The sequence below is a fragment of the Neoarius graeffei genome, chromosome 8, assembly GCF_027579695.1.
Source record: "Neoarius graeffei isolate fNeoGra1 chromosome 8, fNeoGra1.pri, whole genome shotgun sequence".
NCBI lineage: Eukaryota > Metazoa > Chordata > Actinopteri > Siluriformes > Ariidae > Neoarius > Neoarius graeffei.
In genome coordinates, this window is record NC_083576.1 from 4,983,666 (window position 1) to 5,272,023 (window position 288,358).

Here is a 288,358-nt window from a genome sequence, read left to right on the forward strand (position 1 = left end):
TGAGAGTTAAAATCAACCACAAAGTTGTGATTGGAGCTGCCCCGCTGAGCCAGCCAGCCCTGAGTGCGTGACATCACTGCGGTAACCGGTTTTAAGGCCGAGGCCTTTTACAACTATAGACCAAAGTCATATAAATAAAAATGTTGGTGAAAGTAAGAGATCCCGTTACCGACTTGCTCAACTAAAGGCGTGTTCACACGGCACATATTTGCATCGATGCTGCACTGATGTATTTTGTTGCGATATATCTTACACCGGTGTAAATTTTGTGGCGCGTTCACACGTCACAAACCTGCTTACTAGAGAGAAGCATGTTAGCACCGGTGCAGCCCCACTTGCATTCACACGGCAGTTTTTGCGACCGTGCTATACGATAGTAATAATGCGGAAACGAAATATGCGCATGCGTGAAAATGTACTTCCTTTTCCCGGTTGTCATGGCATCACCAAGCGCCGGGAAAACAACATGGATGAAGACACCAGTGTTGCCAGATACTGCTGACGTTTTCCAGCCCAAAATATGTTCAAATCCGCCAAAATGCACTTAAAACCGCCCAATCTGGCAGCACTGGAAGACACGCAGTTCTGTTCTTGTTGATATTCGCCATTTTGGAAGCGCAAAATACCAGGATGCAAATTATGCAATGCCCGTATGTAATCAACTCTCCTCACGCGTAGCGAGTCTACCCCTGTAGCGTTCAGACGGCCCATTTTATATCGGTGCTGCCCCGCAAACTAGCATTTACTCCGGAGTAAATTTCTTAAACCACCTCCTGATCAGGGTTAGATTTGCACCGGTTTAAGCAGCTTTCAGGGGCTACACCGGTATAACTTTGTACCATATGAACGCTCTACTGGGGCAGCCCCGGTGCTACACCGGAGTAAAAGTTGCCGTGTGAACACCCCTTAAGACTGATTTGACTTCATTGATTGTGGGTTGACTCTCATTAAAACAGGATGGGTGTTATAACTTATGCAACATACATGTACGTGCATGCATTTTCACTGATAAAACGTAAAAGGCTCATTAAATAATCAGATGAACTGAAACGATCACATTCTGAAGCAAATTAAATAATCTTATACTGCTAACTTAAACACACAATACAAATTACATGTATTAATCTAAATGCAGGTAAACAGCATGTTTTTTTATCCAAATGAGAGTCGGAGCTTACCCGTCTGCGTTCTCACTTCTTGAAGGCCGATTGTTTTTGAAACAATCTGACGTTCAGTTCTTCGTTCATTCACTTCTTCCACGTAAGGGCGAGATGGCAGCAATATCCAGTTTAGAAATCAGACGGCTGCTCCACTCATTCACTTTTCTTCATCCCGTGTGTTCCGCCATTACTGCCGGGCTCAGGCAGTTACTAAAACCCAGGACGGAACGGGACATCACGGGTTTTAGCAACAGCTGCGGGGAGGTCACTGCCCGAGCGATATGTCCCAGGTTTTACCAACAATCCTCGGCTCACTCCGGGAGAACTGGTGCAACTGAACTCACTTTCCTTTTAAAAGGATAAATAAATAAAATAAATATTTTCCTTTTCTTGTAGTTTTCTTTTTCTTTAATTGCTGATACTGCACCCTCTTTCAATATGGCCTTATAGCCAACGCTTCTCTACAGATCAGAGGTCTCATACGAGTCTTCAGTAAAATGTGCAGAGCAGAGGAGAGACCACTTCATAGGCGCCCAGTGTGCCCGTGAACTTCTTGCAAAACGCGTCCAAATCTTTGCAGTTTGAACATTCTTGGGCCATGAATGCAACGTAAATCCACCTTCTGTTGTGTTGCTGCACCATCCAAAAACACATCTATGTGGCATGGCGATAAATTAGCTCAAAATGGAGGATCAGAGTTGCAGTCCGCTCTGTGTTTTAGTATAGCGGAAATGGCGATGAGACCGATCGACTTCCTGCTGTGACGTTATGGACGTCAAGGTCATTCACTTAAACTGCTACCTACTGGTATATAAATCACTTTAATCATAAAAATTACTATATTAGATTTATTGTTAACGCTTAAAACTATTCCTGTGCCATTCTTGAGGTCTCAAGGCATTTATAAACGAAAGTGAGGCCATGGCTCTGCGTATATGCTTTAAGTAAAGTTAAAATATACGGTATTTCCTTAAGTATACTTTTGTGTACCAGGTATACTGATATCAATTTACTTACAGTATACTTGTAAGTAAACTAATCTAATTCTTCTTGGGAATAAATTGGCCCACTTTTAGTTTACAAAAAGTATACTTTAAATCTAAGAGAAGGAAACTTTGAGTATACAACTTGTATTTTTTATTTTGTACTGCAGGTAGACTACAAGTAAACTTATATACTAATAGTTTGCTAGTTCTATACTTGTAGTCCACTCTTTAGTTTACAAAAGCATACTTCATAGTATACTGGAAATATACTATTGATTTACTCGTTACACACTTCTAGTCCACTTTTTAGTTTATAAAAGTATACTTTATAGCTTATTGGAAATATACTATTAGTTACTGGTTATATACATCTAGTCCACTTTATTTTTAGTTTTGAAGTATACTGTTAGTTTTCTAGCCCGAACCCTTACCTCATGCACACTACCAGTAGACAACTTAAGTGTTTTGTACCTGAAGTTCTAAAGGTAAGAATTCACAAAATAACCACAGATACTCAGGATTAAGAGCATATTCATTTTCTTTAAAAATCAAAATTTAAAGCAACATTGTATTAAATGCCAAAGTATAAAAACATGGCAATGACGACTGAAACTGACATCCAAGCTCTAAAGAAAAATAAATAAATAAATAAATAAATAAATAAATGTAATTATCCCACTCAGGAGGGAAGAAAAAAAAAAACTTATATGGAAGCGCAGAGATACCTAAGAGTCAACAAGGCTGAAGCACAACTCCAGGGCAAGTCCACTTAAACATAAGGCACAAATATTTTAATACTTTATTACCCTTTTGTTAAGTATATCTTGATCAAAAGTTTAAGTATAAGCTTAATATACTTAGACTTTTCGATATACTTTTCAGTATAAGCCAAGTACACTTCTGTATAACTTTATTAAGTGTATCTCTGATAAGTAAATAAAAAATAAACTGAAAGCACACGCTCTTATTTTTAGTTTAAAAGAAGTATACTAGAAGCACACTTGAATAAACTTCTTTTTTGTGAGGGTAGCGTTATATTTTGAATGTTACAGATGTAGAGGATATTACACAGCTGTGTGAAGATATAAAGTTTATCTTTGAGTGGTGAATATTTTCAACACAAGAAGATAAACTTCATATCTTTGTGACACTGTGTAATGTTATTTATATTATATAGACACATTAATCTCATCTCATCTCATTATCTCTAGCCGCTTTATCCTTCTACAGGGTCGCAGGCAAGCTGGAGCCTATCCCAGCTGACTACGGGCGAAAGGCGGGGTACACCCTGGACAAGTCGCCAGGTCATCACAGGGCTGACACATAGACACAGACAACCATTCACACTCACATTCACACCTACGGTCAATTTAGAGTCACCAGTTAACCTAACCTGCATGTCTTTGGACTGTGGGGGAAACCGGAGCACCCGGAGGAAACCCACACGGACACGGGGAGAACATGCAAACTCCACACAGAAAGGCCCTCGCCGGCCCTGGGGCTCGAACCCAGGACCTTCTTGCTGTGAGGCGACAGCGCTAACCACTACACCACCGTGCCGCCCACTGGACACATTCAGAAAAGAAAAAAAACGCAAGTGAATCAAAAGAATTTTAATTTTGAACCAGTTTGACATTTTGACAACAGTCAGTGGGAAAACACTGGGAGTGACATCATCAGAGTGAAATATCAGGAATTATTAACCATCCAGGACGCTTTTTCAATGGAATAAAAACGTGTTCTATTCCCTTCCAGCAGGTTTCATTTATTTGGTTTTATAGCATGCAATATTGTTAGCATATCGCTTATCCTACGTGTATTACGTCACTCTACCCAATGGAGAATGAGCGTCGAATATGGGTTACGATATTGCATGGTTGTCAAGACAACATGACGTCACACGTCAGAGACATATAGTAAAACTTCCGCACTAGCGAGCGACTGGGACTCATCTCATCTCATTATCTCTAGCCGCTTTATCCTTCTACAGGGTCGCAGGCAAGCTGGAGCCTATCCCAGCTGACTACGGGCGAAAGGCGGGGTACACCCTGGACAAGTCACCAGGTCATCACAGGGCTGACACATAGACACAGACAACCATTCACACTCACATTCACACCTACGGTCAATTTAGAGTCACCAGTTAACCTAACCTGCATGTCTTTGGACTGTGGGGAAAACCGGAGCACCCGGAGGAAACCCACGCAGACACGGGGAGAACATGCAAACTCCGCACAGAAAGGCCCTCGCCGGCCCCGGGGCTCAAACCCAGGACCTTCTTGCTGTGAGGTGACAGCGCTAACCACTACACCACCGTGCCGCCCGCGACTGGGACTATTTGTAAAAAACAAACAAACATGGCTGCCAGGTTTGCTTTGTTAAATATGGAAGATTTTGAAAGAGAAAGGCGTGTTGAACACCCGAAAGGAATGTGTATGTATTATAATAATAATAATAATAATAATATTGGATGGATTTTTTTGTGGTCTATCAGATATATTCCATTTAGCTACTCATTTTCAATTTGTTCAGTATCATGCTAGCTGGATGGAATATATCTGATCGACGACGAACAAAAGCCAGCCAATATTATTGAAATATGTCACTCAGATCCGTGATGTATTTCATATGAAAAATAGGAGAAAATAAACGTCATATCTTCAAGCCAACATGTGATTTTCTTTTTATTATATCGACACGTTCACAAACAAAAAGTCCCCAAATTTATCAAAACAATTCATTGATTTCCTCACAACTGACCGATAGAGATTTATGTCATGGTTTTGGTTCTCCATGTCCCAGATGGAGCTCGGATGAAAAATGAGTGGTGTATTTCCCAGTAAAACACTCATGTCTCTATAATCTAACATTATATAACGCGACAAATGAATGTTAGAGAAATATTACAGATACTTTGCAGGTCTTACAGGACCTCTATTAGCTCATGCTCCCACATGTGGCTCCTAATGGAAACCTCTACATTAGTCATAATAGCACTAAAACAACACTAATTTCCATTGGGGGATTTGAAATGTTACATTAGTGCTGAACGAATGGTTCCCATATGAGCTGACAAACCCTCTGTACCTGCTGGAGGACCCGGGTTACCATAAAACCCCTAAAATCCCAATTACACTAATGTGACAGTCTTGGGGGAATAAAATGAATGTAATATACGAAAAAGTATGAACGTGGAGTGAGTCATGCTCAGCACGCTGTCACTCCGTAAACAGAAACTTCATCCTCACTGAAGAAACAGCCAATTATTCTTTCTACAGACAGGTCAGGAGCAGAAAGAGCAGAGATGGGACACACAGGACATACAAAATCACCCTGTGTGTGTGTGTGTGTGTACTTCCTGCTTAAGTGGCACTCTTTGTGCAACGTTGTGCGTTATGAATAAAAGATAAATGATAATAAGCGTAGAAACGTCGTCACTCAGTTGACCCTCGTCTCCGTTAATTTCTCCTCAATCGCTTCCTCTCGGGAAGACGCTGTGTTTGGGGTGTGACGGGATCACTGGCACGATTTTTCACACTCGTAGAGAAGTCATGATTAATGAGATTCTTTTAGCTTTAGCGTTTATGGGGATAGTTTATATTAAAGGTGGGTGTTTTGGGGTAATGGCTCAATTATTATTATTATTATTATTTCTTAAAAGCACAAACGATCTGCCTCAGAGATTACATGAGTGAAAACGACAAGTAGATGCTTGTCAAATTAAAACTTATTTTGGGAGAAAGTAACTTTTAAAGTAAGTGTGTGTGAATCATCTCATTATCATTATCTCTAGCCGCTTTATCCTTCTACAGGGTCGCAGGCAAGCTGGAGCCTATCCCAGCTGACTACGGGCGAAAGGCGGGGTACACCCTGGACAAGTCGCCAGGTCATCACAGGGCTGACACATAGACACAGACAACCATTCACACTCACATTCACACCTACGCTCAATTTAGAGTCACCAGTTAACCTAACCTGCATGTCTTTGGACTGTGGGGGAAACCGGAGCACCCGGAGGAAACCCACGCAGACACGGGGAGAACATGCAAACTCCGCACAGAAAGGCCCTCACCGGCCACGGGGTTCGAACCCGGACCTTCTTGCTGTGAGGCGACAGCGCTAACCACTACACCACCACAAAAAACATTTAAAGAAAAAATAAAGATTGTCATCCTTATAATTGCAGTTGCTCTGTGTGTGTGTGTGTGCACGCGCACACTCATTACAGCCATTATAATGAGCAATTAAACCTGGCCTAAATAGCAGCTTAGGTCACAGATCAAGCCTCTGATGCTTTCACAGGCATCAGCATTAACTTTGCAATTTAACCACCTTCGTCATCATCATCATCATCATCTTTATAATGAGCACCTAGCTTTAGTCTGTGAACATGGTGATGTATGATAAATATAGTCTCAGAAAAGGTTTCTTAGTTTTGGGTTCAACAAAGAGGAAAACTACATAGAACGTTTAAGGGTTCCACTAGAAGGCCAATTGAAGGTTGACGTTAATCTTTAGAATTCACACTTTATCTTCATCAGCATCCAGTTTTGAGTTGACATTTTCATAGAAGAGCTTTCTACCTAAAGAGAGCAATGCAGCGGCGCTGAAGCGCTTTAATCTCTCCAGCTCTCTCACCTCCTAATCTGTACACTCTACAGCTTCAGCTCTCACACTAATACCACATATCCAATATCCAAGGTCCTAGAAAAGGCTGTAGCACAGCAGTTATGTTCATGTCAACATTGGAATAACATTCATGAAATCTACCAGTCAGGATTTAGACATCATCGTAGCACAGAGACAACACTGGTTAAAGTAGTAAATTACCGATTATTAGCCTCTGATCAGGGCTGTCTCCTTGCTTATGTTGCTTGACCTTAATGCAGATTTTGACACCACTGATCAAACCATCCTCCTTGAAAATGTCAGCGGAGTTTAGAGAACATCTCTCTCCTGACTCAGGTCTTATTTAACTGATTGTTATGAGTTTGCTGATCTACATGGTGACTTCTCTATGCATGCGAAGGTAAAGTTTGGTGTTCTGCAAAGTTTTGTTTTAGGCTACCTCTGGGTAAAAGTATTCATCAGCATGGTATTAGCTTCCACTGTTATGCTGATGACACCAGTGGCGGCTGGTAGTCTTTCAAACAGGGGAGGCTGGTCGGTTACGATATTTCCAGATTTTAAAAGAAAAATGAAAAAACACATCAATTTTGCCCATACTCTTGCCTCTGATCTGGCTGATTGTTGGCAGGGTCACAAACTGTGAAATAACAGGTTCTTTTGGCCCATTAGCCTACTGTCCAATATACATGATGGTGGTGTTGGGGGGGTATATTTTAACATTTTATATTTTAAAATTGTGGCATGTTGTTTAAAAATTGATCATTATTGAAAGCAGCTCTTTGTCAGGAACCTCAGCAGTAACAGCAGAGTGTTCTGGAATAGGTACAAGCACTGACCTTGGGGAGCCAAACATAGAGCTGGGTGCCACACATTTCATTCAATGACACTTTCCCTATATTTTACTTATTTTGACTGAGAAATGTTTTATTGACAATTTTGATAACCCTTCACTTTTAATCCAGGTCTGTAGTGTGAAATGTTCTCGGCTGTGTTTTTGTTTAAAAATGTTTTCCAAATTGTAGCTGTGTTTAATTAATATCCAGAAAAAATATATATTCCAATATAATATACTCAGCATAAATATTTTAAATAGATTCTATATTTTTGGTCCATCCATGACATATTACTAAAGTAGCCTATTTACTGTTGTTGATGTGGGTCACTTGCTGTTAGCCAATTCACTTTCTCGTACCAGGAGAGCTGAAAGGAACGAGTATTATTCCCTACCTTTTTCACCAAGTCAATTTGAGGCGTTGGTCTACCCTGCTCTTTAATTTTAATTTTTTCCTCGAAAGGAAGACTGGCAAATGGCTTCACCAAAATTAAATCAGCAATGCTTGGCATCCGTGCGCAGCTTTCTTGCTAGCTGACTAGCCCCCTCAAGTTCAAGTTCAGTCACTCAAATAAACGAAATTTCTGGAACTAAGATAGCAAACTTGACAACACTATATTTACACTTTATTTACAATGAAAATATATACAAACTAAAAAAGCTGGTAGAAACCGTATGTAATGAATGAAATCGAAATGTAAGCTGATCTCTTACAATACACCACAGCACTTGCAAGTCCGCATGGGACTGAACTGAAATTCACCGCTGCCTGTCTATAGTTGAAACGAGCTGTCAATCAAAGAAAATATCCGGCTGCTTTCACCAATCACCAGTCTCCTCGCGGAAACTGCCATGATCCCTCCCACTGTGAGGCTAGGAGTCCGTAGGCGGGCGTTTTCGCAGTATTTGTCCAATAACCGTCTTGCATTTTGATATTGAAAAGCGCATAGCTCCCAAATGCCATTGAAGTCCACTGAGGCTGGGAGTCCGTGGGACTCCGTGGGGCGGGCGTTTTCGCAGTATTTGTCCAATAATCGTCTTGCATTTTGATATTGAAAAGCTCATAGCTCCCAAATGCTATTGAAGTCCACTGAGGCTGGGCTGCATTGCGCTGTCACGAGGGGGAAAAACTCGCGCACACATTAGGCGAACTGGGGAAAGTTATAACGGAATGATTTCACACTGTAGTTGGGTTGAGCACATATATTTCTATGATTCTGGATCTGAAATAGCAATGCTATAAGGTCGGCTATAACATAAGCCTAGCGCAATTCATCCTACATGATGTTCGTCATTTTTAGAGGAGGCTGAGCCTCCCTCGTTGTCTTAGAGCAATCGCCCGTGGATGACACACAGTTGTATGTTTCAGCAAAGCCAGATGAAAGACACCAGCTTAATAAAATTGAGGAATAAGTAAATGAAATTAGGCACTGGATGCTTATTAACTTTCCTTGACTTAATTCTGACAAGACAGAACTACTTGTACTAGGACCACATGCAGCAAGAAGTGAGTTTTCTGATTACATAACTCTGGAGGGGAGCTTTTTCTATTTCATTTTGTGCATCAGTAAAAGCCCTTGGTGTGATTATTGACTCCAAGCTTTCATTTGAAGCTCATGTGGATAATAGTATGAGGATAGCCTTCTTTCATCTAGAAATATTGTGAAGATAAGAAATATCATGTCACTACATGATGCAGAAAAAAAAAATAATTCATGCATTTGTTACTTGTAGGTTGGCTTATTGTAATGCCTTACTATCTGGATGTTCCAATAAGCACATAAACAAGCTCCACTTAGTTTAGAATGCAGCAACAAGATTCCTCTTAGTTTTTTTTTTTTTCTTTTTTATCAGACATCTAATTTTTGGGTTTGTTTACCTGACATGTTTCGACGTACAACTTCCGTCTTCCTCAGAGTGTCACCGGATGTTATTGGTGACGCATCTTTTATCAGCTGCTGTTTCTGAAGGCGTGGCCTTCCTGTCTGGTTTGACAGGTCGGTTACGCCTTATACTGTCTGTTCGTCCCCTGCAAGATGTCACTCCAGGTATGGGAGAGCATGTATGCTCCCTCATCCCGGTTGATGGTCCTCGGGCTTCACTTACGGATCTCCATGGCCTCCCTGATCCAGTGCTGATGTTTGTTATCTTCTGTGCGGATGACTCTGGCATTCCCCCAGTCCATAATGTGATTTTCCCTTTTGCAATGATCTGTTATGGCTGACTTATAATTTTCCTGTTGTGCCTTTTCTTTTATTGTTCGGGTTTGTCTTGTAGCTGTCTCCTTTTCGCACTCTTTCTTATGTTCATTTTTTCTTGTGTTGAAACTCCTTCCTGTCTCCCCAATGTAAGTTTTATTGCATAATTGACATGGAATCTCATACAGTATATGGTGTTGCATCTGTTGTCCGATGTATTCTGTCTTTGGGATGAACCAGGATCTGACGGAGTGTTGTGTGTGGTTTGACAGGTGTGTTAATGTTGTGTTTCCTCATTACTCTTTGAATGCGTTCAGTTATTCCCCTGATGTATGGTAATGTAACTACTCCCCTGTGTTCTTGTTTGTTAGTTTGTTTTTTCTCTTTCTTCTGTGTTTTGTTGTTCTTAACCTGTTCCGCCCCTTTGGATATTGCCCATTGTGGATATTGACATGCCTTCAGTGCGTGTTGTATATGTTGTTCCTCCTGTTCTTTGTCCTGTGGATCTGTAATTATTGCTGTGCGTTCATGTACTGTTCTAACACACCTGTCAAACCACACACAACACTCCGTCAGATCCTGGTTCATCCCAAAGACAGAATACATCCGGACAACAGATGCAACACCATATATGAGATTCCATGTCAATTATGCAATAAAACTTATATTGGGGAGACAGGAAGGAGTTTCAACACAAGAAAAAATGAACATAAGAAAGAGTGCGAAAAGGAGACAGCTACAAGACAAACCCGAACAATAAAAGAAAAGGCACAACAGGAAAATTATAAGTCAGCCATAACAGATCATTGCAAAAGGGAAAATCACATTATGGACTGGGGGAATGCCAGAGTCATCCGCACAGAAGATAACAAACATCAGCGCTGGATCAGGGAGGCCATGGAGATCCGTAAGCGAAGCCCGAGGACCATCAACCGGGATGAGGGAGCATACATGCTCTCCCATACCTGGAGTGACATCTTGCAGGGGACGAACAGACAGTATAAGGCGTGACCGACCTGTCAAACCAGACAGGAAGGCCACGCCTTCAGAAACAGCAGCTGATAAAAGATGCGTCACCAATAACATCCGGTGACACTCTGAGGAAGACGGAAGTTGTACGTCGAAACATGTCAGGTAAACAAACCCAAAAATTAGATGTCTGATAAAAAAGAAAAAAACAAAAACTAACTATATTTAATATAAGACATAATGAACGTAATCGAAAGATTAAGATTCCTCTTATAAGAACCAGAAGATATCACCTCTATAATATCCACATTGCACTGGCTCCCAATCAAATGTTGGACTGATTATTAAATACAGTTTTTCTACGATTGACCTGTAAATGGTTTTGCACCATAGTAACTGAGCAAACTTCTGGTCTTTTATGACCTTCCATACCTACTTAGATCAAAAGGTGTAGGATATTTGTTGGTACCTCAAATAGTGAAGACTACATCAGGGGGCAGAGCCTTTTCTTACAAAGCTCCACAGTTATGGAACAGCCTTCCAAGTAGTGTTCAGGATTCAGACACCGTGTCAGTGTTTAAGTCAAGGCTGAAAACATATATTTGTTTTGTCAAACCTTTTGTTGATAGCATTTTATAAGGTAAAGGAGTAGATCTGGGCGGCATGGTGGTGTAGTGGTTAGCACTGTCGCCTCACAGCAAGAAGGTCTGGGTTCAAGCCCCGTGGCCGACGAGGGCCTTTCTGTGTGGAGTTTGCATGTTCTCCCCGTGTCTACGTGGGTTTCCTCCGGGTGCTCCGGTTTCCCCCACAGTCCAAAGACATGCAGGTTAGGTTAACTGGTGACTCTAAATTGACCGTAGGTGTGAGTGTGAATGGTTGTCTATGTATCAGCCCTGTGATGACCTGGCGACTTGTCCAGGGTGTACCCCGCCTTTCGCCCGTAGTCAGCTGGGATAGGCTCCAGCTTGCCTGCGACCCTGTAGAACAGGATAAAGCGGCTACAGATAATGAGAGATGAGATGAGGAGTAGATCTGGTGGGTCTTCAGGCATAGAGTGTTTTGGTAAACTGGGATGTATGGATGCCACCCCCCCCAATACTCTCACATGTTCACTCGGGTTTGTTGTCAGTGGAGTGGCTGTTCCTTTACATCCCAGGGCTCCTTTATGTCTGTATATTTAGTTATGCTGTCATAGTTACAGAATGTACACTGTTCTTAACTATTACGTGACAATGGGCATATCTAAAGAATCCTCTCTCTCTTTCTCTCTCTCTTGCCAGGGTTAGGGGTTCGGCTACACGTGCCCCTCCTGAGATACCAGTGACACTGACGTCTCCTGCTCTCCAGAATCTGCCTGATCCATCCTGATGCCCTACTTCTGGCTGGAGTTCTCATCACTTTTTTTCCCACACAGTTGATAACTTTAGGACTGCAGTTGTCACAAACAGTTTTGCACTCAAGTCTCCATCAGTAATCAGTTCATAACATAAAAAAAAAATACTTCACGTTAAAACTATAATGGATTTCCTGGTTGCACAGTTGCATTTTTTACCATAAAGGACACAGTTATAGTAGCAAGTTATTTATAATCATGCTGTCTGTTATCACCCAAATGATAACTTTTGAATCTGGCTCCTCTCGAGGTTTCTTCCTTGTGTCGTCTCAGGGAGTTTTTCCTTGCCACTGTCGCCTCAGGCTTGCTCAATAGGGATAAATTTGTTTAAAGTTTATATCTGGAATTTATATATTCCTGTAAAGCTGTAGTAGCTGAGCCAAGTCTCTGTATTGTGTGTATTGCATTCTGGGACTCTGGTGTATGTATACCGGTACGCTCAGAAATAAGGGGTACAGTTGGAGTCCAGTTCTGTCCCACAAGGTACAGTCTACACTAATGTAGACATTTAAAATTATGTTAAAAGACATTTAAAGACATTTCTTTTTAATAAAACTTTTAGTCCCACTTTTTAGTAGCTTCTCTTTTTAGTAGTTTCTCTGTTTAGTAGTTTCTCTTTTTAGACTCTAATTTCTCTTTTTAACCTGTAGCCCTTTGAGATCTTTGGATGTAAAGGGCAATATAAATAAAATGTATTATTATTATTATTATGTACCCCCTAGGACTCATTATTGGACCTCAAAGTAAATATGTGTACCTTTTTACGGTCAAAAAGGTACATATATGTTCACAAGAAGCATGTAAAGGGTACAAATATGTGCTTTAGTGGGTACTGCACCATTCGTAAACCATTGTACCCCAAAAGAGACAATAAAGTACTTTATTTTCTGAGAGAGTATGTACCACAATCTCCCTACGACTTCTATTCTGGTTTTTACATTAATATGACCTTGAAGATTGCTGGAAAAAGGTAGCTCGCAGTAACAATGTGTCATAATTGCAAAAAACACAGCTGCTAACTTCACTCTGGTGTAACACAGGAGCATGTACGGTAGCACCAAGGAACAAATCAGCACCAGAATTGCTAAAGACAACACAACTAGTTGAATATTTTAGAGTGTATGGTTCCTTGAGAGGCAGCATGGTGGTGTAGTGGTTAGCACTGTCACCTCACAGCAAGGAGGTTCTGGGTTCGAGCCCAGTGGCTGATGGGGGCCTTTCTGTGCAGAGTTTGCATGTTGTCAGCATGGGTTTCCTCCGGGTGCTCCGGTTTCCCCCACAGTCCAAAGACATGCAGGTTAGGTTAACTGGTGACTCTAAATTGACCGTAGGTGTGAATGTGAGTGAGAATGGTTGTTTGTCTCTGTGTGTCAGCCCTGTGATGACCTGGTGTACCAGGTCCATGGTCCAGGGTGTACCCCGCCTCTCGCCCATAGCCAGATGGGATAGGCTCCAGCTTGCCAGTGACCTTGTACAGGATAAGCGGCTACAGATAATGGATGGATGGATGGTTCCTTGAGAATGTTTTAAACTCACCCAACAGAAATTTGGTGTGATATTAAAGAAAGAGTGAGAATGAATGATTTTATATTTACAGTTATTTTTGCATTCACACTCATGCAGCAAACCGGTGAGCTTTGACCTTGGGTTACTGGCACTGACAATTACACACTTGCGCACACACACACATCCTGTCACTCCTGCCATGTATGTTCTGAAAGATGTGTGAAAGCCAGGCATGTGCTGTTGTTAAATCTGGACCAGATTTGCTTACACTGCTGTTTTTACAGCTCATATCCCACAGCTGACATTGCAGGTATCCCTTTGAACTTTGTGTGTGTGTGTGTGTGTGTGTGTGTGTGTGTGTGTGTGTGTGTGTGTGTGTGTGTGTGTGCATGCAAGTGGTCCGACTGCTCCCCTTTAATAACAGACGGTTATAATTTAAGACGCATCGGTGGAGAACACAGCGCAAATCAAGGAGCTGACAGCTCTTTGGAGTTGGGGGTGAAGGGAAGGGCGAAAAATCATGACAGGAGGGATGAAAAGAAGGAGGAGGAAAAGATGAAGAGGATGGAGGGAACTAGAGGGAGGAGAACAAGGCCTCCTCACTGTGTGGGAGTGTATTAGGAACAGGACCGGTGTGTCTCGGCTGTGATGTGAAGGACTTCCTGCACTTAAAGCTGCCATGTTGGATTAAATAACAGCTCAGTGGCAGCCATTTTGCTGCACTGGTTTCTGTTTAAAACTGAATGTGATGACGATGATGATGATGACGACGATGATGGTGATGAGCCCCTGGCTTTTTCTTTGTTTTTTAACATCAGTGATAAACTGTTTAGCCCAATCAGCTAACTGAGGCTACATCCACACGACAACGGCAACGAGATGTTATTTAAAAAAATATCGCGTCCACATGGGCAACGATCAGTAAGATATCAGGTCCATATGGCAACGCAACGCTTGCTGAAAACAATGCAATACACATACCACACCTCTAGGGGAGCTGTAAGACGGTCCCTTCGGAGACACCAGAACAATAGAAGAAGTAAGGATGCATGCGCATAAACTATTATGCGCGAGACTTCATATTAGCCACAAAGTCAGAAAAATCTGTTCGTAAAATTACGTTATAATGACCAAATACAATGAAAAGTATTTTTCCAGTCTCACCTGTGAAAGGTAATCCCATGTGATCTCGTTTGGATGGTAAACCTGTTGGTACAGTTAAACGCAGCACATGAATGAGGCATCTTTATTCTCCGCTTTGACCCATCCAATATGGCGGCGAGGATGACGTATGATTCTACGCGGAAGGCGGCGTCTTTAATGGTCCGGAATAAATTGAATGCTTCACGCTGATGGATTAATTTGTTCTTCTACGCCCTTTTTGAGGAATGTATTGTAGGACTTAAACCAACATCTGAAGAGGTGAGATCGCTCCTTTTTTTCCCTATTTTTGCTGGCAGGATTGACTCTGCCCTAAGGGCTATTCTCTCTCTCTCTCTCTCTCTCTCTCTCTCTCTCTCTCACTTTGCACCATTACACAATAAATATTCACAGTGAAAATATTTTGTAAGCGCGTTTCATGAACCAAGTTATCGGATTTGTTGACAACTCGCATCGAGTTCGTTACACGTCTACCCGGCGTGAAGCACTGACAGTCATGTGGTTGTGACGTCATCGTAAACAAATCCGTTCTACTCATCCAGACGACTTCGCAACGGCAACATTGCCAGATCTTTCCACTCTGGAACCCGTTCTCAAAAGATTGCGTTTTGGGGCACCCAAAAAGCCGGTGCCGTGTGGACGCCAGGCCGAAACGATAAACAATTGTATCGGAGTCACCTGAATCCGTTGCCGTGTGGACAGGGCCTGAAACAAACACACTGTCACTCACTACTGTGTGCTAACATTAGCATATGAAAAAACAACACAAACCAAAACAACACACACACACACACACACACACTGATGTATAGCATATTATACCAAGTTTGACCATATTCACTCACTAACAAAACTCACTTGACCTGAAGTTGAAACCTGATTGGTCAGGAGTTTAAAAATCACTTGCGGTCACGCGATGCTTTACTGAAAACATTGTTCATGTTGGAAAATCTGCTGTAATCAAAAAAAGGGAAAAACAAACAAACAAACAAAAACAAAACCTAGCTGTATTCAGTATTGTTAAAGTTTTTGGAAGATTCACAATCCTAGTTTACTAATATACAAAACTTTCTTTGTTAAGTTTGTTTGAAATGAAGCCACATCCTACCCTCTTTTTATAATTTACTTTAAACTCCTCCCTGTTTTTACACCTACTCCCTGGTTTTCCACATTCTTTAGACTCCACCCTGTTTTTTTACACTTACTTTAGACTCCGCCCCATGTTTTGTACTTACTTTAGACTTTGCCCTGTATTTTGCATGTTAAGTTGAGACTCCGGGCGGCACGGTGGTGTAGTGGTTAGCGCTGTCGCCTCACAGCAAGAAGGTCCAGGTTCGAGCCCCGGGGCCGGCGAGGGCCTTTCTGTGTGGAGTTTGCATGTTCTCCCCGTGTCCGCGTGGGTTTCCTCCGGGTGCTCCGGTTTCCCCCAAAGACATGCAGGTTAGGTTAACTGGTGACTCTAAATTGAGCGTAGGTGTGAATGTGAGTGTGAATGGTTGTCTGTGTCTATGTGTCAGCCCTGTGATGACCTGGCGACTTGTCCAGGGTGTACCCCGCCTTTCGCCCGTAGTCAGCTGGGATAGGCTCCAGCTCGCCTGCGACCCTGTAGGACAGGATAAAGCGGCTACAGATAATGAGATGAGATGAGAAGTTGAGACTCCACCCTGTATTTTTGCTCTTAACTTAGAGTCTGTCCTGTGTTATTTATTTTAAGTTGAGACTCCACCCCATGTTTTGCATTTACTTTTGACTCCATGCTGTATTGTACCAGTACATTTTATGATTAGACTCCGCTCTGTTTTTTGCACTTACTTTAGATTATACCTTGTATTGTGCAATTTTGTTCACACTCCGCCCTTTCAAAAGAACACAACTTGCAGATTTCTTCTTTTGAAAGACACAGTCCTTGTTTTTTGCTGGGTGTCATTAAACTTGATCACACACACACACATATATAAATCTTTTATAATTCAAGGAGTGTGTGTGTGTGTGTGTGTGTGTGTATACTTGTACTTGTTACATCTTTGGAAGATGCATTTTATCAACAGAGTGAGGACATTTTGGCTGCCCCTTACTTCTTCAAAGGGCTGTTTGAGGGTTAAGACTTTAGTTTTAGGGTAGACGTTCGAATGAGGTTGAGGTGAGGGTTATGGTAAGGGGTTAGGGAATGTATTATGTTAATGAGTCCTCTCAAAGATAGAAGTACAAGAGCGTGTGTGTGTGTGTGTGTGTGTAGGAGAGAGAGATGATTCCCACAATTATGTACAAAAACATCCGTCTGTCAAACAGACACCTTCCGGTTTCATCTTCAGTGATTCGTCCAGGTTTCTGTCTGGAAACCCAAACTGTAAATGGTTTTGTGAAATAAAAATCCCATGGTGCACCGCAGGAGGCCTGCAGACTCTCCTCTCCATCAATCTGCTTCCCTGCATGACGGCTTCACAATGTCGCAAACCGCAAACATGCTTCTTGCAGCTCGGTGGTGGAGATTTCAGTTTATCACCAGTGTGTGAATGCGGTGGTGGAATGAGAGGAAGACGTGAGTGTGTGAGTGTGTGTGTTTAGTTTCCACTGGTGTTTGTCATGGTAGGGTGTATCAGTGTGGTGCTGTTTGATCAGATGTCACTGGGGTAAATAACCGCCATTTGTTTGGCCGACGTTATCTTATTTACAGGAGTCCGCAGGGAGAAAAGCGATAAGGCCGCTTTAACGTTCATTAGCATTCATCCCATTCTCGCTCACTGCTTTTTTCTTTCTTTTCACTCACAAGCCTTTGAGAAGTCAGTTTAATTAAAATAGCAAACAATGATGCAACATTAAAAGAGCAAAGGTCCAGACAAAGAAGGTGAAGAAGGTGATTTGGTGCAAAGTAAATGTTATTTTAATGAAAATAGCCGTGAAGCCAGCTGCTCGATTCATGCAGGCGAAAAAACTTGGGGAAGAAGAAAAACGAACAGAAGGTAAGGAGGAATTTATGCAGATTGGTATAACAGAGAAAGCACAATTTAATGCGAGGTGATTCTATTCCTCTGTCATTCAGGTAGTTCCGAATTGCTCCATTGCTCATAAATCAGGCTGACCCTCTCCTCTGCTCTCCCTCCATCGCACCAGCCCTCCGGAATTTACGGCCCTGCGCTCAAAAAAATGGGTTTCAATTTACAGTCTTACCCTCTGGTTGGAAAGAAAAGGAAGCAGCAGCAAGGCAATTAATGTGTAAGGTTTTTTTTTTTAAATTTTTCTTTTTTATTTCAAACACACACACATACACACATTGTTGGGTGACTCTCATTAGCCTAAAGCTGAGCCGAGTGTATTGTGCAAATTTACTACGTTGCTAATTTTCCTGTAAATCCCACGCTGCTCCACACACCATGAAAGGAACAGTTCCAGACACTGAAGCTACAAGTCGACCATTTTCAATTAAATGTTTTAAATGCTTTCGTGGGCAAAATGAACTACAAATTCACACCAGATTTAGAAAAGTTTCTCAAATTCTTCATACTCGTGTGTGCATGGTTCATAGCACACTTACGTTTAGCCCCGCCCACAAAACTACATAAAAGGTTACAAGAGCTGAAAAAAAAAAATGGTGACTGAACAATCTCCTCATACACCTCATACATTTTCCAGTAACGCAGCTCAGCCACTGCAGCATGTCTGCTAGCATAGACACACACGTGAACGTTTCCTCCTTTTAAAGGGTGCCATTACTTTTGTCCGCATTGGTCAGACAGTCTTATTTGTTTAATGGAATTGTTGTGGATTGCTTTCTTTGAAATCGTTAATTCAATATGAGTTTCAGTGTGAGAAACATTCGTTAAATTGGCATGCAATTCAAATGAATACTTAAAAAAAATGAAAAGTGATTACGTAGAAAATAAAATCGCAGAAAAAAATCGCCGACAGCTGTAAGATTTAAAGACTATCATGCGAGGTTCACTTATACCGTATGTACATTTACACAAGTTAGTTTTGCAAACTAACTAGATTTGCACAAGACACATTTCTTGTGTAAACATTCAAGTAAAACAGATTTACGAATAAATTTACGTATAAATTTTTTTCGTATCCATAAATGAGGCCTGGTGTTCTACAGAATAGCAGACTTAGTTTATATTTTAAACATACAACAAATACACACACAAAAAAATGATCATTTGAGTGAGTTGTAACAGGTTTAATTTTTAGGCCACACCCCTTAATTGATTGATGCTTAACACTGTGCTGAAGAAAAGCATTTGATGAGGTCAGTTTTCATTGATAATGACAACAATAACAACAAGATAATGTCTGTTTGCTAAGCGTAGTCTGTGAACATCTGCTAGCTGTTAGCGACATTAGCATTGTAGCTTCATGTTGATTGATTCATCTCTTCCATATGAGGTAATGAAGGAACACTGTGGAAATGAGATTTTTCTCCGAACTCTTAGATTAAAACCCGCCACCAAACACAAACACCTATCAAGAGAACGAGCGTAAGATAGAAAGAAAGACTTGAGCAGGGAAAGGTAGGAAAGAAGAGATTAGTTGGCTTTGCCAAGCTCGCACTCTGCTTCCTGCCCTGTCCAGATCCTCGCTGTGATGTTGGACGGTGGCCATGTTGCTGACTGAGAGATGCTAGCAGCTCCCGCTAGGTCTGAGAGGAGTTACAGAAAGAACACAGCAGGTGCGCTAATTAACTCCAATCCGGAGCATGAGATCATACTGACAGATTCTCTCTTCATCTGTTTCAATCTCAATCACTTTTTCTTTTCTGTAAAGCTACCGGTATGCACTAGCATCTCGCTGTTTCCTTCACGGAGCTGGAGCAAAGATCAAGCGATTGTTCGCATCCCTGAAGAGACGGAGAAGCCGAGTTAGTGTTGGTTAGCTACTATCGATTAGCTAGCTTGTTTATCAGGAACAACAACATAAGACATGCTTCATTTTTGCAAGAACAGAGCTTCAGTCCTTATAGATAAACAGAATAACATGCCAAGAATAACATTTTCACGTTTTCATATCCTTTTCTTTGGAAATACATGGACATTTTTTTTTCGCACGATGAATTTTATTCCCGTTCACATTCTCTCTGACGATCTTTGAAGTTTTTCAGTTCAGCTCAAACATGCATAAGAACTTATTTATTCGTAAGGAGCCCTGACGCAAGATATGCGGTGCTCCCGAAAATCTAGTTCGTAAAAATGTTCGTATCCAACATTTTGTGCTTGAGTTTGTGTAAATTTACATACAAGTTGACTCACTAACGTGACCCTCGATTGATCAGCTTCGAATTGTATAATGGGCGATGATTTACTAAGAGTTTAATTCACAACAAATCCATAAATTAAGACAAACAATATTAGCTGATCAATTATTACAAAAGTAATGGCGCCCTACAAAAGGAGACGTGTCTATGGTAGCTGTTGTGCTGCGATGGCTGAGCTTCATGCGTCACATGTAGGAGGCGCTATTTCACTGTTTAGATGCCATTTTCAGCTCTCTTGGCCTTTTATGGAGTTTTCTAAATCTAAGTCTGTTGTGAATCTCATAGAAATGGAATGCTTACTTAAGTTTTACACACAACTTTATGAAAATCTTGCAAAATTGCTACAACAGTCCAATTATCTGAGATTTTATGGACTTCAGAGTCCTCACATCGTCAGCATCATGTTCTTTCTGTCCCTCCAAACACACATTTTCTCTTTCTTTTTCTCCCAATAATCCGGATTTTCCCTAAGTACACACTTGATGGTTAGCGCTGTCGCCTCACAGTAAGAAGGTTCTGGGTTCAAGTCCAGTGGCCGACAGGGACCTTTCTGTGTGGGGTTTGCATGTTCTCTCCATGTCTGCATGGGTTTCCTCTGGGTGCTCTGGTTTCCTCCCAAAGACATGTAGATTAGGTCGATTGGCTACTCGAAATTGCCCATACCGGTAGGTGTGTATGTGTACCTGCCACCAGATGAGAGTTTGGACCCCTCTGGTGTGCTCTAATCACCCAAGAGAGTTCAGGGAAGCTAGCTGATAGCTTCCTGGATTGTTGGCCCTCAACTGTGATCATCAGTTGTGTTGCGTCAAGGTAGTGTTGGGATACAGCCCTATTCCACAACTTTAGTAATCCATATTATATCAGGAACTGTTCAACTAAGTAAAGAGAAACGGCATCCATCATTAATATCGCAATCAAAATTGCAAGAACTTTGAATGTATCTTCAAGTGCACTTGCAAAAAACCATCAAATGCTCTGCCGAAACTGGCTCTCATGAGGACCATCCCAGGAAAGGAAGATCAAAACTTGCCTCTGCTGCAGAGGATAACTGTATTCAAGTTAGCAGTCTCAGAACTCACCAAATAACATTACCTCAGATTAGAGCCCTCATGAATACTTCACAGAGATCAAGTAATAGACACATCTCAACATCGATTGTTTAAGGGAGACGGCATGAATCAGGGCTTCATGGTGGAATTGCTTTAAAGAAGAAACCACTACTGAAGGAGGCCAAGAAGAAGAAGAGGAAGAAGAAGGGGAAGAAGAGGAAGAAGAAAATTCCTTGGGCCAAGAAGCACAAGGAATGGAGTAGAAATCTGTACTTAAGTCTGATGAGACTCCACAATCACCCGAACTAAACCCTGCTGAGATGGTTTGGGATGAGTAAAAAAAAAAAGTAGCCAACAAGTGTGATACACATATGGGAGCTCCTTCAAGACTGCTGGAAAAGCAAAAGGTGATGAGCTCCTGAAGCTGGTCAAGAGAATTCCAAAAGAGTGGAAAGCTGTCATCAAAGTAAAACATGGCCACTTTGGAGAATCTAAAATAGAAAGCATTTTTCTTTGTTGACACATTTTTTATTTACTTTACTCCAGAATTCATAATTCCATGTGTGTTATTTCATAGCTTCGATTCCTTCAGTATCATTCAACAAAGAAAAAATAAAGAAACAAAAAAATACTGAATTTGAAGGTGTGTCCAAACTTTTGACTGGGACTGTACATACTGTACCGTACATACATAATTTACCTTGTTTTTTCCTTCAGAAAGGCCAAGCCTTAAACAAACAAACAAACAAACAAACAAAAAACCTGTCAGATTGTAAGGAATATGCTGAGACTAGAAACTCATCTCATCTCATTATCTGTAGCCGCTTTATCCTGTTCTACAGGGTCGCAGGCAAGCTGGAGCCTATCCCAGCTGACTACGGGCGAAAGGCGGGGTTCACCCTGGACAAGTCGCCAGGTCATCACAGGGCTGACACATAGACACAGACAACCATTCACACTCACACCTACGCTCAATTTAGAGTCACCAGTTAACCTAACCTGCATGTCTTTGGACTGTGGGGGAAACCGGAGCACCCGGAGGAAACCCACGCGGACACGGGGAGAACATGCAAACTCCACACAGAAAGGCCCTCGCCGGCCCCGGGGCTCGAACCCGGACCTTCTTGCTGTGAGGCGACAGCACTAACCACTACACCACCGTGCCGCCGACTAGAAACTCAAAATACAAATTTCCAGAGAGATTTAATAAGAATGAATATCAAAGAAAGAATATCAAAGAAATAAAGGAAGGAAGAAAGAATTACAATCATATTCATGAGGCCACCAAAATAACTTGCAAAGAAACCTTAATAAATCTGAGAAAATAATTTAAACACACACATGAAGAGAAACAAAAATGATAAATTATAAAATGCAAAAATTTTGAGTAAATTTGAGATTTTTTTTTTAGTAGCACAAACAAGCACAAAAAAATCCTTTCATTTAAAACTAAACCATTAAAAAAAGAAAGAAAAAACCCTCAAGTTGTTTTTGATGAAGGCTGGTCATCACTGTTGCCTCGCAGCAAGAAGGTTCTGGGTTTGAACCTCGTGGCTGACTGGGGCCTTTCTCTGAGGAGTTTGCATGTTCTCCTCATGCCTGTGTGGGTTTCCTCCCGGTTCTCCGGTTTCCTCCAAGAGTCCAAAGACATGTGGATCAGTTAACTGGCTCCTCTAAATCCCCCAGAGGTGTGAATGTGAGTCTGATGGTTGTGTGGCCCTGTGACAGACTGGTGACCTGCCCAGGGTGAACCCCACCTCTCACCTGAAGTCAGCTGGGATTGGCTCCAGGTTTGACCTGCAGTAGATAATGGATGAATGGATGGATGATGGAGACTCACAGCCTTGAGCTGGATGAAGCTAGATTGCTTAAAGAAGCACACATTGATATTCAGGTCAGAAATAATACACTGCTTAAAAAAAAAAAGAACTAAAATAAAGAATTAGCAAAGATGGCATGCCCTGTAAAATAATCAAAGTCAAATTATAAATAAAGTTAAACATTAAATAAATAAAAAAACAATTCTAAAATGCGAGAATTTCTTAAGAAAAACTTTCTTTTTTTAAACCATAAAAATATGCAAAAATAATCACAAGCAAAGAACTACAGCAAATAAGTCCGTTTTATTCATGACAGCTCACAAAACCGAACAGGAAGTAAGTTCCGCATGTGAGGAATCAGGAAAAAGTAAAAGTAAACTTCAGACTTCGACATTCATGAATATTTAATTATGTAAATATGGTGTAGTTTTAAGTTGGAAATACAAATTAAAACAGCAACAACAACAAAAACAGGAGTTATATGAGTGCTGTAGCAGAACCCGAGCAGAACCCACACCAGGTTCAGGATGTAGTCCCGGCATACAGCGTGACTCGAACATGCAGCCGATCATTAATGTTGGAGCGCGAACAAAATCGGACATATGGTGTATATGATAATCATAGTGCAAGCTGAGACTCCGGCATGCCTCGCTATAAACGGGAGAGCCAGACGGTAACGCAGGCATGAGGGCACCCTGAGACTCCAACATCTCTCCGATCCACCATCAACAAACCCGACTGAGCGAATAACACGACCGTAAAGCATCCTCCGTTACTTCTGTAGTCGCCTATAAACATCTCAGATCTGCATCTTTATCGAATCAGAGAGTCTGATTCCCTGGCTAAACGAGTTCTACTAATCAAAATAAACCTCTTTAGTGTTTGTTAATGGAAAGAGATGCGAGAAGAGACAAACTTGAGTAGCCTAGCAACCTGACACAACTTGGTTATAATCTGAGTAAAGAATTTATCCAGACTTTTTATTTTGGAAATTAATTGACATTAGCGAACATGTTATCTCTGAAAAGACAGCAAGTGCTAACTCAGCTCCGAATGACTTGGCATCCTGTCAGTGGCTAAACGATGCTAAGCTATATATACACACTACCGTTCAAAAGTTTGGGGTCACCCAGACAATTTTGTGTTTTCCATGAAAAGTCACACTTTTATTTCCCACCATAAGTTGTAAAATGAATAGAAAATATAGTCGAGACATTTTTCTGGCCATTTTGAGCATTTAATCGACCCCACAAATGTGATGCTCCAGAAACTCAATCTGCTCAAAGGAAGGTCAGTTTTATAGCTTCTCTAAAGAGCTCAACTGTTTTCAGCTGTGCTAACATGATTGTACAAGGGTTTTCTAATCATCCATTAGCCTAGATGTGTCACGTTCATTATGTCTTCTTATTAAATCAAATCATTAATTTTCTTTTGTTACAGACATGTAAAAGTTTTTTCCTTTACCTGACATGTTTCAACGGTGTAACTTCCGTCTTCATCAGAGGGTCACCCGGATGTTGGTGTGTGACGTGCTTTTGTAATGGATGATATCGTCATGCCACTGAAGGCCGAGGTGCTGCTCAAACACATGCCATTAGCTTAATAAACTTAGCTAGCTTAGCATTTCCATTACAGACACCTCGTCAGTAAGAACATGACCTTGTTTTCTAGGGTTAATTAGCTCACTTTTTGATATACAGTAGACTTAAGGCGAGCGATATAAATACAGTAAAATCCTGCTATAACGAACTCCTTGGGGGACGTCCAAATAGTTTGTTATACCGAAAAGTTCGTAAAAGTGAAATGGAGCCACTTGTCACACCAAACACTCACTCTTACATAAAATAAGATCAACTGTGTTAAATTTATATTTACAGATAATTCACGTATATATCAACAAAGTAAAGGAAATAAGACACTCGCCGTCGTTTGCTTTCCGCATCTTCTTTCTTTTCAGCCGTCATGTTGATCGCAGTTATGGACAAAGTCTCAGAGCTCTTTTTCTTTTGTTTTAAAAGTTGAAATTTAATTTTTCAGGATACCATATTCTTTTGACAAATTCATTGCTTTCTCACCACACTTTAGACGCTCCAGGATATGAAGTTTGTCTTTGATGGAGAGTATCTTCCATTTATGAGTGAAATGTAATGGAGGGGATGATGGATGCAACTGCAGGAAGAGTGTTTATTTAACAACAGGCAGGCAAACAGTTCAGAAACATAAAACAAAAGCAGGGCCGTGGAACGGGCAATGATTGAGCGAGGCACAAAATAAATAATGGTAAAAAGATGATTGTCTTTGTGTTCACTGTTTATATCGTTACCTCCATCAACTTATTGGAGGAGGTTATGTCTTCACCTTTGTATGTTTGTTTTTTCTCAATGTAACTCAAAAAGTCATGAATGAATTTGGATGAAATTTGGTGGAAAGCTTTAGCATTATCCTCGGTTTGAGTGATTTGATTTTGATGTTGATAACATGTGGCTTGGTGGAGATATGCTCTCTACTGAGTGGCCTTCTACTTTAGAAATGTGATATACGCTATACCTGAATAAAAAGCTGAAAATATGTTAAAAAGTTAGATTAGAAGTATTTAAAATGACTTGTCTAATGCTTTTTTTTTTTAAAAGCTAGACTGCCTTTCAGATTTTTCAAGTGTAGGCCATAAAAAAGAATTTTCCCCGACACCCAATTATTTTTATTTAGTGGACCGAAAGATACTGAATTTGAATCACAGACTTCCAATTTTATTAGTTTTTTTTTAGAAATAGAACAATTAATAAATTTCAAGCCACATGGCCCTAAATTCTCTGCTATGCTTCACCATGACCCAATACAAGATACTACGTCATGCATCACGTGGTGTGCTTTCCCTGTTCACGCAAGGCATTGTGGGATACAAATTTGAAACAGGAGAGAAAAATGGAGGACGTGAGTGTGCGAATGAAACGTGAAAGAGCGACTACAGTAACGGAAAGAAAGCAAGAAGAAAAGACGTTATGTTATATACGAAGGAAAGGAAACGCAGGACCAAACTAATAAATATCGGTGCTCAGCGAGCACCTCGGTGTGATCAGCTGTTCGTTTAGCGACAGAATGATGGAACTGTCAGTGCACGCTCAAAGGGAAACCTGTAGATGGCAGTAATGCAACACTGTGGATGCCAGCTGCCGTAAAACCCAAAAGAAGAAGAAGAAGGCGCACACGGACTTCCTCTGTCTGCTTGACTGCGCCAAGCGAGCGATTTCATGCACATTATTTGCTTTAATCCCCTCAAATTAAATAACTTCCCAGCCACAGAATGGCCTGATATTTTGTGAGATATAACAGAAATAAACAGATATCACAATCACCACATTTCAGACGGAACTAAATTTCACCGATTTTATGAAATCGAAAGGCCGTCTAGCTTTAATCTTGTTTGGGTGTGAAGTACGCTGATGTTCGTGTAACTAAAAAAATAATTAAAGCAAAACCATGTTAGTGTTTTTATTAACATGTTAGTCATTTTCATATTGTTCCATGGTTATAGTTGATATGACCAATTAAAACTGCTCAGTTAAAACTGAATTTGTGACTCGGACCAGACCAGCTTTTCCATTTTGATTCATTTCTTCATAAAGGAAAAGAACAGGCAATATATATATATATTTTTTCAAAAACCATGTGTCACTAGAACGAAAATGGCTTCGTGTAAACATGTGAATACACACTGAGTATTCACTGAGAGAGTATTAGTCAGTAGATCTGAATACCTTTCATATCACTTATAATCAAATTTTATTTTTTTTATTTCATTTTCATTCCCTTGTGTCTTTTTTTAAATTTTTATTTCACTCTTGTCTCTCGAGCAGCTGCTTCAGACTGCAAACATTGGAAGCATTTCATTTTAATGAAAGCATTAAAATGAAAGAAGGTTTTAAATTTCATCTGGCCTTCTCCATCTTTGTGCACTTCAAACCCAAGAAACTGAAAGATCACCAATCAAACAGCGCGGCCTGGACCAGCTTTCACACAGAATAGCCAACGTGGCCTACTTTCCCCCAATTCACTCACTTTTAAGGCGAAGAGATTTTCTCGAGCAGTCAGATTTCTTTGTGATGCAACAAACGAGGCAAAGAAATCTCCACAAAACAGACATGTTTGAGATTATAATGTGCCAAAAAATCATATTGTCTCAGAGTTCAGATGGTAAAAGCACCAGTCTGGTCTTGGCACAGAGAACGAGAGCAGCTCGTGAACTCGCAAACTGCACTTTGCCATAATTGCGTTTCGCATAATTTATCACACACGCACTGTGCCAAAAGGTCTATCTGGTTGTTTCCAGCACAGAGTTTGCTCTTGACGAGTATGGATGCCGTACATCGTGTCACCGGCTCTAATGAGAACATGTGGGACTGTGTGTGAAAGAGCGCGCTCCAAAAGTAGGAATGATTTGAGTTTGTGGAAGGTCACATTGCAGTGCTGTCCCACTTTACTGACACAATTAAATATTGTTAGGATGGCTGATCTAAAAAAACGTACCCCCCTCACACACACACACACACACCACTGCCATCTCAATAGCTTTTTTTTTTCTCCCTCCTCTCAAATTGGATGAAATGCATTACAAAGTCATTAGGAAGGAAATGGTGCTGAATGCCTCGATAGCATCTCTCTCTCTCTCTCCTTTGCAAGACAGAGAGAAAAGAAGAACTGATTATTGGCTTTTAATAAGAATTTATGGGAGGAAAAAAAAAACTTCCCATCTCTGCGAAAGTAGAAAGAGAAAGAGAGAGAGTTCAATTTGGAAATAATAATGTGATAAGCGGGGAAAGACTTGGCTGTGCCGAGTGTTTTGAAAGTCAGAGTAAAGTGACACGGCATGTCCTCTGACTTATTTCATACCGTTCCACATTTCACTGCTTTACGACTGTCACAAATAAACACACTGTATACTCCAACCCCAAGTCAGAAAAATTCAGGACGGTATGTTGAAATTAAAATTAAAACCGAAAACAATGATTTATAAATTATATTTGACCTGTCCTGCCCTCAAAACAATACAATAGCACATTATTTGATATTTTACATCATGGATTTGATTGTTTTTTTGTAAAATACACACATTTCAATTCTGATTCTTGGAACACATTCAAAAAAAAAGTTGGAACAGTAAAATATTTATGACTTTATAATGTCTCCGTTCCTTCTCACGACACTTAAGATGTTTATGGACTGAAGACACCAAGTGATGAAATGTCTCAGGTGTTTTTTTTTTTTGTCCCATTCTTCCTGTAAACAGGTCTTAAGGTGTGTAATTGTACGGCGTCGTCACTGTTTCATTTCTAAATTCTCCACACATTCTCTATTGGGCGGCACGGTGGTGTAATGGTTAGCGCTGTCGCCTCACAGCAAGAAGGTCCGGGTTCGAGCCCCGTGGCCGGCGAGGGCCTTTCTGTGTGGAGTTTGCATGTTCTCCCCGTGTCCGCGTGGGTTTCCTCCGGGTGCTCCGGTTTCCCCCACAGTCCAAAGACATGCAGGTTAGGTTAACTGGTGACTCTAAATTGAGCGTAGGTGTGAATGTGAGTGTGAATGGTTGTCTGTGTCTATGTGTCAGCCCTGTGATGACCTGGCGACTTGTCCAGGGTGTACCCCGCCTTTCGCCCGTAGTCAGCTGGGATAGGCTCCAGCTTGCCTGCGACCCTGTAGAACAGGATAAAGCGGCTAGAGATAATGAGATGAGATGAGATTCTCTACTGGGGACAGAGGGGACACGCCCTCTTCTTCCACAGCCACGCCTTTGTAATGTGAGCAGAATGTGGTTTTGTGTTGTCTTGTTGAAATCTCCCTGGAAAACATGTCGTCTTGAAGGCAGCAGATGTCGTTCCAAAACCTCAGTGTACTTTTCTGCATTAATGCTTCATCACAGAAGTGTAAGTTACCTTTGTCAAGGGCACTGACCCAACCCCGTACCATAATACACCTTGGCTTTTGGACTTGTTCCTGGTAACAGTCTGGATGGTCCTTTTTTTCTTCAGAGCACACGGTGTCCATTTCTTCCAAAAAAGACCTGGAATACTGATTGATCTGACCACAATACATATTCCCACTGTGTGATGGTCCATCCCAGATTCCTCCGAGCCCAGAGAAGCAACGGTGCTTCTGGACGCAGTGAACATAAGGCTTCCTGTTTGCACAGTAAAGTTTTAACTGGTGTTTGTGGATGTAACTCCGTATTGTAACTTGATAAAGGTTTGCCAAAGTAATCCCCAGCCCATGAGGTTCTATTAGCTGTAGATGAATGATGGTTCTTGATGCAGTGAGGGATCAGACATCACGGGGGTTCAGATTAGGCTTGAGCCCTTTGCCCTTTACACACTGAAATTCCTCCAGATCCCTTGAATCATTTAATGATATTATGCGTCACAGAGGGTGAAATATCCAAATCCCTTCCTATCTTTCTTTGAGGAACATTGTTTTATAACATTTCAATAATTTTCTCAAGCATTTATTGACACACTGGAGATCTTCAGCCCATCTTTGCTCCTCAAAGAATCAGCCTTTCCTGGAAACTGATTTTGTACAAATCATGATTACAATCACCTGTTGACATCACATCATTATTTAATTCTTTTACCTCATTATTAGCCCTAAATTTCTCCAGTCCCAACTTCTTTTGGAATGTGTTGGAGAACTGAAACAGAGGAATGGATGCATTTTAACAAGTGAAATGAAGTTGACCAACAAAACATGAAAGATTTTGGGTTCATTCTGTCTGCAATGAAGTACAAGTCAAAGTACATTTAGAAATCACTGCTTTCTTTTTTATAATTTGCATTTTGCAAACCATCCCAACTTTTCCTAATTTTCAATAGTGATTGGTCAGAAGGTCTGTTTCTAGAGGAACAGTTCAGACACTCCACTAACAATAAACTGATTGAAGAAACACATGCAATTGTTGATATGTTTTTTGAAGCTGTAGCTTTTTTAAGATCTTTAGGACTGTGGAGTTTATGCTCCGGAAAAGAAAAAAAATAAATAAATAAATTGATCAACGGAAAAATGTCTGATGTGATGTTATTGTTTAAATAATAATGAAAATCTTTCCTTAAAGCTAGACGGCCTTTTGATTTCATAAAATCGGTGAAATTTAGTTCCGTCTGAAATGTGGTGATTGTGATATATGTTTATTTCTGTAATATCTCACAAAATATCAGGCCATTCTGTGGCTGGGAAGTTATTTAATTTGAGGGGATTAAAGCAAATAATGTGCATGAAATCGCTCGCTTGGCGCAGTCAAGCAGACAGAGGAAGTCCGTGTGCGCATGCGCAGGTTTACCTTCTTCTTCTTCTTTTGGGTTTTACAGCAGCTGGCATCCACAGTGTTGCATTACTGCCATCTACAGGTTTACCTTTGAGCGTGCACTGACAGTTCCATCATTCTGTCGCTAAACGAACAGCTGATCACACCGAGGTGCTCGCTGACCGCCGATATTTATTAGTTTGGTCCTGCGTTTCCTTTCCTTCGTGTAGAACATAACGTCTTTTCTTCTCGCTTTCTTTCCGTTACTGTAGTCGGTCTTTCACGTTTCATTCACACACTCGCGTCCTCCATTTTTCTCTCCTGTTTCAAATTTGTATCCCACAATGCCTTGCGTGAATGGGGAAAGCCCATCACGTGATGTGATGCATGACGTCTCATCTCATCTCATTATCTCTAGCCGCTTTATCCTTCTACAGGGTCGCAGGCAAGCTGGAGCCTATCCCAGCTGACTACGGGCGAAAGGCGGGGTACACCCTGGACAAGTCGCCAGGTCATCACAGGGCTGACACATAGACACAGACAACCATTCACACTCACATTCACACCTACGGTCAATTTAGAGTCACCAGTTAACCTAACCTGCATGTCTTTGGACTGTGGGGGAAACCGGAGCACCCGGAGGAAACCCACGCGGACACGGGGAGAACATGCAAACTCCACACAGAAAGGCCCTCGCTGGCCCCGGGGCTCGAACCCAGGACCTTCTTAGTATCTTGAATTGGGTCATGGTGAAGCAGGAAAAAATAGCAGAGAATTTAGGGTCATGTGGAAATAAATTCATTAATCTAGCATCGCTGGTGACACCTCCCACCCTTCACACTCACTCTTCAGCCTCCTGCCCTCAGGAAAAAGGTACCGGAGACTCCGGGCCCGCTCCACAAGGCTGCTGAACAGCTTCATCCACCAGGCTGTCAGGATTCTGAACTCTGCCCACTACCTACCCCCTACCCCTGGTCTGTAACACATTCATTCACACAAGAAACTCTCTCTCTCATCCGTTTGCACATCACAATACAATCATTTGCATGACTGCTGTATCTGCTGCTATTGCTCATTTGCACTACTGTTCACATGCGTACACCTAATAAGCTGCTCTTCTAGCACCTTCTCCATTACAGATATTGTACTGTATTTGCACTACTGCTATTTTGTACATTGTTTGATTTTAGAGTGTAGTTTTTATCAATATTATCTATATTTATAAATATATATATATTTTTTTTCGTGGTCCAAATCCTGCGCTCTGATTGGCTTGAGAGCGGGTCCATATCCTACGGTACAGACCCCAGTTACGGACCCCGGTTACGGACCTCTGGCGACTCGCTCGTTCACAACAACAACAACAACCATAGTAGAATTTTTTGTAAACATTTATCTTTTTTTAATCAGATTTATTTATAAGATTATCAAAAATCTTATACATTTTTGCCAGCATTTCTCAGGACAACAGCATTAATTTTACAGCATGGATAGCGATAACGACAGTGTTCACAGCGAAAGCGAGTTTTACTACCCTGAGGAAGAAGAAATAAAAGAAAACATTTCAGGAGAAAGATAAAAACCTCTAACTTACTAATGCTGAGCAAAAACATGGCTGAATCCTGAATGACTCAATTGTGTATAAATAGGGGACTACATAGGCAGCAAAATGTAGTTTTTTTCCTGCCATGGAAGTGCACTTGTATACCGAGGAGGAAGCAATTTGCATTACAGCCGTGAATGAGGATTCAAAATGGCGGCTCGGCTCGGTTTTCCCTTTCGGGCGCTCTCGTTTTCTGTTAGAATTTGGTAAAGAAAAAAATAAATATATTATTTACCAGCTTAAGGTCGGTCCATATCGTGAAATACCGTGACCTCGGCCTTGAATACTGACCTCAGCCCAGAGGGCCTCGCTCAGTACTTTCAAAACCTCGGTCACGGTATTTCACCATACGGACCTCCCAGCTGGTAAATAACATATATTTATTGTTTGTTCTTAATATAATTTTTTTGTAATCTTTATCTGTTTTTTACAAATAAGGTGAGAGAGAAACGGCATTTCGATTCTACTAGTGCATCTCAAAAAAATAGAATACCATGAAAAAGTTCCTTTTTTTCATAATTTAATTCAAAGAGGTAAACGTTCATATATTCTATATTCATTACATGTAAAGTGAAATATTTAAAGCCTTTTTTGTTTTAATTTTGATGATTATGGCTTATAGCTCATGAAAATCAGAAATCCAGTATCTCAAATTATTAGAATATTCCCTAAGATCAATCAAAAAAAGGATTTACAATACAGAAATGTCCAGCTTCTGAAAAGTATATTCGTTTATACACTCAATACTTGGTTGGGGCTCCTTTACCATGAATTACTGTATCAATGCGGTGTGGCATGGAGGTGATCAGTCTGTGGCACTGCTGAAGTGTTATTGAAGCCCAGGATGCTTTGATAGTGGCCTTCAGCGTATCTGTATTTTTGGGTTCGGTGTTTCTCATCTTCCTCTTGACAATACCCCATAGATTCTCTATGGGGTTCAGGTCAGGCAAGTTGGCTGGCCAATCAAACACAGTAATATCATGGTCAGCAAATCATTTGGTAGTAGTTTTGGCACTGTGGGTAGGTGCTAAGTCCTGCTGGAAAAGGAAATCAGCATCTCCAAAAAGCTCATCAGCAGATGGAAGTATGAAGTGCTCTAAAATCTCCTGGTAGATGGCTGTGTTGACTTTGGACTTGATAATATACAGTGGACCAACACCAGCAGATGACATGGCACCCCAAATCATCACAGACTGTGGAAACTTCACACTGGGCTTCAAACACCTTGGATTCTGTGCCTCTCCACGCTTCCTCCAGACTCTAGAACCGTGATTTCCAAATCAAATGCAAAATGTACTTTCATCTGAAAAGAGGACTTTGGACCACTGAGCAACAGTCCATTTCTTTCTCTCCTTAGCCCAGACAAGACACTTCTGACATTGTCTCTGGCTCAGGAGTAGCTTGATATTAGGAATGCGAAAGTTGTATCCCCTTTCTTGAAGATGTCTGTTCGTGATGGGTCTTGATACACTGACACCAGCCTCAGTCCACTCCTTGTGAAGCTCTCCCAAGTTCTTGAATCAACTTTTCTTGACAATCCTCTCAAGACTGCGGCCATCCCTGTTGCTTGTGCACCTTTTCCAGCCACCCTTTTCAGCAATGACCTTTTGTGGCTTACCCTCCTTGTGGAGGGCATCAGTGATCATCTTCTGGACAACAGTCAAGTCAGCAGTCTTCCCCATGATCATGGTTGTGTGTACTGAACTAGACCGAGAGATACACTGTGTTCATACTGTTTTACTCAAACTCGAAATGAAATATTCTAATATTTTGAGATGTTTTTTTTTATGTTTTTGTACTGTATGCCATACTGATTAAAATTAAAATAGAAAAATGCTTGAAACATTTTAGTTTATGTGTAATGAGTCTATAATATATAACATTTTCACTTTCTTAAATAACTGATGGAAAATATTGAACTTTTTCACAATATTCAATTTTTTTGAGATGCACTAGCATATCCTATATGTCCTGGATATATAGTGAATTGACAATAAAAAAAATCTTTGAATCTTGAATTAATTGCTCTTTTTTTTTTTTTTTAAATTGGAAGTCTGTGATTCGAATGCAGTCGCTTTCGGTCACTAAACAAAAACAACTGGGTGTCTGGAAAATTCTTTTTATGACCTACACTTGAAAAATCTGAGAGGCAGTACAGCTTTACTAAATTCCTGTTGTGTCGGTGGAATAAAACACTCTGTGATGTGGTTTTATAGGAAAATAACTCACTTCAGCGAGGAAACCGTAGCACTACTCCATCACACCATGCCATTGCTGATTATTTTCCTGTAACAGCACGACATGGAGCGTTTTAATCTTTATCTCAGTCGTTAAATGTAAACTCCAACATCATCACTTGGATTTTGATGTGCGGTTTGGCACAGTGCTAAAGTAAAGAGTCCACACTAAACACATCGCGGCTAATCGAGTCTGCTTGTCGTAAAGGTTAACGTTGGTCATTTTTTATCCAGTAATTAGTTAATCAGCATTTTATTACTGAATAAAAGTGAAAGGTGTGAGATGTATAGTATTGAAACGAAGAAAAAAAAAAGGTTGCAAGTGCGAGAGATCTTTGTCCTCTATTCATGTGTAATTAATGTCTTCACTTTGTCTGGCTAATTCTTTCCCAGCTATCTCCTGAGTGAGCTGACGCTGTGCTGAAGAAGGATGCGTCACTCTGATAAGAGCTCGGCTGAATTATCTCTCAATGAGATTAGCATGGCGAGCCGCAGAGTTAATCAGCACATCGATTCAGGGGGCGTTCAGCAGGCGACCCACAACACTCCGAGGCTTGCTGTGCTCTTTTTCCTCTCTTAATGTGTACACACACACACACACACACACACACACACACACACACACACACACACACATATTAAAGTGAACAAAATATACTAAGTCGAGTTAGAATCGTTTGGTGTCTGTGTGACCTTTAGGACGTTGCTCTTAACTGATATAGATGTGTTCATGAAGTGGCCTAAATGGAAAACACACTAAGCTTAATGTGCTGCTGTTTGTCACGGAGATTTTGCTATTAGAGGCTGGACTTAAACACACACACACACACACACACACACACACACACACACACACCATCCTACTGCTGCACTTGAGGCAACCAAATGTTCTCATAAACGCAATTAAGTGATAAAATGACTTTTGTGATATCTTCTTGCTTGTCAGTGTACATGCATTTACCTTATTTACGAGTGAGAAAACCACACACACACACACACACACACACACACACACACACACACACACACAGAATTATCCCCTATAAATACCAGGCCTGTATGACCAACAAAATGACGCAAGCTGTGATTAAAATGAATGTCTTTTTTTCTTTTTTCTTTTCTTTTTAACTTGAGAGAGAGAGAGAGAGAGAGAGAGAGGGAGTACTGTGTCCTGCTCGCACGCCCATTTCACTCCATTTCACTGAAGTCAAGATCAGAATCAGAATGAGGTGATTTGATGCTTCAACATGATCCAATCAGAACTTGGGAAAACCAGACTTCCGACATGGAACAGTGTGAAGAACAGTCGGAATTCCAAGTCAATACAACACAATATAACGTTAAGTCGATACGATATGACAGCTCACGATTTTCTCCTTAAACGACCTTGATATGACTCTGCTCTGATAGTCCTCGTCCGAGTTTTTCCGAATTGAAGCAATGGAACATGTTTAGTTTGGAACTTGAGAACACAGACTTCCGAGAACAACAGATTGCAGCCAAATTCCATACGCCGATCCTGCTGAGTCCTGCTGTTATTTTTATTTTTTTCTCACGCCTGATATTTTCTACTTTAACTCAAACTCTCAAGGACATTTTCAGGGTAATTTCGTCCCTTTACTTTTAAACTCTTACCTTGGTTATTATAAGCATCCGATACACTCGAGCTTGTTTTGTTCTTTCTTTATTAAAGCTAGACGGCCTTTCGATTTCATAAAATCGGTGAAATTTAGTTCCGTCTGAAATGTGGTGATTGTGATATCTGTTTATTTCTGTAATATCTCACAAAATATCAGGCCATTCTGTGGCTGGGAAGTTATTTAATTTGAGGGGATTAAAGCAAATAATGTGCATGAAATCGCTTGGCGCAGTCAAGCAGACAGAGGAAGTCCGTGTGCGCATGCGTAGGTTTACCTTCTTCTTCTTCTTTTGGGTTTTACAGCAGCTGGCATCCACAGTGTTGCATTACTGCCATCTACAGGTTTCCCTTTGAGCGTGCACTGACAGTTCCATCATTCTGTCGCTAAATGAACAGCTGATCACACCGAGGTGCTCGCTGAGCGCCAATATTTATTAGTTTGGTCCTGCGTTTCCTTTCCTTCATATGTAACATAACATCTTTTTTTCTCGCTTTCTTTCCGTTACTGTAGTCGATCTTTCACGTTTCATTCGCACACTCACGTCCTCCATTTTTCTCTCCTGTTTCAAATTTGTATCCCACCACATGATGGATGACATAGTATCTTGCAGGGGCAATTTCTCAGAGACAACAAGGGAAGCCGAGCTTCCCCTAAAATTCTCTCCCCAAACTGCGGCATCTATGACGTTGAATTCTCATTAAAACAATAACTTGCATAACATAATATATGCCCAAGATTGTATTTACGTTCATAACTATCCTGTAACTTATTTGAGTGATGTCTGACGAACTTGCAGTTCGCTATGAGAATCACCTTTGCTGCCAGGCTGTAACCAGCGTTGCCAGATACTGCTGACATTTTCCAGCCAAAATATGTTCAAAACCCGCCAAAATGCACTTAAAGCAGCCCAATCTGGCAACACTGGCTGTAACCTTTCTTATTTCAATGGGCTCTATGGCTGGCAGCCGGATATCCGTTGCAGTCTATGAGACGGCTCTGAACAGCCAATTTCGGCTAGTTGTTATTGGTTAAAATCGACAAAATCGTCACTTCCAGGGAAGCCGGGCTTCTCTGGGACTAAACGAGACAGTGGGAGGGACAAGAAGCCGGGCTGATGAAGGATTATTGGAGGTAGTAAGGAGGGCAGGCTCTGTACTTCGGCGTCGGCGAGGAACACGGAAGTATGATCAGTCAGTCCCTAGCGGATGTTGAGAAAGTGTAGTCGTGTGCCGAAGTGCTGTTCGAATTTCTTTTCATATAAACGGTTCTTCTCATTGATGTCTCTGTACATTACTCTGTAAATAAATGTAAATATTACTCGTTGTGCTCCGTTAACTTTCATCCATTCTATCAGTTTGATCATTCGTGAATTCACTTGTTTATTTCATTTGTAGTTCAATCTGGTTGTAGGCTAGCTTGAGCCTTATTGGGATCTGCAGTGCTAGCTGCTAACAGAAATTGGTGAAGTCTCTGGAAAGCACAACCAGCTGGTATGACAGGGTCACAGACCATTTTCTGGAAAAGGAGCGGAGGGCAGAATTTGTGTATAAATAGTGTTCATGTTCATGAATCTGAAGTGTGTATATTGTTCAGTAATGTTAAGAGAATGGTGGGCTCTGTGTTATAGGGTATACCTGGGTATAATATTCAAGGTTCTGTGTGTTGCATAGCCTACCTGGTTATGAATTTCCAGACTGTGTTGCAGAAGATGTTCAAGGATGTGTTGCACAGCTGGGTGTTGTGTTAAAGACTCTGTGTTGCATATCAGGGTATGATGTTCAAGGCTCTTCGTTGAATAGCCAGTGATTTTTGGATGTTTGATATTTTTGATTAAGGATATGAGGCACTAGCCTGGCAAGCCAGACTATAACATGAAATGTACAAGCAAAAATACTTTCTGCCACTAGGTGGAGTTGTCTAGTTCACTATGCTAATGGGGCACACCTTTCTATGCTTTGATATCCGGCCTACAGATTTTACGATGAATACGTAAAATGGGCTTCCCCTGTTTTAAAAACCAGCAGCCGCCACTGGTATCTTGTATTGGATCATGGTGAAGCAGGAAAAAATAGCAGAGAATTTAGGGAAATGTGGAGATAAATTCATTAATTGGCCTATTAAAAATAATAATAATAAATAAAAATAAAATTGGAAGTCCATGATTCAAATTCAGTTGCTTTTGGTCACTAAACAAAAATAATTGGGTGTCGGGAATTTTTTTTTTTTATGACCTACACTTGAAAAATCTGAAAGGCAGTCTACCTTTAATTTATTTATTTTTCACAGTCTCGGCTGTCCAGAACTTCCATCATTTGATATGATAATACTTAGGAAAAAAAATGTTAGCGTCTTATGAAATTGTTCTGTTTTTACATGGACAGTATCTCATAATAAAATGCTGGCAGTAGAGAAATATTTTCATAAATCAGTTCCAAATGGAAATAAATGACACTTTATCACCCAGAGAAACCCTGAAGATCATCAGAAAGGCTAAGTTCTGCTGTTTATTTCGACATGTGGGACGTTGTGAAGCGATACAGACTTCCTTCGTGATTTATTCAGCCGCGAAGCAGGAGTGTAAAAACAGGTGAAGATTTTACTTTCCAAAAGTTCAATATGTTTTGATGGCGTGATGACTTCAGGATGTACAAATATGACTCACATCGTTACAAAGCTCCGGTTCTGATCTTTCTCCTGATCTGTGATCGATGTCCACACGGTGACGAGAGGAATGGGTGTGGGGATGGACACCAAGCCGGATACAGATCGAAACTCAGATTAAATTTGATGTAAAATTTGAAATTATTTTCTCACCAACGCTTCATCACATAGAAAAGACTCCAGCATCATTGGAAAGCTCAAGTCGTGCTGTTTCATGTCATATGTGACTGACTTTCCTATCATGAAAACTTTGTGAGTAATTTAACCGAGAATGTGCGTTAGTCAGGTTCTAAGGGTTAAACTGTTTTAACAACAAAACCACAGCGACCCACAAAACCCTCCGCCGTGAAACACGTTAAATATCTTTAGATTGAAGGATCCGTGACGTGTTTAGTGATGCTGGTGCAAATTTGTTGGTTGGTGATGTATTTTGTGTCACACTGTTATGTTCTTGCTTGTGTAGATACAATGCCATTTAATTGCTGGGTTTCACGTGATGTCACATCTGCCTCATTAGTTATTCAGAACTTCAGCTGGTGGTCTACCAAAGCTCAGCTGGCAAAGTGTTTGTACGGAGAAGGTGCATTGCTCGCATGAAAAATGCCTTACGCTTGCAGCATTGTTTGAATCAATCAAACCGTGAAACTGATAAAAGTTTCTTCAGGGTTCCCCGTGAACTCATAAAAAAGGGTGAACGAACACAGGATTTCACAAAAAGACGTGGAGAAACATGGCTTTTGAACCTCTCAGTGAAATCAAAGGGAGCCGAGTCGAAGCCTGCTGGAGTTTGCAGTGATCACTTGGTGAAAGGTTTGTATTTCCCTCTCAGCTCTGTCCTTAGTGTTTTCCAAGTCTTGCTATCTGTCGTTATTTTACGGTACTTTTTTTGGTCCCAAAGTGCTAAAGTCCCCAGCAGTCCTCACAAAGTCCATATGCATGAAGGTCGCAACAAAATTCTTCCCCAGCCGTACAGTTACAATGCGCCGTGATCACTTCTCCGTCTTGTTTAACTAAGCTCCAGGTCTTTAAAGGGGTTTCTGATGATCTTTGTGAATGATTTAGCTGAGAGATAAGAGCCAAGACAAGTGAGAATCAAGCAAACCGTTGCTTGTTTACACTTCAACTTGCAGCGCTTCGTTGTAAAGACACGAACAAAAAGCTTCAAAACCACACTTACACGGGCAAAAACAATCCAGGATTCATTCGGCAGTGACTTGATAGCGAGGTCTTTTACCCAGCCACATACAAAACACTTGTAAGCCTCCGTACTGTTCCACGCTTTCATCTGTTTTGCGGTGTAGAAGGACGTCTACAACACCAGATAGTTCGAGATGTCGGGGAACTCGACTGAAGGGTCGTTTTCGAGATCGTATGACAAATCCTTCTTTCCCAGACTGTGGGGTCGATTCCATTGCACATAGCAATCTTCTGAAGGTATCTAAAGCCAGCAGTGGCTTCTAGATTACAAGCGTACTCTGATAAGTTATCGCTAGTTGTTTGCACTACGGCAGCCGTTTAGACCACCAGCTATTTCACTTCCGGTAAAACCGCAAAGAAAAGTCACGTGACTGAAACCCAGCTATTGCTAGCTCCTAAAACACACACACTTTCTTTGTCAGTCACGTTTCAGATTCACGTCATACTGTTTTAATGAGGACTCTGGTTTCAAAGCAGCAAAGCTGTAGATGTAAAAACTGGACAGTGGAAATTCCCAGAATGCACTGCAGCTGCTGTATATGATGCAGAGAATCGGCTCGGCTAGTTAGCGATCTATGAGGTGATGATCTACAAGTGATGGTCTTGATGTCGGTTTTAGTATGAACGCTGACTTGATGCTTTGGAAGCTGATCTGTTGTATGATGAAATGAGAGCGCTGGACAGACTAAAAGACTAAAGCGCTGCTGCATCGCTCTTGCTGAATGCTGTAAGATGCGGTCCTACGGTACATCCTGTCAATCTTACATTGAGGGGTTTTTTTTTGCAGCAGGACTGCTTGTGTCTCTGAATGTAAATCTACAGAGAAGAAAGAAGGGACTCTCGAGTGTACACACACACACACACACGGATCAAAGCACATGTGAGGAGCCCTTGGGAAACCCTGAGCATTAATAAAGGGATGAAAAAGAAGCTCAAGCTGTAAGTCACATTTTCTTTCATTTTCTTAACATCATCTGGAGGAAGAGAAGAAAAACTGACATGGAATTTCTACTGAAGCTTTATTATTTTGTTACTTAAATCTATTTTCTTGTTGTTGTTGTTGTATATTGTCAGTGGAATCTGTGTTTCGTGATTCCTCATTAGACGTGCTGTTTCTTGCTATGAATAATTCTATGGAATTTATTACATTTATTTTTCAGCTCCAATTCTGTAATAGATCATGGACTTCTAAGTATTTATAAAAAGAGAGAGGGAAAAAAAACATTTGGCCTTTTCACGCTGAGCCGATGATTAAAACTCGAGATGTTTTCAGAGAAGAGAGAGAAAAGTTTTGCTTTGACATCAGACCCTAATTAAATGCTTGAGATTTTTTTTAAGAGGAAAATAAATCCTCTTTTTTCTTTCTTAACTTTGTGTTGCTCCGTCTTCACTCTTTACACCTCGGATTAATGTGTTCATCGGAAAGCTGATAGTCCATCACACGCCTGCACGACTCCGGTCATGTGATACGGTACAGCAGGTCAAGTTGAAGTTCGGATGAACGTCTCGTGATATCAGGACGAGCCGCATGACTGGAACTGGGATGCGATATCGAGGATTGTGTTCACATTGAGATGGTTTTGCGTAGAAAGTTCTGCACGAACTGATTAGCCACATGCTAATTGTATACGGGTGCTCACAGTTTAGGATTAAATCTAACTCTGTAAATCAGCTGCACTGGTCTTTCTTGTTCTCTCTGAGGTGCATGAGTGCACCGTTGTTGTTGCTCTTCTGATGATGCTTCCATGCAGAAAAGAAATCTAATCAGTGAAGGACAAAGAAACAAAAATGTGCACAATATGTTTGAGTACGTTTCGAACCAGCCACTTGACTTTCAGAACATCATTGTGTTTTTCTTGGGTTGTTTTTTTAAAGCCCAGGCACTCGCTGTGATCTCAGGCTATGCTAACACTACAACTCGTGATGAGTTTGCGGATGCTTGGCGATGAAACATTGGTTGCATCACCACCAATCGTGCAATGCACGGCAAATGTTTTCTGAGCTTCACGAGTTGTTTTTTGTGTGTCTCTACCTCGTGAGTGGCCAAAAACATCGGGAAAAAATTTCAATGCATGCCTTGCCTCGGTAAACTAAGCGGCAAATCTTCGCAGATGGATTTGGGAATACGTCCTGAAGCTCGTACATCGCCACCAAATGCCTCATGTCCATCGATAATCCATCGTGATGTAGCTGTAATGTGACTGAAGCCTTAGCATGGCTTGGAAATTGTTCAACAATTTCTCACTGGACACTTAAAGTTTCTACGTCCAGCCCTGACAAAAATGTCGCAAAATGTTTATTTAAAGAGCACTAATGGTGCGTCAAACGCCCTGTTGTGTTATGTAAGTGTTACAACTCAGGTTTGGTGTTCTTTTTGAAGAATTTTCCAAGCCTGTATCTTATTCTATTAAAAAAAAACACACACACACACACACTGTATAATAATTACAACAAACGTTGTGTAATGTTTTCAGTTGTTGTACAGAACAAGCTGCAGTGGACACATTTGGAGAGGAAGTTAGTCGGATCCATCAACTGTTTACGCCACCTTTTTAATATGGCAAGGTTTACTTATACATCACTGCTGATTGGATAACATCTCGGACACGCCCACCAAACAGTAGAAAACATACCTCAAAGCTTGTTTCAGACCGTTACGAGGAAACATATCGTTCAAGCTGGAAAACAGAGCAAGACAGTACACATGAGGTGGAGCTGTGACTATGGAGAGCCAAATGGGTCAGGTTATTTTAAATGCATGTAACTATTATATATGCATTTCCAAATTGTATACTTCACTTTAATAGACTAGGATGATGAAGTCCACTTCCTTCCAGTGGACTGTTACTGTAGCAGATTATCGCTTGGTGCTTTATTGATTAAAACTCTGAGCATGTTTTCTTTTGAGGAGATTGATGACAGGAGGAAAAGAATTGACAACATCGTCGTAGAAAAACATTCCGAAGTAAGAAAAGAAAAGGTACAAATCACGTCGGTCTTCTAATATCAGTTCTCGACAGTGGACTCGTGCTGTTTAACCTGATTTTACGGCTTCAGTAAATATGTTCATAGTCTTTTCTTTCTCGTGATGAATCTGGTTTGTATTGCACACACTTGCAGAAGAATGAGTGGGTGTGAAAGAAGGAAAGAAAGAAGGAAGGAAAGTGCGCTTTGAGTTCTGGATTCTTTCATGTTTATTTCTAATAAGATAAAGGCTTTGGAGCAGCACTAGTGAGATGATTTATTTTGGCGTAACATCAGGTAACAGACTGCACTGATTGATGGGACGTAGATTTGGAAATGAGTCGACGAGGCTGAGCTGAGAGTCAAATCAGTCGCGCCATCGCTGTCTTTATTCAAACTAATCACATCTGCTGCTTATGTGTTTTGGGGTGAAATTCTGAGTCTCATGAAGGAAATGCCTGGGAATGTACAGAAAGCTGTAACGAGGTGATGTATACGAGGATCTGATCTGAAATCAGACGAGGTCCACTCTCATTCAATGTCTATTACAGTAAAAGTCTTGAGGTGAAAATGGATGCGGTGCGTTTTTTGAAGGAGTTCTTACACAAATCAGTGGTCTGACGTAAAAACAGGAGTGAATACACACTATATGGAGTGTTACCGTAACCACCAGAAGTGAAGATGTGGATGTTTAGGCGACATGTACGCAGAGGTGGACAAAGTACCCAACGTCATTACTTAAGTCAAAGTACAGATCCCACTGGTCAGGTTTTACTTCGATACAAGTGAAAGTTGTCCAGTCAAATTTTTACTTAAGTCAAAGTACTGAAGTATGAGCTTTTAAAAACACTTAAGTATTAAAAGTACATTTTCTGCCAACGTTTACAATTCCTAACTGCCTCTGAAGCAACCTACTGGGTTTACTGACTAGCTTGTAGAACCTGTAGAGCTGAAGCGCCACCTGACATGCTCGCAAACACTTTTCAAACTCGAAATCATATTGGGTAGCTAATGTTACTAGAAAAGAAAGATTTCTACATTCTGTTTATTTGACAAGATTATGCTAAAACATATTTTTGAAAGGACTTCAGAAAAGTTAACATTATTCATGTTAGTGTGTAAAAATGGAGTTATGCTAACAGTGTCGAAGTTAGCTAGCTATGTGTTAACGTTAGCCATGGACAAGGCGATGGCAACCTGGTGGGCAAATCCACAGGAAGTCATTTGACGGACCAGACTGCATTGCTATTGCAACGTTATCGCTACCTCTAAAGCACAGACAATTTCATTGCAAGCTTTCTCTTGGAATAAAACCTTTAAACACCTCAATATGCTCCAGCAGGTTGGATGGCGAGTTTTTCATAGGCCGTGATGTGGTTCGTTTTCGGCAAACATTTAAAATGAAACTAATCTTTATTCCTTTCAGAAAACTGAAACATGGGTTCTCGGTATTGCCATGGATGCATGCATCCTCCAGAAGAACCACCTCCTTCCATCAACTGATCATGTTCAAATAAAGTTGCTGAGAAATCACTGAACTTGATTTTATCCAGTCTATGGACGTGACGTGACCCTAGTGATTACTGATCGGCTGTCTCAGTGTCACCTGTAAAAAAAAAAAAAAAATCATGTTTTAGAAAAGAAAAGAAAAAAAATCCACTTTCAAAGCTGCTTCATTGTAATAAGGACCTTGACAGAAATGTAGTGGAGTGAAAAGTACAATATTTGTCTTTCAAATGTAGTGAAGTTAAAGTCAAGCGTTTCCAACAAAAATAATACTCAAGTAAAGTACAGATACTCAAAATGTGTACTCTTCAGTACAGTACTCAAGTAAATGTACTTCATTACTGTCCACCTCTGCATGTACTCTTTCTTCCTGATGATTTGAGGTGAAACCAAACTCTTCAGTGAAAGAATTTGAATCCAAATTCATTGCTACAAGGCACTCCACAGAGTGGGCGGGGCTTTATGGAAGAGTGACCAGAAAAAAGCCATTGCTTAAAGAAAACATGTTTGGAGTTTGCCCAACAGCATGTGGCAGACTCCCCAAAGACATGGAAGAAGATCCTCTGGTCAAATGAGACTAAAATTGATCTCTTTGACCATCATGGGAAATGCCATGTGTGGTGCAAACCCAACGCCCTGAGAACACCATTCCTACAGTGAAGCATGGTGGTGGCAGCATCATGCTGTGGGGATATTTTTAATCTGCAGGGACAGGAAAGCTGGTCAGGACTAAAGGAAAGATGGATGACACTAAATACAGGGCAATTCTGGAGGAAAACCTGTTTGAGTCAGCCAGAGGTTTGAGACTGGGATGAAGGTTCATGGTCTAGCAGGACAATGACCCTAAACACACTGCTAAAGCTACACTGGAGTGGTTTAAATGGAAACATTTAAATGTCTTGGAATGGCCTAATCAAAGCCCAGACTTCAAACCAATTGAGAATCTGTGGCATAACTTGAAGATCGCTGTACACCAACGCAACCCATCTAAATTAAAGGAGTTGGAGCAGTTTTGCCTTGAGGAATGAGCAACAATCTCAGTGGCTAGATGTGCTAAGCTAATAGAGACACACCCCTAGAGACTTGCAGCTGGAATTGCAGCAAATGTGGTTCTACAAAGTATTGACTTGGGGGGGGGGGGGGATACCTATGAACACTCCAGATTTCTGTTTTTTTTTCATCTAAATTATCGTTTGTGTCAAAATAAAACATTTTGCCCCTTTAAAGTGGTCGGCATGTTGTGTAAATCAAATGGTTCTAACCCTCCAAAAATCAGTTTTAATTTCAGCTTGTAATGCGATAGAACAGGACAAACACCAAGGGGGATGAATACTTTTGCAAGACACTGTACAACTGTGGAACTCTATCTCCTGAGACATACAGAACTCGGACTTTTAATAATTTTATGTTTTATTTTCTATTAGGGCCCCTGGGAGAACAGCTATGCTGAAGTGTATCCCCTGGATAAATAAAGCTTATTATTATTATTAGTTGAAGTAGAAAATATCACGCGTGAGAAAGAAAACAAAAATAACAGCAGGACTCCGCAGGATCGGTGTATGGAATTTGGCTGCAATCCGTTGTTCTCGGAAGTCTGTGTTCTCAAGTTCCAAATTAAACATGTCCAGTGCTTCGATTCGGAAAAACTGGACGAGGACCATCAGAGCAGAGTCATATCAAGATTGTTTAAGGAGAAAATCATGAGCTCTGCCGTATCGTATCGACTTGACGTTATATTGCGTTGGAATTCTGACTGTTTCTCTGCACTTTTCCATGTTGGAAGTCTGGTTTTCCCAAGTTCTGATTGGATCATCTTGAAGCTTTAATTAAAACACCTCTAAAATGTAAATGTTGGCGTTTAGGTGTGTGTGTGTGTGTGTGTGTGTGTGTGTGTGTGTGTGTGTGTGTGTGTGTGTGTGTGTGTGCGCATACCCATTTTCAGATTCTGACCTCTTTAGTCTGTTAGACTTTCTGATTTTCCTCTCAGGACAAAAGGTCAGTCGGCCGTGTTTCATTATGCAACTGGGTGAAATACCTTTGTCTAGTGGCACACTTCCAAGCCGTGTGTGTGTGTGTGTGTGTGTGAGAGAGAGGAAGCACCTCTTGCATGAAAGAACAATATTAAGATTGATCTTTTTTCCCCTCCCACAGGGACCAATCAGCAGTGTAGCGTTTTACATGCAGAAATATTTAAATTGTCCGATTCACGCAAGCGAGCCTTTTGTTTTTAGCCGAGAGTTTAAATATATTCACATTAGTACATTCTCTACAAATAAAAGTGCATGATGAGTGTTCTGTAGCCTCAAGGGTACATCATTTGGACTTCAAGCTATCGCAGTGCATTGTGGGATACGCCACAGTGGTGCAAAGAGAGCAAGTTCCACTTCACGGTTCTCCAACTGATTATTTATACTCCCAGTAAGATTGATACCCAACAAGATGTAACCTAAAAGTAATGAGCCGACTAGCTACCTTGCTAACGAGCGAAGCTTTCTGGGTCGTGTTCTTGCTAATTTAAAACCTGCTTCATGCATTAAAGAAAATATTTTACAAACACACACAATTTGTGCTGAAAGTCGGTCTTTATGTCTGTCCTTTATTTAAAAAAAAAAGCTGCATGTTGAATTTGTTCTTAACGATGTAACCACGGAAGTGAGGAAAATAGACGGGAGTATTTTTTGTCAGGGAGGCCGCCATAACTCCATCGTGCGTGATGTCATTTCCCGGACGCATACAGTACAAGTGCATGCTGTCCTAGACTATAGTATAATATAATGGCCTCGTGTACGTATTGTGGTCTCGGTCAATTTGTTTGCATTTCTCAACAAAAATTATGGCAATGCAGGATTAGAAAAGGAATCAAAATAGTAGTGATGAGTTTATTGCCTGTTTATTTAAAAGATACATACATACATACATATATATGTGTTACTGACCAGCTGGGAGGTCCGTATGGTGAAATACCGTGACCGAGGTCTTGAAAGTACTGAGCGAGGCCCTCTGAGCTGAGGTCAGTATTCAAGGCCGAGGTCACGGTATTTCACCATACGGACTGACCTTGAGCTGGTAAATAATATATTTATTTTTTTCTTTACCAAATTCTAACAGAAAGCGAGAGCGCCCGAAAGGGAAAACCGAGCCGAGCCGCCATTTTGAATCCTCATTCACGGCTGTAATGCAAATGGCTTCCTCCTCGGTATACAAGTGCACTTCCATGGCAGGAAAAAAACTACATTTTGCTGCCTATGTAGTCCCCGATTTATACAAAATTGAGTCATTCAGGATTCAGCCATGTTTTTGCTCGGCTTTAGCAAGTTAGAGGTTTTTAGCTTTCTCCTGAAATGTTTTCTTTTATTTCTTCTTCCTCAGGGTAGTAAAACTCGCTTTCGCTGTGAACACTGTCATTATCGCTATCCATGCTGTAAAATTAATGCTATTCTCCTGAGAAATGCGAAAATAAATGTTGACAAAAAATTGCTACTATGTTTGTTATTGTTGTGAACGAGCGAGTTGCCAGAGGTCCGTAACTGGGGTCCGTAACTGGGGTCCGTACGGTAGGATACGGACCTGCTCGCCAGCCAATCAGAGCGCAGGATTTGATGGAAACTGGACCGCGAAAAAAAAATATATATATATATATATATATTTACCTGCTTATCTTCCATCTGTTTGATGCGTGACACAGTGTGCTGTCATGCTGTCAGTGTTTTGTGGTGAAACAAAGTCAGGATCGCATCTGGCTTCAGTTGTCGTTTCTGCTTCGTGTCTCGCGTCTTCCCAGTGATTTTTTTTCATCCAAGTCCTCCACAAATCCACAATCTCTTGTAAAATGCTCACTGCACAATTTGCTGCTTTTTCCAGGAGTAAAGTTTTCTCACTTTACTTGATGAAGCCACTCGGACAAACATCTCGGATCCAGGATGGAATGAAGAAGACGTACGGAATCGTACATCATGCAGTGCCACCCTCGTTTTCGTTTCCTAAAACATCATCCATGTATCTGGCTAATCCAGTACGTCCAGAACCGGGGAAATGGCCCAAAGGATTGATGTTACAACTTTAACACGTTTTTTAAGCTAAAGTTCGCTTAACCTTTTTTTTTTTTTTGTCTAGAACATCTTGTATGAATGTATAATAATGACATTTCATAACCCCATAATTTCAAAATTTCCTGGTGAATTGCTTTAAAATGAGACGCTGGCGTTATTTCTTCAAAAGAGAGGAAGCTGGTGAAAGAACTACTGTTTATCGCTGCTATAACGTACGCAAGTCCTACCGTACAACGTTAAATTGAACTATAAAAGGATAAAATGTGTGACATAGGATTCCAAAGTCAATTTATACACACACACCCTCCACCACACACACACACACACACACACACACACACACTGTGTACACTCACCTGTGTTTACTTGAGTAATTAATCTGATATTTGCTTGTTATTATGAATGTGGCTTTAGCTGGGCAATGAAAGGTCGGATCAACACGCAAGATGAGATATCAGTCCTCCGAGGCTGTATTCACTCTCTCTCTCTCTCTCTCTCTCACACACACACACATTATATACACACGTATGCATACATGTTTCCTTCATGTACCATTATACAATGTGAAATGATCTCATTCACTGCAAATGTTTAAGATATGAATTGTGTGTGTGTGTGTGTGTGTGTGTGTGTGTGTGTGTGTGTGTGTGTGTATTTATCTTACCCCCTGCCAAGAGTCTGCCTGCGGATGTTCTGTTCCTGTCACTCGTTCACACCTGGTGTTGTCGGCACAGATGTGTGTGTGTGTGTGTGTGTGTGTGTGTGTGTGTGTGTGTGTGTGTGTGTGTGTGTGTGTGTGAAAGAGAGATTGCTCTCCTAAACAGTGTTTATTCACAAAATGGAAACACTTGCATAAAACATGAATGTTTTTTTTTTTGCATCAATTTTGTAAGTCAAAATGAACAGCTATGAGGAACCATGATTAAATTAATACTTGTGTTTGCTTGAAAAGAGAGAGAGAGAGAGAGAGAGAGAGAGAGAGAGAGAGAGAGAGAGTCTCACAGCGGATCTCTAAATCCTTTAATCGATGGAGCTATGTTCTGGAGTGTGTAGTGACAGTTACTGGGGTATTCCGGCTCTGATGGCGTATACCCGTAGACACAACAACGATTTGGACAACCATCAGTGACTGGAACTACTTTTGTCTGTATTGCCTCGGTGTTGGAATGTTGGATAAAAGTCCATAATCTTTGGTAAGACATTTAACAGTTATTCCACTCAATCGAGTCGTACATGAGCTGATAGCTGATGAGGCGCACAGCACCGAGTTGTCTATAATCCTTGTACGATGAGTTTGAGTGGAATAACTGTTTTATTCTATGCACATTCACTGGATTTTGAGAAACAGAGCATTTTTATTTTTATTTTTTGCAAATTCAATAAATAAAAGCTTTATACAAAACGTCCGACAAAATAATTTCTGCTTAGAATGTAAACAAACCCATGAAATGACAGGAGCAATTGGTGAAAAATGTGATAATAATAATAATTCTTGAAAAAATCAAATCAATCAATCATTGCATTTCCTAGCATACTCTGCTATGCAGCTTCCTGTTGGAAGCCATGGCCTCATGGTTAGAGAAGCAGCTTTAGGGCCAGAAGGTCACAGGACACTGAAGTGGCCTTGAGCAAAACACCTAACCTCCAGGCTGCTCTGCATATGTTTTACATCAGTCTGGATAAGCGCAACGTTCCACTCAAAACTGGTGAAAACATGGGCCGGTTCATTAGCTGGCACCAAGGTTCAAAGAATCCTGAAGAGAGCGGGTTCAAGAACACGTTGGTTGAAAGAGAGGAGATCCTGCAGCTGAAGAAAGAAATTGAGAAACACCGTAGTTATTCTGTTGACCCCATCCATCCGACTCAGAATGCAGAAGAGTGTGTGCAGAGAGCGAATTGTGTTTCATAGCATACTTCGCTATGCAGCTACACAATGGAAGCCATGGCCTAAGGGTTAGAGAAGCAGCTTTGGGATCAAAACATCACCGGTTTGATTCCCTGGACCAGCAGGAATGGCTGACGTGACCTTGAGCAAGGCACCTAACCCCCAACTGCTCCCCAGGCTGCTCTGGATAAGAGCGACGTTCCACTCAACACTGGTGAAAAATGGGCTGGTCCATTAGCTGGCACCAAGGTTCAAATACCTAAACCAAGGACCAGCTGCAGGATCTCCTCCCGTTCAACCAACGTGTTCTTTGAACCTTGGTGCCAGCTAATGGACCAGCCCATTTTTCACCAGTGTTGAGTGGAACGTCACTCTTATCCAGAGCAGCCTGGGGAGCAGTTGGACCTTGGTGCCAGGAACCAAGGATAAGGTTCAAATGCCTAAATGCCTGTAATGTAATGTTGAAGTTAGCATGCGGCATTACAGAGAACAGAAACACATTTGATTGATGTTTCTTCTAATACACGGCTCACAGCCAAGAAACATCTGAGTCCACACTTTAGTTTTGGCCACACTTGCATTTTCATTTGCAAATTCACTTCCTTCAAATGTTTTCTGTCGACCATTAAATGCAAAAGCAGCAGAAAGCATGATGGTAAGTGTCTGACTTATGACCTTTGCGTCATTTCAGCCATTTTTTGGTGCTTTTTTTTTTTAAACTACAGGGTGTTTCAAAAAATTGTATATTATTTGAGATATAAATATCCCAGAATAACATAAAACTTTTTGAAACACTCTGTATGATCAAACATGACTATCGCTAAATAAATCGATAATAACGAAAAACAGCATTACAATATGTTCTGCCATTTTGGAACTGTGGAGATCACATGACCATCATCAAGACGTACGGGTTTGCTCTGATCCACTCGAAAACATCGAAATGGCAGGTTGAGATTTTTATCCACTTTGCAGAACAGATTCTTATTTCAAATACAGAGAACATTCTATCTATCTATCTGTCTATCTGGCATCTCACTGCAGTAACGTGGTTTGAGAGAGGTTTTCTCCTCTCAACCATTCACATTCACACCTACGGTCAATTTAGAGTCACCAGTTAACTTAACCTGCATGTCTTTGGACTGTGGGGGAAACCGGAGCACCCGGAGGAAACCCACGCGGACACGGGGAGAACATGCAAACTCCGCACAGAAAGGCCCTCGCCGGCCACGGGGCTCGAACCCGGACCTTCTTGCTGTGAGGCGACAGCGCTAACCACTACACCACCGTGCCGCCCTCACAGAACATTACAGGAGACCAAATGCCTAGAGCTGCAATGATTCCTTATAAATTCACTGAAACGATCGAACTCCAGCCTCACGTCTCTTCTCATGACTCAGTTTGGATGAAAAGGTGTGAAAGTTAAGCTTAAGACTGGAGTGAGAGTTAGAGTTCCAACAACATTTTAAATAAAATAAAACTGGACCTGAATAGCATCTATAAAGAAGAAAATTACTTCACACTGCTTCACCTATAAATATTAAACGCTGAATAAAGCTCTCTCTCTCTCTCTCTGTTTCTCTAGCTCTCTGTCTGTCTCTCTCTCACACACACTGTCTCTCTCTCTGTTTCTCTCTCTCTCAATCTGTCTGTCTCTCTCTCTCAATCTGTCTGTCTGTCTGTCTCTTTCTCTCAAAGAAGAAAAGGAAAACGGACAGCAAGCAGTGATGTGGAGAGCGCAGGAAAGGAGAAGAGGATTTTATGTCACTCTTGCGGTTCCTCCCTGGGAGAACCTCTGACCTCAATCTGTCTGTCTCTTTTCTTGTCTTTTTTCCAAGCGTACACACACACACACACACACACACACACACACACACACACACACACACAGTCTCTTTAGTCTGTCCATGACGGAAATCTGAATACGGGACAATACATCTAACCTAACACACACGCACACACACACACACTTGTACAATACAAGGCACAGAAAACCCCCAAGATGTATAAGATAGAGAAAGAGCCGGAAATGAAAAAGCAAATCCAAGCCTTTAAATTTTATTCAGATTCTGGAATTTTCCTTCTGATTACTCTGATATGAAATTTCTTATTGTCAGTCTCTCTCTCTCTCTCTCACACACACACACACACACACACACACACACACACACACCTGAATATAGAGAGACGCAGCAATGAAGCTGAGATTTGATGATTCTTGCCATGGAGGCCTCGTGTTGCCTGAGTGATGGAGAAGGAGAAAAAAAAAGAGTCAAAACAGACTATTCATATTTATTTATTGAGAGAGTGTGTGAATGAGTTTGATTAAAATCATTAAAGCATGGCACCCTGGTCGTGCTGGAAATGAAACTGTGATTACCTTCGCCATGCGTGGCTGCCTGCCAGTGTCAGCAGCCCCCCCCATCTCTCGTTATTTACTAACAGATAATGACGAGACGTTAGACTGATTTCAGACTGTCAGTTTGCTGTCTCATCAGCAGCTCAGACAAACGCACGCCTGATAAAGAGCTCTCGAACACGCCCCTGAGGATACAGCCGCAAAAGTTTTCTGTTTGCATACAGCTGGATCACTGATCATGACTCCTGATTGGTTTGGAATGTTCATTTTTAGAGTAGCGGAAACTCAGAGGCTTGGATGGTCTGCATTTCTGACCCAGAAGGTCATGAGTTTAAATCCCACGACCACCAGATAGTCACTGACACAGTCCACTGAAGCAGGATTAAAATTTATCAGGTGAAAAGCTGCTTTGGGTTAAGTGTGTTTGTTTGTTTGTTTGTTTGTTTGTTTGTTTGTTTGTTTGTTTGTTTGTTTGTGTGTTTGTTTGTTCATTTATGAACAAACCAATCAGCTGATTCTCTTCCATCAACATCATAAACAGTGTAAGAAATAAAACAAAACTGTTATCGCAGAATCAATAAAGGATGGTGTAAAATTATTTATTAAGGACAACACATTGTACTTTGTTTTTAATTTGTTTAGAATTACATTTAAAGTGTAACCCCACCCCCAGTGCTAAAAAGTGGGCAGGGGGCTGAGAGTGGAGGGGAGGGGAAAGGGAAGGAGCTTGGAGAGGACGGGGTGTGGATGTGTGAGGCGGGAGTTGAGAGATGAGTCCTGATTAGCATAATATATACTTACTGACTGAGTGGGAGGGTCAGACAGGAAAATATTTGGCTCGAGGTCATACCATACGGACCGAGCGTGCTGGGAAAAAACCCGAACACCTGGAGGAACCTGGAGAACCTTCTGCAAACTCCACTCAGAAAGGCCAAAGTTGGCCACACCTTCTTGCAGAAAGGTGACTGTTGACCACTGCACCACCGTATCACCAATCAAAATGACTCACCCAATGAAAATAATAATAACAAGTGTTTCCAGGCAAAACAAACATTGCCTGTCAGCACTTATGTTATACCTATATGTTGATAATGGTCATATTTCTGAATCATCAGCTGTCAGGTTATAGTCCTATGAAAATCCGTGAACTTGAATTTAATGTTTCAAAGTCATTCAAGGTATGGTGGTGACTGAAAGCCCATATGGGACTTCTTATATGTTGATAATGGTAAACATCTGGCTATCATAAACCATTTTAAAGTTATAGTCCAATGAAAATCCATGAGCTTGAGTTTGACCCTTCAAGGTCACTCAAGGTCAAAGATCATGGTGCCAAATGAAAGCCCATATGGGAGTTCCTACAAGTTGATATGGGTCTACCATCAACTGTTTTCAAGTTACAGCCCTCTGAAAATCCGTGACCTTGAGTTTGACCTTTCAAGGTCACTCAAGGCCAAAGCTCATGGTGCCAAATGAAAAGCCTTATGGGAGTTCCTATATGCTTGAAACAGTAAACATCTGTCTATTTGCAACCGTTTTTGAGTTATAATGGAAAATATGTTATTTTGACCGAAAGGTTGACCTTTCCGATGACCTTGACTTTCACCTTGACCAGATTACGTCCAAAATTTAATCAAGTAATCTACAGATCATTGCTCACCTACCCTGAAAATTTGAAGTCAATTAGTGCAACCGTCTAGATGCTAGATTGTTAACAAGTAGACAAACAAACAAACAAACCACACTGATTACAATACGTCGCCCCACCCACTCTGTCATGGGTGAGGTAATAATAATAATAATAATAATAATAATAGGGTGGCACGGTGGTGTAGTGGTTAGCGCTGTCGTCTCACAGCAAGAAGGTCCAGGTTCGAGCCCCGTGGCCGGCGAGGGCCTTTCTGTGTGGAGTTTGCATGTTCTCCCCGTGTCCACGTGGGTTTCCTCCGGGTGCTCCGGTTTCCCCCACAGTCCAAAGACATGCAGGTTAGGTTAACTGGTGACTCTAAATTGACCGTAGATGTGAATGTGAGTGTGAATGGTTGTCTGTGTCTATGTGTCAGCCCTGTGATGACCTGGCGACTTGTCCAGGGTGAACCCCGCCTTTCGCCCGTAGTCAGCTGGGATAGGCTCCAGCTTGCCTGCGACCCTGTAGAACAGGATAAAGCGGCTAGAGATAATGAGATGAGATGAGATAATAATAATAAACACATTATCCTAGCCAGCACATACACGTTGATCACTTAGCAATTGCTAAACTCCTAAGTGCCTTGCTCCAGGATGCTCCATAAATAAGGCAAGTTTATTTATATCGCGCATTTCATACACAGTGGCAGTTCAATGTGCTTTACAGAGGTAAAGGCAAAACAGTAAACAATAGAAAATAAAATTACATAAAATAAATGGGGAAGAAGAGAGAAAAATAAAACAACCCCGATTCCAAAAAAGTTGGGACAAAGTACAAATTGTAAATAAAAATGGAAAGCAATAATTTACAGATCTCAAAAACTGATATTGTATTCACAATAGAACATAGACAACATATCAAATGTCAAAAGTGAGACATTTTGAAATTTCATGCCAAATATTGGCTCATTTGAAATTTCATGACAGCAACACATCTCAAAAAAGTTGGGACAGGGGCAATAAGAGGCTGGAAAAGTTAAAGGTACAAAAAAGGAACAGCTGGAGGACCAAATTGCAACTCATTAGGTCAATTGGCAATAGGTCATTAACATGACTGGGTATAAAAAGAGCATCTTGGGGTGGCAGCGGCTCTCAGAAGTAAAGATGGGAAGAGGATCACCAATCCCCCTAATTCTGCGCCGACAAATAGTGGAGCAATATCAGAAAGGAGTTCGACAGTGTAAAATTGCAAAGAGTTTGAACATATCATCATCTACAGTGCATAATATCATCAAAAGATTCAGAGAATCTGGAAGAATCTCTGTGCGTAAGGGTCAAGGCTGGAAAACCATACTGGGTGCCCGTGATCTTCGGGCCCTTAGACGGCACTGCATCACATACAGGCATGCTTCTGTATTGAAAATCACAAAATGGGCTCAGGAATATTTCCAGAGAACATTATCTGTGAACACAATTCACCGTGCCATCCGCCGTTGCCAGCTAAAACTCTATAGTTCAAAGAAGAAGCCTTATCTAAACATGATCCAGAAGCGCAGACGTCTTCTCTGGGCCAAGGCTCATTTAAAATGGACTGTGGCAAAGTGGAAAACTGTTCTGTGGTCAGACGAATCAAAATTTGAAGTTCTTTATGGAAATCAGGGACGCCGTGTCATTCAGACTAAAGAGGAGAAGGACGACCCAAGTTGTTATCGGCGCTCAGTTCAGAAGCCTGCATCTCTGATGGTATGGGGTTGCATTAGTGCGTGTGGCATGGGCAGCTTACACATCTGGAAAGACACCATCAATGCTGAAAGGTACATCCAGGTTCTAGAGCAACATATGCTCCCATCCAGACGACTTCTCTTTCAGGGAAGACCTTGCATTTTCCAACATGACAATGCCAAACCACATACTGCATCAATTACAGCATCATGGCTGCGTAGAAGAAGGGTCCGGGTACTGAACTGGCCAGCCTGCAGTCCAGATCTTTCACCCATAGAAAACATTTGGCGCATCATAAAACGGAAGATACGACAAAAAAGACCTAAGACAGTTGAGCAACTCGAATCCTACATTAGACAAGAATGGGTTAACATTCCTATCCCTAAACTTGAGCAACTTGTCTCCTCAGTCCCCAGACGTTTACAGACTGTTGTAAAGAGAAAAGGGGATGTCTCACAGTGGGAAACATGGCCTTGTCCCAAGTTTTTTGAGATGTGTTGTTGTCATGAAATTTAAAATCACCTAATTTTTCTCTTTAAATGATACATTTTCTCAGTTTAAACATTTGATATGTCATCTATGTTCTATTCTGAATAAAATATGGAATTTTGAAACTTCCACATCATTGCATTCCGTTTTTATTTACAATTTGTACTTTGTCCCAACTTTTTTGGAATCGGGGTTGTAATAAGAATTAAACAATAGTAGAAATACAATAATAAAATGAAGTAAAAGTTCAGTAAAAAACAGCAGAATAAAATAGAATAAAAGTTAAGTAAAGTTTAAAACATGTAAAGATGATGATATTTATCAGTTAGCAGAAAGCATCTGAGAACAGCTTGGTCTTTAGTCTAGATTTGAAGCTGCCAACAGCAGGAGCATTTTTAATGTCCTCTGGCAGTTGGTTCCATAGCTGTACTGCATAGTAGCTAAAAGCTGCTTCACCACACTTTGTTTTAACAACAGGTTTTACCAGTAAATTTTTCTGCTGCGATCTGGTAGATCTGATTGGGTTAGGCCGCTGCAACATATCAGAGAGGTAATTGGGCCCTGTACCATTTAGAGATTTGTACACCAGCAGCAATGCTTTAAAGTCAATTCTGTAGCTTACTGGAAGCCAGTGAAGGGACCTTAGAATTGGAGTAATGTGCTCTGTTCTTTTTGTTCGTGTGAGAACCCTCGCCGCTGCATTTTGAACCAGCTGAAGTCGTTTGATGGTCTTTTTTGGCAGGCCTGTGAAAAGGACATTGCAGTAATCAACCCTACCAGAGATGAAGGCATGAATAAGTTTTTCCAGATCATTTTTTGACATAAGTCCTCTTAGTTTGGAAATGTTTTTTAGGTGATAAAATGCCGATTTAGTGATTGCTTTCATGTGACTGTCAAAGTTTAGCTCACTGTCAATGAAAACACCAAGATTTTTATCCATATCTTTTGTTTTAATCCCCTTTGTGTCAAGAATAGTGGTAATCCTGAGTCTTTCATCTTTTTTTCCAAATAGAATTATTTCTGTTTTGTCTGTGTTCAGCTGAAGAAAATTTTGTGACATCCAGTTGTTGATTTGGTCGATACACTGGTAGAGACATTCAAGGGGGGCATAATCATTAGGTGATAGAGCAAAATAAATTTGGGTGTCGTCTGCATAGCAGTGATACAAAATTGAGTTGTTCTTGATAATTTGTCCAAGTGGGAGCATATAAAGGTTGAATAGTCATGGTCCAAGACTCGACCCCTGGGGGATACCACAGGTCAAGGACATTGATGTTGAGGTACAATTTCCCATGGTAACAAAGAAGCTTCTATCTTTTAAGTATGATTTTAAACAATTGATAACTTTACCAGTCAACCCAACCCAGTGTTCAAGTCGATATAGCAGTATGTTGTGATCAACAGTATCAAAAGCTGCACTGAGGTCCAGTGACACCAGGACCGATGTTTTGCCTGCATCGGTATTAAGACGTATGTCATTTATAACTTTAATCAGCGCTGTTTCAGTGCTATAATTGGCACGAAATCCTGACTGAAAGTTATCAAAACAGCTGTTTGATATCAAGAAGGCAGTTAATTGATTGAAGACAATTTTTTCAAGGATTTTCCCAATGAATGGTAGATTTGATATTGGCCTGTAGTTGTTCAATACTGAAGCATCCAGATTATTCTTTTTAAGTAGGGGCTTTACAATGGCTTTTTTCAGGGACACAGGAACAATGACAGTCTCTCGGGATGTATTTATGATCTGAAGCACATCTGTAATTATAAGGTGAAGAACAGACTTAAAAAAGTTGGTGGGCAGAATGTCCAATTCAGATGTTGAGGAACTGAGATTTTGTACAGTTTTTTCAAGAGTCTCGAAATCAATCAAACAAAATTCTGATATTGTGTTGAAATTGTCTGTCTGTGTCACTGGTGATTGCAGCTTTTCAGTTATTTGCAACTGAGATACATTATGAGCAATATTCTGCTGTATTTTATCAATTTTACCTTTGAAGAAAGATGCAAACTCATTGCATTTATTAACTGAGAGAAGTTCAGGTGCTAATTGTGGTGGGGGATTAGTTAGCTTCTCTACTGTTGAAAATAGCACACAGGCATTGTTCATATTCCTGTTGATGATGTTGGAGAAGAAAGACTGTCTTGCTTTACCAATTTCATAATTATATTTACAAAGCATCTCTTTATGGATTTGATAATGGATGTGAAGTTTAGGTTTGTGCCATTTTCTTTCAGTCTTTCTACATTCTCTCTTTAGCAGTTTAACAGCTGGGTATTGCTTCCATGGTGCTTTCTGCTTATCATTGACTCTTTTGATTTTGAATGGAGCAATATCATCCATAATTTGGGTCATATTTAAATTAAAAATTTCCAGTAAGTCGTCTACAGAGTCTGACATTTTAGTTGAGATCCGAGAGAGAGCTTGCTCAAAGTCGTTTATGACTCTCCTACCCATAGTCATTGAGCTGTTCTAAATGTGAGGGGGCATAGAAACATCAGAGAAAACACAGAAATGATCAGATAAGGCCAGGTCAACAACAGTATTAGAAACAGTAAGACCCTTTGCGATAACGAGGTCAAGCGTATGACCACGAGAGTGGGTCGGCCCCTGTACATGTTGTACTAGGTTGAAGTTGTCAATAAGTGCGAGTAGTTCTCTGGCATAAGTGTTTTCAGGATTATCTGCATGCAAGTTAAAATCCCCAGATATAATAAGACAGTCAAACTCTAAGCAAATGACTGACAACAGTTCACCAAACTCTTCCAGAAAGACTTTGGCTGAATGTCTCGGAGGTCTGTAAATAGTTAATAACAATATGTTAGGAGAGCATGTAACAAGTGCACATAAGTGTTCAAAGGATGTAAAATCACCAAGTGAGGACTGTTTACACTGAAAAGAGGCTTTGAATATATTTGCGATCCCTCCACCTTTCCCATGTCGGGTAGCACTCATGAAATTAAAATTTGGGGGAGCTGCTTCAATAAGGGTGGTAGCAGTCTTTGCTTGATCCAGCCATGTTTCAGTTAGAAGCAAAAAATTAAGACTGTGTTTGCAAATAAGATCATTAATTAAAAATGACTTGTTTGAAAGTGATCTAACGTTCAGAAGAGCTAGCTTTACAGAAAGTCTAGAAGTAATATCCGCTTGGGCACTCTGATGTTGTTTTGAAACAGGAAGGAGACTAGACTGTACCAAATAACCAAAGGAAGCAGATTTGAAAGTCCAGTTCAAAACTCTCGCAGCCCAGACGCTTCCCTGATGTGATAAATGATCAACTCTCTGAACCACAGCTGCACTTTTTAACGTCTTTATCCTCCATTCCACTCTTTGTATACAACAAAGCAGTCCAGTTACGTAAAGACTGGACTCCCACGGGTACAGAGCTGTTCAGAGTGAAAGTGTATAATCAGAGGCAGGAACAAGTGGGAAAAGCCATCGCAATACACACAGGTCAAGATGAAATCATCTGTAATTACTCTGGACAACGAGCGCCTGGTGCGATGTGAAGATGAAGACTCGTGTGTTCTTGGCTGAGAGCCCACCTCTCGAGACAGAGGAAGCCCTGAGCACTTGTAGTGCTCTTTCAGGATCGCCCTGGAGCTGGAGACTGGGCATGGAAGGAGGAAAGACGTCAGAAAAAAAAAGTTATTCTTCACACATCAGGGTTCAGCTGTAGCAGGTTTTTTTTTTTTTGAGGAGGCAATTCTTCCCAAACACTTCATCAAGACAAACTACTTTTGAACAGGTCAAAATATTGGCCAATATTATTATTATTATTATTATTATTATTATTATAATACATACACATTCATTTCGGGTTCAATGCGTCTTTCTCTCAAAATATTCTATATTTAACGAAGCAAACCTGGCGGCCATGTTTGTTTACAAATTGTCACAGTCGCTCACTCGCTAGTCACAATTTTTCCATTTCTTGCCATTAACTTGGCATTTTATGAAAATATAATTAACAGTAATTAACATTAATATTTATTACTTTTAAACGTTTTGGGATGCGAGACAAACTTTCTGGATTTTATTCTTCCTGAACTTGCATGAATGAAGGACAAACTATTCACACTGTCTTTTATTCCTTCTGAATATTTCTAGGACACTGTTCTCACAGTCATGGGCGCCGCCAGGGGGGGAAAGGTTAGAACAATTCTAGGGGCCCAGCACTGCCATGGGGCCCTTTAAGGGGCTGATAATATGCTTTTAATGATTTTAATAAGACTTTTGAAATAACAATAATGCAATATTCCATCTGGTAAAATGAGATAATTGAACAAGGTTGTCTATTTCTTGAGTTCTTCAACATATTGTCATTTAACCCTCCCCCTTTTGCGAAATGGAGAAGCGCGATGCATTAAATCTGTGTGCTGATCAGTGCAACACTACTTGCTGCTGTGTCGCGGTGCAGCAGCCAGCCAGCCAGCAGTGGAGTGCGTACAGTCTATGATCGCTAAATATGAAGAGTGGCTGTCAAAAACGTAAAGAAAGGCAGCTGAAAGCTGAGAGGGACCGGAGAGGCAGGCAACTGGTCACTCAGTTTTTCCCAAAGAAAGGTAGCTATCGCTCACGTGTTCAAAATATTAGCGAATGGTAAATGAACAGTATGAACGTGGTTGGATTAGCCTATCAAGAGAACACTTTTACAGTTTTTACAGTGACATTTTTTACATTTTAATAACTGAACTGACTTGTGTGATAAACAAGATTAAATATTATGTTATGCTGGTGCTAATAACTAGTGCTAATAACCAGTTTCATAACTAATGGGGTGCCCTAAATATGCACAGATTCAGCCTCAGGGGGACCTCCGCCCTACCAAACCACTGAACCCCCCTTTGGAGAAGGAGGTAAGCGGCAATACAACCCATAAATGCTTTAGGATTGAAGTTTTTAATGAGCGAGCGCCATATACAGTTTGCTAGATTAAAGTGTTGCTAATAACGGACACCAGTCAAGTGTTTGGCATGGTTACGTGTGTGGGATGTTCACACGTTCTAAACCATTGGTTTCCATGGGATACCTTAGATGTCAATGTCAATGGGATTTCCATAGGTATTTTGATGCTGGGTAGAAAACTTTTTCTATGATTTATTAGCAGTCGCATCACACATTTCACTACCAGTTGTCCTAGCACAAGAAGGCATGTGGCAAAATCTTGAATTTTCATTTGTGATTGTAAATGCACCAGAATTAGTCACTGACCAGTTTTCATCTAGTCCCTGGTAGGTTAATACATAAAATGTAATAACAAAGTCACAAACTCAAGGTCCATGGGCTATCAAAAGTCAAATAATGACAATAGTGCAATTGTGACGAGGGTGGGCAAAGTTGGGGGGCCCAAAATTCTAATCTTTCATGGGGCCCAAAATTTCTGGCGGTGCCCCTGCTCACAGTGACAACTTCTTAGGACATTATCCTGTTCTCTTTTTATCATTTAAAAAAAAAAATTACATTTGAACATTTTGGGACAAGCGTAGGCTGTCTGATTGAATTAACATCGATTGTTTGTCGGTGGGAGACGAACTGTCGTTCTTTTATTTATCCAGAAATCAATATCACTTTATTTCCTGTTAGCAGTCAAGCTAATAAAGCTATTTCTAAAAAGAACTGAATTGGAATTGAGTGACTGAGACAGATGGAGTGATTTTAATATTCATTTCCAGAATCTGTCAGAACCAGTACACGTGTGTGTGTGTGTGTGCGCATCGGTGTGGTTAATAAGTGAATACGAGGGCCAGAATAGGCGAAGCAGAGTGAATTAAAACACTCATTAGCCATACGGCCATGGCTGAATGTCAGATCTCTTCTCTGTCAGTCAGCTGTGGACGTCATACAGCTTCACTCTCTCTCTGAACGCTGAAACTGTTTGTGCACCTCAGCTAAGCCATTACGACCCACCAGCAAATGTTTTCCTGACATATTGTAGGTGGAGGAAATGGATATTTGTCACTTTTGGGAACAGAATGAACTTTGAATCCAAATGATTTATGTGCATCAGTGATAGAAGGGATATGTCATATCCTGGTACGCATAGAACAATTCACCTGATTCACAATTCGATTAAATTCACGATACTGCAATCACGATGTGATTTTTCTGATGAATATTCAATGTAGACATTTTTTTTACCAATAAACCTGCAGCATGTATTGTCCTATTCTTTATCAATTTAAATATACAGTTAGTGAAAGCTAGACCACCTTTCAGATTTTTCAAGTGTAGGTCATAAAAAGAATTTTCCCCAACACCTAATTATTTTTGTTTAGCTACTGAATTCGAATTCGAACATCCAATTTTATTATTTTTTTTTAAAAAGAACAATTAATGAATTTATCTCCACGTGGCCCTAAATTCTCTGCTATTTTTTCCTGCTTCACCATGACCCAATTCAAGATACTACGTCATGCATCACATCACGTGGTGGGCTTTCCCTGTTCACGCAAGGCATTGTGGGATACAAATTTGAAACAGGAGAGAAAAATGGAGGACGTGAGTGTGCGAATGAAACGTGAAAGACCGACTACAGTAACAGAAAGAAAGTGAGAAGAAAAGACGTTATGTTATATACGAAGGAAAGGAAATGCAGGACCAAACTAATAAATATGGGCGGTCAGCGAGCACCTCGGTGTGATCAGCTGTTCGTTTAGCGACAGAATGATGGAACTGTCAGTGCACGCTCAAAGGGAAACCTGTAGATGGCAGTAATGCAACACTGTGGATGCCAGCTGCCGTAAAACCCAAAAGAAGAAGAAGAAGGTAAACCTGCGCATGCGCACACGGACTTCCTCTGTCTGCTTGACTGCACCAAGCGAGCGATTTCATGCACATTATTTGCTTTAATCCCCTCAAATTAAATAACTTCCCAGCCACAGAATGGCCTGATATTTTGTGAGATATTACAGAAATAAACAGATATCACAATCACCACATTTCAGACGGAACTAAATTTCACTGATTTTATGACATGGAAAGGCCGTCTAGCCTTAAATATTAATTAAAAAAACAAACAAACAAAAAAACTTTTTAAAAAATTTCTTAATAACCAACAATAATTATTTATCCACATTTGGAAAGGTTGGAGTAAAATATCACAGCCTAATAACTAAAATATCTCCTTTGTTAAAAATGAAAAATGTTAATAACAAATATTCCTTTTTTTAATAAACGGTGTGGGCGGTACGGCGGTGTAAGTGGTTAGCACGTTCGCCTCACAGCAAGAAGGTTCCGAGTTTGAACCCAGCATACATACAAGGGCATACAAGACATCACAAACTTCAGAGACTGTGATGCATCAACAGGAGACTGGAGTGCACCACTGGCAGAGGAGCTAAATTGCTTCTTTGCTCGCTTTGAAACATCTCAGCAGCACTCATCTGCTCCAGCCCTGCCCCCACCACCACACAGTTCCTACACCACTCCATTCACGTTGTCAGACAGGTGCTCCTGGCAGTGAACCCCAAGAAAGCTGCCGGCCCAGATGGTGTACCTGGTAAGGTGCTCAGAGCGTGCGCCCACCAGCTCGCCCCTACCTTCACCAGGATCTTTAACCTCTCCCTGGCTCAGGCAGTCATCCCACCCTGCCTAAAATCTCCAACAATAATCCCAGTGCTGAAGAAGTCTCCCATCACCAGCCTGAATGATTACTGTCCTGTGGCCCTCACCCCGGTAATCATGAAGTGCTTTGAGAGACTAGTTCTTCAGCACATCAAGGAACACCTCCCCCCAGACTTCGACCCCTACCAGTTCACATATCGCGCAAATAGATCCACAGAGGACGCCATCGCCGTAGCTCTCCACTCTGCGCTGAACCACCTGGAGCAGCAGCAGAGCTACGTCCGCATACTCTTTGTGGATTACAGTTCAGCTTTTAACAAAATAATCCCGGACATCCTTATCAGAAAACTGGACACTCTCGGCCTCCCCCCTCTCACATGTGCCTGGATAAAGGACTTTCTTACCAACTGGCCCCAGACTGTGAGACTTGGCCCCCACTTCTCCTCCACCTGCACGTTGAGCACCGGCTCTCCACAGGGCTGTGTGCTGAGCCGTCTCCTGTACTGCCTCTACACCCACGACTGTAGTTTGACCCACAACAACAACCTCGTCGTCCAGTTTGCTGACGACACCACAGTGGTCGGACTCATCTCAAAGGGAGACGAGGCAGCCTACAGAGAGGAGGTCCTGAAGTTGGCAGCCTGGTGTTCAGAGAATAACCTCACTCTGAACACCAAGAAAACCAAAGAGCTCATTGTTGGCTTCAGGAAGCACAGCACCGACCTAGCCCCCCTTTACATCAATAACGAGTATGTGGAGAGGGTCCACACCTTCCGGTTTCTCGGCGTCCTCATCTCCGCCGACATCTCCTGGTCAGAGAACATTACAGCAGTTGTTAAGAAGGCTCAGCAGTGGCTACACTTCCTGAGAGTCCTCAGGAAGCACAACCTAGACTCCAACCTGCTGCTGACCTTCTACCGCTCATCCATCGAGAGCTTGCTGACGTACTGTATCACAGTATGGTACAGCAGCTGCACTGCTGCAGACAGGGAGAGGCTCCAGAGAGTAGTAAAGGCAGCACAGATCATTGGCTGCCCTCTCCCCTCCCTGATGGACATTTACACCTCCCACTGCCTTAGCTGAGCTAAGAACATTATCAAGGACAGCTCCCACCCTGGCTTTGATCTGTTTGGCCTGTTGCCCTCAGGGAGGTGCTACGAGTGCATCAGGACAAAAACAAATAGATTCAAAAACAGCTTCTTTCCAAAAGCCATAACCACCCTGAACTCGAATATGCTCTGACTTTATCGTCTAACCCCCCTGTGCAATACTTCATAATGTGCAATACTTTATTTTACAATGTGACTCTCTTCGTGCAATAATTTATAATGTGCAATACTTTATAATATGACTCTCTCTGTGCAATACTTTATAATGTGCAATACCTCACTCCATAATGTGAAACACAACACATACGCCTCAGGACTGTGCACCTTACCCCCCTTACACCCTCACCTTTTTTTTTTTTTTTTCTCCACACACTGTTTGCACTGTTATTGGAGTTGCTTTTAATCTCATTGTACATGGGTACAGTGACAATAAAGGCATTTTATTCTATTCTAAAAATGTTAATAATAAATATTCCTTTTCTTAATAAACGGTGTGGGCGGCACGGTCGCCTCACAGCAAGAAGGTTCCGAGTTTGAACCCAGCAGTCAGCGAAGGCCTTTCTGTGCAGAGTTTGCATGTTCTCCCCGTGTCTGCGTGGGTTTCCTCCGGGTGCTCCGGTTTCCCCCACAATCCAAAGACATGCAGGTTAGGTTAATGTGGGGTGGCCTTGGGCTGAGGTGCCCTTGAGCAAGCTATTGAACCCCTGACTGCTCTCCGGGTGCTCTGGTGTGGCTGCCCACTGCTCTGAGTGTGTGTGTGTGTGTGTGTGTGTGTGTGTGTGTGTGTGTGTGTGTGTGTGTGTGTTCACTGCTTCAGATGGGTTAAATGCAGAGGATGAATTTCACTGTGCTTGAAGTGTGCATGTAACAAATAAAGGATTCTATAAACTTTTCTGAACATTTGTTCTCTATTTGCTTCTCTTTTCTTTATCTTTCAGCAGTCTGTAAAAAAAAGAGAGAGAGAGAGAGCGCTGATCTCTTGTTAAATCTATTTGTACACAATCACACAACAGCTCTTTCACATTTTGGATGTTTTTGTGCGCTTTCACAGCATTAGAGCTGTGTTACTTTCGCCAACAGTGAAGTCACGTGCACTCCAGCTATTTTTACATTAGTTTGCCCTCTGCTGTCTAAACAACTCAATTACAGCAAGGAAAAACAGATTGATAATTTCTTCAGCCTGATAATAATCATGATTAATAAAAAAAAAAAATAAAATAAAAAAAAATAAAATATATATATATATATATATATATATATATATATATATATATATATATATATATATATATATATATATATATATATATATTTATATTAATATATATTTATTATATCGATTCAAATCATCATAAAATTGTATTGTCTTTTAGCATCACATGATATATTATTACATACCTTTCTCATTATGTTTCAGATGAGGCAAATTAATGGTTTGAAGCTGAATGAGTAAACTGGTGGATTTTAATGCAAATAGTAAATTTATAGTTTATTACAAAGCTGGGATTTTCATTAAAATAATGTAAATAAATACATATAAGTGAACATTACATGTATGTATGTTTATTTATTTATTGAGCAGGAAATGAGATTCGAGTCGTACATAGCCAATGAGGCGTGTAGCACTGGGTTGTCTATAATCCGTGTATGATGAGATTGAGTGGAATAACTGCTTTATTCTATCCACATTCACTGGATTTTGAGAAACAGGGCATTTTTATTTATTTTTTGCAAAGTCGATAAATAAAACCTTTATACAAAATGTCTGACAAAATTTCTGCTTAGAATGTAAACAAACTGGTGAAATGGCAGGAGCAATTTGTGGAAAATGCGATAATAATAATAATTCTTGAAAAAAAAATTACACACACACATTCTTACCATTAAATACTTTTATTCCATATCTTGTTGCTTTTTTCGGGGGGGGGGGGGTGTTTTTGAGTAGAGTTTTTATTTCATCCTTGGTTGGTTCATCAATATGCGCTGCCATTTTGTTTTTCTCTACTCACGGTATATGAGCTGATATCCTTGTAGTAGAGTAGCCAATCAGAGCACACGATTGCTTGTATCCAGTGACTGTGGAGAGAATATATGTAAAACATCACATGGTGCTGCTGAGTGGGTGGAGCTAAAATCCTTAAATTATTCTGTTCCCTATTCAATATATTTTGCCATTTTGCAGCCATAGAAAGCTTTGCGTGTTTATGAAATCTTCCAGCATGTGCTCAGGGTGAATATCCAATTTGTCGGACACCATTTTGTACGCAGGGAGTGATTATTTTGTCGCAAAGCTGTTTTCTCCTCCTCTTCTTTTTTTTTTTTAGAAAGCTCAGTGACGCATAGATCATTTAAAACACCAAGATAATGTACAAACATCATCTCTGTGTACGCCAGCGCTCATTTCTTTAAATAGGGTCTCCAGATGCTCTGCGGCGTTCATCTCCAAACATCTCCAAACCGCTCCGAGCTGTAATTTGTATTTTGGAGCAGTTGTGTGATTTAAATCTGAGCTGCGAGCTCAGAAAAGAGACGGCGACAGAGTCTCCATTTCACATCTTCATGAGATCCTGAGATGAGACTGACAGATGACTGTTTTGTTGATTTTGATATCTCCTGGCAAGATGTCTATCCAAGCTTGTAACATCTTCAATCAATGCCAGAATTAGTGCTGATTTTTTTTCCATAAGAATAAAAAAAAACATCGGAATTATATGCAGATTGTTTGTTTATGATAAAGAGAGGATACACAAGGCGTAAATGTGTTGAAATTACTAATTAAAAAAAAAGTTGAAAACCTGAAGCATATGTTGGTCAACAAGACAACTAACGTTTATATTTAATAAAATGATAAATCTAGCTTTTGAATGATGTTAGGATTAAAATACAGCCAAATTTTATTTCAGTTTTCTTCCAAGGGGAAAAAAAATGCTTTTACAGACTTTTTAGAGGCAAATCACCTCTTTATTGTTCAATCAAGAGAAATTAATTTTAAAATTAACTTTAAATTATTTTTAACAATTAATAAGATTTTTTTTATTGAACTCAACTTAAAAAAAAGAAAAACTACTTATTAACCTTGCTTGCTCGGTCAATAAGGAGTTTATTATATGTCTTTTTTATTTCTAAGATTAAATTAGACATCATTATAATGAGGCACGACGCTGCTTTCAGTCACATCACATTTGCACATTTGAATAACTTGCCGACTCTTGTTTGTCTTTTGGCCATTTTTGATTCCGTTTTGATTTCCAATTCATCATTTTTTGTCATTTTATTTTTGTTTTTGTTTGTTTTTTGAAGTGTTAAAACCCGGCGCTTTGGAAAGAAACTCCAGAATCGCCCACGGGCATTACGGGAAAATTCTGCCCATCAAGGAACCAATCAGAGCGCACGATTTTACCAGAAGTAGCTCGTGCCAGATAATAACATTAATTTTTATGAATATTTTTACAAATATGCTCCAAGCAATGGTGAGAAAACAGCAAGAAAATTTCTCGAGTTTGTGCAACTGAATCATAATCAGCTCCTCCATTTTCCTTTTATCAGCCAATCAGAGAGACTGCAGTCTTGTTTTCTATTGTCTCACAAGATGGAGGATGATGAACTGAGACGTCAAAGTTCATGGAGCGAAATTGTGCATGAAGAGAAAGTAACTGCGACTTGGAAACAAACGTGAATTTGATGTCCTGCGTCCTTTCCCCTTTAGTGAATTGTAGGGACTTAATACAAAAGCATTGGTGGGAATGAAGACATAATGGTTTCTGAATGGTCAGATACGAAGCTTTCAGGGACAAAGTAATACCGTGATTATTAAAGCTAGACGGCCTTTCAATTTCATAAAATCAGTTCATGCGCAGGTTTACCTTCTTCTTCTTCTTCTTTTGGGTTTTACGGCAGCTGGCATCCACAGTGTTGCATTACTGCCATCTACAGGTTTCCCTTTGAGCGTGCACTGACAGTTCCATCATTCTGTCGCTAAACGAACAGCTGATCACACCGAGGTGCTCGCTGAGCGCCCATATTTATTAGTTTGGTCCTGCGTTTCCTTTCCTTTGTATATAACATAACGTCTTTTCTTCTCACTTTCTCTCCATTACTGTAGTCGCTCTTTCACATTTCATTCACACACTCAAGTCCTCCATTTTTCTCTCCTGTTTCAAATTTGTATCCCACAATTGTTTGCCTTGCATGAACGGGGAAAGCCCACCATGTGATGCATGACATAATATCTTGTATTGGGTCATGGTGAAGCAGGAAAAAATAGCAGAGAATTTAGGGCCACGTGGAGATAAATTCATTAATTGTTCTATTAAAAAAATAATAATAAAATTGGAAGTCTGTGATTCAAATTCAGTCACTTTCGGTCACTAAACTAAAATAATTGGGTGTCGGGGAAAATTCTTTTTATGACCTACACTTGAAAAATCTGAAAGGCCGTCTAGCTTTAACTTGAACGTGCATCACTGTGTTTTACATTTAAACCATTCATTCATCGTTAGTAACTGCCTGGTCAAAATTACAGAGGTTTAATATCAGGGTGCAAGTTTGTTTATATTTTGAATTTTTAGTTTGTATTTTGTTTTATATTTTGTTCACAGGTAGGGACAAATGCCAGTCATAACATCATGAGATTTTAAAACAAACAAACAAACTGGAGTGATGTAGCTGAGGTTGAGGAACTGACAGAGCCAGAATTCACACAACAATCTGGCATACAGACATATTGGTTTTTTTGTTTGTTTCATACTTTTTGGTGCTTCCTGCCTAGGCCACGCCTACTTCTGGTTTAATTCTGAATACAGATACAAATACAGATACACACAGTGACACTGTTAATTTGTGCTTGCAGTCCTGGTGCAAATTGTTATTCTCACTCAGGGTCTTTCTACGTTCTTCTTCTTCTCTTATTATTATTATTATTATTATTATTATTATTATTATTATTATTATTATGTCTTTAGGATGCTATTTCTCCCTCAGTTTTCAACCAATCATGATCAAATTTCACATGAAGAAAACCTCTGGACTGACATACATTGCTATGACTTTTGGTGCTGATCTGGATCACTGATCCAGAATGATCCATGAAAAACAGAATTTTTTTCAATCACTTATAACTCTGTCAATTTTCATGATTTTTAAAAATCAGTTTTATTTTATTTTGTTCAAGGTGGGGGCGGCACGGTGGTGTAGTGGTTAGCACTGTTGCCTCACAGCAAGAAGGTCTGGGTTCGAGCCCAGCGGCCTGTGTGGAGTTTGCATGTTCTCCCCGTGTCCGTGTGGGTTTCCTCCGGGTGCTCTGGTTTCCCCCACAGTCCAAAGACATGCAGGTTAGGTTAACTGGTGACTCTAAATTGAGCGTAGGTGTGAATGTGAGTGTGAATGGTTGTCTGTGTCTATGTGTCAGCCCTGTGATGACCTGGCGACTTGTCCAGGGTGTACCCCGCCTCTCGGCCAGAGTCAGCTGGGATAGGTTCCAGCTCGCCCGTGACCCTGTACAGGATACACAGTTATGGATAATAGATGGATGTTCAGGGCAGCAGGATGCAACTTTTTCTCATTAAGTGTCATTCTGTATCTCTTACCGTTCCGGAGCTATAGGGTACGGTGACCAGACGTCTCGGTTTGTAAGAGCGAGTGCAAATTACTGTGACTTTAGTCACAGTCTCTATCTAGTTTTTTTTTTTTTTACCTTTGGTCAAAAAGCATAATTTTCTCTGATTTTGCTGTAGCAAGAAGTCAAAAATCATCTAAACCTTAAGTATCGGCACCTCTTACTTGATGTTCCCAGAAAGCTCTAGAATTGTGCACGTATACACAGAAAAACCAAAAAGCTTCCTTGCTTCCTCTCTTTCTTCATCTTGCTGCTGATTTCTCCCTGCCTTACGACACTAGACAGATGCTCTAAATCTATTATTTAGTAACAGGGAGCCAATATGCTCTCTCTTTTAATCGCTTCCTCTTTCCCACACACCCACATACATACACAGGCTTACACACACACACACACACACACACACACACACACACACACACACACACACACACATATTATATATATATATGCCTTAGTGGCTCAAACTGAGCCTGTTGAGGGACCTTCGGGTAAAAACAGGAATCTCTGGCCAGCAACCATGCCAGATTTTCTCTCTTTCAATTTCCAGGCCTGTTCCGGTTTCATGTCTGATCCCACAGCCTTCGCGTTTCAGTCATGCCTGCCATGGATACATATTGTTATTTCCTGGCCTTCAGGGAGCGGCTTGCTGTTCAAGCGCATTTCCATATTAAAGATAAAAAAGCACCGAGCATGGCTGTGTTGGCCGGGGAAACCTGCACGAGGCTTTTTTCTGTATGCCAAGTGGGACCTCTAACACCGCCTTCCTAAATATTCCCATTTGCATTCCTTCATTCTTGCAACAGCACAGTCATTATGCGCACGACTGAGCTGAAATGGCTGCTGCCTGGGCCCTGTAATCATTCTACGCAGAAAGAAAAGAAGAAAGAGAGACACAGAGAAAGAGAGAAAGAGAGAGAGAGAGAGAGAGAGCAAACAGAACTCCATTACAGAGCAGTTACTAAATCATTACACATTTCCCTAACTGATCTTCTCCTCACACCACAGCGTTCGGGGCAGACAGGCAGGTGAGCTCCACTTCGCTCTGATCCCTGAGCTGCTCTGACAGATCGGCATGGACTGACTGTCAGGATGAATTTTCCTATTCTTAACAGTGTTAAAAATTTAATGACCCGCATGCATTTGTTTAAAAAAAAAAAAATCCACATTCAGATGTTTAAGATGATCCGTTCTGCTTTCAGACATGTAACATCACTGACACTTTATATTTATAACACCATACAAAACTATGCACTTCAAAATGATCAATAAATGCATGGAAATAACAAAAACATCCACATTTACAGCAAACACGATTCATTTTCCCTCAGCGCCGCTGAGATTCTGGACTCTGACTGGTCTGAATTTTCTCTTCAGCCCTGATAGGAGTGTAGCTGCAAATTTAAGCTCATGCACTCGTTCTAATACGCAGTCATTTATTTAGTATAAATACGGAGGCGATGATAGAAAATCGTGCGTGTTGATTGGTCGGGAGATTTGAACTATTTCTCGATATTCACCTCGAGCGACTCGGCAAAATGGCGGCTGATCGCTTCATCACCATGAGTGAGGAAGAATTACAAATGATTAAAGAATATGCTGTTCCGAAATAAAAGCACTAAAGACGCTACAAAGTTTGGTCTAAAACTATTCAAAGGTAAGGTGGAGTTGTGATTTATTTTATCGATTTCAAAACAAAAGTATTTTATGTGACTCGGTGTAGATAAGTGACAAGTCTGTGCCACGCCGTTATTACATTTACATACTGCTTTTGAAGTTTGGAATAAATTATCTTTTTTTTTTTTTTAAACAATTATCCAGCTCAGGCTCAGTGAATATCAGTGATTATTATACATACAGGACACTTTTTTCCATGGAATAAAAATATGTGTTCTATTCCCTTCTAGCGAGTTTACTGATAGCATGCAATATTGTTAGCATATCCCTTATCCTACATGTATTACGTCATTCTACCCAATAGAGAATTTGCGTGCAATATTGTTGCATTATTGCACATTGTCAAGACAACATGACATCACACATCAGAGCTCACATGAATATCCAATGACAAAACTTTTCTGCTGTGCATGCACACAATCATTTCTTTCTCCGCTGGGAAAGAGAGAAGACGAGGCTAATCCAGTGCTAGGATTAAGCACGAAATAAATGAACTAAAAACTGAAACCAAAGACGCGCTGAACACCTGAAAGGCTGCCAAAACTTCATTATATATATTCATGCATATTTACAAGAGAAAAACATACCAATGGACATCGAAAAACTGGAAGAGACATGTCGGATATGTAAAACTTCCACACTAGCAAGTGACTGACAATTTGTAAATAAACATGGCCGCGAGGTTTGCTTCATTAAAAATGGAAGATTTTGAGAGAATTTTGGCTGCCAGGTCGCTCCATTGTGTGTAGTTGTTGAAATTGATTTTAAAAGTAACTAAGTAAATTACACAGGGAAAATAATATTCAGCTTGGCTGCGCTAGCACTGGCTTTCGCTAACACTACACTGGCTGGAAGTTAACTGGACTGCCACGCTAACAGCACTGAGTCATGGGTAAGCTAGTGTTGGCCTTCAAGAATGCTGCTATGAAGAGTGTGTATGTATAATAATAATAATAATAATAATAATGGGGCGGCACGGTGGTGTAGTGGTTAGCGCTGTCGCCTCACAGCAAGAAGGTCCGGGTTCGAGCCCCGTGGCCGGCGAGGGCCTTTCTGTGTGGAGTTTGCATGTTCTCCCCGTGTCCGCGTGGGTTTCCTCCGGGTGCTCCGGTTTCCCCCACAGTCCAAAGACATGCAGGTTAGGTTAACTGGTGACTCTAAATTGACCGTAGGTGTGAATGTGAGTGTGAATGGTTGTCTGTGTCTATGTGTCAGCCCTGTGATGACCTGGTGACTTGTCCAGGGTGTACCCCGCCTTTCGCCCGTAGTCAGCTGGGATAGGCTCCAGCTTGCCTGCGACCCTGTAGAACAGGATAAAGCGGCTAGAGATAATGAGATGAGATGAGATAATAATAATATTGGCTGGCTTTTTTTCGTGTTCTATCAGATATATTCCATTTAGCTACTTGTCTTCGACTTGTTCAGAATCATGCTAGCTGAATGGAATATATCTGATAGACCATGAAAAAAAGCCAGCCAATATTATTGAAATTATAACCTTGACTTTGTCTCGGTTATTATTCATCGATATTCACTTCACCTTCAGTGAATAATTGTTAAATAGTAAACGGTTACATTACAGGAAATCATATGGTGAATGTTAAAGATTATAAATACATCAGTTTCACATTTATGGAAGGAGTTATTCTTTAAAACCCTCTTTTGAAGCTAGTCTTTAGTAAATACTCTGGTGCTGAGTGAAATCATGAATTATTTTCAAGTAATTAACACTCCACAGCATGAATTGTGACGTATACATTAAAAAAAAAAAAAAAATTTCGAACAGTATATGGCTTAAATCAGGGAAAAATTGAAAATGATTTGGAAAAAAAAATAAATCGGGGTAGTTTGTAAATTGTTGCCATATGGCAACAATGCGTAAAGGTGGAAAGTGCTCATCTCATCTCATCTCATTATCTGTAGCCGCTTTATCCTGTTCTACAGGGTCGCAGGCAAGCTGGAGCCTATCCCAGCTGACTACGGGCGAAAGGCGGGGTACACCCTGGACAAGTCGCCAGGTCATCACAGGGCTGACACATAGACACAGACAACCATTCACACTCACATTCACACCTACGCTCAATTTAGAGTCACCAGTTAACCTAACCTGCATGTCTTTGGACTGTGGGGGAAACCGGAGCACCCGGAGGAAACCCACGCGGACACGGGGAGAACATGCAAACTCCGCACAGAAAGGCCCTCGCCGGCCACGGGGCTCGAACCCGGACCTTCTTGCTGTGAGGCGACAGTGCTAACCACTACACCACCGTGCCGCCGTGGAAAGTGCTATAAAATCAAATTGTTCCTTAAAGCTAGCTGGCCTTTCGATTTCATAAAATCTGTGAAATTTAGTTCCGTCTGAAATGTGGTGATTGTGATATCTGTTTATTTCTGTAATATCTCACAAAATATCAGGCCATTCTGTAGCTGGGAAGTTATTTAATTTGAGGGGATTAAAGCAAATAATGTGCATGAAATCGCTCGCTTCACGCAGTCAAGCAGACAGAGGAAGTCCGTCTGCGCATGTGCAGGTTTACCTTCTTCTTCTTCTTCTTTTGGGTTTTACGGCAGCTGGCATCCACAGTGTTGCATTACTGCCATCTACAGGTTTCCCTTTGAGCGTGCACTGACAGTTCCATCATTCTGTCGCTAAACGAACAGCTGATCACACCGAGGTGCTCGCTGAGCGCCCATATTTATTAGTTTGGTCCTGCGTTTCCTTTCCTTCGTATATAACATAACTTCTTTTCTTCTCACTTTCCGTTACTGTAGTCGGTCTTTCACATTTCATTAGCACACTCGCGTCCTCCATTTTTCTCTCCTGTTTTAAATCTGTATCCCACAATGCCTTGCATTAACAGGGAAAGCCCACCATGTGATGTGATGTCTGATGTAGTATCTAGAATTGGGTCATGGTGAAGCAGGAAAAAATAGCGGAGAATTTAGGGCCACGTGGAGATAAATTCATTAATTGTTCTATTTAAAAAAAACTAATAAAATTTGAAGTCTGTGATATGAATTCAGTAGCTTTCAGTCACTAAAGAAAAATAATTGGGTGTCGGGGAAAATTCTTTTTATGACCTGCACTTGAAAAATCTGAAAGGTAGTCCACCTTTAAAAAAATAAATTATATATATATATATATATATATATATATATATATATATATATATATATATAAAATATGTAAACCCAACTGTAATTTGCGCTGTAATGGTAATAGCACAATGATACAGTTCTAATGACCAGCTCCATGTTTCACAGTTTATTTGCAAAACGGCATTTAAATATTTACAATGTCGACAATATCAGATTACAAAATGTCTAAAATTTCAAACACAGATATAAATAACACTTTTGTTTTACTTTAAAATATTCTCAAAAGTTGTCAACATATCCTTCGAGTATCCTAGTTTTCAGTAAGCCTATTACAGTACATTCCAGTCAGTTGAATGGACAGATATGTTGGTGCTGGTGCCACATGGCAACAACATTTTACTGTTTTATGAATGACTCATTACATTGAAACTTGTTTTAATGATAAAAATGAAATGTTTACTTACCACAGACAGCGTTTTATTTATTTATTTGTTTTTCTGAAGGCCTGTTGTCTGAATACTGAACAATACTTCAGTTTTGACAGCCCTCGGGTGATGACCTTGAGAGCCTCAAGCATCCGCTGAAAAGGGAAGCGCTAACAGCATTTCCTGGTCATGCAACCTGACAATTATGTTTCCGAGCAAACAAATGGCCCCATTTTCACAAATAAATAATAAAACACAGGTGTTCTGGTCCTGCCTATTCGAAAAATGAGATCCATTTCATTGTTGCCACATGGCAACACCATGCTGTAGACTAATCGAGCACTGTCTAAATATTTTGTTAATTTTTTAATCTGACATATAACACAGAACCGTTCTTCTCGTGTGCTTAGTGAAGTACAGCGAAGTACAGCTTTCAAGCTCTTCTCTGACATAATGTGCATTAGACCGGGTAGAACCTGGCATGATTGCTGTAATGTGAAACTCAGTTATGAACTCTGCCCAATTAGACTCCTACCAGCCAAGAGCAAACACATAATGATGAAGCAATCACTCACGGCACTGATTAGAGTCATGTACTGTGAGCTATACATCAAGGAATGTATTTATGAAATACCAGCTAGAAAACTCAACAGGAAAAATGGCAGTTCATTCAGACAACTCATTGAGTATACAGTCGTTGCACGAAACCAAACAAGTAGGCTCACTTTAGACGAACACAACATTTACAAATGTGCAAATTTGGAAAATACACTGACAGGTGAAGAAGTGAATAACATTGGTTATCTCATTACAGTGGCAGCTGTCAAGGGGTGCGATATATTCAGCAGCAAGAAAGAGAACAGTCAGTTCTTGAAGTTGATGTGTTGGAAGCAGGAAAAATGGGCAAGCTTAAGGATCTGAGTGACTCTGACAAATTGTGACGGCGAGATGACTGGGTATGCAGTGGTTAGTACTGAACAAAAGTGGTCCAAGGATCCAAAGGACAACCGGTGAACCGGCGACAGGGTCATGGGTGTCAAAGGCTCATCGATTCATTCACATGGGACATGAAGGCAAGCCCATATGCTCCAATCCCATAGAAGAGCTCCTGTAGCACAAACTGCTGAAAAAGTTAATTCTGACACCCTTCTGTTTTAGCCGGCATTAACTTTTTCAGCACTTTGTGCTCCAGAAGCTTTTTTGTTCTTCAGGATTCAACCAAATGTGCTAGCCTTCGTGCCACATGTGAATGAATCGATGAGCCCTCGATACTCATGACCCGGTCACCAGTTCACTGGTTGTCCTTCAGATCCTTGGACCACTTTTAGTTGGTACAAACTACTGCATACCAGGAACACCCTACAAGATGTGCCATTCTTCTCACCACCACAATTTGTCAAAGTCGCTCAGATCCTTACGCTCGACCATTTTTCCTGCTTCCAACACATCAACTTCAAGAACTGACTGTTCTCTTTCTTGCCGCAGAATATATCTCACCCCTTGAGAAGTGCCATTGTAATGAAATAATCAAAGTAATTCACTTCTTCACCTGTCAGTCGTCATAATCTTATCACTAATTGGTGTATTTCATGAACATTTCAGTAAGTTTATGTTCCAGCAGCCTGTATGTTATAGATTTAATGATGAATGACACCATGGACTGTCGTTCCTCTTTTCCAAAAGCAAAATCAAACCAAAATGATGAAGATGAACACTTAATAAAATAAACAAATATATTTCAAGAAAAAAAAAATTGTACAGGATTTGTAATATCTAATTTTCACAGGTGGACAAAGAACCCAAATTCATTACTTAAGTCAAAGTACAGATCCCACTGGTCAAATGTTACTCCGATCCAAATGAAAGTTGTACAGTCAAAAATTTACTTAAGTACTGAAGTACTTGGTTTTAAAAATACTTAAGTATTAAAAGTACATTTTCAGTCAATGCATTGTTGTATTATTGCCACAATGCTTACAAAACCTAATGCCTTTGAAACAACCTACTGGATTTCCTGACTACCTTATAGAACATGTAGAATAAACACCTTTAATAACAGATAAACACATATTTCTATATTCTGTTTATTTGGCAAGATTATGCTGAAACATATTTCTGAAAGGACTTCAGATAAGTTAACATTATTCATGTTAGTGTAACTCCATTTTTACATGCTAACAATGTCCACGTTAACTAGCTATGTGTTATCGTTGGCCGTGGACAAGGCAATGGCAACGAGGTAGGCAAATCCACAGAAAGGTCATTTGACTAACCAGACTGCATAGCTCTAAAAGCATAGACAACTTCATTGCAAGCTTTCTCTTGGAATAAAACTTTTACATACCTCAATATGCTCCAGTGGGTTGGAAGACGAGTTTTTGTAGGCTGTGATGTGGTTCATTTTAGGCAAACACTTAAAACAAAATGAATCGTTATTCCTTTCAGAAAACTGAAACATGGGTTCTAGATATGGCCATGAGTGCATGCGTTCCCCAGAAGTACCGCATCCTTCCATTCTGCCATCAACTGATTGTGTTCAAATAACGCTGCTGAGAAATCACTGAACTTGATTTTATACAGTCTATAGACGTGACCCTAGTAATTACTGATTGTTTTTTTTTCCCCACAGCTGACACTGAGAAAGCCTATCATGTTTTAGAAATGAAAAGAAGCAGCAGGTATCCTACGGTATGGACCCCAGTTACGGACCCTGGTTATGGACCTATGGCGACTCGCTCGTTCACAACAACAACAAACATACTAGCATTTTTTGTCAACTTTTATCTTTTTTTATAAGATTTATTTATACTGTGGCAGCAGGGGCATGGTCAAGTGTTGGTCTGTGACCGGAGGGCGGAGTCAGGGAAGGTAAGTGGCAGAATCACTGCACCTGATGTCAATTAACCTGTGTTTGTGTGTCTTCCCCCAGTGACCGCACCGTATATAAGGAGAGAGAGAGCAGAGGAAGGGAGCTCTCTCCCCAACCAGATGACTGATGCGTGTGTGCGTGTCTGTGTGACTGGGAGATTGTAAAGCTGAAGAGCTGCAAATAAAGAGTTTTTTTGGAACTCAGTTCTGGCTTGCCGTACTTCTGTCCTCCACCCACCCGCTCAAAGTCCTACAGTGGTGCTGAAACCTGGGAAAGGAGCACAGAGGAGAACAGCCACATGGAGTCCTACCCCTTCGCGGACCTGATCCATGCCCTCGCCACGGCCCAACAGAGCCAGCACCAGGCGCTGGCCACCCTCTGAAAGGAGCAAACACAAAGGTTCTTGTGCTGGCGCAACAGAAAGATCGTCAGGCATTGCGGCACCTCCTTGCATTGGTGGAGTCCACCACCTCCACCGCCGCAGGCCCTCCCCACCTCACCCTAACAAAGATGGGCCCACATGACGACCCCGAGGCCTTCCTAGTGCTCTTCGAGCAAGCAGCAGAAGCCTGGGGATGTTCACAACTACCCTTTGGTGTTGGCCCACATTCTATTTCGAGGGGAGAAATTTAGTGTAAAGGCAGCGGTTAATCCTCGCCTTACCCACTCGATAATTTTGGGGACTGATTGGCCAGGATTTCGGGAGTTAATGACTCATTTAGTGAAGAGTGGGTCCTGCCGTAGTTCAGCAAGGGGAGGTCCCGGTGTGGCATTGGCGGGAGCAGCTGTCACAGAGCCGTCGACATCATCTCTGCATCAGAGTGAGGAGCAGCAGGCTCCTCCTCCCTCTCTCGGGGAATCCCTCATGGATTTCCCATTAGAGCAGTCACGAAAAGAGACTCTGCGGCATGCGTTTGACCAAGTGAGAGTAATCGATGGTCAAATACTCCAGCCAAACACCACCCCGTCCTTCCCCTACTTTTCCATTATTAAGGATAGGTTATACCGAGTGAAGCAGGACACTCAGACTAAGGAGCCGATCACACAACTTTTGATCCCAAAGAGCTGCCGGAAATTGATATTCCAGGTGACTCACTTTAATCCCATGGCTGGACACTTGGGGCAGGATAAGACACTAGCCCGAATAATGGCCCGGTTCTATTGGCCAGGGATTCGCGGCGATGTCCGTAGGTGGTGTACGGCATGCCGCGAATGCCAGTTAGTAAATTCAGCAGCCATTCTAAAAGCGCCTTTGCGCCTCTACCATTAATCAAGACCCCGTTCGAAAGAATTGGGATGGATCTTGTCGGGCCATTAGATTGGTCAACACGAGGGTTGTAAGAATATAATCCTGAATACTCCTAAACCTACTCTTGTAAATGCGCGGCCCAAGGGTGACTGTCGTGTAGTGTAGCAGTTTAGGGTTAACTTTAGGCCAGAGATAATACGTGCTGCTCTGTACATTTTGTACTTTTCACATGTTCTGTTCCCGTTTCATATTCTGATTTTGTCTATGTTTTTGTGTGAAACATCTTGTTGAACTGTGCATAACTCCTGTGTGACCTTGATACTGAGTGTGCAAAGCACATTCCATAACTTTCCACTGCTGATACTCCCTACGAAGTGTATATAAAGCCCTGGCGCAGCTGTGTGTTAGGACACGCTGAGAATAAACCAGATTGATTTAACTCATGTGGTTCGCTCTCTTCTTGTCCTCGGAGATCTCCTGATAACGCATCTGAACAGCACGCAGCGCAATCTTAACAATTTGGTGACCCCGACGTGATACTCTCAATCAGGTAAGACATGTTTGATTGACTACCTGGTTGGAAGTAGTTCCGTAGTGCCCTAAGGAGGGCTTTGTTTTCCCTGGTTCGAGTCCAGGAAGAGCGCGCTATAGAAATTTGTGTAGTGCCCTAAGGAGGGCTTTGTTTTCCCTGGTTCGAGTCCAGGAAGAGCGTGCTATAGAAATTTAGATAAATATCTGCTGTTTGTTTCTGTTCAGATCCGTTTGCTTTACTGTACGATGGGGGGCTCGTATCCTAAACCTGAGGTCACAGACACCCCGGCGGAATGGATGAATAAGTGTGGTTTAGGCTATTACGTTACGCCGTGGCTGGACAATTTGGCTGGGTGGACGGAGGCAAATCCTCAGATTCCATCGTATCCCCGTGATGGGACGTTTAATCCAGGCTTTCTTGCTTCAGCGCACCGTATGATTTATGAAAGCTTAGGCGATCCGGATTGGGACCGCCCTTATATGCGCGCAGGGTATGATAAATGGTTTGACATGAAGAAGGTATGGGATAAATCAAAGGGTGTTTACACCCCGAGACCTGTTTTAAAGGCTATTCCAAAACCAAAACTTTCTCAGTTAACCTCCCATGTAAAGCGAGGGAGGAATAGTTACGTCCCACTCATTCCTCATCTCATATACATGTCCAGTAAATTTGTTAGCACATGATTTAATGTGCAAATTAGAAGTAAATCTCACATCCACTCCAGATGGACTAACTATTGATTGAAGTAAGTGAAATGTGCAGTGTGCAGTATGGGTTTGGAAGCCCTCTGTATGTGTATGTCTGGCAGCTCTGTTCAGATCAGCTCGCACACTTGAACACCTCATCAGTTGACACAGATTATATGATGAGGAGCGTTTGCTCGAAATAGTCGATGTGTTGCAACCTAGAAATGACGTCGCTATGAATATAAAGGAAGAAATAGCTCCGGCTCAGGAAGGTGGCCGTCCGCGTCAGCGCACCGTGTCGACATTTTTTTGGAGGGACACACCGAATGCTTTGCAGCTCCTGCGTGAGCAGTTAACTAGGTATTTACTGGCTATGAAACAAGCGAACCGTGATCTGTCGCAGGTTACTAACTGTAAACAGGAAAAGTCAGAAGTGACGTCGGCCTTTTGGAAACGTTTTGGTGAAGTTTGGCAGCACCTGGGTGGGTTAGAATTGGACATGACTCAACCCAATCCAATGTTCCTGTCCACCTTTTTATCTAACTGCCGCCCTGAGGTTCAGAACGTTTTGAAACATCACTTGAGCGATAGGACTCATTTGGTCCTTCGCCAAGCGGGTGAACGGTTGAGGACAATGGAAAGTGATGGGTTGTTAGATTGTAAGACTAATAAAGCATGTTTATCTGTGGCCCCACAGGGCCCCGGGTCGTATCGTCATAATAATGACAAAACACGCACCGGGCCTCGCACATGGTCGGGTGGGAACCGGAAGAAAACAGGCAGGTGCCACTATTGTGGAAAGGAGGGCCACTGGATGAGGGAATGCTATGCGCGGCGGAGGGATGAGCAGAGTAGGACGGGAGAATTAGGGGATGTGTTGCAAGGCCAGAATCCCGGACCTAAGGGCTATCGGCAGAATAACGGACAGGACCAGCGCTATCACGCCCCGCTATAGGGCTGCCCCCAGGGTACGGAATCCACAGCCGTTGCCATGTTAAATCTCTCTTTTAGCTCTCCTCGTAACGCGGAGCTCCCTCTTGTGCCTCTGTGTTTGGCAGGTAGGGAGTATCCGTTTATACTTGATACTGGGGCCACTATGTCCTCAGTAGGGAGGGATTATGAGGGTCCTTTATCTACACGGTTTGTTAGCTCTGTGGGGATAGAAGGGGTTCCTTTTGACTCTAGTTGTACACCACCCTTACCTGTCATCTGCACTCTGGACCCTTCATTGCGTTTTTCACACTCTTTCATTTTTATGCCAGAGTGCCCTTTTAATCTTTTAGGTCGCGACCTCATGAGTCTTCTCGGACTCTCGATCTCCTTTAGCGGCTCACACATGATTGTTGATACCCCGGACGGTGCTCCGCCTGATGTTTTTGCTCTATCCAGTTCTGTGCTGCCACATAACATTCTGAACGCTGCTTGTACGTCCCAAGCTTTTTCCCCTGTTCTCTCTGCTCTTCCTAACACCCTGTGGGCGGATCATAAGGACGATGTGGGCTCTGTGAGCTGCTCTCCGTATGAAGCTGTTATTAAACACTCTACACCTGTTTATGTTAAACAATACCCTCTGTCTCCTAGTAAGCTCGATGGTATTGACAATATTCTACAATCTCTTTTGCAGCAAGGTGTCGTGGTTCCTTGTGTCAGCCCGTATAACACCCCAGTGAACCCGGTCCCAAAACTGGATGGCACATGGCGCCTCACTCAAGATCTACGTAAAATAAATGAACTCATCGTTCCCGTGGCTCCAGTGGTCCCTGACGTTCCTTCTCTTATGTCTTCTATTCCGTGTGACCATGCTTATTTCTCTGTGATTGATTTGTGCTCTGCCTTTTTCAGTGTTCCTGTGGGCCATGAGACTCAGCCCCTGTTTGCTTTCACACACAGGGGAAGACAATACACGTGGACGCGGTTGCCACAGGGTTTCATTGACTCACCGGCGGTCTTCACTGCCGTATTGCGGGACGCGCTGGCTGATCTCTGTCTTCCCCGGGGCTCCACGGTGCTCCAGTACGCGGATGATCTTCTGGTAACGGCGGAGGATCAAGACGCTTGTGCTGCCGCCACATTGTCTCTCCTCACACTCCTGGCGCAGAAGGGTTTCAAGGTCTCCCGCACGAAGTTGCAGTTTTGCCTCACAACTGTTCGCTACTTGGGACATGACCTCTCCCAGGGTTCCAGGAGGCTTAGCCCGGAACGCGTTCAAGTCATTATGGACACTCAGGTACCTGCAACCAAGCACGCTCTCATGGCATTTCTGGGCCTCATCAATTACTGTCGTCAATGGATCCCTGACTGTTCAATCTATGACAAGTGTTTGCGTTCAGCTATAAGTCACTCAGATCCTTTGACTCAGCCCCTGGTCTGGACTGAGGACATGCTAACGGCCTTCAAGGCTCTGAAGCAAGCTTTGTGCTCCGCCCCTGCTCTCGGGCTGCCGAACTATCGTTTGCCGTTTCACCTGTATGTGTGCAATCAGAAGGGGACCGCCTCTGGGGTGCTGGCTCAGGAGCACGGGGGGGGCATGCGACCTTGCGCGTTTCTGTCTAAAACTCTTGACGCTGTGGCACAAGGGCTTCCTGGCTGTCTTAGGGCTGTTGCTGCGTGTGCTCTCATGGTCACGGACGCTGAAAAACTTGTTTTGTCGCATCCGCTCATTTTACACACTTCACATGACGTCGTGTACATTCTGCGGAATCTTAGCACTCAGCATTTGTCTGCTCAGCGTCGCTCTGGCTATGAGTTTATTCTTTTGGCCACAGAGCATCTCACTGTTAAGCCCTCCTCGTCGTTTGATTCTGTCGCCCACGCTCTTCAGCGTCTTCTTAACTCACAGGATGACGATGTTGCGTTTGACTCACATGACTGTCTTTCTAATATCGTTTTTGAGACTAGCATCCGCCCAGACTTACACTCCACCCCTCTTTCCACAGGCGATTCTCTTTTTGTAGATGGTTCCTGTTCCCGCCCTGCGGATGGTGTGTTCCTGTGTGGTTACTCTGTTTGTCGCCTCCCTGATGAAATTGTTGAAGCTCATTCTTTGCCTTTTTCTTCTGCTCAGGCTGCGGAGCTCTATGCTTTGACTCGCGCATGTATTTTGGCTCAAGACACAGACGTTACTATTTACACCGACTCACGCTACGCTTTCGGCGTGGCGCACGACTTCGGCCGCATTTGGGCGTCTCGGGGGTTTACGACAGCCGACGGTAAGCCCATTTCTCATTCTTCACTTGTTACTGATTTAATCACCGCCTGTCTCCTTCCGTGCACGTTGGCCATTGTTAAGACACGCGCGCACACAAGAGGGGACTCATTTGAAGTAAAGGGCAATTCATTCGCTGATCGAGTCGCTAAAGCTGCAGCCGCATCCGGTGTCCTGCCTCCAGGCTTTAATTGCGCTTTAGTTTCTACTGATCGCATGGTTAGCGCTGTCTTACCTGACATAGATCTCATTTCTATCCAGGCCTCGGCCTCTGTGGCAGATACACAGTTCTGGGACGCCCAGGGCGCGACAGAGAAGGGTGGCGTTTTGCTTGACGCACAGGGCCGTCTTTGTTTACCTCGTCACTGTACTCCCTTTCTCGTCCGCGAGTTCCATGGTCCCACTCATCGCGGCCGAAGAGGGGTAGTGGAGGATATGAACAGAACATTTTGCATCAATAATTTGCACACAGACGCACACAACATTCTGGACAAGTGTTTAACGTGCGCCCAGAATAATCTATCTAAACCAGGCGCGGTACATCAGCACCTTCCCATACCCGACACGCCTTTCCAAGAATGGCAGATCGACTTCACTCACATGCCAAAGCAGGGCCCGTTCAAATACCTTTTGGTCATGATTGACAAATTTTCACGGTGGATTGAGGCTTTCCCGTGCAGCAAAGAGAACGCCCGAACAGCAGTGAACAAACTTACACAGGAAATTATCCCACGTTACGGTCTTCCGGTAGGAATTGACTCTGATAAGGGAACGCCGTTCACCTCTAAGGTAACGCAGGAGCTATGTAAAGACCTCAAGATCAATTGGCGTTTTCATATCCCATACCATCCACAGTCCTCTGGCATTGTGGAGCGCGCGAATAGAACAATTAAGGGTAAGTTGCGTAAGGCTATGCAAGACGCAGGCACGAAAAATTGGGTCCAAGTTTTACCGTTGGTCCTCGCTGATATGCGCATGACTGCTCAGGTCGCTCTCGACAATTTATCTCCGTACGAGCTCGTCATGGGACGCCCCTTTCCTGTCCCTTGGCGTAGAGGCATGCAGGTTATAGGAACGGGTGATCTTGAAGTACATCTCAGCGAGTACGCGGTGGGTCTCATGCGGGTGCTGGATGAGTATTGGGCGAGAGTAAATTCCAAAAAGCCTCCCATTCCAGAGGCACACACTCACCCCTTTGAGGTAGGGGACAGAGTTTTAGTAAAGAGATTCGCTAAACTAAACGCTCCCATGGAGGAGTCACCCTACAGTGGGCCCACCGATGTACTCGCTGTAACTCGCACGGCTGTGCTAACGGACCTTTTTCCACAGTGGATCCATGCCAGCAGAATAAAGAAGGCTCCAATGTAATAGAAATCTATATTGTTGATGCTTAACAGACTTTTGTGTTTCAGAAAGTTGCTGTGACAATAGCTGACGGCCTTTTCAGGGATCCCCTTCCAGCATCTGGAGCAATCCAGTTTCGGCTGATCTACAAAGAGGGGATGGTTGGTGAGTCTTGCAAAGTTCTGGGCTGAAGAGTCTGAAAAGCACGGGAGCCTGTGATATTTTTCGCCGTCTGCACCCTGTGAGCATTAGAGAACAAAGTCAGTGACCAGTATGACTTTCTTCATCATCGTGCTGATCTCAACGCTTGGGGCAGGGTTACCCGCACAAGCAATACACCGGGACCCAAGGGATAACGAGTTTTGGAAATATATAAACTTCACTGTAAAAACATCAATGAATATGAGTATACCTTGTTATGTGTGTTCTTTGTTACCCCATGACAGCAGCGATCCTTTTCCGGTCCGAATAGCCCCATCTAACTACTCTAAGGTTAATATGACATGGCTCAGCCTGTGGCCCGTTTCTTTTCCGTTGTTGCATGGATCGTATATATAATATGATGGTCTCGCACACAGGTTATATCCCTGTGTCGGCCAAGACTGGGGTGTGAATAATACTCTGGGCTTGCGTCAGAGTATTAAAGAGGGGATTGTAAGAATATAATCCTGAATACTCCTAAACCTACTCTTGTAAATGCGCGGCCCAAGGGTGACTGTCGTGTAGTGTAGCAGTTTAGGGTTAACTTTAGGCCAGAGATAATACGTGCTGCTCTGTACATTTTGTACTTTTCACATGTTCTGTTCCCGTTTCATATTCTGATTTTGTCTATGTTTTTGTGTGAAACATCTTGTTGAACTGTGCATAACTCCTGTGTGACCTTGATACTGAGTGTGCAAAGCACATTCCATAACTTTCCACTGCTGATACTCCCTACGAAGTGTATATAAAGCCCTGACGCAGCTGTGTGTTAGGACACGCTGAGAATAAACCAGATTGATTTAACTCATGTGGTTCGCTCTCTTCTTGTCCTCGGAGATCTCCTGATAACGCATCTGAACAGCACGCAGCGCAATCTTAACAAGGGTATTGCTTTATTTTAGTTCAGGTGGACTATGCAACGCGATACCTGGAAGCAGTGCCTCTTCATAATATCTTAGCATGTAGTATTGCGGAAGCACTCTTCCACATCATCTCCCAAGTTGGAATCCCCAAAAAGATTCTGACTGATCAAGGCACTTCGTTTATGTCACGCACACTGAGCGAACTGTATGGGTTACTGGGAATTAAGCTGATCTGCACCAGCGTTTATCACCCACAAATGGACGGTTTAGTCGAACGGTTCAATCGCACCCTCAAGAATATAATTAAAAAGTTTGTACGTGAGGACGCATGCAATTGGGATAAATGGCTTGAACCCCTGTTATTCGCAGTGTGAGAGGTCCCACAAGCCTCCACAGGGTTCTCCCCATTCACATTATTTCTGGGCATAAGCCGCGCGGCATCCTAGATGTACTGAGGGAAAATTGGGAGGAGGGACCTTCACCAAACAAAAATTAAATTCAATATGTTATCGACCTGCGCGCAAAACTCCACACACTCATACACCTAACCCAGGAGAATTTGCGGCAGGCCCAAGAATGGCAAATCCACCTGTACAACAGGGGTACGCGCCTTAGAGAGTTTGCACCAAGAGATAAAGTACTCGTACTGTTGCCCACGTCGAGCTCCAAATTGATCGCCAAGTGGCAAGGACTCTTTGAGGTCACACGGCGAGTCGGGGACATTGACTATGAGGTGAGGTGAACGGACAGGGGTGGGGCGCTACAGATTTACCACCTCAATCTGCTCAAACTCTGGAATGAGGAGGTCTCCGTGGCGTTAGTGGCATTGGTTCCAGAGAAGGCGCAGCTGGGGCCAGAGGTTCAAAAGGTAACATTGACATCTCTTACCTCTCCGGTCCCCTGTGGAGACCACCTCTCCCCGACCCAACTCACGGAGGTTGCCCAGTTGCAGGCCGAGTTTTCGGACATGTTCTCGCCCCTGCCCGGCCGCACCCGCCTCATAGAACACCACATTGAGACACCCCCGGGGGTGGTAGTGCGCAGCTGCCCTTACAGGCTGCCCGAACACAAGAAAAAGGTGGTTCGGGAAGAACTCAAGACCATGCTCGAAATGGGCATCGTCGAGGAGTCCCACAGTGACTGGAGCAGCCCAGTGGTCTTGGTTCCCAAGGCTGACCGGTCGGTCTGGTTCTGTGTGGACTGTAGAAAAGTCAACGCGGTGTCTAAATTCAATGCGTACCCAATGCCTCGTATTGACGAGTTGCTGGATCGACTAAGCACGGCTCACTTTTATTCAACACTGGATTTGACAAAGGGTTATTGGCAGATCCCATTGACTCCACTATCCCAAGAAAAAACGGCCTTTTCCACACCGTTTGGGTTACACCAATTTGTCACACTTCCTTTTGGGCTGTTTGGAGCGCCCGCTATGTTCCAACGGATTATGGACAGGGTCCTCCGCCCCCACGCCACCTATGCGGCCACATACTTAGATGACATCATAATCTATAGTAATGACTGGCTGCAGCATCTGCAGCACCTGAGGGCCGTCTTTAGGTCGCTGAGGCGAGCGGGTCTCACCGCCAACCTGAAGAAGTGTGCGATTGGGCAGGTGGAAGTACGGTATCTGGGCTTCCACTTGAGCAATGGGCAGGTGCGTCCCCAAATTAATAAGACAGCAGCAATTGTGGCCTGCCCAAGGCCCAAGACCAAAAAGGGGGTGAGACAGTTCCTGGGGCTGGCTGGCTACTATCGTAGGCTTATATCTAATTATTCGGACGTCACCAGCCCGCTGACTGATCTCACTAAAAAGGGGGCACCAGATCCGGTCCAGTGGACAGAGCAATGCCAGCGGGCTTTCTCTGAGGTGAAGGCTGCACTGTGTGGGGGGCCACTGTTACACTCCCCTGACTTTTATCTCCCCTTTATGTTGCAGACAGATGCGTTGGACAGAGGGCTGGGGGCTGTTTTGTCCCAGGAGGTAGAGGGGGAGGATTGCCCCATGCTGTACATCAGCAGAAAGCTGTCGGTGCATGAGGGGCGCTACAGCACCATAGAGAAAGAGTGCCTAGCCATCAAGTGGGTGGTCCTCACCCTCCGCTACTACCTGCTGGGACACCCTTTCACCCTCTGTTCGGACCACTCGCCCCTCCAGTGGCTCCATTGCATGAAGGATCCCAACGCACGGATCACCCGTTGGTATCTGGCACTCCAGCCCTTTAACTTCAAGGTGATCCACAGGCCAGGAGCGCAGATGGTCATGGTGGACTTCCTCTTCCGTCAAGGGGGGGGGGGGGGAGAGTCGGCTGCAGGCTGGACATCTGCCTGGCCTGAGTCGGGCGGTGGGGGTATGTGGCAGCAGGAGCATGGTCAAGCATCAGTCTGTGACCGGTGGGTGGAGTCAGGGAAGGTAAGTGGCAGAATCACTGCACCTGATGTCAATTAACCTGTGTTTGTGTGTCTTCCCCAGTGACCGTGCCCGATATAAGGAAAGAGAGAGCAGAGAAAGGGAGCTCTCTTCCCAACCAGGTGACTGATGTGTGTGTGCATGTGTCTGTGTGACTGGGAGATTGTAAAGCTGAAAAGCTGCAAATAAAGAGTTTTTTTGGAATTCAGTTCTGGCCTGCCGTACTTCTGTGCTCCACCCACCCGCTCAAAGTCTTACAATAAGATTATCAAAAATCTTATAAATTTTTGCCAGCATTTCTCAAGAGAATAGAATTAATTTTACAGCATGGATAGTGATAACTTGCTAACGCCGAGCAAAAACATGGCTGAATCCTGAATGACTCCTATTTGTATAAACAGGGGACTACACAGGTGGCAAAATCTAGTTTTTTTCCTGCCATGGAAGTGCACTTGTATACTGAGGAGGAAGCCATTTGCGTTACAGCCGTGAATGAGGATTCAAAATAGCATTAATTTTACAGCATGGACAGCGATAACGACAGTGTTCACAGCGAAAGCGAGTTTTACTACCCTGAGGAAGACAAAATAAAAATATTTCAAGAGAAAGCTAAAAACCTGTAACTTGCTAACGCCGAGCAAAAACATGGCTGAATCCTGAATGACTCAATTTTGTATAAATAGGGGACTACATAGGCGGCCAAATGTAATTTCTTTTTCCCTGCCATGGAAGTGCACTTGTATACCAAGGAAGAAGCAATTTGCATTACAGCCGTGAATGAGGATTCAAAATGGCGGCTCAGCTCAGTTTTCCCTTTCGGGTGCTCTCGTTTTCTGTTAGAATTTGGCAAAGAAAAAATAAATATATTATTTACCAGCTTAAGGTCGGTCCGTATGGTGAAATACCGTGACCTCGGCCTTGAATACTGACCTCAGCTCAGAGGGCCTCGCTCAGTACTTTCAAGACCTCGGTCACGGTATTTCAGGATATGGACCTCCCAGCTGGTAAATAACACACACATATATATATATATATATATATATATATATATATATATATATATTAAGAATTAAAACATAATATTGTGAGAATAAAGTCATCATGATTTTCAGAAAAAAAAGTTGTAATATCTGGGAATACAAGCTGTAACATTTTGACAATTAAGTCATAAAATTTCAATAAAAAAGGTCACAGCATTTTGAGTCACAAAAAAATGAAAAACATCATACTTTGACAAAATGGAAGCTGAAAACAAGGATTTCGTGAAGCTCTACTTCTCACCTGCTGAAAGAACCTTAGCGAGGGGAAGAACACATCATTTTAAAACCGAGTCACAGACTTGCTCAAAGACTGACAGATTATTCACAAAGAATCATGTTTAACGGATTTCATCAGCAAAGTCTTGAACTTTCTGCCAAATCCACTGCCACATCAACTGTAGCGCTGTGGTGACGTAAGTCAGCCCTGATCATTAAATATTCTCTCATATCTCTCCGAATACGGCACGTCTTCCAGATGAGTGAAGACAATATGACATGCTGAGGGTCCTTGGCTCAAGCCTGAAGGTCAATGCATTTCAGAGGTTTATTAATTATTAATCTCTGGCTTGTTCTTATTGATGTTAGTACATATGACAAAAGGGGTGAAAGAGCACGCATATCAAGACATTGTTCTGATTAGCATGCTGATGGCGTCCTGCAAAGAATGCATCAGCTGTGAAAGGGATGGATGTACAGGTACGTCTGATGCAGCAATGTACCAGCAGGATAATCCAGATCTAATTTTATGGTCACACTAGCAAGTAGGAAAGCGATAGATGACTGTCCAAGTCCAAACAAGTCCAAACGTTTGGCTTGAATGATCCCGGGATGAAATCCTTTAATGATTACGGTCTAAAGATTTTCCAGTTCCCAACTAAGAACTTTCTGGAAAAAATTATCGCCTTGGATCAATAAGACTTGAAGTTCAACCCAAGTTTAAGTGAGGTTGCTTTGCTAATCTAATCTGAATACAAAACGAGTAAGAATCCAAGCATGTAGCTTGTAAAACAGTTAATTGATTTTCACACAAATTACCACAGGTACAGGGGTGCTTGAAAGTTTGTGAACCCTTTAGAATTTCGATATTTCTGCATAAATATGACCTAAAACATCATCAGATTTTTACACAAGTCTTTAAAGTAGACAAAGAGAATGCAGTTAAACAAATGAGACAAAAATATTATACTTGGTCATTTATTTATTGAGGAAAATGATCCAATATTGCATATCTGTGAGTGGCAAAAGTATGTGAACCTTTGCTTTCAGTATCTGGTGTGACCCCCTGGTGCAGCAATAACTGCAACTACATTTTTCCGGTAACCGTTGATCAGTTCTGCACACCGGCTTGAAGGAATTTTAGCCCGTTCCTCCGTACAGAACAGCTTCAACTCTGGGATGTTGGTGGGTTTCCTCACATGAACAGCTCGCTTCAGGTCCTTCCACAACATTTCGATTGGATTAAGGTCAGGACTTTGGCTTGGCCATTCCAAAACATGAACTTTATTCTTCTTTAACCATTCTTTGGTAGAACGACGGGGCGGCACGGTGGTGTAGTGGTTAGCGCTGTCGCCTCACAGCAAGAGGGTCCGGGTTCGAGCCCCGTGGCCAGCGAGGGCCTTTCTATGCGGAGTTTGCATGTTATCCCCGTGTCCGCGTGGGTTTCCTCCGGGTGCTCCGGTTTCCCCCACAGTCCAAAGACATGCAGGTTAGGTTAACTGGTGACTCTAAATTGACCGTAGGTGTGAATGTGAGTGTGAATGGTTGTCTGTGTCTATTGCCGCTTTTCCACTACCAACGCGGCTGAGTTGGGCTGAGTCGAGCTGAGTGGGGCTGTTGGAGTTGCATTTCGACTACAACCGCGCTGAACCGTGCTGGCTGGAAGTGGGTGGACACATTGGGTGGAGTTAGCGAAAGTGGGTGGACGTCAGGTGATGTCGTTAGGCGGCGCAAACAGTGACATCAGTGACCTTTTAAGCAGTAGTCTCACGACCCGGAGAGTAAACAATAAACATGGAGGACATGGAGTCGTTAGTGTTGCTGGTCTTGGTGCTGTGGCTTGTTGTCGCCGACAACACCAACAGATACTGGCAAGACCATATAGATGAGGCGAGGCGCATAAGGCTTCATAATTCTCGTAATTCTCCTTCTTCCGGGTTTATGGTGTTTAAAGATCCCAGCGTGCTCGCGGGGCGTGTGTGGGCGTGTGAGGACACTCCTCCTCACCAATCAGTGCACAGGGGAGTGTCTCCTCACGCCCCTAGCCTCACTCAGCTCGGTTTGGCTCGCTTCAGCCCCACTCCAAAACCGTGCGAGTTTTGGGGGCTGAGCAGGGCTGAAGCGAGCTGAGTCATGCTGTTCTTAGATAGTCGAAACGCGAGCTGTGTCGGGCTGAAGTGAGCTGAAGTGAGCTGAAAAAGGGTAGTGGAAAAGGGCCAATGTGTCAGCCCTGTGATGACCTGGCGACTTGTCCAGGGTGTACCCCGCCTTTCGCCTGTAGTCAGCTGGGATAGGCTCCAGCTTGCCTGCGACCCTGTAGAACAGGATAAAGCGGCTAGAGATAATGAGATGAGATGAGATGGTAGAACGACCTGTGTGCTTAGGGTTGTTGTCTTGCTGCATGACCCACCTTCTCTTGAGATTCAGTTCATGGACAGATGTCCTGACATTTTCCTTTAGAATTCGCTGGTATAATTCAGAATTCATTGTTCCATCAATGATGGCAAGCCGTCCTGGCCCAGATGCAGCAAAACAGGCCCAAACCATGATACTACCACCACCATGTTTCACAGATGGGATAAGGTTCTTATGCTGGAATGCAGTGTTTTCCTTTCTCCAAACATAACGCTTCTCATTTAACCTCCTAGGGCTTAGCGGTCACATGAGTGGACAGCACTTTTTAGAAATTCGGAACAAGAATCCACATATGTGGACATACTTTTTCTCTAAAAGTACATCTTATCAAAAGATGATGCTTAGTTTTTATTCTAATCAGGTTCTAATAAGCCCAAATAGCAAAGAGAAATAAAAAAATGCATGTAAAAAAACAGCTTGGGCCTTAGGAGGTTAAACCAAAAAGTTCTATTTTGATCTCATCTGTCCACAAAACATTTTTCCAATAGCCTTCTGGCTTGTCCATGTCATCTTTAGCAAACTGCAGACAAGCAGCAATGTTCTTTGTAACAATGGTCTTGAATGTCCTCCATTTGTACACAATCTGTCTGACTGTGGATTGGTGGAGTCCAAACTCTTTAGAGATGGTTTTGTAACCTTTTCCAGCCTGATGAGCATCAACAACGCTTTTTCTGAGGTCCTCAGAAATCTCCTTTGTTCGTGCCATGATACACTTCCACAAACGTGTTGTGAAGATCAGACTTTGATAGATCCCTGTTCCTTAAATAAAACAGGGTGCCCACTCACACCTGATTGTCATCCCATTGATTGAAAACACCTGACTCTAATTTCACCTTCAAATTAACTGCTAATCCTAGAGGTTCACATACTTTTGCCACTCACAGATATGTAATATTGGATCATTTTCCTCAATAAATAAATGACCAAGTGTAATGTTTTTTTTGTCTCATTTGTTTAACTGGGTTCTCTTTATCTACTTTTAGGACTTGTGTGAAAATCTGATGATGTTTTAGGTCATATTTATGCAGCAATATAGAACATTCTAAAGGGTTCACAAACTTTCAAGCACCACTGTACATTTTGGTTACTGGTGTTTCTCCTGCTCACAAGTGACAACAGATGCAGTTGCAGCATGCTCACAAGAGACAAACTAAAAGTGACATGAAAGACTTGTGAAAGCGACGCTCTTTGGTCAAAAGGATCTACTGAAGCAATTCGGCCATTGGAAAGTCCTGGTCCATTCTCTAAATGGCAGACTCATCTAATAAACAATAGTTGGCAAGAAGGAAAAGAAGGTGCCGTCTGAGTTATGGTCTGAGCCTAGTGCTGTGGCGCTAAACTCATAATGCAGCTGTACTGGATGTCAGCTGAAATGTCATCTCCAGCCATGGTCATGATAAAATATCAGAATCTGTTGAGGTATTTATGGAGAATGCCACCACTGCTGCTATGGCACACAATGCCGTACCTTTCCAAGCAAGAGAACAAACAGCTCACCTCCCGGGCCTGGCACAGTGTGCTCCCAAAAAAGGGAGAAATAAATAAAGCTTTTGTAATGCTTTACCTTTATGAAAAAACAGCAGGGTTCCACTACAAGGCAGACAGCTGGTTCCACCATGAGTCACTTGAGTGAGTGCGAAATGTCAGCTGAGTGGCCTTTTGTGGAAAACCGGAGCCCGAGCCTTCCCCAGTGACAATATTCAATATCAAATGAGTCCGGATATCGACCAGGGTCCGGGGGTCACAGTGGGTTTTTCATGCCTCCCACTCTACCCGTCCACTTCGTCTTTATTCACCATCACAGGTTCTCCATCACATGAGATATCACTAGGGCACGATGCTTGTTACCCATGGCACACCCTGTAACACGACAGAGTGCTCAGAATACCGAAACATGCTATCTAAATGTTATCAAATGCAAATATTTAGCAATATTTCTGTTGCCGAGAGAGAGGGCTTACGTTGACATGCACATAACAAACAAACGGCCCAGTTGGACAACAGCAGAAAAGTCACAACAAGCCCTCCGGGCTGGCAGACTCGCAAACACAAATCAATTCCATTGTGTTTTTGTATTTGGAGTCTCGCGGAGTGGCATGAAACCCCCCCTCTGGGCTGCTGCTGCTGTTTGGCCAGTGCAATCCTGCCAAAGGGTCACATTAACATACATTTCAAAACAAGAGAATGCTAAAACACCACTCAATATCGCTACTGAATATGGTTAGAGAAAACAAGAACAGGATTGTGAAGGCTTTATTCCATAAATGACTAAAGTGTAGTTAACTCAGCTGCAAGTTCTTGGACAAAAATATCGCTCAGGTAAAACAGTACCTCTGGGAAATAATGCTAGCGACAATGAAACTGATTTGAACACCTGTCAGTCTGTATATGTTGAGACATCAGTTCTTTTTTTTCCAGCGAGGGACCTTCAAATAATCTTCTCTGCTCCTTTTGTTTGAGGTAAATGGAGGCAAAACGCCTCACTATTAAGTTAAGAAATATTAAGCTCATCATCACTGCATGACATTACAGGTATTTAGCAGACGCTGTTATCCAGAGTGACGTACAACACACCCAGAGCAACCTGGGGAGCAGTTGGGGGTTAGGTGCTTTGTTCAAGAGCACTTTAGCCAATCCTGCTGGTCCAGGGAATCGAACCAGCGACCTTTTGGTCCCAAAGCTGCTTCTCTAACTGCTTCCCCGTCGGCATGACAGGAAAAGGAATAGCCTACCAAACAGGCCTCGCCATTATTTCTGCATGTTATTGTGATCCTATTTCAAAGTTCTTTCAAATTTTGAGGGGCATTTACTGTATTTATGGCTGGTATATTTATTAGCACCCAGATGGCCAGTACTGAAGTGTGCATGTGTTCCAGAATCCTTATTTAGCATCTATATCTTAACACAACACTTTGCTAAGGCAAGCCAGCTAAGTAGTCAGTTTAGCGAATATTACCTCTCCATCAGTGGTTTCCCAGGTTTGTATATGTGTTGAATTTGAAAGCTAGTTATCTCATCTTATCTCATTATCTCTAGCCGCTTTATCCTGTTTTACAGGGTCGCAGGCAAGCCGGAGCCTATCCCAGCTGACTACGGGCGAAAGGCGGGGTACACCCTGGACAAGTCGCCAGGTCATCACAGGGCTGACACATAGACACAGACAACCATTCACACTCACATTCACACCTACGCTCAATTTAGAGTCGCCAGTTAACCTAACCTGCATGTCTTTGGACTGTGGGGGAAAAAGCTAGTTATTATTCGGCTAAATATTATATTGTGTGTTTAAAACTTATAGCCATGTCTGCTTGCTAGTATTACTGTACATCCCAGTCTAGCTACATCACTACACTGTCAATTTTAGCATAGTAGCTCTGTTTGTGAAAGAACCAATTACATCAATACTTTACAAAGTGTGATTTATTTTATCGATTTCAAAACAAAGTATTTTATGCGACTCGGTGGCGATAAGTGACACAAGTCTGCACTGCAGAGTTATTACATTTGCATGGTGCTTTTGAAATTTGAAATAAATTATATTTGATATGATTTTTGAGCTATTTAAAAAATAATAATCAAGTGTGTATTTATACTAAAACAATTATCTGTCTCAGGCTCAGTGAATATCAGTGATTATTATACATATAGGACACTTTTTCGATGGAATAAAAACGTGTTCTATTCCCTTCTAGCGGATTCCATTCATTTGGTTTGATAACATGCAATATTGTTAGCATATCGCTTGTCCTATGTGTATTATGTCACTCTACCCCATGGAAAATGAGTGTTGAATATGGTTTACAATATTGCATGGTTGTCAAGACATGATGTTACACGTCAGAGACGTAAAACTTCTGCGCTAGCGAGCGACTGGGACAATTTGTTAACAAGCAAACATGGCCGCCAGGTTTGCTTCGTTAAACACAGAAGATTTTGAGAGAATTTTGAAAGAGAAAAACGCGTCGAACACCTGAAAGGAATGTATAATAATAATAATAATAATAATAATAATAATAATAATAATAATCTTGGCTGGCTTTTTTTGTGTTCTATCAGATATATTCTATCAGAATTATATATATATATTTTTTTTCGTTTCCGTTTCTGGTTGAGAGTACGTCGTGCGCGTTCTGGCTGCCGCTTCTCACCAGAGCTTTTTTTAATTTTATTTTTATTTTCTTTTTCTATTTTCATTTTTTTTCTCTGTGTGTTTGTGTAGTTTGATGTTTATTTGAGTGTTTTGTCTGCCGGTTGTGGTGTAGCTCCGGACCCAGTTTTGGGCGTCGGTTCCCTCCAGGCCTTGGTTCACTGTGGGTGATGCCTGTGCTCCCAGCTGTGGACTGCAGTGAGCCTGTTGCTCATTTTACATCGTGGTTGTCCAGCGCTCTGTGCTTTACTGCTTGGCGTTGTGTTCCGAGCGATGTTGCTCCGAGCGATGTTGCTCGGTGGCGTCACACTGGCTGTGCAGGCGGTTTGGGACACACCAGCGCTCTGCATGGTGGAGCTTCTCTGCTTGCTTTGTGGATCCACGGCGTGGTGTTCGAGTGATGTTGTTGACGGCGTCACGGTGGCGGTGCTGGAGATGTGGGACTCGTTTTCGTGCGCCTTTTGGTGGGACTGTGGCTGCTACACCACGTGAATTACATCCTGACCCCTACTTGGTGGACTTTTTTTTTTATTATTTATTCTTATTTTTATTTTTTATTTATTTATTTATTTTTTTCCTTGTCTATAATTGTAAAGTGTCTTTGGGTTTCTTGAAAGGTGCTATATAAATTTAACTTATTATTATTATTATTATTACCGGTATATTCCATTCTACGACTCGTTCAGTATCATGCTAGCTGAATGGAATATACACTACCGTTCAAAAGTTTGGGGTCACTTTGAAATGTCCTTATTTTTGAAAGAAAAGCACTGTTCTTTTCAATGAAGATCACTTTAAACTAATCAGAAATCCACTCTATACATTGCTAATGTGCTAAATGACTATTCTAGCTGCAAATGTCTGGTTTTTGGTGCAATATCTCCATAGGTGTATAGAGGCCCATTTCCAGCAACTCTCACTCCAGTGTTCTAATGGTACAATGTGTTTGCTCATTGCCTCAGAAGGCTAATGGATGATTAGAAAACCCTTGTACAATCATGTTAGCACAGCTGAAAACAGTTGAGCTCTTTAGAGAAGCTATAAAACTGACCTTCCTTTGAGCAGATTGAGTTTCTGGAGCATCACATTTGTGGGGTCGATTAAATGCTCAAAATGGCCAGAAAAATGTCTCGACTATATTTTCTATTCATTTTACAACTTATGGTGGGAAATAAAAGTGTGACTTTTCATGGAAAACACAAAATTGTCTGGGTGACCCCAAACTTTTGAACGGTAGTGTATCTGATAGACCACTCAACACCAGCCAATATTATTTAAATAATAACCTTGACTTCGTCTTGATTATTATTCACCAATATTCACTTCACCTTTGGTGAATAACTGTTAAATAGAGTGCGGAAGGAAACTCAACTGGTGCTGGTTAAAATGGCCGTTCATTCTTTTGAACTTTGAACCTGGAAGCGTTTATGATTTCATAGAACATTCTGTGATTTCAAAATATCAGTTTCTAAAATTGAAAACACCAATGACATGAAATACAGAGATAAAAGTTCTTTTTAAATGATTTATATCATTAAAATCTTTTTTTTTTCTTATGCTAACACACACACACACACACGGAATGTACTCATTAAATGAAAGCTCCACTGTGGCACAAAACCGAAGAACATGTAGCAGTGATGATTTCAGCAATCCAGCATGAATTATGTCCAACAGCCACCTGTCCTTACATCCCAATCAATCTCTCTCTCTCTCTCTCTCTCTCTCACACACACACACACGGCCGCAGTCATGCCTAATCCTTGTGAGTGTTATTCCAGCGTCAGCGCTTCTCTTTATAGATTCGAAGCACAATATGCAGTTCTGCACTTTCTCTCGCTCTCTCTTTCTCTTTCTTTACCTCTCTCTTTTCTTATTCAATGACTTTTCTTCTCCTTCTCTTCCTGTTTTGTCTTTGCTGCCAAAAAGCCGTCGTGTCGCACCACATCCCAGGTGTACACTCTCTCAAATTAAAGAGTACAATTTTAAAACAGAAAGTCATTCATTTATTCATTCATCAATTTATTTATTTATTCATTTATTCCTTCGCCCACATCAACCAGTGGAAACAGATGTAACTCGGACCTCAGGTTTCAGTCCAAGCTGAATTCTGATTCCTTCGTATCTAGATAATAAACGATCCACCCGCAATCTTTTTTTTTTTTTCAGGACGGACTTGATAAATGAAGACTTTGGCCTCCTTCTGCGCAAGTTTCTCACGCCTACTAAATCAAAAGCGTCATGTGGAAGCATAAGCACCTCTTTTTGCCGGGCGTTGTTGATATTTTCGGCAGAATGCACGAAGCTGTTGACCCCTCTTTGTCTGTGGAAGTCGTTTAGCCATCAATTTTACTAAGTGTGCAGGGTTGTGCTGACAGCAACACCAGAGAATTCATTAATCAACTGCTATGCAAACAATATTCGTCAATGTAAAACAATGGCTTTTGATACATAAAGAATCCCATTAGTGTGCGCCCAGATGTTGCAAGGAGAGGGATTTATTTTCGGATGCCTTCCCCGCCACCATCTCATTCTATCTCTCTCTCTCTGTCTCTCGCCTCATGCACTTGCCTTTACAGGACACGTTTAACAACTCACCGTGGCAGTGTGCTAAATCCAACATGCACATCCAGAAGTGCTTGCTTTCTTTCCCAGCCAGCTCAGCATTTACTGCATCACAGTACACACCACTGCTTTTCCTTCTTTTTATCGGTCACACGGTGCTCTGACGGTGCGAGTGACAGCAGCTTCCATTGGGAAATAACTCCCAAAAAACCACAACTGTGCTTTTCCAGATCCATGTGAGGTGTCAGGCGCTGGATCTGCTTGCTGTTCAGTGATAAAGTAAACCACAGTGTGGATAAAATGATCCAGATGGAAACTAGAGCATGACTGTTTGTCAAACTGAGTGTCAGGAACGTGGCCTGTAAACCACGCTAACACTGTACTATACTCAAGTGAGCTGGGGATCAGGAATTCCTGTACTGTTCCTGTACTGATTCTTTCACAGCTGAATCCTCTTGTGTTCATTTATGTGATCAGACTTCAACCGTCTTCCTCAAGCATCAAGATTTCACCATGACTTATAGAAAAAAACAGACCACGCATTTCATGATCTGTATCTTCACCTGTTCAATGGTCCAAATATCCATATCTGTATCTGGATTCCTGTTGCCTCGCCCTTCATCCTAATACCGATTCCTAAGTAGTTTTCATTTTCACTTTTCACATATTATAGAAAGTTGGACTCACTAACCATCATGAAGAACCTTTCGGTCTAAGAGTGTAACACTTAGGTTTCAGAGCAATGATGCAGGAAGTCAGAATTCCAGCAGGATATTGCGAGTTAGCTAAGACATCTTACTCAAACTTCAACTGATGGAGATGTTTGAAATATGACATTTCCATAAGGAACTTTCCTTGGACCACGTGAGTAAACGATTGAGTAAAATGTCACCCACTTCTGGTGGCACTGCTTTTTTTTTTAATAAAAATTACACAATTTACTAGTCAATGCATCTTGCATGACGGCCTTTTTTTTTGTGCTGTGGATCACAAATCACAAGGTGCTTCTTGACACAGGAAGCCAAGTTTTGTTTTTTGTTTTTTTTTCAATTTTTTAGTCTGGAAGGTTATTGCTAGTTAGCTAATTAATTTTACTCAACCCTCATTTGAGCGAAATTTTTCAAATGTGAAATTTCCATATCATACTCAACTTTCCTTGAACCAAATGATCAAATGGTCCAGTCCAGTCATCACACAACTCTGACTTTTTTTTTTCAGAACCAGACATTAGTTTACTCTTTAGTGAAAGAAAGAAAGAAAGAAAGAAAGAAAGAAAGAAAGAAAGAAAGAAAGAAAGGAAAACTTTTACAATTTAAAAAAATACAAGCCACCTCATCTATCATGGCTATAATTCCACAACGAATCATGGTTTTGTTGATAAAGGAAGTCAAGTTTGAATTATTTGCTGAATTTTTATTTTGATTTTCTTATTTCCTGTTTAACTGTTTCCTAAAACAAACAAGAAGACAGAATCATCTATATCCCCTGCCCTGTATACCAACTATATACCAAGTTTCAAGATATTATTTATCACATTTTTCAAGTTCTGCTGCAGGAAACCAACCCGACCTCTTTACACTGACCTCAGCAGCCCATGACATAAACCCACCGGACCTTTGGTCCTGATGAGCTAAAAATTCAAATTTCTTACATTTCTTAGTATCAAAAGGCACAAATACATTACTTAATCAACACATATACCAACTTTCAAGACCAAACCACTCATAGTTTTCAAGTTCTGCTCCGGAAACAAAACCAACCCCGAAGACTCACCTGAGACACTAAGTCTGAAATTGTTTCCATGGAAACATGAAAAATGAAAATTTCTAAAATTTCTTAGTATGAAAAGGCACATCTACATCACCTTGTTAACATGTACACCAAGTTTCAAATCCAAATCATGAATAGTTTTGGATATACGCTCCAGAAACAAACATCGCTCTTAGAAACTCAGTCAAAATCTATTTTTTATGTAAAAATTTGAAAGATTTTTTTCCAAAAATTCTAAAATAGCAAAAGGCACCAGTTCACATGTTGCTTGATATGTATACAAAGTTTCATGAAGATATCTTCAGTAGTTTTAAAGATATGGCCTGGAAATGAAAACACGACTGGATGGACAGCTAGATGGACGGACGGACGGAACCCGTTTCAATATCCCCCACCAGACTTCATTTGGGTGGGGGATAATGAGCAAACAATTCAGGACAATATCATATAGCTTCTTCTTCTTCAGAAACAGACTTTAATGTCTTTAGTTAATAAAAGAAAAAAAGAAAGAAACTCACACACACTTATGAGTTGCCTCATCTAGCATGGCTACATTTGTTGTCGTAAATTACAGGCCTTTGATTTAAAAAATAAATAAATAAATTATATATATATATATATATATATATATATATATATATATATATATATATTTGATCAAATCACTGAATTATCACTCCTCCATGTTGGGAGAAAATTTAAACACTCTGAACAATTTTGACCTTCTTCAGTATTAACATTAAACCTACAATTACATCGAGTGACTCGATGAGAGAAACGTCACAGCCGTCCTCGCGTCTTCTCGCCGCCTCTCCTGGTGTCAGCATGTGTATCTGTTTCGATTACATCAATGATTCTCTCTTTATTAAACATATTTACCAGCAATCTGATGTATATTTGATGATTAATATTGAACAAGCTTGAGCAAATCACATTCAAGGGCATCCTGCTAAATCTGGCTCACTGTTGTTACAAATAAACAGTGAAATGTCAGAAAAATCCAATATACCACAAGATTCGAGAGCGATAAGGATTTACTGGCAGCTATGGCAAATAAACATGACGCTTCTATAAAGATGCACATCATACGACAAGGAATAAAAGAAATCTAAAACGCAATGTAATAATTACTGCAGTTGAATAATTTACTCATGTAAAAAAAAAATAAAAATCTGCGCTCACCGAGCATGAAGTGAAATGAAATGTCATAAAATTAACATCAAATGAAATTATGCAGCTCGATGAAGATGCAGTTATTTGTTATGAATATAATTGTACGTAGTTGTTCGAGTTGTATGAAGTAAAATAACATAAAAATCAACATACACTGAGATGAAGGAGCGTCTCGACTCGATACCCAGTTATAACCAATACGCACGTCAAGATCCTCAAATTCTGGATTCTGATTGGACAGAAGGTGTTGATTAATTTTCTATAACAGCAGCTTTGACAGTTGTGCAGCTTCAAATCACAAGCTGATATGAATATTAATGTGCAGGTTATATACTTTAATGTTTCGATAGTAACAACTCATTCACAAGGACTCATATGGCTGAGGTTTGAGATCAACACTTTTTTTTTTAAGGGTGTAAATTATTGACCATCAATGGAAGGAGTCTCCAGTGCCAGCACTTTGTAACAGTCAGACAGTCAGAGGTAAAGCTGTAATTTTTACATGGTTATTATTATAATTAATTTTATTAATTATTGATAAACATATACTATTCAAATATTATACAATTTAATATATTTTTTTCTGATATATAATTATATTTATAATTTTATCAAAAATAATACGGGTATATTATAATTTTAATTATAATTATAATAATAAATTTATGTATTTGTTTATTATTATAATTTTTATTAATTTATTTTAGTTTCCCGGTAACTTGACATCTTGCAATTTTTTATTTATTTATTTATTTTTATTTCAAGAAAGAACCTGGAGAAGGAACCACAGAAACTCACTTCTTTCACATACTATGCTCCACAACAGTAATATAACTCTAAGCAGATAAAAAGTACAACATCTAGTTCTTAAATCTGTGAAAAATAAATTCAGCTGTCAAATTGTTGTAGTATAAGAAGAATAAAACATTTCAGGGCATGCTGCGACAGGAAAATAATCATCTTCTGGGTGGTAACATTACACCATCTCATAATTAATTATTTTCCTACAACAGCATGACGTAAAGTGTTTTATTCCCCTGTGCGTTTCATACTTTACTTACCACACCGAGAAAAAAAAAGGCTTAATCTAGAACTCTAAAAAGTTTTTCTCTCTCTGTGAGAACACTTGAAGAACCCTATCACAGTGGTTCCCCATCTGAAAGGGTTCCAACTAGAAGCTGGAATCCTCAGCTATCCAAAGAACCACTGAAGAACCCTTTTTTCTGACAGTTCTAAGAGAATATAATTGATATTCCCAAAAACTATGCTAAGTATTCTGTCTAACTAACCCATCAGACTCAGTGTGTGTGGCTCCACAAGGTTCCTTACACAGCGGTAGGGCACAGAGTAAACGGTTCGAAACTCTAAATCACACAGAGCTTATCCATTCCAAACACACACACACACACAACACCCTAAGCAGCTTCAAAACAAATCAATATTTCCTGTCTTTACTTCACAGCACTGCTGTGGCCAGTCTACTCAAACACACTGCGTGTTTAAGGGTCCTAAAGTTTTTATGTAGAACCTCACCACAGAGGGTTCCTCCATTGTGTTGAAGAGGGTTAAAAGTAGAGCAAATGGGTAAGAAGCAAAGAATGAAGAAAAATCTATACAGTATACTATAATACTCAACCAACACACTGACTTTGGTAGCTGTGATTCTTTCACCTGGTTCTGGAATTTAGCATTTAGAACTTGTGTACGTAAAACACATATTCATGATTGAATTATTCAGGGGGGATTAAAGCAAGCAGACAGTCAGTCATAGCACCGATCATGTCAGGTTTGTCACGTTATTTGTTTACTTGAGATGGGAAGTCGCCATCAATGGCGACCTCCTCACTGAGATCAATAGATAACGTGGACTGGCAGCAGGTGTCAGGAGAAGCCTTTAGAGACCACTCTAGAGACGATGTGACATCTCCTGATGCATCAAGTTATGCATCTACAATGCTGCAGTTTTGTCTGTGCTGCTCTACAGCACCGAGACCTTGACCACCTGTGTTCTTGGCTTCGAGATCCATGCCCTCAGGACCATTGAGGGGGTGCATTGGTATGACCATGTCTCCAATGAGGAGCTCCGTCAGAGGACTAACCAACCAAATATCCTCTGCACCGTCACACAGTGCCATGTTCGTTGGCTCAGACATGTCCTGCGCTGCACAGACGACCACCCCACAAGAGCCATTTATTGAGTTTGACTGTGAGAGATGGTGGAGTTCAGTGGCACTGGTGGGCTCAATGCCATGCTGGCATGAGGTTCAGGAGGAGGAGGGGAGGCAATCATAGTGTGAAAAGAAAGTCTTCAAATTATTTTAAGCAAGTGTTATTGCATCATAAAATGTAAGACCCAATCAGATTCCAATATTCAAATGAGAAACAGTGCAGTCTTCAAATATTTAGGAACTCTGAGGTGATCCTGAACAGTTATATGTAGAACCCTTCAACAAAGTGATTTACTATCAGAAAGGGTTCTATGTAGAATCAGTGTACCAGGTACCAAGAGGGAATATGAAATGCCCATGTACAGAAGAAGCTAAGAGACTGAAAGTGACCACCAACTGTCTGGGGGGAGAGTGCAGCTGAAGGGAATCTAGAGGGGCAAAGACAGTTTTTCAACAAGTTTGGCTCATGCCCCTGACTTCCAGCAGCCCCCAAACTATCCCTCTGGACCCTCTCATGCCCCTCACTCCCCAGGCTGGATTTTACATCACAGTCAATCAGGTGAAGAAAGAGCTAGGGAGACATCACCAGAGCAAGGCCGTTGGACCAGATGGTGTCCAGGTACTGAAGGTGTGTGCTGACCAGCAATGTGAAGCATCTTTATAGCATGCATCTGCACCTCAAGAGAGTTCCTGTGCTGTGGAAAACATCATGCTTGGTGCCAAATGCCGAAGAAGGAATGTCCCACAGTCCCTACCAAAAGTACTGAGGTCTCACATGATGAGGATCATAATGAGGGAGACCGGTCCTAACATATCAATGACCACTGGTGAGCTCAGCATGAGACCTCCTGCAGTTTTCATCTCAGCCACATGTGGGTGTGGATGATGCAATAACATACATGCTGCAGAGAACCCACTCCTGCATGAACAAATCCAATAGTATGGTGCGGATCATGATCTTCAACTTCTCAAGTAACTTCAACACCATTCAGCCTCGACTGCTGAAGGATAAATTGGAGGACACACAGGTGGATGGCCACATAGTCACATGAATTGTCGCTTCATAGAATGACCACAGTTTGTAAGGCTACAGAACTGTGTGTCTCCCAGGGTACTGTGTTGTCTCCCTTCCTGTTTACCATCTACACATCGGACTTTAAGTACAATTCTGAATCTTGTCATCTACAGAAATTCTCTGCCATTGTGGAGGGTGGCCAGGAGGAGAAGTACAGGAGCCTGGTGGACCAATTTGCGAAGTGGTGTGTGGAAAACCACCTACAGCTGAATGTGGCCAAATGCAAATGAGATCATGGTGGATTTCAGGAACAAAACTGCCTCACCTTCTCCAGTCTGCATTAGTGGGGGTGACATGGGGAACGTTAGGTCCTATAAGTACCTGGGCATTCATCTGGATGACAAGCTGAAATAGTCCACCAACACTAAGGCCATCTATAGGAAGGTCCTGAGTCGGCTTGACTTCCTGACAAGGCTCAGGTCCTTCAATGTATGTGATGCTCTGCATGTTCTATCAGTTTGTTGTTGCCAGAATCATCTTCTGTGCTGTGGTGTGCTGGGGAGGAGGCATCGCAGCAAAGGATGCCAACAGACTGAATAAACTCATAAAGATGTCTGAGTCTGTCATTGCTTCCCATCTGGTCACACTGGAGGAGGTGGTTAAAGAGAGAAAGCTGGAAAAACTGCTGGTGATCATGGGCAACACCTCCCACTCCCGATAAAACATGTTGGACAAGCTTAAGAGTGCTATTAGCAACAGACTTATTCAACCTTGGTGTGTAAAGGAGCACTACAGGAGGCCAATCCTGCTGGGTGTTATCAGACTGTACAATATATTTGCCTCTGCCAGGTCTATTAACAGTAACCTGCTCATGGACTCTACTTTTATTGCTGATTTTTAACCCTCTGCTCTTTGGACATTTACTCATTGCAGTCCATTTTTTGTACATAATGGTTTACCAGATCAGCTGAACATATCAGAACTGTTTCTCATCTCGGACTTACCTTTTCATCTGCATTTTAACATATCTGTTGATATTTGTATTTTAATATATTTCAATGTATCTCTCTGCTCTGATTATTTAATTTCCCTCAGGGGATTAATAAAACTATCCATCCATCCATCTAATTATTATATTATTCATCAGGGGTTAGGGTCGCAGGGCAGCTTGAACCAATCCCAGCTGACTTTGGGTGAGAGGATATCTATCTATCTATCTATCTATCTATCTATCTATCTATCTATGATTTTATCCATCGGGGATTTAGGGTCACAGGGAAGCTGGAACTAATCCCAGCTGACTTTGGGTGTGAGGATATCTATCTATCTATCTATCTATCTATCTATCTATCTATCTATCTATCTATCTATCTATCTATCTATCTATCTATCTATCTATCTATCTGGGGTTAAGGTTTCAGGAAAGTTGGAACCAATTCCAGCTGACTTTGGGTGAGAGGATATATATAAAACTCAGGGATGGTAAGATGCACCAATTTAAAAGTTCACAATGCAATAAAAAAAAAAGTGCACTGGATACAATTTGGGATGATGCATTGTTTCTAACATCTTTGCTTCAGTAAAATCTGAATTATTAATCCATTATTAGTAGAGGCCCAATGCCTTTATCAATTAGAAATATGACCAATAATTTTGCATGACATTACATGGCATTTAGCAGATGCTCTTATCCAGAGCGCCGTACAACGAGTGCAAAAGTCAGGTCCACAAAGAGCTGAACTTCTAGACAAGAAAGTTCTCGTGCCAACTGAACAAGTGACAGCAATACTGAGTGTAATATTCTGTTGAAATACCAAAATTCAAACAGCCAAGCAAACAAACCAACCATATAAAATACAACTAAACAGAACTCAAAATGTAGATTGATTTAAAAACTTACATTTAGATTGATTCCTAATCTCAAAACTGTATCTCCATGACACTCTCTGATCTCCACTGCTTTCAGTGGCCAATTCTCTTCAAGTCTCCTGGCCAAGTCTCACACTGGAGGCGTGTCTGGGTCAGTCACATGAGGGTATACGGCATGAGAACAGGTAGCTCACTCAACGGGCTCCAATGGGATTTGAAAATAAAAGTCCCTTCTTGCACTGGACCCTCCTTCAAATCACATGGAGGATGATCATGGAGGAGGAAGAGCTACCGAATTGAATTGCATCGCATCATATTGTGTTGAATTGCATTCTGTTGAATCAGATCGTGTTGAATCGTGCTGCATCGCAACAGGGGTGAATCTGATCATATTGTAGCTGCTTCAATCTTTAATCAGGTCATTGGCAATGATGTTAAGATATGAATCGCATTGGCCTCGGTAATGAAGATGTACATCCATTTTATATATATATATATATATATATATATATATATATATATATATATATATATATATAAAATGGATGTACATCTTCATCACCGAGGCCAATGCGAGTGATTCCACGCTTATGGGTACTGAAATGGGGACATGAACTTATTTTTAAAAGTTCACCTAAAACCATTTCTTTTTTTACCATCAGGTCACAAGACATGTAATCTTTAATGAATGATATGTTAAAAGATAACTTTAATTTTCTGAGATGTAATAAAAACATATTTATATGCCAAAGTCAGAACGTAACAGAAGTGTTGTGGACATATATATTCTCAATTTTAACAATGTAGAATTCATCTCATCTCATTATCTCTAGCCGCTTTATCCTGTTCTACAGGGTCACAGGCAAGCTGGAGCCTATCCCAGCTGACTACGGGTGAAAGGCGGGGTACACCCTGGACAAGTCGCCAGGTCATCACAGGGCTGACACATAGACACAGACAACCATTCACACTCACATTCACACCTACGCTCAATTTAGAGTCACCAGTTAACCTAACCTGCATGTCTTTGGACTGTGGGGGAAACCGGAGCACCCGGAGGAAACCCACGCGGACACGGGGAGAACATGCAAACTCCACACAGAAAGGCCCTCACCGGCCCCGGGGCTCGAACCCAGGACCTTCTTGCTGTGAGGCGACAGCGCTAACCACTACACCACCATGCCGCCCGACAATGTAGAATTACTTTTTGAAACATAGGAAGGTGATGTTTTAGCAAATATAATTAATAAACATGTGTAGTAGAATAAACATACACATTCTTTCAATAAGATTAACATGGTATATAGCTAGATTGTAATTAATTTGTAACAGACGCGAGATGGACAATCGTAACAGAAGTAATGTAACAGACATCATTTTAGAACTCATAGGCTTGACTTTGGCATATAAATATGTTTTTATTACTTGTATGTTATGTGTATGTTATGTTATATGTTTTTATTATTTGTATATATATATACACACACACACACACACACACACACACACACACAAAGCTTGATCCAAAGTTTCTTTTCTTTCCAGTGTGTTTTTGGACTTTGAGTGATTTTCTTAATTGTAACTGACCTTAAACTGAACTTTCATATCAATGTGGGGGAAAAAAGCATAGAAATTAAATATTAATTTGCATTGAAGGTTACAGTGATGTCTCAATGAGGGACACAGGAAGCCAGGCATCTCTCTCTCTCTCTCTCTCTCTCTCTGCCATGTGTTTATTCCCAGCCGTTCCATACAATACCCTGAGCTCATCAACATAGTGCCAACAGAGTCATCAAACACACACACAGTGCAGGAGTCTGAGGATTGAAAGTCTGACGGCTGTCTGATGATGGATTCAGACTGGATCGTGTCCATCGTGTCCTCAGCAGAACAGACAGCTCGACACTGCGCCGATATCTGAGCAAATTGAACCGTCTGAATACGAAACCTGGAAAAAAGTGCACACTTGGAGAGAAAACGGTGGAATATTTTATAATATTCACAGCTATTATCTGCAAAAATGGATACATTTAAGCTTAAGAAAGATGTGAATGGAACCCATACGATCATCATCATTTCACATTCCAACTTGAAAGCAGCTTTAATCAGCGTGTGCCTGTTAAATATTCATTTCTACCAGATGAATAATTTATGTGGGGCTTTCTGTAGGAATGAGGACACTCGTAGCGCGAGCCATGTTGGTCTTGTTTCTATTTGAGAGATGTTATGGTGAACGTAGATTTAGATACAGTACATGATCAGTTTATATTTAAAGCATGTAATTATTTCACATGATAAGGTATATGAATAAAGAAAAAAAAAACCTTTGTGTTGTCATGTTGTAGGTCAATAATCAACAGGAGGTGTGATGAAGCAGAGTTTGTTTGGCTGCTCTGATGTTGATGATTTTCTGATAACATCATATCCTGATGTGTTTTATTCCTCTTACTGTACATCACCTTGCAAATTGCCAACAATTACCTTTTAAATATAAAAGCAAGTGGCGATGAAGGGCCCAAGCACCTCCGGTACACCAAATCTGAAGGGCCCAAGCACCTCCGGTACACCAAATCTGGCATGAACCTAACAAACTGCCAAGAGGAGAATGTCAAAATGTAATGTGTAAAAATGCACAGAACCAAAAATAACTCACTTCCTGTTGAGTATGGCTAATACAATGTACATTACATTTTTGTAACTTTGACACAGACAGGTGAAACTATATACTGGGTAAAAGTCTTAATAGCATGTGGGGGCACTATGGAGTCCCCCAGACACACCCAGAGCCAAGCCTCTGTCTTTGAATAGTGGTGGCCAGGACTGATGTGTGTACCAAATTTCATGAGTTTTTGTCCATGGAAACCACCACAAAAATGGCCAAGTCTTGAAGAAAAATAATAATAATCAGAATAATGTAATAAGAATCCTTGTGTGGCCAATCCATAACCATTTCCTTCTGCTGATGATACTTTTAGCTGGTTCTTGGCCCGTTCTCTCCCACAGAGCTTCATCCCTGATCGTTTCTGGCCACCAAATTCTCAGAATCTGTCGAAGGAACTTGTTGATAAATGCTTGGACTTTCTTTAAGATGGTCCTTGAATTCCGCCAAGTTTCAGATCAATAAAGTCAGACAGTTTTAACAGTTTTGGCCACACTCTATGAAAGCCAAAGGAAAACATCACCAAACAGGCACTGGCATGGAACCCATTGGGAAAACGTCGCCATGGAAGATCAAGGCATACATGTCGAAGAGAGATGGTGGCAGAGGGCTACAACTTGAAAAGACTGGAGAAGATGGCCCAAAATCGTGTTCGATGGAAGCTAATTCTTGATGATCTAGGCTCCGCTATGGGGTAGAAGGGTGATGATGATGATAAGAATCCTTAGGAAAACAATATGGCCTTGCACCTTGGTGCAGCGCCCTCTGGTGAACACCAGAGGCTGAGCACCTCCAGTGCTCGGGCACTCACACACTTTATTTTAATTTTATTAATTAAAATAAATGACAGGGCGGCACGGTGGTGTAGTGGTTAGCGCTGTCGCCTCACAGCAAGAAGGTCCGGGTTCGAGCCCCATGGCCGGCGAGGGCCTTTCTGTGCAGAGTTTGCATGTTCTCCCCGTGTCCGCGTGGGTTTCCTCCGGGTGCTCCGGTTTCCCCCACAGTCCAAAGACATGCAGGTTAGGTTAACTGGTGACTCTAAATTGAGCGTAGGGGTGAATGTGAGTGTGAATGGTTGTCTGTGTCTATGTGTCAGCCCTGTGATGACCTGGTGACTTGTCCAGGGTGTACCCCGCCTTTCGCCCGTAGTCAGCTGGGATAGGCTCCAGCTCGCCTGCGACCCTGTAGAACAGGATAAAGCGGCTAGAGATAATGAGATGAGATGAGAAAATAAATGACATGTTGTTGTCCACAGTGAAACAACAAAGCGTAAATTTCCCTGAATATATCACAAAACTTACAGCTCTGACTGAGACTGACACTGGAGACTCCTTCCATAAATGTGAAATAAACACTTTATAATTGTGTAAACACATCGTAAGCAGTGTGACATACGGTAATTATGAACAATTAGACTTTTTTTTTTAACTGATTGACATGGTAGAGAAGTTCCAGACAACATCATGATAGCATAAATCCGCTTCCAGTAGACAAGATCACATGCTATTTTCTTAAAGAACAGACATCCGAACATCAGAACATCCGAGTGTGACGAGTGACAGCTTGGTTCTGTTCAGGAACTTGCCCTCCCCAGATCGACCCATCGACAAACAGGGAGAATGATGGGAAGCGACCAAGCGTTAAGAGAGATATCGCCGGGGGCGACACGTTAGCAACAGGGACCTGGAAAAACCCTGTTTCTGGTTTCCATAGCAACCGGTGGAGCATTCTACATAAACACGTACGCGCACACACACACACACACACACACACACACACACCTAAGTTTCACTGCGAGGCAAACACAAACTCACGAGAGAGTCATGAGCAGGGAAAAAAGTCGCTTAATTCTGAAAATGTATGAAAAAACTGAATTATTTTAAAGAGAAGGAAAAATTAATAAATAAATACATACATAAATGGCTTTGTGATGTTAATTGTGCATTTCAGCTCCCAGTTGTTGTTCTCTTTGTGTTCTATTTGTGGCAAAGTTACAAACAGGACCAAAGGGGCTAAAAAAAAGTTGAGGCGTTTGTGACACATTGGAAAAACTTTCCAGCTCATGTATTATCTTTGTGTGTGTGTGTGTGTGTGTGTGTGTGTGTGTGTAGGACGGGGTTGTTGGATAAAAGGGGGTCATCATAGGTCACTTTTAGGTCACCTCACACCCACCTCCATTAGGGAGTCGTTCCACTCCATGATGGAAACGTGGGCTAAATGTGGGTTAAAGCCCCCCTTGGAGAGCTTCTCCCTCTGCTCAGTGTTTTAATGAGTCGATTTTACAGGTCATCACCCCTCCCCTTCATACTCTCTCTCTCTCTCTCTCTCTCTCTCTCTCTCTCTCTCACACACACAAACAGCCTGAAATGATGTTTTAATGTTTTGTGGGGTAATTAAATGAGGAAAAAACAGCTCTGTTTTGCCATAGGTGGACGGTTAATGCGTGCAAAATTATATTTCGGCACTGAACTGTGAATCTTCGAGTGCAATCTGGAGCCGACATGAATTTGCATAAAGTTCTGTGTTTAAATATGTATGTTAATCAGAAGAGGACGATTTGAAGGCGAGCGCATTAGCATGCTTTTAAAACGGAGGCCACAGAATCGGCCAGATGCACGTGTTTTTGCGGGCTTGATGTAATTAATTACCCTGTTCCTAAAAGGATCAATCTTAGCACTGGTTTGCTTTTAGTGAACACTTTACATTAAGGAGAGTGTAAGGATAATTTATTGTGGTTTTAATGAGTCATTAATTACACATAAGTGATATATTATCCAGCGATTTTAATCTTTTTAAGCCTTAGTCACTACTGAGTATGAGATGAAGTATTTAGCGTTTAGTAATTGAGCCAGTGTTAAATGAGAGCTCAGTTTATCATTCACGAAAGGAGCAGTTTAGGGAAATATACAGTCACACCTTGCAGAAGTGTTGGTTCCCAGATTATAACAGACTGTGGATGAAACAGCAAAAACTCCTGGTCGACTCTAAACCCCTGAGAGGGTTATTCCTTACACTTCTGACTCTGTCTCTCCTTTCTACTAAGGATATAAACCCTGCACTTTTTTCTTTTAATTTGCAAATCATGGCAGAACTCATTTGAGAGGTTTTCTAGAGATATCTGGGTCACGGCACCAAATGGGTATAAATTCGGAGTCAGAAACCAGGAGAGTGGTGTTGATCTTCAGACCCTGATGTTTATTTTGTGTGTAAAGTTCAGCTTTTTACCGGGTGGCATAGCGGCGTAGTGGTTAGCACTGTCACCTCACAGCGAGAAGGTTCTGGGTTTGAGCCCAGTAGCCGACGGGGGCCTTTCTGTGTGGAGTTTGCATGTTCTCCCTGTGTCTGTATGGGTTTCCTCCAGGTGCTCCAGTTTCCCCCCACAGTCCAAAGATGCCATTAATTACATTAACGGCAGATGCTCTTATCCAGAGTGATGTACAACACACATCAGGGGTTAGGTACCTTGCTCAAGGGCACTTCAGCCATTCCCCCTGGTCCAGGGAACTGGTCAAACCAGTCACCTTTTGGTTCCAAAGCTGTTTCTTCTTGAACCATTAGGCCCTTACCCCTAACCTTCGTTTAGGTTAACTAGCTACTCTAAATTGCCCATAGGTGTGAATGTGTGTGTGAGTGGTCGTTTCTCAAGCCCAGAAGTGGGAGGGTTGGGGCAGGAAGGGCATCCGGCATAAAACTATGCTCCAATGAATATGACTTGTGGATCAGTAGGGTCTACATGGACCCCGACCTGGCAATAGTGCTGGTCAAGGAGGAAGAAGAAGATTAGCTTTTTGCCCACAAAAATATATCTTCAGAAATGTTTCTCCTGATCACTCTCAAGATGGAGAAGTCAGCTTATGTACCAAGAAAATGTGAAGGGATTGGGGAAAAATAAGAGAGAGGGACGCAAACCAATCCAGCCATCATGTCACCACTGACCTTGAGAAATCTCGTCTCGTCTCGTCTTCTTCCGCTTATCCAGGACCGGGTCGCGGAGGCAGCAGTCTAAGCATGGAAGCCCCAAACTTCCCTCTCCCCAGACACCTCGGTCAGCTCCTCGGGAAGAACACTGAGGCGTTCCCAGGCCAGCCGAGAGACATAGTCCCTCCAGCGTGTCCTGGGTCTTCCCTGGGGCCTCCTCCCGGGGGGACATGCCTGGAACACCTCCCCAGGGAGGCGTCCAGGAGACATCCGAAAAAGATGCCCGAGCCACCTCAGCTGATTCCTCTCGATGTGGAGGAGCAGCGGCTCTACTCCAAGCTCCTCCCGAGTGACTGTGCTTCTCACCCTATCTCTAAGGGAGCGCCCAGCCACCCTGCGAAGGAAACTCATTTCGGCCGCTTGTATCCGCGATCTTGTTCTTTCTGTCACTACCCAAAGCTCATGACCATAGACATGACGGTGGGATTGAGGAGATCCTCAAAGTATTCCTTCCACCACCCGACAGTGTCCCCAGTCGAGGTCAACAGCTCCCCACCCGCACTGTAAACAATGTTGGCAGAGTACTGCTTACCTCTCCTGAGGCGCCGGACGGTTTGCCAGAATTTCTTCGAGGCCGACTGATAGTCCTTCTCCATGGCCTCCCCGAACTCCTCCCAGTTCTGAGTTTTTGCCTCCGCAACTGCCCGAGCTGCAGCACGCCTGGCCTGCCGATACCCGTCAGCTGCCTCAGGAGTCCCGGAGGTCAACATGGCCTGATAGGACTCCTTCTTCAGCTTGACGGCATCCCTTACTTCCGGTGTCCACCACTGGGTTCGGGGATTGCCGCCACGACAGGCACCGGAGACCTTGCGGCCACAGCTCCGAACAGCTGCGTCCACAATGGAGGTAGAGAACATGGTCCACTCAGACTCAATGTCCCCCGCCTCCCTCGGAAGCTGGGAAAAGCTCTCCCGGAGGTGGGAGTTAAAGACCTCCCCAACAGAGTGCTCGGCCAGATGTTCCCAGCAGACCCTCACCATACGTTTGGGCCTGCCAGGTCTGTCCAGCTTCCTCCTCTGCCAGCGGATCCAACTCACCACCAGGTGGTGATCAGTTGACAGCTCAGCCCCTCTCTTCACCCGAGTGTCCAAGACATAGGGCCGGAGATCAGATGAAACGACTACAAAGTCGATCATCGACCTCCGACCTAAGGTGTCCTGGTGCCATGTGCACTTATGAACACCCCTATGCTCGAACATGGTGATCGTTATGGACAAACCATGACTAGCACAGAAGTCCAATAACAAAACACCACTCGGGTTCAGATCGGGGAGGCCGTTCCTCCCAACCACGCCTCTCCAGGTGTCACTGTCGTCGCCCACGTGAGCATTGAAGTCCCCCAGTAGCACAATGGAGTCCCCAGTCTGAGCACCCCTCAGCACCTCTCCCAGGGACTCCAAGAAGGCCGGATACTCTATACTGCTATTTGGCCCGTAGGCACAAACAACAGCAAGAGCCCTCTCCCCAATCCGAAGGCGCAGAGAGGCGACCCTCTCGTTCACTGGGGTAAACTCCAACACATGGCGGCTGAGCTGGGGAGCTATAAGCAAGCCCACACCAGCCCACCGCCGCTCACCATGGGCGACTCCAGAGAAGTGGAAAGTCCAACCCCTCTCGAGGAGCTGGGTTCCAGAGCCCAAGCTGTGCGTGGAGGTGAGCCCGACTATCTCTAGCCGGTACCTCTCAACCTCCCGCACAAGCTCAGGCTCTTTCCCCCCCAGCAAAGTGACATTCCATGTCCCAACAGCCAGCCGCTGTGTCCGGGGATCAGGTCGTCGAGGCCCCTGCCTTCGACTGCCACCCAATCCACACTGCACCAATCCCCTACTGCTACCTCTGTGGGTGGTGAACCCACAGGAGGTCGGGCCCACATCACCTCTTCGGGCTGAGCCCGGCCGGGCCCCATGGGCAAAGGCCCGGCCACCAAGCGCTCGCATACGAGCCCCAACCCCGGGCCTGGCTCCAGGGTGGGGCCCCAGCTGCGTCATACTGGGTGACATCACGGTCCTTGCTTTTTTCTCCATAGGGTTTTTTGGTGAACTGCTCTTGGTCTGGCCTGTCACCTAGGACCTGTCTGCCTTGGGAAACCCTGACAGGGGCATAATGCCCCTGACAACATAGCTCCTAGGATCATTCAAGCACACAAACCCCTCCACCACAATAAGGTGGCAGTTCTAGGAGGGGATGACCTTGAGAAATACCATGGACATTTTTTTTTAAATTTCCCTGTATTTCCATGGTATTTTTTTTTCCATGGTGACCTTGAGAAATACCATGGAAATACAGGGAAATAAAAAAAGGTGCTGAGCTGCAAAAAAATGCAGGATGTGTGTTATTACAGTGGATAAGTGTTTATGGTCCATATGGCCCAGGACAAGAAGCTCCTTCTGGAGCAGAGACACATGCCAGAGGGTAGCCAATGAAATGATTTGTGGTTGGGGTGGTGATTGATTGGATTTGCCCTGATCTTGCACCATATGGTGTAGATATCCCAGAGGCAGAGGAGTGCTGTCCTGGTGAGGCGTTTATTTCACCAGATCACTCTTTGAAGAGCTTTCCTAACCACAGTGCTGCAATTGCTGGAGCAGATAATGCTTCCAGAGATCACAGACTCAACTATGGTGGTGTCGAAGAATTTCTGTGGAGATCTTGAATTTCCTCAGCCATCTGAGGTGATAAAGGTGCTGCCTTGCCATCTTCACCAGGGTTGTGATGTGTGTGTTCCATGTCAGGTCCTCAGAGATGTGAACTCCAAGGTACTCGGAGCTGCTCACTTTCTCCACCAGGGTTCTGTAGATCGTGAGTGGTGTGCAGTGGATGCTCTACTTCTCCCTCCAAGTCTACAACCATCTCTGCAGTCTTGGAGATATTAAGGCCCATGTTGTTGTCCTTGCATCATGATAACAGCATTCATAATGGACTTAATGTTGCTCTGGTGGATCAAGTTTGAAGTTTGGGATAGATTTTGGGATATAAACAAACTCTGATTGATACTTTGTTTTGATAGCTCCTTATTAGACATAATGTTGTTTCTTTCAGGTCCTTTAAGGTTCTTATAGAAACAGGAAACAGGTGTATTTACTGTATACTGCAAATCACTTTAAGTGAACACAAATTGACTCCATTCTGGTGCTCATGATTCTAACCGGCTGCTCACAGAGCAGTGTAACACACACTCAGAGGAAACAGCTATATACCGTCTTCTACATACATGTACTTGGTTCACAGATGGCCACAAGTGCTGACAAAAAGTGTTGCTGTGATTGAAAGGAGAGAGAGAACATTGCTATGGAAATTGGAATGTGGACTTGGGAGTGATGTCACAGCCTAGCTGACTGCGTTACGGGTAACCACAATACCAGTTCTAACCATGTTAGCAAAACTGTCCGTAGTATTTTGCGCATACAAACACTGTTGCAACATGTCCACACAGAGGTTGGACAGTATTGCGTGTACAACTGATGTAATGAGACACAAATAAGACAGGAGTTCTAATAAACAGTATATTTTTACAGATTTGACTTTGTTGATGCACAGAGCAGCCATCTTGGATTTTGAAGTCAGGGTTGGTGAGGTTATTCTGATTTTCTGAGTCAGACATCCAACTTCAAGGTGCACTCCAGTTGAAATCTTTGACTGGGAACTCGGAAATTCCAGCTTCCCAGTTTAAAAGGAACACACCATCTGCTCCTCGAACACATTCAGCTTGGTCAATTTTGCAGTCTTGATTCACGGACATGGATAGCTGTCACACTGTGGAGTTTTAACGTGTTTTATTTGCAAATATTTTAGTGAACCATGTTGATTTCTCACTTCAATGCAATATCATAGATTATTATACATACAGGACACTTTCTCGATGGAATAAAAATGTGTTCTATTCCCTTCTAGCAGGTTTCATTCATTTGGTCTGATAGCATGCAATATTGTTAGCATATCGCTTATCTTACATGTATGACATTATGCTACCCAATGGATAATGAGCATTGTGTATGGTTTACGATATTGCATGGTTGTCGAGACAACATGACGTCACATGTCGGAGCTGATCCAAATATTCAATGAGAAAGTTTTCTGTCACGCATGCGCAGAAGCATTTCTTTGTTCGCCATCAGTGCTCGCAGTAAACTGTCACAGTGGATTGAAAATGCCCGAAGATACGTCTCATCTCATCTCATTATCTGTAGCCGCTTTATCCTGTTCTACAGGGTCGCAGGCAAGCTGGAGCCTATCCCAGCTGACTACGGGCGAAAGGCGGGGTACACCCTGGACAAGTCGCCAGGTCATCACAGGGCCGACACATAGACACAGACAACCATTCACACTCACATTCACACCTACGCTCAATTTAGAGTCACCAGTTAACCTAACCTGCATGTCTTTGGACTGTGGGGGAAACCGGAGCACCCGGAGGAAACCCACGCGGACACGGGGAGAACATGCAAACTCCACACAGAAAGGCCCTCGCCGGCCACGGGGCTCGAACCCAGGACCTTCTTGCTGTGAGGCGACAGCGCTAACCACTACACCACCGTGCCGCCAAAAAAAACCAAAAAACAAACCTATGTTGTCATAATTTAATAAATAAATCAGCAAATTGCTGTTTTATTAAAGGAATAAAGCACTTTGGGGTGTGCTGTTATCAGAAAAGAATCAACTTCAGGGTAGTGAGAGTAACCTCTTCTTCTTCTTCATCACACCACCCCTGTTGTTGCTTATTTTCCAATAAGAGCATGATATGGAGTGTTTTATTCCTGATGCAAATGGTGAGTTAATGAGTATGTAAGCATAATTAATTAGAATTGTAATTAATTAGTCATCCAGTAGTAACTAAGTAGAATTAAAAAAAAAACTATATGGGAACTTAATGACTTATTAAATTAACATAATAATAGGTTATTAATATGCAAGACTTACTGTAAGACGTTGTTTAATTTAAAAAAAAAAAAATTGCACTTTCTTTTTAAATTTCTATTTGACGCCTGAGGAATTCGAGTGCAGGCATTTGGCTGTGTGTGACCTCTAAAGAAAGCGTACACACAGTTTCAGTGGGAAAAAGAAAAAGTGCGAGGTGACTTTAACATGCTGGAGGTTTGTACGTGAGTCACAGAGGTTGTGTGAGTGATTCAGTGAAAAGCACCATTAAAATGCAAGGACCTGCATGAGGAGTGTGAGGCAGATAGGAACAGAAAGATCTGCCTTCCAGTACACACACACACACACACACACACACACACACACACACACACTTCAGTGCTGAATAAAACAGAATGAAAAATGAGCTGCACTAAATTCCTCTTGACTTTCTCCGACTTTTCAGCCGACTTCCTCAGATTAGTGCTGTTGATTAAATTTAACTTGATTCGACACCATTAGCATCTGCGCTTCTGCCGTGGCGTAACTGCACGTCTTCTACCCAAACCTTTCAATTTCTGATTGTCCAGGAGCAGGCGGTCAAGAGTGTGTCACTGTTGTGAATTAAAAGTGATGACTTTTCAAATTACAAGGTCTTGATTCATTTTATACAAAAGCAGCTCTGACAGACGTTTTGGTTGGAGAGTAACATGAGGGTTTATTTTAACATGCTTGCTCTAATACGTTATCGTTTCCATTGTAACAGATCTTTCACAGGGACTCATACTGCAGATGCATCATACAGTCTAAAACTGATAAACAGATAAGTTAGTATGGTGATATTTTCTCTTAGGAGACATTTAGGTAACATTTATGGAAGGAGTCTCCAGTGTCAGTGCTTTGTACCTGGTGAGGGAAAGACTGTTTATAGCTGCTATAACGTCAGCACTAACAGGAACTAACTTGTCTCATGGATGTCCCATGACATTCACATTAAAAGTAACTAGAAAGGGTCAAAAAATCATGATGTGTCAATCATTTCTAAGATATACAGGATGATACACTTTGGGGTGTGTCAGACCGCATCGCACCACCATTTTGTGCTTTATTCCTTGATACATTTTTAAATGTGAACTGGGTTAGCGCTGGGTTAGTGGTTAGCGCTGTCGCCTCACAGCAAGAAGGTCCGGGTTCGAGCCCCGTGGCCGGCGAGGGCCTTTCTGTGTGGAGTTTGCATGTTCTCCCCGTGTCCGCATGGGTTTCCTCCGGGTGCTCCGGTTTCCCCCACAGTCCAAAGACATGCAGGTTAGGTTAACTGGTGACTCTAAATTGAGCGTAGGTGTGAATGTGAGTGTGAATGGTTGTCTGTGTCTATGTGTCAGCCCTGCGATGACCTGGCAACTTGTCCAGGGTGTACCCCGCCTTTCGCCCGTAGTCAGCTGGGATAGGATCCAGCTCGCCTGCGACCCTGTAGGACAGGATAAAGCAGCTAGAGATAATGAAATGAGATGAGAGACTTTTCATGGAAAACACAAAATTGTCTGGGTGACCCCAAACTTTTGAACGGTAGTGTATACATCCAGGACACTTTTTCAATGGAATAAAAACGTGTTCTATTCCCTTTTAGCGGGTTTCATTCATTTGGTTTAATAGCATGCAATATTGTTAGCATATCGCTTGTCCTATGTGTATTACGTCACTCTACCCAATGGAGAATGAGCGATGAATATGGTTTATGATATTGCACGGTTGTCAAAACAACATGACATCACACGTCGGAGATGGAAAACTTCCATGCTAGCGAGTGACTGGGACAATTTGTAAATCAACAAACATGGCCGCAAGGTTTGCGTCGTTAAATATTTTGAGAGCATTTTGAAGGAGGAAGATGTGTTGAACACCCAAAATAAATGTATAATAATAATAATAATAATAATAATAATAATAATAATATTGGCTGTTTTTTTCATGGTATATCAGATATATTCCATTCAGCTACTCGTCTTCAACTCGTTCATTCAATAACATGCTAGCTGAATGGAATATATTTTATATACAGTGGTGCTCGAAAGTTTGTGAACCCTCTAGAATTTTCTATATTTCTGCATAAATATGACCTAAAAAATCATCAGATTTTCACCCAAGTAGCTAAAGAGAATCCAGTTAAACAAATGAGACAAAAATATTATACATGGCCATTTATTTATTGAGGAAAATGATCCAATATTACATATCTGTGAGTGGCAAAAGTATGTGAACCTTTGCTTTCAGTACCTGGTGTGACCCCCTTGTGCAGCAATAACTGCAACTAAACATTTCCGGTAACTGTTGATCAGTCCTGCACACCGGCTTGGAGGAATTTTAGCCCGTTCCTCTGTATAGAACAGCTTCAACTCTGGGATGTTGGTGGGTTTCCTCACATGAACTGCTCACTTCAGGTCCTTCCACAACATTTCCATTGGATTAAGGTCAGGACTTTGACTTGGCCATTCCAAAACATTAACTTTATTCTTCTTTAACCATTCTTTGGTAGAACGACTTGTGTGCTTAGGGCCGTTGTCTTGCTGCATGACCCACCTTCTCTTGAGATTCAGTTCATGGACAGATGTCCTGGTGTTTTCCTTTAGAATTCACTGGTATAATTCAGAATTCATTTTTCCATCAATGATGGCAAGCTGTCCCGGCCCAGATGCAGCAAAACAGCCCCAAACCATGATACTACCACCACCATGTTTCACAGATGGGATAAGGTTCTTATGCTGGAATGCAGTGGTTTCCTTTCTCCAAATATAACACTTCTCATTTAAATCAAAAAGTTCTATTTTGGTCTCATCCATCCACAAAACATTTTTTCCAACAGCATTCTGGCTTGTCTATGTGATCTTTAGCAAACTGCAGACGAGCAGCAATGTTCTTTTTGGAGAGCAGTGGCTTTCTCCTTGCAACCCTGCCATGTACACCATTGTTATTCAGTGTTCTCCTGATGGTGGACTCATGAACATTAGCCAATGTGCGAGAGGCCTTCAGTTGCTTAGAAGTTACCCTGGGGTCCTTTGTGATCTCGCCGACTATTTCACGCCTTGCTCTTGGAGTGATCTTTGTTGGTCAACCACTCCTGGGGAGGGTAACAATGGCCTTGGATTTCCTCCATTTGTACACAATCTGTCTGACTGTGGATTGGTGGAGTCCAAACTCTTTAGAGATGGTTTTGTAACCTTTTCCAGCCTGATGAGCATCAACAACGCTTTTCCTGAGGTCCTCAGAAATCTCCTTTGTTCGTGCCATGATACACTTCCACAAACATGTGTTGTGAAGATCAGACTTTGATAGATCCCTGTTCTTTAAATAAAACAGGGTGCCCACTCACACCTGATTGTCATGCCATTGATTGGAAACACCTGACTCTAATTTCACCTTCAAATTAACTGCTAATCCTAGAGGTTCACATACTTTTGCCACTCACAGATATGTAATATTGGATCATTTTCCTTAGAAAATTCTAAATGGTTCACAAACTTTCAAGCACCACTGTACCATGACAAAAAAAAAAAAACAGCCAAACTTATTTAAATTTGTCACTCAGATCCGTGAGATATTTCGTCTGAAAAATCTGAGTTTTTCAACATGAGAAGATAAACTTCATATCTTCAATCCAACGTGTGATTTTTCTTTTTATTATATCGACACATTCACAAACAAAAAGCACCCAAATTTATCAAAACAACTCACTCATTGATTCCTCACGAGTGCCATATAGAGATTTATGTCATGGTTTCAGTTCTTCATGTCCTGGATGGAGCTCGGATGAAAAATACGAGTGGCGTATTTCCCAGTAAAGCACTCGTGTCTATATAATACAAATAAATGGCTCTTGGTTGTTGGTTGGATCTACACATGTGGAGAACGACATCGTAGATACATTACAGAGATAAAGATAAAGGTTTTACAATAACTATAACAGTTGTATTGTGATAAAATTCTCAGCAGATGGTCTGGGTTGAAGTGTCACATCTCTGCTAAGAGGGATGTTAATGGGAGAATCGAGACTCTTGTGTAAGAACAGGTGTGTGTTGGTGTAAATGTTATCTATGTGTCACTGCTTCACCCAATTACAGCCCACACTTCTTTTTGTACTTGTTCATGTGTGGAACCTTTGCGATATTTCATAATGTAGAAGCAGGAATGGTCAGACGTAACAGGTTTTAAGGGAGCCAACAGGTTTGTTAGCTGCTTCAGTGAAGATGTAGAACATTATTTTTTAAGCTTTTGTTTGTCACAGACATACAGTACAACTGTGCAAAAGTCTTAGGCACATGGAAAGAAATGCTGGAGACCAAAAATGGCTTAAAAATAATGAAATGAAATGTTTCAAGATGAAAAAAAATACTATAAACAGGAAACTGTAAGCCGTAATAAATGTAACAAAAAAGTCAGTATTTGGTGTGAGATGAAATTCCCTTTGCTTTAAAATAAAAAATAAAAAAAAAACAGTATTCTCAGGTCCAGTGAGTGCAGTTTTATACGGAAATGATCTGTAGGTTTTCCTGAGCATCTTACAGAACCAGCCACAGTTCTTCTGGACACTTTGACTGTCACACTCACGTCTTCATTTTACACCAAAACCCAGCCAAAATGTACAGTGGTGCTTGAAAGTTTGTGAACCCTTTAGAATTTTCTATATTGCTGCATAAATATGACCTAAAACATCATCAGATTTTCACACAAGTCCTAAAAGTAGATAAAGAGAACCCAGTTAAACAAACGAGACAAAAAATTTTATACTTGGTCATTTATTTATTGAGGAAAATGATCCAATATTACATATCTGTGAGTGGCAAAAGTATATGAACCTCTAAGATTAGCAGTTAATTTGAAGGTGAAATTAGAGTCAGGTGTTTTCAATCAATGGGATGACAATCAGGTGTGAGTGGGCACCCTGTTTTATTTAAAGAACAGGGATCTATCAAAGTCTGATCTTCACAACACATGTTTGTGGAAGTGTATCATGGCACGAACAAAGGAGATTTCTGAGGACCTCAGAAAAAGCGTTGTTGATGCTCATCCGGCTGGAAAAGGTTACAAAACCATCTCTAAAGAGTTTGGACTCCACCAATCCACAGTCAGACAGATTGTGTACAAATGGAGGAAATTCAAGACCATTGTTACCCTCCCCAGGAGTGGGTGATCAACAAAGATCACTCCAAGAGCCAGGCATGTAATAGTCAGTGAGGTCACAAAGGACCCCAGGGTAACTTCTAAGCAACTGAAGGCCTCTCTCACATTGGCTAATGTTCATGAGTCCACCATCAGGAGAACACTGAACAACAATGGTGTACATGGCAGGGTTGCAAGGAGAAAGCCACTGCTCTCCAAAAAGAACATTGCTGCTTGTCTGCAGTTTGCTAAAGATCACGTGGACAAGCCAGAAGGCTATTGGAAAATGTTTTGTGGATGGATAAGACCAAAACAGAAATTTTTGGTTTCAATAAGAAGTGTTATGTTTGGAGAAAGGAAACCACTGCATTCCAGCATAAGAACCTTATCCCATCTGTGAAACATGGTGGTGGTAGTATCATGGTTTGGGCCTGTTTGCTGCATCTGGGCCAGGGCAGCTTGCCATAATTGATGGAACAATGAATTCTGAATTATACCAGCGAATTCTAAAACAAAATGTCAGGACATCTGTCCATGAACTGAATCTCAAGAGAAGGTGGGTCATGCAGCAAGACAACGATCCTAAGCACACAAGTCGTTCTACCAAAGAATGGTTAAAGAAGAATAAAGTGAATGTTTTGGAATGGCCAAGTCAAAGTCCTGACCTTAATCCAATCGAAATGTTGTGGAAGGACCTGAAGCGAGCAGTTCATGTGAGGAAACCCACCAACATCCCAGAGTTGAAGCTGTTCTGTACGGAGGAACGGGCTAAAATTCCTCCAAGCCGGTGTGCAGGACTGATCAACAGTTAACAGAAAAATTTAGTTATTGCTGCACAAGGGGGTCACACCAGATACTGAAAGCAAAGGTTCACATACTTTTGCCACTCTGTAATATTGGATCATTTTCCTCAATAAATAAATGACCAAGTATACTATTTTTGTCTCATTTGTTTAACTAGGTTCTCTTTATCTACTTTTAGGACTTGTGTGAAAATCTGATGAAGTTTTAGGTCATATTTATGCAGAAATATAGAAAATTCTAAAGGGTTCACAAACTTTCGAACACCACTGTAATATGCTGTTCAGACATTTTTTTCTTTCTGTAACACTTAATTTTTTGCTGGAAAAAAACACTGGTTTGGAACTCTAAAATGTTCTTGTAATGTTTGGAATCGATAATGTAGAAGTCTGTGGAATTGATAATGTGTATATACGGTGTATATATATATATATATAAAATAGTGTGCCGAAGAGTTTTCCACAGTACTGTATGTACTCCAGTTTCTCCAGTATCTGCTCTGACTGGTGCAGGAGACCAAACAGCATTTTAATCCCTTTATATTTTTCATTAACCTGCCAGTTATTTATAATGTATTAGACTTGATACTGGGTGAATTCAAACATCATTTAAGCCATAAGTATCAGCACCTCTTACTTCATGTTCCCTGGAAAAGAAACATTTCAGAGATGTAAAACTTCTACACCAACAAGTGACTGTGACAGTTTCTACACAACTATGGCTGCAAGGTTTGCTTCATTTAAAGTGGAAGATTTAAAGTAGGGGATTAAAAGTTGGAGAGATATTTTAAAAGAGATGACGCGCTGAACACCCGAAAGGCTACCAAAACTTCCCTGGATATTCTTCACGCATTTAATCTTCTGCATTAAATATATGGAAAAACTGGAAAAGAGACACGCTGGAGATGTAAAACTTCTGCGCTAGCTCATCTTTGACCCGTTCAATAGCATGCTAGCTGAATGGAATATATCTGATGCACCACGAAAAAAGCCAGCCAATATTATTTAATATTCACGTTTTCAGTATGGTGGTGTTGTGGTTAGCACTGTCACCTCACAGCAAGAAGGTTCTGGGTCTGAGCTTTCTGTGCGGAGTTTGCATGTTCTCCCCGTGTCCGCATGGGTTTCCTCCGGGTGCTCTGGTTTCCCCCACAGTCCAAAGACACGCAGGTTCGGATAATTGGTGGGTCTAAATTGACCGTAGGTGTGAATGTAAATTATGAGTTTAATAATATATCCCAAACACTGCCGTGGGAGGACGAGGATGATCCAGTCTGGCTGCTAGAATTCCATCCTGATGAGCCCATAACTCAGCTCCATACAGCCAGAACTTCTTACAGTTGAGCCGCTTTTGTTCCAGTATAATTGGAATTGAGATGCTTGGGTAAATTTGGATAATTCCAAATACAGTCCAAACTGCATTTCCATTGCCGGCCTCACCCCTTATCCCTGAACTCAATTGTTTTGGCCCAAAGTTGTCTGCTATCTAGATGACGTGATGTTCTCCAGGATTTCCCTCCAGTCTAAAGCCAATCATCCTTCCAAAACTTCAGAAACCAAACAGATCCTTAAATTCATACTTTGCATTCCTTGGCATCAAGCTCCAGTTAAAGCTGCCGTGTTTGAGTGTGATGCTCTGGGGTGATAATGTCGCTCCTCAACAGGCAGCAATGAGAGTTCTGATGTGTTTTGGTAATTATACCAGATTAGAAATGCACTGCATTCTAAAACAAAAAGTGGTGGGCTAATTAAATCGTAGGTGATTGTGCTGTGATTCATAAAGGAGCTAATACAGCGGGACAGTGTGTGACAATGGGATCTGTAAGTGGCTCAGAGAGAAATTCTGACAGTTCCCCCCCCCGCTTAGTTTAAACTTGAAATTGTCTTGGTGTGTCTGACAAACTGGGGCGGCATGGTGGTGTAGTGGTTAGCACTGTTGCCTCACAGCAAGAAGGTTCTGGGTTTGCAGCTGGCGAGGGCCTTTCTGTGTGGAGTTTGCATGTTCTCCCCGTGTCCTCGTGGGTTTCCTCCGGGTGCTCCGGTTTCCCCCACAGTCCAAAGACACGCAGGTTCGGATAATTGGTGGGTCTAAATTGACCGTAGGTGTGAATGTGCTTGGAGAGGAGATGGGCGCCACCAAGCAATCCAAGCCCAGAGAAAAGACATGAGAGATGAGTGACTATGTCAGCATCTCTCATGCCTCCGTACGACCGCAATGCGGTTATGGGACTGAACCGAACAGAACATTCCACTCAGTCTCGGTGCTACGCGCCTCAGCTCATGTACGACACAGTTTCGTGGAATAAGTCTTAATCATGTGTTTGATGGTGAAGTTTTATTTCTTTTACAATCCAGTGATTTGTAGATGAATATCACATTACACTGTTTATTCATGTATAGTTACATTTCATGTCATGAAACAAATTTTCTCTGCTTCAGCCATTCTGTTTTTTCTCACTTGTAAAGTTAATTAGACAAAAAAGAAACAACAACAACAAAATCATCGCTGTCATTTTCCTGAGAAACCACAAAGCGTAATATTCTCTGTCCTGAAGATGTTATAAAACTTATAGCTTTACCTGAGACTGTTACAAAGTGCTGACGCTGGAGACTCCTTCCATCAATGTTAAATAAACGTCTTGTTACTATGTTAACAATAATCTATTCACCCAAGTGCATCTCGTAAACCTCTGATTTGAAGCTGATGTTATGGAAAATTAATCCACACCTTCTGACCAATCAGAATGCAGGATTCCAAAGCAATATACACTCACTGGCCACTTTAATAAGGACTTGTTGTTGATTCTAAGATCGATGTGCTTGGCTGCAGGAGTGGAACCCAATGTGTTCTTCTCTTTTTGATGTATGCTGAGATGCTTTTCTGCTCACCGCAGTTGTAAAGAGTGATTATATGAGTGACTATATCCTTCCTGGGGGAAAAAAAAAGGTCGAAGCACCTCAAATCTGTCCATTTTCCTCTGATCTCTCTTTTCAACAAGGCATTTGTTTCAACCCATAGAACTGTCGCTCACTCACTCAATGAATGTTTTCCGCACCATTCTGTGTAAACTCTAGAGACTGTTGTGTGTGAAAACCCCAGGAGGAGATCAGCAGTTTCTGAAATACTCAAACCAAAAATACTCATCTGGCTCAAACCAACACCCATACCGCAGTGAAAGAAAGAAAGAAAGTCACACTTCACTGTGAGATCACGATTTTTCCCGTTCTGATGTTTGAACATTGTGAACATTAACTGAAGCTCTTGATTTATATCTGGATGATTTTATGTATTGTGCTGCTGTCAAGAGATCGACTGATTAGAGAACTGCAGAAAACAGCAGGTGGATGTCGGGGTTTTCCTAATATCTAACAAAGTGGGGCATGAGTGTACAGTCTAATTAACAGTTATTCCACAAAATCGAGTCGTACATGATCTGATAGCCGACGAAGCGCGTAGCACCGAGTTGTCTATAATCCATGTACGGCGAGATTGAATGGAATAACAGTTTTATTCTATCCACATTCACTGGATTTTGAGAAACAAATCTTTATTTATTTATTTATTTATTTATTTATTTTGCAAATTCAATCACTAAAAACTTTATACAAAATGTCAGACAAAAACATTTCCACTTAGAATGTAAACAAACGGGCAAAATGACAGGAGCAATTTGTGAAAAATGTGATAATAATAATAATAATAATAATTCTTGAAAATAAAAAAAAGTTCTTCCCATCAAATACTTTTATTCCATATTTTGTTGCTTTTTTGTTGTAGTTTTTGGTGTTTTGTTTTCGAGTAGACTTTTTATTTCGTCCTCAGTTGGTTCAACAGCACACACCGCCATTTTGATTTTCTTTACTCACAGTATATGCGCTGATATCCTCGTAGTAGAGTAGCCAATCAGAGTGCACAATTGCTCATATCCAGTGAATGTGGATAGAATAATGTCTGATAACGTCTAGACACCGAGCCTTTACCTGGTTAAGTTTGATTTCTATATAGTTAAGCAGTTTATAGCAGGGGTCATCAAACTACGGCCCGCGGGCCGACTCCGGCCTGCCACCCCCCTTTGACCGGCCCCCCAGCCCCTCTGCCCCCCACCACTTGAACTGGCCCTATGAGGCAATCCCCAAAAGTGGTCATGGCCTATTTTTTTAAATTGCTTTTTGGCAAATAATAACATGTCTGCATCTTGTATTTTGTTGATTTTATCAATTAAAATTGATATTTAGTTATAAAATGAACTATTCATATTTTCCGAATTTTCTTCATATGCTTGCGATCAAGCAGTGACAGGCAGTGCACGCGCAGAGAACTGTCAGTGTTCAGGACAGCAAAATGGCTAGCGGTCAGCGAAAAGCTGACAGAGAGTGCAGAGTTTTTAAAGAACAGTGGACCACCGATTATTTTTTCGTTCAGTGTAAGGACCGTGCAGTTTGTCTTGTATGTAAAGAAAGTGTGCCGGTTTTCAAAGAATATAATCTGTGTCATCACTACGAAACCCGTCACAAAGATTATGCTAGTTTGCAAGGGCAAACAAGAGAAGACAGGATTCGGAGGATGAAATGCGGACTGGCTGCACAACAGAATGTATTCCTTCACCAAACCCAGATCAACCAGGCTGCTGTCCGAGCTAGCTATAAGGTAGCTCACCTACTAGCTACCCATGGAAAGCTGTTTATTGATGGGGACTTTGTTAAAGTATGCATGCTTGCTGTGGCCGAGGAGGTGTGTCCCGACAAGAAGGATGTGCTCAACGCGGTGAGTCTCTCCATACCTGCTATGATCAGGCGAACCGAAGATTTGGGGGACGACGTGTATGACCAGCTGAATGAGAAAGCGTCAGAATTCGAGTCTTTTACTTTGGCCATGGATGAGAGCAATGACGTGCAGGACACAGCACAACTGCTGTGATATATTGATCTATTGCTCATATTATTATAATTTCACTGTTTTTTAAAAATGTATTTATTTTATAGGCCTATTTATTTGACCTTTAAGTGCTGCACACAATTATTATTAATATTATTAATAATATCAACAGGCCAACCTACAATTTATAATTTTCCACTCACCTTTGCCAGTGTCAGTCACCCAACTAGGCAGATGATCCTTACCTTGACAGCTTTGATGTTATTTTTATTAGAAAATAAATAAATGGAATATCTGTGGTATTTCAAATTAAAACAAATTGTGAAGACTCAATTACTACTTTTGCAAACCACTAGTAAACATATGTGCCAGGAATCAGGTGTTGATATAGTAGTGTGGATATAGTAGTGGGGATATAGTAGTGTGGATATAGTAGTGTGGATATAGTAGTGGGGATATAGTAGTGGGGATATAGTAGTGGGGGGTATAGTAGTGGGGATATAGTAGTGGGGGGTATAGTAGTGGGGATATAGTAGTGTGGATATAGTAGTATGGATATAGTAGTGGGGATATAGTAGTGCGGATATAGTAGTGGGGATATAGTAGTGGGGATATAGTAGTGGGGGGTATAGTAGTGTGGATATAGTAGTGGGGGGTATAGTAGTGGGGATATAGTAGTGGGGATATAGTAGTGCGGATATAGTAGTGGGGATATAGTAGTGGGGATATAGTAGTGGGGGGTATAGTAGTGGGGATATAGTAGTGGGGGGTATAGTAGTGGGGATATAGTAGTGGGGATATAGTAGTGCGGATATAGTAGTGGGGATATAGTAGTGGGGATATAGTAGTGGGGGGTATAGTAGTGTGGATATAGTAGTGGGGATATAGTAGTGCGGATATAGTAGTGGGGGGTATAGTAGTGGGGATATAGTAGTGGGGGGTATAGTAGTGTGGATATAGTAGTGGGGGGTATAGTAGTGGGGATATAGTAGTGGGGATATAGTAGTGCGGATATAGTAGTGGGGATATAGTAGTGGGGATATAGTAGTGGGGGGTATAGTAGTGGGGATATAGTAGTGGGGATATAGTAGTGCGGATATAGTAGTGGGGATATAGTAGTGGGGATATAGTAGTGTGGATATAGTAGTGGGGGGTATAGTAGTGGGGATATAGTAGTGGGGATATAGTAGTGTGGATGTAGTAGTGGGGGGTATAGTAGTGTGGATATAGTAGTGGGGATATAGTAGTGGGGGGTATAGTAGTGTGGATATAGTAGTGTGGATATAGTAGTGGGGATATAGTAGTGGGGATATAGTAGTGTGGATATAGTAGTGGGGGGTATAGTAGTGGGGATATAGTAGTGGGGATATAGTAGTGGGGGGTATAGTAGTGGGGATATAGTAGTGGGGATATAGTAGTGTGGATATAGTAGTGTGGATATAGTAGTGGGGATATAGTAGTGGGGATATAGTAGTGGGGGGTATAGTAGTGGGGATATAGTAGTGGGGATATAGTAGTGTGCATATAGTAGTGGGGATATAGTAGTGGGGATATAGTAGTGTGGATATAGTAGTGGGGGGTATAGTAGTGGGGATATAGTAGTGGGGATATAGTAGTGGGGGGTATAGTAGTGGGGATATAGTAGTGGGGATATAGTAGTGTGGATATAGTAGTGTGGATATAGTAGTGTGGATATAGTAGTGGGGATATAGTAGTGGGGATATAGTAGTGGGGATATAGTAGTGGGGATATAGTAGTGGGGATATAGTAGTGGGGGGTATAGTAGTGGGGATATAGTAGTGGGGATATAGTAGTGGGGATATAGTAGTGTGGATATAGTAGTGGGGATATAGTAGTGGGGATATAGTAGTGTGGATATAGTAGTGGGGGGTATAGTAGTGGGGGATATAGTAGTGTGGATATAGTAGTGGGGATATAGTAGTGGGGATATAGTAGTGTGGATATAGTAGTGGGGATATAGTAGTGGGGATATAGTAGTGGGGGGTATAGTAGTGGGGGATATAGTAGTGGGGATATAGTAGTGGGGATGGCTGTGCCAGGCTAGTAATCTCTGCTACACAATGAGGCCTGCTGGTGGTCATATTTGTCTGGGTCATACAATTCTATGTTATAGCTGACCCGACCCCGGCCCCCCATCACAGTCAGGAACGACAATGTGGCCGCCAGAGAAAAAAAGTTTGGTGACCCCTGGTTTAGAGCATAAATCAATTTTGTTGGTGTTTTTGGTTTTTGTTTTTCATTTGAAACCTTTAGTTAAGTGTTTCTCCATACAACCTCATACTACTTAGTGTTGGTGAATAGGTGTCACTATCAGGTTATTTCTGAGCAGTAATAACCTGAGCTTGTTACAGCCCTGGTGAATAAATGACGCATCTCTGAATGCATGAAGGTCTTGAAACTCAAATTCTTTAGCTCATTGGAATCCCTCTCGCCTCAGCAACAACTACAGCCTTCATATTCACATCTGAAAAAAAAGAAGAAAAGAAAATCTGAAGCATCAACAACCCTTTTTCACATATCGATCTGACTGCCTTATTGAGCTTTTTATGCAGGAATAATTGAAGTCGCATATGGCATACCGGCCTCGCCTGAGCTGAACGGTAATGAAGAGACAGGAAGCAGCCGGCTGCGAGGACGCAACAAAATCCCAACAAAAGACTTCTCTTTTTCTCACTCTCTCATTTTTCCAACTGCTGATTATCCTTGCTAGCCACATGAAAGGATTCCTCAATAGTTTTCTCCACACACACACACCTTCATTAACAGTCACACACCTTCCTCTGATATCTTTTAAGTTATATATTTTGTTATATTCTTTGTTAAACTCTTTTTCTCATATAACACAGTTTGATAAGAAAATATTCAGTGACGGAATGGTGCGATAAAGCAAAGTTACTGTTACTTTACACCCAAAAGTTGATTATTTTCCAAGCTGCATGTCCTCAAGTGCTTTATCACTTTACAGCTGCTTTAATGTAAGTGATAACAGGAACATAGCATTAACTATGAGCAGTCATTCATTCAGCAGCTTATCTTTTTTTTTGCTAAGAAAAGAATTTAGCTTTTCATGTTACTAAGAAAAATATACAGAAAAAAACTGTTTTTTAACTTTTACATTCTCATTTTAAACTCTACATATGTACATATTTGTACTCTTTCTGAACAGTTGATGGACGAGAACTCGTAAGAACTCCTCAGTGGTGGTGACAAAATAAGACTGAGTTCCGACTCTGTAATTGTGTCCAGTCCTCCAGAAGGCTATTTCTCCAGACTGGTCATCTGTGTCATGCCATATTAATAATTCCCCCAGGCTGCTCCCAGCAAATCACTGCAGCTGGCCTTAAAGAGCTCACTTTGGATCCAACATGGCTGACTAAACACCCACTGGGCTGCCCAAGAGCCAAGCGAGTCCAATCTCATGGGCAGCCCAGCCAAAAGCACCAACATGACCAATGATTCTGGCTTGCACATCCGTCCTATTGCCCTAGAGCCAAAATGGCTGATGCTCAGTCCCACAGGTTTGCCTCAGTGCCAGAGGCTCAGACCCACAAAGCTCAGACCCAGGAATCTGAGATAAAAAAAAAGACAACATCTGGAGAGGAGACCCAGAGCGGACATGACCGCTTATTAGCCGATGGCAGACTGTTTAGCCTCCCAGAATATCTGATGCTTCCAAACAGCTTCAGCTATGGCCAGAGCTATTTTTTTTTTCCTGGACTGGACTTATAGAATTAAACAATTCGCCCAACTGTATATGGTCAAGCTGCGACCCTGGAGAACAGGATAAGCGGCTACAGATGGATGGATGGATGGATGGATGGATGGATATGGTCAAGTATGAATTTAAAAGCATGTCCATTTTGAAGATGTTTCTCCTAATGTTAGTGCTGTGAGATTGATAAATTGCTAAATAAGAACTCAGCCATGTTTCTTGACCTTAAACATCAACCATGCTGAGCATGCTGAACATCTGGACGAGTAAATGACTGATGGCTAAGCGCTGGCCCGTAAATTATGAGTTTAATAATATATCCCAAACACTGCCGTGGGAGGACGAGGATGATCCAGTCTGGCTGCTAGAATTCCATCCTGATGAGCCCATAACTCAGCTCCATACAGCCAGAACTTCTTACAGTTGAGCCGCTTTTGTTCCAGTATAATTGGAATTGAGATGCTTGGGTAAATTTGGATAATTCCAAATACAGTCCAAACTGCATTTCCATTGCCGGCCTCACCCCTTATCCCTGAACTCAATTGTTTTGGGCCAAAGTTGTCTGCTATCTAGATGACGTGATGTTCTCCAGGATTTCCCTCCAGTCTAAAGCCAATCATCCTTCCAAAACTTCAGAAACCAGACAGATCCTTAAATGCATACTTTGCATTCCATGGCATCAAGCTCCAGTTAAAGCTGCCGTGTTTGAGTGTGATGCTCTGGGGTGATAATGTCGCTCCTCAACAGGCAGCAATGAGAGTTCTGATGTGTTTTGGTAATTATACCCGATTAGAAATGCACTGCATTCTAAAACAAAAAGTGGTGGGCTAATTAAATCGTAGGTGATTGTGCTGTGATTCATAAAGGAGCTAATACAGCGGGACAGTGTGTGACAATGGGATCTGTAAGTGGCTCAGAGAGAAATTCTGACAGTTCCCCCCCCCCCCCGCTTAGTTTAAACTTGAAATTGTCTTGGTGTGTCTGACAAACTGGGGTGGCACGGTGGTGTAGTGGTTAGCACTGTTGCCTCACAGCAAGAAGGTTCTGGGTTTGCGGCCGGCGAGGGCCTTTCTGTGTGGAGTTTGCATGTTCTCCCCGTGTCCTCGTGGGTTTCCTCCGGGTACTCCGGTTTCCCCCACAGTCCAAAGACATGCAGGTTAGGTTAACTGGTGACTCTAAATTGAGCGTAGGTGTGAATGTGAGTGTGAATGGTTGTCTGTGTCTATGTGTCAGCCCTGTGATGACCTGGCGATTTGTCCAGGGTGTACCCCGCCTTTCGCCCATAGTCAGCTGGGATAGGCTCCAGCTTGCCTGCGACCCTGTAGGACAGGATAAGCAGCTACAGATAATGGCTGGATGGATGGATGGAATGTTCAACAAAATGCTAATCAGCTTGAAAACAACCAAGTATTTATTTATTTATCTATTTTTACCATGACCACAATTTTCTCCTCAATCCCCCTGAAGAAACCCTATCTACAACCCCGATTCCAAAAAAGTTGGGACAAAGTACAAATTGTAAATAAAAACGGAATGCAATGATGTGGAAGTTTCAAAATTCCATATTTTATTCAGAATAGAACATAGATGACATATCAAATGTTTAAACTGAGAAAATGTATCATTTAAAGGCGTCACGCAGTGGTGATAAAAGTCGCATTATTCTGCACCAGAATGCTTTCGAGATTCGAAATAAATTGACCGTCGATTTTTCAAAAGCTTCCCGCGGTTGTAATCGGTCCTTATTTGGTCATGCCCATTGAAATTTCCCGCATTCGCAGCGCCCCCTCTCAGTCAATGGAACAGCTGCGTGACGTCATACCAGTAACCACTCGGTGCAGTTGCAATGGCGGACGCACCGGAAAATAGGAGCGATGCTGAGGAAATTAGCTTTGATTTTACGGATACAGAAGAAGAAAATGGCCCACAAGTAGAGATTTTGACAGCTGAATGTCCTGGTGGTATCCAGCATTACAGATTTGAACCTGAGCGCTCATCTTCAGAAGAAAATGAGGACAGTTCTGACGACGACAGAAACGAAGACGAGAATGAAGACCGGCGACTTGAAGACTTGTTTTGGTTGGTTTCTCTGACTAAATCACTACTTGTGTGTATTTTTAAAGACCATTTTCACTTGAATTAGAATGCTGTGTGATGAATCTATGATTATGTGTAATACTGATAGCTGTAGGGGGTGAAAGTATAGCTAGAAAGATTGAATTCTAGCAACTTGACAGCTTGCGGTCTCGCGAAATGCAGTGGGCCTTCTGATACAGTAGACCCCTTGATATTCCAGTTTTCATCATTTTCCTTTTATTGCGGTTGATTTTAACTTGAGATTCAGTATGTTATAGGCTTGGAGTATTGAGCTTTGTATTGTATTGTTTAGTAAACGTACAATCGTCAGTAATAAGTGATAATTATTAGTTAAAGGCAGCTCTGTGGCATAAATCTTTCAATTAATCTTCTGTCATCCATTTGCTAAAATTATGTGCCACATGTGTTATCAAGACAACACTTCATGTGACAAAGAAAGATATGACAAATACATAAATGTATGAAAATCATTTTGTACAATTGATGATTGATACATAGAAACACTTAAAACATGTGTGTGGCAGCGGGGGCGTGGTCAAGCGCCGGTCTGTGACAGGAGGGCGGAGCCAGGGAAGGTGAGTGGCAGAATCATTACACCTGACGGTAATTAACCTGTGTGTTGTGTGTTTTCCCAGTCACCGCGCCCTATTTAAGGAGGCAGAGAAGAGCTCATCCCGGGACATGAACACAGTGTGTGTTTCGCTATCAGATTAAAACTGGCGGTTATACTGAAAAGTCTGGCAATAAAAAGCCTATTTGCATCTGAAGCGTTGTCCTGCCGTCCTCTGTGCTCCACCCACACTTCAGAGAGCTCTACAGTGGTGCCAAAACCCGGGACAAGGTGGAGCACCAACCTCGCAGCCCCATGGAATCCTCCCCGTTCGCGGACCTGGTCCACGCCCTCACCACGGCTCAGCAAAGCCAGCACCAGGCGCTCGTCACGCTCCGAAAGGAGCAAGAGCGGTGCTTCGAAGCCCTGGTGCTGGCCCAGCAGGAAGATCGCGAGGCGTTCCGGCATCTCCTCGCGTCGGCGGAGTCCACCAGCGCCCCGGCCGCGGGCCCGTCTCCCCTCACCGTGACCAAGATGGGCCCGCAGGACGACCCCGAGGCGTTTCTCACATTGTTCGAGCAGGTCGCCGAAGCCTCGGGGTGGCCGACTCACTAACATTTGATTTCGAGAAATTCTAGCAGGTAAAAACAGAATATGGCTTCGGTAAAAGTTTCAGTAAGAATAAATAAATCCAAACCTCATTCTCCAAAATGACAGTGATGTGAAAGTGAAAAACATCTTGAGTGAAAATCTAAAGGAACAATTAACAGATATTAAGAAGCAGATGAACAAGCTTGGTCTTTCTTATTCCAAATACTGTAAGTATTCCTCAAATCTATGATATGGCCAGAGGTTTGTGGACAACTGACCATCACACTCATATGGTATGTGGTTCTTTTCCAAATGGTTACCACAAAACTGGAGGCACACAATTGTATAAGATGTCTTTGTGTACCGTAGAATTCAAATGTCCCTTCGCTGAAACTGAGTCCAAACCTGTTCCAGCATGACAATGCCCCTGTGCACAAAGTGATCTCCATGAAGACATGACATGTTCAGGTTGGAGTGGAAGAACTCAAGCGTCCTGTACAGAACACCCTGACTGAAGTCAATTCCACTGAACACCTGTGTGATGAGCTGGAACACTGATTGCACCCCAGACCTTCTCACCCAACATCAGCACCTGATCTCACGAATGCGCTTATCGCTGATTAAACAAGAATCCTCACAGCCACGCCCTAAAATCTAGTGAAAAGCCTTCCCAGAAGAGTGGAGCTTATTATAACAACAAAGACAGACTAATTGTGGAATGAATTTGGTTTTGGCCATATAATGTACTGTATACTTTAAAATATTCTTGAAAGACAACATGAAGGAAGCTACTGATGAGAAACTATATCAGATATTTGACCTCACTGTGACATCGACCCCTTTTTGGATCAATCCCGAAATCTAGTTGGTTCATCTGCTGGTAAAATGATACTTCCATATAAATTGTACAAACACTCATCCCCTTGCACTAATGAGGATCTTGAATGGACACACGGCTGAACAGCTGGACAATCTGAAAACATAAACCCTATAAAGCCAAGTGGCAGAGGCATAGCAATGTCACACTTTCAGATGTAACAATTATTAAGAATGCAACACTCACTTCAATGGAATGCTTTAAAATGCAAAAAAAAAAAAATAATAACAACATACTTGAAAATCTAACATTTACTGTACTAACGTTATAACACTGACTACATTGTAACACTTTAAAATTAAACAGTTATTAAAAATTTACGGTAACACCCACTACAGTGTAACTGATTAAAATTTAAACAATGCAACACTCAGTCCAATGTAACACTAAAATGTAACAATTATTAACAATGTAATGCTCACTCCAGTGTAACACTTTACAATGTAACGATTATTAAGAATGCAACACTCACCACAATGGAATGCTTTAAAATGCGAAAAAAATATTAACAACATACTTTAAAATCTAACATTTACTGTACTAACATTGTAACACTGACTACGCTGTAACACTTTAAAATTAAACAGTTATTAAAAATTTAACACCCACTACAGTGTAACTGTTTAAAATTTAAACAATGCAACACTCAGTCCAATGTAACACTAAAATGTAACAATTATTAACAATGTAACGCTCACTCCAGTGTAACACTTTACAATGTAACAATTATTAACAATGTAGCACTTTCAAACCTAACATTTATTGTATTAACAGTATAAAACTCACTACAATGTAACACTAAAATGTAAACATTATTAAAAATGTAACACTCACTCCACTGTAACGCTTTAAAATTAAACAGTTATTCAAAAGGTACCACTGACTACAATGTAACTCTTTAAAATCTAACAATTCCTGTTTTAAAAATGTAAAACTCGCTCCACTGTAACACTTTAAAATGTAAAAAAAAATATTAACAGTGTAACACTCACTACAGTGTAACATTTACTGTATTAACATTGTAGCACTCACGGCAATGTAACACTTTAAAATTAAATAATTATTAACAATGTAAGACTAAAATCTAACATTTGCAATATCAACAATGAAACACGCTAAAATGTAACAATTATTAACAGTGTAACACTGACTACAATGTAGCAGTGATTAACAGTGTAACACTTTTTAAAATGTAACAAATATTTACCATGTAACCCTCACTACAGTGCAACAGTTAATGCCAAAGTGACAATTATTATGCATGTAACATCAATTAATTCAGAAAAAAAAAATGGAACAGTTGGGATAAAGTAACATTCAGTAAAAGTGTAACACTCATTAACCATGTGACAATTAGACAGCAACAAACTCTTTACTGTGTTAGTCATGAACAATGTGGCAATCATTAATAATGCAACTTTAACAATGTAACAGTCATTACCATGAATGCTATCATGGATAATAATAATAATAATAATAATAATAATAATAATAATAATAATAATACCCACCGTATCAAACCAGAGAAAAAGAATAAAGAATAAGAAATGTCCGAGTTGATATTGGGAGCTGTATTTTTTAAAATCTTTTCGATAAGGCTGATAAATCAGACCATGGGACTTTATTGCGATCCCTGCTGAAGGAGACGAGATTAGTGCTGTCTTTAGCTCAGGAGAAAAATCTCAAACTTTTCTCTTTCTTCTTCATGTCTGATCTGATTAAACCCGTCGAGCAGAAACTATAAGGATCTCTGCAGCATCTGCGTGTCGATATTAATAAATGCTAGTTTGCTGTGTTTTATTAATCTCGTCCTTCTGTGGTGCCTGCATTCGGATTTCAGACATAAAAAGATCGTGTAGCTCGGTAAGCTCCATCCTGAGCCTCTTGAAAACATACGATACTTATCACGAAACACATCGGTGTTTAATGTGGGCATTTAAGTCTGTGATATGCATTTATGGCTTTTATAAATAGGTGTGTGAGTTTAGCTGCCTCAGCAGTCACGAGTCCAGATGGAAGCAGATTCTCAGTGAGAGTCCAATTCATCAGCTAGGCGTTCGTCTGCCCTGCTATTTACCGCTGAGAAACACGAAAAGAAGGAGAATTAGATGCTTTATGGGAAACAATTGCCTCGGATTGTGCTCAAGGTGCCCTCAGAGGCATAAATATAAATAAAAGGGTCTCATACGGGTCAAATCATTGATCACGCCCAGAGCCACGAGTCGTACAGTGAGCCTTTGTTTGGGTTTTACAAATTATATTACTTAATCATGTATAATTATTATAAATTACATCAGATGCCTCAGCATGAAAAAAAAAAATTCTCAGCACATGATGGATTTCAGCACTAATAAGCAAGTTATTTTGGCTGTTTAGCTTGTTTTAGAAAATGACTTAACAATGCGTTAAAAAAAATGCTTGAAACACAATAAAACAAGTTAAGGACCAGAATTTAATACCCTCTTTCAGTTTGTTATTTAGTATGATTTTTTTTTTTCTGCTTGGAATCTAAATTGATCACCATAGCAGATCGACAAAAAATGTCATTCAACAGTTGATATAAAAGTACACAAAATACACCCAGACTTATCATTATCAAGAAATCCAGATGTTATGAATATGCAAATGAGAAAATTCCCCACCCGTAAATACATTAAACGCTCTGCTTCTTTCCCCTGATAAACCCGTGCGGAATGCAGTGCTGGTTGGTGGGTTGAAAAACAGGAGACCGGTTTCTGGTGTTAAAGTAGATGGTCAAAAGTATGCAGACACCTGACCATCACACTCACATCCTGTTCTTGCTGAACATCATCTCGTTCCATTTGGGATTTAGTCCCCACTTTGCTCTTCTGGGAAGGATTTCCACTAGATTTTGGGGTGTGGCTGAAGGGTTCACACTGGATGTCGAGGCTCCAGTTCATCACACAGGTGTTCAGTGGAGTTGACTTCAGTCTGGATGTTCTGTGCAGGACACCTGAGTTCTTCCACTCCAACCTGAACACACCATGTCTTCATGGAGCTTGCTTTGTGCACAGGAACATTGTCGTGCTGGAACAGGGAAATTGTCATGCAAACAAACAAATAAACAAAAAACAAACTCATTTTTTAAACATCTAAGGCATTCAATATAATATAATATAATATAATATAATATAATATAATATAATATAATATAATATAATATAATATAATATAATATAATATAGTTATAGCTCTGTCTGTCTGTCCATCCGTCTGTAAACATTTTAGTTTCCAGATCATAACTCAAAAGCTATTAGATATTTTTTTTTTCATGAAACCTGACAGTTATGTTAAGTGACGAGAAGAGTTGTGGCTTTTGACTTTTTTTTCATATTTCCATGGCAACCAATTCAGCTGAGGAAAATTTGGAGGGGGATTTCATGTGGGGGCTGGGGGGGATACGTCATCTCCTGATGATTCTTGTTACTTTGATTGTTACCCCCTGCTGGCCGAAAGGCCCAAAGGGGGATTAAGTCGTAGCAATGTCCGTCCATCCTTCCATCCGTCTGTCCGTCCCAGGAAGGGGACTCACCTTCTGAAATAAACTCCTCTCACAATTTTTGGAGGAATTTCATGAAACTTGGCAGGATTCTTTGTTATATATCGGTAATACGCATATTGCAATTTTGTTCAATTCACTCGCATTTTACCAGCGTTATGGCTGAGTTGCTAGCGGGGGATATTGTGCTCTCAGAGCACTCTTGATTCATTGTTGATTTTTTTTTTTTTTACTTTTATCTAGAAAGTTAGTAAAGAATGAGGACAACAAATCGCTTCGAGATCCACAGACATTTATTACCTTGCCCAGAACGGAGTCCACCAGGGGGCGAGATATTGTTTTCGGTCGGGTTTCTTTGTTTATTTGTTAATGATATTACGGGAAAACGGCTGGACCAATCTTCATGAAACTTTCAGGACAGATGGGCATTGGTCTCAAATAGAACCATCAACATTTTGGGGGTCATCCGGTCAAGGTCAAGGTTTTTGTGGCCACTGCTTCATACAGAAGCGCTAGCCATTATGTCATCATGCTGTAAGAGTGTAACAGTCACGCACTGCGCATGCACATACATGTGTTCCGATTAAAATGGCTGGTGAGCATATATGTAAGGTGGCACTCAGTACAGAATGTTAACTCAATGACCAAATGCCCTTTAGTAAGGAACTTTTCAAGGAGGAGTAGATTAATCTCATCTCATCTCATTATCTGTAGCCGCTTTATCCTGTTCTACAGGGTCGCAGGCAAGCTGGAGCCTATCCCAGCTGACTACGGGCGAAAGGCAGGGTACACCCTGGACAAGTCGCCAGGTCATCACAGGGCTGACACATAGACACAGACAACCATTCACACTCACATTCACACCTACGCTCAATTTAGAGTCACCAGTTAACCTAACCTGCATGTCTTTGGACTGTGGGGGAAACCGGAGCACCCGGAGGAAACCCACGCGGACACGGGGAGAACATGCAAACTCCACACAGAAAGGCCCTCGCCGGCCTCGGGGCTCGAACCCAGGACCTTCTTGCTGTGAGGCGACAGTGCTAACCACTACACCACCATGCCGCCCCACCACAGAGCTCTGTATAAAAAAAAAAGAACTAAATAAACAGCCCAATCTTCATCTACCCGGGTAGTATGTTTTTGCTTTTAAAGTGTGGCGAGATCTCAGCTTATCTGTAGCTTGAAACGTAGAAATGGGAGGTGGGATGGTTCGTGTTGCTGGCAAGACGCTCCTCTTCAACTCTCTCCACCACCGCGGCCACACGTACGTCCAATGGATCGTCCAGCTCAATGCATACAAAAAAAAAAACAACCAGGGAAAAAGGAAGTAATTTTCTAAATATTCTCATCTGAATTCCCACCCGTGCTATGTTTAGTGCTTGATTGCAGAATGCTCCAATGTAGTAAAGCTTGATAGCTGTCTCTTAACTTGTTCTTAACTTTTTAATAGATACTTTTTGCGTGCCTACTCATGGATTCGTTTTCAGCTCAGTAACGTTCTGTTCACGATTTTTCTTCTTCTCATACAAGTAAAACCAGTCGTAATCTCCTTCTCAGTACTGCCATCACTGCCATCTACTGGGCAAAAATGATAGGCAGGAGAAAATACACTAAAAGTTAGATGTGCCCTTTTCTTTCAGACTAAACTTGAGCTGGTTACATATACAATTCAGTTCACTTTTTGAAATAAATGGACAAGATGAAAGAAATCGCTTTCAGACATGTTTATGCTTATTACAGAGAGAAAGTGTGTTCCTATTTTAAAATATACTCCAGGTTGTCCCCCTTTCCTCGCCTTCTTCGGCCAGTGGTCCCGTGTGTGATGTCGATGTGACGCACTTCCGAGTTGTTACAGGAAGTTGTCGAAAAGAGTATTGAGACCACTGAGCTCTAGCGCCGGGCCATTTCCAGGAAATAAGAGTTTGGGTCGTGGCGACAGCGTGTGTACTGTATATCAGTCTCGGTTCGGAGGTTTCAGTTTCGAAAACTGTAAGAGGGAAGAGTAGAATAATATAAAGTACAGACACTTGGTATATTTTACTTCTGTGATTTTTAAATTGTTCATTTTTGGATTACGCTTCATTTTTGTGTCTACTGACTCATAGAGTAAATATATACGCTATAGTTACTGGATGGACAAGGGATCAGAAAACTATTTTATTTATAAGCAGCAGCCACATGGACCCATAGGGGACCGATTTTTTTTTCGTGATATCTTCCTTCATATTCATCATACTGTCAGTGCTACCAGGAGAGGTTTGTTTTGCCTGGCAACACTTGTATTCATTTACAGTCAAGTTGGAGGAGATTGCAGTAATTTGGTGGTGATTTTACATCTTATACCATATTTTCCTCAAAAAAAAATTATATATATATTAGGGTGCCAATCATAACAATGGGGAAAATTCATTTTTGCATTTTTTTAAAGTCTCACCCTCTAATTATTTTCCTTTAATAGCAAGAAAATGAAATATAAATTTAGAATAAGATGCAACAATATTTAGAGGTGGCACAAAGCCTCTGAAAATCCTACTGTTGTATAATTTTCGGACATTTATGTTCTTATTTTTAATAAAGCTATTCAACAGTACTAATCTAACATTTCACACCAATTTAGAAAATATCAAGACCTTGAGCATCTCAAACTTCATTACAAAGCACACCCACACTTTGTTCACAAGCCTTCACATTCCAACAGGCTTCTTAGGAAACGCCCCGGAGGAATGGCCAGAAGATGAAGATTAACAGAAAGGAAAGAGACTAATTGGTGGACTGAAAGTTGTCAGTGATTCAGCTGAAAGAGGTGTTCAGCAGTTCAATGATGGCATCACCATTCATGAGGATCAAAAACAGTATCTTTTACAAGTTGTCGAATACCATCGAAAACAGCATCCAACAGTGAAGAAGAGTACTCTTTAAAAAAGATGTTTGGTCCTTTTATTGCTTCTATGTATTTAAGTGTTCAATACTGTTTAATAAAGTTTTCATCTCTGCAAATTAGTAGCTTCATATGATTTCCTTACATGCTATCCAAGTTTTTTTTTTTTTTGAAACAAGTCATTAGCCAAAATCACACAATAATTCCAGATTTCAGGGAGTTTATGCCACCTCTAAACATTAATAAATTTAGCTAATATTTCACAGCATGATATATTTAGCCCAAAGGAAAAAAAAAAATGGGGGGTGAGACTTGAGAAATAGATAACTTCATTTTTTATTGGCACGCTAATATATATATATATATGGGCGGCACGGTGGTGTAGTGGTTAGCGCTGTCGCCTCACAGCAAGAAGGTCCTGGGTTCAAGCCCCGGGGCTGGCGAGGGCCTTTCTGTGCGGAGTTTGCATGTTCTCCCCGTGTCCGCGTGGGTTTCCTCCGGGTGCTCCGGTTTCCCCCACAGTCCAAAGACATGCAGGTTAGGTTAACTGGTGACTCTAAATTGACCGTAGGTGTGAATGTGAGTGTGAATGGTTGTCTGTGTCTATGTGTCAGCCCTGTGATGACCTGGCGACTTGTCCAGGGTGTACCCCGCCTTTCACCCGTAGTCAGCTGGGATAGGATCCAGCTTGCCTGTGACCCTGTAGAAGGATAAAGCGGCTAGAGATAATGAGATGAGATATATATATATATATATATATATACACACCTTAAAGGAAAAGGCAACTTTTGTACAAAACCAGGTGTGTAATAGGAGAAAAACATATACATAATCAATTCCGTTAATTATTTCCATTATATATCGAACATGAAAAAATATTTTTAACTTTGAAATCATGAATTGACACAGAGGAGTCGAAGTTGGAGGAGGCAGCCATTTTGAGATTGTGGGCAACTATAAACCAATCAGAATCTTTCGTTAATGCGCCTCCCTCTGATCTGTGACGTCACTGGGCCCATGAAAACAGTGTTTACAAGCAGATCACTGTGATTCGGAGTCCCGGCGGGTGGCTTGTATTCGATTCGTTTATATCCCGACCTTGTCAGCTGTCAGATTTATGTTCATGGACCCGGTAAGCTGGTAAATAATATTTATTTATTTTTTTCTTTACCAAATTCTAACAGAAAACGAGAGCGCCCGAAAGGGAAAACCGAGCCGAGCCGCTTCACGCATGCGCAGTAGGCTTGGTAGGACAAATTCAAATAGGAGTCATTCAGGATTCAGCCATGTTTTTGCTCCGTGTTTTTACTCGACCAAAGTTATACAGTATTATGAGCTTTAAGTTGCATAAATAAAACCATTTGGTGAAACTTTGAAGAAGCGATTGTACTGGTTTTTTACCTTATTACCATGAAGCACTGAAGAGTTCTTTTCAGTGGTGGGTCGCATGACGTCACGCAGTAGATCAATATGGCGGAACGCATCTTCGCTGAGCTCAGCGCAAGCCCATATTATTAAAAGATAAAAGATACTGACATGCGGTCTGTTCTTTCTCTATAAATTCCATGATCGATTACTTTATATATTTATCTATCTATTTGTGGTGATTTTGTACAAAAGTTGCCTTTTCCTTTAAATTGACTGTCCATAAGTGTGGACCCAATGCATGAAAGGTGTGATTTGTAGCTGCTGTTATTAAAATCAGACCTTCTGACCAATCAGAATCTAGAATTCAACAGCGCTGTGATGCACATGACTTTAATGGACGCACTCAGCGTTTACGTGTTTCATCTTTTCATTGCTTAATTATTCAATCAGTTTTAACTGACCTCGATTCAAATAGTGTCCCTGATAGATACGTCCTGTTTTTGTTCTCTGGAAAGACAACACATTCAGGAAGACTTTTATTTTATTTTTTCTTATTGAGGAGAACTTTGTGGGTTTGCAGTAAATCCCAACACAATAAACTGCCCAGCACGATGTCTGGATTAGATTGAGTCTCCCTTTTAAATCAGGTTGGATAAAAATGGCCACCAAATGTGTGTTCCTATTAGCAGTTTATTAACTTCTTCGTAACTTCTTAAAAAATGCGAATTAACCTGACCTGATTTAAAAGTATCTGAGGGGAAAAAAAAAACATGCTCTCGCTCTCTCTATCTTTCTGTGAGATATATAATAACGTCCTACCACGTGTGAGACTGAAATAGAGACGGCTCCGCTTAATGTGATTAGATCTTTGGGGTGAAAAACATGGGAATTTATGTAATGATTTCAGTTTCAGTAATCGCCTCAAGTGTTCCTCAATAACCAATTTAGAACACCCCCCGCCCCCCCCTTGACCTGGGGAGTTTTTTTCCTCCTTCTTCCCAAATGCTGTGACACAAATATAAACACATACAGCTCTAATTTATTTTCACCAGCACACAGTTTATGTCTGTTTATGAAGTAATTGTGAAATTGATGCAAATATGCAGACAGAGGTGGAAGCGCTGAACGCCGGCAGAGGGAATTTTATTTTATTTTAATTTTTTTTTCCCTCTGATGCATTTCTGAATTTAGGTCAGAGCGAGGATTCGTATTAAAACCTCCTCCATATGCATGCTGTGATCCTCTCTGCACAAATTCACTTAGAGGCGCCTGCCGTAATTGTGCATTGGACTTGGAGCTGAAAATTGGTCACAGATTGAAGTCATATTGCAGTTGGGGACGAGAGGAAAGGCTGCAGGAAGTACATGCAAAAAATAGAGCGCAGGAATGGAGGAAAGCGAAATCACACTGATCTCTATTCCAGAATGAAACGAGGCGCTTGAGGCTGGGTGCGGCTATCAGGATGATGAGAGGGGAACGGGAATGGCCACAATGAAGATATATATAACAACTCATTCTGAATCTCATTTCTATTAGTATTATTTTTTTAAATATTCTTTGATCATTAATCATGGTAGTTTAATGTATTATTTGTTATATTATTTATATATATATATATATATATATATATATATATATATATATATATATATATATATATATATGTGGCAGATCACAGAATCCAGGGACACATGTCGGCCCAGGGGCATTTTGAGTTATTGACAGATTCAGAAAGTACAGTTTCTAAGCTTTCCAATGATGCCTTCCATGTGGAGATCTGACAATATTTGAAGAATGTGTGGCCTTTTGAAAGTGTATACTTCTTAAAACAGAAAAGGGAGAAAATCGCCCTCAAAGTTTTCCATCTCAGCTACTCTGGGTGCAGGGCGGGCACATAATGGTGCTCATTTGCATGACATTAAGGAAAGCCCTACCCCCTACGAGCTAGCACGATGCTACTTTCATGTAAACAAAGATCACCACGTCAATTTTCCTTCCATGCAAAGTATGCCCAACACAATTATAAAGTACAAAAATAAGTCCTAAAGTATACTTTAACGTTTTGTGGTTGAAAAATTACTCACACCGTAAGAAAGAAAGATAGCACGATGATAACACAACTAACACAACACTAGTTTCATGTAAAGCCTCGGTCACAACCGGCCGTACAGTACGCGCTCCTACGGCCGGTCTACATGCAAAAAACGCAAGAAACACACGGAGAGCGCGCATGAAACGCACGGAGAGCGCGCGTGTGACGTGCTGATTTTCGAGCCACAGACCGGCCGCAGAGGTTCTTTGTCATGTCAAACAAACTCCACGGGCGCTTACGTTTTTTTCAGGTTGCAAGACAAACTTACGGCCAACGTGCGTTTTTCTCCGTGAACAAAAAAAAAAAAATGCAGCAATTTGGGAAACGCCAAAAATCACACGGCCAAAAAATCATACGTCCGGTTGTGACCTAGGCTTAACCAAACCACAACACTCTCCGTTACATGCAAAACTAACCACACAGCCTTAGATTAATAAACTCACCCCATCAGAAAGAGAAACGGCGCCTTGCACACACCAATGCCTCCGATGGAATAATGTAGTCCTAGAACGGTCCGTGTATCATCCGATCATTCAAGTATTCCATTCAATCTGGAAAACGAGGTTGTGTTTTTTTTTGCTAGAAATGGTGATCTCCGATGTAAATACCGAGTGTCTGTTTGCTTCGCGGTGTTTCAGCTCCTCTGCGCTCTGTTTAGTAACTCATTCCATAGTGAAATCACACACCTGTATGCAGGTTAAGTAGCCACGAGCTCAGCCCGGATCATACAGCTGATTCGCGGAAAAAACAAAACAAAACAAATGACTTAAATCATCATGTGAATGGCCCATATGGTAATTTACCCACACCCCCCAGCAGGCTACAGTCCTGACAAAAACGAGACAATTTGCAACAAAATATGTATGCTTTTCCAACAAAACAATCTATTATCTGAAATACTGATTGCATTCTTCAAGATCTCAACTTGCACATGATGGAAAAAAACAAAAATCACAAATTTCGAAAAAAAATGCTTCTTTTGCGATTATCTCGGATTCGTTTCGGCCGACATGTGTCCCTGGATTCGGTGAGGGGTCACATATATATATATATATATATATATATATATATATATATATATATATATATATATATATATAGTGCTCAGCGTAAATGAGTGCACCCCCTTTGAAAAGTAACATTTTAAACAATATCTCAATGAACACAAACAATTTCCAAAATGTTGAAAAGACAAAGTTTAATATAACATCTGTTTAACTTATAACGGGAAAGTAAGGTTAATAATATAAACTTAGATTACACATTTTTCAGTTTTACTCAAATTAGGGTGGTGCAAAAATGAGTACACCCCACAACAAAAACTACTACATCTAGTACTTTGTATGGCCTCCATGATTTTTAATGACGGCACCAAGTCTTCTAGGCATGGAATGAACAAGTTGGCGACATTTTGCAACATCAATCTTTTTCCATTCTTCAACAATGACCTCTTTTAGTGACTGGATGCTGGATGGAGAGTGATGCTCAACTTGTCTCTTCAGAATTCCCCAAAGAAAATAATTTCTTTACACCACAAAGGTGAAGGCTACAAGAAGATCAGCAAAGCTTTACTTATCAGTCAGAATACTGTAGCAGAAGTGGTACAAAAATTTAAGAAAGATGGAACTGCAACCATCTCACAGAGACGTCCAGGTCGTCCACGGAAGTTAACACCTCGACAGGAGCGTCTTCTGATGAGAAGGGTTGAAGAAAATCGGCATGCAAGTTCACTGCAGTTATCTAAAGAAGTAGAAAGCCAAACTGGGGTGACTATTTCCCATGACACAATACGGCGTACACTGCAGAGGAATGGCATGCATGGATGCCGTCCACGAAAGAAGCCTCTCCTAAAGCCCAGGCACAAAAAAGCCCGCCTAGAGTTTGCCAGGGCCCATGCTGACAAAGATGAAGACTGCTGGGACTCTATACTCTGGAGGGATGAGACCAAGATAAATGTTTTTGGAACTGATGGCTTCAAAACTGTATGGCGTCGCAAAGGTGAGGAATACAATGGTGCCTACAGTGAAACATGGTGGTGGCAGTGTCCTTATGTGGGGCTGCATGAGTGCTGCTGGTGTCGGGGAGCTGCATTTCATTGATGGCATCATGAATTCACAGACGTATTGCTCTATACTGAAAGAGAAGATGCTACCATCACTCCGTGCCCTTGGTCGTCGTGCACTTTTCCAACATGACTAAACACACATCTAAGGCCACTGTTGGATTTCTGAAGAAGAACAGGGTGAAAGTGATTCAGTGGCCAAGTACGTCTCCTGATCTGAACCCAATCGAACACCTACGGGGAATTCTGAAGAGACCAGTTGAGCATCGCTCTCCATCCAGCATCCAGTCACTAAAAGAGGTCGTTGTTGAAGAATGGAAAAAGATTGATGTTGCAAAATGTCGCCAACTTGTTCGTTCCATGCCTAGAAGACTTGGTGCTGTCATTAAAAATCATGGAGGCCATACAAAGAACTAGATGTAGTAGTTTTTGTTGTGGGGTGTACTCATTTTTGCACCACCCTAATTTGAGTAAAACTGAAAAATGTGTAATCTAAGTTTATATTATTAACCTTACTTTCACGTTATAAGTTAAACAGATGTTATATTAAACTTTGTCTTTTCAATATTTTGGAAATTGTTTGTGTTCAATGAGATATTGTTTAAAATGTTACTTTTCAAAGGGGGTGCACTCATTTACGCTCAGCACTGTATATACTGTATATTCTCATTTATTTATTTCTTGTCCAATTCATTCAGGAGTCTCCAAAACTTTTGAATTAAAGCAGGCCGTAGTTCCAGACATGGAGGAAAAAAAAATCCAAGACATCTTACATTTTAAACCTTTCTCTTGTATATTAAATAATAATAATAATAATAATAATAATAATAATAATAATAATAATAATAATCTCATCTCATTATCTCTAGCCACTTTATCCTTCTACAGGGTCGCAGGCAAGCTGGAGCCTATCCCAGCTGACTACGGGCGAAAGGCGGGGTACACCCTGGACAAGTCGCCAGGTCATCACAGGGCTGACACATAGACACAGACAACCATTCACACTCACATTCACACCTACGGTCAATTTAGAGTCACCAGTTAACCTAACCTGCATGTCTTTGGACTGTGGGGGAAACCGGAGCACCCGGAGGAAACCCACGCGGACACGGGGAGAACATGCAAACTCCGCACAGAAAGGCCCTTGCCAGCCACGGGGCTCGAACCCGGACCTTCTTGCTGTGAGGCGACAGCGCTAGCCACTACACCACCGTGCCACCCTGATTTTAATATTTTTAAAGTATTTTTTATTGAATTATTTGTTCTTCTAAATTATTTATTTCATTTTCAATTTACATCCAGAGCTTTCCAGTTATTCCTTTATCACACATGCATTAGATTGTTTCAGACATGAAACAGTAGTCACTGAAACATCTGACATCTGTGTTTCTTCCAGCATATTAAATAAATAAATAAATAAATAAATAAATAAATAAGAGAGCAAATACATGAAGGCCAAAGTCAGCGTGAACATATCAGACTTTACACAAAGAGGTATTTGATATTTGTTCAGACGTGTCTTTTGGTCCAGGAGGTGAGGAGCGACACTGAGCTGAGTCACTTCAAACACAGAAATGATGCAACAGCATGTCATGAGGATGTTTCTCAGAGAGAAAATGACATTCTCGCTTATTAGTCAGGGGGCATCAGAGTCACGCAAGTTATGTCCTGTTCTTTTAGCTCGTGAGCAGTGTGAAATTAGCTGTAACACGTTTTTAAGCGTCGGAGGTGTTTTACATTACATTTTTCATGCTCACACTCATAACAACTGCAGGACAGACCCCATTTCCTGCCGAATTAAATTCCACTTTTATGGTTAAAACTAGTTCTCGGGCTGCCTTTCACCCCACTTTCAGGATTGTAAACTAAACTCAACAGTTTCATTGTATGCAATAGTGACCTGCTCATGAACACATTGCTGTCAGACTGTAGCATTATTAGCATTATTAGCATTCATTATTAGCTCATGAATTCTGCATTCTGATTGGTCAGAAGGTGTTGAGAAGATGCTGATTTTCTCAAATGGCAACTCTGAGAGTAGGGCAGGTTTTATTAAAGGGGAACTGAAGTCATTTTTAAACTTGCTTTATTTCTTAATTCGCATGTTCTTCAGTTACGTTTTTGGTTTTAGTAACCTTATATCGTGGCTCGTATTGGCAAACAATTGCAATTAAATATTAAACTTATCGGCCTATTCGTTTTTTAGCCGTGTTGAATTTAGTTCGTTTGGTCCACGGCAGGCGTCGCTTATCCGCGCGATCTTCACGAGACTTGTGCGAGACTTCGAAACGTGACGTGTCAGCCAGGCGTCAATGCCGCCATTTTGAAAACTGTTTTCAAAACGAAGTATTGCACAAAAACGAGTTTAAATGACGATTACTGCCTACTTTTTTCAAACTTTCCTGATTGCTATCAAAACAAACAAAACTTCCGGCTTGATTACGTCAGCATTCGAAAAAGGGCACGCGTGTCTTTTGACAATGTTGGCAGATGTCGGTCGCTTTGATTTCCGCTGTACGTTTTACTTCCGTCCTACGATGTCTCGCACAGGTCTCAACGAATCCTGTTTACGGCCATTGCTTTGACATACGGACTGATATATTACAGAGCATATTTCAAACACTCGTAACTTGCTATAGCAGCAACAAAATAGCGATCAAAAATGCATTCCGATATTTAATAAAATGAGAAATAGAATTTTGATCAGAAAAAAATTGCCTTCAGTTCTGCTTTAATGCACTCTGCATTATCATTTCTATAGGAACAGCTCATTCACAGGAACTTGGATGATCGATGTATCAGGAGACATTTATTTAAAATTTATGGAAGGAAGGAGTCTCCAGTGTCAGAGCTGTAACACTCAGATTTAAAGCTGAAACGTCACGGTTTTCACCAGTTTACACCTTGTGGTTTCTTGGTAAAATGACAAACTGTGTTTTTTTTTTTTTTCTTACTTATTACCTTCTCGAGAGAGACAAAAGAAAAGCTACGGACTTGTTTTGCAGACATTCCACGACATTCCAGTAAATTTAACTAATTTGATTTAAAAAAGTATGACGTCTTGCTTTTTAATAGAAAAAAAAATGCTGTCGAAGAGGAATGAAACCATCCGGGACGTGCTGTCATTGCTGTCATGCTGTTATCGGAGAATAAACACCTTCGGCATGGTAGCAGTGACTCTGCTTCTTCGCACCATTTATTATTTTCCAAAATCAGCCCAACATGTAGCGTCAGAGCCGACAGCATGTACAGTAAAGATAAATAAATACAAGCTTTTAAGCTCTAATAATGATTCGTATTCCTTGTAAAGATCGCCGTTATGGGTTGAAATCCACATAAAGATGACAGAACTGCTCAGATGTTAATGACATTTTAATCACTCCATTTGAATAAAACTTTCACACAAGCTTGTGTTTCCTGCTTCCAAGTGGCTCCCATGATCTCATGATCTTTGAATCACTTTCAGTGATTTCTGATTCACTTTATCAAGGTGAAAGTGAGATGACATGTTTATTGATTCAAACAGAATCGATCATCCAGGCAGGGAGTCTGAGATAATTGAAATGCTAGCTGATGAGTGCAGATCTATCATGACTCGAGGCAGCTTTTTTTTTTTATATATAGCCCTGAGAGTTTGGTACATTTGGTGAATGTTGTTTTCGAGCCCGGGAGCACATGATCCAGCACAGGTCACGGCTCCGGGATCAAATGGCACTGCTTCTGTACTTAGTTTGAAGTCCCTGTAATGTTTGGGTCAAACGCAAAGAAATAAGGTGTAATTTGTCCAAAATTAAAGTCCCGCAACGTACACGGCATGTGTGTGACGTTCCTGTGGCGTATCTTCTGTGTGGTTTGTATGGGGTTCAAGGGACATAAAGTTATGCCGTACTGAAGCGTATGATGTGTTGCTACGGTGTAACTGTTTTGTTGCTTTCATTGGCGTGGCATTTCGTTCTTACACGTAACGTTCCCGCTGTGTCACTGCTGCATAGCTTTTGTTTTTTCTGGTGTACATGTGACGTATGTGTGATGTACACTACCGTTCAAAAGTTTGGGGCCACCCAGACAATTTTGTGCTTTCCATGAAAAGTCACACTTTTATTTACCACCATGAGTTGTAAAATCTCATCTCATCTCATTATCTCTAGCCGCTTTATCCTTCTACAGGGTCGCAGGCGAGCTGGAGCCTATCCCAGCTGACTACGGGCGAAAGGCGGGGTACACCCTGGACAAGTCGCCAGGTCATCACAGGGCTGACACATAGACACAGACAACCATTCACACTCACATTCACACCTACGCTCAATTTAGAGCCACCAGTTAACCTAACCTGCATGTCTTTGGACTGTGGGGGAAACCGGAGCACCCGGAGGAAACCCACGCGGACACGGGGAGAACATGCAAACTCCGCACAGAAAGGCCCTCGCCGGCCACGGGACTCGAACCCGGACCTTCTTGCTGTGAGGCAACAGCGCTAACCACTACACCACTGTGCCGCCCGAGTTGTAAAATGAATAGAAAATATAGTCAAGACATTTTTCTGGCCATTTTGAGCATTTAAAGGATATGGGACATGAAACATAAATGCACGCTATATCAGTTTCTTTCCATTAAAAATATGAAATAATTGCATCAACAAATACAAAATCATCTATTAAATTCAGCAAAATCGTTATATTTGTGATGATTATATGGCATTTCTGCTCGACTTCCGATATGCATTTTCTACAACCGGAAGAGCCGCTGTCACATGATCATACGTCACAAAAACTTTCGGGCACAGCACAAGCAGGTACAGTGGTGTTTGAAAGTTTGTGAACCCTTTAGAATTTTCAATATTTCTGCAAAAATATGACCGAAAACATCATCAGATTTTCACACAAGTCCTAAAAGTAGATAAAGAGAACCCAGTTAAACAAATGAGACAAAAATATTATTCTTGGTCATTTATTTATTGAGGAAAATGATCCAATATTACATATCTGTGAGTGGCAAAAGTATGTGAACCTTTGCTTTCAGTATCTGGTGTGACCCCCTTGTGCAGCAATAACTGCAACTAAGCGTTTGCGGTAACTGTTGATCAGTCCTGCACACCGGCTTGGAGGAATTTTAGCCCGTTCCTCCGTACAGAACAGCTTCAACTCTGGGATGTTGGTGGGTTTCCTCACATGAACTGCTCGCTTCAGGTCCTTCCACAACATTTCCATTGGATTAAGGTCAGGACTTTGACTTGGCCATTCCAAAACATTCACTTTATTCTTCTTTAACCATTCCTTGGTAGAATTACTTGTGTGCTTAGGGTCGTTGTCTTGCTGCATGACCCACTTTCTCTTGAGATTCAGTTCATGGACAGATGTCCTGACATTTTCCTTTAGAATTCGCTGGTATAATTCAGAATTAATTGTTCCATCAATGATGGCAAGCCGTCCTGGCCCAGATGCAGCAAAACAGGTCCAAACCATGACACTCCCACTACCATGTTTCACAGATGGGATAAGGTTCTTATGCTGGAATGCAGTGTTTTCCTTTCTCCAAACTTAACGCTTCTCATTTAAACCAAAAAGTTCTATTTTGGTCTCATCTGTCCACAAAACCTTTTTCCAGTAGCCTTCTGGCTTGTCCACGTGATCTTTAGCAAACTGCAGACGAGCAGCAATGTGCTTTTTGGAGAGCAGTGGTTTTCTCCTTGTGACCCTGCCATGCACACCATTGTTGTTCAGTGTTCTCCTGATGGTGGACTCATGAATATTAACATTAGCCAATATGAGAGAGGCCTTCAGTTGCTTAGAAGTTACCCTGGGGTCCTTCGTGACCTCGCCGACTATTACACGCCTTGCTCTTGGAGTGATCTTTGTTGGTCGACCACTCCTGGGGAGGGTAACAATGGTCTTGAATTTCCTCCATTGGTACACAACCTGTCTGACTGTGGATTGGTGGAGTCCAAACTCTTTAGAGATGGTTTTGTAACATTTTCCAGCCTGATGAGCATCAACAATGTTTTTTCTGAGGTCCTCAGAAATCTCCTTTGTTCATGCCATGATACACTTCCACAAACATGTGTTGTGAAGATCAGACTTTGATAGATCCCTGTTCTTTAAATAAAACAGGGTGCCCACTCACACCTGATTGTCATCCCATTGATTGAAAACACCTGACTCTAATTTCACCTTCAAATTAACTGTTAATCCTAGAGGTTCACATACTTTTGCCATATTGGATCATTTTCCTCAATAAATAAATGACTAAGTATAATATTTTTGTCTCATTTGTTTAACTGGGTTCTCTTCATCTACTTTTAGGACTTGTGTGAAAATCTGATGATGTTTTAGGTCATATTTATACAGTAATATAGAAAATTCTAAAGGGTTCACAAACTTTCAAGCACCACTGTAGAGGAATGGAGAAGTGGATGACAAGAAAATTGTTTTTATAGTCTTTAAAGTACATTGGACATCATACATTGGACATCATGGTGTATTGTGCTGCTTATGGTTGCAATAATTCCAATGGGAAATGCCCTGGAGTAAGTTTTTTTGCATTCCCCAAGGACCCGAAGCTGAGGAAAGTGTGGGCTCACAACTGCCGTAGAAAAAACTTTGCACTTACTGTTTCCCACAAACTGTGTTCGGACCGTTTCACTGAGGATTCTTTCAACATTAATACTCAGGTATTGAACGATATTAATTGCCAAGCCAAATTTAAGAGGCCGTATAGCCGGGTTCATGGAGGCAGTGATAGCGCCATAATATACAGGGCCTAACATTCCTACAACTGTAGAGACAGTCAAGAAATCCTGTAACATTAATGGACATTTAAATAGGAACAGTCCACCGTACTTCCATAATGAAATATGCTCTTATCTGAATTGAGACGAGCTGCTCCGTACCTCTCCGAGCTTTGCGCGACCTCCCAGTCAGTCAGACGCGCTGTCACTCCTGTAAGCAATGTAGCTAGGCTCAGCATGGCCAATGGTATTTTTTGGGGCTGTAGTTAGATGCGACCAAACTCTTCCGCGTTTTTCCTGTTTACATAGGTTTATATGACCAGTGACATGAAACAAAGTTCAGTTACACAAATTGAAACGTAGCGATTTTCTATGCTATGGAAAGTCCGCACTATAATGACAGGTGTACTAACACCTTCTGCGCGCTTTGACAGCGCATTGATACCTTCACTCGGAGTTGTACCATTATTTTTTAGACAGGGCGGACGGACCAGGGCATTCGCCCGCCTGGCCGTGCCTGACGAGGAGCGCTCTCGGCCAGCTTGGGAGGCAGACGGCAGTCCCTCCTGGAAGTGTGGTTTTACCATGGGCCTCATGCGGAAAAATGCCGAGGTGCATTCGCTAAGCGACTGAAAGCCGAGGTAAGGATTAGTATTATAATTTTGGGTGTATCAATTATTGATTATCATAATTCTGACTCGTTTCGCCATTTTGAATGTTTTCATCTCGGACTCTGGAAGCATTGTATCTCAATCAATCTCGAAAAATATCAGCAAAAAAAAAACTAGCTTGCAACGGACTTTAGCTAGATCTATGATGAACTTTCAATGTATGATACAAAAATAATACTTCTTTCAACAGATCATTAGCCTTTGAGCAGAATTGTTTTTAACTTACCAGGAAGTGTTATCGAGCCGACCGCTTTCAGTTTCATGGGGATTGAATGAACTCTCACTCTCAGAATCATCTGACCCGTCAGAGTAAAGACAAGATCCATGTTCATGTGAATTTCCAGCTATCGGTTCGAATTGATAGGGTCTAACTTCACATCTCTGTGAAACATCGGGAATGTCACTGTCGATGGTGTCCATTTCGGTAACCTGTTTACATTAGATTCCCAAGCGCTGGCTCCTTGGAAAGTTTTTGTGATGTCACGGGTCACGTGACCACCTAGCTAATTAATGAATCATTGTTTTACGCTGATGTATAAAAAAGTTGAATAATGTGATGATTTTCACATTTTTGACGCCCTGCAGTGATTTAGATGGCATTTCTTATGTCCTTTATACATAATTATACCCAGAAAAAAATCCATGTCCCATGTCCTTTAATCGACCCCACAAATGGGATGCTCCAGAAACTCAATCTGCTCAAAGGAAGGTCAGTTTTATAGCTTCTCTAAAGAGCTCAACTGTTTTCAACTGTGCTAACATGATTGCACAAGGGTTTTCTAATCATCCATTAGCCTTCTGAGGCAATGAGCAAACACATTGTACCATTAGAACACTGGAGTGAGAGTTGCTGGAAATGGGCCTCTATACACCTATGGAGATATTGCACCAAAAACCAGACATTTGCAGCTAGAATAGTCATTTACCACATTAGCAATGTATAGAGTGGATTTCTGATTAGTTTAAAGTGATCTTCATTGAAAAGAACAGTGCTTTTCTTTCAAAAATAAGGACATTTCAAAGTGACCCCAAACTTTTGAACGGTAGTGTATCAAAGCTGCTAAGTATGTGCTATGGATTTTTAAGTGCAGACTTAAAAATACGCCGCACTCTGGCATACATACAAGGAGATCATGTTACACATCCTAGAGTATTATCTACGTAAGCTGGCGATGCTGTGACGTTCCTTTCTTACTGCCACTTGTCCTGATACGCCATACATACGCAAGGCTGAAACGCCAATGTGTGACACCGGCATTAGCTTCCGTACTTATGCCCTCTTGTGTCCTGTGATTCCTCGCGAAGTCTTGTCATTGCTTCGAAGATGGACAATGATTCATGGATTTGCGTAAATAAAGCACACGGCAACTGTATGCACTTGTGTCCTGCATCCACCTCATCTAACCAATCACCATTGTGGTACCGTAGCTGTCCACTGTTGGTGTTCCATGCCTGAGTAACAAGGTTGGTTCAACTTGTCATGTCACTTCCTATTTCAAGTTTTGTGAGGGTGCGGAAATGGTTGTTGTGGTCAGTGGAGGACACGGAACACCTTACTGATTATATAAATCTAGACTTTTATACATCTGGAGCTCTGGAATTAGTTTACATTGTAGTGCACTGAGAACATTATACGTATCTTGTCTTGACTTGCATGGCTAAATATCTTCTTGGATGAACGAATCCAGCTCCTTGTTTGACAGTATTCCTGCATGAAGACATCCAAGCTGCACTCTTCTTTCCTTCTTGAGTTTTGGTACCAAAGGCATGTACTGAATAAGAATGAACCTGATAGAAATATATGTTTGGCATGCTTCAAACTGGTACAGGTGGTCCTGAGTTGGTGGTACTTGTTTTGGTGAGTTAAATCCTTGAGATTTATCTTCACTCACACATTTTGCTCTCTGCTTAATGAAGGTGATGTTGACCAGTAATGACTTTCTTCTTTTCATAAGTCTATGATCCTGACAGATGATGCATAATCACTGGTACATAATGTTTCTCTTCTTTCATACAGGAGTGTCATCTAAACCAGTGCTGTAATGCTTCATCACCCACTTACATTATACATACTTCATGAATTAAAGCTAGACGGCGTTTCGATTTCATAAATTGGTGAAATTTAGTTCCGTCTGAAATGTGGTCATTGTGATGATTATTTCTGTAATATCTCACAAAATATCAGGCCATTCTGTGGCTGGGAAGTTATTTAATTTGAGGGGATTAAAGCAAATAATGTGCATGAAATCGCTCGCTTGGCGCAGTCAAGCAGACAGAGGAAGTCCGTGTGCGCATGCGCAGGTTTACCTTCTTCTTCTTCTTTTGGGTTTTACGGCAGCTGGCATCCACAGTGTTGCATTACTGCCATCTACAGGTTTCCCTTTGAGCGTGCACTGACAGTTCCATCATTCTGTCACTAAACGAACAGCTGATCACACCGAGGTGCTCGCTGAGCACCGATATTTATTGGTTTGGTCCTGCGTTTCCTTTCCTTCATATAGAACATAACGTCTTTTCTTCTCGCTTTCTTTCCGTTACTGTAGTTGGTCTTTCACATTTCATTTGCACACTCACGTCCTCCATTTTTCTCTCCTGTTTCAAATTTGTATCCCACAATGCATTGCGTGAACAGGGAAAGCCCACCACGTGATGCATGATGTAGTATCTTGTATTGGGTCATGGTGAAGCAGGAAAAAATAGCGGAGTATTTAGGGCCATGTGGTTCTAAACTCATTAATTGTTCTTTTTTTTAAATAATAATAAAATTGGAAGTCTGTTATTCGAATTCAGTAGCTTTCAGTCCACTAAACAAAAATCATTGAGTGTCTGGAAAATTCTTTTTATGACCTACACTTGAAAAATCTGGAAGGCAGTCTACCTTTAAATCATCATCATCCAATCACAGAGCTACAACACACTCTTGAATGTGAATATATCCTCCTGGGAACCAAGAAAAAAATGTGTCTCTCAATTTCTCTTTTCTTCTGATTTTCTAACTAGGAATTTCCCAGCAACCATCCTAGTCACATATCATTGGAAAGCCCAGGATGTACTCTTTACAAGACACCAAGATTCAAGTGAATAGCTTAAAAGAGTATGAGGGTGTGCATGCTGTACTCGAGTTGAGGGGGGATGCCATCCCCCCTGGAATAAAAAATGGTCAAAATCATCCCCCCTCTAAAACGGGCATCCCCCTCCCTTCCCTTGAGCAATTTTATCAATAAATGTGGACGTTACTTCTATTTAACATTGGAATTAGAAATGCCATTCCACGTAGCTTTGCTGAAACTGAGCATACAATAAGCTACCGCGAGAGAGGGCACGCACAAGCGAAGCGTTTGAGGAGGTGACATTCAGTTGGGGTTCCGTTATTTTTGATTTCATTCGGCGTCAGTGACAGCAGCGGATTGCAGCATCATGGCCAAGCGGAGTGGACAGCAAGACCTAAGCAAGTTCGGATTTAAGATCGCAAGAAAAAAACATTTCAGGAGGTAAGTCAAGAGTTACGAATATCAGTCACACTTTCTTTGAGCCCACTATCATGCTGTAAAGTTACCAATATGGAGCCTAATTTGTGGGCGGCGGATAACAACACAGCTATCATAATGAATGTTAGTTTGGAGTCTAGCCAGCTATCGATAGCTTACTCAGGTTCATGTTAGCTTTGATTTCTTGTATAAGGCCATTAATTTAATCAGCCTGGATGTTCGTTTGTTATTCTTCAGGCAACAAAAAGTGTTTTTCAAGACAGGAAGGCTAAAATAAATGACACTAGCAGTTTTGAAGGCTTCATTGCCTCGTTAGAGAGCCGGTCACAACATGTAAGGCAGAGCAGGATTGGTGTAGGACTCGACAAAGTGTCTGCTAAAATGCAGCTTTCTTTTTCTTCGTCATAGGCTCTTCTTCTGTCTCCTCAATGGGCCTTTTCCCCTTTCCAAAGATTCTTTTCTTTCCATTAAAATAATAACTGGTATGGACATGTATAATTTGCATTACTCATAAGAATAAACACAATAATAACAAAAAGGAAAAAAAAATGCATAATGCCTCAAACATCTTTTAGGAAGTTTAGTCTGATTTACAATTTACTGTTGCTTGTTTTAGCTGATTGGTTCCCTACCTACCTCTGTATTTAACTCAATGTTCCCAATGTTCAGCTTTGAATAAAAATTCTATTGACTTGATATGAAAAGATTCAGTTGTTCATTTACATTGCCTGCTGAGGTTTTAATAAATTATTTACCAAACAATTTAAAAGGAGCCTACCATGACTATGAAGTTACACTTCAAATTTGTCATCTGCATTTCACGCTAATATGGAGAATGTGGTCGGTATGTCAGCCAGGAGACTGACTAAATATGACACATGACATCCACACTGTGCATGTTTTACAGTAAAATACCAGTGTATTATGTTTTTTACAACAATAAAAAGGGTACACAGTGTGTACTACACACTTTATCAGCACAAAATACTGTATGTCTGGTAAATGAACAAGGTCCACAGACCTACGTTGTGTGCAAACCCTCCTAAAAGCAAACCAGTTTCCCATCGACGGACCGACCGATGGGTCGACACGCGACTAAAAATTTCACCATCCCCCCTGGTTTGATTTTACAACTCGACCACTGTGTGCATGTAAAACAAATGTCAACTACAGAGGACACAAGTCTATGGGTTGGTTCTCAGGAGGATATATAAAACTCATGTTTGTCCTACAATAAACCGAGAATCATCTCTGAGAAGCTGTGTCTGTCAGTGACTGCTCCTGGATCGATCCGTGAGGCAGAAACTCTTAGGCGCCAGACGTCTACATTCCTACATCATAGTTTGTCAATTCAAGTTCCTTCAGTACAGCCAGATCAAAATCTAACAAAGCCATTTTGCAAACCTGCATGCACAGAAGCGGCATAGAGACTGGTGTAATCAGTCCACAATGCCCCGCCCCCTTAATGAACCTTGAATTAGTCCTGGCTGTGGACTCAACTATTCTGAAAATGCTCTTAAATGAATACTGGGCTGGTTTGGGGCTATTCAACTGTATACCATTCAATTATCTACAGTGGTGCTTGAAAGTTTGTGAACCCTTTAGAATTTTCTATATTTCTGCATAAATATGACCTAAAACATCATCAGATTTTCACACAAGTCCTAAAAGTAGATAAAGAGAACCCAGTTAAACAAATGAGACAAAAATGTTCTACTTGGTCATTTATTTATTGAGGAAAATGATCCAATATTACACATCTGTGAGTGGCAAAAGTATGTGAACCTCTAGGATTAGCAGTTAATTTGAAGGTGAAATTAGAGTCAGGTGTTTTCGATCAATGGGATGACAATCAGGTGTGAGTGGGCACCCTGTTTTATTTAAAGAACAGGGATCTATCAAAGTCTGATCTTCATAACACATGTTTGTGGAAGTGTATCATGGCACGAACAAAGGAGATTTCTGAGGACCTCAGAAAAAGCGTTGTTGATGCACATCAGGCTGGAAAAGGTTACAAAACCATCTCTAAAGAGTTTGGACTCCACGAATCCACAGTCAGACAGATTGTGTACAAATGGAGGAAATTCAAGACCATTGTTACCCTCCCCAGGAGTGGTCGACCAGCGAAGATCACTCCAAGAGCAAGGTGTGTAATAGTCATCGAGGTCACAAAAGACCCCAGGGTAACTTCTAAGCAACTGAAGGCCTCTTTCACATTGGCTAATGTTAAGGTTCATGAGTCCACCATCAGGAGAACACTGAACAACAATGGTGTGCATGGCAGGCTTGCAAGGGGAAAGCCACTGCTCTCCAAAAAGAACATTGCTCCTCATCTGCAGTTTGCAAAAGATCACATGGACAAGCCAGAAGGTTATTGGAAAAATGTTTTGTGGACGGATGAGACCAAAATAGAACTTTTTGGTTTAAATGAGAAGTGTTATGTTTGGAGAAAGGAAAGAACTGCATTCCAGCATCAGAACCTTATCCCATCTGTGAAACATGGTGGAGGTAGTATCATGGTTTGGGCCTGTTTTACTGCATCTGGGCCAGGACGGCTTGCCATCATTGATGGAACAATGAATTCTGAATTATACCTGCGAATTCTAAAGGAAAATGTCATGACATCTGTCCATGAAGTGAATCTCAAGAGAAGGTGGGTCATGCAGCAAGACAGCAACCCTAAGCACACAAGTCGTTCTACCAAAGAATGGTTAAAGAAGAATAAAGTTAATGTTTTGGAATGGCCAAGTCAAAGTCCTGACCTTAATCCAATGGAAATGTTGTGGAAGGACCTGAAGTGAGCAGTTCATGTGAGGAAACCCACCAACATCCCAGAGTTGAAGCTGTTCTGTATGGAGGAACGGGCTAAAATTCCTCCAAGCCCGTGTGCAGGACTGATCAACAGTTACCGCAAACGTTTAGTTGCAGTTATTGCTGCACAAGGGGGTCACACCAGATACTGAAAGCAAAGGTTCACATACTTTTGCCACTCACAGATGTGTAATATTGGATCTCATCTCATTATCTCTAGCCACTTTATCCTTCTACAGCCTATCCCAGCTGACTACGGGCGAAAGGCGGGGTACACCCTGGACAAGTCGCCAGGTCATCACAGGGCTGACACATAGACACAGACAACCATTCACACTCACATTCACACCTACGCTCAATTTAGAGTCACCAGTTAACCTAACCTGCATGTCTTTGGACTGTGGGGGAAACCGGAGCACCCGGAGGAAACCCACGCGGACACGGGGAGAACATGCAAACTCCACACAGAAAGGCCCTCGCCGGCCCTGGAGCTCGAACCCAGGACCTTCTTGCTGTGAGGCGACAGCGCTAACCACTACACCACCGTGCCGCCCTAATATTGGATCATTTTCCTCAATAAATAAATGACCAAGTAGAATATTTTTGTCTCATTTGTTTAACTGGGTTCTCTTTATGTACTTTTAGGACTTGTGTGAAAATCTGATGATGTTTTAGGTCATATTTGTGCAGAAATATAGAAAATTCTAAAGGGTTCACAAACTTTCAAGCACCACTGTACATCGATATTGTCAACAAGTTCAGTCTTTCTGGTTTTTAATCACTTCACTTGCCATAGTAACTACTGTCAATGCTATCAGAGATATCATTAACGTTATGTCCATTGCAGTGTGTGTCACCAGTGGAAACCAATGTTTCTCCTCGAATTTACTGATTTCTGTTTGGTTTTTAGCTTTTTCCTGGATTTCTCACTCAATCTCCAACATGGATTTGCTCATATTGGATTAATCCTAATCAAAAGACTTCGTTCTTACATTTAGCTGGCATTAGACTTGGTTGATTTTTCTTTCGTAAATGATCTCTCATAAATACCAACAATAAAACATCAGGAATATGCCAAGCATATAGCTATTAAAAATATTTTCAGAAATTATTCTGATTAGTGAGTAGCCTTGACTGCTCAAGGCTGATAGTCTGATCCAAATATATCATATCATGAGAACTGCTGAGGATTTAACTAAGTGCTGGACATTTTGCAAATTCGAAGAACACTGCAGATCAGCTCAGGTAAATCTTCAGGTAAAGTTTCATATCGAAAAATGCTGATGTGCAGAACATTGTCCATTCCTGAAGTTCTCCAGAGAAATACAGGATACCTCAGTGCATTAAAAATACACTCTTTTGCTGAACTTTTCATTTCTTTTTTTTTTTCTTCCAAACCCCACCAGTTCTTCGGTTGTCCCTCTGGGGGAGGCCTGTATGGTTTGACTGTATGCAAAACCATACAACGGAAAAAGAATTCCAATGAGAACCATTTTAAGTGGATATAAACTGTTAATTATGTAATAAACCCTTGAGGAACCCTTGAGGAACCCTTTGGTGTGTATTAAGTGCCAAGACATTCATTCATGTTCAGTATGTGTGTTATTCTGGTCACAGCTGTGGTGGTGCTGGAGCCTGTACTGGGATTACTGGGCATGAGGCAGGAATACACCTTGGATGGGATGCTAGTCCATCACAGGGCACTACATACACTCATTCACACCTTGGAGGAGACCGGAGAATCTGAAGGAAACTCAGACATGCACAGGCAGAATGTGGGAAAGTCAGTTAGTGATGCAATCATTTAAAAAAAAAAACACAGGATCTTTAAGGTACCGTAAATGTTGGTTGAGTTTTAACATTTAATGTTGTCTCTCTGAAGAAACCACTGTAAGGTTCTACACAGAACCTTTAAGAGTCTTTCTCTCTGAAAAATTACCCAAGAAACACTTTGAAACCAATATTTCCTAGAGTGGGGAAGTCAAGACCTGATGGTAGCAGCTTTGGGACAAAATGGTCACTGGTTCGATTCCCTGGACCAGCAGGAATGGCTGAAGCTGATGAGCAGTAGGGGTTAGGTGCTTGAGCAAGGCACCTAACCCCCTACTGCTCTCCAGGCTACTCTGGGTACATTGTATGTTGCTCTGAATAAGAGCATCTGCTCAATACCTGTATTGTAATGTAGTGTACCAAATACCAAGAAGTTTGCACCACACACTTGTCCAGTTAATAGATACACTCTTAGGAGAAAGGGTTCTTCAAGGGTTCGTTGGATAATCAAGGACATTAATCTTCCAGAAAAGGTTTGATGACTATTTTGTACATAGACCCTTTAACGATTCTCCCAGACAGACAAAGGTGTCGGAATACGAAACCTCATGCAAAGCCATCTTCCAGCCAACTCATTAAACGCACTATTTTAGTTCATGCCTCCTGTTTAATAACGACTGGTTTGTTCCAATCAGGTGATGGTGTTTTGCACATCATAACAGCGGACATGCTTTGTGGTTCACTCAAAGAGCAAGCTGATTGTATCTCTTGTATTTATACTAGTTACTCATGCATCTCGTCCCCTGATGAAGTGTAATGTTATTGCCTCATTAATACATGCTGATTCCTTTGCGGCGCTTCTTGGCTGAGGGTGCGTAGAAGTCCTTGGCTGTCAAGCCCAAGGTTAGCGAAGGGCCTCAGGAGGATAATTAGCAACTCATTACGGCTGGCCGGTGTGGAAAGACAGCGAGAGAGAGAGCGAGAGAGAACGAGACTGACTCCAAGTCTCCAGAACACAGTAAAGAAACTGCAAACTCAACTCCAAACTCCAAAATGGTCCATGATACATGGTACACCAATGCTCAGGGATTAGAGAGAGGGTGCTCATTAAGAGATGGCAAAACAGGAAATGGGTAATTGTGAGGGATAATGTAGTGAAGCGGGACAGTTTAAGGGGAATAAATAGTCCAGTGGAGCTGGTGTGGCACACTCAAAGACTTTCATGAGCATCGTTTCTCCCCAGAGAGAAATAGTTAAAAAAAAAAAAAAGGAAATGCATGCACTCACACACACACACACACACACACACACACACACACGGGGTATCAGGGTTGTATTTAATTGCTGAACTTCATTAATAGAGCTGGCAGTGTGTGTGTGTTTGTGTGGATTGTGACTGGGCCGGTTGCCAGCAGAGCTGAAACAAGACGAGGTCCGAGACGGATTCCTCAACATGATTAACTAATGACACTGTGTGTGAAATAGCATTTAAAGTTGTGATTGCGTTCAATTTTAGTGTGAAAAAGTCTGCAGGGTTTAATGGTTTGTTAAACTTTAGAGCAGCGGTGCATTTTGTTTCTTTCTTTTTTGTCTCAGATATTTTTTTTTCACAGATTGCATCTGTCATTTTCATTGGTTTGGAAAAAAGTCAAAGTCCCTCCCATGCCAGGACCTGGTCTTCCCAGGTTAGTACTTCCCGTCCTAGTACTAATCAGGCCTTTAAGGCACATTGGGCGGCACCGATCTCCGTTTCTATCACCCTCGGCCTCTCGCCTACTACATAGCTATGGTTACAGTTGGGGGCGGGTCCTCTGGTAACCGCAAGAGTTTGACTTCTTAAGCTGGGCATACACTGTGCGATTTTTGGCCCGATTTTGACACGATTTTCACTCGTGCGACTATTTTGGAGATCGGGCCGAGTTTTGGCTCAATCGTGTGTCTTGGATCGTGTAGTATACATGGGGTAACGACAAGCGATTAACACCTCACGACCTCCTCCCGATCGATCAGATGAAAATCAAACCTGTTTGAAATCCTGAGCATCGGATCCGAGCATCACATCCGAGCATCGGATCGTATAGTGTGAGAACAGGAATCGTAAGCTGCGTGCTGTTTACCCCTGCGATTCACTCGTACAGTGTGAGCAGCAGCTGAATACCGCGATTGAAAAAAATCGCACAGTGTATGCCCAGCTTTACTCACATCCGTATTGCGGTGCCTCACTAGATGAAACTAGGTACCATTTTTATGATGGTCTTTGGCATGACCCAACTGCCAGTAGAACACGTGATCTCCCAGACGATAGTCGAACACATTAACCACTAGGCCAGCTTGCGGTATTGATTCAGAAAACATACCATGAATAATAGATTAATGCTTATTTAACATTTTTTATTATTTTAAATCAATTACATTACAATCAGTATCGCTTCGGTTCTTTGTGGCACGGAAACATTCTTTGAGATTCTGGTCCTTGTTGACATGATTGCATCCCAACCTTGCGGCACATTTGTCAAGCTGGATCTTACTGCTCGTTCTACTGCATCCCAAAGGTTCTCTATTGGAGTCTGATGTGGCAATCAGATGGGTAAACTGTGGCCATAAAGACATGTATGAGCTCAGTAACAAGACTCAGATAGGCTGCAGGATTCAAACAATGCTGATTGATATTATGGCACCCAACTTGTTCCAAGAAAACATTCCCCACACCATTATACAACCACCACCACCTTCGTAACCACCTGCTGATCCAAGGCAGGTCGAGGTTAGGCCATGGGGAAGCCATGACCTAATGGTTAGAGAAGCAACTTTGGGACCAAAAGGTCACTGGTTTGATTCCCTGGACCTGCAGGAATGGCTGAAGTGTCACCTAACCCCCAACTGTTCCCCAGGCTGCTCTGGGTATGTTGCTCTGGATAAGAGCATCTGCTAAATACCTGTAATGTAATTATTCCACCATCTGTAACAGAAATCGAGATTCACCAGTTCATTCTTTAACTGTCCAGTCTGTAGACTCAGAGTCCTGTTCTTGGCTGACAGATGTGAAATCTGATCTGATCTCTGTTGTTGTTGCTCATCCCCCTCAAGATTTTGACATGCTGTGCTTCATGGGCTGCTTTTCTGTTCACCTCACCATGGTTGTAAAGAGTGCTTATTTGAGGAACTGTAGCCTTCCTGTCTGGTTAAACCTGTCTGGCAGTTCTCCTCTGATGACTCTCATGGTCAAAGTCACTCAGTATGTTTCCACACACACTTCTTGTTCTTCTTTAGAGTTCTGCCTCATAGCAGGTCCACTGACAGCTTCAACCATCAAAATTTCTAGGGAAGAATTACAGTAGTGGTTTCCCGTTGCCTTCTACTGGATCATTATAGAGGTTTTCTCCTCTCAACCATTCACACCTATGGAGCAGGAAATGTCTCGGTTTGGGAAAATAGTGAGTGATATGAGGATGATTCTAATAAACTGTAAAAGCATGTCTTCTCCTTCAGGCACACGGTGCTCAGGTTTCTGAATTGATACCTCATTCAGAGTGTGGCATGATGGAAGATCATACATGCTGTACGCCAGCACTGGAGCATGAAGGGCTTCAAATGTGGGGACATTGGGGATAAAAAGTTTGTCAGAGAGTCAGGCTGGAGCGAGTCACAGCGTGGAGCAGGATGGCAGGACACTGACCAACCCAGTGTGAGTGAGGAACAGGTAGATGGTTAACAGGTGGATTGAAAAAAGATGGATCAGACATACAGATGTCTGCAGGAAAAGGTGAGGAAGGCTGAGGAGACCTTAGCACAGGAAAATACACTTCTTCTTCTCGTACATCAGCCATAGTTGACTGTTTACCACAGATTTGTTAGCTAGCTCAGGAAAGCTTGCCAGGATAATTGTAATTTAATTGTAATTTAATCTATTTCTATAGCGCAAAATAACATACAAATGATCTATTGCGCTTTACAAGCTAAAATTTCCAAAATTATATGATAAAACAAAAAATACTAAAATTGCTACTTGTATAATAAAAATCTTATTTATATATTCATAATTAAGATAGATTGACGATAAAATAAAACAAAAATAATAATAAAGTTCTATAGAGTTATAAATTATAGGCTTCCCTGAAAAGATGAGTCTTCAAAAGGCGCTTAAACTCGTCTATATTCTGGGACTGGCGGATTACTTGTGGAAGTGCATTCCACAGTGTGGGGGCTGCCGCTGCGTACGACCTGTCACCTAGCGTCTTCCTAGCTGTCCGCGGTCTGTTTAAAACTGGCGCTTCGAAAGACCTTAAATGATATCTAGTTTTCTTCACCGAGATTAAGTCGGAGAGATAACTAGGTGACAGGCCATATAAAACCTTGAATGTGATTAAACAGATCTTAAAATTGATTCGGTACTTGATGGGCAACCAATGCAGCCGAACAAGCACAGGGGTAATGTGACAGAACTTAGGCAGGCGAAATATTATGCGAGCGGCAGTGTTCTGTACCCGCTGTAGCTTGTCCAGCTGCTTGGCCGGCAGACCGTAGAGCAGACTATTGCAATAGTCGATGCGACTCGAAAAGAAAGCGTGCACAAGTTTTTCTGTTGTATCTTGCGACAGATACTTTCGAATACGCTTGATGTTATAGAGATGGAAATACGCGGCCCTACAAACTTTGTTTACATGAGTATTCATAGTCAGCTGAGAATCAAACCAAGCACCCAAGTTTCTAACTGATGTACTGGGTGCTACTCTACTTGAGCCGACCATGATAGCATCAATGTCAACTTTATTGAGCTGTTGACGAGTGCCCACAAGTAATACCTCCGTCTTTCCATCATTGATCATCAGTTTATTGGATATCATCCAAGCTCTAAGATCTCGTATGCAGTCAGACATCGCAGGAAGTGCTTTTCCAGAGCCAGAGGATTCATCAGGGCAGAATGACACATACAGCTGTGTGTCGTCAGCATAGCAGACAACCTTTGGTAGATGTTGTTTGGTAATGTCAAATAACTTGGAGGTATAAAGAGAAAACAGCAAAGGACCAAGACATGAGCCTTGCGGTACTCCATAGTGAAGATCAAACTTCTCAGAGACAGCGCCTTTAATAAATACACGCTGAGTGTGCCCTGAGAGATACGAGCGGACCCATTCGAGTGCAGCACCCTTAACACCAAACTTGCTTTCCAAGCGACTGATCAGGGTTGAGTGGCACACAGTGTCAAAGGCGGCACTTAAATCAAGCATCACCAGTAGAGTTACTTGTTGCTTATCCATATTCATTAGCAGATCGTTTTTTACTTTCAACAGAGCAGTCTCAGTACTATGGTGTTCCTTGTATGCCGATTGCAGATCACAATCCAGGCCCTGGCCGACAACATGTTGCGTGAGCTGGATGAATGTCAAGGACGTAGAGAACTTCCCACCCAACCATTCACACCTATGGGCAATTTAGCATAGCCAGGTAACCTAACCTGCATGCCTTTGGACTGTAGGGGAAACTGGAGCACCTGGAGGAAACCCACGCAGACACGGGGAGAACATGCAAACTCCACACAGAAAGGCTCCTGTCATGCACTGGGCTCAAACCCAGAACCTTCTTGCTGTGAAGCAACAGTGCTCACCACTACACCACCATGCTGCCCACGTGCACACTAATATTCTCCTATTATTCTGAATATGACAATATTCAGGATTTGATACGGGTGATGTAAACAACATTTTCTACTTGGATATTCAGAATTTGGTCTTAATCGGATTAAGACATGTGGGAGCTCTGGGCAACTAGACACGGCTGCATGTAAACGGGAATATTAGTGGAATATTAATTCATTTTCATTAACCATGTAAAACAGCTTAGTCGGAATATCGTCTTTCAGAATAAGGGCAAAAACTGGAATATTTCGTGCATGTAATTGTAGTGATTGTGAGATCAGATCCCCCCCCATTCTGGTGTTTGATGTGAGCATTAACCAAAGCTCTTGATGTGATTCCAAGCTCAGCATGATTGTATGCATTATGCTGCAGCCACATGATGGATCCAGTTGCGCGGAATAAAATCTCCATGCACCCAAGAGAACTTTTGACGTATCAAGATTATTTTTCGACACGGTAATGTTGTATGAATGATCAGATATCTAATAAGCATATCTATAAACTCTCTCTCTCTCTCTCACTCTCCAAAAGTTATAAAATACATATTTTTTGCTAGTAGGTCATTTTTAGATGAATCATAATTAAATAGCTCACCTGGAATCGTACGGTAGCTGAAGCCACACATTTTGTTTCTCCTGTTTCTTTTCAACCTTGACCCTCGCAATCACACATATTCCCACCAAATATATCAGATTTTCACACACACCAGATTTCCTTGAACCATTTCCTTGAACCAAGAGGAACTAGCCTGGGATAGATACATATTCGGAAAAAGAGAGCTAAAGAGACATGTACATGGAGTATAACTTGCTCTGAGCACACACTACATCACAGCCACGTGCACACACACCTGTTAGCAGTAGACGCTAAAACTCACTACCTAATCGGATTTGATTATTTATAACTGCACCCTCATGAATGAGACGCTTTTCTGCTCCATTAGACGAATCTGGGAAAGCAGAGCTGGTTCGAGGAGCGATTTTTCTTTGTCATAGGCGTGTGTGTGTGTGTGTGTGTGTTATTTTATTCTAACCCTAGTGTTCAAATTCTGTTTAGTAAAACTAATTTATGAGTTTTCTATCAGTTGTGTTTCTGTAACATGGATTAAAGGAGTTTCTAGTGTCAGAGATAAAGTTATAACTTTATATTTTCTGATATCTTCAGGACAGAGGAGTTTACGCTTCGTTTACGTATCTCAGTGACACGACAAGCTGCGTTTCTTTGACATTAATTTATTAAGGGAAAAAAAGAGAGGCTGGAAGTCGTGAGGTAACAACTGAAGGACATTCCATAGCATTAAACATCACTAAAAATGGATAAAAAAGTATGTGTTGTTTTTAACAAATAGAATTGTAGTATTGGTAAACTGATGTGGCGTAAGAGGAATAAAACACTTCGGGGCGTGCTGTTATTGGAAAATCATCAAGTCTGGGGTGCAGTAAGTGAACTTCACGGCATTATGTTTTAAAATGTCATATAAAATGTCAGAGTCCTCCATGGTTTTCATCTGTGTGTCCGTGTGGAATGGTGTCTGCAGCACCAGGTAGTTTGAGATGTCGGGGAAATCAACAGATGGATAATTTTCCAACTTGTAGGAAAAATCCTTCATTACTAGCAGGTAAGGATCTAATCCCATCCATCCCGAAGAGCAACTTTCTGAAGGTATCTTGACCATGCATTGGCCTTGAAACTGCGAAAATAGTCAGAGACGGTTTCATGATCTCTTGTTTTGCCTGACCACCACTTCATTCACCAGAAGTAAACTTGTAAGCAAAAGTCTCATCTCTCTCATCTCATTATCTCTAGCCGCTTTATCCTGTTCTACAGGGTCGCAGGCAAGCTGGAGCCTATCCCAGCTGACTACGGGCGAAAGGCGGGGTACACCCTGGACAAGTCGCCAGGTCATTACAGGGCTGACACATAGACACAGACAACCATTCACACTCACATTCACACCTACGCTCAATTTAGAGTCACCAGTTAACCTAACCTGCATGTCTTTGGACTGTGGGGGAAACCGGAGCACCCGGAGGAAACCCACGCGGACACGGGGAGAACATGCAAACTCCACACAGAAAGGCCCTCGCCGGCCACGGGGCTCGAACCCGGACCTTCTTGCTGTGAGGCGACAGCGCTAACCACTACACCACCGTGCCGCCCTAAGCAAAAGTCATGTGACTGAATACAACCTATTACAGCAAATGTATTTTCCTTAGACACCCGTAGATAACGACAACGCAGATGTCTGCGTGGTTCTGTGTTTGAGCAGCCTGAACCGTCCTCCAGATGTTTTGTGGACTGAAATGTGATCATTTTGGATTATTTGTCTGAACTTGTAAACCTTAGGAGAGTCAACAACAGGAGGAAAACGTTGAGGGAAAAAAAAAAAAACAGCAACAACAACAAAAACCTCTCGCCTTGTTAATGTTGCCTTGATAATTTGAGTTTTCTCAACATTTGCGTTTTCACACTGCAATAATTCATGATAGAATCATTTTGTTGAAGCAGCTGAAGGTTTTGTTCAGTTGACTGATTATTAGACTCGAACTCGAACGCTAGCTTTAGTTTATTTACCAAGACATGTTCAGCATGTACACAACACACTCCTCTCGATGAAAGTTTTGTGCGTGCGTGTGTGTGTGTAGATGTTTGGCTTGGTGTGTTAAAAGCACAGATTGCCTTTCTGTGTGTAAATCCCTTCCTCGCTCTGTTCCCGCGTGCTCCGATAAGACAGCTCTGCTTGGCAGCACACAGAAAAGCACATATTGAATTAACTGTCTGTAATTATCTCCAAAATGATGATTGGTGAAGCCACATGGGCAAAGGAATGCGTACGAGAGATAAAAGTCGCCAGGACAATTTAGGAACAATGGAAAACTTTGCTCGGCCCAAATCTTGGATAAGCCTCTCTCTCTCACACACACCCGGGCTTCACTTGTGCATTCATCATCTTTTATTTAAATAATATTGGCTGGCCTTTTTTTCGTGGTATATCAGATGTATTCCATTCAGCTAGCATGATACTGAATGAACAAGTCGAAGACGAGTAGCTGAATTGAATATATCTGATATACCACGGAAAAAAGCCAGTCAATATTATTATTATTATTATTATTATTATTATACAGACTCACTCTCTTCATATCAGCATATTCAAAGGCCAATGCTAGCTTACCTGCAACTCGGTCCAGTTAGCTTCCACCCGGCATAGCAGTAGCGTTAGCAAAGTCGGATGCTAGCTTACCTGCAACTCGGTGCTGTTAGCACAGCAGTCCAGTTAGCTGCCACCTGGCATAGCAGTAGCATTAGCAAAGTCCAATTCTAGCTCACCTGCAGCTCGGTGCTGTTAGTATGGCAATCCAGTTAGCTTCCACCCGGTGTAGCAGTAGCATTAGCGAAGGCCAAGGCAAGCTTACCTGCAACTCGATTCTGTTACCGCGGCAGTCCAGTTAGCTTCCAGCCGGCATAGCAGCAGTGTTAGTGAAGGCCAACACTAGCTTACCTGTGACTCGGTGCCATTAGTGCAGCAGTCCAGTTAGCTTCCTCCCGGCATAGCAGTAGCATTAGCGAAGGCCAAGGCAAGCTTATGTGTGACTCGGTGCTGTTAGCGCAGCAGTCCAATTACCTTCCACCTAGCATAGCAGTAGTGTTAGTGAAGGCTGACACTAGCTTACCGGCGACTCGGTGCCATTAGTGTGGCCGTCCGGTTTGCTTCCACCCGGCGTAGCAGTAGCATTAGCAAAGGCCAAGGTGAGCTTACCCGCGACTCGGTGCTGGTAGCTCGGCAGTCTAATTTAGGGTGACCAGACGTCCCGGTTTTACCAGGACAGTCCCGATTTGTGGTTGTGTGTCCCGAGTCCCGACAAAAGTTTGTCGGGACACGGATATGTCCCAGTTTTCACCACTCGCGATGTTTGCGACTGAGCAGCGTGGGAATCATTAGCGGAGAAATGTCTGCATGTACTATTTTGATGAATTGACAGGAATCGCAAACTTTCCTGGCTACTGGCCCTGTGGCATGGGTGTTTATTTAGCCACATTATTCCAGACAACAGAATGTGTTGCCATGCAACAATAAAATAAACATTAACTGGTGCGAATGTTCTTTGTCTAGCAGCTAGCAGCAGTAACGCCGCAGCAATTATGCCAAAAAGAAAATGTACCTTTTCCAAAGATTTACAGGGCGCCTACCCCTTCCTCCGAGAGGTGCAGAACAATGCGCACGAAGCCGACTGCACACACTGTACGTAAGTGTTCCTTCTCTGTAGCCCACGGTGGTAACGCCGATATACAGGATCACATTAAAACTCTTCTTGTAAATATACATAGGCTAATGCATTTTGTTCAGGGTGGATGGATTGACAGTCGCCTTAGCTTTGTTCCTGTGTTTTGTTCTTGTACTGAGTTGGGTAGCCTATGTTGCAAATGCTGTGCGCTCCTGTGGGGGCTTTCCTCGGGCTGTCGCCCCTCTCCTCCTTTACTGCTGTTTTGTTTGAGTGTATATTCTCAAATCACTTGTCTCTTTTTTGTTTCTGTTTAACACACCATTCTGACAGTTTGGCCATATTGCTGTGTTGAACAGCTTGTTGCACCTTCCATTAAAGTGTTCACTTTTGTCCACATCTTCTTGCTTTATTCATTCAGTTGTGGGGAATGGTTAGTAAGGTTGATTCTGACCGAGGCTATGTTGAGGTCACATATCTACTTTTTAAGTTCATGCTATAGTGCATACAATTTTAGAGATATAGCCTACATGTGCATATGCATTCTTCTTGGTGTTCTCACAAACAGGTGGAATAAATCAGTGTAAATGTGGCCTATGGACATAGCCTGGCCTATTCTCAGCCATTACAAAATCTGTTATCTGACCATAATTTAACTGATCTGTATACCACTATGTTACTAGATAACAAAATGCCTGTTTGTTTTATTTCATGTGAGATGTTGATAAATGTGAGCTTCAACAAAATGATAAGAGCACCTCTCTGAGTGTCACGTTTACGTAAAAAAAAGGTGTGCGTGCACGAGCATGGTCGCGTGCAAAAGTGTCCTGGTTTCAGACTCGGGAAATCTGGTCACCCTAGTCTAATTACCTTCCAGCCAGTGTAGTGTTAGCGAAGGCCAATGCTAGCTCCGTCAAGCCAACTATTATTATCTCATCTCATCTCATTATCTCTAGCCGCTTTATCCTTCTACAGGGTCGCAGGCAAGCTGGAGCCTATCCCAGCTGACTACGGGCGAAAGGCGGGGTACACCCTGGACAAGTCACCAGGTCATCACAGGGCTGACACATAGACACAGACAACCATTCACACTCACATTCACACCTACGGTCAATTTAGAGTCACCAGTTAACCTAACCTGCATGTCTTTGGACTGTGGGGGAAACCGGAGCACCCGGAGGAAACCCACGCAGACATGGGGAGAACATGCAAACTCCACACAGAAAGGCCCTCGCCGGCCCCGGGGCTCGAACCCAGGACCTTCTTGCTGTGAGGCGACAGCGCTAACCACTACACCACCGTGCCGCCCCACTATTATTATTATTATTATTTTTATTATCATTTTCCCTGTGTAATTTACTTAGCTACTTTTAAAATCAACAATGGAGTAACCTGGCAGCCACAATTCTCTCAAAATCTTCTGTTTTTAATGAAGCAAACCTGGCAGCCATGTTTGCTTACAAATTATCACAGTCACTCGCTAATCTGTGGTTGGTTGAAGAGAGCAACTGGACTTGCTTGAAGATTCTTGAAAACGTTTCGCCTCTCATCCGAAAGGCTTCCTCAGTTCTGTCTGACTAATAGGGAGTATCCAGTATTTATCCTCTCATGGATCATCATAGAATCCGAATCAGAATGCTGATGGCTGCATTGTAGGTGGCTGATAAAAGATGTCATAGACACCCACCTCTGTTCAGTGATGGTCGTTCCAGGTTGACAAAAATGAACGATCCTCTCTGGCTAAGATGTCTGCCAGTTTTCTGAAGTCCTCTCATACTCCCGCACCAGTCGAGGGTATCTCATCCTAAAGTGCGTAGAAACTGAATGAACAAGTTAGTGAGTTAAGGCCTCTCCATGCTCTTGCGACAAGGCTTTCGCAGATAGCTTTTCGCAGACAGTTGTAATTTATTGTTGAGCGGGGAGTAATAGGCGTGCGCGATGTTATTCACTGGCACAACGCAAGGGGGCGCGAAGTCGCTAGGAGTAGTTGGTGGGTGTGGTTAGTGGAGTGTTTATCCTCCTGTTACTTATAATGACTAGAACTTTTTTTTAAATATAATGACTAGAACTGGAGTCGCATAGATGTACGTACTTCCTCAATCAACCGCTCTTCATGCTGCTCCATCTTCGCTCGTGTTTTTAAAAATGCCGGTCGTGAAAACAAACCAAACCGGGAAAGTAGGGAAGCGGAAGTGCGTGTTCAGCGGATGTAGAGTGGACCAATCAGAGCCCTCTTGTCTGCGGCGCTGTCTGCGAGGCTTCTGCGGTGGTCACAATTTTTGGGAGGTGCGCGCAGAGCATCTGCGAAGGTGGGGGGGGCTACGCAGACACTGTCTGCGACGCTATCTGCGAGGACTGGGTTGTCAGCATAAATTGGCCTTTAGTCACTCGCTAACGCAGAAGTTTTACGTCTTCGACACGTGACTTCGTGTTGTCTAGACAACGTGCAATATTGGAACAATACTTCACGCTCATTCTCCATTGGGTAGAGTGGCGTAATACACGGAGGATAAGCAATATGCTAACAATATTGCATGCTATCAATAAACCCACTAGAAGGGAATAGAACACGTTTTTATTCCATGGAAAAAGTGGCCCGTGTGTATAATAATTGTTCATATTTCAGTGATATCATCTTCACAGATTCACACGACACATCACATCGAAAGGTGAGTCACCAGGTGGATTAACATCACACACACACACACACACACACACACTGTGCAAATCATTTGCATTTTCTCTTCGATGACGCAGAATATAACGTCTTCAAGCTTCATACTTCAAAAGATCATCATGTTCTTTGCACTTGGCTGCTGAAAGCCTGCTTTAATGGCTTACATCAGAGAACGTGTTCATACAGTGCTGAATTGTTGCAGAAGTGTTTACAGGTTTCGTATAGACGGTAGGTTTTATTTATGTTTTTTTTTCCCTTCATGTGACCAGGAAGATTTTTTTTTTTACCTTGAAACAATTTCCTGTTGCTGTTCTCCTTCAGTGATATTTCATCTGATTAACACTGAGTGGAACACAATGTCCTTCCACTGAACTTCAGTTTCTTTCAGATTAAAAACATTTTCCTTTTAAACGCTTGAAAGGCTTCGAATGCTTGAACCTCGACGTGCTGTTTTGATTTTAATTGAGTAAAATATTTCACTCTGTATCCACTTAAGTGGAATTTGTCTGCACTTTATGATTCTCTGTGCTAAACTCCATCTGAGACTGAAATTAGAAAATGATTAGAGGATAAAACTAACGTTTTGATTTGTAGTGTTGAAAAAGCCATTAGGTGAAGAAATGGAGAATTAGAAATGATGAAATAACAGTAATATTTCTTGGAAAGGTGAAATGAAATGGTAAAACTGTTTTTTTTAATCAACATCTCATTAAATGAACAAGTATTCATCTTTAAAAAGACTCAAGTTTATTGTTCAACTCAAGCTCAGGCAAACTTTAAAGCTAGACGGCCTTTCGATTTCATAAAATCTCTGAAATTTAGTTCCGTCTGAAATGTGGTCATTGTGATGGATGTTTATTTCTGTAATATCTCACAAAATATCAGGCCATTCTGTGGCTGGGAAGTTATTTAATTTGAGGGGATTAAAGCTAATAATGTGCATGAAGTCGCTCGCTTGGCGCAGTCAAGCAGACAGAGGAAGTCCGTATGCGCAGGTTTACCTTCTTCTTCTTCTTTTGGGTTTTACGGCAGCTGGCATCCACAGTGTTGCATTACTGCCATCTACAGGTTTCCCTTTGAGCGTGCACTGACAGTTCCATCATTCTGTCGCTAAACAAACAGCTGATCACACCGAGGTGCTCGCTGAGCGCCCATATTTATTAGTTTGGTCCTGCGTTTCTTTTCCTTCATGTATAACATAACATCTTTTCTTCTTGCTTTCTTTCCGTTACTGTAGTTGGTCTTTCACGTTTCATTCACACACCCACGTCCTCCATTTTTCTCTCCTGGTTCAAATTTGTATCCCACAATGCCTTGCGTGAACAGGGAAAGCCCACCACGTGATGCATGACGTAGTATCTTGTATCGGGTCATGGTGAAGCAGGAAAAAATAGCAGGGAATTTAGGGCCATGTGGAGATAAATTCATTAATTGTTCTATTTAAAAATAGCTAATAAAACTGGATGTCTGTGTTTCAAATTCAGTAGCTTCGGTCACTAAACAAAAATAATTGGGTGTCGGGAAAATTCTTTTTATGACCTACACTTGAAAAATCTGAAACACAGTTTAACTTTAAATTCAACTTGAGGTAAAGTGGAAACAGTCCATGCTGAGGCCAGCGGTGTTGACGGGGAAGTCACCATCAAGCCGAGTCCTTCTTATTACTAATTAAAATAAACTTAAAACTGCTCAGAAACTATTCAGGAAAAACTATTTTGGACATTTGAAAATAGTCTTTCTGTGACTTTAACTTTGAATAAATTCCAAAATCTCAACAGTTCATCTGCTGGTTGTGAAGACAAATCTATATAAAAACCCTTCTAACGTTTAAAGTGTCACTTTTGAAATATTGGACTATCAAGACTCTCAGATGGATGCGTGGGCGGAGACCTTGCTGAACCAATGGCAAAAAAAAAAAAGGGCCATGAGTTCTTGAAAATGAAAGAAACGCATACATTACACCTCTCTATGACAAACAAGAAAGAAGCTATTGAAGAGAAAAAGTACTTCAGATTTTTGACCTTGTTCTGCCATTTATAGTTGAAGTGGAAGCATAAAATAATACTTACTGTCCTGTAAGTACAGTAACGAAGGACAATTATTTACATAAATACAGTTCTGTGCAAAAGTCTTAGTCACATGTAAATAAATGCTGTAGACTGAAAATGCCTTAAAAAATAATGAAATTAAATGTTTCAACATTTAAAAAATACTATAAACCGTAATCAGTAAGTCATAATAAATGAAACAAAGTTGATATTTGGTGTGAGACGACCCTTTGCTTTAGTCTGAGGTCCAGTGAGTGCAGTTTTATGCGGAAATGATCTGTAGGTTTTACTGAGCATCTTACAGAACCAGCCACAGTTCTTCTGGACACTTTGACTGTCACACTTGCAAAGCCCAGTCGCCTGCATTATGTTTTCTTTTTTAATCTGAAAAGTGCTCTCTTATGGAATAAGACATATCACAAACATTTAATTTTCTGCTGGAAAAAAAAAATGTTTGGAACTCTAAAATGTTTTTGTCCTGACTCGATAATCTAGAAGTCAGAAAATAGAAACCTATAACAAAGTTTGTATGAAAAAAAATACAATAGGGGGCCAAAGACTTTTGTACAGTACTACCGTGTATATATATATATATATATATATATATATATATATATATATATATATATATATTAGTGCTGTCAAGCGATTAAAATATTTAATCGCGATTAATGTCGCGACTGTCATAGTTAACTCGCGATTAATCGCAATTTAATCGCACATTTTTGTCACATAAAAAAAAACATTGTAATTCTCTTACCAGCATAAAAAAGTGAATGGGCTTGCTTTGTACCAATGTTTTTTTCTTATTGCAAAGCATAACACATCTTGACACAGCCACTGCAACGTGAAACCTAAGCCAAGCACCGGCGCGGGGCTAGCAAGAGAACCATGAGTGAAGTGATCTACTGCTTGAGTGTCTACAACTCTAATCAGAGAGATAGGTTACATAGTGATGGTAGCCTTGACATGCTTGATTATAATATAAAGTACACTATTATATTAACTTTAAGTTGTTCGTTGATAAATATTGCATTGAATCTGATCTTTACTGTTTCAGCTCACTTAACACATTTTGTACTTTTACACTTTCTGCCTGTTGATGCGTCGCACTGTCCAATCAGAGGCGGCCAAATTTGCATATTACAGGAAGGATTTCTGGGATAGCATTGAGTTTACAGTTCAGAGGGATCTGGCTTCTTTAGACGCTGTCTTCTTAAAACTGAATAAATATTTAAAAAGAGCCAAATGAGCCAGTCTTTTGAACGGCTCTTTTCAAAGAACGGATCACAAAGATGCGGATCCCATCAAAGAGCCATAAATCCCACCTCTACTATCGCGCCCTGCCCGCGCTGGTTCTTTGGGGGGGGAGGGCAGAGGACTCTGGCTGTGCGGGGCGTGGCATTACAGTCTAGCTGCTATCAGTTTTCTAAGCAAAGTCTCTGTTCCAAGTTCCTGGCAGTTTCAAAAGCTTATGAAAAACCTACATCATGTCACAGAGCGTTAATCTCGCGATAAAAAAATTATCGCCGTTAAAATTGAGTCAAGTTAATGCGTTAATAATGCAACATTTTTGACAGCACTAATATATATATATATAAATATATATATATATATATATATATACACACTACCGTTCAAAAGTTTGGGGTCACTTTGAAATGTCCTTATTTTTGAGAGAAAAGCACTGTTCTTTTCAATGAAGATCACTTTAAACTAATCAGAAATACACTCTATACCAGGGGTGGGCAATTATTTTTTCCATAGGGCCACATGAGAAACAGAAAATTTTGTGGCGGGCCGGACCATAAGGCTGAACTAAATTCTGCATAATATTAATTGTATTTCTTTATATAAAGCAATAAATATCATTGTTTTTACAAGCTGCTAAGACTGGTAAGAGTATGGAAGAAACGAGTTTGCCTTACAAAAAATGTCATTTATTCAATCAAATTTCCCAAAACAATGGTTAACAAAACGTGAACGTTTGTACCATTTTTTTCCAGTCACATTCACCCCAAAACACAATAAAGACATCACAATATTGTCTTTCTACTCCAAATATTAAGCAAGATACATCATATTATAATAATGATGCCCACATTTGTAGTCTAATCACCTCATTTGGTGTTTTTTATTTGTTCAGTGAGAGAAATCTAGTCTCTGTTGGTCTTTAACGAGTGCATCAGAGTCAGGTTGAATGTCTGAGGTGGAGATGCGAAGCACAGCTGACAGATGATCATCAGTCGATTCAGTGTAGGTATCAGATCTACAGATTGGCTCGGGCTCCGGCGCCTGCTGGTGACGTCACACTATGTGATTGGCTGGACCATTTGAAGGATGACGTACAAGTTTGTGGTTGGTCTGGACAAATTACGGAAGCAGTTATCGCGGGATTAGGTTTCGTGGGATTTCATGTCATGTTCATGTCGCGCGCATTGCGTTTTTGTTGAACACAACTTCAAAATAAAAGCAATGCACATTCAGTTCATGCATGAGTAAAATTAGAAAATACGTTTATTTTGTAATTTCTAATTAACCTTACGCGGGCCGGTCAGAATGAACCAAAGGGCCGGATGCGGCCCGCGGGCCGGAAAATGCCCAGGTCTGATCTATACATTGCTAATGTGGTAAATGACTATTCTAGCTGCAAATGTCTGGTTTTTGGTGCAATATCTCCATAGGTGTATAGAGGCCCATTTCCAGCAACTCTCACTCCAGTGTTCTAATGGTACAATGTGTTTGCTCATTGCCTCAGAAGGCTAATGGATGATTAGAAAACCCTTGTATAATCATGTTAGCACAGCTGAAAACAGTTGAGCTCTTTAGAGAAGCTATAAAACTGACCTTCCTTTGAGCAGATTGAGTTTCTGGAGCATCACATTTGTGGGGTCGATTAAATGCTCAAAATGGCCAGAAAAATGTCTTGACTATATTTTCTATTCATTTTACAACTTATGGTGGGAAATAAAAGTGTGACTTTTCATGGAAAACACAAAATTGTCTGGGTGACCCCAAACTTTTGAACGGTAGTGTGTGTGTGTATATATAAAATCTCAGAGCTGTGCTCAGGGCCGAGTATAAAGAGCACAGTGCTATTTGTGTCAGCTAACATTCATTTTTGGAAGGAAGTGACTCAATACACACACACACACACACACAAAAAAAAAACAATAATGTAGACTTGTGTCAGTAACGCTGCTGAAAACAAGAGTTCGGAGAAACCTGGCCACTCCAGAGTCACAACGCCCTCTGTCACCTGACTACTAATTACATCACCTGTCTCCCATCCAGCAATCACCACCTCGCCTATATAAGCTTGTCCTGCCTAACTTTGCGAAGTATTGTTCAGTGTTTCATTCCTAACTTTACCAAGCTGTTTGAGTTCCACCTGACCTTCCGTTTAGTCTCGACCTCGTTTCATTGTTTTCTAGAGGTGTGACAATTCAGTTTTTCACAATTCAATTTGAGTCATGATTCACATTTTTTGTCCTCTAGTTTAGAACTGATGCGAATCATTGGCGATATTCTGTTAACTGTCAGCCTAGAAATGTCGAGTGATTAAAAAAAAAAAAAACAGGTTGGGTTGCCTTTGTAGTCTTTATTCAGACTCCAGTCGCTCTCAGACTTCCAAACGGAAATGGTTTCTGCTTCTGAAACACATCTGGTACAGATGTAGTTGTATCATTTGAAGAAGTCCCAGATTCAAATTGTTAATGTTTAGACACAAACTCTTCACAAAACTTCAGTTTCACATCGATCTCAGCTGTTGGATGGTGCTGCCGAATATGATTTATAATTTTAACCATTTCTCTCACTAGTCCTTGTCTTATCACTTGTGTGTGTGTGTGTGTGTGTGTGTGTGTGTTTTCCCCCCGGTGTCCTATTGATTTTTAATCCTTTTTAATTGCTGCTAGGAGAGTGCCAAACTGAATTTCATTGTGGATTTCTTTTACGTTTTTTGTTGTGAAAAAAAGAAACGTAAAAGAAATGTATGCCACACATATTTAGAAACTTGAGACATTAGGTGTCACCTACCATTTAGTTAATGGATTTTGGTCTGAACAAAGTCATACGTGGTACAGAAAGACTGAAAAGACACAACAAAATTCACCAAATAATTCATAATTTTCACCATTTCTGTCACTGGCCCTTGTCTTCTCACTTGTGTTTTTTTATTTGTGTGTGTCCTCTTGATTTTTAATCCATTTTAATTGCTGCTAGGAGCGTGCCAAACTGAATTTCATTGTGAATCACAATGACAGTTAATTTAAAAAAAAAATAAAAATCCTTGATTCTGCATCTTCATGGCCTTGCCATGATGAGGAAAGTTGGACTCACACAGCACTTGTTTTTGGTCACGAGACAGTCAGAAATGCCACCAAACTGGGCTTTTAAAAGCCGGTGGCTTCAGGAATTCCAGGTCTTCTGCCATTTTGTTCACAAAGCAACATGTGATTTTGCAAGATTGCTATAGCAACCACAAACATGGCTGTGCCCATGTATGGCTCTGGATACTGAATCAAATTTTTCATATCAAAATTATGCCTTTGTTGAAATTTGTGATGCATCTAGGGTTATCGGGATGAAATTCGGTATTGTTAGTGAATCATCAGTGAATCGTGATTCATTAAATTTTAATTGATTTTTGAATCACGGATTGGAATGGATCGATAGCTCGAGGATCGATTAATCGTCACAGCTCTATTGTTTTCCCTACGTTGCGCTGTTTGCTGATCTATCGATCTCTGCTTGTTTCCTGACCACGATTCCTGCTCCTCGATTTGGCTCAGTCTACTGTTTACAAAGTCCCCGGTCTCCCCTGTGCTTGCATCCATCAGTGCCTGCACTCTGACGAGTTGAAAACAATATTTATACATTTCTTTAAGATATAATATATTATGGTCCTTCTTTTTCAGTAAGATGATGGTTACTGAATTATTTTTTCAGAGCTAGCTAAAAATAAAATGTGGCAATGTCTTGAGCTGAGGTTGATTTTAAACTCAGGAATCAACTTTTCCTGCTGAATTGTTTGGCATACACTGTCAGACATTAAATTACATTATGGTACCTTTAGGGGTACAATGGCTTGTCACTGGACCAGTACTTACTAAGGTACTTAGAGGGTACAGGAATGGTATGAGGAAGCCATGGACTAATGGTTAGAGAAGCAGCTTTGGGAACAAAAGGTTTCTGGTTCAATTCCCTAGACTAACAGTACTGGCTGAAGTGCACTTCAGCAAGGCGCTTAACCCCAAATTGCTCCCCTGGCTGCTCTGGGGTATGATGTACGTTGCTCTGGATAAGAGTGTCTGCTGAATGCCATTAATGTAAGGTACTTATTTGTACCACTGCTTGGGAACATACATACAGTACATGTCAACCTTTGGTCAATCAAACCTGTATAACCAACCTCCAAAATCCGTATTTCCCTTATAAAATCAGTATAAAATGCAAATTAAAATAATTTACCTAAAATTTGAATGATAATTAACAATGATATATCCCAGTTACTTTTTATTCAATATTAATAACAATAAACCTTCAGAATGAATACAAAGCTCCAATGTTTGACAAAAACACAAAGTGTTATCAGCGTAGTTACGAAGGAAATACTTCGTTGTTTGGAGACAGGTTTCACCGAGCGGCTATTATGTGCGAGACTTCATATTAGCCACAAAGTCAGGAAAATCTGTTTGTAAAATTACGTTATAATGACCAAATACAATGAAAAGTATTTTTCCAGTCTCACCTGTGAAAGGTAATCCCATGTGATCTCGTTTGGATGGTAAACCTGTTGGTACAGTTAAACGCAGCACATGAATGAGGCATCTTTATTCTCGGCTACTGTCTAGATGCTATACCAGAGACGGGTGAAGAATCTCCACTTTGCCACATCCAATATGGCAGCGAGGATGATGTATGATTCTACGCAGAAGGCGGCGTCTATGTTTATATGTCTATGACTTCACGGTTGGTGGGATTCTCGCAATGTGGTGTGCGCATGATCAAAAGTGGAACGAAGTCTCGCTACCACAAGATAACGCGTGATTTCATAAGACTCTTTACTGGCTGTCTGTGGTGTACAGTACCAGTGAGGGCTGGTAGTCTTTCAAACAGGGGAGGCTGGTCGGTTATGATATTTCCAGATTTTAATAGAAAAAACACATCAATTTTGCCCATACTCTTGCCTCTGATCTGGCTGATTGTTGGCAGGGTCACAAACTGTGAAATAACAGGTTCTTTTGGCCCATTAGCCTACTGTCCAATATACATGATGGTGGTGTTGGGGGGGGGTATATTTTAACATTTTATATTTTAAAATTGTGGCATGTTGTTTAAAAATTGACCTCGGCTGTGTTTTTGTTTAAAAATATTTTCCAAATTGTAGCTGTGTTTAATTCATATCCAGAAAAACATACAGTATATTCCAATATAATATACTCAGCCTAAACATTTTAAATAGATTCTATATTTTTGGTCCATCCATGACATATTACTAAAGTAGCCTATTTACTGTTGTTGATGTGGGTCACTTGCTGTTAGCCAATTCACTTTCTCGTACCAGGAGAGCTGAAAGGAACGAGTATTATTCCCTACCTTTTTCACCAAGTCAGTTTGAGGCGTTGGTCTACCCTGCTCTTTAATTTTAACTTTTTCCTCGAAAGGAAGACTGGCAAATGGCTTTGCCAAAATTAAATCAACAGTGCTTGGCATCCGTGCGCAGCTTTCTTGCTAGCTGACTAGCCCCCTCAAGTTCAAGTTCAGTCACTCAAATAAACTAAATTTCTGGAACTAAGATAGCAAACTTGACAACACTATATTTACACTTTATTTACAGTGAAAATATATACAAACTAAAAAAGCTGGTAGAAACCGTATGTAATGAATGAAATCGAAATATAAGCTGATCTCTTACAATACACCACAGCACTTGTGAATCCGCATGGGACTGAACTGATGTTGCCAGATACTGCTGACGTTATCCAGCCCAAAATATGTTCAAAGCCCGCCAAAATGCACTTAAAACCGCCCAATCTGGCAACACTGTACCGCTGCCTGTCTATAGTTGAAACGAGCTGTCAATCAAAGAAAATATCCGGCTGCTTTCACCAATCACCAGTCTCCTCGCGGAAACTGCCATGTCCCTCCCACGTGAGGCTCGGAGTCCGTGGGCAGGCATTTTCACAGTATTTGTCCAATAACCGGGGAGCATTTTGAGATTGAAAAGCGCATAGCTCCCAAATGCCGTTGAAGTCCATTGAGGCTGGGAGTCCGTGAGACTCCGTGGGCGGGCATTTTCGCAGTATTTGTCCAATAATCGTCTTGCATTTTGAGATTGACAAGCACATAGCTCCCAATCCACTGAGGCTGGGCTGCATCGCGCTGCCACGAGGGGGAAAAACTCACGCACACATTAGGCGAACTGGGGAAAGTTATAACGGAATGATTTCGCACTGTAGTGGGTTGAGCACATATATTTCTATGATTCTGGATCTGAAATAGCAATGTTATAAGGTCGGCTATAACATAAGCCTAGCGCAATTCATCCTACACGATGTTCGTCATTTTTAGAGGAGGCTGAACCTCCCTCGTTGTCTTAGAGCAATCGCCCGTGTACAGTACGTTTGTAAATGTTATGCGCTCTTTTATCATCGTAGGAATTGATTATAGCTCGAAATAAATATTGAAGTTTTTTTAAAGAATCCGTATAACTTTATTTATACGCCCGTATACTACGTTTATTGAATCAAATCCGTATAAAATACGGACATTCCGTATAGGTTGACATGTATGAACATATATGTACATTTTTGGCCCTCAAAAGGAACATATAGTTACCGTGAGGTCCAATAATGAGCCCTAGAGGGTACATTAGTGTAGATTGTACCTTAAGGGACAGAAATGGACTCCGACTGTCCCCCATTTCTAACACTGTTGGAGTGAATGTGAGCTGCTGGGTGTAATTCATGTCTCATCTGCTTTGCTCAACATCAGCATCAATAACTGAAGCCCTGCCACTTTGGTGACCTCATTATACACACAACAGGGCATCAGTTCCATGAATCACCATGCCCTGTCTGTCTGTCTGTCTGTCTGTCTGTCTGTCTTTGCAATGCCACAGTGAACACAATGGAAGCATGTTTGACAGACGTTCTTGTAACAAAAACCAGAGTTAAACAGGACTGTATTAAAAAGTCATAGCATTATACTGATTTCCTTTAATGGCACACAGTGATACGACGATGCATATATCATGTTCAGCACTTAAACTACGGCTCTAACCACACCCTCACATGTCTCAACACAGCTGTGGCCCTGGTTATTATGGGAATTCCATGCATGTTTAGTCAGTATTGATTTCGATGAAATATCTCATGTCTGTATGAAAGATGAGTGGGGATCGATGCGGCCTCCCTCTGGCTTCCTGAAAGCGAAACAAAACTCAAAACCACATAAACACGCATCACTCAGGAGATCGGCGCGCACACACGGAACCAACACGGGCCTCCAATTATGGTGAAATTTCCGTTGTAAACACTGACCTTCTTCAAATCATTCGCAAATATTATTTTTCTTTTTGAAATGGTGACTAAAATCTGTTCCATTAGGATTTTGTTCTCTCGCTCTCTCTCTCTCTCTCTTGGATCTGCTTGTTGATTCTAAACAGAACAGAGCTTATTTCCATAAAGGTCAGAAATGGATTCCTGGAAATGCGCTCGTCAGGTTACAGAACAGGAACAAACTCGCAAGGACACGAGAATTAAAAGAAAAACGCTCCAGAGATTGAGACACGCTGTGTAATTGCTCCTGCTAGCAAGAACATTTTAGCCAGATAACTGGAGGCATCATGATCAAAATTGAAACAGACTTTTTATATCAGGAGTCGAGCAAGTGGGAACGTTTCAGCCGAAGCAGATTTTAACTAAAAGGTCTGGACGAGTGAAGGTGGAAAGGTTGTGAATTTGAATCCCAGTACCACTGTTGGGTCCTTGAGCAAGGCCATTAGCACCCATCTGCTCAACTGGAAGTCACTTTGGATTAAAGTATAGAGTTAAATAAATAAATGGAAATAATTTCACGGAATTACAGTGGGTTTTTCAAATTGCTGTTTTTGGCATATTACCAACTAGTCCATTATCAGTATTTATCTGTCAGCACCTGCATATTTTAACCATCCCTGTCCTTCAGATTTTTTTTTTTTTTTTGTTGGCCAGGCATCACCCAAACTAATAATCACATCATCACTTTTTTTTTTGGCTAATCAGACACAAGGTTCACCACCACTCTTGCAGGTGGGGGTTAGGTGCCTTACTCAAGGGCACTTCAGCCAGTCCTGCTAGTCTAGGGAATTGAACCAGTGACCTTGTGGTCCCAAAGTTGCTTCTCTAACCATTAGACCATGGCTTCCTAATCATCTTTCAGAAGATGGTGTGTTTGGTTGCGGAGGAAGACTGGAATTTCAGGTGGAATTCCAGCAGCACTCCAAGCTCCTTTTTATTTCCCAGCAACTTTTTAGTGCACTTTCAAAAACTCAATGCAAAAACTATAAAGCAATGGAAATGCAACCCAAAAGGGGCCAAACACTAGCTTGTGGCTTTCACCTCATTCCAGGGTAAGAACATGCTGTCTCTCTCCCTCCCTCCTCCCCGTCCATCTCTGTTTGTCTCTCTGTCTCTCTCAAAGCACAAAGAAACACACCTAGGTAGACTGGTGATGCTCAAAAACACTCCGTTTGGCTTTGGTTTAATAATCAGGAGGTCAGGGGTTGAACCTCCAGCACTGCTAACCTGCCACTGTTGGGCCCTTGAGCATGGCCCTTAATCCTCTCTGCTCCCTGTATCATGGCCAACCCTGCACTCTGACCCCAACTTCCTAACAAGCTGAGATATGCAAAGAAAAGAATTTCACTCTACTATAATGTATACATGACAAAGCCTTCTTCTTCTTGTCTGACACAGAAGAATTGTTGATGTGTTATTCATCAATAAACTGATTTTTTCAGTCTTGTTCACTTCTAATTAGTCATGTAACAGTATATCGTGTGACATTACAGTATATCACGATACAAGTGTACGATAATTCAAATCGATGAAATAAAACATTTATTGTGATGATTATCAGCCTGCGTCATCTCTTCGGTTTTTCCGAACTGTAATTGCATTGTTTAAATGTACAACAGCAAGAATATACGTGACTTCACTATAGGCAGAAGTAACACAGCTCCAATGCCTCGAAAACACACAAAAACATCTATAATGTGAAAGAACTGTTGTGTGATTGTGTACAAATAGATTTAACAAGAAATCCGATCTCTCTCTCTCTCTCTCTTTACAGACTGCTGAAAGATAAAGAAAAGAGAAGCAAATGGAGGGAATAAAAATGTTCAGAAAAGTTTATTAAGAAAAGGAATATTTGTGACTTTTTTCATTTTTAATAAAATGAATATTTTAGTGAATAAACTTTACAAATTTGGGTAAATAACTATTAAGAAAATGAAGCAAAAGTTTAGCTTTTTTATAGTCAACAAAACGATAATTGAAGTTGATAAAGAATTTTTGGGGGGGAATAAAATTTCCTTTTTTTTCAGAAATATTGTGGGAAAATCAAATCACATTGAATGGTGATTTGGGTGAAGTGTTACATGCCGACTTCTAATTTATGTGTAACTCGTACAAGAAATGAGTTTGACACTAGAAACTGGTGACCAGTAATTATGAATAAAAAAGGAAAGAAAAAGATGACAGGTTATACTTTCACTCCTCCTTCCATCCAATTGGACAGATCCCTACTTATGCTTCAGCATCCATCCACTATCCATAACCACTTATTCTGTAGAGGGTTGCAGGCAAGCTGGAGCCTATCCCAGCTGACTACGGGCGAAAGGCGGGGTACACCCTGGACAAGTCGCCAGGTCATCACAGGGCTGACACATAGACACAGACAACCATTCACACTCACATTCACACCTACGCTCAATTTAGAGTCACCAGTTAACCTAACCTGCATGTCTTTGGACTGTGGGGGAAACCGGAGCACCCGGAGGAAACCCACGCGGACACGGGGAGAACATGCAAACTCCACACAGAAAGGCCCTCGCCGGCCATGGGGCTCGAACCCAGAACCTTCTTGCTGTGAGAGGATACTGCTAACCACAACACCACTGTGCTGCCCTCATTCAGCCTTTGAAAGCCAACTATAACGAGCTTAAACAACACTGTGAATCAAAAACCCAATTAAAATGAAAAACTTTCAACTGCGTCGTGGGAAGATGATAGAAATAAATCAGAAAGGGGGAATGAATGTAGTAGGTTTTACTAAAAGATAAAAAAAAGAAATACAGCATTCTCTTTGTCCCACAGTTCTCTGGGAAGACTGTTCATCTGTTCACACCCTGTGAGCACACAGACAAAAAAAAACAACAAAAAAAAACACACATAAACACAGCATGGTTGGATTGATGAAAATGCTGGTTGGATTTCTCAGCTTTCTGAAGCAGTGTTTTGGACAGGTACAGGATCTGGCCAGGAGGAAACACTCATTTCAGATGGGAACTCAAAAAACATCGAACCGCATCACTTAACAAGTGCAGAGAGATAAATCCAACAGAGAGCCATCTCAACCATACAGCAAATTTAATGTCTTTAAACTATTTGTAGACAGTCAGTGAAAATGAGTATCAACTTATTATCACTGAATCATCTTTAGTACATACCAGGAGGAGAGGAAAAACTGAAAAACAGACCAAAATCAATTAAAAGTCAAGTTGAAAAACCACTTATCAAGATCAGAAAGTATCAGTATGAATATACAAGAGTAAAAGTAAATAATTTGGAAATGAGTACAAGTTCATCTTCCTGGTTAGCTAACATTTATTCGTCGTCAGCCGTCCATCGCTATTGAGGATGATTGCTTCATTAGTATGTGCAGAAATGCAGATGGGCCGCGAGGCCCACACCAGAGCGACAGAGTCACCCACAGTGGTAGCACAAACCGCCCGGATGAGCCGCCATGGATTGTCTGGCCTTGTGAGCTCTCGTATACTATTCTCCTCTCCTAATGAAGTGCCTTGCACAGTAAGGTAAGACAAACGATGTCGTGCTCCCATCGTGTTGTATCTCTGGACCTCCAGACCTGATGCCAAGTGGTACACAAAAGTGCTACAGACCTGATGGATATGGAAATTGCCCCACAGTGACAACTGACTTGCCGAGTGATGCCATCCGTTAGCCATTTGAGTGGCTCTTCCGTATGCCATCTGGTGGTGCGCCATTGACCCTGTTGGGTTCATCTGCCACATTGCACCAATAAGCACCTTGCTGCCAGCACCTTATTGGTGATGTACTGTACTATTTAACCCATAGCTGGAACCCAGGCAGGTGCTACCACTCCGGGTCAGAGCAGACCTGGGAGCAATGGTGATTAAGGGGTAACTCCACTTTCCCCAATACTCAAGTCCTCCTGGACCTGAGACTCACCACCGGTTGCAGTTTAAAGTCATACCAAGGACTATGGCTAACATGTATTAACCATATTATAACAAACAAGGTGGAATTAGCAACAAAAACAAAACTAGCTAACTATTTAATCTGAACTCTAACCTACACGACCGTTCAGAAGTTTGGGGTCACTTTGAAATGTCCTTATTTTTGAAAGAAAAGCACTGTTCTTTTCAATGAAGATCACTTTAAACTAATCAGAAATCCACTCTATACATTGCTAATGTGGTAAATGACTATTCTAGCTGCAAATGTCTGGTTTTTGGTGCAATATCTCCATAGGTGTATAGAGGCCCATTTCCAGCAACTCTCACTCCAGTGTTCTAATGGTACAATGTGTTTGCTCATTGCCTCAGAAGGCTAATGGATGATTAGAAAACCCTTGTACAATCATGTTAGCACAGCTGAAAACAGTTGAGCTCTTTAGAGAAGCTATAAAACTGACCTTCCTTTGAGCAGATTGAGTTTCTGGAGCATCACATTTGTGGGGTCGATTAAATGCTCAAAATGGCCAGAAAAATGTCTCGACTATATTTTCTATTCATTTTACAACTTATGGTGGGAAATAAAAGTGTGACTTTTCATGGAAAGCACAAAATTGTCTGGGTGACCCTAAACTTTTGAACGGTAGTGTACCTTAACCTGCTTCTTCAGCTCCAGTGACAGATTTTTATTTTTCATTTTTTACATGGGAGACATGTCACTCCGTATGAATTGCAGATAAATTTGGTCAAAGTGAACATGAGCTCAAAGAGCTGTTAGCACAGTGTTAGTGCACAAGTGAATTTGATTAGATGTCAGAAATAAATTAAGAAGTATGAATGCAACCAATTGGTGAAGCAACTCATTCTCATCTCATCTCATTATCTCTAGCCGCTTTATCCTTCTACAGGGTCGCAGGCAAGCTGGAGCCTATCCCAGCTGACTACGGGCGAAAGGCGGGGTACACCCTGGACAAGTCGCCAGGTCATCACAGGGCTGACACATAGACACAGACAACCATTCACACTCACATTCACACCTACGCTCAATTTAGAGTCACCAGTTAACCTAACCTGCATGTCTTTGGACTGTGGGGGAAACCGGAGCACCCGGAGGAAACCCACGCGGACACGGGGAGAACATGCAAACTCCACACAGAAAGGCCCTCGCCGGCCCCGGGGCTCGAACCCAGGACCTTCTTGCTGTGAGGCGACAGTGCTAACCACTACACCACTGTGCCACCCGTGAAGCAACTGGACAAGAAAAAATATTTTCAAAATGTAAATTTATTTGAGGAAGAGTACAATTATTCAGGTTCAATAATACTAGAATGTAGAAAGTACAAATCTAATAATACACATACAAAAGTACAAATTATTAAGTATTTTCCACCTCAATAAACAACAAACACTCTGTGCTGCTCAGGATCACAGTGTATCTGAAGTCTATCCTGGGAATCCTGAGCATGATGGGACAGCCATTCACACCTTGGGGCAATGTAAGAAGGAGAAGAACACTACGTTCACACTGCAAGGCTTAATGCTCAATTCCGATTTTTTTGTGAAATCCGATTTTTTTGTGAGGTCGTTCACATTAACAAATATATGCGACTTGTATGTGATCCTCAGTATGAACGAAAAGCGACCTAAAAGTGTTCCGCATGCGCATTGCAGGATACGACGACGTCACACGCAGTGAGCATGGCCAGTGTTTACGGAAGTAACCTAAAGTTTCCTGTGTATGACAGTAGCCAGCATGGAGTACCTGGCGATGATGCAGTTGCTGTTGCGACAGAGCCAGAACATGCACAACAGCCTGATGTTAAGGAGGAGGTTGAGAAGGAAGAGGGCAAGGGTTTTGGCTCAGGCGTTCTGTGGGGTAGTGACTGCAACCTCCGTTCAAAGGAACATCAAAGCCATGTTGTTGTAATTTTTTTGAGAGATCCGCCGCCTACTTCAGCGCAGAATAGTGACGTTTGTGGCTTGTTTATGACGTGTAAGTCGGATGAATGCGACCTGGCGGTTCAGACTGAAGTCGCATATGAAAAGATCGGATAGGAATCGGAATTAGGACCACATATCCAAACGGCCTGGGTCGGATTTGAAAAAATTGGATCTGTGTCGTTCATATTGTCAATAAAAGATCGGATACAGGTCACATATGGGCGAAAAAATCGGATTTGAGTCACTTCAGCCTGCAGTGTGAACGTAGTGGAAACCTTTATTTGTCACATGCACAAAATTCATCCTCTGCATTTAACCCGTCTGAAGCAGTGAACACACACAAGTGAACAATGAGCATGCACACATACCCAGAGCAGTGAGCAGATATGCTACAGCACCCAGGGAGCAGTAGGAGGTTAGGCGCATTGCTCAAGGGTGAGGGGTAAGTGCTGTTCATTTGCTCAACTCCCCTCACATTTTTCCTGCCAGTCCCAGGAATCAAACTAGCAACCCTTTGGGCCCAAGGCTGCCTCTCTAAATTTCAGGCCATGACTGCCCCCAATTTAGTCTTGCTAATCCACCCACCAACTGCGAGTTGGCCTAGTGGTTAATGTGTATGCCTCTCAACCAGGAGATTGTGAGTTCTACTTGTGGTTGGGTCATAAAAATGGTCCCTATTGCCATCTGGACCGGCGAGCGGCCTAGTGGTTAGCGTGTCCACCTCTTGATCAGGAGATCGTGAGTTCTACTTATGGTCGGGTCATACCAAAGACCATCATAAAAATGGTGCCTACTGCCATCTGGCAAGGTACATTGCAATACAGATGCAAATGGGGAGTCAAACTCTCGCGGTTACCAGAGGACTAGCCCCCAACTGTAGTCCTAGCTATGTAATATAGGCGAGAGGCCGAGGGCTATGAAATGGAGATCGGTGCCGCCATACGCGCCATGAATGGTGTGGGAAGGACTGCCATCTGGTGAGGTGTTGCAATACAGATGTGAGTAGGGAGTCGAACTCTTGTGGTTACCAGAGGACCAGCTCCCTACTGAAACCCTGGCTATGTAATAGGCAAGATGTCCGGGGCTACTGAAATGGAGATTGGTGCCACCCGATGTGCCTTCAGATCCTGGTTCGTACTGGGATCCTGGCATGGGAGGGACTTTGAATCCACCCACGGGCATGTTTCTGAGAAGGGACGAAGGAAGAAAAGAGAGAACAGAATGTGGAAGAACATGTAAAACTCCATACAGATAGAAACCTGAGCTCAGGATTGTACCAGGAATCCTGTAAGGTAGTGCCATGAAAATGAAGATGGATCATACAAACAATACCCATCGGCAATTTCCTGCTGCAGTGTGAAATATCTTACACGTTGCTGAATAAAATTAGGGATTATTTGGTGTAAAGACTCATTTCTCTGTTGTTCAATTTCCAAAATGGAAGTTTGTTCTAAAATAAATAGCCACAAATAAACCACAACCACAGAGCTCTAAGGGTTTAGGACAAGGAATTCACAAATAAGCAAAAGTGAATTTAATTAGTTTTAATCTCACTGGAATGCTTTAAATATTGCTTTATTAACTTTTTTGGTTCATGTTATCAGAAAATGGCTATTCCTGTCTCTATTTATAAATGTAATGAAGTGGAAATGTGTAGATGCTTCACTCATTATTTATAAGCTGGATTCCAGCATTCAGCATTTTCCCAGCTTGTCCTCTATGCACGTGTCCCATGAGAATGTGTCAATATGGCCGTCCTTATTTTGTCAAGCCGTTCGTTTTTCTTCAGTGATGTTCCTCCATGCTGTATCCGTGAAAATAATTCTGATTTGTGCTTCTTCTCCGACACAACCTTCATTCCAGCTTGGGTTCATATCATCAGAATCAAATATCATCCAGGAGTTGAGTAAGACAAGATCCTCCTTCCACTGGTGCTATCCCCATTCTATTTGACCCCCATACGATTATCTCCTGCCTCAGCTGGAGATTAAGAGCTGATGTTCAACAAGACCCGATTTCCAGATAGTGACACTTGGCTGGAGCAGAGAGGAACATGTCTCATTGCTTACCTGCACCACCTGTGAAGGAAAACACAATCTGAGAAGGTGACAAAGAGGATATTATAACCTGAAAACCAATGGACTTGTGCTGAGGTGTTTGTAGGTGTTTTTTTTGTTTTTCTCAGGGTAGCAGGGTTGCTTTCCATCCATCGGATTTAAACAAACTACTGTAAATGACGTGAGATCAGGACAGGATGAAGAAGTCAACAAATCTTATTTATAGACAGATAGTTTAATGCAAAGATAATCAGGTCAGACTCTTAAAGTTTCACAAACAATCCTAGTGTTTTTATAACATGATTAGCTCATCCAGCCGTAGTCCATCGTCATCCATCCACAATTTACAAAAATCATTACTCCTCCTATAGGATCGATCTGATTTCAATCAAACTCACATACAATGTTCCCCAGGTGGGTGTGCATAAAAGTTGTCAAGACGGTGGTGCAACCTGTCATATTTACAATTTTATGGGTGCCTGAAATTTTTGGGTCACTCTTCACATTAAACGCTAGCCTTTGTAAACTGCTGGGACGTTTTCACTGAAACTCACCCAGAAGACTCTGAAGACATATTCCAACAAGAACTGTTCACCAGGTGGCACCACCTGTTATGGATGAGGCTACACATGAGTCACGTGCAATTTCATGAAAATCACTACTCCTCCTACAGGAGTGATCAGATTTCAATCAAACTCATGGAATGTTCCCCAGGTTGGTGTGTATAAAAGTTGTCAGGATGGTGGCACCATCAGTCATATTTAACATTTTATGGCCGTTTGAAATTTTTGGGTGACTCGTCACACCAAGCACTACTGTTTATAAACTGCTGGGACGTTTTCACTGAAACTCACCCAGAAGACTCTAAAGACATATTCCAACAAGAGTTGTTCACCAGGTGGCACCACCTGTCATGGATGCAGCTACACAGGGGTCATATACAATTTCACAAAAATCGCTACTCCGCCTACAGGAGTGATCGGATTTCAAACGCACACAACAGTGGCTGGTATGAGCTACAGCCTCACTGAGGCTTTAAAAAAAAAAAATATATATATATATATATATATTGCAGTCACTATATTCAAGGACAGGGTGGCACGGTGGTGTAGTGGTTAGTGCTGTCGCCTCACAGCAAGAAGGTCCTGGGTTCGAGCCCCGGGGCCGGCGAGGGCCTTTCTGTGTGGAGTTTGCATGTTCTCCCCGTGTCCGCGTGGGTTTCCTCCGGGTGCTCCGGTTTCCCCCACAGTCCAAAGACATGCAGGTTAGGTTAACTGGTGACTCTAAATTGAGCGTAGGTGTGAATGTGAGTGTGAATGGTTGTCTGTGTCTATGTGTCAGCCCTGTGATGACCTGCCGACTTGTCCAGGGTGTACCCCGCCTTTCGCCCGTAGTCAGCTGGGATAGGCTCCAGCTTGCCTGTGACCCTGTAGAAGGATAAAGCGGCTAGAGATAATGAGATGAGATATTCAAGGACCGTATTTGTAAAACTCGAACGTAACTAGAGGTGCTAAAATCTCATACCATCCTTCAGAAGAGAATATATGACCCACAAATGCAGATTGTCAATGTGATTGACGGAGGACAGCGTAACAACCTCCATCCTGCCCAGTGAGGATGGTCAGTTATGCCATCTTGACTCCCAGACTTGAGCTAGCTGATCGCTGTGGCATTGTGAGAGTAAACGTTTTTCAGTTGTGTCTTTTGGGAACTTCCTAAAAATTAATGTCAGTACCTTGATGTTGAGTTTCTTCGACAAATATTTGCATCCATCCCTCATATTAGGTTTTTTTTTTATAATAACACAAGTATAGGGAATGAAAGTCACTACTAGCACCATCACAATCGTTTTTATTTCTCAGTTTGTTTGTTTTTTGTATGAAGCAACTCCTTATATGGAAGTTCTGACTTGTACAAAAGCATCTGTTAGCTTAGTTAGCAAACAAATGTTAATTATCTGTGAGGGAACTAAAAGGTTATCTTAGTGGAACTGCCATATTTGGACAGGATCAAGTAGTCATTTCTTTTTAATTTTACCTTATTATTATTATTATTATTATTATATTTTAACTCCATTTTCCCACCCAGTAGTTAACTATTGCACAACAGCAAACTCTTCATGCCATGTTACAGGACAGCTGGGAAGAAACCGCTATCCGACCTCTGCCTGACCACCACCTATTTCCAGTTTAATGAAAGTTTCTACAGACAGAAGCATGGATGCACCATGGGCTCACCGGTGTCCCCTATTGTGGCCAGTCTATACATGGAGGAAGTGGAACATAAAGCTTTGACCACTATTTCAGGAGTTGCTCCCAACCACTGGTTCAGATATGTGGGTGACACCTGGGTTAAAATCAAAACCCATGAGGTGGAAACCTTCTCTAAGCATATCAATGCAGTGGATATCAACATCAATTTCACCCGGGGGGACGTCAGTGGGAATAATCTAGCCTTCTTGGATTGTGATGTACACATTAGACAAGACAGAAGCCTTAGCATTGAGGTCTACGGCAAACCCACACACACAGACCAGTACCTAGTCTTCGACTCACACCACCCACTGGAACACAAATTGGGGGTCATTAGGACCTTGCAACACAGGGCTCAGAACATTCCTACAATGGTACAGTAGATGGAAAAGAGAAGGAGCAGAATCACATCAAGAAAGCACTTCAGAACTGCAGGTATCCCAACTGGGCTTTCTTCAAGAGCAGAAAAAGGAACATAACGGACAAGGAGGATAACAGGAACAAACACAAGAACACTGTCATTCCCTACATTTCTGGTCTATCTGAGAAACCCAGGAGGATCTTCTACAAACACAACATTCCAGTACATTTCAGACCCAGTAACACCCTGAAGCAGAAACTGGTCCACCCTAAGGACAGAATAGCCAGACACAAACAGGACAATGTAGTGTATGCAATTCAGTGCAGTGAGGAATGCACGGACTCATATATTGGGGAAACAAAACAACTGCTTCGCAGGTGCATGGCTCAACACAGGACAGCCAGCTCCTCAGGCCAGGACTCTGCTGTCTATCTTCATCTTAACAACAAAGGACACTCATTTCAGGATTGCAACGTATGCATTTTAGCCAGAGAGGATCGTTGGTATGAGCGAGGAGTTAAAGAAGCCATTTTTGTCAACCTGGAACGGCCATCACTGAACAGAGGTGGTGGTATAAGACATCATTTATCAGCCACCTACAATGCAGTCCTTGGCACACTTCCCAGACCACTGAATGCACACCAAAACCCAGCTGTTTTCAGTGACTCACAGGAGGACAGAGAGAATCAACAATCCATTGATCACCCCAACGACTCTCTAGGCCGTTCACACCCAGCCCCCAGTGACCCACACCAACAGGATGACTCAATGACACCTTACAATTGCTTTTCATCCATGAGAGGATAAATACCTGATACTCCCTATGAGGCTACATCCACACGACAATGGCAATGAGATGTTATTTAAAAAAATATCACGTCCACATGGGCAACGATCAGTAAAATATCAGGTCCATATGGCAATGCAATGCTTGCTGAAAACGATGCAATAACCATGCCACACCTCTAGGGGCACTGTAAGACGGTCCCTTCGGAGACACCAGAACAATAGAAGAAGTAAGGACGCATGCGCATAAACTATTATGCGCGAGACTTCATATTAGCCACAAAGTCAGAAAAATCTGTTTGTAAAATTACATTATAATGACCAAATACAATGAAAAGTATTTTTCCAGTCTCACCTGTGAAAGGTAATCCCATGTGATCTCGTTTGGACGGTAAACCTGTTGGTACAGTTAAATGCAGCACATGAATGAGGCATCTTTATTCTCCGCTTTGACCCATCCAATATGGCGGCGAGGATGACGTATGATTCTACGCGGAAGGCGGCGTCTTTAATGGTCCGGAATAAATTGAATGCTACACGTTGATGGATTAATTTGTTCTTCTACGCCCTTTTTGAGGAATGTATTGTAGGACTTAAACCAATATCTGAAGAGGTGAGATCGCTCCTTTTTTTCCCTATTTTTGCTGGCGGGATTGACTTTGCCCTAAGGGCTATTCTCTCTCTCTCTCTCTCTCTCTCTCTCTCTCTCACTTTGCACCATTACACAATAAATATTCACAGTGAAAATATTTTGTAAGCACGTTTCATGAACCAAGTTATAGGATTTGTTGACAACTCGCATCGAGTTCGTTACACTTCTACCCGGCGTGAAGCACTCACAGTCATGTGGTTGTGACGTCATCGTAAACAAATCCGTTCTACTCATCCAGACGACTTCGCAACGGCAACGTTGCCAGATCTTTCCACTCTGGAACCCGTTCTCAAAAGATTGCGTTTTGGGGCATCCAAAACACCGGTGCCGTGTGGACGCCAGGCCGAAACGATAAACAATTGTATCGGATTCACCTGAATCCGTTGCTGTGTGGACAGGGCCTTAGTCAGACAGAACTGAAAAAGCCTTTCGGATGAGAGGTGAAACGTCTTCAAGAATCTTCAAGCAAGTCCAGTTGCTCTCTTTTACCACCCATGGTTTACTATGACCTAGATGACTGAGAATCTTCACAGACATATCCGCCCTCTTCTGCATACATGAGCTCACAGACACATATGATTGGTTAGTGTCACACTGGGTGTGACAGGGGAGAGACAGTATGCCCCTCCCACACAGAAAACATGACTAATTCCACTGACTCCCAGCGATGGCTGTTGATTCAAACTCACGATCTCCTGATGATTGCGCTTTCCTGTCGTGCCACTTAGTAGCGATTTCAGATCAAACGCCTTGATTTTTGGATACAATTTTCAGCAATAGAACTAAAGCTATTCATGAAAGATGAGAAGTGAATGAGTTCACAGCATAAGAAAAAAATGCAAATTGCAAAACCCTCACAAGAGAAATTTGCGATATGTAGTTTAGCTTTGAAATTCTCGCTAGTGCTAATGGGCCAGGTGAAGCCTATTCAGCCCGACTGGTCCAGGAAAAAAAAAAAGTCCCTTTTTATCTTTTCTTTCTTTTTCGGCACCTTGCTGGGTTTGGAAGGTTTGGAGCATCACAAATAACTCACTTCATATCTCACTTGGATTTTCTTTTCACTTGCTCATACGGAGGCAGTGTGTGTCTGAAGGGTAGACTATCCTTGAAAAGACGTGAGGGGGAAAGAACCAGCGCACTACAGTACCCATAAATAATACATGCACGAGAGTCAACACTAATCTCACATCGCTGAAATTCCTAATAAGGGGCTTACAAGGTGCAGCGTGCTGGGCTTTCGACGTTGGTAGAGCCGCCTTCTGAGCACATGCTGTTCAGCGGCCATACGTGCGCTCAACTAGCTCAATTATGGTTGGTGCTTGTGTGAGGTGGGAGGCTGAAACGTGTACAGCAGCCTATGAAACACTGATGAGGCAGCGGTAATAAGTCTAACTCCCCTCCATGATTATTTTTTAATCTCCTGTTGACTCAGATCCACACCGAGCCAAAACTGAAAGGAATGTCTGAATAATAAGCAGCAGATCTTGAAATATCTCTCTCTCTCTCTCTCTCTTTTGCTTAACAATACATTTAAAATAGTTCCATTCAGTTCCCTGTTGTTATTACAGACTAAAAGCCTGATACCTCTTGTGAATTTCCTGAAATTGGGTTGTGAATGGCCGTAGAAACAACACTAGCCGTAATTATAGTCAATTTACATTTTCCAATTATCCGTAAAAGCTACTTGACCTAAAACTTGATGAGTGTCAAAAGAAGCTGAGACCAATTAAGCATGGAGATGGCGCGCACTTCACATCCTTCTATCTATCTTTCTCCCTTTCCTTCTTTTGAGCACCATTTTACCACTTTAATTCTCCTCCCAACTCGATTCTTCTCACCAAAACTTCATCAAATTATTTGTAAGACAACACTGTTATCGGAGCTGTAATAGGAAAATAATCAACAAGTGGTTGGAATGATAAAGCAGACATCCTGTTACCAATCCAAAGTGTTTTATGCCTCTTATAAAACAGCATTGTGCTAATATTTTAACATTTATGAAAAAAAAAGCCGATCATTGCGATTCTTTTTTAAATCTATTTATCATCACATTTAATGCTGGGGTTGGGGAATATCTACGAAACAAGTTCTAACTTACGTTAAAGCAGTTATAAAACAGTTCACGCACCTGCCTCATTTTTGTCTCCCTCTCAAAGTGAATAAGACGAAAAACCCACACACTTTATCACGTTACTGGGAAACCACAAAGCATAAACTTCTGTCTGGAAAACTTGTCAGAAAAGTTACAGCTTTACCGCTGACTATTACAAAGTGCTGACAGTGAAAATAAACGTCTCCTCATAGAAAACTTCACCATATCAATGACTACACGCATTTCTTATTCTGTTTATGTGGAGCGTCTGCTGTGCGAGTCCCTGTGAATTAGCTGTTGCTATAGAAATGATATTGTATTCGAACAAACACATTAATATCAAACAAGAGCCACTTGGAGCTTCACTACAATCAGAATTGCTCATCTCATCTCATTATCTGTAGCCGCTTTATCCTTCTACAGGGTCGCAGGCAAGCTGGAGCCTATCCCAGCTGACTACGGGCGAAAGGCGGGGTACACCCTGGACAAGTCGCCAGGTCATCACAGGGCTGATACATAGACACAGACAACCATTCACACTCACATTCACACCTACGCTCAATTTAGAGTCACCAGTTAACCTAACCTGCATGTCTTTGGACTGTGGGGGAAACCGGAGCACCCGGAGGAAACCCACGCGGCCACGGGGAGAACATGCAAACTCCGCACAGAAAGGCCCTCGCCGGCCACGGGGCTCGAACCCGGACCTTCTTGTTGTGAGGCGACAGAGCTAACCACTACACCACCGTGCCGCCATCAGAATTGCTGTTATAGGAAATTAATCAACCCACTGACAATTCAGCAGCGCTGTAGGATCAGTAGTGGATATTGTTCCATGGACTTTTGACTGGGCTTCCAAAAATCCACTTTTAAAAATGGACAAGACCAGGCTTGTAGTACCTGAGTCCAGGACTCGGACTCGAGTCCGACTCATGCCCTAATTTTAAGGACTCGTGACTTGACTTGGACTTGAGCATTGATGACTCAGACTTGGATTTGTGCATTAACTGCATTTGGACTCATAAATTGATGATGAGGACTCTGATTTTTTCTTAATTTTTTTTAACATGCCATAATAATTTGGCATAAGATATTTATCTCATCATCTCTAGCCACTTTATCCTGTTCTACAGGGTCGCAGGCGAGCTGGAGCCTATCCCAGCTGACTACGGGCAAAAGGCGGGGTACACCCTGGACAAGTCGCCAGGTCATCACAGGGCTGACACATAGACACAGACAACCATTCACACTCACATTCACACCTACGCTCAATTTAGAGCCACCAGTTAACCTAACCTGCATGTCTTTGGACTGTGGAGGAAACCGGAGCACCCGGAGGAAACCCACGCGGACACGGGGAGAACATGCAAACTCCACACAGAAAGGCCCTCGCCGGCCACGGGGCTCGAGCCCGGACCTTCTTGCTGTGAGGCGATAGCGCTAACCACTACACCACCGTGCTGCCCCCTAAGATATGTATATCAACATGAATTTATCTTTTTATGCTAATTCCATGCAAGAGAATGCACATTCACCTGTTCATACTTCATGTTCAGGAACAAACTAACATTAACGGCACTAAAATGCCTGGAGAGACGCCTCTAGATTGTCCGCTTTGCTTTTACAGACTTCTCGTGCAGTGGGAAAAATGATGACTTCCACCCAGAGACGGAAGTGACATGTGATGTTCATTGCTCTGTTGATAGTGGGTGGGGCTTGCTTGCTGAGCGATGAACTAGCTAGTGTTAACCCTCTCTCATGTTATTTGCCCTGTTGATCATGGGTGGGGCTTTCTGAGCGATGAACAGGCTTTTTATCTGTAGCCAATTAACTAAAATGGGGCAGTCGAGCAGGAACATTAGTCCAACACAGTAGCAGAGATGCTTTCACATAAAGGCAGCAATAGCCACCGTCAAATGGTACAGGTCAAGTCTTGTTGTCAGGTGGGGTTTACATTAGACCGTATCAGTGGATCATCAGATTAACGTTTTTAAAACGATTAGTGTGCACACAGCAACTCCAATACACGATTCGCGTGCACACAGCAACACCAATACACGATTCGCGTGCACATAGCAACGCCAATACACGGATACGCTCGGCTCCGCAGGCATCCTGCGCTCCAAATCACTCCGCCCTGAACAGCGAGTGCCCTCTGGAGGATGCGCACTCCGGCCCTGCGCAGCTCACAGGTATAGCGCACCAGCAGTGATTTGGGACTGAACCGCTGTGTGTGTGATTTCAGTGCATGTCGGGCATGCGCGTCACTTACCACTTGCAAGTGGAAGGATGGCAAGCCTAAAGACCATCATAACTACACAATGGGCAGTATTTGCATCAGTATTTGCAGTATTTTCATACTTTTATACTCTTTAATGAAAGGTGATACAAGGCGGAAGTCTGCGCCGTTTTTCAGCAGTCGCGTCACATGACCAACGCCAGCGAATCAGGAAGGTGGATGTCACAGTGATGTTGTCCAATGACGACGCCAGCTAGAGCTCAGCACAGCGTATCCGCGTATTCTCAATGTTTACACAGCACTGGACCAGACACGATTTGGATTGAATACGTGGACCCTGGCGGATTCCCGTTTCCCGGTGTTTCCAGGTGTTTTAATGTAAACAGACAGTGCATCTGCGAAGAAAACGAGACAGATACGGTCTAATGTAAACTTGGCCTCAGACTCAACTCAGATCAATAGTGGACTCAACTTGAAATTTTCTTGAATGACTTGGACTTGACTTGGACTTGAACACTAGGGACTCAAGACTGGACTCTGACTCGAGACTGGACTCGAACTCAAGGTTTAGTGACTTGACTACAACACTGGACGAGATGATGGAGAATGTGGTTCATGGTAATGATTCAGTTGATTCGTATTCATGATTCCCTTTTGATTCACAACCCTCCTTCTTATGAAACAAATTTTTACTTGAATGTTTCTGGTTTCACAACTGTCTTCCTGACCTTCTACAAACAAATGCCTTTGTCTTTTATCTCATCATTTATTGCTAAGCATGAACAATCAAGGGTGGCACGGTGGTTATCACTGTCGCCTCACAGCAAGAAATTTCTGGGTTCAAACCTCACGGCTGACTGGAGTCTTTCTGTGTAGAGTTTGCATGTTCTCCTTGTTCCTGTGTGGGTTTCCTCCCACAGTCTAAGCTCTAAATTTCCTGTCAGTGTGATGGTTCTTCATCTTTGTGTTAGCCCTGTGATAGATTGGTGATCTGACCAGGATGAACCCTGGGATTGACTCCTGTTTCCCCGTGACCCTGACATAAGCAGTGTACATAATGGATGCAGAGTCATCAGTTTCAGGAAATCTCAAATATTTTGGTCCCTAGCAGTGTCTGGATGAAGGCAACGTCAAAGACATCATTTTGGGTGCCACTTGATTTCTACAGACAACACCTTCCCATGCCCGGCGATCAGTGGCAACATTCCTGCCTTCTTTGAAGTTGAGTCTCCGATCATTGTGGTGTTGTTTCCATCTTGCTTGACGCCTTTTAGTTCTGATTGATGGTTTGGTTCTGATTTGCCCTTGTATGGCATCCCTCTGGTGTTCACCCTGGCTAAACCATGGCAGCATCTGGTATCTCAGGGTTTCCTGCTTCATCATGGGTTGCTATCCACTTCTTAGTCTTGGTATCATTTTGAAAGAAACTCATATTTTTTTTTTCTGACTGTCCAAAGGGATTCATTCCAATGATTTGAAGAATTCTAGTGTCAAAGCCTGGACGTGCTTTCCACAGCTCACACTTTATCAGTTGATCAAATATCAATTCTATTAATAGCTTCATCCACTGAGCTTTCTTTCTCCCTTTTGGAATTTAAGGGGTCAATACATTCATTTCCAAAGCATGTTGCATTCCTGACCTTTCGCTAACAAACACGAAGATCTTTGACCTTATCGGCTAGCAAGGGAGTTATCGCCTGTTGATTAGCTTGAAAGACTTTAGCTTCCAATCAGAGCACTAAGGGTTTGAGGATACAGTGGAGAAATGTTTGCTATTTCTCATATTGTGCTCTTCTGGCCTGAGATCAATGTTGTCATTCTTGGAATGTGTTGTTCTAGCAGAATGCTCCTGTTACCAAAGAGACTAACTTTGGGCTTGACCTTCCACATTCTCCTCAGTTCCTATTTCAGTTCTTCTCATAGTCTTGCTTTCTGAATGTCACCATGGCATGTTTAAAGCTAGACGGCCTTTAGATTTCATAAATTGGTGAAATTTAGTTCCATCTGAAATGTGATGATTGTGATATATGTTTATTTCTTTAACATGTCATAAAATATCAGGCCATTCTGTGGCTGGGAAGTTATTTAATTTGAGGGGATTAAAGCAAATAATGTGCATGAAATCGCTCGCTTGGCGCAGTCAAGCAGACAGAGGAAGTCCGTGTGCGCATGCGCAGGTTTACCTTCTTCTTCTTCTTTTGGGTTTTACGGCAGCTGGCATCCACAGTGTTGCATTACTGCCATCTACAGGTTTCCCTTTGAGCGTGCACTGACAGTTCCATCATTCTGTCGCTAAACGAACAGCTGATCACACCGAGGTGCTCGCTGAGCGCCCATATTTATTAGTTTGGTCCTGCGTTTCCTTTCCTTCGTATATAACATAACGTCTTTTCTTCTCGCTTTCTTTCCGTTACTGTAGTCGCTCTTTCACGTTTCATTCGCACACTCACGTCCTCCATTTTTCTCTCCTGTTTCAAATTTGTATCCCACAATGCCTTGCATGAACGGGGAAAGCCCACCACATGATGCATGACGTAGTATCTTGCATTGGGTCATGGGGAAGCAGGAAAAAATAGCAGAGAATTTAGGGCCACATGGATCTAAATTCATTAAATGTTCTATTAAAAAAATGAACTAATAACATTGGAAGCCTGTGATTCGAATTCAGTAGCTTTCAATCCACTAAACAAAAATAATCGGGTGTCGGGGAAAATTATTTTTTATGACCTACACTTGAAAAATCAAAGGCAGTCTACCTTTAAACTCCCACTCACACTATTATCTAATTATAATATTGTCCAAATATAGTCAAACCCCCATGACATCACTTTCCTGTCGGGTATCGATAGGTGTTAAAGGACATGGGACATGGATTTTTTTCTGGGTATAATTATGTATAAAGGACATAAGGAATGCCATCTAAATCACTGCAGGGCATCAAAAATGTGAAAATCATCACATTATTCAAGTTTTTTTATACATCAGTGTAAAACAAGGATTCGTTAATGAGCTAGGTGGTCACGTGACCCGTGACGTAACAAAAACTTTCCAAGGAGCCAGCGCTTGGGTATCTAATGTAAACATGTTACCGAAATGGACACCATCGACAGTGACATTCCCGATGTTTCACAGAGATGTGAAGTTAGACCCTATCAATTCGAACCGATAGCTGGAAATTCACATGAACATGGATCTTGTCTTTACTCTGACGGGTCAGATGATTCTGAGAGTGAGAGTTCATTCAGTCCCCATGAAACTGAAAGCGGTCGGCTCGATAACACTTCCTGGTAAGTTAAAAACAATCCTGCTTAAAGGCTAATGATCTGTTGAAAGAAGTGTTATTTTTGTATCATACATTGAAAGTTCATCATAGATCTAGCTAAAGTCCGTTGCAAGCTATTTTTTTTTGCTGATATTTTTCGAGATTGATTGAGATACAATGCTTCCAGAGTCCGAGATGAAAACATTCAAAATGGCGAAACGAGTCAGAATTATGATAATCAATAATTGATACACCCAAAATTATAATACTAATCCTTACCTCGGCTTTCAGTCGCTTAGCGAATGCACCTCGGCATTTTTCCGCATGAGGCCCATGGGAAAACCACACTTCCAGGAGGGGCTGCCGTCTGCCTCCCAAGCCGGCCGAGAGCGCTCCTCGTCGGGCACGGCCAGGCGGGCGAATGCTCTGGTTCGTCCGCCCTGTCTAAAAAATAATGGTACAACTCCGAGTGAAGGTAAATTTGGCTTGGCAATTAATTTCGTTCAGTACCTGAGTATTAATGTTGAAAGAATCCTGTGTGAAATGGTCCGAACACAGTTTGTGGGAAACAGTAGGTGCAAAGTTTTTTCTACGGCAGTAGTGAGCCCACACTTTCCTCAGCTTCGGGTCCTTGGGGAATGCAAAAAAACTTACTCCAGGGCATTTCCCATTGGAATTATTGCAACCATAAGCAGCAAAATACACCATGATGTCCAATGTACTTTAAAGACTATAAAAACAATTTTCTTGTCATCCACTTCTCCATTCATCTACCCGCTTGTGCTGTGCCCGAAAGTTTTTGTGACGTATGATCACGTGACAGCGGCTCTTCCGGTTGTAGAAAATGCATATCGGAAGTCGAGCAGAAATGCCATATAATCATCACGAATATAACGATTTTGCTGAATTTAATAGATGATTTTGTATTTGTTGATGCAATTAATTCATATTTTTAATGGAAAGAAACTGATATAACGTGCATTTATGTTTCATGTCCCATATCTTTTAAGGCTGTCTGTTTTTTTCTCTCTCTCATTTTAACAACGCTTTCACATGCTATCTTGCCTAATTACTATTTAACCAAAAAAAACCCAACGCACATTCTATCATGAGGTTAGAGGAAAATAATCAACTACAGGATCATGAGATGAAGTGGCATCAGTGTTACATTATTTTAATATAGCACAATTTTTTTCCTCTTACATCACAGCAACTTGCAAACAATTACAAGTCATTATTTTTTATTATTTTTTTAAAAATCCATTTATAGTTGCAGTTCATTTTGGAGAACCTCCCTGTTATGGTGTAAACAGTCTTTTTTTTTTCTTGCAAAGTCTTTCCAGTGATGGATAACCTAAAGCATAAAGGTTTCAAAAGCTGACACAGGAGACTCCTCCCATAAATAAACATCTCAGGATGGAAAATTTCACCATCAGTGTATGACCTTTTCAGTTTTGCATGGAGCGTCCCTGCGTAAGCGGTTATACAGAATATCAAAAATAAATAGATAGATAGATTTACTATTTCACAGCACTGTGCTCTAACTGTAATTAGCACACAGTCACACCAGTGAAAGCGCTCATATATTTTGCAGTATTCTAGTCATCATAATTATTTCAGTAAAAGTGTCTTTAATTATCAGGTTGTAAAAAACTGATTTAGACTGAAAATGTGTGAAATGTAAAAAAAACCCAAAAAAGCCAACTCAATTAAAAGACATTTCAAAAATAACATTACCATGGCAACTGGGGGACAGTTATTTATTCTTTCACTTAGTGAAACATGTTTAAAGGAAACAGAATAATTGTTTTCCAATTAACCGATATTTAGAGTCCCGGAATTAGAAGGAATGTAATATTTAATGATTTAGCGCTTTCTTTTTTTTCTTAAATACGTTTAAGGTGGGCGGCACGGTGGTGTAGTGGTTAGCGCTGTCGCCTCACAGCAAGAAGGTCTGGGTTCGAGCTCCGTGGCCGGCGAGGGCCTTTCTGTGCGGAGTTTGCATGTTCTCCCCGTGTCCGCGTGGGTTTCCTCCGGGTGCTCCGGTTTCCCCCACAGTCCAAAGACATGCAGGTTAGGTTAACTGGTGACTCTAAATTGAGCGTAGGTGTGAATGTGAGTGTGAATGGTTGTCTGTGTCTATGTGTCAGCCCTGTGATGACCTGGCGACTTGTCCAGGGTGTACCCCGCCTTTCGCCCGTAGTCAGCTGGGATAGGATCCAGCTCGCCTGCAACCCTGTAGAACAGGATAAAGCGGCTAGAGATGATGAGATGAGATGTCACTTTTTCACACTCTATTACAATTAACCTAAATAAACTGTTTTTTTAATGAGATAATGAGATGACATGAGATGAGATGAGACGTTTAAGGTGAGATCAGACGCATTCCTCGCTCTGCACACCGTCATGGAGTGTTTTGAAAGTAACCTTCATTGGCATGACGGTGTGTGAGACACGTGTACGTACCATTTCTCTGGGTAACTGCTCTCATTTCAATATTAATGCCTGGCGCTTGTCAACACACACCGCCGAGCTCGCCGGTGCCTTCACACACAGATGGCATCATCTGAAAGTAAAGATCAAAGACGGGAGAAATCCCATCCGTTCCAGTCTCTCGGAGAGGGATACACATGCTTTCGGAGAGACGGAGACTGAAAGGTTCGGCTTTATGGCAAAAAAAAAAAAAGAGACGCTGAATTCTGGATCAGTGAGTCCCAGATGGTTGTGACAGAGTATACACACACACACACACACATCACCAGATTCACACACTTCCAACCAAGAAATGTGATTTTCCAGGACATTAGGGTTTAAAGTACAAACACTTCTTTCTGATCTTATTATTGACTATACGTACATCAAACAGAAGCAGAGGTTTTTGTCATTCACTCTGTATTGGATGTAATATATAAGTATACTTATCCAATTCTTATACGATAAAAGATACGAAGTTTATCTTCAAGTGGTGAACATATTCACAAGTGAGTGAAGCAAAGAAATGAAAGTATTTTCAACATGAGAAGATAAACATCATATCTTCACACCACCGTGTAATGTTCTTTATATTATATGGACACATCCACATAAATAAATAAGCAAGTTAATCAAAAGAATTTTAATTTTGAACCGGTTCGCCATTTTGACGATGTGTCTAGTCAGCGGGAAAATACTCGGAGTGACGCCATTGGAGTGAAATATCAGGAATTATTATCCATACAGGACAGCTTTTTGATGGAATAAAAACACGTGTTCTATTCCCTTCTAATGGGTTTCATTCATTTGGTTTAATAGCATTCAATATTGTTAGCATATCGCTTATCCTACGTGTATTACGTCACTCTACCCAATGGAGAATGAGCGTCGAATATGGTTTACGATATTGCATGGTTGTCAAGAAAACATGACGTCACACGTTGAAGACATAAAATTTCCACACTAGCAAGCGACTGGGACAATTTGACTGTGAAACAAACATGGCCATCACGTTTGGTTTGTTAAATATGGAAGATTTTGGGAGAATTTTGAAAAAGAGAAAGACGCGTCGAACACCAGGAAGGAATGTGTATGTATAATAATAATAATATTGGCTGGGGGCGGCACGGCGGTGTAGTGGTTAGCGCTGTCGCCTCACAGCAAGAAGGTCCGGGTTCGAGCCCCGTGGCCGGCGAGGGCCTTTCTGTGCGGAGTTTGCATGTTCTCGCCGTGTCCGCGTGGGTTTCCTCTGGGTGCTCCGGTTTCCCCCACAGTCCAAAGACATGCAGGTTAGGTTAACTGGTGACTCTAAATTGAGCGTAGGTGTGAATGTGAGTGTGAATGGTTGTCTGTGTCTATGTGTCAGCCCTGTGATGACCTGGCGACTTGTCCAGGGTGAACCCCGCCTTTCACCCGTAGTCAGCTGGGATAGGCTCCAGCTCGCCTGTGACCCTGTAGAACAGGATAAAGCGGCTACAGATAATGAGATGAGAGATATTGGCAGGCTTTTTTTCATTGTTTATCAGATATATTCCATTCAGCTCCTCATCTTTGACTTTTTCATTCAATATCATGCTAGCTGGAAGAAATATATCTGATGTACCATGGAAAGAAAGCCAGCCAATATTATTTAAATATGTCACTCAGATCCGTCATATATTTCATCTGAAAAATGCGACTTTTTCAACACGAGAAGATAAACTTCATATCTTCAATCCAACGTGTGATTTTCTTTTTATTATATCGACACGTTCACAAACAAAAAAGTATCCAAATTGATCAAAACCACTCACTCATCGATTTCCTCATGACTGACATATAGAGATTTATGTCCCGGTTTTGGTTCTCCATGTCCAGGATGGAGCTCGTATGAAAAATACAAGTGGCGCATTTCCCACAAAAACACTCGTCTCCAAAATAATACGCATCACATTACCGTACATGGTGGATATAAAATCCTGCACACCCTTTATAAATCACCTTTTACTTGTAATACAACACTTGGTCTTTTTGGTTCAGGGTCTCCCACAAATTTATTCAAATCTTCTTTTGGGAAATGTCCCAGATCTATCAGATTGTGAGGGGATTTTCTGTACACAGCCCTCTTCAAGTCATTCCACAGGTTTCTAATAAGATTTACGTAGATCTGAGTTCTGACTGGGCCATTCCAAAACACTCCATCTCCTTCTGAAACGGTTCATTTATTTTCTTCTTTTTGTGCTTTGGATCATTACTGTACTGGAAGCTGATTTTTTTTTTCTTTTCGGCTTCATCTAACAGATGATTGCAGGTTTTGTGATGAAGTGGATGGATATGTTGATCTCATTATGATTCCCTGTATCTTGACAGGAGCCCCAGTCCCAGCTGAAGCAGAGAAGCAGTTCAATACCATGATGGTGCCACCATCATGCTTCACCACAGGTACAGTGTTCACTGAGTGTCTTGTTTTTGCACCAAACAAACATATATACAGTATCTTTTGGAACTAGGCCCAACATTTTCTCTGCAACACATTTTACCACCAGCACGGTGGTGTAGTGGTTAGCGCTGTCGCCTCACAGCAAGAAGGTCTGGGATCGAGCCCCGTGGCCGGCGAGGGCCTTTCTGTGTGGAGTTTGCATGTTCTCCCCGTGTCCGCGTGGGTTTCCTCCGGGTGCTCCGGTTTCCCCCACAGTCCAAAGACATGCAGGTTAGGTTAACTGGTGACTCTAAATTGACCGTAGGTGTGAATGTGAGTGTGAATGGTTGTCTGTGTCTATGTGTCAGCCCTGTGATGACCTGGCGACTTGTCCAGGGTGTACCCCACCTTTCGCCCATAGTCAGCTGGGATAGGCTCCAGCTTGCCTACGACCCTGTAGAACAGGATAAAGCGGCTAGAGATAATGAGATGAGATGAGAGACATTTTACCACACTTGTTTGACTTAGGCAAGCTTGGATTTTTTTTCCTTTCCCAGTGAGAAAAGTCTTTTCTCTAGCCATCCTTGCCCAGACATGTGAAGAACCTGAGAGATTGTTTTCACAAGCTCATTTTAATATCGCTGTAGGTATCTTGGCAGCAGATTCCTTCATCGCATCAGTCAACTTTGGTGATGTCACTGCAGTCCATCTTCTCCATGTGTTGTTGATGCCTTTCCTTCATTGCATTATATACTTATCTCATCTCATTATCTCTAGCCGCTTTATCCTGTTCTACAGGGTCGCAGGCAAGCTGGATCCTATCCCAGCAGACTACAGGCGAAAGGCGGGGTACACCCTGGACAAGTCGCCAGGTCATCACAGGGCTGACACATAGACACAGACAACCATTCACACTCACATTCACACCTACGCTCAATTTAGAGTCACCAGTTAACCTAACCTGCATGTCTTTGGACTGTGGGGGAAACCGGAGCACCCGGAGGAAACCCACACGGACACGGGGAGAACATGCAAACTCCGCACAGAAAGGCCCTCGCCGGCCACGGGGCTCGAACCCGACCTTCTTGCTGTGAGGCGACAGCACTAACCACTACACCACCGTGCCGCCCCATTATATACTTAAGAAAAGTAAATAATGTACTAAACTAGATCAAAGAATGTGTAGATGATTACTCCAAAGAACCTTTGAGGAACCCTTCTATCTAAGGAGAGTACCAAATAAATAAATAAATAAATAAATAAATAAAAACACCCTTCAAGGTAGCCTTTTGTTTCAGGGATTAGTACTGGGAGAGAGACAGAGAGAGAGAGAGAGAGAGTTAGTTCTACAAGGTTCCTGAAGGGGTTCAACAGGGTTCTAAAGAGTGAAAATTCAAAACAGAGGAACAAACTGAGGAACAGTAAACATTATTACGGTACCAAAACCTGGACATATTGCTCATCCATATTTCAAGCACTTCTCCCTGTTTATTGCTCTTCATTTTTCTTTTCCCAGACTCTGTGTAATCATAACCATATCTCCTGGTTGTGACCTCTGCTTGCCTCTGTCTTTATGAATATGGATTCCCCTGAGCTGACCCTTGATCTGACCCATGTGCTTGTTTTAGACCCTGAGCTTTGAAATAGCACTAAAAGAAAGAGGTCAAGCAAATGATTTGAAAAAAAAAGGGTTTTATAACTGATTCACAGCACTGATCAAGGAGAACACTGGTTTCATAAACATTCAGAGGAGAACAAATAAGACTGCAAAGTAAAGATGGTGCTGATCTGATACCAAGGAGCTGTATCAGGCTGATACCAGAAAAAAAAAGAAAAAAAGTTGTGAGAAGCCATGGCCTAATGGTTGGAGAAGCAGCTTTGGGACTAAAAGGTCACTGGTTTTATTCCCTGGCTGAAGTGCCCTTGAGCAAGGCATCTAACCCTCAACTGTGTTGGAAGTTACTCTGGATAAGAGCATCTGCTAAATGGCATTAATGTAATGTAATGTAATGTAATTTAATGTTTAAAAAAAATGGTGGATCAGATAGTAGCAAGAATAATGGAATTGGATTTCCAAAGCACATAAAAGTTGATCCCATGTACGTACCAACTTGATTCAAGCAACCTCAGTAAACTGAGATAAAGTATGATGCAAAGGCTGCTGCGGAAATCCAGCAATCACATGACTTTCATATATCTCCTCCAAAATAAACAGAGAACACACCGACTCAGAACCAATAACATTTTGTGGCAGCGGGGGCATGGTCAAGCGTTGGTCTGTGAACGGAGGGCGGAGTCAGTGAAGGTAAGTGGCAGAATCACTGCACCTGATGTCAGTTAACCTGTGTTTGTGTGTCTTCCCCAGTGACCGCGCCCTATAAAAGGAGAGAACGAGCAGAGGAAGGGAGCTCTCTCCCCAACCAGACGACTTACTGTATGTGTGCGTGTATGTGTGGCTGGGAGATTGGAAAGTCACTGAAAAGTGCAAAAATAAAGAGTTTTTGGAAACTCAGTTCTGGCCTGCCGTACTTCTGTGCTCCACCCACCCGCTCGAAGTTCTACAGTGGTGCTGAAACCCGGGATTCGGAGCACAGAAGTACGGCAGGCCAGAACTTAACTGACATCAGGTGCGGTTATTCTACCACTTACCTTCCCTGACTCCGCCCTCCGTTCACAGACCAACGCTTGACCACGCCCCCGCTGCCACACATTTACTGCCCAATCAGTTCAAGTCAAGAATAAGCTTTAGTGGTGCAAATCAATCATGCATCATTGCCAGGAGGAGCACCACCCCACCCGCCAACCTACCAAACCAAACTGACTAGCTCAACCCTGGTCTTCATGTGTGTCCTGCTGGTGGAGGCTTCTGGACTCAGAACCCGACTGCATTTGGGAGGAACCTCTTTTCCCAACCAAAGCAGTGGAAGTGCTCTGGAGCCAACTCCTCTCCCCACATGGGCCTACTTCTGAGAAATTGATGCGTCACACTAACTGGAAGTACATTAATAAAAATACTTGAGTTAAATAGCAGAGGTGACCAAGTTATCAAGCCACACCCATTCAAATAGTTCTACAGGACATGAGAGCCACTTAGTATCCCGTACCACTGTTACCGAATGCAGGACCACATGCAGCTAGAAGTAAGTTTTCTGATTCCACAGTAACTCTGGATGGCCTTTCTGTTTCTTCACGTGCAGCAGTAAAAGACCTCGGAGTGATTATTGACCCCAGTCTTTCATTCGAAACTCACATTGATAACATCACCCGGATAGCTTTCTTTCATCTCAGAAATATTGCTAAGATAAGAAATTTAATGTCACTACATGATGCAGAAAAACTAGTTCATGATTTTGTTACCTCCAGGTTGGATTACTGTAATGCCTTACTGTCTGGATGTTCCAATAAGAGCATAAACAAGCTCCAGTTAGTTCAAAATGCAGCAGCAAGAGTCCTTACTAGAACTAGAAAATATGACCCCATCACGCCTGTCTTATCCACACTGCATTGACTCCCAATCAAATTTCATATTGATTATAAAATACTACTATTGACCTTTAAAGCACTGAATGGTCTCGCACCACAGTACCTGAGTGAACTTCTGGTCCTCTATGACCCGCCACGCCTACTTAGATCAAAAGGTGCAGGCTATCTGCTGGTACCTCGTATAGTGAAGGCTACATCAGGGGGTGGAGCCTTTTCTTACAAAGCCCCACAGTTATGGAACAACCTTCCAAGTAGTGTTTGGGACTCAGACACAGTCTCAGGGTTTAAGTCTCGGCTGAAAACATATCTGTTTAGTCAAGCCTTGTGTTAATGGTGTTTATGAGGTAAAGGTGTAGATCTGGAGGATCCTCAGACAGAGTGTTTTGGTAAACTGGGATGTATGGATGCTGTCAGTCCCCACTCGCTTGCTCACTCGAGTTTGTTGATGGTGTAGTGGCTGCTGCTTTATGTCCCAGGGCTCCCTCATGCCTGTGTTACCTTCTGGCTCTCCCCTTTTAGTTATGCTGTCATAGTTAGTTGCCGGAGTCCCTGCTTGTACTCAGTGCAATCTGTATACTGTTCCTACTTATTCAGGTGACATTGGGCATACCTAACAACCCGTGTTTTCTCTCTCTCTCTCCCCCAAAATCTGTCCCTCTGAGTTACATGTCGGTCCTGAGATCGAGATGCTGAACCTCTTCTGCTCCTCGGACCTGCCTGATCCATCCTGGTGCCCTGTGTCTGGTTGGAGTCTCATCACATCGCTCCTGTGGAGGACGGCCCCATGTGGACAGCTGAAAGTCACACCTGGAGGACGCTCTGGACTCTTACAGTCATGCTTTTATGGCTGAGGACTACAGTTGACTTGCTAACTTTAGGACTGCAGTTGTCATGAACAGTTTTGCACTCAAGTTTCCATCAATGAAGAGTTTATAACATCAACGAAACTGTCTTCATGTTAAAACTGTTAATATTATAGTCAGGCTGTCTGTTGTTGCCCAAATGAGGATGGGTTCCCTTTTGAGTCTGGTTCCTCTCGAGGTTTCTTCCTCATGTTGTCTGAGGGAGTTTTTCCTTGCCACCGTCACCACAGGCTTGCTCATTGGGGATAGATTAGGGATAAAATTAGCTCATGTTTTAAGTCATTCAACTTCTATAAAGCTGCTTTGCGACAATGTTTATTGTTAAAAGCGCTATACAAATCAACTTGACTTGACCATTCCAGCTTTCTCCACATCAGCACAACACCACTACAAGGTCAGAACTCTGAAGTCCTCCAACCTGTACAGCCCAACACAAACTCCATCACTGTGGGCCTCCAGAGTCACAAAATCAAACAGAACTCCACCTGGTTGGAACCCATTTATTCAGGCTGCACCAAAGACCCAAGGACCACAAAGGAGTTCAAAATCAAGTTGGTGTTTTATTTACAACTGAGACACCAGAATCTGATTGAACAGTCAGTGGGCCGAGTGATACAAACTTGGGGTGCACAGAAATTAAACAAAAAAAAAAAAAAAAAGGATACAAAAAATCCAGGATGGAGGCATTACATCAAATCCACATTGATATCAACTTCCTGGAAATAAGAAGAGCTCAAACTATCAGCAGGCCCCGCCTTTATAGCCTCCCCTGTAATATCACCCAATCAGCTTTCAGGGGTGGGACATGATACAGGCTGGAAGGTTGATAGGCTGCAGTGATGGTGGGGGGAGAGAGATTTGAAGAACAAATGATAAGGCATTATAATCAGAGGAAGAAATAAATAAATAAAATATAATAAGAAAGAATCAGATAGATAGAAACAAGAAAGGAAATTATAAGACAGCAAGAAAGAAAGAAAGAAATTATCACCAGAAAGAGAGAAAGAAAGAATCAGTAATAAATAAATAAATTATAACCAGAAAGAAAGAAAGAAAGAAAGAAAGAAAGAATCAGATAGATAGATAGATAGATAGATAGATAGATAGATAGATAGATAGATAGATAGATAGAAACAAGAAAGAAAATTATAAGACAGCAAGAAAGAAAGAAAAAGAATATAATCAAAAGGAAAGAAAGAATCAGTAAAAGAAAGAAAGTATAATCAAAAAGAATCAGTCAAAGAAAGAAAGAATGATCAAAAAGAAAGAATCAGTAAAAGACAGAAAAAGTATAATCAAAAAGAAAGAATCAGTAAAAGACAGAAAAAGTATAATCAAAAAGAAAGAAAGAATCAGTAAAAGACAGAAAAAGTATAATCAAAAAGAAAGAAAGAATCAGTAAAAGAAAGAAAAGTATAATCAAAAAGAATCAGTAAAAGAAAGAAAAAGTATAATCAAAAAGAAAGAATCAGTAAAAGACAGAAAAAGTATAATCAAAAAGAAAGAAAGAATCAGTAAAAGACAGAAAAATTATAATCAAAAAGAAAGAAAGAATCAGTAAAAGAAAGAAAAAGTATGATCAAAAAGAAAGAATCAGTAAAAGAAAGAAAAAGTATGATCAAAAAGAAAGAAAGAATCAGTAAAAGAAAGAAAAAGTATAATCAAAAAGAAAGAATCAGTAAAATAAAGAAAAAGTATAATCAAAAAGAAAGAAAGAAAGAAAGAAAGAAAGAAAGAAAGAAAGAAAGAAAGAAAGAATCAGTAAAAGACAGAAAAAGTATGATCAAAAAGAAAGAAAGAATCAGTAAAAGACAGAAAAAGTATAATCAAAAAGAAAGAAAGAATCAGTAAAAGAAAGAAAAAGTATGATCAAAAAGAAAGAAAGAAAGAATCAGTAAAAGACAGAAAAAGTATAATCAAAAAGAAAGAAAGAAAGAATCAGTAAAAGACAGAAAAAGTATAATCAAAAAGAAAGAAAGAATCAGTAAAAGACAGAAAAAGTATGATCAAAAAGAAAGAAAGAATCAGTAAAAGACAGAAAAAGTATAATCAAAAAGAAAGAAAGAATCAGTAAAAGAAAGAAAAAGTATGATCAAAAAGAAAGAAAGAAAGAATCAGTAAAAGACAGAAAAAGTATAATCAAAAAGAAAGAAAGAAAGAATCAGTAAAAGACAGAAAAAGTATAATCAAAAAGAAAGAAAGAATCAGTAAAAGAAAGAAAAAGTATGATCAAAAAGAAAGAAAGAATCAGTAAAAGACAGAAAAAGTATAATCAAAAAGAAAGAAAGAATCAGTAAAAGAAAGAAAAAGTATGATCAAAAAGAAAGAAAGAAAGAAAGAATCAGTAAAAGACAGAAAAAGTATAATCAAAAAGAAAGAAAGAAAGAATCAGTAAAAGACAGAAAGTATAATCAAAAAGAAAGAAAGAAAGAATCAGTAAAAGAAAGAAAAAGTATAATCAAAAAGAAAGAAAGAAAGAAAGAAAGAAAGAAAGAAAGAAAGAAAGAATCAGTAAAATAAAGAAAAAGTATAATCAAAAAGAAAGAAAGAAAGAATCAGTAAAAGAAAGAAAAAGTATAATCAAAAAGAAAGAAAGAAAGAAAGAAAGAAAGAAAGAAAGAAAGAAAGAAAGAAAGAAAGAATCAGTAAAAGAAGGAAAGAAAGCAGTGATGAAGAGAAAGTAAATTTTCCGAACACACCCGGCTCTGATTGTTAACTGATTTTGTGATGTCATAAATTGAGGTCAGCAGTAGCCCCGCCCCCAGCTCAGATCAGATCAGATCAGCTGTGCGTGGTTGAGGGTTTCAGTCTCCGAGTGCGAAACTGGAGCAGTGAAGAGAGGAGAGCACCTGCTCTGCGGCACAACCCGCTGCCAAACGCGCTGTTCAAATAAAAACAACCAGATCCGAGTTTAAAAAAGATGGCGTCATAATCGTTGTTTTTGTTGTGTGCATTAATAAGAGTCAGAGGAAATGAACGCGATTTCCTTTCTGCAGCCTGTGCGACGTGTCTGAGCTGGAAATGAGACGGATGGGGTGTGAAAGCCACGATGTGGCGCATCTTGCCTGATGCAAATGAAATGTCAACACACGGCGATGGGACTTAATGAGATTTCTGCTGCTTCATTTCCACATCGCAGCCAACGTGTGAAAACTGGAAACAACAAAAAAACCATCATTAAATGCTAAAAATGACAAAGAAAGTCTTCGCCTTCTGTTCTTCTCCTTCTCTCCCTCTGACTCCACCTCTATAAATAATCCTTTCATCCCGTTTTCAGTGGAAAGTGAAAGAAGAATTGTGTGTGTGTGTGTGTGTGTGTGTGTGTGTGTGTGTGTGTGTGTGTGGAAATGCCACGCTAAATATCACGCTATCATGAGCACTAAAGAGCGTCTCGGTTATGAAAAGCGCCGCTGAAGAGCCGTTTATGTTTCTGAAAGCAGGATTATTGGAACACATTTTGTCCTCTGAGTGAAGGTTAAATTACACCAATACACACACACACACACACACACACAGATGTGTGTGATTTAATTATTCATATTGATTGGCTCCCGCTGGCTCCGTCCATGTTCTCTGGCGCTTGATTAATTAATTTAGCATTTTTCATCAGTGTGTGTTGCCTTTGCCGAGCAGTGATGTCACGCGCCGTATAAATCATTTTAATTAGCTGCGTGGAACGACAAACTCCCGGGTGCTTATCGTTGAGGAGGAAGATGCCACGCTGCAGAGAGGGCAACGATCCGACAGCGTGCTGGTGTCTCACTGAGCGGCGATGATGCAACAGGAGATGAAATAGACGAGCACTGAGGAGGAACGCAGAGCGGATCATCACAGGATGGGAATGAAACCAAGTCCCTTTTACAGCACACAGAGCTGGCGGACTCTACAAACTGATTGGTCAGAAAGCGACATTACATTTTTAGACAGTAATTTAAGAAAGAAAGAAAAAGGCATTAGAGAGATGGATGAAAGAGAAGAAAGAAGGTGAAAGAGAAAAGTAAAAGAGAGGTGAAGGGGAGAGAGAAGTAAAACAGAGGTGAAGGGGAGGAGAGAGAGATGAAAGAAAGAAGTAAAAGAGAGGAGAAAGAGAGAGGTGAAAGAAGAGAAAGAGAGAGGTGAAAGAGAGGAGAGAGAGAGAGAGGAGAAAGACAGGTGAGAAAGAGAGAGAGAGGTGAAAGAGAGGAGAGAGAGGTGAAAGAGAGGTGAAAGAGAGAGAGGTGAAAGAAAGGAGAGATAGGATAAAGAGAGACAGAGGTAAAACAGAGAGAGATGAAAGAGAGAGAGGAGAGAGGTGAGATTTTGAGAGAGGTGAAAGAGAGAGAGAGGAGAGATAGGATAAAGAGAGACGGGTAAAACAGAGAGGAGAGAGAAGTGAAAGAGAGGGAGAGAGAGAGGTGAAAGAGAGGAGAGATAGGCTAAAGAGAGACAAGGGTAAAACAGAGAGAGGTGAAAGAGAGAGAGAGGTGAAAGAGAGGAGCGAGGGAGTGTGTGCAATCTGTTCGTACATTTAATGCATCAATTAAGATCAGTGTTTACGTCGCCCAGAAGGGAAACAGCACATCGGCAAACACAATAAATACCCTGAGGCTGTTTTACACACACACACACACACACACACACACACACACACACACACACACACACATCTGGACCCTTTTGACCAGGTTGAGCACCATGTTATCAATTATTCACGCTTACAAACTGAAGAGAGACATGACTCTCAATATTTACACAGACACACACACACACACACACACACACACACACACACACACACACAGAGCAGTTTGGGTGATTTTCCCTGTGGACCTGCAGAGACACTTTTGCAATCTGTGTGTGTGTGTGTGTGTGTGTGTGTGTGTGTGTGTGTGTGAAGGTCATGATAAAAAGCTGACAGTTTAGAACATCCCACAAAAACTAAACTCTTCCCAGATCTGGGTCTCATTACCAGTGTGTGAAGCTGCGCTACACTAGTTTTCTGTGTGTGTGTGTGTGTGTGTGTGTGTGTGTGTGTGTGTGTGTGTGTGTGTGTGTGTGTGTGAGAGATATTATCACTGAACGTGTTGTGTTTTGTGGTGAAATCCTTCCCAGACGTGTTTATGACAGTTTCAGCAGTGTGCATAACACCATCAGTCCCGCTGGTGATGGAGAGTGCAGAGAAACCACCGCAGCACGCTGTCACAGGAAAATAATCACCGAGGGCGTGGTGGGGGAGTTACTGTTCCCTCAGAGTCACTCTTCTCTACAGCAGCGCACCATGAAACAGTTTATTCCTCTGACACCACGGCGGTTAATCAACATCTTTATTTTATTCACTGAAGAACAGTGTGTTATAGTTTTTATCCGCTTTTAGTGTTCATGAAACCGTCATAAATACACGAAGGAGGAAAGAAATAGGATGAAGTTAAACATCCATCCATTATCTGTAGCCACTTTATCCTGTTCTACAGGGTCGCAGGCGAGCTGGATCCTATCCCAGCTGACTACGGGCGAAAGGCGGGGTTCACCCTGGACAAGTCGCCAGGTCATCACAGGGCTGACACATAGACACAGACAACCATTCACACTCACATTCACACCTACGCTCAATTTAGAGTCACCAGTTAACCTAACCTGCATGTCTTTGGACTGTGGGGGAAACCGGAGCACCCGGAGGAAACCCACGCGGACACGGGGAGAACATGCAAACTCCGCACAGAAAGGCCCTCGCCGGCCACGGGGCTCGAACCCGAACCTTCTTGCTGTGAGGCGACAGCGCTAACCACTACACCACCGTGCCGCCCAAATTAAACATCTAAACAAACAAACAAATACATAAATATTGAAAGAAAGAAAGAAAGAAAGAAAGAAAGAAATGGGATTAATATAATCTTGAAAGAAGGAACAAACAGAAGTAAGATGGAGGAAGAAATAAGAAAGAAACGAATGAAGACATGTCAAAGAAAGAAAAATTAACAAACAATAAAGACAAAGAGATTTGTAAATGAAAGAAAGAAAGAAAGACAGACAGACAGATGGACGGACAGGCAGAGAGAGAGAGATGGAGTGAGAGAGACAGTGAGGATCTCAGTGTTACTTTTTCACTCTATCTGAGGACACGTCAAGGTTCTAAAAGACTAATTGTGTTTTACAATCTCAACATCGTGGCCTTGTTTAAGTGTGTGTGTGTGTGTGTGTGTGTGTGTGTGTGTGTGTGTGTTTATATGTGAGTAAATGAGTTTGTGTGTGTGTGTGTGTGTCCTACTTTCTCCTGTGACATGCTGTTCTTCATCCCTGAGAACCCTGGGAACCGTCTCCACTGGGAAAAATGCTTTCCCAAAGGGTGAGCAAACAGCGCGGTCCCTCGCGACACACACACACACTGCTCCTGATGCAAATATCATGCATACCAGAAAGAATCCGGATGTGGTGAGGATCTCGTCTGTCGGAGAATGTGGGATTTTTCCCAAAGGACCAACATGTGGAGCATGAAACTGAAGGACTTATTATTATTATTCATGTGTGTCTGTGTGCGCGCGCGTGCTTCACATGTGGCGTGCGGTTTGGACTTCATCTGGCCACACATTTTTTTAAACATGTTTTCAGGATGTAAAGAGTTAATAAAATTGAAATGAGTCCCAGTGAGATTCCACCATCAGAGTCTGGATTCACTTCACATCTCCACACACACACACACACACACACACTGACCAGGAGGGAAACCGACAGGGCAGGGCGTGTAACAATGGACAAATAAGAAAGAAAGAAAGAAAGAAAGAAAGAAAGAAAGAAAGAAAGAAAGAAAGGATGAAGAAAGAAAAAGATGCAAGAAAGAAGGGAAGAAGAAAGAAAGAAAGATGGAAGAAAGAAAGGATGAAGAAAGAAAAAAGATGCAAGAAAGAAGGGAAGAAAGAAAGAAAGAAAGAAAGAAAGAAAGATGGAAGAAGAAAAAGAAAGAAGGGAAGAAGAAAGAAAGAAAGAAAGAAAGAAAGAAAGAAAGAAAGATGGAAGAAGGTAAGAAAGAAAGAAAGAAAGAAAGAAAGAAAGAAAGAAAGATGGAAGAAAGAAAGGATGAAGAAAGAAAAAAGATGCAAGAAAGAAGGGAAGAAGAAAGAAAGAGAAAGAAAGATGGAAGAAAGAAGGGAAGAAGAAAGAAAGAAAGAAAGAAAGAAAGATGGAAGAAAGAATGGAAGAAGAAAAAGAAAGAAGGGAAGAAGAAAGAAAGAAAGATGGAAGAAGGTAAGAAAGAAAGAAAGAAAGAAAGAAAGAAAGAAAGAAAGAAAGAAAGAAAAAAGATGCAAGAAAGAAGGGAAGAAGAAAGAAAGAGAAAGAAAGATGGAAGAAGGTAAGAAAGAAAGAAAGAAAGAAAGAAAGAAAGAAAGATGGAAGAAAGAAAGGATGAAGAAAGAAAAAAGATGCAAGAAAGAAGGGAAGAAGAAAGAAAGAGAAAGAAAGATGGAAGAAAGAAGGGAAGAAGAAAGAAAGAAAGAAAGAAAGAAAGAAAGAAAGAAAGAAAGATGGAAGAAAGAAAGGATGAAGAAAGAAAAAAGATGCAAGAAAGAAGGGAAGAAGAAAGAAAGAGAAAGATGGAAGAAAGAATGGAAGAAGAAAAAGAAAGAAGGGAAGAAGAAAGAAAGAAAGAAAGAAAGAAAGAAAGATGGAAGAAGGTAAGAAAGAAAGAAAGAAAGAAAGAAAGAAAGAAAGATGGAAGAAAGAAAGGATGAAGAAAGAAAAAAGATGCAAGAAAGAAGGGAAGAAGAAAGAAAGAGAAAGAAAGATGGAAGAAAGAAGGGAAGAAGAAAGAAAGAAAGAAAGAAAGAAAGAAAGATGGAAGAAAGAATGGAAGAAGAAAAAGAAAGAAGGGAAGAAGAAAGAAAGAAAGAAAGAAAGAAAGAAAGATGGAAGAACGTAAGAAAGAAAGAAAGAAAGAAAGAAAGAAAGATGGAAGAAAGAAAGGATGAAGAAAGAAAAAAGATGCAAGAAAGAAGGGAAGAAGAAAGAAAGAAAGAAAGAAAGAAAGAAAGAAAGATGGAAGAAAGAAGGGAAGAAGAAAAAGAAAGAAGGGAAGAAGAAAGAAAGAAAGAAAAAGAAAGAAAGAAAGAAAGATGGAAGAAAGGTAAGAAAGAAAGAAAGATGGAAGAAAGAAAGAAAGAAAGAAAGAAGGGAAGAAAACGATAACCATCATTAACTGAGCAAGAAAAAGAATGAGAAAAGAAAGAAAGGAAGAGAGAAGGAAAATATGGAGAGTTTACCATTAGACCATGGGTTTAAAAATGGGGGAGATGCAAAAACAAAACAAAAATGATGGGTAAAAACAGAGTGAGTGAAAAAAAGGGCAGGTAAAAAAAGGGGGGGAGACGGACGCTCTCAGCTGAATAAATCAGAGGATGGAAGTTGTTAAAAAAACATAAAAGAAAAACCGATCAGTGGGCTCTGACGGAGTTGGGGGAGGAGTTCATATTTAAAATTTACAAAAAAAAACCTCAGAATTTCTGAGATTAAAGTCGTAAATTTATGAGAAAAGATCTCACATACTCTCTCAGACAACAACCAAATGCTTCCCGGCTGCAGTGCATTCTGGGAAACGTAGTTGAAAATCTCTTCGTGCTTTACTCTTTATCTCGCGCTATCGAAGGAGGAACGGCTGTGTTTCCTGTAACGCTCGGCTCGGATGTGACGTCTGTCGTGTGACGATGTTGTTTCAACCTCGTAAAGTGAAACCATTTCTTTCCTCAATTTTTTTCTGATTTTTTTTTCTTGTAAATTTGTGATTTTAATGTTGGAAGTTCTGAGTTTTTCATCGGAATCTCACGCCCTCCTTCAGCTCGAGTGGGTTTTTAACCTGCAGGGGCCCTAATACACCATCGGAGTGGGCAAAAAGTCTAAATAAAGAAAAAAAGCACACAAAGTCAGGAACAACAACAACAACAAAATAAATTAATAAAATAAGGAGAAAAAAGGTGTGTGAGCGTAAAACAAAGTAACAAAGAATCAAAAAAAGAACAATGCGACAAAGAAAATGTTTGAAGGGTAAAAAAGTGAAACTGATGACTTGTGACTGTACACTCGCTCACGCGTCATGTTAGCGAGTGTTAGCGCTGGTTTTGTGCAGATGTGAACAGATGTGAGCAGATGTGTTGGTGATGTTCAGAGTGTGGGTTTTGCAAGCTGATGTGAGTGACATGGCGTGCGGTGATGAGTGATGTGTTTCTGTAGATGTTGGACGTCTGCGCTGCCTGATACGGGGTGAACTTTTACATTAAAGTGGGAAGAAAATGCATCACTCCATCTCTCTCTCCTCTCTCTCTCCCTCTCTCTCTCAGTTCAATTCAATTTAACTGTTTTATTGGCATGACAAATAAGTTCCATTTGTATTGCCAAAGCTTCAGTTACGAAGTTTTCGGAATATTAAAGAATAATAAAACAGGAAATTGAAAATTGCAGAGTTTGTAATATGGCAGAAATGAAAACATTAAACATTGCAACGTTGCTGTGTGAACCTCTCTCTCTCTCTCTCTCTCTCTCTGTCTCAGTGGGATTGAGAATCTGCTCCGTCCCTGTGACGGTTTACAGAATTTTTCAAAAGCAATCGGCTTAAAACTCAAAACACAGGGAACAAATATATTGCGAATATATTTAACATAAAAATGTGAGTTACAATAAAACTGATGTGAATGAAAAGCACAATAACCGTGAGGCTCTGAGATGTTCCTGAGTCTCAGAATATTTTGAAGCATAGCAATTTTCCTTTCTTTACCCGGTGCACAAAATGGTGGATCGGACATCGGAGAAAACGTACTGGAGTTCAGATCGGGTCCCAAATGGAAAAGACAGGGATTGGACTTGGGAAATAAAATGTAGCTTTGGAACTGGAATTCACCGTTCTGTTTCGTTTATTTTTCATCACTTAAGATTGATTTTAATACATTGAAAAGGAACTTTATGCTTTATTATATTTATTATGTTCATAATTGAAGTGATTTAAGTTCAAAAAAACATTTTAAGCCGAGTAGTTTTTAAAGAAATCGACAGTACGTTGGTGCAAAAGTGGTATCATGTCGGAAATGGAGCGTTTGACGATATATGTAAGGGATAAACCATCCCACATTGTGCTATTATAGAAAATTAATCAACATCAGAGTGGCGTGATAAGGAGGAGTTTCTGTTACAATGTGAATTAATTTCTTTTCCAGTAACAGCGTGTTCTGAACTGGCTTATTCCTCTGACACCACAGGAATTTGCTGATTAAATTTAAATAATCCTGGCTGGTCTATCAGATATATTCCATTCAGCTAGCATGATGCTGAACGAGTCAAAGACGAGTGGCTGAATGGAATATATCTGATATATCACGAATAAAATCCAGCCAATATTATTATTATTATTATTATTATTATTATTATTATTATACACATTCCTTTCAGGTGTTCAACGCGTCTTTCTCTTTCGAAATTCTCTCAAAATCTTCCATATTGAATGAAGCAAACTTGGCTGCCATGTTTGTTAATTTACAAATTGTCCCAGTCGCTCGCTCGCTAGCGCAGAAGTTTTACATCTCTGACGTGTGACGTCATGTTGTCTTGACAACCATGCAATATCACAAACCATATTCAATGCTCATTCTCCATTGGGTAGAGTGACGTAATATACGTAGGATAAGCGATATGCTAACAATATTGCATGCTATCAAACCAAATTAATAAAATCTGCTAGAAGGGAATAGAACGCGTGTTTTTATTCCATCGAAAAAGTGTCCTGGATGGATAATAATTCACAATATTTCACTAATTGTGAAACAGCAGGTTACTTTTTATCCATTTATCGTTACAATGAATGTTCAGGGAAACGAATTATTCTTGTTATTGCGTCGGTATAAACAGTCGTAGTTCCGTCACCAGCCTCTGTTTTTTTTTCTTCTCTCTTGACAAACAAACAAAACACAGGTTACTGTATTCACACGCAGACAGAAGCTCCATAATTAAGAGAATACGGTAAAGTAGTGACCTGATTGTTGATGGCTTTTGCAACCGTATGTACGAATGACGTACGTGTAGCACCTGATTATAAATGCAAGGCGGCAGATCTCATAAACACGACCACCAGACAATGAAATTTGTATCTTTATTTCCATAAGATAGATGGGTTTTTATCCAGCATTTATTCATTTGTGCTACCAGCGATAACGCAAATCATTACTCTCACTCAGGCTCTTTCTACTTTATTATAAATATTATTATTATTATTCTCCTAATGTATTTTAGGATGTTATTTGTCCCTCAGTTTTCAACCAATCATCACCAAATTTCGCATGAAGAATACCTTTGGGCTGAATTACATTGCTATGACTTTTGGTGCTGATCTGGATCACTGATCCAGAATGATCCATGAAAAACAGGATTTTTTTCCATTCACTAAGAACTGCCAATTTTCATGATTTTTCAATCTTTTTTTTTTTCAGGGTGGCAGGATGCAACTTTTCCTCACTAATCATCATTCTCTATCTCTTACCGTTCCGGATCTATAGGGTACGGTGACCAGACGCCCCGATTTGTAAGAGCTATTGCAAATTACTGCGACTTTAGTCACAGTTTCTATCTAGTTTTTAATTTGCCTTTTTTTTTTTAATAACATGGGACTATTTACTAACACTGTAGCAGCCCTCAGCATTAAGAACAACAGCAGAGCATCTCTGACAGGTGCAGAAGAGTTTTATTCCTCTGGAACATGAGTACAACATCGAACATCAGACATCAAACACCGTACACTGAGCACCATGACAACGAAAGAAAACAAAGCACAAATAATTAACATAACATGGTTGTAAGTAAGAGTTTCGCAGAGTGATGTTTACAGACTCTGCTCTGACCATCACACACCTCGCTCCACTCAACCAAGGACCAACCAAACCTCTACAAGTTTGCCAAATGTGCCCCGTTAGCCTCTGAGCTCAAAGCCTTGTACTAAACCACAGTTCAACCAATGCACACAAAACACACTCAATAATCAGCACACACACTGTACACCATGCATGAATGACATCACAGTAAAGCTTTATAACACATTGCGCTAAACCTCTGACGGAGGCACATGGGGAAGATTAGCAAATACAGCTTCCTGGGCTGATAGCTCCACCCAGAACATGAATAATTAATGAGTGACAGCTCTGGGTGATCCTTACAAACACATTTTACACTCATCGGGAGCTCCGCTTTCAGTCAGCGCCTAAATAAAACCTAAAATTACAGTTTCACCTCTGACTGTTACACAGCGCTGACACTGGAGACTCCTTCCATACATGATAAATAAAAAACAACTCTCTTTACACTGTAAAAAATGTCTGTAGAATTAACAGTGAATTTATGTAAAATCATGACATAAAAAAACTGCAAATACAAAAACAATGGGGCGGCACGGTGGTGTAGTGGTTAGCGCTGTCGCCTCACAGCAAGAAGGTCCTGGGTTCGAGCCCCGGGGCCGGTGAGGGCCTTTCTGTGTGGAGTTTGCATGTTCTCCCCGTGTCCGCGTGGGTTTCCTCCGGGTGCTCCGGTTTCCCCCACAGTCCAAAGACATGCAGGTTAGGTTAACTGGTGACTCTAAATTGAGCGTAGGTGTGAATGTGAGTGTGAATGGTTGTCTGTGTCTATGTGTCGGCCCTGTGATGACCTGGCGACTTGTCCAGGGTGTACCCCGCCTTTCACCCGTAGTCAGCTGGGATAGGCTCCAGCTTGCCTGCGACCCTGTAGAAGGATAAAGCGGCTAGAGATAATGAGATGAGATGAGACAAAAACAATGAAGCAGTGTGTAATTTACATCAATATACTGTAAAACTCCTAACCAAATACCACTGTTAATTTAACAGTAAGAATATGTTGAATTGATCATATTTTTTTGTAGAATTTACAAATTGTTGTAGTTTAAAACACAGACAAACTGTAATACTAAAACAGAATGTGATAGTTAAAATTACATCATTGCCCTGTTAAAAAAATAAAAAAAAATGTCAGTAGAGGCTCTCCGGCACATTTCGTAAAACTCTAAATCAAATAAAATATCTCTCTAGTAGATCATTGCTTGTAACCATCATTTTGGAGCCACAAAAACCAATAATCGAGAACACTCGCAATTCATTCCTAGATGCTTTTTTATTGGCGGCACGGTGGTGTAGTGGTTAGCGCTGTCGCCTCACAGCAAGAAGGTCCGGGTTCGAGCCCCGTGGCCAGCGAGGGCCTTTCTGTGTGGAGTTTGCATGTTCTCCCCGTGTCCGCGTGGGTTTCCTCCGGGTGCTCCGGTTTCCCCCACAGTCCAAAGACATGCAGGTTAGGTTAACTGGTGACTCTAAATTGAGCGTAGGGGTGAATGTGAGTGTGAATGGTTGTCTGTGTCTATGTGTCAGCCCTGTGATGACCTGGCGACTTGTCCAGGGTGTACCCCGCCTTTCGCCCGTAGTCAGCTGGGATAGGCTCCAGCTTGCCTGCGACCCTGTAGAACAGGATAAAGCGGCTAGAGGTGATGAGATGAGATGCTTTTTTATTGTACAATGAATATCCATAAAATTAACAGTTATGTATTGATTATTGTACATTGAATACCTGTAAAACTTACATTTAGTTATCATTAATTGTACAGTACATGGAATCCCAGTGAAATGTACAAGTTATTCTGTAATGTTGTTTACATTTCACTGTATTTTTAACAGGATTATTCTGGCAACCACAGCTGCCAGTATTTTTCCGTAAAAACAACGGATTTTTTTTTTATAGTGTACAGAAAACTTCATGTCAGTTGGATCCAATTCTTGGGTTTCACGTGACGTCACATCCAACTCATTAGTTATTCAGAACTTCAGCTGGTGGTCTACCAAAGCTGAGTTGGCAAAGCGTTTGTACGGAGAAGGTGCATTGCTCGCATGAAAAATGCCTTACGCTTGTGTTGTTCGAATCGATCAAACCATGAAACTGAAAAGTTTCTTCAGGGTTCCCCATGAACTAATAAAAAAGGGTGAACAAACACAGGATTTCACAAAAAGACATCGAGAAAGGTGGCTTTTGAACCTCTCACTGAAATCGAAGGGAGTCGAAGCCTGCTCGAGTTTGCCGTGATCACTTGGTGAAAGGTTTGTATTTCCCTCTCAGCTCTGTCCTTAGTGTTTTCCAACTACTTTTCTTGCTATGTGTTGTTATTTTACAGTATTTTTTTTTTGTCACAAAGCACTTAAGTCCCCAGCTGTTTCTTTGTTTACTCCTCACAAAGTCCATATGCATGAAGGTCGCGACAAAATTCTTCCCCAGCCGTACAGTTACAATGCGCCGTGATCACTTCTCCGTCTTGTTTAACTAAGGTGGGGTTTACATTAGACCGTATCAGCGGATCATCAGATTAACGTTTTTAAAACGATTCGCGTGCACACAGCAACGCCAATACACGGATACGCTCGGCTCCGCAGGCATCCTGCGCTCCAAATCACTCCGCCCTGAACAGCGAGTGCCCTCTGGAGGGTGCGCACTCCGGGCCTGCGCAGCTCACAGAGCGCGCGAGTGAAGCGCATGAGCAGTGATTCGGGACTGAGCCGCTGTGTGTGTGATCTCAGTGCATGTCGGGCATGCGCGTAACTTACCACTTGCAAGTGGAAGGATGGCAAGCCTAAAGACAATCATAACTACACAATGGGCAGTATTTGCATCAGTATTTGCAGTATTTTCATACTTTTATACTCTTTAATGAAAGGTGATACAAGGTGGAAGTCCGCGCCGTTTTTCAGCAGTCGCATCACATGACCAACGCCAGCGAATCAGGAAGGTGGATGTCACAGTGACGTTGTCCAATGACGACGCCAGCTAGAGCTCAGCACAGCGTATCCGCGTATTCTCAATGTTTACACAGCACCGGACCAGACACGATCTGGATTGAATACGTGGACCCTGGTGGATTCCCGTTTCCCGGCATTTCCAGGCGTTTTAATGTAAACAGACAGTGCATCCGCGAAGAAAACGAGACAGATACGGTCTAATGTAAACTTGGCCTAAGCTCCAGGTCTTTAAAGGGGTTTCTGATGATCTTTGTGAATGATTTAGCTGAGAGATAAGAGCCAACGCAAGTGAGAATCAAGCCAACTGTTGCTTGTTTACACTTCAACTTGCAGCGCTTCATTGTAAAGACACGAACAAAAAGCTTAAAAAAAAAAACTTCCACGGGCAAAAACAATCCAGGATTCATTCGGCAGTGACTTGATCCCGAGGTCCTTTACCCAGCCACATACAAAACAGTTGTAAGCCTCCATACTCTTCCACGTTTTCATCTGTTTTGCGGTGTAGAAGGACGTCTGCAACACCAGATAGTTCGAGATGTCGGGGAACTCGACTGAAGGGTAGTTTTCCAGATCGTATGACAAATCCTTCTTTCCCAGACTGTACGGGTCGATTCCATTGCACATAGCAATCTTCTGAATATATCTAAAGCCAGCAGTGGCTTCTAGATTATGAGCATACTCTGATAAGTTATCGCTAGTTGTTTGCTCTTTATGACAGCCGTTTAGACCACCAGCTATTTTACTTCCGGTAAAACCGCTAAGAAATGTCACGTGACTGAAACCCAGCAGTACAGACTGGATTTTTTTCATCCACTGCACAATAAGTGTGAATGATCTGTCCCAGAAAAATTATCAGTTAACTAGTAAATCTCAGTCCTTGCTTTATCAGAAATTCTATCCATCTGACTTCATTCTGTCTTTATTCATCTCTCCAGCCCTCGTCCTCTTTCCCAACGCACCACGTTTCCTGAGCAGCAGATGCCGTTGTGCATATGGCCGCTGTCGTTAAAGTGACACTTCTCCGCATGCGTCTCTTCATACTCCGCCAGTCCGTCACCTCGAGAGATGAGAAGACGAGAACAACACGAAGAAAGATTGCGCCAAAACAGAAGATGACAGAAAGTGGGATTTGATTGAGAAAGGAGAAAGCTCTTGTTTGTTAGCGTCACAGAAACACTTTGTTAAATACTGCAGAGCCGTTAAGACGAGTTTAAAGAGCAGAGCTCTTCTGATAGCCCACGTCTTAATTAACAGCTGCACTGTGGAGTTTTGAGCTATTTTCCTCCAGTGAGCAAACTATCTAATCTGCTAATGTGGAGAGAGAGAGAGAGAGAGAGTCAAACTGAGCTTCCTCAGATCTTCAAAGTGGGTTGAGATGTCGACTTTTCTACATCGAATCTCAGGAGCAGAAAACGCACTGAACTGATGATCACATTATCATTCATCTGTTCTGACATCATACATGACCCGACTCTCTCTCTCTCTCTCTCGGTCTCTTCCCCACAAATAAGCAAAACCCCCAAAATTTGTTGCTCCTAATTTCACTAACAATCAGCAGAAAACATTAGTAAATGTGATTATACTAGCATTCCTTAATCAGTTCTGGATTCTGATTGGTTGTAAGATGTTGATTCATTTTCCAGATCACCAGCTCTGCACTGATCAGGTCACAGGTTTACATCGTTGCTATAGTAACAACTCATTCACATGGACTTGCATTTCAGACAAAAAAAAAAAATCTTACTGATATAGTGTTTTTTTTTTAACATTTCTGAAAGGAGTCTCCAGTGTCAGCGCTGTGTAATCAGTCCGAGGTAAAGCTGTAACTTTAATTTTGCCAGATATCATCAGGACAGAGGAGTTTACACTTCTTTGTAATATGACAAGCTGCATTTTTTTGTCTTATTAACCAAGTTAATAAACTATATACATGCAGTACCAGTCAAAAGTTTGGACAAACCTTCAAATTCAGTGCTTGTTATTTATTTTTAATAATTAAAAGACACTTCATGTCTTAAAATAATGATGTTCTGTTGTTTCTCTTTATTTAGTTGTTTGGTTCTTGACATAATACTGTATGGATTTACGAGAACTATTTAATTATTTAGTATTTTTATTATTTACTGTTTGATCTCAGACACATTAAGAATGCAAGAAACTCGTCCACTAATCACCTTCTGATGAGGCACAGCTGTTAATTGAAAAGCGATCCAGGTGACTTCATCATGAAGCTGGTTAAGATAACGCCAATAGTGTGTCAAGTGGCATGAAGGGAAACACTGGATACACTGAAGAATCTAAAATATCAATCACTTTTTTTGTTTCCTGTATCAGCCGATATATGTTCCAGGTGTCATTTCATAGTTTTGATGTCTTCAGTAATGTAGAAAATACAAAATACATAAAAACCTACGAATGAGTAGAGTAAGGGTGTACAAACTTTTGACTGGTACTGTTAGTGATACGTTTTTTTCACCATCAGTCCACAACATTAAATGGAACAACAGAAGAAATAGATAAGGAGGATGTCGTGTCACACTTTAATATATCAAAGTTGTAATTATTTTCAAATTTTTTTTTAAGTTGACAAAACACAATTGTGAATTTTCAGTGTTTCTGTTCAGTCACGTCATGTGATTAAAGCCAGGTTTAGAAAGAAAGAAGGAAAGAAAGAAAGACCAAAAGAAGGAAAAAAGAAAGAAGGAAAAAATAAAGAAAGAAAGAAAGAAAGAAAGAAAGAAAGAAACAAGGAAGGAAAGAAGGAAAAAATAAAGAAAGAAAGATAGAATGAAAGAAAGACCAAAAGAAGGAAAATAAATAGATAGATAGATAGATAGATAGATAGATAGATAGATAGATAGATAGATAGATAGATAGATAGATAGATAGATAGAAGGAAAGAAGGAAAAAATAAAGATAGAAGGAAAGAAAGACTGAAGAAAGTTTTCCTCTAGCGATAGCTCTTCCAGAATGTTCTGTTTCTCAGAGAGTTCAGCTTCTCCATTTGCTCATCATGTGACTTAAATGCAAAAAAAGTTTAGATTAAATTCATTTCAGTTTTTTTTAAACATCACTTTATCAAATCATCTGAAAATTGTAAAAATGTTTGTGTGATTTTTTTTTTTTGTACACCACATTTCAGTTACGATTCCAGACGGCACATTAAGCAGGTTAATGGAAACAGCTAAAGGCAAACCACTAAACACTCCAGGACACGCTGTTACTGGAAATGAATCAACACACCAACCGGTCATTGATGAGTTTCCTATAACAGCATACTGTGATGTGTGTTATTCCTTACGCGCTGTATCATATTACCAATTACACCACATCTGCTTTTACGTCTGGTGAAATTCTTTTTTATGAAGAATAATCCCATATGACGTGCAACAATGATGCAGTTAAACCTAAACGAGAGCGAATAAAGCTCACTGATCCACAAGGCGACTCTTCAGGCAAACTGACTCACCGTCTGAGACGCCATGAAAAGTTCATGGCAGCACAATCTCAGAGTTTCCAGTGCTGCTCGTCTACAGTGACACTGTGGAGTGTGTGTGGAGTGTGTGTGGAGTGTGAAGAGTGTGTGTGGAGTGTGAAGAGTGTGTGTGGAGTGTGTGTGGAGTGTGAAGAGTGTGTGTGGAGTGTGTGTGGACTGTGAAGAGTGTGTGTGGAGTGTGTGTGGACTGTGAAGAGTGTGTGTGGAGTGTGTGTGGACTGTGAAGAGTGTGTGTGGAGTGTGTGTGGACTGTGAAGAGTGTGTGTGGAGTGTGTGTGGACTGTGAAGAGTGTGTGTGGAGTGTGTGTGGACTGTGAAGAGTGTGTGTGGAGTGTGAAGAGTGTGTGTCTCACACAGCGGTGCTAAAGCAGTCGAGGGTGTGTGTCCAGAAACAGAACGACATGAGCAGAATAATAAATCAGCTGAGATGAAAACAGAAAGACTGAAAGGAATCACTGAAGGAATCAATTGAATAATTGATTCAATGAATCAGTGAATCAGTCAGACCATTTGATTCACAAAATATGCAGAAACTGATCCACTGAGGAATCTGCTGCAAACTTTTAAGGAAATCCTGCTCTCTCTCTCACACACACACACACACACACACACACACACAGTATTATAATGTATGAGATATAATTAATCACGCATGGCCCAGAGGCTCAGCAGGTACCACTGCTGCCTGACATCACCAGGATTCTGGGTTTGATCCAGGATGCCTCACACCAAGCGTTCCCGGGATAGACTCTGGTCGGATCCACCATGACTCCGACCAGGATAAAGTGCTGACTGAAGATGAATGAACAATTAATTTACTTTAGACTTTATATCTCAGAGATTAAATATTAATAAAAGCTGTTTTATCAAAGAACATCTGAAGGCTATAATATGTCGGGTTTGGCGGATGGCGGGGCAAACAGAGAGACTGAGAGAGAGAGAGAGAGAGAGAGAGAGAGAAAACAGGCAGAGAGAGAGAGAAAGAGTGGGATTGATAGACAAACAGAGAGAAAGAGATATATAAAGAGAAATACAAAGAGTGTGTGTCAGAGAGAGAGATTAAGAGAGAGATACACAGACAGACAGACAGAGCAGAACAGAGAAAGAGCAGAACAGAGAGATAGACAGAGCAGAACAGAGAGAGAGAGAGATACACAGACAGACAGAACAGAGAGCGCGAGAGAGAGATACACAGACAGACAGAACAGAGAGAGCGCGAGAGAGAGATACACAGACAGACAGAACAGAGAGAGAGCGAGAGAGATACACTGAGAGACAGACAGATAGAGCAGAACAGAGAGAGAAAGAGAGAGAGATACACAGAGAGACAGACAGATAGAGCAGAACAGAGAGAGAAAGAGAGATACACAGAGAGACAGATAGACAGAGCAGAACAGAGAGATACACAGAGAGACAGAGAGAAAGAGATACACTGAGAGACAGACAGACAGAGCAGAACAGAGAGAGAGAGAGATACACAGACAGACAGAGCAGAACAGAGAGAGAATAAGAGAGATACACTGAGAGACAGACAGATAGAGCAGAAGAGAGAGAGATTAAGAGAGATACACAGAGACAGACAGAGCAGAACAGAGAGAGATACACTGAGACAGATAGACAGATCAGAACACAGAGAGAGAGAGAGAGAGAGAGAGAGAGAGAGATACACTGAGACAGATAGACAGATCAGAACACAGAGAGAGAGAGAGAGAGAGAGAGAGAGATACACTGAGACAGATAGACAGATCAGAACAGAGAGAGAGAGAGAGAGAGAGAGAGAGAGAGAGATACACTGAGAGAGACAGATAGAGAGAGAGAGAGAGAGAGAGAGAGACAGACAAACAGAGAGAGAGAAGGAAAGATACACTGACAGGAAGAGAGGAATACGGAGGGAGGCATGGAGATAAAGAAGGGCAGATAGTGGGTGAAAGAAAGAAATAGACAGAGAGTGCAAGAGTACATAAAGGGAGAGAGGGACAGAAAGCAAGAGAGAGAGAGATACACACACTGACCGAGGGACATGGAGAAAGAGATAGAGGTTGAGAGAAAGAGACAGGTGAGCAAGAGATACACAAAGGGAGAAAAGGACAAAAAGGAGAAAGAGACAGACAGAGAGTCAAAGAGACAGAAGGTAACCTTACTTGTACTTTTTGGTTAAAGAGATCTCAAGGTCTCTCTCTCTCTCCCTTTCTCTCTCTCTCCTTCTCTCTCTCCCACGCCATACAATTTGATTCGAGTCAGCTTTGAATAATGCTCAAACCAGGCAAATCATTCACCTGCCACGTTTCTATTCAACCTCCAGGGTTTTATCCTCCCATTCAGTCATCACTGACACACACACACACACACACACACACGTTAATTAGACAGATTTTGGATGTCCTCTTTAGACCAGAAGACAGAGATGAATGTCATGATTGTGCTGCAAACAGGTGCACTCGGAATTAGAGCACCTCAGCAGGATGGTGCACAGTGATGACATCACACACGTAATTAATGAGACCCCAGACTGCGATAATTAGCCTTGTAACAAACCCTTATCACAGAGATCACCTTCACTGCAAAGACACACTCCATCACACACATACACTTCTTCTTCTCATTCTCTCACTCTTTTTTCTTTTATGTCCACTTGAATGCTTCTTTCTTAAATAAACAATAACAGCCAGATGACCTCGCATTCTCACCTACACCCTTATACCACACACACACACGTGTTGATATTAAAGTCCTGATCATAACCACAGTGTATGACGCTCAGAGACGTAATGAATTATTCATCTCCAGCTTTCACCAAGAAGATTTCAATTCCATCAGAATAAATAAAAAAAGAGAGAAACAGAAAAGAGCAGAAGTGTGTGTGACACACCAGCAGTGTGCTCATGTGTGTATCAGAAGTGTGTGTGTGTGTGTGTGTGTGTGTGTGTGTGTATCAGAAGTGTGTGTGTGTGTGTATCAGAAGTGAGTGTGTGTGTGTGTGTGTGTGTGTGTGTGTGTGTGTGTGTGACATGCCAGCAGTGTGTTCATGTGTGTATCAGATGGCCAGCCTTCTGCCTGTGTGCATGTATTAGCTTCAGAAAAAAATCATTTTGGGAGAAAGTGAGACTCTACACACACAGAATCAGAGAAACAACAGCTGAGAAACACTGCATGTCTTTCTTTCTTTCTTTCTTTCTTTCTTTTGTTCTTTCTTTCTTTAATTTTTCATTCACACACTTTCAGTGAGTCAGTCACTTTATCTTGGTCAGAGTTGTGATGTATTTATTGGTTAGTTTGATTTTTGTTTGTTTGTTTGTTTGTGCGAAACAAAATGTTTTTGTCATTTAAATTTGCCTGAATGTTTGTTCTTATCCCCTGATTGCAGGTTGGAAATGCTGTTTGGTTCATTTGATGTCTCATCTCATCTCATTATCTGTAGCCGCTTTATCCTGTTCTACAGGGTCACAGGCAAGCTGGAGCCTATCCCAGCTGACTACGGGCGAAAGGCGGGGTACACCCTGGACAAGTCGCCAGGTCATCACAGGGCTGACACATAGACACAGACAACCATTCACACTCACATTCACACCTACGCTCAATTTAGAGCCACCAGTTAACCTAACCTGCATGTCTTTGGACTGTGGGGGAAACCGGAGCACCCGGAGGAAACCCACGCGGACACGGGGAGAACATGCAAACTCCGCACAGAAAGGCCCTCGCCGGCCACGGGGCTCGAACCCGGACCTTCTTGCTGTGAGGTGACAGCACTAACCACTACACCACCGTGCTGCCCTCATTTGATGTATTTAAAGGAAAAAGTTCCATTTTATTCACTGAGCTTCCTCCTGTCCTGTCCTTACTTCCTGTCCTCACTTCTTAGCCCCACCTCCTTAATGAGGAATTGCCCAGTGACTGAGAGCATGAGGAGATGAGATCCGATAAACCGTTCTGATGTGCATCACCACAGCCAGATGTGGTGCACCTTCATACAGGGTGGTGTGAGTGGGTGAGTGGGAGAATGAATGAGTGGGCGAGTGAGTGAGTGGGCGAGTGGGAGAGTGAGTGAGTGAGTGAGTGAGTGGGAGAGTGGGCGAGTGGGAGAGTGGGTGAGTGGGTGAGTGAGTGGGTGAGTGAGTGGGCGAGTGAGTGGGCGAGTGAGTGAGTGGGCGAGTGGGAGAGTGGGTGAGAGGGAGCGTGAGTGAGTGATTGAGTGAGTGAGTGGGCAAGTGGGTGAGTGGGAGCATGAATGAGTGAGTGGGTGAGTGAGTGAGTGGGCGAGTGGATGCGTGAGTGAGTGAGTGAGTGAGTGAGTGAGTGAGTGAGTGAGTGGGCGAGTGGGTGAGTGGGTGAGTGAGTGAGTGGGCGAGTGGGTGAGTGAGTGAGCGAGTGGATGAGTGAGTGAGTGGGTGAGTGGGAGCGTGAGTGAGCGAGTGAGTGAGTGGGCGAGTGGGTGAGTGAGAGAGTGGGTGAGTCTCATCTCATCTCAGATTATTTGGTTTTGAAGAAATATGCAGAATAGTGTGGGCTGAGTTGAGGACTTGATGCACCACCCCCACTCCATTACACCGGGTCATGGGTTTATTATCTGGTATGTGTCCGGTAATGAACCGGGAGCTCGGCCTACAGCGATGCTGCGCACACAAACTGATACTCAGAGATTCTGGTGCATTCAGTCATAAATTATTCAGGGCTCTAAAAATCACAGGCAAACATTCACACGCTGTTCAGTGACTAAATGCATGAGCTTGATAATGATGATGATGCTGCTGATGATGCTGATGATAATAGCAGGGAGTCCCAGCTTACAGAACATCCGCCAACACGTCCAGATTTAGCACAGCTCCATCAAGGGCGAGTCTTGTGGGTGTGTCGTCACGTCTCACTAACATTCCTTCAGACTGGAACTGAAATCCACGCCATAGGAAAATTAATGCTGAGATGTGATTTGCATCAAAATATATATCAGGCGTCGAGACAAAAGTGTCCACAGCGAGCAGAAAAGATTCAAATAAACTCCAAAAATAACCAGAAAATATTTCTAACTTCATACATTCTTGACAAGTGAGGGTGAAAAGATCCAAACATAATCATTTAGATCACTTTTTTTTCTAATGGGTGGAAATAGTGGTGTTATAAAATCATAAATACTATTTTTAATAATAATAATAATAAATACTTTGTCATTTGGTTCAACATGGCATGTAATTGCACCCCCCATCCAAAAAAAGGAGGAAAAAAAACATGAACAGTGTAGACAAATGAATATGTGGAACAAAAAAAAAAAAAAAGACAGTTAATGTATCACTTTTTTCAAACTATTACATTAAACCCAAACAAGCTAAAAACAAACAAACGAACAAACAAACAAACAAACAAAACTGGAACTACAAATAAGAATGACTTTGTGGAGCAAAACAAACAAAACAAACAAATAAAAACACTATAAAGGCAGTAAAGGTGCCACTTTTTTCACACTCTATTACCTCTAACTTCCCAAACAAACTAACGAACAAATAAATAAATAAATACCCCCCCACACCCACAAACTAACTAAATAAAAAATGAATAAATAAATGCATAAATAAATAAATAAATAAATAAATAAAAAGCTACAAATAAGAATGAATTTCTGGAACAAAACAAACTTTTTTTTTTTTTTAAGTGAACATATCAACATGTCACTTTTTCACACTGTATTACAATTAACCCAAACAAACTGTGATTAAAAAAAAGGAGCTATAAATAAGAATGACTTTGTGGAACAAAAACAAACAAAACAAACAAAAAAAAAACTAAAAGGAGAGTTGATGTGTCACTTTTTTCACAATCTATTACATTTAACTCCCCAAAAACAAACAAAACACACACACACACACACACACACACACACACACACACAAAAGCTACAAATAAGAACGAGTTTCCGGAACAAAACAAACAAAAACAAATAAAATTTTTTTTTTTATTAAGTTAACATTTTAATGAACATGTCACTTTTTGGTGGTGTAGTGGTTAGCGCTGTCACCTCACAGCAAGAAGGTCCGGGTTCGAGCCCCGTGGCCGGCGAGGGCCTTTCTGTGCGGAGTTTGCATGTTCTCCCCGTGTCCGCGTGGGTTTCCTCCGGGTGCTCCGGTTTCCCCCACAGTCCAAAGACATGCAGGTTAGGTTAACTGGTGACTCTAAATTGAGCGTAGGTGTGAATGTGAGTGTGAATGGTTGTCTGTGTCTATGTGTCAGCCCTGTGATGACCTGGCGACTTGTCCAGGGTGTACCCCGCCTTTCGCCCGTAGTCAGCTGGGATAGGCTCCAGCTTGCCTGCGACCCTGTAGAACAGGATAAAGCGGCTAGAGATGATGAGATGAGATGTCACTTTTTCACACTCTATTACAATTAACCTAAATAAACTGTTTTTTTTTTGGGGGGGGGGGGGACAAACAAAAAAAACAGGAACTACATATCACAATGAGTTTGTTGAACGAAGCAAACAAAATATTAGATAAATACAAATATAACCAGGGGATCTGAATAACAACAAATTTGTGCAAAAATATTTGCAGCTTCCGAGGGAGGTGGAGGACATTGAGTCTGAGTGGACCATGTTCTCTGCCTCCATTGTCAATGTGGCTGTTCGGAGCTGTGGCCACAAGGTCTCCGGTGCCTGTCATGGCGGCAATCCCCGAACCCAGTGGTGGACACCGGAAGTGAGGGATGCCATCAAGCTGAAGAAGGAGTCCTATCAGGCCATGTTGGCCTCTGGGACTCCTGAAGCAGCTGACGGGTATCGGCAGGCCAGGTGTGCCACAGCTCAGGCAGTTGCAGAGGCAAAAACTCGGAACTGGGAGGAGTTCGGTGAGGCCATGGAGGAGGACTATCGGTCGGCCTCAAAGAAATTCTGGCAAACTGTCCAGCGCCTCAGGAGGGGGAAGCAGTACTCTGCCAACACTGTTTACAGTGCCTGTGGGGAGCTGTTGACCTCGACTGGGGACATTGTCAGGCGGTGGAAGGAATACTTCGAGGAGCTCCTCAATCCCACCATCACATCTTCCATTGAGGAAGCAGAGGCTGATGACTCAGAGGTGGACTCGTCCATTACCCAAGCTGAAGTCACTGAGGTGGTTAGCAAGCTCCTCGATGGCAAGGCACTGGGGGCGGATGAGATCTGCCCCGAGTATCTCAAGTCTCTGGATGTTGTGGGGCTGTCTTGGCTGACATGCCTCTGCAACATTGCGTGGCGGTCGGGGACAGTGCCTCTGGAGTGGCAGACTGGGGTGGTGGTCCCTCCTTTTAAGAAAGGGGACCGGAGAGTGTGCTCCAATTATAGGGGAATCACACTTCTCAGCCTCCCAGGGAAGGTTTACTCCAGGGTACTGGAGAGGAGAATTTGGCCAATACTCGAACCTTGGATCCAGGAGGAACAATGCGGTTTTCGTCCTGGTCGCGGAACACCAGACCAGCTCTATACCCTTCATAGGGTGCTCGAAGGTTCATGGGAGTTTGCCCAACCAGTCCACATGTGCTTTGTGGAGCTGGAGAAGGCATTCGACCGTGTCCCTCATGGTATTCTGTGGGGGGGTGCTTCAGGAGTATGGGGTTCGGGGCTCTTTGCTAAGGGCTGTCCGGTCCCTGTACGAACGGAGCAGGAGTCTGGTTCGCATTGCCGGCAGGAAGTCAGACCTGTTTCCAATGCATGTTGGACTCCAGCAGGGCAGCCTTTGTCACCGGTTCTGCTCACAATCTTTATGGACAGAATTTCTAGGCGCAGCCAGGGGCCGGAAGGAATCCTGTTTGGGAAGCACAGGATTTCATCTCTGCTTTTTGCAGATGATGTTGTCCTGTTGGCTTCTTCAAACCAGGACCTTCAGCATGCACTGGGGTGGTTTGCAGTCGAGTGTGGAGCAGCTGGGATGAGAATCAGCACCTCCAAGTCCGAGGCCATGGTTCTCAACCAGAAAAGGGTGGCTTGCCCTCTCCAGGTTGGTGGAGAACTCCTGCCTCAAGTGGAGGAGTTTAAGTATCTCGGGATCTTGTTCACAAGTGAGGGAAGGATAGAGCGTGAGATCGACAGGTGGATCGGTGCGGCCTCCGCAGTGATGCGGTCGTTTTACCGGTCTGTCGTGGTGAAGAAGGAGCTGAGCCAAAAGGCGAAGCTCTCGATTTACCGGTCGATCTACATTCCGACTCTCACCTATGGTCATGAGCTTTGGGTAATGACCGAAAGAACAAGATCGCAGATACAAGCAGCCAAAATGAGTTTCCTTCGCAGGGTGGCTGGGCGCTCCCTTAGAGATAGGATGAGAAGCACAGCCACTCGGGAGGAGCTCGGAGTAGAGCCACTGCTCCTCCACATCGAGAGGAATCAGCTGAGGTGGCTCGGGCATCTTTTTCGGATGCCTCCTGGACGCCTCCCTGGGGAGGTGTTCCAGGCATGTCCCCCCAGGAGGAGGCTCCAGGGAAGACCCAGGACACGCTGGAGAGACTATGTCTCTTGGCTGGCCTGGGAACACCTCGGTGTTCTTCCCGAGGAGCTGGCCGAGGTGTCTGGGGAAAGGAAAGTTTGGGCTTCCATGCTCAGACTGCTCCCTCCGCGACCCGGCCCTGGATAAGTGGAAGAAGACGAGACGAGATGTGCAAAAAAAAAAGTTTCAATCATGAAAAAACCCTAAATCCCTCACTCCAATTGATACCAATTGTTTAATCTCTCATTTGCATAAAGTTGCATAAACATAAGCTTTGTTGAGTCACTTGCCCTGCCCACTTCACATCTCTAATGACTCTTTCCTGAGGAGAATTCTTTGTCTTTTACATTCCATACTGTACCTCATATGGCTGTCGATATGAAGATAATGCTATCGTACAAAACATCCCGTACGCTCGCTCCCGAACCTACACCCGCTAACTCACGCACTGTTTTAGACCATGCGATTTCGTTACTTCTCACACTGTATAAGATGATTTGAAGAATTGTATCAGAGACTGTCTGGCAACGTCCTCCATGTCAGATTGTTGATCTTTATCGTACCATCAGCTTGTGCGGTAAACAGGATCGAGTGAACACAAAGTGTGATGAGGTTAGAAGGAGATTTTCTTTTTTTGTCTATTAGCATGTTTCATTAATGTACATGTAGTATTATCATTGCTCCGTCTAGCTATGGCGCTAAACTGTGTGTCAGTAATGCTAGCATATCACCTTATACGTTTTAACAATCCGATCTCAACTCATGAGTGCATTTTTTTTCTTTTTTTCTCTGTGATAGAAAAAAATGTATCGTGTAAAACCGGCTGAAGAGATTTTTGATTACAAGACAAAGATCAGAAAAATCAAAAGGCCGTCATGGCGCACATCAAAGAGCATGACCACGAGAACAGTGCAATGACACCAGATCCAATTTCTCCAACAGTTCCACAGGTTCATGAAGCAGTGTCGGAGTCTCATCACACTATTGTGAGCACTCAGGTAAAAAGTAATACAGGGAAAGAAAATCACACACACACACACACACACACACACATACAAATGCGATGGCTGATTCCATTACAGTGCAGCTACGTGCTCAGGTGATATTATGGAAATCGACGCTGTGGGATAACAGGCTTCTGGAAGTTTGCACTCTGTTTTTTCTCGAAAGCTTTAATAAGATTCGTACACAAACACCGACATGACGTTATTCAACTAAAAGCACAGTGTACGTGAGAAGGATGACGAAAATATCTCCAAGACATGTGGCTTCGTCGAGAGGCTGAGTCTCATCATGTCTCAGAGAAAACGGCGGTACTACTGCCGGAACCAGTGCTAAGGATGATGGGTAATAACAGGCTCGGAGTACCACAGAGAGGATGGATTCTCAATTCTGATTGGTCAGAAGGTGTTGATTCGTTTTCTGGAATTCCCCCCTCCCAACTCTGTCAATAATGAAGAGCTATTAATGCGTGCATTATTGTTTCCATAGCAACAGCTCATTCAGAGGGACTTGTATTAAGGTGGTGATTTTTTTTTTTTTTTTGGAAGAACATCTTCATTGAACCTTCATGTAAGGAGTCTCTAGTGTTAGTAAAGATCTAAAGAACAACTTTTTTCTTTTTTTTGCAATTTCTTGAGAATGTGAACAGTGGCATTTGTTTGATTTTGTTTTGTTTTTATCATATTACCAAAAAAAGAGAGAAAAACAAAAGGTTAGTGATAGAAAGATGTCTTACAGCTCTTCAAATGAAAGTGCTAATTGTTTCATGAACATGAAATAAATGTAACTATAAATGGATAAAATGTACAATGTGTCAATTGTTAATAAATAAAACATCGTCGTCATTGGGGAATTTCTTCAGACAAAGAGGAATAAAACACTCTGTGGTCATTGTGGTAGAGATATCTGAAGCAAGCGTGGTTTCAGACTGGGAGTTCTGGGAATCCGAGGTCCTGGAGATGGAGGTATAAAGCTGCAGGATGCCAGATTTATTGAGATAAAAACGAGAACTCAAAGTTCCTTGAAAACTGGGATTTAGTTTGTGAAAGAAAGTAGTGGCAGATTTTATAAAAACACAAAATATATTAAAAATGAATACTGGATAATGCTTAATAATAATAATAATAATAATAATAATAATAAATTAAAAGCTGGATTTTTAATAAGAAAGAGCAGGAAGTTTCAGCAGCTGTGCATGTGGTATGAAAAGTACAGAAAGTGAAAGACGAATTTCTTCCCGCTGGTGAAATTCTGACTGAAATGCCTTTATTTATTTATTTATTTATTTATTTTCTAAGTGTGAACTTTTTACCTCTACATGTATTACATGAGAGTTACTCATCTCTCTCTCTCTCTCTCTCTCTCCCTCCTTTATGAGTGTTATCTCTTGGAGTGTGTCATGTCTCCAGGTGCTGCTGATGTTTGCGTTTTTACTTGAGAAAATCGGAGATTTTTGCAAGTATGTTGACCTGTCTGTTTGTCCATTCGTTTGTTCGTTTGTTTGGTGGTGGTGCTCTAGCGTTGTCATTTCTTGACCAATCTTCACCAAAATACACAGGACAACTCATTAGGGTCACACAAAGACATCATTAGTTTTTGGTGGGTCAAGGTCACCAAGGTCAAATCTTGTAGAAATACCTAATCGTTTCTTTGTGATTTTTGCAAGTATCGTGCATACTTCTCATCTCATCTCATTATCTGTAGCCGCTTTATCCTGTTCTACAGGGTCGCAGGCAAGCTGGAGCCTATCCCAGCTGACTACGGGCGAAAGGCGGGGTACACCCTGGACAAGTCGCCAGGTCATCACAGGGCTGACACATAGACACAGACAACCATTCACACTCACATTCACACCTACGCTCAATTTAGAGTCACCAGTTAACCTAACCTGCATGTCTTTGGACTGTGGGGGAAACCGGAGCACCCGGAGGAAACCCACGCGGACACGGGGAGAACATGCAAACTCCACACAGAAGGGCCCTCACCGGCCACGGGGCTCGAACCCGGACCTTCTTGCTGTGAGGCGACAGTGCTAACCACTACACCACCATGCCCCCTCATGTATACTTGTGTTCGCATATATATATAAACCTGGCAACTTGTCCATGGTGTATCCCGTCTTTCGCCCGTAGTCAGCTGGGATAGGCTCCAGCTTGCCTGCGACCCTGTAGTACAGGATAAAGCGGCTAGAGATAATGAGATGAGATGAGATGAAAAATAAAAAAATATAAAACCACAACTTGCATTGACCAGTCTCTCTCTCTCTCTCCCTGAAGATAAAGTTCTGTTTTCTTTATTCACTCACATGCAGTTTATCATGATCCATCAGAAATGAAACAGTAAACACCAGCTGAATTGTGCTCTGGTCTTTATCTAGCCTTGAGCTATAGCATTTTTAATGCTATTATACTTATTTTTATTGTTTTAGATCACTAGCATTACAATTCACAGCAATGCTAACAATGAAATTACAAAAATAAAGCCAAAACCCACAGATAATAAAATTAAACTGCCAATGTGAACAGCCCTGCGATGACCTGGCGACTTGTCCAGGGTGCACCCTGCCTCTCGCCCATAGTCAGCTGGGATAGGCTCCAGCTTGCCTGTGACTCTGCAGAACAGGACAAGCGGCTACAGATAATGGATGCCAATGTGAACTGCAGATAGGCAGATAGATAGATAGATAGATAGATAGATAGATAGATAGATAGATAGATAGATAGATAGATAGATAGATAGATAGCCAACCCTTTTAACTGGCAGTGAAACTTGTCTTCCTGAACTGTTGTTTGATTCTCCATCATTTATCTTTCGAAATATTCAACACAAAATCACAAATTAGATGAAAAAAAAATCTGCACCAGATGCCACTGAACACCTTCACTAATTTAAGATATATATATTCAAGATTCTATGTTGAATCAGCTGCATCCTGCAAGCATTCTAAACATCAGCCATTTTGTGTCTCATCTCATCTCATTATCTCTAGCCGCTTTATCCTTCTACAGGGTCGCAGGCAAGCTGGAGCCTATCCCAGCTGACTACGGGCGAAAGGCGGGGTACACCCTGGACAAGTCGCCAGGTCATCACAGGGCTGACACATAGACACAGACAACCATTCACACTCACATTCACACCTACGCTCAATTTAGAGTCACCAGTTAACCTAACCTGCATGTCTTTGGACTGTGGGGGAAACCGGAGCACCCGGAGGAAACCCACGCGGACACGGGGAGAACATGCAAACTCCACACAGAAAGGCCCTCGCCGGCCACGGGGCTCAAACCCGCCCTCACTGGAAGATTTCTTTTGAAAATGTATTTCAAGTTCATGTTCTTGATTTTTTACTCATGGGATTCGTACACAGAAACCATTTATTTATTCATTTATTTTTTAAATATAGATACTTACTACATATTCAAAATCCCTGTGCCTCAAATTTCAGTCTGAATAAACCTAATTTATGCATGAATAGGTTCAGACATTCTGCTTCCATCATCACTATAGCAGAAAACAGACTTGCATAAACATGCACTCGGCTCAGTCCTGTTGGTGGATTTCAGATGAGCGTCGGAGCCCTGAGAATTTACTCAACAATTTCTCACACAGCCAGAACTTCATCCTTATCGACCTCAACTCGTGACCTCAGAATTATTTTACACTGTGATACATGATGTGAAATACTGCACTGACCTATACGTCTGGAAATTCTTAATTTCAGTCCGTCATCATAATTCTTCTTATTTATTTATAACAATTCTCATTTCTCCTCTCCCCTTCTCTCTCTCTCTTGCTCTCTCTCTAGTGAAGAGAATTATATATCCAAACAATTAGTTTGGAGAGAATGCCTCTAATGTAACTATCAGAGAGAAAGTGAATTACTCTGCCATCTAAAGCTCTGCATCATCTAAAGTACCCCTCTCTCTCTCTCTCTCTCTCTCTCTCACACATCTCTCTCTCTCTCTCTCTCTCACACACATACTACAGTGACAGTCACATAGTAGGTACTTGACTGGTGTGAGTACATACTGAGAATCGTCTTAGCCAAACCCATCGCTGGCCTTCAGACCACGCCCACTTCCCCACAGCAAACACCCAATGCTGATATCTGCAACAGACTGCATATATATTATATACACAGGGCGGCACAGTGGTGTAGTGGTTGGCGCTGTCACCTCACAGCAAGAAGGTCCGGGTTTGAGCCCCGTGGCCAGCGAGGGACTGTTTTAAATAAGCAATTATTATCTCTTCACAGTCAGGATACTGTTATTGGGGGGGAGAAATACCATGAAATACGTGTAGCTGTTCTCATCAGTCAATTTTATTTTGACGATTAATCAGAATTTTTAATCAAGACAGTAAGCATGCATTATGAAAAATTTGTTATAATTTAGTTTCCCCTAATTCAGAAGAATGTATGGCGCTTGCTTAAATGTGTCCAAAATATAAAGCCACCGTTTTTATGTTAGCTTTTTAATTCCTTCTTTAGGGCTAAATAACGTCACGTTTGTCCATTTTAATGCCTCCATCATGTAGCTGAATCGTCTCGATCAGAACGTAGAACTATAATTATTATTATAATTAAGTTATTCCAGGGTGGCACGGTGGTGTAGTGGTTAGCGCTGTCGCCTCACAGCAAGAAGGTCCTGGGTTCAAGCCCCGTGGCCAGCGAGGGCCTTTCTGTGTGGAGTTTGCATGTTCTCCCCGTGTCCGCGTGGGTTTCCTCCGGGTGCTCCGGTTTCCCCCACAGTCCAAAGACATGCAGGTTAGGTTAACTGGTGACTCTAAATTGAGCGTAGGTGTGAATGTGAGTGTGAATGGTTGTCTGTGTCTATGTGTCAGCCCTGTGATGACCTGGCGACTTGTCCAGGGTGTACCCCGCCTTTCGCCCGTAGTCAGCTGGGATAGGCTCCAGCTTGCCTGCGACCCTGTAGAACAGGATAAAGCGGCTACAGATAATGAGATGAGATATATACATACTCACCAGCCACTTTAATAGGAACTTGTTTTTGTTGATTCTAAGATCCCTGTTTGTGGCTGCAGGAGTGGATCCCAGTGTGGTCTTCGCTTTTTGCTGCATGCTGAGATGATTTTCTGCTCACCACAGTTGTAAAGAGTGATTATATGAGTTACTATATCCTTCCTGGATATAAAAAAGCTTGAACCAATCTGTCCATTTTCCTCTGACCTCTCTTATCAACAAGGCGTTTGTTTTTTTTTCCACCCACAGAACTGTCGCTCACTCACTCACTCACTCACTCACTTGCTGTTTTTTTATTTTTCACACCATTCTGTTGTGAGACTGTTGTGTGTGAAAACCCCAGGATGAGATCAGCAGTTTCCGAAATACTCAAACCAAAAATACTCATTTGGCTCAAACCAACACCCATACCACAGTGAAAGAAAGAAAGTCACACTTCACTGTGAGATCACAATTTTTCCCATTCTGATGTTTGAACATTGTGAACGTTAACTGAAGCTTTTGATTTGTATCTGCGTGATTTGATGCATCATGCTGCTGTCAAGGGATCGGCTGATTAGAGAACAGCATCAAACAGCAAGTGGATGTAAGGGTCTTCCTCATAAAGTGGCCAGTAAGTGTATTATTATACAACCCCGATTCCCAAAAAAGTTGGGACAAAGTACAAATTGTAAATAAAAACGGAATGCAATCATCTACAAAATATCTCAAAAACTGATATTGTATTCACAATAGAACATAGACAACATATCAAATGTCGAAAGTGAGACATTTCGAAATTTCATGCCAAATATTGGCTCATTTGAAATTTCGTGACAGCAACACATCTCAAAAAAGTTGGGACAGGGGCAATAAGAGGCTGGAAAAGTTAAAAGTACAAAAAAGGAACAGCTGGAGGACCAAATTGCAACTCATTAGGTCAATTGGCAATAGGACATTGTAGCAGTTCGGATGGGTGGGTGGAGCACAGAAGGACGGCAGGCCAGAACTGAGTTCACAAAACCCATTTATTTTAGCTTTTCAGCTTTCACTATACACATATACACACACACACACACACACACACACTCCCGTCGTCTGGTTGGGGAGAGAGCCCACTCTGCTCTCACTCTCTTCCTTAAATATGGTGCGGTCACTGGGGAAGACACACAAACACATTAATCAACCTCAGGTGCAGTGATTCTGCCACTTACCTTCCCCGACTCCGCCCTCCAGTCACAGACCGACGCTTGGCCATGCCCCCGCTGCCACATACCCCCACCGCCCGACTCAGGCCGGGCGGCCATCCGGCCTGCAGCCAACTCCCCACCCCCCACCCCCCGACGGGAGAGAAAGTCCGCCACAGCCATCTGTGCCCCCGGCCTGTGGATCACCTTGAAGTTGAAGGGTTGGAGTGCCAGATACCAACGGGTGATCCGCGCGTTGGCATCCTTCATGCGGTGGAGCCACTGGAGGGGCGCATGGTCCGAACAGAGGGTGAAAGGGCATCCCAGCAGGTAGTAATGGAGGGCGAGGACCACCCACTTGATCGCTAGGCACTCCTTTTCAATGGTGCTGTAGTGCCCCTCATGCACCGACAGCTTCCTACTGATGTACAACACTGGGCGGTCCTCCTGCTCCACCTCCTGGGACAAAACAGCCCCCAGCCCTCTGTCCGACGCATCCGTCTGTAACATAAAGGGGAGAGAAAAGTCAGGGGAGTGTAAAAGTGGCCACCCACACAGTGCAGCCTTGACCTCAGAAAAAGCCCGCTGGCATTGCTCCGTCCACTGGACCGGATCTGGTGCCCCCTTTTTAGTCAGATCAGTCAGCGGGCTGGTGATGTCTGAATAGTTAGGTATAAACCTACGATAATAGCCAGCCAGCCCCAGGAACTGTCTCACCCCCTTTTTGGTCTTGGGCTTCGGGCAGGCCGCAATTGCCGCTGTCTTGTTAATTTGGGGACGCACCTGCCCATTGCCCAAGTGGAAGCCCAGATACCGTACTTCCACCCGCCCAATCACACACTTCTTCGGGTTGGCTGTGAGACCTGCTCACCTCAGCGACTTAAGGACGGCCCTCAGATGTTGGCGGTGCCTCAGCCAGTCATTACTATAGATAATGATATCGTCGAGGTAGGCAGCCGCATAGGTGGAGTGGGGGCGGAGGAACCTATCCATCAGCCGCTGAAACGTAGCGGGTGCCCCAAACAGCCCAAAAGGAAGTGTGACAAACTGGTGTAAGCCGAACGGTGTGGAAAAGGCCGTTTTTTCTCTGGATAATGGAGTCAAGGGGATCTGCCAATAACCCTTTGTTAAATCCAGTGTCGAGTAAAAGCGAGTTGTGCCTAGTTGATCGAGTAACTCATCAATATGAGGCATTGGGTACGCGTCGAATTTAGACACCGTTGACTTTCCTATAGTCTACACAGAACCAGACCGACCCGTCAGCTGTGGGTACCAAGACCACCGGGCTGCTCCAGTCACTGTGGAACTCCTCGACGATGCCCATTTCGAGCATGGCCTCGAGTTCTTCCCGAACTACTTTTTTCTTGTGTTTGGGTAGCCTGTAAGGGTGGCTACGCACTACCGCCCCCGGGGGCATCTCAATGTGGTGCTCTATGAGGTTGGTGCGGCTGGGCAGGGGCGAGAATACGTCTGAAAACTCGGTCTGCAACTGGGCAACCTCCGCGAGTTGGGTCGGGGAGAGGTGGTTTCCACAGGGGACCGGAGAGGTATGTGATGCCAATGTTCCCTTTTGAACCTCCAGCCCCAGCTCCACCTTCTCCGGAACCACCGACACCACAGGGACCTCCTCATTCCAGAGTTTGAGCAGATTGAGGTGGTAAACCTGTAATGCCCCACCCCTGTCCATTTGCCTCACCTCGTAGTCAATGTCCCTGACTCTCCATGTGACCTCAAAGGGTCCTTGCCACTTGGCGACTAATTTGGAGCTCAATGTGGGCAACAGTATGAGTACTTTATCTCCCGGTGCGAACTCCCTGAGGCGCGTACCCTTGTCGTACAGGCGGGTTTGTCGTTCTTGGGCCTGCCACAAATTCTCCTGGGTTAGGTGGGTGAGTGTGTGGAGTTTTGCGCGCAGGTCAATAACGTATTGGATTTCATTTTTACTTGGTGAAGGTCCCTCCTCCCAATTTTCCCGCAGCACATCTAGAACGCCGCGCGGCTTATACCCGTATAACAATTCAAATGGGGAGAACCCCGTGGAGGCTTGGGGGACCTCTCGGACTGAAAACAACAAGGGTTCGAGCCACTTATCCCAATTACGTGCGTCCTCACTTACGATTTTTTAAATTATATTCTTGAGGGTGCGATTGAACCATTCAACTAAACCGTCCGTTTGTGGGTGATACATGCTGGTGTGGCTCGGTTTAATACCCAACAACCTATACAGTTCATTTAGTGTACGTGACATAAATGAGGTGCCTTGATCAGTCATAATCTCTTTCAGGATTCCAACTCGGGAGATAACGCAGAAGAGTGCCTCCGCAATACTGCATGCTGAGATATTGAGAAGAGGCACCACTTCTGGGTATAGCGTTGCATAGTCCACCAGAACTAATATAAAGTGGTACCCTCGTGTTGACCGATCTAATGGCCCGATGAGATCCATCCCAATTCTTTCGAACGGGGTCTCGATTAATGGGAGAGGGCACAAAGGCGCTTTTGGAATGGCCACTGGATTTACTAACTGGCATTCGCGGCACGCCGTACACCACCTATGGACATCGCCGCGAATCCCTGGCCAATAGAACCGGGCCATTATTCGGGCTAGTGTTTTATCCTCCCCTAAGTGTCCAGCCATGGGATTAAAGTGAGCCGCCAGGAATACCAATTCCCGGCGGCTCTTCAGAATCAACAGCTGCGTGACTTGCTCTTTAGTTTGAGTGTCCTGCGTCACTCGGTATAATCTATCTTTCATAATTGTGAAGTAGGGGAAGGACGGGGTGGCGTTTGGCTGGAGCATTTGACCATCAATTACTCTCACTTGGTCAAATGCATGCCGCAGAGTCTCGTCTCGCAACTGCTCTAACAGGAAATCCGCAAGGGATTCCCCAATAGAGAGACGAGGAGCTGGCGGCTTCTCACTCTGACGCGGAGCTGACGTAGACAGCTCTGTGACAGCTGCTCCTGCCAACGTGACACCAGGACCTCTCCTTATTAAACTATGTCAGGACCCACTCTTCACTAGGTGACTCATTAATTCCCCAAATCCTGGCCAATCCGTCCCCAAAATTATCAAGTGGTAAGGTGAGGATTAACCGCCGCCTTCACTATAAATTTTTCCCCTCAAAAAAAAATGTGGACCGACACTAAAGGGTAGCTGTGAACATCCCCGTGCACACACAACACCTTCACCACTTGTGCTCCCCCCCATGCCTCATCTTGCACCAGGTTTTGGTGGATTGAGGTCTGATTACAACCAGAATCCACCAATGCCTGATGTGTATCCCCTTGGATACTCACCGGTATGCGATGCGCTCCGACCCGATCGAGGGCGACTCCTGGCCTGTCGGGGATCCGAACCACCGCACCCACCTCCATTGCCGAGCACTGCTGTTAGAGGTGGCCCGGCTCCCCGCAGCACCAGCAAACCAGCCCGGGCTTCCTCTCTGCACTGGTGCTCTGGGGCTCACTCACCTGAGGGGGGGGGGAGACAGACACAGAAGGGAGAAACCGGAGGGCACCGCGGGTGCAGCAGGCCGGCTGGGGTGGGGCCGGCCCCCGCCTCCGTGGTGGGGGAACGGGGCGAGGATGAGACACAGGAGGAGAGGGAGAGAGAGAGGAGAGGGGAGAAGAGGTTGTCTGCTGTCCTGCCATCAGGACAGCCACCAAATGGTCCTCCGCCAGCTCGATTGCCTGATCCAGCAACGCCGGGCAGTGGCACTGGACCCACTCTGCAGCTCCGGCTGGTAGACGCGCGATGAACTGCTCCAGCACCACCTGGTCGATGATCCCCTCGGTGTCGCGGTTGTTGGCCCTCAACCACCGCTCGCAGGCGTCCCAGAGTTGCTGGCCAAACATGAATGGCCGGCCGACTTCCAAGCGCAAAGCATGGAAGCGCTGCCGTTGTTGCTCAGGGATGCGCCCCACATGCTGGAGGACGGCCTGGTGAAGGTCCGCGTAGGCCAGCCAGTGGTCAGCGGGGATCTGTAGCGCGGCCAGCTGCGCCTCTCCCGTTAGCAGGGGGAGGAGGCGAGCTGCGTGCTATTCTATCAGCCACCTCGAGGTCTCTGCCACCTGCTCAAAGAATGTGAGGAAGGCCTCGGGGTCGTCCTGCAGGCCATCTTCGTCAGGGTGAAGGGGGACGGCCCCACAGTGGTGGACCCCGCTGATGCAAGGAGGTGCCGGAATGCCTGTTGCTCTTCCTGCTGAGCCAGCACCAGGGCCTCGAACCGCTGTTCCTGTTCCTTCTGGAGGGCGACTAGTGCCTGGTGCTGGCTTTGCTGGGCTGTGGCGAGGGCGTGGACCAGCTCGGCGAAAGGGGAGGACTCCATGGGGCTGTTCTGCTTCAGCGCTCCAAGTCCCGGGTTTCGACACCACTGTAGCAGTTCAGATGGGTGGGTGGAGCACAGAAGGACGGCAGGCCAGAACTGAGTTCACAAAACCCGTTTATTTTAGCTTTTCAGATTTAACTATACGCATATACACACACACACACACACACACTCCGGTCGTCTGGTTGGGGAGAGAGCCCACTCTGCTCTCGCTCTCTTCCTTAAATAGGGCGCGGTCACTGGGGAAGACACACAAACACATTAATCAACCTCAGGTGCAGTGATTCTGCCACTTACCTTCCCTGACTCTGCCCTCCGGTCACAGACCGACGCTTGGCCACGCCCCCGCTGCCACAGTCATTAACATGACTGGGTATAAAAAGAGCATCTTGGAGTGGCAGTGGCTCTCAGAAGTAAAGATGGGAAGAGGATTCTAATTCTGCGCCAACAAATAGTGGAGCAATATCAGAAAGGAGTTCGACAGTGTAAAATTGCAAAGAGTTTGAACATATCATCATCTACAGTGCATAATATCATCAAAAGATTCAGAGAATCTGGAAGAATCTCTGTGCGTAAGGGTTAAAGCCGGAAAACCATCCTGGGTGCCCGTGATCTTCGGGACCTTAGACGGCACTGCATCACATACAGGCATGCTTCTGTATTGGAAATCACAAAATGGGCTCAGGAATATTTCCAGAGAACATTATCTGTGAACACAATTCACCGTGCCATCTGCCGTTGCCAGCTAAAACTCTATAGTTCAAAGAAGAAGCCAGATCTAAACATGATCCAGAAGCGCAGACGACATCTCTGGGCCAAGGCTCATTTAAAATGGACTGTGGCAAAGTGGAAAACTGTTCTGTGGTCAGATGAATCAAAATTTGAAGTTCTTTATGGAAATCAGGGACGCCGTGTCATTCGGACTAAAGAGGAGAAGGACGAGCCAAGTTGTTATCAGTGCTCAGTTCAGAAGCCTGCATCTCTGATGGTATGGGGTTGCATTAGTGTGTGTGGCATGAGAAGCTTACACATCTGGAAAGACACCATCAATGCTGAAAGGTATATCCAGGTTCTAGAGCAACATATGCTCCCATCCAGACGACGTCTCTTTCAGGGAAGACCTTGCATTTTCCAACATGACAAGGCCAAACCACATACTGCATCATTTACAGCATCATGGCTGCGTAGAAGAAAGGTCCGGGTACTGAACTGGCCAGCCTGCAGTCCAGATCTTTCACCCATAGAAAACATTTGATGCATCATAAAACAGAAGATACGACAAAAAAGACCTAAGACAGTTGAGCAACTAGAATCCTACATTAGACAAGAATGGGTTAACATTCCTATCCCTAAACTTGAGCAACTTGTCTCCTCAGTCCCCAGACGTTTACAGACTGTTGTAAAGAGAAAAGGGGATGCCTCACAGTGGTAAACATGGCCTTGTCCCAACTTTTTTGAGATGTGTTGTTGTCATGAAATTTAAAATCACCTAATTGTTCTCTTTAAATGATACATTTTCTCAGTTTAAACATTTGATATGTCATCTATGTTCTATTCTGAATAAAATATGGAATTTTGAAACTTCCACATCATTGCATTCCATTTTTATTTACAATTTGTACTTTGTCCCAACTTTTTTGGAATTGGGATTGTATACCATAGGTTACAGTGGTGCTTGAAAGTTTGTGAACCCTTTAGAATTTTTAGTAGATAAAGAGAACCCAGTTTAAAAATGAGTTAAAATATTATACTTGGTCATTTATTTATTGAGGAAAATGATCCAATATTACATATCTGTGAGTGGCAAAAGTATGTGAACCTCTAGGATTAGCAGTTCATCTGAAGGTGAAATTAGAGTCAGGTGTTTTCAATCAATCGGATGACAATCAGGTGTGAGTGGGCACCCTGTTTTATTTAAAGAACAGGGATCTATCAAAGTCTGATCTTCACAACACATGTTTGTGGAAGTGCATCATGGCACAAACAAAGGAGATTTCTGAGGACCTCAGAAAAAGCGTTGTTGATGCTCATCAGGCTGGAAAAGGTTACAAAACCATCTCTAAAGAGTTTGGACTCCACTAATCCACAGTCAGACAGATTGTGTACAAATGGAGGAAATTCAAGACCATTGTTACCCTCCCCAGGAGTGGTCGACCAACAAAGATCACTCCAAGAGCAAGGCATATAATAGTCGGCGAGGTCACAAAGGACCCCAGGGTAACTTCTAAGCAACTGAAGGCCTCTCTCACATTGTCTCATGTTAATGTTCATGAGTCCATCATCAGGAGAGCACTGAACAACAATGGTGTGCATGGCAGGGTTGTAAGGAGAAAGCCACTGCTCTCCAAAAAGAACATTGCTGCTCGTCTGCAGTTTGCTGAAGATCATGTGGACATGCCAGAAGGCTATTGGAAAAATGTTTTGTGGACAGATTGGACCAAAATAGAACTTTTTGGTTTAAATGAGAAGCATTATGTTTGGAGAAAGGAAAACACTGCATTCCAGCATAAGAACCTTCTCCCATCTGTGAAACATGGTGGTGGTAGTATCATGGTTTGGGCCTGTTTTGCTGCATCTGGGCCAGGAAGGCTTGCCATCATTGATGGAACAATGAATTCTGAATAATACCAGCGAATTCTAAAGGAAAATGTCAGGACATCTGTCCATGAACTGAATCTCAAGGGAAGGTGGGTCATGCAGCAAGACAACAACCCTAAGCACACAAGTTGTTCTACCAAAGAATGGTTAAAGAAGAATAAAGTTAATGTTTTGGAATGGCCGAGTCAAAGTCCTGACCTTAATCCAATTGAAATGTTGTGGAAGGACCTGAAGCGAGCAGTTCATGTGAGGAAACCCACTACCATCCCAGAGTTGAAGCTGTTCTGTACGGAGGAACGGGCTCAAATTCCTCCAAGCCGGTGTGCAGGACTGATCAACAGTTACTGCAAACATTTAGTTGCAGTTATTGCTGCACAAGGGGGTCACACCAGATACTGAAAGCAAAGGTTCACATACTTTTGCCACTCACAGATATGTAATATTGGATCATTTTCCTCAATAAATAAATGACCACGTATAATATTTTTGTCTCATTTGTTTAACTGGGTTCTCTTTATCTACTTTTAGGACTTGTGTGAAAATCTGATGATGTTTTAGGTCATATTTATGCAGAAATATAGAAAATTCTAAAGGGTTCACAAACTTTCAAACACCACTGTATATGGCTGTACATATCACGGATATATACAGTAAATATTAAAACATCAGCTGGATTTCAGTTGACGACGGCAATGCTTAGACTCTTCTTGGCTGTTCTACTCCTCTCCATGCTGTAAAGTTTCGAGGTGCAGCCTCTGAACCAAGAATATTAAGTAGCATGATTATTTAAATGACGATGGTTTTCAGGCGCCACATTCATCAACGTCCGATCACGATTATGCTGTGATTGACGACATACGAATGTTTCATGAATCACACACGAACCCTGTTGTACAATGAATTTTACATTTGGATCTGTGCTGGTTTTCACATTGGATGTATGAATGAGGGCCAGTGGTCCAACTAATCACATTTCCGTATCTGCTACAAACCCTGACTGAAAAATATGTGGCTCAGAATAAATCTAAAACATTCGATTGTTCATCAGGGAACTTCAACCTGGCAGTGAGTGAAGTGAAGGAAAAAACACAGGGCTTTCTATGCTTTAAAACAACAAGGTTCAAGGTCCACTTCTGAATGAGGGAAAGCCATGGCCGAAAGGTTAGAGAAGCAGCTTTGGGACCAACAGGTCGCTGATTCAATTCCCTGGACCAGCAAGAATGGCTGATGTGCCCTTGAGCAAGGCAGCTAAACCCCAACTTGACTCTGAGGGGAGGTGGCACAAACTACTGTATTTTTTCCCCACTGGGGACTGTGAAGGAATCCTTGTTGCTGAAGAATAGTCAATCTTTCTATGAATGGTTGAAGTGAGTCAAAATTAAAAGTATTCTGTCAGAAACAGGTGTGGATACAAGAGCAGGTAAAACAGCAAATCTAAATCAGCATGCAGAAAATCAGGACCAATGAACAGGCAAAATCCAGGCGATGAAGAAACAATATGAAGTAAACAAGGCGATAATCAGAAAACCAGTGAGACAAAGACCAAGGCCTGGTAAGGACCAGTATGGGACACTGAGCATGCAATTTGCACTGACTGTCCAGGTGTATGTACTGTATTTGCTAATCTGATGAACGTGTATGTGAAAGAGTTTGGGTGTTGTTGTTCTCGGTGGCCATGCTTGTAGGCCACACTGTGTTCTGGGAGTTGTAGTTTGCTGCTGATTCCAGCATGGATATGACAGAATTAACCAAATTACACAAATACTGAAAGTAAACTATTTGGCCTATTTGGAAAACCAAGCTGAACTCCAGAGTAAAATGCAGTGTTATCTGGCAGTGTTAGCGTGGTAACTGATCCAAAAATGATAAAACACCTTCATGAAATACAGACTCACCGAACATCACTTGGCTGCTGACATGGGCCAACACAGTCCTGCTGCCCATAGAGAATAGACTGTGCCAGCAGTTCACATTAAATAAAATAGAGACAGAGCTACACTGAATGTACTCAATCTAACCACATTTGAACCAAATTCTTCACCAAACTGAAGAAAATTGTCCCCATAAAATTAACTGCCTCTCATACCCCAGAAAACTGTCCCCCATACTGGAGGAGCACAAGCAGAGCTAGCACACGAGCAATACAAAAATACCAATACAAAATTCTTCAATGTTTTCCCCTTAAAATAAATACAGAAATAAAAATTAAAGCAGTTAAATCTTCTGCATCCACAGAGTACTATTTTTAAAATGCATGTCAAGAAGGCAAAAAGTCCATTCATCCATCCATCCATTATCCGTAACCACTTATCCTGTGCAGGGTCGCAGGCAAGCTGGAACCTATCCCAGCTGACTATGGGCAAGAGGCAGAGTTCACCCTGGACAGGTTGCCAGGTCATTGCAGGGATGACACAAAGAGACAAACAACCACTCACACCTACGGTCAATTTAGAGCCAGCAATTATCCTAACTTGCATGTCTGGACTGTGGGGGAAACCGGAGCACCCGGAGGAAACCCACACAGACACGGGGAGAATGTGCAAACTCCACACAGAAAGCCCCCTGTCGGCCGCTGGGCTCGAACCCAAAACCTTCTTGTTGTGAGGCAACAGTGCTAACCACTACATCACCGTGCTGCCCAAGGCAAAAAGTGGATATATAAAATAAAAAAGTGTGAAAAAATAGCAGAAAAGCGTGGTAATACAATTCTTAAAATATTTTTTTAAATTTAAACATTCTGCATCAACCAAGCCCAAAACCTCTTGCTGTGCCCATATCTGACAGAATTCTGACAACCCTTGATTCATCTTATAACAACATATTCGATTCTGAATCTGGCTTTCACGAATGCTATGAGCATTTTGTCGGCATCCCAAGTGCCACCTCTCTGCGTTTTGTTTTCCTTGTAAGCCTGACAGCGAGCTTGGCCTGACCTATTATTTGTTATAAAACAACAGATTTTTGCTTTGGCTCATATACTGTATGTACAGGTGTTCTGCCCATGTAACTCCCAGCCCTGTGCACCAGCCTCTGAGCAGTGAGAACAGTCTATCCAGCCTTCTACAGCATAAAAACAGGTGGTCTACAGTTTCCTTGCTGCCACAGAAGAGAGACTCCCTACCGCTAGTGGGGTCACGTGCCACGTGTCTGTTCGGGCACACCGTTCACTTGCCGTCTTCCAGTTGTTATCAGACATCAGATCCTTGATTCTGGTGATTCCTGTTCTCCAAAAATGCTGTTGGATATCTGTGGAAGATAACATTCTCAACTGGATCAGAGAGTTGTGGAATAGCATTGTCTTCTATGCTTGGGAAGGGATGTGCATCAGTCCTGCTGATGTTCAGCATGGAGGACCAGGTTCTCAGGACAGAATGGAGTTCTTTTCTGGTGAGAGACAGGTCCATCTTAGTCAAGTTCATCATGAACAGGTACTTGTCATATATCAAGCCTTCACAACAATGCACTGGAACGAGGCACAAGCTGTATTAGCCCATGCCAGCTCTTCCCCATAGACCAGTCTCTGTGTTGTCTGTAGTCTGATGCTTTTGACCCAACAACACAAGTTGATCAGACCCTGAACCCTCTTCCTGCAGCAGCAGATAGAGAACAGAGGCATGAGTCCAGTGCTGCCCAGTCCAGAAAAGGATCACAATCTTTTTTTTTAACTTCCCTAATCAATGTCTCTGGGGGTTTGAGAACAGTGAGATGATCCCATGGTGTGGAGGTGATCAGGTTGTTGGTGACCAGTACTTTGTCCTTGTAAGATAACTGGGACAGGACCCAGGTACACTGAGACAACTTGGCACACATGTTCCCCATTCACCTCTCACAATTCTTGTTTTGAAAATGTAAAAACACACCAAGGTATTTCAGTCCAGCTTTTCCAAACTGCAGACTGCCCCAGTCCCTTGCACCTGCCACTCCTCGACGAAAAAACTTTCATACTTGCCCCAGGTTACAGGTCAGATCTTGAACTTCTTCTTGATTCTTGATAAAAAAAAAAAAAAGTTATATTATCTGTATATGCAAACAACACCAGATAGTCCTGGAGCCCTCTCACGGACAATCCCTGTAGTTCTGCTTTTAGCCTGCATAGCAGTGGTTCTATTGCCAAACTATAAAGTTGTCCAGGAAGGGGCACCTCTGAATAATACCTCTTTAATTTTGCCTGGACAGCAAAGACCACCTCCAACTTGAAGTGTAAAACAAATCTCGGAGTATATTTTCAGCCAGAGTAGAATTTCTCTTCCGACACCAAATGCTTCAAGTGCCTGAAATAAATAACTCTGGTCAACTCTGTCAAAACCTTTTTCCTGCTCTAGCAATAAAAAAACCTTAATTCACATGAATTCAAATAATATGCATAAACTCTATCTCTGACAAGGAAAAGCTTGTCCATTTTGACACAGTTTGGTATACAATATGACTGTTTTTTATGCACTATTGTGTTTATACATTGTTTTATTCTGTTCACAAGGCAATTTGAAAGGAACTTATAGTCACTCTGTAAAACTGCAACAGGTCTCTGATTTTTCAAGAGTCCCAGGTCAAGTTTTTTGGAGGTCTTGTAGAGCTCACTGGTAACCTTCCACCATCAAATAAGCACTTAAAAACCACAAACAAGTCCACTCCTAAAAGTTTCCAAAAGTGTTTGTAAAATTTGTTTGGCAGTCCTTTGATTCCAAACACATGTCCAACTGCAAGCTGCTGATCAGCAATGGCCACTTCCTGTAGTTCAAGACTTGCATCCAGCTTGCCGCTCTCTTAGAGAAGTAAGTCTGAGCTGATCCCTGAGTAGCTCCTCCCTGCAGGATGGGTCACAGAGCTCAGCAGTGTAGAGGTCTGGGTAGAATTCAGTTGCTGCTCTCCTCATTTCAGCTTCCTCTCTGGTTATGGTGCCATCTGTTCACCTAACATACAGCATCTGGTTCAGGTCTTTTTGCCTTTTTTGGGAGGTTGAAGGAAAAGGTGCATTCTCAGAAAATAAAGTACATTATTGTACCTTTAGGGGTACAACAGCTTGTCACTGGGGCAGGACCCTCTAAGATACTTATTTGTACACTTGAGAGACTGCTTGGGAACAGATACAGTGGGGCAAAAAAGTATTTAGTCAGTCACCAATTGTGCAAGTTCTCCCACTTAAAAAGATGAGAGAGACCTGTAATTTTCATCATAGGTATACCTCAACTATGAGAGACAAAATGAGAAAAAAAAATCCAGAAAATCACATTGTCTGATTTTTAAAGAATTTATTTGCAAATTATGGTGGAAAATAAGTATTTGGTCAATAACAAAAGTTCATCTCAATACTTTGTTATATACCCTTTGTTGGCAATGACAGAGGTCAAACATTTTCTGTAAGTCTTCACAAGGTTTTCACACACTGTTGCCGGTATTTTGGCCCATTCCTCCATGCAGATCTCCTCTAGAGCAGTGATGTTTTGGGGCTGTCGCTGGGCAACATGGATTTTCAACTCTCTCCAAAGATTTTCTATGGGGTTGAGATCTGGAGACTGGCTAGGCCACTCCAGGACCTTGAAATGCTTCTTACGAAGCCACTCCTTTGTTGCCTGGGCAGTGTGTTTGGGATCATTGTCATACTGAAAGACCCAGCCACGTTTTATCTTCAATGCCCTTGCTGATGGAAGGAGGTTTTCACTCAAAATCTCATGATACATGGCCCCATTCATTCTTTCCTTTACACGGGTCAGTCGTCCTGGTCCCTTTGCAGAAAAACAGCCCCAAAGCATGATGTTTCCACCCCCATGCTTCACAGTAGTTATGGTGTTCTTTGGATGCAACTCAGCATTCTTTCTCCTTCAAACACGACAAGTTGAGTTTTTACCAAAAAGTTCTATTTTGGTTTCATCTGACCATATGACATTCTCCCAATCCTCTTCTGGGTCATCCTGTATGCTCTCTAGCAAACTTCAGACGGGCCTGGACATGTACTGGCTTAAGCAGGGGGACACATCTGGCACTGCAGGATTTGAGTCCCTGGCGGCGTAGTGTGTTACTGATGGTAGCCTTTGTTACTTTGGTCCCAGCTCTCTGCAGGTCATTCACTAGGTCCCCCCGTGTGGTTCTGGGATTTTTGCTCACCGTTCTTGTGATCATTTTGACCCCACGGGGTGAGATCTTGTGTGGAGCCCCAGATCGAGGGAGATTATCAGTGGTCTTGTATGTCTTCCATTTTCTAATAATTGCTCCCACAGTTGATTTCTTCACACCAAGCTGCTTACCTATTGCAGATTCAGTCTTCCCAGCCTGGTGCAGGTCTACAATTTTGTTTCTGGTGTCCTTTGACAGCTCTTTGGTCTTGGCCATAGTGGAGTTTGGAGTGTGACTGTTTGAGGTTGTGGACAGGTGTCTTTTATACTGATAACGAGTTCAAACAGGTGCCATTAATACAGGTAACAAGTTGAGGACAGAGGAGCCTCTTAAAGAAGAAGTTACAGGTCTGTGAGAGCCAGAAATCTTGCTTGTTTGTAGGTGACCAAATACTTATTTTACTGAGGAATTTATCAATTAATCCATTAAAAATCCTACAATGTGATTTCCTGGATTCTTTCCCCCCATTCTGTCTCTCATAGTTGAAGTCTACCTATGATGAAAATTACAGGCCTCTCTCATCTTTTTAAGTGGGAGAACTTGCACAATTGGTGGCTGACAATACTTTTTTGCCCCTAAAAAGGTACACATAGTTACCGTGAGGACCAATAATGAGCCCTAGGGGGTACATTAGTGTATATTGAACCTTGGGGTACAGAAATGGACTCCTACTGTACCCCTATTTCTAATAGTGTACTTGCAGCATCCATGTCCTTAATGCTGGAAATGCAGAAACGTATAAGGGCTGCTTTGGCTTGTTCATGAAGGAAGGTGCTTAAAACCTTTCTCCTTCTTTCTTGTACACTGTCCATACCTGTGTCCATCCATCCATTCCATTATCCATAAACTATTTATTCTGTGCAGGGTCACGGGCAAGCTGGAGCCTATCCCAGCTGACTATGGGTGAGAGGTGGGGTACACCCTGGGCAAGTCGCCAGGTCATCACAGGGCCGACACAGAGACAAACAACCATTCACACTCACATTCACACCTATGGTCAATTTAGAGTCACCAGTTAACCTAACCTGCATGTCTTTGGACTGTGGGGGAAACCGGAGCACCCGTAGGAAACCCTCACAGACACGGGGAGAACATGCAAACTCCACACAGAAAGGCCCCTTTTACTTTTTCTCCACTCTTCCTAATAAACCCAAAAATTTTCACAAAAAACCCTTATCCCGAAGTAGTTTTGTGTTAAAACTCTAGTACAATCTATGCTTTCTTGTGACAGACATCATCAGATCTATTGTCATTAGGTGGTGATCTGTAAACCCAGTCGGAAATATGACTACTTTAAAAATTCTACTTCTGTTTGCTTCAGCAATGTAAAACCAATCCAATCTCGGTGCAGTGACTTTAACCCATGTATATTCTTTTGCACCTTGTTTTTTTTTTTCCTTCCACACTGGTGAGCTCCTCAAGTGCCTTCATAGACTGTGGGTGTGGTTCCTCCCTGTTCTGTCTAATGTGAAATCTGTAGTGCAGTTCCAGTCTCTTTTCATTACCACTTCGGATTTACTGCCACTCTGTTGTAATACATTAATTGCTTCAGAAAAGAGCTGCATCCTCTCAAACTGCTCCACACTGATATCTGACATGTCAGAGAAATGATCTTCCTGCATGTTCTCCTCAGTTCTGTGCTGATTCCCCCATGCTGCCTGACCCCCTCACACCTACTGTGGCACTGACTGGCCCCAGGCCCAACACCAGCCACACCAACCTGCCTCCTGACCTCTCCCTGCTGTTCAGTGTATTCCCAGATGCAGTGGTTAACACTGTCGCCTCGCAGTGAGATGGTTCCAGGTTCAAACCTCATGGCTGACTGGGGCCTTTCTGTGTGGAGTTTGTATGTTCTCACCGTGTCTGTGTGGGTTTGCTCCAGTATCCCCCACAGTCCAAACACATGCAGGTTAGGTTAACTGGGCACTCTAAACTGCCCATAGGTGTGAATGGTTGGGTGGGAAGTGCTCTACGTCCTTGACATCCATCCTGGGTGGCTTTCCTGAGATGGCTAACAAATCTGCAATAAACAGCCAACTACATCTGACATGCGAGAAGAAGAAGTGTATTTTCCTGTGCTAAGGTCTCCTCAGCCCTCCTTACCTTTTCTTGAAGATGTCTGTGTGTCTGACCCATCTTTTAATTTCTCCCTTTCCTTTTTCCATCCACCTGTTCATCATCTACCTGTTCCTCACCTACACTGAGTTGGTCAGTGTCCTTCCATCCTGCTCCACGCTGTGACTCACTCCAGCCTGACTTTCTAACAACTTCTTATACCTGATGTCCCAACATTTGAAGCCCTTCATGCTCCCAGTGCTGGTGTGATCTTCCCTCATGCCACAGCATGATCTTCTCTCCAGCCACACTCTGAATGAGGTACCTATTCAGAAACCTGAGCACTGTGTTCCTCAAAGAAACAATGTGCTTTTACAGTTTTTACATATCGTTTACTATTTTCCCAAACCAAGACAGTTTCTGCTTGATATTCTCATTGAGGATAAACAGGGGAATATTTCACACTGAAATTTCAGTTGTTGTTGCACCCAGTGTAACAGGAGTAATGAAATAGAACTCTCCACCAGTGTTGTAGTCGAGTCACTAAACCTTGAGTCCGAGTCCAGTCTCGAGTCCCTTGTGTTCAAGTCCAAGTCATTAAAGAAAATGTCAAGTCAAGTCCGCGTCGAGTCCGAGAACAAGACTCCAACCACACCATTTGACGGTAGCTGTTGCTGCCTTTATGTGAAACCATTTAAGGCACGGGCAAGAGAGTCCACTTGGCACACATGTTGTCTACAGCCCATCCGAGAGTCAATCTGATGCACGCGCCAAGGCGCACAGGTGAGACACTCTTGCACAGAATTCATACAAAAATTAATGTAGATATAAATATCTACTTAGGGCTGCACGGTGGTGTAGTGGTTAGCACTGTCGCCTCACAACAAGAAGGTCCGGGTTCGAGCCCCGTGGCCGACAAGGGCCTTTCTGTGCAGAGTTTGCATGTTCTCCCCGTGTCCGCGTGGGTTTCCTCCAGGTCCTCCGGTTTCCCCCACAGTCCAAAGACATGCAGGTTAGGTTAACTGGTGACTCTAAATTGACCGTAGGTGTGAATGTGAGTGTGAATGGTTGTCTGTGTCTATGTGTCAGCCCTGTGATGACCTGGCGACTTGTCCAGGGTGTACCCCACCTCTCGCCCGTAGTCAGTTGGGATAGGCTCCAGCTTGCCTGCGGCCCTGTAGAACAGGATAAAGCAGCTACAGATAATGAGATGAGATGAGATACATATCTTATGCCAGAGTATCATGGCGTGTTACAAAAAAATAAAGAAAAAATCCAGGTCCTCGTCTCCAATTTATGAGTCCGAATGCAGTTAATGCACGAGTCTGAGTCCAAGTCCGAGTCATCAGTGCTCAAGTCCAAGTCAAGTCATGAGTCCTTAAAATTAGGGCATGAGTCAGGTTCGAGTCTGAGTCTTGGACTCGAGTAGCCTGGCTAACGTGACTTCAAAGCTCTCCGAGCATTTGGTCTGGCCAAGCTATTAAGCCAAACCGTTTCCCAGAGCCTGTGGTTGACCCACCTCCCTGAAATGCCTCAGTTTGCTCCTCGTCGAAGCCAGAAAAGGCTGTGACGAAGCTTAAACCAATCACATCACTCTTTCCTCTGACGTATGTGACGCGACGGAAAATGCTTGAGTAACAGGAAGAAGATAAATACCTCCAGGGCTGCTCTTTGCTCCATTTTCAATGAGAACTTCCCATTGAATGCTTTCAATACAGCATCTACCGCTGTGTTAAAGGCTTGCCGCTGCTCCATGTTCGTGATGTGAATGAAGTGCTTCCGGCATAGATTCTGTAAACAATCTATGGCTTCCGGTCGCAGTTCTACTACGTCACTGCCTTGAACACGCCTCTACCCAGGGCCGTTGGAGATGCTCAAAGTTGATTGGTTCCCGATTTTTCGGGAGCTTGGAAAAGCTGTAGATAGCCTGCCTGGCCAGACTAAGCTTGGAACAGGCCCTCGTGTTGCGTCACACTTAGGATGGGCAGGCCCAGGCTAGGACTCGAGTACTACAAGCCTGCTCTACACTTACCTTTCTTCCGTGTTCAGTCAGCTAGTGTACGAGTTCCCTCTCCTTAACAAACCCCACCACGGCTTTATTCATCCATCATACTGACATGATATTCTCACCTCCAACACACTCTCCTACTGCCAGTAATACCTGTTCCACCAAGGCCTCGGAGTTCAGCTCACACCACACCCTGTGATGGAGCGAAAGAGGATGGGCTCTGCTGCTCAGGTCGGTCGCCATCCCAACACTCTGCTATGAGACTGTAGCGCGAATCGCGTGTGGGTGGAGCACAGAGGACGGCAGGACAGAGATCAGGTTTGACTAACGGCTTTATTGCCACACTTTTCAGGGTTACAATAATTTTAAATAGCGAGAGAGACACACACACACACAGCGTCTCGTCCGGGAATGCTCTCCTCTGCTCTCGCTCTCCCTCCTTAAATAGGGCGGTTTACTGGGGAGAACACACAAAACACAGGTTAATGACACTCAGGTGAAGCGATTCTGCCACTTACCTTCCCCAACTCCGCCCTCCCGTCACAGACCGGTGCTTGACCACGCCCCCGCTGCCACATACCCCCACCGCCCGACTCAGGCCGGGCGCCCGTCCGGCCCGCAGCCGACTCCCCCCCCCCCTTGACGGGAGAGGAAGTCCGCCACGACCATCTGCGCCCCCGGCCTGTGGACCACCTTGAAGTTGAAAGGTTGGAGCGCCAGATACCAACGGGTGATCCGCGCGTTGGCATCCTTCATGCGGTGGAGCCACTGGAGGGGCGCGTGGTCCGAACAGAGGGTGAAAGAGCGCCCCAGCAGGTAGTAACGGAGGGCGAGGACCGCCCACTTGATGGCCAGGCACTCCTTCTCGATAGTGCTGTAGCGCCCCTCACGCACTGACAGCTTCCGGCTGATGTACAACACTGGGCGGTCCTCTCCCCCCACCTGCTGGGACAAAACGGCCCCCAGCCCTCTGTCCGACGCATCCGTCTGCAACAAAAAGGGGAGAGAGAAGTCAGGGGAGTGCAAAAGTGGCCCCCCACACAGTGCAGCCTTTACCTCAGAGAAAGCCCGCTGGCACTGCTCCGTCCACTGGACCGGATCTGGCGCCCCCTTTTTAGTGAGGTCAGTCAGCGGGCTGGTGACGTCCGAATAATTAGGTATAAACCTACGATAATAGCCAGCCAGCCCCAGGAGCTGTCTCACCCCCTTTTTGGTCTTGGGTCTCGGGCAGGCCGCAATCGCTGCTGTCTTATTAATTTGGGGACGCACCTGCCCGTTACCCAAGTGGAAGCCCAGATACCATACTTCCACCCGCCCAATCGCACACTTCTTCGGGTTGGCAGTGAGCCCCGCCCGCCTCAGCGACCTAAGGACGGCCCTCAGGTGTTGCAGGTGCCGCTGCCAGTCATTACTATAAATGATGATGTCGTCTAAGTAAGCGGCCGCATAGGTGGTGTGGGGCCGGAGGATCCGGTCCATCAGCCGCTGAAACGTAGCGGGCGCCCCAAACAGCCCAAACGGAAGTGTGACGAACTGGTGTAAGCCGAACGGTGTAGAAAAGGCCGTTTTTTCCCGGGATAATGGAGTCAAGGGGATCTGCCAATATCCCTTCGTCAAGTCCAGTGTCGAGTAAAAGCGAGCCGTGCCTAGTCGATCGAGCAGCTCATCAATACGAGGCATTGGGTACGCGTCGAATTTAGACACCGCATTGACTTTTCTATAGTCCACACAGAACCGGACCGAGCCGTCGGCCTTGGGAACCAAGACCACCGGGCTGCTCCAGTCACTGTGGGACTCCTCGACGATGCCCATTTCGAGCATGGCCTGAAGTTCTTCCCGAACCACCTTTTTTTTGTGTTCGGGTAATCTATAAGGACGGCTACGCACTACCACCCCCGGGGGCGTCTCTATGTGGTGTTCTATGAGGTTGGTGCGTCCGGGCCGGGGCGAGAACACATCCGAAAACTCGGCCTGCAACTGGGCGACCTCCGTGAGTTGGGTCGGGGAGAGGTGGTCTCCACAGGGGACCGGAGAGGTGCGAGATGCCAATGACCCTTTTTGGATCTCCGGCCCCAGCTCCGCCTTCTCCGGAACTACCGACACCAACGCCACGGGGACCTCCTCATTCCAGAGCTTCAGCAGATTGAGGTGGTAGATCTGTAGCGCCCCCTCCCTGTCCGTCCGCCTAACCTCATAGTCGACGTCCCCGACTCGCCGTGTGACCTCGAAGGGCCCTTGCCACTTGGCGATTAATTTGGAGCTCGACGTGGGCAACAGGACGAGTACCTTATCTCCCGGAGTGAACTCTCTAAGGCGCGTGCCCTTGTTGTACAGGCGGGTTTGCCGTTCCTGGGCCTGCCGCAAATTCTCCTGAGTTAAGTGGGTGAGCGTGTGGAGTTTTGCGCGCAGATCCATAACGTATTGAATTTCATTTTTGCTCTGCGAAGGTCCCTCCTCCCAATTTTCCCGCAGTACATCTAAGATGCCGCGCGGCTTACGCCCATACAGTAATTCAAATGGGGAGAACCCCGTGGAGGCTTGGGGGACCTCTTGCACTGCAAACAACAAGGGTTCGAGCCACTTATCCCAGTTACGTGCGTCCTCACTTACGAATTTTTTGATAATATTCTTGAGGGTGCGGTTGAACCGTTCAACTAAACCGTCTGTTTGTGGGTGATACACGCTGGTGCGGATCGGCTTAATACCCAGTAGCCCATACAGTTCGGCCAGTGTTCGTGACATAAACGAGGTGCCTTGATCAGTCAGAATCTCTTTCGGGATTCCGACCCGGGAGATAACGTGGAAGAGGGCCTCTGCAATACTACGTGCGGAGATATTGCGAAGAGGCACCGCTTCCGGGTATCGCGTTGCATAGTCCACCAGAACCAGTATAAAGCGGTACCCTCGTGTTGACCGTTCTAATGGCCCGACGAGATCCATCCCAATTCGTTCAAACGGGGTCTCGATTAATGGTAGGGAGCGCAAGGGCGCTTTTGGAATGGCAGCTGGATTTACTAACTGGCATTCGCGGCACGCCGTACACCACTTACGGACGTCGCCGCGAATCCCCGGCCAATAGAATCGGGCCATTATCCGGGCGAGTGTTTTATCCTGCCCGAGGTGTCCCGCCATGGGATTAAAGTGAGCCGCCTGAAATACCAATTCCCGGCGGCTCTTTGGAATTAACAACTGGGTGACACGCTCCTTCGTCTGAGTGTCCTGCGTCACTCGGTATAACCTATCCTTTAAAATGGAAAAATAGGGGAAGGTCGGGGTGGCATTCGGCTGGAGCGTTTGACCATCGATTACTCTCACTTGGTCAAACGCGTGTCGCAGAGTTTCGTCTCGCGATTGTTCCAGTGGGAAATCCGCGAGGGATTCCCCAATAGAAAGAGGAGGAGCCGGGGGCTCCTCACTCTGTCGCGGAGATGACGTAGACGGCTCTGCGACCGCAGCTCCAGCCAAAACGACACCTGGACCCCCCCCCGGCTAACCGGCAGGACCCACTCTTTACTAGGTGTGCCATCAACCCCCGGAATCCCGGCCAATCAGTCCCCAAGATTAAAGAGTGGGTAAGGCGAGGATTAACCGCCGCCTTTACTATAGATTTGTCCCCTCTGAAATGTATGTGGACCGACACCAACGGGTAGCAGTGAACATCCCCGTGCACACACAACACCTTCACCCCTTGTGCTCCCCCCAATGCCTCGTCTTGCACCAGGCTTTGGCGGATCGAGGTCTGGTTGCAACCCGAATCCACCAACGCCTGATAGGTCGCCCCTTGTACACTTACCGGTATGCGATATGCTCCGGCCTGATCGAGGGCAGCCTCTGGCGTGTCGGGGATCCGCACCACCGCCCCCACCTCCATCGCGGCACACTGTTGCTGCAGGTGGCTCGGTTCCCCGCAGCGCCAGCAAACCGGCCCGGGCCTCCCCTCTGCAGCTGTGGATTGAGGGTCACTCACCTGGGGGGGGGGGGGGGAGACAGACACAGAAGGGAGAAACGGGAGGGCACCACGGGTGCGGCGGGCCGGCTGGGGTGGGGCCGGCCCCCGCCTCCGTGGTGGGGGAATGGGGCGAGGACGGGACACGGGAGGAGGGGGAAGAGAGAGAGAGAGAGAAGAGGGGAGAGAAGATGACATCCGTTGTCCTGCCGCCGGGACACCCGCCAGATGATCCTCCGCCAGTCCTACGGCCTGATCCAGCGACGCCGGGCGGTGGCACTGGACCCACTCCGCGGTTCCGGCGGGTAGGCGGGCGATGAACTGCTCCAGCGCCACCTGGTCGATGATCCCCTCGGCGTCGCGATCTTCGGCCCTCAGCCACCGCCAGCAGGCGTCCCGGAGCTGCTGGCCGAACGCGAACGGGCTGCCGACTTCCTCCATTCGCAGCGCGCGGAAGCGCTGGCGCTGCTGCTCCGGCGTGCGCCCCACGTGCTGGAGGACAGCCCGGCGAAGGTCGGCGTAGGCCAGCCGGTGGTCGGCGGGGAGCTGTAGTGCGGCTAACTGCGCCTCTCCCGTCAGGAGGGGGAGGAGGCGCGCCGCGCACTGTTCCATCGGCCACCCCGAGGCTTCGGCGACCTGTTCGAACAACGCGATGAACGCCTCGGGGTCGTCCTGTGGGCCCATCTTAGTCAAGGTGATGGGAGATGGGCCCGCGGCCGGGGCGCTGGTGGACCCCGCCGACGCGAGGAGGCGCCGGAACGCCTCACGGTCTTCCTGTTGAGCCACCACCAGGGCTTCGAAGCGGCGCTCCTGCTCCTTCCGGAGCGTGACGAGCGCCTGGTGCTGGCTCTGCTGAGCCGTGGCGAGGGCGTGGACCAAGTCCGCGAACGGGGAGGATTCCATGGGGCTGCAGGACAGGTGCTCCACGATCCCGGGTTTCGGCACCACTGTAGCGCGAATCGCGTGTGGGTGGAGCACAGAGGATGGCAGGACAGAGATCAGGTTTGACTAACGGCTTTATTGCCACACTTTTCAGGGTTACAATAATTTTAAATAGCGAGAGAGACACACACACAGCGTCTCGCCCGGGAATGCTCTCCTCTGCTCTCGCTCTCCCTCCTTAAATAGGGCGGTTTACTGGGGAGAACACACAAAACACAGGTTAATTACACTCAGGTGAAGCGATTCTGCCACTTACCTTCCCCAACTCCGCCCTCCCGTCACAGACCGGTGCTTGACCACGCCCCCGCTGCCACAGAGACCAACAGCCCCACACAGCGATAAATAAAACTGATATTCCTGCTTTGCTCATTGTTAATATTAAATGTTCACCAGCAAAGATTTCAAAAATTGAGAAACGAAAGAGAGAGAGATGCAAAAAGAGAGACATTATTAATTTCTAATAATTTTTGTCATTAAGTTTTGTTTACTTTCACACTTATTAAACGGTGTCATCATGTTAATTGTGTGCTTTTAGTGTTTTCATAAATGACGGCTTCCCACCTGTTCTCACCACATCTCAACACGTGAACATGGGTGAGAGTGTCTCTGCACGAGTGTGAACAAATGAACAAGGCATGTGAACATGCATGCTTGTGTGTGTGTGTGTGTGTGTGTGTGTGTGTGAGAGACATGCTCTGGTTCTGACAGCCTGATCGGTTGTGCACTTTAGGCTTCACCCACACAAAATACCGTGTGAGTGTGTGTGTGTGTGTGTGTGTGCGCGCATCTCTGTTATTTCCGTCAGGCAATGCCAAGGTCAGCCGTCCCCTTTAATCCACATCCAACAGAAAAGCCAATTTCGGAGGCACCAGGACCCTCACGGCCCCCGGGGGCCACTGCGTTAAACCGTTATCAATCCTGTCAGCTCCCTAATGGGAATGAGTCTCCGATTAAAATGCTGTTCTCTCTCCACCAAACAGCAATGAGAGACCCATTTTCTCCCTGCACACACACACACACACACACACACTGAGCAGAGGCAGACGATGTCCTTGAGCTGCTCTGGGTGTTCTGGCTGATGGACACTTGTTTTCTGGCCAAGTGTGAGAGAGTGAGTTTAAATAGCTGTTATTACACAGCACAGCGTCGGTGATTTGGAGCACAGCCGCTAAACACGCTCATTAAAAAAGCTAGTTGTTGGATAATTGTCATTAAAATTGAATTGAAGCTCATGCTTGTGCTGTCAGAAACAATTTGACTTTTCAGATATTATTGATATTTTCATTATATTATCATTACACTCACTGGAACATCAAAATCATCAAATTTCTCATTGAAATGTCCACATGATGCAGGACAATGCATCATATCAGCTACAGTATACTTTATATTCACATATTTTTTCTAAAAAAAGTCTGAATTTCTTGATTTGGAGCACACAGACACCTGGACATTCAGGCAATTATCCAATCAGCCAATCACATCGCAGCACTGAAGAGTTAAAGCCGTCGTTTTTCTGATCATCATCCGATCATCGTTCCTGTTCTTGGCTGACGAGAGTGGAACCCCACGTGACCTGCTCTTGTAGCCTGCTGGTCTCGACATGGTGAGATGCTGTTCTGTGTATCACGGATGTAAAGGGTTGTTATCCGAGTGGTTGTTATCTGTCAGCTCCAAGCAGTCTGCCCAGTGCAGGAGGGTCAGGTGTACTGGTGTTCCTATTAAAGTGGCCGAGTGTGTGCATGTGTGCAGCATTAGAATCCAACAATAGCAACACTGTGAACGGGACTGAAGTGAGAGAGGTGCAAAAGTAATCATCCCCTTAGTCAATGCAAACAAAGATATATCAGCAAATAAAGGAGATTAGATAAACTGTCAGGGAATTCGTCAAATATAAAATATTTAGCTTTTAGGAGATTCTGATTTTGAAAGAAAGAAAATTTGAAAAAAGAAAGAAAGAAAGAAAGAAAGAAAATGAAAGAGAAAGACAGAAATTTCAAAACAGCAAGAAATATGAAAAGAAAGAAAGAAATTACAAAACAGCCAGAAACATGCAAAGAAAGAAGAAAGAAAGAAAGTGTAAGAAAGAAAGAAAGAAATTTCAAAACAGCAAGAAATATGCAAAGAAAGAAAGAAAGAAAGAAAGAAAGAAATCTCAAAACAGCAAGAAATATGCAAAGAAAGAAAGCATGAGAATGAAAGAGAAAGACAGAAATTTCAAAACAGCAAGAAATATGAAAAGAAATAAATAAATTACAAAACAGCCAGAAACATGCAAAGAAAGAAGAAAGAAAGAAAGTGTAAGAAAGAAAGAAAGAAAGAAAGAAAGAAATTTCAAAACAGCAAGAAATATGCAAAGAAAGAAAGAAAGAAAGAAAGAAAGAAAGAAAGAAAGAAAGAAATCTCAAAACAGCAAGAAATATGCAAAGAAAGAAAGAAAGAAATTACAAAACAGCAAGAAACATGCAAAGAAAGAAAGAAGAAAGAAAGTGTGAGAAAGAAAGAAAGAAAGAAAGAAAGAAAGAAAGAAAGAAAGAAATCTCAAAACAGCAAGAAATATGCAAAGAAAGAAAGCATGAGAATGAAAGAGAAAGACAGAAATTTCAAAACAGCAAGAAACATGCAAAGAAAGAAAGAAAAATAAAGTGTGAGAAAGAAAGAAAGAAAGAAAGAAAGAAAGAAAGAAAGAAAGAAAGAAAGAAATTACAAAACAGCAAGAAACATGCAAAGAAAGAAAGAAAGAAAGAAAGAAAGAAAGAAAGAAAGAAAGAAAGAAAGAAAATGAAAGAGAAAGACAGAAATTTCAAAACAGCAAGACATATGAAAAGAAAGAAAGAAAGAAATTACAAAACAGCAAGAAACATGCAAAGAAAGAAGAAAGTGTGAGAAAGAAAGAAAGAAAGAAAATGAAAGACAGAAATTTCAAAACAGCAAGAAATATGAAAAGAAAGAAAGAAAGAAAGAAAGAAAGAAAGAAAGAAAGAAAGAAATTACAAAACAGCAAGAAACATGCAAAGAAAGAAGAAAGTGTGAGAAAGAAAGAAAGAAAGAAAGAAAGAAAGAAAGAAAGAAAGAAAGAAAGAAAGTGAAAGACAGAAATTTCAAAACAGCAAGAAATATGAAAAGAAAGAAAGAAAGAAAGAAAGAAAGAAAGAAAGAAAGAAAGAAAGAAAGAAATTACAAAACAGCAAGAAACATGCAAAGAAAGAAAGAAAGAAAGAAAGAAAGAAAGAAAGAAAGAAAGAAAGAAAATGAAAGACAGAAATTTCAAAACAGCAAGAAATATGAAAAGAAAGAAAGAAAGAAAGAAAGAAAGAAAGAAAGAAAGAAATTACAAAACAGCAAGAAACATGCAAAGAAAGAAGAAAGTGTGAGAAAGAAAGAAAGAAAGAAAGAAAGAAAGAAAGAAAGAAAGAAAGAAAGAAATTTCAAAACAGCAAGAAATATGCAAAGAAAGAAAGTGTGAGAAAGAAAGAAAGAAAGAAAGAAAGAAAGAAAGAAAGAAAGAAAGAAATTAATTTCAAAACAGCAAGAAATATGCAAAGAAAGAAAGAAAGAAAGAACGAAAGAAAGAAAGAAAGCATGAGAATGAAAGAGAAAGACAGAAATTTCAAAACAGCAAGAAATATGCAAAGAAAGAAAGAAAAATAAAGTGTGAGAAAGAAAGAAAGAAAGAAAGAAAGAAAGAAAGAAAGAAAGAAAGAAAGAAAGAAAGAGAAAGACAAATTTCAAAACAGCAAGAAATATGCAAAGAAAGAAAGTGTGAGAAAGAAAGAAAGAAAGAAAGAAAGAAAGAAAGAAAGAAAGAAAGAAAGAAAGAAAGAAAATGTGAGATGGAAAGATAGAAAGATAAGCAGACGCTCAGACTGGATAAGTGCATGAAGATCAGGTGTACAGGTGTTCCTATTAAAGTGGCCGGTGAGTGTATGTGCAAGATTGGACTGAATTGAGAGAGGTGCAAAAGTAATCCCCCCCCATGTCAATAGTGCAATGAATTATATATTAGCAAGTAAAGTATCTTAAATGAATCTGATATTTAATATTTATCTTACAGAAGAATGAGATCAAACAAATATCAGATGACGAAACATATTTTAGACATTTTTTAATGCAATAAAATGTCTAAAATATTTTAATGTTATAAAATATTTCTGCTCAAACTGATTTGCAGATTTTAAACAGATGTAAAATGACATAAATGTACCCTGAAAACCCAAAAGGTGAAATTCCAGAGAAGTGCAGAAACATCGTCCTCCTCCTGATCAGTCGGAGTAAAGACGTCAGTCAGTCTGAGGGCGTGACAGCGAACGGCTCCGAACCTGCGAGCGAGCGAGCGAGCATGCATTATTCATCAAAACCTACGAGGAATGTGTGTCATGTGTTGTTTTTGTATTTAAGAGACGTTTGTGAACGACAAGCGCTGATGTTTTTCTGTTCCTCCATTTTGCTGTTTGCATGTGTGTGTGTACAAACAAATGCTGAAATTTACAAATGAGTACAGTGAGGGATCGTTTACGCCTCTGCTCATTTTCACATCTGTTAAAGTCTCAAGTTTAGACGTGGGAAAAAAAATCCAGGAAACATGACAATGAAGTAAAAATGTGTGGAAATTTAATGAGGGAAAATGTTTTCAAAGAAAGAAAATAAACTTGTCATACTAATTTCAACTTTGGTAATAAATCAGTCTTAAGCACATAATGAGCAGATTACTAACTAACACTTGATGAATTTATCTTTCATTTATTTAATTATTCATGAGATAATTAATTAATCAGTGAATTGTACTTTAGAGTACATTTTAGATGATGCATGGATATTTAAGAATATTTCCTGTTGACTGTTTTTAAGATTAAAATACATTTATATCATTGATACAGAAGCTTCTTCCTGTGACACGAGGAAAAGTATCATTTATTGTTATAAAATTAGTGTTTTTTTCTATAATTCATCACGCTCTAACAGAATAAACAGTATGTTATGAGAAGTTTCTTGGTAGAATGTGATGCGTTTGTATGTCGTAAAAACATGAAAAAAAAACACTTCAATTAACATTCCTGATGATGAATAATTATAATCTATATTTTATAAGGTAATTGCTTTTGCAATACAGCAACATTTATAAATGACAACTAAACAATTATTGTTTATTATTTAAGTCAGAGTTCAGTTTTACACCAGAGATTAGCATTTATTGATCATTATGTTCATTGTTTTGCAATTTATTTTATGTGATGTAGCAACAGTTATAAATAAATATTGAATGATTGATGTTTATAGCTTTATATATTTTAAAATATCCTGCATGGTATTAATACGAATACAATATTTATGGTTCATTATTGTGTATTATTTAACTTTAAAACATATTTATTACAATATGTTAGTATTTGGGGTGGCATGGTGGTGTCACGTTTAGCACTGTCGCCTCACAGCAAGAAGGTCCGGGTTCGAGCCCCGTGGCCGGCGAGGGCCTTTCTGTGTGGAGTTTGCATGTTCTCCCCGTGTCCGCGTGGGTTTCCTCCGGGTGCTCCGGTTTCCCCCACAGTCCAAAGACATGCAGGTTAGGTTAACTGGTTACTCTAAATTGAGCGTAGGTGTGAATGTGAGTGTGAATGGTTGTCTGTGTCTATTGCCGCTTTTCCACTACCAACGCGGCTGAGTCGGGCTGAGCCGTGCCGTGCTGAGTCGGGCTGAGCGGGGCTGTTGGAGTTGCATTTCGACTACAACCGCGCTGAACCGTGCTGGCTGGAAGTGGGTGGACACATTGGGTGGAGTTAGCGAAAGTGGGTGGACGTCACGTGATGTCGTTAAGCAGCGCAAACAGTGACATCAGTGAGCTTTTAAGCAGTAGTCTCACAACCCAGATAGTAAACAATAAACATGGAGGACATGGAGTCGTTAGTGTTGCTGGTCTTGGTGCTGTGGCTTGTTGTCACTGACAACGCGGACAGATACTGGCAAGAGCGTATAGATGAGGCGAGGCGCATAAGGCTTCATAATTCTCGTAATTCGTAATTCTTCTTCTTCCGGGTTTACGGTGTTTACAGATCCCAGCGTGCTTGCTTGGGGGCGAGTTGGGGGCGTGTGTGGGCATGTGAGGACACTCCTCCTCACCAATCAGTGCACAGGGGAGTGTCTGCTCACGCCCCCAACCTCACTCGGCTCGCTTTGGCTCGCTTCAGCCCCACTCCAAAACGGTGCGAGTTTTAGGGGCTAAGCAGGGCTGAAGCGAGCCGAGTCGTGCTGGTTTTTGGTAGTCGAAACACGAGCCGTGTCAGGCTGAAGTGAGCTGAAGCGAGCTGAAGTGAGCTGAAAAAGGGTAGTGGAAAAGGGCCATATGTGTCAGCCCTGTGATGACCTGGCGACTTGTCCAGGGTGTACCCCGCCTTTCACCCGTAGTCAGCTGGGATAGGCTCCAGCTTTCCTGCAACCCTGTAGAACAGGATAAAGCGGCTACAGATAATGGGATGAGATGAGATGAGATGAGATGAGATGAGATGAGATGTTAGCTGGGTGCGATTTGCTGGGGGGGATCATCCCCCCCTCTGGTTTTTATCTCTGCTGAAAAAAAATCCTCGGGGACAACTCCGTCAATAAAACAAACAAACCAAAAAAAAAGTTGACATGACAGGCATGTTGTGACACAGTTTTCTATGGTCTACATTGCACTCGCTTTCAAAATGACCCGAAGTGGCAGCTTTGATGTTCACAAACGTCCCCAGCAAATAGATACATTGTAGATAATAACAATATCTTTGCATTCTATCGCAGGGATGCAAACAGCGCGCCTTTTGGCGGATGCCGCCTTTTTCACGGCCGATTTTTTTTTTTTTATTTGGGGGGGGGCGTTGGAGTGTCTGATTATAATTTCAAAGTAAATTCTGTATTAAAATTACTAAATAAGCAAATCCGTTACAGTCCATGAAACAGGAAGTATATGAATGAGAAAAAAAACAGTTTAAATCGGAAAGCTGCGCACAATGTGAACTGCGCCATCAGAGCAAACTGTTCATTTAGTATTCATGTATTTTAGTGATTTTCGAGTCACTGTCCATTTAATCCGGAGGGAGAGAAACATCACAGCAACGCGACAAGCAATGCGAACTTTGTTGTGTGTTAGTGTTCGTGTATTTAGTCAGAGAGATAGGAAGATGAATTTACTATCTCTGGTTTAGTGTTCGTTTTCATTTAGTGTTATTCATTTGATATCATCGGATGTTATTGAGCTGTTAGCCTATTGTTACCTTAATTTTGTGATGTTTCATGATTTAAAAAAAAAAAACAACATCCCCCCTTCTGTTTTTTTAACAAATCGCACCCTGGATGTTAGTATTTGCAATTCAGGTTAAGAACTTTATTTAAAAAAAAAAAAAATGATTCAATCAGTGCTTTATAATAAAACTACTGAAATCTGAGAAAATGTGAATTTTAGAATTTCTGCTAAGCTGTTATTTATTTATTTATTTATTTATTTCCATCCATCAATCCATTATCCGTAGCCGCTTATCCTGTGCAGGGTCGAGGGCTAAAACCATGAAGAAAAGCCACATGACTGAAACCTAGCAATTAGCCTAACCTGCATGCCTTTGGTGGAAACCAGAGGAAACCCACGCAGACACGGGGAGAACATGCAAACTCCACACAGAAAGGCCTCCAGCGGCCACTGGGCTCAAACCCAGAACCTTCTTGCAGTGAGGTGACAATGCTAACCACTACACCACCACGCCACCTCTATCCATCAATCAATCAGTCATTCATATATTTGCTTAATTTTACGAAAGCTGATTTAAAAAATTGTTTCTTTCTGGTCCCCCACCGGACCCAGTATAAATATTCCCTCTCCTGAAATTTCTGGCGTTAAATTAATAAAACTCTTTTTAATAGTTTCATGCATCACAAATGATGGAAAACGTTTACCTTTGCTGAGAAACGATCGCGGCTATGGGTGCGGCCATATTTGATGTACCACGTGACGACAGTGATCGTCTGATTCTAGCAGGTTAAAAAAAAAATAAAAATCATACAAAATAAATGGACAGAGTTTATATTTCAATTCAACCATGTTTATTCTCAAATGAAATGATTTTTAAAGATCTAGCAATCTTTAAAGGCATATATTAAATTCCTTTATTCCTCTAATTCCTTTAGAATGTATATAAGACTGAGCACAGCATGCAGCTGTTATTTTTCACTTTAATAATATCACGCTGTGTTCATGGTCATTTCCCTGGAAAACATTTTCAATTATTTATCAATTAAAGTTATTCATCTGACAGATTAAAATGTGTTTAAAATATTAATATTGGGGTTTATTATTCATGAGATAACTGACTTTAAATATTCTCTCACTTTATGATAAATTGACCAAAAAAAAAAAAAAAAAACATACTGTCCTGAAGTTTTGATGTTGAATGTGTAATATTAAACACAGGGTCGTGACGTACAAACAAAGAACAACACATCAAAAACTATTAATATCCATTTCATTTTCCTCAAATCTGGCAATCATGGACATAAAACATTTTCACGCATCATAAATCAATTTAATTTTTAGTAACAAAAAAAAATGTGTGTACTGACCATTTTCATATGCTTCTGGGAAAAAAAAAAAAAAATCTGTCTGTCCTACCCTGATCCCCCCGGCCTAATAAACACACTCACCAGCCACTTTAATATGAACTTGTTGTTGTTGATTCTAAGATCCCTGTTCTTGGCTGCAGGAGCGGAACCCAATGTGTTCTTCTATTTTCTGTTGCATGCTGAGATGCTTTTCTGCTCACCACGGTTGTAAAGAGTGATTATATCAGTTACTATATCCTTCCTGGCAAAAAAGCTTGAACAACCTCAAATCTGGTCATTTTCCTCTGACCCTCTCTTATCAACAAGGCATTTGATTGTTTCCACCCACAGAACTGTCACTCACTCAATGATGTTTTTTGTTTTTCACGCCATTCTGTGTAAACTCTAGAGACTGTTGCGTGTGAAAACCCCAGGAGGAGCTCAGCAGTTTCTGAAATACTCAAACCAAAAGCCATACCGCAGTGAAAGAAAGAAAGAAAGAAAGTCACACTTCACTGTGAGATCACGATTTCTCCCATTCTGATGTTTGAACATTGTAAACATTAACCGAAGCTCTTGATTTGTATCTGCGTGATTTGATGCATCGTGCTGCTGTCGAGGGATCGGCTGATTACAGAACTGCATCAAACAGAACAGCAGGTGGGTGTATGGGTGTTCCGAATAAAGTGTATAGTAACAAATATATCAAAGCAATTTTATTGAATTATATATAAGAAGTGAAGAGAAAATGGGCGGAGAAATGCAAATCCAAGACAAAAATAGAAGGACTCTCAAAGTGCAGCGCTGTTCATTTGTTGTAAAGGATTACAAACTCAAGGAAAAAAATCCAAAAATTGAAGTTTAATTTAATTTCAAAAGCAGCTTTAAGCTTTAATTTCTCAAATATTCTCTTGCAATGAGAATTTCTTCATATCATCCTGCCAGATGGTGTGATATACGAGCATCTGAACTCATAATGCTAAGAAAAGGCTGGCGAGGGAGCGTGAACGTGATATAAACTATACAACCTGTAATCAGTAATTCTCACTCAGCTGCTTTCTTCAGCCTAGAATCTGTTCTCCACGAAGTAAAATTCACTTATCTCGGTTGAACTCCAATGTCCAATGAGCAGCACTTGGCATTTACGCTGAGGAAGGTGTGTTCGGTCTAAATCGGATTCGCCCTGGTGCCCTTGAAGTGAAGCAAAGGTCAAACACAAATACCATCGAAATGAAAAGCAGGCGGGAGGAGAGCAGTTGTGGCCACATTCATTTCCCTGAGTCATTTGTCATTCAAACAGGGAACACGACCACATCCTAGTGGTGCCAGGTCATTGTGGTGTGTGTGTGTGTGTGTGTGTGTGTGTGTGTGTGTGAGAGAGAGAGACTGTTTAGTGCTTCAGCAGGTGGAGTTTCACTGAAGCAAAGCACTGAGCCAGAGAGATGGAGAGAAGGAATAAAATCCAGACTCTCTTTATTATAAGCCACTAAATACCTCCTAAGCACTCGGATTATAAAATTCAGAAAGCACAAACATCCCAGAGAAGAAAAAAATACACTTCCTGAACATCTTCAGTGCACACACACACACACACACACACACACACACACACACATACACACACAGACAGTATACTCAGGAAACACTCAAGGTTTAAAAATAAACACACTCGATCTGAGCGGTCCAGGCTCTGTGACCTCTCGTTCGATTTCCTGCCTCGAGCCAAATAGACAGTTTATCTTGAACAAAGACACAATCCAGAAAACAGCACTTAATGCTTGAAAACTGTGCAATACACACACACACACACACACACACACACACACACAGAATGAGATTCAATACGGAATGAAGCCAAAACGTCATGAAACATGATGTATGTGGTTGTACGCTTCATCCACAGCAAAAAGTCGCCATGTTTCTCGTCATAATATTTTGACATATTTTATTTTTCCGCTATTTTGAATTATTGTTGGTTGTTAAAGCGAAAAAGTTCACAGCATGACCAACTCCTTGAATCAGAAAGTGCGGATTTGTTTTGTATAACCGCACAGCGCGAACATCAACCACGCGTTCAGATTGATGTTCAAAATCGTTATCGCTCCCATGGTAACAGCTGATTTATGGGGACTTATACATCTGAAAACAGAATTAAAAAAGATGTTGTTGAAGAAATCGCAATTGTTGGCATGGCAAAGCTTTGTGTGAGATCTGTGTTTACTTACTGTTGATGGAAGGAGTCTCTAGTGTCAGTCTTCAGGACAGGAGTTTTTGCTTTCTGTTTCTATCTATCTATCTATCTATCTATCTATCTATCTATCTATCTATCTATCTATCTATCTATCTATCTATCTATCTATCTATCTATCTATCTATCTATCTGGCTTGTAGTACTTGAGTCTGACTCATGACCGAATTTTAAGGACTTGTGACTTGACTTGGACTTGAGCACTGATGACTCGGACTCAGACTCGTGCATGAACTGCATTTGGACTCGTAAATCAGAGATGAGGAGTTGGATTTTTTTCTTCATTTTTTGTAACATGCCATAATTTGGCAGAAGATATTTATATCTGGGCGGCACGGTGGTGTAGTGGTTAGCGCTGTCGCCTCACAGCAAGAAGGTCCGGGCTCGAGCCCCGGGGCCGGCAAGGGCCTTTCTGTGCGGAGTTTGCATGTTCTCCCCGTGTCCGCGTGGGTTTCCTCCGGGTGCTCCGGTTTCCCCCACAGTCCAAAGACATGCAGGTTAGGTTAACTGGTGACTCTAAATTGAGCGTAGGTGTGAATGTGAGTGTGAATGGTTGTCTGTGTCTATGTGTCAGCCCTGTGATGACCTGGCGACTTGTCCAGGGTGTACCCCGCCTTTCACCCGTAGTCAGCTGGGATAGGCTCCAGCTCGCCTGCAACCCTGTAGAACAGGATAAAGCGGCTACAGATAATGATATGAGATATTTATATCTACATTAATTTTTACACTAATTTCGTGCAAGAGTGTCACACCTGCATGAGAAAGCAAAAAACACATGAATCTGCAGTGAACATTTTATCAGTGGTACAGTGGTGCTTGAAAGTTTGTGGACCCTTTAGAATTTTCAATATTTCTTCATTAATATGACCTAAAACATCATCAGATTTTCAGACAAATCCTAAAAGTAGATAAAGAGAACCCAGTTAAACAAATGAGACAAAAATATGATACTTGGTCATTTATTTATTGAGGAAAATGATCCAATATTATATATCTGTGAGTGGCAAAAGTATGTGAACCTCTAGGATTAGCAGTTAATTTGAAGGTGAAATTAGAGTCAGGTGTTTTCAGTCAATGGGATGACAATCAGGTGTGAGTGGGCAGCCTGTTTTATTTAAAGAACAGGGATCTATCAAAGTCTGAGCTTCACAACACATGTTTGTGGAAGTGTATCATGACACGAACAAAGGAGATTTCTGAGGACCTCAGAAAAAGCGTTGTTGATGCTCATCTGGCTGGAAAAGGTTACAAAACCATCTCTAAAGAGTTTGGACTCCACCAATCCACAGTCAGACCGATTGTGTACAAATGGAGGACATTCAAGACCATTGTTACCCTCCCCAGGAGTGGTCGACCAACAAAGATCACTCCAAGAGCAAGGCGTGTAATAGTCGGCGAGGTCACAAAGGACCCCAGGGTAACTTCTAAGCAACTGAAGGCCTCTCTCACATTGGCTAATGTTAATGTTCATGAGTCCACCATCAGGAGAACACTGAACAATAAATGGTGTGCATGGCAGGGTTGCAAGGAGAAAGCCACTACTCTACAAAAAGAACATTGCTGCTCATCTGTAGTTTGCTAAAGATCACGTGGACAAGCCAGAAGGCTATTGGAAAAATGTTTTGTGGATGGATGAGACCAAAATAGAACTTTTTGGTTTAAATGAGAAGCGTTATGTTTGGAGAAAGGAAAACATTGCATTCCAGCATAAGAACCTTATCCCATCTCTGAAACATGGTGGTGGTAGTTAGATTAGATTAGATTAGATTAGATTAGATTAGATAAAAATTTATTGATCCGTTTGGGCGGGTTCCCTCAGGGAAATTAAGATTCCAGCAGCATCATTACAGAATAAACAGAGAAAATAAATAGAGAAAACTTCTAGATAATTTAAAATAAATAATTTACATATACAAATATAAAAAGAATAAGATATGGGGAAGGGGGGAGGAGGGGGAAAAGGGGGGTGGTGGCAGGAAAGATATTGCACTTTATATTGCACATTGTCCGGTATTGCTTATTGTTAGGCTAGGCTACTGCTCCTTCCCATCCTCTGTCCTCCTGTTACCCCTCCTCCCCCCCAAAGAGGAGTTGTACAGTCTGATGGCGTGAGGGACAAAGGAGTTTTTGAGTCTGTTTTCCTGCACTTGGAAAGGAGCATTCTGTGACTGAACAGACTCCTCTGGTTGCTGATGACGGTGTGCAGAGGGTGACTGGCATCATCCATGATGTTCAGTAGTTTGTCCATAGATCTTTTCTCTGCCACTATCACCAAAAAGTCCGGCTTCATGCCAACCACAGAGCCGGCCCGCCTGATCAGTTTGTCCAGCCTGGATGTGTCCTCCTTGGATGTGCTGCCCCCCCAGCACACCATGGTGTAAAACAGGACACTGGCAACCACAGACTGATAGAACATACACAGGAGTTTCCTGCAGATGTTAAAGGACTGCAGCCTCCTAAGGAAGTATAGGCTGCTCTGTCCCTTCCTGTATGTGTTTGGTGTTGCAAGTCCAGTCCAGCTTGCTGTCTAGCCACAGCCCGAGGTACTTGTAGGAATCCACAGCCTCCACCTCCACTCCCTCGATCAGAACTGGTCGTGACCTTGGTCTGGACCTCCCAAAGTCAATGACCAGCTCCTTGGTCTTTGAGGTGTTGAGCTGCAGATGGTTCCTGTTGCACCACACAGCAAAGTCCCTCACCAGGCTCCTATACTCCTCCTCTCTGTTGGCACAACGATGGCTGTGTCATCGGCAAACTTCTGAATGTGACACAGCTCTGAGTTATAGCAGAAGTCTGCAGTGTACAGGGTGAAGCGAAGAGGGGCCAGCACCATGCCCTGGGGTGCTCCAGTGCTGCTAATCACAGTGTCATACATGATGTCCTTCAGCCTGACGTACTGCAGCCTGTCAGTGAGGTAGCTGGAGATCCAGGTGACCAGGCAGGGGTCCACACGCATCCTGTTCAGTTTGTCCTGAAGCAGTAGGGGCTGGATGGTGTTGAAGGCACTCGAAAAGTCCAAGAAGAGGATCCTCACTGTGCCATTTCCCTTATCCAGATGCGAGTGGGCTCAGTGTAGCAGGTAGAGGATGGCGTCTTCCACACCGACACCTGTCCGGTATGCAAACTGCAGACAGTCCTGGGCATGTTGTACTTGGGGTCTGAGGAGGCTGAGGAAGAGCTGCTCCAACATCTTCATCAGATGTGAAGTGAGTGCCACCGGTCAGAAGTCGTTCAGCTCGCTGGGCCAATTCTTTTTGGGAACTGAAATGATACATTATGTCTTCCAGAGGGTTGGCACTCTCCCCAGCTGCAGGCTGAGGTTGAAGATGTGTTGGAGTGGTTCACCCAGTTCAGCAGTGCAGGTCTTCATGTGGCCTGTTTTGCTGCATCTGGGCCAGGACGGCTTGCCATCATTGATGGAACAATGAATTCTGAATTATACCAGTGAATTTTAAAGGAAAATGTCAGGACATCTGTCCATGAACTGAATTTCAAGAGAAGGTGGGTCATGCAGCAAGACGACAACCCTAAGCACAGAAGTCGTTCTACCAAAGAATGGTTAAAGAAGAATAAAGTTAATGTTTTGGAATGGCCAAGTCAAAGTCCTGACCTTAATCCAATGGAAATGTTGTGGAAGGACCTGAAGTGAGCAGTTCATGTGAGGAAACCCACCAACATCCCAGAGTTGAAGCTGTTCTGTATGGAGGAACGGGCTAAAATTCCTCCAAGCCGGTGTGCAGGACTGATCAACAGTTACCGCAAACGTTTAGTTGCAGTTATTGCTGCACAAGGGGGTCACACCAGATACTGAAAGCAAAGGTTCACATACTTTTGCCACTCACAGATATGTAATATTGGATCATTTTCCTCAATAAATAAATGACCAAGTATAATATTTTTGTCTCATTTGTTTAACTGGGTTCTCTTTATCTACTTTTAGGACTTGTATGAAAATCTGATGATGTTTTAGGTCATATTTATGCAGAAATATAGAAAATTCTAAAGGGTTCACAAACTTTCAAGCACCACTGTACTTCTTTCCATCTATTAGCTGTAACCGCTTATCCTGTGCAGGGTCGCCGGCAAGCTGGAGCCTGTCCCAGCTGACTATGGGCGAGAGGCAGGGTACACCCTGGACAGGTTGCCAGGTCATTGCAATGATGACACGAAGAGACAAACAACCACTCACACTCACATTCACACCTATGGCCAATTTAGAGCCACCAATTATCCTAACCTGCATGTCTTTGGACTGTGGGGGAAACCGGAGCACCCGGAGGAAACCCACACAGACAAGGGGAGAATGTGCAAACTCCACACAGAAAGCCCCCTGTCGGCCACTGGGCTCAAACCCAGAACCTTCTTGCTGTGAGGCAACAGTACTAACCACTACACCATCGTGCCACCCAAGGCAAAAAGTGGATATACAAAATTTAAAAAGTGTGAAAAAATAGCAGAAAAGCGTGGTAATACAATTCTTAAATATTATTTTAAAATTTAAACCTTCTGCATCAACCAAGCCCAAAACCTCTTGCTGTGCCCATATATGAGAGAATTCTGACAACCCCTGATTCATCTTAAAACAACATATTCGACTCTAAATCTGGCTTTCACGAATGCTATGAGCATTTTGTCGGCATCCCAAGTGCCACCTCTCTGCGTTTTGTTTTCCTTGTAAGCCTGACAGCGAGCTTGGCCTGACCTATTATTTGTTATAAAACAACAGATTTTTGCTTTGGCTCATATACTGTATGTACAGGTGTTCTGCCCATGTAACTCCCAGCCCTGTGCACCAGCCTCTGAGCAGTGAGAA